At 47.7% G+C, this 233,908-nt stretch overlaps 4 protein-coding genes across 4 annotated transcripts; 3 read left to right on the top strand and 1 right to left on the bottom strand.

Moving 5' to 3' along the window:
- The first annotated feature begins 5,674 nt into the window (after positions 1 to 5,674).
- On the top strand, positions 5,675 to 43,892 carry LOC144153458 (uncharacterized). The gene is made up of 12 exons (XM_077685102.1): positions 5,675 to 5,710; positions 9,301 to 9,390; positions 15,358 to 15,572; positions 19,320 to 19,402; positions 20,777 to 20,996; positions 22,253 to 22,462; positions 24,959 to 25,136; positions 31,282 to 31,477; positions 31,895 to 32,170; positions 33,728 to 33,858; positions 37,346 to 37,480; positions 43,643 to 43,892. The coding sequence occupies exons 1-12, from the start codon at positions 5,675 to 5,677 to the stop codon at positions 43,889 to 43,891; spliced, it is 2,019 nt and encodes a 672-aa protein (XP_077541228.1). The 3' UTR covers position 43,892.
- A 28,571-nt stretch (positions 43,893 to 72,463) lies between these two features.
- LOC144153457 (uncharacterized) lies at positions 72,464 to 108,807 on the bottom strand. Its single transcript, XM_077685101.1, has 7 exons — positions 108,629 to 108,807; positions 103,199 to 103,250; positions 99,850 to 100,002; positions 94,880 to 95,110; positions 90,071 to 90,276; positions 80,301 to 80,577; positions 72,464 to 72,655 (listed from the first exon to the last, which is right to left on the bottom strand). Exons 1-7 carry the CDS (start codon positions 108,805 to 108,807, stop codon positions 72,464 to 72,466), a joined length of 1,290 nt encoding a protein of 429 aa, XP_077541227.1.
- A 15,957-nt stretch (positions 108,808 to 124,764) lies between these two features.
- On the top strand, positions 124,765 to 218,716 carry LOC144153456 (alkaline phosphatase, tissue-nonspecific isozyme-like). The gene is made up of 8 exons (XM_077685100.1): positions 124,765 to 124,780; positions 139,257 to 139,558; positions 155,472 to 155,646; positions 178,181 to 178,353; positions 188,410 to 188,584; positions 192,152 to 192,283; positions 217,149 to 217,439; positions 218,508 to 218,716. The coding sequence occupies exons 1-8, from the start codon at positions 124,765 to 124,767 to the stop codon at positions 218,714 to 218,716; spliced, it is 1,473 nt and encodes a 490-aa protein (XP_077541226.1).
- LOC144152415 (uncharacterized) lies at positions 161,129 to 161,764 on the top strand. Its single transcript, XM_077683683.1, has one exon. The coding sequence runs from the start codon at positions 161,129 to 161,131 to the stop codon at positions 161,762 to 161,764; it is 636 nt and encodes a 211-aa protein (XP_077539809.1).
- Positions 218,717 to 233,908: the final 15,192 nt, after the last annotated feature.

Genomic DNA, 233,908 nt, shown 5'->3' with positions numbered 1-233,908 from the left:
TATGGTGGTGCTGGCGACAGCAGGCGACGGCGGCGTGAATTTTTTTCGGCAGTTGATGAAGTATTTAATTTTACAAAAATCAAGCGTTTATGATTTTTAAATGCAGAGCATTTCAGTAACTCACTATGTCACCCGCGTTGACGTCCGTAGTCGTAGTCCGCACCCCTCCCCCTACACTATATAAAAAATAACTATCCGATGCCTGGTTTCGATCCCGCGACCCTGCAGGCGGAACGCAATGTACATGGTGCTCTACCCACCGCGCCACAAAGCCGACACGGAATGGGAGGCTACGCACGCGCCTTATATCCTTGACTCATTCACACTATATAAAAAAAATACTATCCGGCGCCTGGTTTCGATGCCTCGTTCCCGCGGGCAGAACGCAATGTACAGTGGGGTCCACTGTTAAAGGGAAACGGCGAGCGCGTGGCCACTGCGCTCCGCGAAGCGCCGGCGCCGAGAAGTGGCGAGAATCGGAGACAGCCGGCACATGCGCACTGACCGCACGAGGCGGCAGAAGCCGCTCTGTCGTCTGCTACGGCGTTCCGCTGCGCCGATCAGCTTGAAACAGCTGAGCGATTTCGCAATCGAAGGATGTCAGCGGCCGGGCGAAGCGCCATAGCAGACGACACAGCGGCTTCTCTCGCCTCGTGCGGTCAGTGCGCATGTGCCGGCGGTCTCCGATTCTCGCCACTTCTCGGCGCCGGCGCTTCGCGGAGCGCAGTGGCCACGCGCTCGCCGTTTCCCTTTAACTGTGGACCCCACTGTACATGGTGCTGTACCCACTGCGCCACAAAGCCGACACAGAATGGGAGGCTACGAACGCGCCTTACATCCTTGACTCATTCAAACTACGTCAAGAAGCTGCTGATACAGCGCATTCACTACCACCAACTCCCCAAACACTAAACGTTAACGCCATACACCCACCCCCTATGCGACGCATTTACTCGAGTCTCCCTCGCGGGGAAATGGGCCCAATTTTTTACAAAGGAACACTTCAAGTATCACTTCTGTAATAATTAGTTGTCTTATATTTGCGTAATGTCTTGTTCTTCTTCAACAATGTTGACAAGTATGAACATTACACCGGACTTAGACAGGTTGATTTAGCTGTGACTATATAAGACTATTGCGCAGGCATTGTTTTACTTTGGCCGGGTGGCTGAATCGAGTCACAGACAGACAGCCAGAAAGACAGACCAAAATTGCTGGGTTTAAGTAGCCCAAGAAAGACTGTCGTCTTTAAAAGAAATAATCAACGTGAAATTTTCTCAAAGTATCTCATTCCCAGAAGCGCGGAAACGATATGCAATGCTTCCGTGAGGAAGTTATGTTGACGAAGCTCGATGGGGGCGGAGCGGCGTCTTACGTAGTACTGCGAAGCGGACTATGTCCCGCATCAGCACCCGTATGGCTGCCTGCACCAGCCGCCTCTGTCGGCGTACAGACTGGAGAGCACGCAGATGCTGTGGCGATATGCAGCACTGTTGGTAGTGGCGCGGCTCTGTCTGCTGAGGCAAACTTATCCCCCAGTACTACTTCTCAGGGTGCACATGGACACGGAGAGCCCTGCATCTACTGCCACAATTGCCGCTCTTCGTCCTACGCCTGCTAGGCACGCGGTTGGGGCACAAAGCGCCCCTCATGGTGGGTGTCCAAGGGACCCCCATTCTCGGACATCCAGTGGTGAGACGAGAACACAGATTTCACTATAACACCAAGCGAGCGACGCGGTCATGCTGGCCATGCAAAAAAGCCTCTTCCCCCAATTACTGGTCCCGAACCTTATCGAGTTAAACTAATGCTGACAACTCACGCACCAGGGTAGAAACCTATAGCCGTAATGACAGTAGAAAACATGGTTCAATGGAATTGTAGGGACCTTATGAAGAATCTAGATGATGTGTATGAAATTCTTCACCAAATCCAATCAAGCATTGCCTGCCTCCACGAAATACCACGAAACACACCTAAATTCCAAAAAAATGCCAATTTCTTTAACCAATATACTGTTTTCAGGAAAGACAGAAATAGTTCAGTCCAGTCATCAGGTGGAGTAGCCATTGTTACACAAAAAGCTATTCCATGCCAGAGCCTTGAGTTACTCACGAGACTGGAAGCGGTTGCGGTACAAGTAATCATTTTTAATAAGCTGACGACAGTATGCTCTTTTTACATGCCACCAGACCAGTGCCTATTTAGTTCTGATTTCTAATCCCTAATACATGAGCTTCCAGAACCATTCATTTTTCGTAAGCAACTTAAATACTCGTAACAAGCTTTGCGGCTGTGAAGGAACCAATATTCGTGGTCGTTTAATTGAAAATTTCCTTGTGTCATCCGGGGCTTGTTTATGTAACCAAAAACTGCCGATGCATTATACTGTTACTCAATATAAATATTCCTACATAGACATGGCAATTCGTTCAGGCATTCTTTTACACCATTGACCAAGTGGGTGGTTGACCCCAGTCCTTACAGAATTGTCCATTTCCCAGCTTTCCTAAAACGCACACATAAAGGTCCCAACGCTTAGATTGCAGTGAAAAGAATCAAAGAAACCAGAACTGGCTGGACAAAAGTTCAGGAGAGGTCAAAACTGACGTACGCTTCGATATGCCACTCAGGCCCTGACGAAGCTTGTGACCTCATCACAGCACACATCATCGATGCCGTTGAATACTCCATTCTCCAGTGTTCTTGTAACACATGTAGCATGAGAAAGCCCTGGTGGACTGAGGAGTGCAGACCACCACGACAGATGCAAAACAAAGCTTGGGTGTCCTTCGTAGATACGCAACTCCACAAAACCTCATTACTTTTTAAGCGTGCTAAAGCAGAGGGAAGGCGCGTTCATCGGCAGGCTAAAAGGGAAAGCTGGCGGTGCTTTGTAAATTCAATAAATGCATATAGAGATACACGCAACGTCTGGAACAGAATTAGGAAATACAATGGACAAAACATTTTCATCCTACCATTAGACAGTACCACAGGTGACACCATTGAAGATAAAGCGAACGCACCAGCCCAAAACTTTCCATAAATCTCGAGCTCTGCCAACTACACGCACACCTTCCTACAACACAAAACAGCCCCAGAGCGAAAACAGATTCGGCACAATAAACAATCCGATGAGTCCTACAACTCTGAATTCTCCTTCACAAAACTGTTGTTTGCTTTGGACACAACAATTAAGTCTTCTGTGCTTGGGGCAGATTATGTAACTTATGTTATGATCCAACACCCCTACCCAGGCACCATCGAAACCAGTGGCGTAGTCAAGGGGGGGGGGGGGATGGGGTTGGGGGGCTCAACCCTCACCCCTTCCGAAATTTTCACTGAACCCCTCTTCCTCACTCCGCAGTTTTTAAGGAACCATAATCTGCCCATTGCACCGCGCATAGTGCCTCCTTTTCACCAAATTGGCGAAGTAGGCTCGTAGCAAGGGAAAATTATGAATGACGGTGATTTTATTGCGACTTTCGGGGCCCCCGAAAAAAAAAAAAACACTGGAAGCAAAGTGCTTTCTTCCTCTGCGCGTTTCACCCCTCTAGCCCGACTGGACCACTCGGTACAAGCCTTGTTAAGATCGGCCAACAAGGGCCTGGGAAAAATTCCTCGCAAGCTCTCTACCGGGGTGCACGTGGATGAGTCACCTGAAGGCACGCGGCGTAGCCAGGAGGGGGGCTTAGGGGGGGGGCTGACCGAGCTTCAGCGCCCCCCCCCCCCCCCTCCCTGAAAATTTTCCGGCCCGCGCCATGCTGCCTGTTATGCCTATAGCCCTATAAATACAGGGGATTTAGTTATGTCTAGTACGTCGCCCGTGAACAACAAAGGCGCACAACCTTTGGACGTGCCACTATTAAAAACATTCTGACTCAATACCTGTCCAAAAGCATTGGTGCTTACACAAAATGAAGCGCCGTCGTCAGGATAATTGCAGAAGAGTGCAGCCCACTCCGCTTGGGTCATAGGTTCGAATTGAGCCTGATAGACAAGTCGAGGCTGACGTATTGACCGCACCAATTGTCGGGCTATTTTGAAGCCGGAGCCCCCAGACTTTTGTGAAATGCGTAGGATAAGGTGTAGCATCTGACCTGCTTGTTGGCGGCAGATCGAAGCAACAAGGCGGCTGACCCTGACGATGAAATCTCCAATCCCAGCACGCGAAAAGAGGTGGCCGTGCGCACATGGTTTTTCCTAACCCCAACATTTCATGAATAATGGGCACGCGGTCGGCAGTTACCATTGTACGTGCGCAGAAATTTGCCACCCTAAAAGCCACAGTGGAAGGCAAAGATGCAAATTTGCAGAGGCTAAATCTACTGCATGCCAAATTTTTGGTTCTAGCAAAACTGCCACAAAGAGCTCAAAAAGGAATGTGCCACCTTGTGCTCTGCAATGCAGAGTATTTGCCACTGAGCTACCAGGACGGGTTGCAGGAAAGTTGGCGATGACTCTTGATACGGCAGTAACTGGACGGGCCCCTTGAAACATACGTTACACAACGCTAGCTGTTTGCCAATCCAAAAGCGGGTACTTGATGCGACAATGAGGTTTGGAGGCACCCTGCTTTTGGCACTGAACAGAGTTTAGGTCTCTTTCATTTCATGTACAAGCTCGTTAAATAGCTCATAAGCATTCAGAATAGAGAGGATACAATTTAAGCGATAACTACCAACAATGTAAGGCGGGCTGTCAGCTACCTGTATTTTAATACCGACGTTGAGGTCTCGAAAGCGCCCGAAAAGCTTTGTTACTTGTGTTGGTATACGCGACATTTTGTTAAAAGAAAAGCTAGGTCGGTAATTTATAAACTGTACCTATCATCTCCAACAGGAGCCCAGCAAACGCTTCACTCCTGGCCAATCTTCCTTAGTGTACCCGGGCCAAATTCGTCGAGGCCATTGTCACTATCATCGTCTTCAACTTGAATGGGGTCGGAGAAGAAGAATGTACAGCAGTAGATTAACAGCTCAGCTTGTTGTGTTCGTGCTCATTTCACCTTCGAGAGCGTCCACTTTCAAGTAAGCCTCAATCATACTGATCGTGTAGCTTTTATTGCCGTTGAATGCGGAAGTATTTTCTCTGACAGAGAATTCGTCCAGAAAAAGATCGTTCCACGTATAAGCGCTACTTCCCATGGCGCAGAACATAGTGCTCACGTAAATATCACACCAACGTTTCGTGAAATTGGGAAAATTATCTACACAGCAGATATAAAACAATACTCCCAAAACATGATTCTCATGAGCTTCGCTTATTTGTTCATTTGTAGAGTTCAGTTATGCCCGGCCCGACTGTGTTTTCTGGAATGATATGAAGCGTTACGTAAATTTTCTTCCTGTCAGTAACACTTAATATACGAAGTCGACAGCTTGGCAATCATTCGCTTGTGTAAAATACAGATAATACTGGGGGCCGACTTCCCACAGAGCACTGATATTCGAAGCTACTTTGTATAGCCGCGTATGGGTGTGATTACAAATTAAATGGGATACATATGTTAACACCTGCTCGGTAAACCGTGCCTATTTTGTGTATGCTTTTTCAAGCATGGTGTACTGATATTTACTTAATTTGAAGCTACGAAGTGTTCCTATTGAAACTCTAGCTCTACTGACACATTTGCCCTGCAGCACTTCACATCTTCAACTGTTGCTTCCCGATGGCTATTCAAGCGAGCAACCTCCTGTTGACAAAGGTAAGTAAGTAACCTGGGTTCTCTAATTCAGCAACACTATTTTGGTGCTTGTTGAACGAAACTTTCATAAAGTATTCTGCTCGGGTTATAATAGTCTCATATCCACACCAGGCACGGAAACAATTAGCTCCCGCACCCTCGCACGGGCAGCTTGACTTGGGAGTGTAGGCAACGCTACAAAGGCAACCATGTTTAGTGAAGGTGGTCAAGACATCCCATGGCCCTGAACACTCCCGCACTCTCTTAATGTCGCTGCGACATCGATGTCCCATCAGAGCTGCAGAAAGCAGATCTGCTTTCAAATGAAATGAAATCGAATAAATCAAGGCCTGTTTGCGTGCGGTGTGTGTGGGGACTTAAGTGTCGGTGCCCTAGCAATTCTAACTTCGTGAGGGACGCAAATAAGATGCACATCTAAAACAGGGGGAAGGATTGCCTGTTACTTGCCACAGCACGGTAGGCCTCCAGAACCATGTAAAGAATAAAACAAATGCTTTCATTGATGTAAAAAAATGTCAAAAAATAATGTACCTATTAAGCCGCCACATACACACCCAAATGATATAATTAGGAAAACACTGCGGTCGAAAACTAAACTGTAAGCGAAGTTCAGCGGAGCTTACCATTATTCTACAACATAAAACTAAAAAGCAGTTCAACTTTGACCAGAGAAATGGCTCTGAGGGTTTTATATTCGTGAGCGAACTCCAAGGCTGACCGCCCGTCACAGAAGTGATTTTTCATAAAACAGGCATCGATGGAGCAGTCCAACCATGTACTCTACAGGTCATAGCGGCACATTCAAGCGTAAGACGTTCCAATCCGAACATTCGGACTGTACACAGAATATCCTCGATAGTGCACTCACAGACGACTTTGCAATGGTAACATAATCGTAGTTAACGGAAAGCGAGAAAAGATGCGGTGGTGTTGGTGACCTGAGTGTTTACAAATATGATTCAGATCCCAGAACATGTTCTTCGTCATCGCACGTGTCTAATAAACGTGTTGTTTATGTTCTACATGGCAGACTAAGCAATGGGTAGGGTCACGAACGTTGCCAAGAAAGTCTATTTGGAGCCATCCTGGGGAGCGTGGACATGCATCTAAAGTATGGCGGGTACTTTACATTTGCATAGCTGAAAGAATGCACGTAATGCGATGGTGTTTTTAGAGCTCTAGAGGCTACTTACTTGAACGCGGAAGTTTGAAACTTCCTTCCCGGCAGCGAAGAAGCGCGCATTTAGTCTTAAACGGGCCATGAAGACAAAACGCAAGTTTGGTTCATTCGAAAGATTGCCTCGTTAGGATCATGCTGAGACCACTTTTAGCGCAAAATTCGCTCAAAGAAGCTACATAATTAGGAAAAATGGGAATGCCCATGATGCGACCTACTGGCCCATTTCCGCAACAGAACGTACGATGTCATACCAGCCAGTTCTGCGATTGGCGGAGGCCGGCAAAAGCGAACGCAAATTAGGTAGGGCTTGTATTCTTGTACCAAAAGCTATTTCCTCTTACTTAGAACCATTTTACCAGCGAAAAACGGACAGGGACTTAGAAAGAAGTAGATGGGACACTGGCCAGAGTTCAACTGAACCTCTTTTACTTGAGACATCTAGTATCTAAAACGCTAACAGACAGGGCTAAAAATATGATAACGCTTAAAAATGATACAAAATACTAAAAACAATCTACAGTCATAGATGCGTACCACCCACATGGCCAAGCTACGTCCCGCGCGTGCGACCTTGCAAAATGCTTAGCTGTTTTGCCGTAAAAGCGATGGAAGGCACGCTGACACAATTATCTGCCTCCCTGCGAATATGGAAGTCAACACCAAGTAGCCCAACTTTCAGCCTTAACTGTAGCACTTTCTCTTACATGTAATGCATATATTCATTTTAAAGAAGTATGAAGGCTGGGGTAAACAAAGTACCAGAACGAGCTGTTGTTGGTACTCCGCAAACTAGGCTTGTCATAGCTGCCCAGCAGTATGGCGCTTTCGGGTTGTCTGCCACAACACCGGCCGATTGGCGTAAGCGACACCATGTTACGCGACCCTGTTTGTTGAATATACCCCATGTTTCACAAAACGAGTACTTTCGACCGTAACAAAAGCAGGCCAGGTACAAGTACGGTCCAAAACCAAACAATGACGGGCAAAGGCTAGTTACGGTATGGTGGCGCCATCTGGGAGGATTGACGGTAAACAAGGCTTTGTAGTCCTCTGATAGCCTAGTGGCTCATTCTGATTCGCTAGAAAACGTGTTTTTGTGACATTATCGCAAACGACCTCAAGAAACACAGGATTCGACAGGAGAGTCAAAATTTTAGGACAATTGATGAATTATTAGTGACGGAAGCATCGTGTTTGCTGCCGCACAAGTGCTGAAGGCACTATAAAACACCGAATCCTACAATTAAAACAAGGTTGTACTTTGTCTGCATGGCCCCTTTAAGTAACTAGATGAGAATAACTTCACGAACGAGGCACATACTTGTCTACCTAGCTGGCTAGCTTGTAAACACCCTGTGCAGAATGGCACTGAGAAAATTATCACCATTTGATGCGAGCGTAATCGCGTGCTCAATGAACGGGCTGTTGGGCGAGTTGGTGCGTGATAAAAAAAAACTAAAAAACTCAGGCGGTTCCATTCAACCTGAAAGCTGTCGGAAGTGCAGAGCAGTCGTTCGCCGCCGAGGCTGTGGCGCCCATCTCTGCTCTTTGCTACCATCCCTCACACTCTAACGCTATCTGATGAATTGAACGCAGGTTTGTTTAATGCAATTTAATTTTCCCGCCTTCGTTGTGCTCGCCCATCTTTCTCCTGGGTCAGCTCGCAACCTTTTCGTTATGTTTTTTTTTCTCGTTCTGCCTCTAACCGCTCGAGGGGGAATACTGTTCTTTTCGTGCTTGATCTCATCTCGCACGTGCTGGAGCCTTTCTGCTCTGTTGCGAACGCGTCGGTTTTTCTTCAGCGGCCACTTTTTTTCGCTTACTATCGTAGAAACGAAACCAATAAGCATTCCTAACCAAATTACTGCGAGGAATGCTGGTCAGGTGCATATATTTTCCTCAAATATACCTACAGTTTTCTTTGGGCTTAATAATGGGGGCATGCATGACAACTGCCAGCAGTTGCGGGAGTTTCGAACGGTACTGCATGTATAAACCTTTTGTTGAAGTATCCTCTTAACTCTCAGCCGGAAGGCTGAATTCAGGGACATGTGGGTATCTTTTCGACGCCTCGGTTTGAGTACGTGACGTCATGTGACTCTTGGGGCGTGACGCTGCGTGACTGGTGTCTAGGTACACAGTGGACGATCTACGGCGACAAGGCGGGCCTCTAAAGGGCTCTGCACTTAATTAAGAGGACTACAAAACAAGTGACGACCGAGACGCATTAGATGGAAACGAGGAACGAGGGCGCCCGTCCTGCGTGTCTCCAGTGTCAGTTCTTTTCTTGAGGTCTTCCTATATGATTGTTTGCATGGGTTCCGAGTGGCGGTCCAATGACAAACTAGTGCTGCGCCCTCCTCATCGCCCTCGGCGCTCCACCTGCACGACGCGCTCTGCGCTGCTTCAGAAAATCGGCTCTTCCGCAGCAGGGGAACTGGTGAGAGTTCACGTGAACCTGGTGATCCTCGACATCGGTGACATCGACGAATACAACCTGGTGAGCATGGCGACGGCGCAACCGCTTGATTACCACCGCTTGCCTACCCTCGGCTTCATGCGCACAGTGCTTGGAACGTTTAGTGGCTATTGGGGCAACCAGCGGGGTTATAAAATTATTATCGATTAACATTTGTGTTGACACTTCTATATTAACATGTAGGTGTACAGTGGTCTTTAGATTTCAATTAAAAAAAAACTTATCTCTAGCGACTTTGGAAATAAAAAGATCAACGTAAAATGCTTTTAACATAAAATGTTTTCGCACGAAAGCGCTCGCACACAGGCGTGCTTGTGTGCGTGTGTTACTTTACTTCAGTGAGACCGGCAGTTGCTGCCGCAGTTTCTGTAGTCTCCCGTAAGATGTCCTTAAGATATTGATGTGGCGATGACCGGAAAATTGCGGCGTCCCGACAGTGGCTGAACAGTGCTTGAGAGTGTTTTTTCTCGAAACGAAAAATTGCGAAGAAGTCTGCATTAGGTTAGCTGCCGCTTCGGCCGAACAAGGTGTGGTTCACGCAAACAAGAAGCGCCGTGCGCCGAGAAAATTATGCGAGGAGCGATGAACGGAGGCTAAATAAGTTAGATACACTAAATACTGAATAAGTCTGTGCTGTGACTGAAACATGATTTGCTTCGTAGCCCTCCCGGCTTTTATTCGAGACCACTGATGTTCTGGTTAGCAACAGGTGCTTCTATTATGCTATAAACTGCTTGTCAGCGTTCTCCCGCATGCATTATTTATTGTTTCGAACAGTGAAATTGCGTCAGTACATTTTTAACGGGATCCCAAAAATAAAACGCACTATCCGAAGATCATATTTTACAAAAAAGGCTTATAAACGATGGAAATATCTATGTTCTATCAACGACCCACTTTTATTGAACAACGTTGAAGTACCTGAGTATTTTGCGCTTTTCTATTTATTCTTTTCAACGTCCAGGAGTACGTTCTCAAAGTTAAAAAAAAATCGCGCCAATCCACCCCGTGAATGTGGTTGGAAAGCAAAGCTGTAAAGGCCACCCATAACGATTACCCATGCGACATCACCTAAATTCTCTCACATCGCTCAACAAACAGTAAAACCAGAGAAAAGTGAAATGCACTTAAACACACCATTTATTCATTCAAAGATATATTCTTGGGAAGGTTAAATCAATGCTTGATGCATGAACGGTGTTTGGTTGAGTTGTATTGGTGTAGCACATGAGCGGAAATTTTTGTATAAAATTAAAGTAAGCTCCAACCCGGTGTTAGACGAGAAGAAATACTTCTGTTCAGATTTCTGAACGGCCCTGCAGCCCTGAGGAGTGATTCCTTCTTCGGTGGGGCCGATATGCAGTCCGCGAGGCCTGTGTTCTGTCCACCCGCTGAAGCTGGGTAGGTAGAGAGGGCCTGGACAGTAGCATCTCCCATTGCTCTTGTTGGGTAGTTGACGGAAAGAGAGCAGGGTGCTCAGGGCTAACGTCGCACACCCCGATCACGGGGCGGAGTGTTCCTACTTCGGAGCAAAGTGCTCAGGGCTAACGTCGCACACCCCGATCACGGGGCGGAGTGTTCCTACTTCGGAGCAAAATTTACATTCATCGTCGTTGCGATTCGGATGCATTAGGTGAAGACGCGTAGGCTGTGGGAAGGAGCCCGGATTGTATGAGCCGTAGGGTAGTTTGTTGTTCTCTGGAAAGGTCAGGGTAAGGCGAAGATACGGTTTGTTTCAGAAGGCGATAATGCTGGGTTATCTATCTGAACCTGACAAGCGGGTGACTGCCCTAGTGCAGCTCCATAGCACGGGAGGTAAAAGCGCAGGCTTCTTGGGTGGGCGTATTGGTTGCCCTCCATTGAAACGTGAGGGGGTGTCCAGATGAGCAGAATGGAACCGTTCGGGGAGCGGGTTTTTAGCACGCGCAGTGCAGGTCAGGACACCCAACCCGACTGGTAATTCCAGTAGGCTTGCTGGGAATCGGTGACTGTACCTCCGAACCCCTGGTTGAGTGAGAGCCAAGTGATGGCTGCCTCTTCTCTGCCGTCATTTCTTGGCTCCTAAGCGAGGTACACGCAAGGAGGTTGGTTCTGGAGGTAGCCACGATGATGGCGTATTGCTGCCCTTGATGTATGGAGGCGTCTGTGTAGATAACTGCATGATCACCACCGAGGGTGGTTTTTAGCGCTTGAGCCCGTACTTTTCAGTGCCTCTCGTCATGTGAGGGGTTTATAGTTCTAAGCAAAGGAAGCATCTCTGGTTTTAGTCGCGAAGAGTCTCGGAGTACGTAAAGCGGAGTGACATTCTGGGCTTCCCAGCCAATCTAGTAAAGCATGCGGTGAACCACCGCAGTTCTGAGTCGGACATTCTGGTTAGAATGATGGCCTTCTATCAGCTCTTCCACCGTGCTGTGGAGCCCCGTGCTAAGCAGCCTCTGTGTGGACGCACTCATGAGAAGATCAATGGCCTGCTCGACCGCCTTTCTAATCATTATATAATGCATCTCTATGTCTTCCTTGTCGAGAAGAAAAGTAAGTGACTCTCGAGAGGACGAAAGCTTCAAATAATCGAAAGGTACCGAATTCCTTCAGGCTCGCTTCTTGGTGGCAACTCGCCTGATCATGTGTATGATTTCATAATTGCTGTTTTTGGTGCGCTGCAAGGAGACATATCACTCTTGGTGTTAGCCTGGAGATGTAGGCACAGGATCTTGATCCTGGGGCTTGGAGTGATGGCCTGGCCATCAAGAAGTATTTGAATGTATTCCTTAACTTGGCGTGAGGGCGGACGACAAGGAGCTGTGATTTTTTACGTGAACACTGGAGGCCACAGGCTTTAGCACATTGGCGTACTAGAAGTGAGGTGCCATGCATTGGTGCGACCTTCCTTTAATTTTTGTAACTCTTACCACATGAGCAAGGTTCGCACATGGCCGCTAGACGGGCGTGAGTGTTCGCGTGACGCTTTCACGTAGCATTCAGCGAGAACGCAGGGGGTAAACCCGTAGAGGTGCTTGGTGAGTACACTACCTGTCTTACCCGTCTTCGCCTGGGCTCGTAGCTAAATCGGTAATACAATGGGCTCTCGCTTTGTTAGTCTATTAGTTCCAGGTTCGATTCCCGGCGGTGCCAGTAAATTATTTTATTTGTTCGCTGGAGTTTTCTGGTGACACCAATGGTCGCGAAAGAACCCTTGGGGGGTAGAGGTAAAAAGCTTTGCTTTAAAAGGAACTTGCGATTACTACACTGCCTAATGCGATATTTGGGTGCAGCAGCAGTGCGCTGAGGCAGCACTCACTCGTGGTTCGTCTCGACGGCAGCTATGGTGAGCCTCAGCGACGGCGGCGCGACGTGCGTCTCAGGAAGGGACCGCGAAGTGCGCATTAAGCGAACGCACGTCATAGTCACGCGCACGCCTCCCTCACGTTTTCGCACAATCGTCGTGCCGTGGAGCGCCTCCTGCGGGCACACCATACTAGGGCAGTGCACGGGCCGCAATTTCTAGGCCCGGCCCAACCCAGCCCGATAGAGTCCAGGCCTAGCCCGGGCCCGAGATATTTATAAAAATTGAGCCCAATCCCGGCGCGAGCCCCACGAATTTTTTTAAAATCTGAGCCCGAGCCCGACACACTTCTAAAATATGAGACCGAGCCCGCCAGAGTGCTGTTAAATAACATCCCTATTCCGACAGGATATTAACATGAACTTGAAGAAGTTTGCTGTTAACCTAAAAAGCGTAAGCGCAAAGCGAATACCACTACTTTAGATTTAAATTGCCTTTAAACTTGTACCGAACTTTGTACAACCTATCCCCACTTAGAAGCTATATTTTCGGTAGTCCTGTAACTTCATTTGCCACTTCATTTGCCAGTCTTCGAAATCAAGGCACACCAGAGGATACCTTAAATGATTCCGAGTAAGTGGGTTTTTTTTATTATTGCAACTCTTCAACAGATATTGCACCTTTTGTTCTTCCATTCCTTGCTGAAATTTGGTCAGACAATGGGTCCGGTTTCACCATTTCATTTTTGTCTTTCCCTCTAGTCACGGTGGCAGCATGATTTTATCTGCGCTTCCGTTCTTTCTTGCCTTTAGTAGTGCACCCCAAAAAATTCTTGCGCGAAAAAATCATGGGCTCTGCTTAGAAAATTGGTTCTTCAAACTCTGCATACACGGCGAAATCTAGGTCACGGTTGTTCTGTTTGTTTTAGTTTGAAAAGGAGAGAGAAAATACAATCATGTTGTAGTCTGTGGCTGGAGTGCCCTCGTTTTCTGGCCCGCTCTCTCCCAATAAGCTTCTGGGACCCGGAGGTTTACTTTATTGATATGAAGGCTTTCTAAGTGCAATCGTCTTTTTGTCATATCTTTGAACGGCGCGGTAGTGAATTAGCAGTTCCTTTTCTTGTTTCCACTTTACCTGAAATATCAACAAGAAAACTTTCTCTTGCCAACAATTTATAATTTGCGGCACAGGATAGCTGGGCCTCAGGAACTGCCGGGGCCGGATCGGACCGGCATGGCCCGACAAAATTTTGGTTCAAGCCTGAGCCCGGCCCGGGCCGGAGAAAGTGCGTGCTACCCGGCCGGAGCTTGGCCCGCGGGCCGAGCCGGGGTTGGGCTTTCGGGCCGGCCCCGGCCCGTGCACTGCACTACACATACTGCCCCCTCCCCTACCCCACCGCATACTTTCGGAGAGCGCTGGCTCGCGCCGCCACGGCGAAGTGCCCTCCCCTCCAAATTTCGCGACGCTCACCTTCTTTGCTTTCTTTTATCGTTCACAACGTCTCCGCTTGCCCGCGGGCGGCTCGCCCGCGCCGTTCGCTTACCTAGAATACATCTTACACCGTGATCCAGGCCATCGTACCGTCGGTTACGCCAGCAACCGGTTCTGCACAGATACGGCCGTCAAAGGGCTGCACCCTAAAAAAAGCTGCTGCTTGCTAACTCAGCTCTGCTTTCGCCACGAGGCTACGAAGTACGTTTGAATGTTCAAGTGCCTCGCTGGACACCGGTCGCCATGACTATCTCCATCTTGAAATGTGGCGTCACCGTCATCGTGCTCGCCCTCATCATCCGCAACTGCCGCCACAGTTGCAACTGCCGCAACTGTCGTGACGAAACGTGCACGTATAACTGGTCGCATTCCGTGGTTTGGTCTCAGCGGCTGTGCAACGTGCAGGTCACACCTTGTTTGAATGCAGTGTCAGCTAGTAACCGAATAATAAACGCAGGCGTTCTAGTAATGTTGGTCTAGAGCAACGTTCATGGTCTTATCCACTTTTATCGCAAATGGGATTGTCACAAACGGACGAAGATGCAGTATTTTAAGGGAAGTCTGCTAGGGACTGAAAAGAAAAAAACTTATTTAGCGGAAAACGCATTATGCAGAATAGTGTGAACGCGATGTTTCCGTACATCATTGCTGGCTTCTTATTTGTATGCCTATTTTTAAGTAGTACTAGCAAGAAGCTCATTAGTCGAAAGGGGGAACAAGCACCCTGGATGGGGTAAGAACGAAATGGAGGATGCACGAGGCAAATAAAACACCTAAAAAATCCACAAGTTTATCGCTTCTCGACGACACTACGACCATTAAACTCCGTCGACATAGTATTTGAAAGCACCGTTGAACTATGCACTAATACCAACTAGCTTTTGACAACATACCTACTTGGTGATAGGCACGTAAGAGGTTGAAGAAAAGGACTTCGCTCAGAGTACCAACTGCGAATACCTTCGGGATCGGCAATGCAGACTGGCGTCGCTCCGAAGTTGTTACTTCAATACCGAAGCAGCCCGCTGTATCGTAATTTTTCAAGCAGTATTGTTTCCACGTTATGGCGTTGCTTCACCGTCTTTAATGGTATCGCAATAATCCAGATTTTCTAACACTGCCAGGGTAACACCCTTATCGGAAGTTCTCCGAACAGACCCCCCCCACCCGCCCGTGTCCCGTTTCACCACTTCTTATAAGTGTCCCCTGCACAGGACTTTCACCTGCAAGTCTACGTTACCCTGCACTGGCGGGATGCGGGCATTGTCGTGGACGAGGGATTCGGGCCGGACGGGCTCACTCTGCCGTCGTACATCGAGCGCCGCCTCTGGCGCCCCACGATCGTGTTCGACAACGCGGAGTTTGCAGACGGCCGCCCACCCGGCGCCACCACCATATACGACGACAAGCAGCTGGCCACCACTGTCAGGTTCGATCCGCTTTGGTCGCGCGGGCAAGTCGGCAGCATCTCAGCCCCTGTAGTGGAATGAAACATTAGTGGCCTAGCTGTGAAAAGGGCAACTTCTCTCGAGCCGCAGCTCACCCTGCGCCATGTATAGATCCCATGGGAGATCCTGTCAATTTCGTGATTGTTCCAGGCTATAGCTATACAGGGCTCTGGAAAGTTGTTTTCAGGAGTTAATATTCCACGTGAAATGTCGTCTCATCTTGGGACAACCTCTGCACTATCTTGGACTGGTAAATCGAAGAATCCCGAACTGCTAACTTCACCTTATCATTCCAACAGCACATAAATCTAAACCGGAGGAACGAATGGAGCTCTAAAATCACGTTCATTGGAGGAACTTTTTGTCGGCCGCCATCAATCGCATAAACTATTTTCTTTGACGTCATCAGGACAACGTAAAAATTCAGTTTTCATTTTTCGATCTTTTTTACTTCCAGCCTTCTGACGAAATTAATGACTTACAAGTGGGAGCACCGAATAACCACTGAATACTTTTTGATGCACCAGGCAATCACTTGAGGTCACCACGTTCTTTTCTACAAGGAAAAAATAAGGGTCTACTCACACAACAGCTCCGCCAGTCCTTTCTGTCAACCATGGTTCGAAAATTTGCAGTGATATGTATTAAACCTATTTCAATTCCGTGCCTTCACATTGAGCAACAGCGCAGGGGGAGGATAGAGGGGGTGGGGGGGTTAATGTCTGGGTTAAATATGGTCCTTTACGCCGGCTTATAGAATTTACTCCAGAAGAGAACCGAGGACCATCTTGCACTCTGTAGGTCCTTGGCCGCAAACTAACTCTGTAGGGCACAAACTCATGAAGCGTTTGTTGCCTGTCTTAATGTGGCATTAGAGCGCGGGACTGGATTCGCTGGTCCTGAGCGGCAGGGCAGTTCCATAACAACTAGCTCACTTCAGCTACTTGTTGGATGTCAGGTGATTCACACACCATGCAGATACCATCGTCGAGAGGTAGGTGAAAGAGGGACACGATGTGAGCCGTTACAGCTGTGATCGTCCGAGTACGTGGGAATGTGACCGTAGCCCAAAGATTATAACCATATAGGATAGGGTGATCCTCTACGGGTAGTCGAAGTCGAAGTGTTATACGTCACTCAGCTATTCGAAGCGCTGTACGTTTGCACCTACATCGTTCAGATCGTGCTTTTATTATAGCTTCCTCGCAGTCATATTGAATGTCGTTACCTTCATCTTCGAACTTGTGGGACAGAAGCTCGTAAGATGGTCGTGTCCACGCTTGGAGAGCGAGGAAGAAGTTCGCTGGTTAGTGACGGAGACTTCTGGCAGTCATCAAGTTTGGAAAGAATATCCCGTGCTGCTTTGTGTTCCTGCTCGTTGCCCGGAATCCCTTTATGCCATGGACCTAACGAATTGTAATTGTGCGGATGGTCTGTAAAAGGTTTCTCGCAATGCACAAATACTTGCAACAGTCGGGTTGCGCGTGTTATTCTTGCTGCATTCGGAGAGCCTTGGCTTCATTATTATACCCTGCGAACCACTTTTTTATCCTGCAAGCACCGGCGTCGTCATCGGCACGATGGAGATCTTTAAGTTGGGTCATTGCTGCTCCTTGGCAGCGTTTTGGTTGTGCTGTACTTGTGTTTTTAGGCGTGGACGAGTGGTCAACCATGGATACTTGTTTCCATGGTTCAGGCGGCTGGTAAAGCCGAGGCTTCATGTCCGGCGAGTCACCGGGTTGACTAACAATGACCCTGCTGGCTTGAGTGCTTTAGAGGCATAGTAGCTGTGAGGCTTCTAAGCTTTGGGCTCTTTCTTCTATTGCGTTCATTTTTGAGTGAGTGTCGAGATTGCTAGTCCAGGCAGACGAGAGACAACTCGAGTGATCTTCGAAAATTTAGTGCGGACGTGCGTTACGATACCATTACCAGTCATGGCCTTGATACTTGGGGAACACTAGCTCCTAATTATCTACCTTAGTTATTTAAAGTTTGGGTTAAAATGGGCATGGACCACAATTTTTATCTGGCAGGCACTTGTAATCAATTGCATATGTGGTCGCTTAAACCTTTGGAGCTCCTGATGGGTCGGGAGGGACTAACGCGAGTATAGAGGGGTGCGAAAGAGACTGTCACCCTCAACCGCCACCTAAATGTTGAGGGTGTAATAATCGCTTTGGTGTGCTATCAAGTGGAACTGGGAGCGGAGTTATGATCGCACTGTATTTTACTCGGATAATGACATGTGAGTTGCAGCTCACATGAGCAAGGAGCGTTTTGAAGAAAATGTGCACCGTTTGCAAATGCATGAACGCCCTTACGAACTGTCATCCTATTCTATGCGCTGAGGAATCTCTTGGAAAGGGGAAACAAACCTCTGAAGCGCCGTGCATAATCGGAGCCACTGCCGGGAACAATGCGGTTGACGGGGGCTCTACCCGGTTAGTGGGTAGAGTCCTTAGTAACGCACCTCCGTATGTCTTCCCTGAAGTCATCGGCAACGTCTCCAAAGAAAAAGTACACGCGTGGCCATGATGCTGACTTGTGGTTCCTCTGGGATAATTCAGTAGCTAGAATTTATTTAAAAATAACTACGAAAACACATGTGCAGCTTTCGTGAAATCCACGGCTAAAACTGTCTCATAATTTTGTACATACGAAAACGTTTTGTTGCCAAATAATCACTCCAGAGGTAGAGTGACTTTTTGGGCGATTTGATAGCGAGTACGTATAAGTGATTGCGAGATATAAGCGAGCACGTATAAGTACGTATACGTATAAGTGAAATAAATCTACTAGACGATGAGGTTGTGATTGTGACGCCTACACTTTCAGATATTGCAAAATGAGTGCAAAAAATTACGCGGACTTGCACGGGCGCAATGGGGTAGCGATTGCAAAATTATCAGGGTCCAATTTCCTTACGTGTCTTCTAAATATTGTACCCCTTTCTCTTCTGCGTCATTGTCATCTCCTCTCAGTCGTTATTATTAGGCGCACATTGTAGTTTGCATCGCCAAGCAAACAGAGCCTATTTCGTGGACGTACAATCATACCGTTTTATTTTTCAGTGCAATAGGGTTACGAGGCTCTTTGGGCGATTACTTTCAATCAGAAAGGCGCTAGTGGCCAGCAAGGTACAATAAACAACAAAAAAACGGATGTTATGTTACATGCTGTTATTAGACGTGTGTTCGGAAATAACGGTCTAATTGGCAATATGCTGCTACTTAGAAACGAGTGATGTTTGCTTGTGATACCAGAACGTCGTAGGTGTGTCGGCATTGAGCACAGTCGGCAAACCCTACTCATTATGAGCTGATGCGCTAGACATGAATTTCTGGTGTTGCCACAACTGGCATTACACGCTAGTTTACACGGTTCTTGCAGTATGAATATCAATCTATACGTCATGATGTCTCTGCGTATTTGGCAAGGCGGCTGCGGTGTAATAATGCTGTCACTTATTACGTTCTCTAGGTTTTTCAAGGGCACACGTTTAATAAACTTGTTTAGTAGGCTGACCCGTAGGCTTTGTACACTTTCCTACAAAACTGAGATGAACCGCGCCAACGTGATTTGTTGTTGTTGTTTTCTTTTGCCTTGTTTATGATGATCGCATACTTTAACGTGGGTGTCACATTGCATGCTTGAATGCGGACAAGTTTGGAAGTTTGCACAAGGTCCGGCAGGGCAGAAATACAAAAATGGGTCTATTTTTTCTTCAGGTACAACCTGAGAGTGCGATGCGACGTGGATTTCACCTACTATCCTCTGGACAGTCAGCACTGTGCGCTTCTTGTAAGAAGCGGTAAGTGTTCGCTCAATGGCGGAAGCATACGTTTACCCGCCGGCTTTCTGAAGCACTTTCTCCTGTACCCGATAAAAAAGGCGTATGTTTTTTAGAGAAAGTAGTTTGAACATAAAATATTATGGTCATAACAAAGGAACCTCGTAAAAAAAATCCAGCATCACAAGCAGAACTGCCGCCGCACATAAATGGGGTGCTGGTCAGCTGTTGTGGTTCGCCCAAATGAGTATTTGAAACAATAGAAGTTGCGGTGTAGATACCTCGTTACGTAGGTATAATATTTCGAACAAAGTGAATAGAGGTTTTGTAAAACATCGCAAAGGATGCCTCCCATTGGAAATTTGGTTATATAGTACAATAGAATGTGATAGCTGCCTATTAGTGCATTAACGTACCAACTGAGTGTGCTATTATTTCCCACTTGCGTTTTTCTTCCCTGGGAGTTTTTCTACTACTTTTTCTTGCTTTTGTCTGTAACGCGCAAGGTTTCCGCTTCACTGCATCTCTGCATGCAGGAAACATGTGCCCTTCCTTCTCTGGCAACCAACAGGCGGCAGCCGGTAGGCATTCCAAGAGTAAAAGAAAAATGCTTGTGCTCTTAGGTCGGCTTATAAGTGGTTTGAAGGCAAAAGCTTAACAATTATCAAATACTTCTCCACTCCTAAACCAGGTTTGCGTCTCTCTTTCTTCGTTTCTGTACATTCGGCGTTTTATGCTATCTACTCCGACAGGTTAGGCTCGCTACAGCTCACACGGCGCCTTCCCCACAGTTAGGTCTCCATTCCCCATGTACCGGTTCTTCGCAGGTGCCGTCGCGTTCACCTCTTACGGGACAGAAACACACAATGCTAATCCTTGTATATGGTTCCGTGTTAGCGCTGTAGTTAGCGCACTTAACTACTTCGCCGGCGAGTCACGTTAAAAATCGCAAATGAACCAAAACGTCTTCTCATTCACTTTATCTCAATAGCGGCGGCCATTTTGGTACCACTCATGTTGACGCCACCGAGAGAGACAACTGCAGTCACTTCTCTCGTTTGATGGGAAGAAACTAAGGGAACGTCTTATGGGTGGCAATTGCGGTGTGAGCAAATAGGCAATGTGTGGATACTGCTGCTGAAGTCTTTTCCAGGCTTTGTAGTCACGTATGTGAACGCAGTGGATTCGGGCTCCATTCGAAATGCATACTTTTCCCCCTCGGTCTTGCATTTCTGTAAAATGAGCCGTGCTTAAGCACAAAAGACAGACGAATTTCTTTCCCTTCCTCCTTTGGCGTTCTTGACTGCTGACATTCCTTTCTGTGTGTATAAATACGTCGCTTCTGATGAAATTATGAGGCCCTTTCAATAAAACGTATTCGCACGCGGTTCCCAGGCGCTGAGGACGTAAGCTACGTGTGGCTGCAGTGGGCTGCTGGCGGAGCTACTATACAGCTTCGAGGACCCAACAACAACAATTTCATGGTAGAAGCGGGGGCGTCTGGGTCATTTAATTACAGCCTTCGCATAGGTAAGCACACAGTAGTGCTTAGCACACTCAGCAGAGCACGTAATTCTCTTTTCAGTTTTCTGCGTGCTAAAAAGCACACTTTTACGTGAGTTCGTTGTTGAAGAGTATGCAAGGTATCTGAAAATTTGATAACTGAGGAACTCAAGCAAGTTCTAGCAGCAGAGCTGTTTGAGCTCTTGGTTTAGCTGTCAATGAGCAGAAACAAATACCAAGGAAATGCCGAGCGCACGTGAGCGTTCATCTCTATTGAGAGCACCCGACTTTGTCCAGGCTTGAGCATTGCCTTGCGCCACATGAGGATTTCAAAAAAAGAAAAGAAACAAATACTGAGTGCACGTCCCAGCCAGCGTTTGGCGCCCAGCTTCATCGTCATCATCGTTGTCGTTTCTTGTATCGTCTACTAGACGCAGAGGAGGCCAGAAATCTTATTAAAATTCAGACAAATACCTACCCACATAAGTCTAGATTAGCGCGCATGTTTCCGGATAAGTATAACGAAGAATGCCAGAAATGCCATCAGAAGGCAGACCTCTTCCACACTATATGGAACTGCCCGACCATATGGCAACAGAACAACTACAAGACATCAATAGAGTCCTGGGATGCGGCACTGTCCAGCTCGGACCTCTCCAGTCAGCGAGAACTGCTGGAAAGAGCCAATCTAGGGGCTTTCGCCACTGGAGTCCTGGAAATAGGATTCCACCCTTGACTCCACCCCCTCCTCTTCTACCTTTGTGAATAAAGTTTACCACCACCACCACCACCTTGTAAGATGCAACGTACCCCCGTGGAGGGTTCGCCAGAAGTCGGGCGTAAGGTGGGCTAATGCGCACCCCACACAAAGTTGTAAATGAGTAAGTCATCCTCTGTGGAGCGCTCGACGAAGACTTCGTACAAAAAAAGGCTTATATACTTTACGTTTGATTGCATCTGCTGCTGACGAGCGCCGTATATTTACACAGGGCGAATGGTTCGCAGTGACTTATATGGCACTCGCCGAGTTTAACTTAAGGTGACGAACCCAGCTCTGCTGTGATATCAGGCTAGCATGTTGTGCAAGCTAGCTTTGATTTTTTATTCTCCATATTTTAAAAGCAAAGACTCATGTCGATGTTTATTCAGTCCAGCCGCAAAAATGCCTGAAATAGGAAAAAAATAGTTCGCATAATCTCCACCCAGAAAGAGCGCCATAACAAGAATTACAGTTTTTTCAATGCATCTAACTGAAGATGGCTGCAATAGCGTAAATTTACTCATTAGTGGGAATGTGTACAGGTTTTAGTAGCAAGCTCAGTACCCCTGTTGCTACCGCTTGTTGACATGACATGCGCCCTGCTACAGTTGTGAACACGTGACGCTGCGCGGTGAAGGGCGTACACGGCACGATATACGACTGTATGAACGCCCAGGCAGCTTCCCGGTCCTCTACATGCCGTTCGTGTTCCGGCGACGCATCACCTCGCGCGTCATCAAGACGTATCTCCCCAGCAGCCTGGTAGTCATGCTCTCCTGGGCCTCGTTCTGGATCGACCTGTCCTCCATCTCCGCCAGGCACGTCCCGCTTACAATCTTCCAGGAAAATGCGATACAGTGGGCCTCTAGAATCACTTCCGGGTCGTACGGGGACCTCTCGGGACGCGATCCGGTGCTCAATCTTCATTTGCACTATTGGACTGGCAGAAAGCTGACAGGGCTATGGGACAAGGAATACAGGACATGCGCTGACTAAACGTCCTGACGGCTGACTTATGGTCTCGCGTATACAACACAACACAGAGGCGGACCGCGCGCGGCACATGAAAGCAGTTACCAAAAAGGTCAGCAGTCCAGGTTTGTAAGGTAGATAGTAGAACACTGAAAAGAGCTCGTAGAGCAACGCATGGATTGGAATAACGTTGAAAATCGGGCGAGTTGGTATATGTTCATCTTGTCTGGGCAAAATGGACAGAGCAAAGGAAACAGGAGCATAAGACTTGCCCGGCACTTGTCAGCGCTTATCCTGTGTTCCTTTATTTTTTTTTTCTTTTTACCTTAGTTCTCTATTGTTGCGCTGGAAAAATGTTCACCGTCGCAGGGTAGCATGCTCTTTAGTACCCCCGATACGACGACAGTCCTCATACTATCAGTGGACTATGTCCGGGACGTTGAATAACAAACATATACCACTTCCAGTAGGGAATGAAAACAACAGATTTAATACGATGAAGCGCTTTGTTCAAAGGCACTAAATCTTGCTTTGGAGTCAGTTTTACAACTTCCCGCTGCGTGTATCCATTCTCTAGCTGTCAATCGAGAGTGCAGAGTCCAATTAACAAGTTCCGGCGGCCGGTGGGCTCCCGTTCTCTTCAGGTCAGGCGGCTCCGATCTGGAGGCCGCATGCGGTGTCGTCTTCTCCGCAGCATAGGGGCCGTAAACCCGATTTTGTGTTGCAATTCTCTCGCTATAGTCTTTTGAGGACTGGTAAATAGGGGTAGCACCTTGGTGTGCTTCTTTCTTAAAGGGTCTCACCTAATCACATTCTTATGGGACTTCCGATTCGTCACCCACGAGCTCAAAAAGCATTGGGTGCGATACGAAAGGTTTTGCGAATTCATAGAATTGTTCTTAACGGCCCGAACTGCTTATTTTAAAAATATGCCACTTCTTTACTGCGATAAAAATAAATAAACAAGCAGGGCATTTCGACTTATGCAGTTTTCACTAGACGGCACTAGCCCTCTAGCAAGCAGGAGTTTTATTTTTTTTTATTTCACTAAAGAAGTGACATATCTCTCAAATCGGCGAACGAGGCTGTTGTGAAGATTGATATGTATTTGTAAAGCATTTCGTATTGGTGCACGACGGTTTCAAGTACGTCGGTCATGAAATAGTAAGCCTCATAGGAATGTTACACGTAGAGCTACCGTGACCTCTAGTTTCTCGTTGTGGCGGTACCTAAGACAATCGCAGCAACAGGTTCACATGAAAATCGGCGCCAACGTTTTCTTTTTTACGGTGCGTGTTCCACGACTTTTTATTTTAACACAGGTATTAGTTTCTCACATCCAGCTCTGCATGTGGGAAAATTGCTAATATACAAATTGCCACCTGGATCTATTCTCCAATATGGCTGTAGAGACTGAAAGACTTATAGAGTGTCCGCCATTAATAGACTCCAATCAGTTCATGAAAATGGAGTCTTGTTATCACTGGAACTTGTCACCTTCCTTTAAATAGGCTAAACCTTCGGCATTCATGGCACGACTACAAACGCCTTACGCTGATGCACATGCTAAAAATGCCCCGCGCTATTGATTAACAAACAGATATTTGAATCCCGATAATGTTAAACCTGTTATAATCGCCACAAAGTTTACAATGCACCATTGAGCCGGTTTTGAAACGTTTATTTCAACCATAAGTTCAAACCTTAATAAGCAGTCATGAACCAAGGGGCCGAGGCTTCCACATTACCTAATTTAAACACAGCGCCTTCGCCAGGATGGTTGAAACATAAAATTCAATACCTCGGGAAACCACGTACTCGCCGTTAGTGGACTTACTTCATAGTTCGATTAATTGTTGCGGTATTTATGAATGACTCAGGCCTCAGTGCCACTTTCAAAACATCCGGAACCTCTTCTGTGGTAGCAGTATTCCCTAGGGCTGCGTGTTATGGTTAACTAAAAAAGTCACCATCTCAAAAAAGTCAAGAGGCCATTTGACTTTTTCTAGATGTACTCAAAAAGGTCAAAGTTATTGACGTCAGGTGGTGTACGTTCCGACAGAGGAACAATGCCATCCGCCCGAAATACAGCCAGTTCTGGGAAATCTGTAAAACTATTCTTTGCGGCGGTTGCTCTGCTTAGGGCTCAAAAGAGGCGAAAGGAACTTCATTTTCGTGGTCTTCAATAATCATTTGACTGCAGTAGTGGAGCCGTTGGCAAAGTTTGCACTCAGTGCATTTCCGACCGTTCTATAAGGAAAGACGGGGTGTACGAAGAACCAAGCAGGCGACGACCTACGACAGTTAGGGCTTAATTTGGCCTATTTGACCTCTCTACGCAGGATATCCCTGGTGATCAACTGCGTGCTGACAGTTACCATACAGATTGGGCGTGACCAGTCGACATTTTGGCTACTAAACGCACTAGACGTGTGGCTGTTCACCTGCGAGCTCTTCTTGGTGGCCGCGGTGATCGAGCTGGCTGTCGCCTTCACGGTGGGAAAGTGGACAGCTGTGAAGGTATGCGCGCTCACTCCATGCCTGGCTCAAAAGAGTTCAAACTTGGGCTGTTTGGTACACGGTCCAAGTGTCGAAAACAGCGCGACGGACAGGACACACAGGGCGCTGCAGTAACGGCCACCTGCGTGAGAGAGAGAGGGAGGTGAAACGTTTATTTGAAATGAAAGGTCTTGATTGAACTAGGGTAGGTTCTCTCCTTCCAGGGCCCCTGTTTTCCCTGCCCCAGTCTTGGGCCTAAAGATCAGATACTTGTGAACCCCAGGGTCAGAGCTGGCCAGAGCTGCCTCCCATAGCTCATATAACTCGGTGTTGGTGTTTACTGAGGGCCATATAGTACGAAAACCCCAGGATGCATGGAATAGGGTGGATGTTTCACCGCACTTATGACATGCGTTTGAGAATTTCTCTGGGAACAGCTTCGATAGCCTGAGGATGTTGGGATAGGTGTTCGTTTGTATTTGTCTGAGAGACTGATGCTCTGCAGCGGTTAAGCTTTTATCTGGCGGAGGAAAGAGAGCTCGGGCTTTTCTTTGAATGTTGAGTCGCTCAGCGAAGGTATTAGGGAGAGGGGTGAGTAAGCTAGGACTACTGGCTGAGCGGTTAGTAAGTTCTCGCGCAGCTTGGTATGCTCTCTCATTACCCTCAAGCTCCTCATGCCCCGGTGTCCAAATGATATTTTGGAACTTAGTGATATTTAGAGGCGAACACTCCAACGTGCTCAGAAGTTCCGTTGGCAGCCACCTTGCAGCCAAACATCGGTGAGTAGGTGCTCGCATATGTTCGAATAAAGTCAGAGAAAAGGGCACAATCGGGACCAAAGAGAGCGCGAATTCTCGAGGGTTTTGTATCACGCACTGTGGGTATGAGTGCGTAGTGTTCGCAGTGTCTCGCTGCAAAAAAATAGATTGCGTATCGCTTGAATTCAAACGTGTTTTCTATATTTCCCCGGTAGCTTGCTTCAAAACTTTCTAGCTGTAGCCCACTTATACCTTCTTCTCTCTCCCTTGTTACTGAGGGTTTGCCTCGCTCGTGGAATCATATGGTTGTTAGTCAGCGCAAGTGTTTGTCCATTCCTTCTTTTGTCCCGTCCGTGGCGCAGCCTTCTTCCCTTCGATCATGTTTGGCTCAATTGAGCACTGCACCAGATCGCCCTTAAACCTGGCCATCACGATGCTATGTTGTGCCGTGGCTCAGTGGACTAACGCCTCGTGCTCGCGCGAACCGACTAGCTTTCATTTCAAAAATATTTCATGTGAAGGAATCGTTGGGGGCTGTACAGTTGCAACCAATTTCTGATATCACGTTTGGGGCAGTTCTCATAATCAAGCAATGCTTAATAGCTTTTAGCCTCCGTTTGGGAAAGCGCGGGCGAGACAAACCTCTTTCCTCTTCAAGCATGGCGTTTATGTATACCAGATAGTGGGCGAGCCGTCAAGGCACGTTAGGAGAGACGGAAATGACTGGTTCTTAGCCTTCCCCTGTCGGGGGCCCCTCGGGTTTGGCTTCCCGAAGGGCCGGCTCCATTTTCGAGAAGCCGCATATCTGTCCCCCCTACTTCGCGACCACTATGGAAGACACACTAATCTCTCGAGAACTGGATTTAAGAAACTAAAAAACAGTCCGGTTTCTTTGCGAAATGCAAAAAAGTAAACCCAGTTCCACTGAATGTGGAATCTGCTGAAACATCGCAGCTGAACAAAGATTGCGTTTAGATTCGGCTTCTTTCTTGTGCGTATTGTCAAAGTCGTATCTGCTAATGATTGTGAGATAATTTTTTTGCAGATAATTTTTTTTAAACAAGAGTTTCAGCCGTTTTCTGAAACCATGCTTCCTCCGTAGATGACCATGTATTGGCAGCGGACTAATTCTGTAGCGTTTACAACTTTACTACGAACAAACTAATTGTGACTAGTAATGAAATTCGGCTTAATGTTACAGTCGTCTTTGCAGCTGAGTTTCATGCAGTTTGTTTCGGGATGATTTCGATGAAACAAGAGTTAGAACCGTTTTCTGTAGTGATACTCTCTCCACAGATGGCCATGCTTCATTGCGCAACAGGAAATGCGGGAAAGCGAGCTTTCAAAGCCCAAGCTAACACCGATATTTTTAAAGGAGCCATGAAGAGAAAATACAACTTTGTTTAATTTGAAAGAACTAGGATTCAGTATATCACTCAGCTTCATTACAGCCCCCAAAGATGTTTTTTAAGGAAAAAAAGCAAGAAGTATTTAAAAACTCTCAAATTTTGCGCCACAGTGACGTGTTATGAGCAAGAAGGACGTCATACGGGCCAACAATAAAACATAATTTTCAGCGCGTTAACTGCACGTTAGCATTCAAGTGATGCGGTCAGATGGAACTAGAGGCCCCATTAAAGACGTCCAGTCATGTGTCGTCGCGACAGGTCAGTTAGGCGGCCGCCAATATCACAAACAAGGTTCCGTGACGTCATAGAAAAGTTGCGGGAAATTGGCTAGGGGGTCGCGACTGCTTCCAACGTTTTCTTTAATATCTCCGTTATTTTTTCGAAGATCGCGGTGATATTGGTATCATTGTTATTGGGACTAAGCAGTCTTTCTAATAAACCCAACTTGTACTTTGTCTTCATGGCTCCTTTAAAGTCGGCTTCACCTCGGAAAATGCAGGCATTACTGGGAAGGCATGTTTTCAATAGATATATAAACCGCCTTATATTAAAATATAAAGGGTATCGAACCTCTTAGTATTTGTTTCTGTATTTTTCTATAGTGGGAACCGGTTTTTGTCATCTGGCTACCAGTTGCCAGCGGACGGCGGACGACCGGGACGGAGGATATGGCGGGCCCCTAAACAGCTACGCTGGTAAAAAACAAACATACTGAGTGGCGCAAATACACCACACAAGAAAGAAGACACGGACAGGCGCTACACTTCCAACAGTCCGTGCCTGTCCGTGTCTTCTTTCTTTTGGGTTATTTATTTCCGCCACTCAGAATGTTTGTAGACCTCAACCAACACGCCCAGCAACACGTTCTCTTGCTGGTAAAAACCTTTCCGCCCGGCGAGAGGTGACATTGTTCAGCAAGGAACACATTTGTGTCAGACCGCAGCGTGTATTCTATCCGACAGTGCCTTGCGAATACCGGAAGCACCACGTGTAACACTGTACATTATGAAGTGCAGACAAGATCCTGCCCCGCACGGCCGTCGCATCGTCTTGGGGAATTTCTGGGCCCATGGCAAGGGTCAGAAGATGGCCTGCCGATGGAGTAGGGCCGCTCGCGATCGTGTACGGCAACATTTCGTTTGCCAACGGCCGAGGTATTTGGCAACCTCGTCACGCTAGCAGCCACTGCCCGCGGGCTAGGGTCGCTCACAAAGCCATGTACCGCGATATGAACGTACTCGACGCTCACCCACAGGGTTCTGGCCGTTTATCGGTGCATATATGGGGCGGGAGGAGGACTTGCGGTGCGTGCAGATATCTTACACTTGAGCACCGTCGAGGCGGGGCGCCATCTGTCAGCCCTGCAGGGTACCTTCGCCTGGAGTGACGGGCATCACCGGTGGACAATGCGATCCCCTAACCAGCTCAGTTCTTAAAATAGCAAAAGCGGACCAGCCACGTAACGCCATGCCTTTGCACAAGAATGCACAATTGCTGGACTTTAGACACTTATTTCATATAATAGTGTTCATCTGCATCATTGTCCGAAGGAAACAAGGGGAAACAATACAGTAATAAAATAACACAATGCACATGACTACTGATGGCAAAATCTGGCTATAAATACCTCGAAGGGAAGCCAAGGGGGCGCAAGAGGGCGTAATAATTAGTACACAATTCAATGAATTTCTGTACATCTTTGGTTGGCTAGCTTTCCCAGGCTATGGCACCCGTTACTTCGGCAGGATGGAATATCTGGAGAGCCTATGACGTCAGCGTTCCTGTTCCGCTGGAAGCGCCACTAAAATGCGTAGAACAAATCGTTCTAGTTACGTCGTAAGGGCCGACAGCGTCGTGGATCCATGGACTCGGCCGAAAGGCCCGCTTGTGTCGCTCGTGTTTTGAAAGTGTGAACGGACGTTAAGGGGGATGTCAAGCTTAAATGCAAGCTGGGTTCATTAAAAACACTGCTCTTTCTCCATAAAAAGGTGACTCGTTTTCGGCGCGTACTTCAAAGAAATACGGGACATATCGAGGAAACCAGATGAAGCAGTGCCGACTCCCTTGTCACTTCCTGGCGATTTCTCTATCAGGCCACCGAAACTTGTTTGGCGGACTGGTGGCCTCCGACCTAAGCTACTGCAAAGAAATATGCCTGGGATATGCCTAAGAAGTAGGGCCTTCTGCTCCGTTTTACCGCACCTATCCAATGATAACGTGCATTTAACGCGCTGACGACAGCGTTTTCAGTGCTTGTCCATCATACCGGGACATCACTGAACATTACTGTCTCCTTTGCAGACAACTTCCCCCTACCCACCTCTCCCTCACAGGTGAAGCTGCGCACACGTGGCAGACGCACTCCTTTCCTCACCGCACTCTATTAGCGCACGCGTACCCCCCCCCCCCCCCCCGCCTTCTTTTTTTTCCTCGGCCAACTGTCCCTTTTGTGGTGCGCCGGACACGCTGTATCAGTCACTTTGTGAATGTCAGCGCGACCCCTTCCCCCCTCTACCCATAGAGTTTCATATAGGGGGTTTTAGAATAGGGGACCCCAACGCTCTGAGGCTTTCAAGCGTCTTGGGACGTGGTACTGCGCATGCGGAGAACCCGAGCCGTCCTTGGGGTTTTGGGTTTACGTCTTCTATGCCTGAACCTGAAGGCACTGTTTTGCCGCTTCTTTTGTGCTTTCAGTGCGCGCGGAGTTTGAGTCATGAGCTCAATACTTCCCTTTCAACCAGACCACTCGAACACAAACGTTTATTGCTTCGAAAACGCCCGACCAGCCTGCGCGAGCCCTTGCGAGGAGGCAGCCGTGCCTGTTTTGTTGTGCCACCAAACCGGAAATAGACCCCTCCACGTTTCGGAGAAAAGCAGAAAATTCCCCCCGCCTGCTGAAGACAACGCCGCGAGCCGCCCTCCTCTTCGGGAGAGAGCGCGCAGCTTTCGTCGCGTTGTACGATTATACACGATTGCTGATGACGCGTAATTTCGGTGATAGCGACGGGATTTTTATAATTCTTGCGGGAGGACATTGCTGGTACAATAAACTTTACCCCAAAATACATTCCTAGTAGTCGATGGCACGTGTTGAAGGGTTCCTTTAAAAACAATTTAAAAGTTTCGGAGCTTATATTTTTAATATTGAGAAACGTTTTGTGCTTTTAAAAAAAGAAACCGCGATTACCTTTGGAGCAGTTATTCTAGCCTGAATTACGGACATTCATCAACCTGCTTTTTTATCAGCCGCCGTTACTGATGGTGTACGCCGTAGGAGCCCGCGTTGGCACTAAAAGTGGGTCTGTTTAAAGCAGTTCGCAACTGTCGTGAGCTTGGAAAATGCGTTGTTCTCCCGAATAAGCAACGCCGCAACTCCTAGCAACTCCTAATTCGCAGGCAACGTTGCCACATGCAGTGCAGACATTTGAAGTTTCGTGCTCGCTGTGCTGGCAATGAATTGATAACCTACTCGATTCGCAACTCTTTTTATAAATCATTTCCGCTGAGAGTGGCGTCAGTGCGCGTGCGGCATTTAGTTCAAGGAGATGGGTATTTTTGAACGCTTCCTCCAACACAGGCAAATGGGTTCACGAGAGTCCAAAACAAAAACAAAACTGGCTGTGTTTCTTATTGCCAGGAACTGTGATCTGGTTTGAAATTGGCGCCAGCGTGCGGGGCCCAGCGCGTGGAAAAATAGCAGGAATCTCGGCGCGATGGCACGCGGAGGAGACAGACGAAGACGAGAAAGAAGAAGGAAGATTCTCGGTCGCCATGTTAAAGCTTGTTTTGCCCTGTACTTACTGTAAATACAGTTTGCTTTTCTTGCTTTCCGTTCGCCTTTGAGATTCTTCAACAACTGGTGCCGAAACCCGGGAGCTGTGGAACGCCCTACAGTGAAAGAGACAGCGGAAAAGCTTCGGGTGTCTACCAGGAGGGGAGCGGTGTTCGGAAGCAAGGATGAACCGACTGAAGGAGAAGCGTACTGCTCGGCGGCAACAGAATACTCGCCTCATCAATGAAGCAAAAGCTGTCTTGGATACGGCCGACATCGGCGAGCTGGCGTCGTTGCGTGAAAGACTGCAGGCCAACAACGACGAATTGGAAAGGCTGAATGTTTTGTTCGAAGAGCACCTCAAGGACGAAGAGGTCGCAGCGGAAATGGAGGCTGTACTGAAGTACGAAGACGCGGCTAAAGGTATGCTCACTCAATTAAGGTCAAGAGAAGCAATGCTTCAATCAAGCCACGTGTCACCTATCCCAAGGAACCCGTCACATACGAGGGTGGATCAATGCGAGGAACTAGCGCGAGGCAGTTCCGTCAAGCTTCCGACACTCAAACTGCAGTCCTTCAACGGGGAGATCTGGCAGTGGCCTAGTTTCTGGGAGCATTACGAGGCGTCTGTTCATACCAACGGCTGTCTAACTAAGGGAGAAAAGTTCCAGTACCTACGTACGCTTCTCAACGACAAGGCAGCTGCGTCTACCGCGGGCCTTCAAGCGACGAGTGAATGCTACGATGATGCCGTCGACATTCTTAAAAGGCGCTTTGGTGACACTCGACGCATCGTTCAAGAGCATCTGGCTCACTTGAGGTCTCTGCCCTCGGTGCAAGCATCGGACGACGTGAAGGGTTTGCGCAAGCTTATGAACTACGTGCACTGCCACATGAGGGGACTTAAAGCCCTGAGCATCAGTTCGTCTACCTATGCGACTATGCTGACGGACATCATACTGCAAGCTTTACCAAGCGACGTCGTCGTTGGCTACCATCGACTGGTGGCGACTTCTAAGACCTCATCCACGTCGCGCACCGAACAGCAAGACGAAGGCGGGCGGTCGCTATCCCCGACAACTTGCGAAGCGGGCACGGCAGAGCGGGAGCTGCAAGGTCTTCTTGAATATCTGCTGGTAGAGGTACAGAGTCAAGAGCGAAGTGGGTTGGCTGATCGCCAAGATAAAAGAAGTCCTCGAAGTGGATTTGACCACAAACAATTGGCGCACTTACCAACTGCAGCCGTACTGCATACTGTCGCTCCACAGGAAAACAAGACCTGCTTCTTTTGCTGCTCTCCGAAGCATTCTACCGAGAACTGTGATGTAACTATCACGAAAGAAGAAAAGTTTAAGAAGCTCGCCAAAGACAACCGATGCTTTCGGTGCACTATGCGTGGGCATCGTTCAAAGGATTGTCGCCGGAAAGTAAAGTGCAGCAAGTGTCAAGGGAGGCATGTTTCATCTATTTGCGATCCAACGTGGCAACCCAAGAAAGCTGAAGTCACAAAGAGTGTGAACGCTAACAGCCTTCACACAAGCACGTGTTCATACTTGACTAACGAGGTACTTCTGCAGACGTTCCGGACTTGGGTTGTCGGAAGTCAGCGTTGCGCGTACATTCTTGCAATAGCAGATGGTGGAAGCCAGACAACGTTTATTCGGGAGGACATTTCCAAGACCCTATGCCTGAAAGAGCTTGGAAGTACGAGTCTCCAGTTGAATACGTTCGGACAGGCGGCTACGACTTCACAGCGTCAGCGCCTCGTGGAAGTACGTCTTCGCAGTCAGTACGACGGTACGGAGCATCTTATACAAGCCGTTGAAGTCCCATTCATTTGCCAAGATGTTGTCCAAGTGCCGGCTGAACATGACTTCGTGAAGACAATGGAAGACAGTGGTCACAACATCGCCGACAAACTTTATATACCGGGCGTGGCAGCCGTACCTGGTATTGGGCTGCTTGTGGGCTGTGATCACCTCTGGCAGCTGATGACTGGAGAGATAAAGCGCTACTCTGGTAACGCAGGCATGGTGGCTCTTGACTCCGTCTTCGGATGGATGTTTCAAGGACCTCTCTCATTGAGTACATCAGTTAACTTGACGATGAACACCTGCGTTCTACGAGTGAGTGCGTCAGGGGAACCAGCAGACAGCATCATGCAGAAGTTCTGGGAGCTTAAGAGCATAGGTATTGTGGACCAAGACAATACTATAAATGAGGCCTCGGACGTTCGCTGTGAGTTCAAGCGTAACGTCAAGTTTAAGGAGGGCCGCTACGAGGTTGCACTCCCATGGAAAGATAATGGTGGTCGCTTGGACGACAATAAGACGCAAGCTATGAAGAGACTTCTGGCCCTCGGAACGAAATTGCGGAGCCATCCCGAATTCGGGCAGGACTACGACTCCACCATTCGGTCCTACATGACTTTGGGACACGCAGAGCGGGTAAAGGAAATCGGACCGTCATCCTTTCCGGTGTATTACATGCCGCATCATGCAGTGATTCGCAGCGAGTCCACGACTACCAAGGTCCGAGTGGTTTTCAACGCATCGTCACATGGGCCGGAGTACACGTCCCTCAATGAACACTTGGAAAAAGGCCCAAGGCTTCTGGCAGACTTGACCACACTGTTGATAAAATTTCGGTTGCATCCCATCACTCTGGCCGCAGATATTGAAAAGGCGTTCCTGCAAATCTGCATTCGAGAGCAAGACAGAGATGCACTGCGGTTTCTGTGGTTCAAGCAAGTTCCCTCGGACGAGAATCCTAAACCTGAAGTGGAAGAATGGATGATGACCAGAGTACCGTTTGGTACCACAGCAAGCCCATTATTGCTGAACGCCACTTTACAACATCACCTGAGACTTGTCAGCGGTTCCTTTCGGGACACGGCTGCCCTACTCGCAAAGTCGTTTTACGTGGACGACTTGCTCGTGGGAGCCGACACCGACCAAGAGGCGCAACGTGTTTTCACGGAAGCTAACGCTATACTAGAGTCAGCAGGTATGCGTCTTAGGAAGTGGACCTCTAACTCGACACACCTACAGCAGCTGTTCGAGCAGGAAGAAGGCATCGCTTCTACCGACGGAACACTCAAGATTCTTGGCAGGGTATGGGAGCTCTGAAGAGATCTCATGACAATAGCTTCAAAGTCTGTACTTAGTTTTTTTGACAAAGATCGAAACTGCAAAAGATCAGTGCTCCATACAGTGGCACGAATTTTCGATCCTCTCGGAATGATCGCACCATTCACAGTTGAAGCCAAGATAATATTCCAAGAGATATGGCAACGGGATGTCTCTTGGGATGAGGATCTTCCACTTGACATCGGAGCGCAATGGCGACGTTGGCGATCGGACCTCCAGGAACTTGGCAGCGTCAAAATACCTCGCTGGGTACATTTATCCCCAGAGACTACGGCAGCTCAACTGCACATATTTTGTGACGCGAGCCCAAAGGCATACGGAGCATGCGCCTATTTAAGGCTTCAAGACAATAGCAATTGCGTGAAAACAGAACTGGTGATGGCCAAGTCAAGAGTCGCTCCTATGAAGACGTTGACATTGCCGCGACTGGAGCTTCTCGGCGCCGCCCTCGGGGTCCGGATGTCAAATTTCTTGGAAGCATCTCTTGCCAAAGTACCGTGCAACGTCGAAACTATATTTTGGACAGACTCCCGCATCACTCTGCATTAGATTACGGGTAATCCATCACAATGGAAAGAATTTGTCAAAAATCGAGTCACCGAAATTCAAAGACTGATGGCTAGGACACAGTGGCGGCATTGTCCCGGAAATTGCAATGCTGCCGATCATCTCACTCGCGGGGTGTTATTGCACATTCTGAAAACCGATGAACGATGGTGGCATGGACCCACGTGGTTACTGAAAGACCCTACAGATTGGCCTACGGAAGAGTCAGAGATTGGGTTGAAAGGCGTCGACGAAGAAAGGGAGAGATGTGTGCAAATCTGCTTTGTAAGGACTGTGAATCCCATCTTGGACTTGGCGCGGTATTCCAACCTGTTGCAAATTCTCCGAATAACCGCTTGGATTCTGCTATTTATCAGAAACTGTAGAAATGTTGCCAACCGGATATCTACATCAATCTCAGCGGAAGAGATTAAGGACGACGAATTGTACTGGATCCGCGTTGTTCAACAAGACAGTTACTGTGAGGAGCTCGAGCGGCTCTTGAATCAAGCTCCTCTCGACTGCCGATCAAGCATTCGGATGCTCAGTCCGTTCCTTGACTCAACGGGATTGATGCGTGTACGAAGCAGGCTAGAGTTCTCTCAAGAAGAACAGGAAGTCAAGCACCCTCTCTTGCTGCCACCTTCTCACGCGTTCACCAAACTTGTCATTCGCGATTGCCACCAACGAACCCTTCATGGCGGGACTCAAGACACATTGACCGAGCTAAGACAGAGATTATGGGTCCAGCGCGGAAGACAAATAGTAGAAAAGGTAATCGGCAGATGCAATGCTTGCATAAGGACACGACTAAGGCCAGCCAGTGCACCTGTAGCCCCTTTACCTGGTGATAGAGTGCGCCGCTCGGATCCCTTCGAGGTAGTAGGGATAGACTTCGCTGGACCTCTTTATGCTCGAACTGAAGGCTCATCTGCAAAAGTTTACATTGCCTTGTTTTCATGTGCAGTTACGAGAGCCCTGCATTCGGAGTTGGTTTCGAGACTGTCGAGTGAAGTGTTTCTTCTAGCCCTACGAAGATTCACGTCTCGCCGTGGTCTCCCGGCTGTCATCTACACGGACAACGCACGAACTTTCAAAAAGGCATCCAAAGATATTGCATCGTTGGAAAAGACGTTCCTGGACGTAAAGTTTCAAGATTACTGTGCTCAAACACGCGTGCAATGGAAGTTTATTGTAGAAAGAGCGGCGGGGTGGGGCGGATTTTGGGAGCGTATGGTGCGAACCGTAAAATCCTATTTACGGCGAGTCCCGGGGAAAGCTGCACTGACGACTGAAGATCTGACGACTGTGCTTCAAGAGGCAGAGGCGGTAATTAATTCACGTCCGCTCACGTACCTTTCTTCAGCACCAAATGACCCAGAGGTACTGACGCCCGCACACTTCCTAATATGAAGGAGGCTTGTTGCGAAACCTGCGGGTCAACCACCAACAGCGGAATCAACAAGAAGCGAAGTCACGCGAAGGTGGCTCCATCGTAAATGGCTTGCGGAACAGTTCTGGAGGAGATGGCGTAAGGAATATTTGTTGCAGTTGCGCTCTTTCACCATGCGAAAATTGTGCCCACCCACGAGCTCAAAGTTGGAGATTTGGTGCTCGTGCACGAAGAAAAAGCTCCTCGACAAATGTGGAAGACTGGTCGGGTTATACAAGTTATCATGGGACGCGACCACTACGTCCGAGCCTGCATTGTGAGGATTCCTAGCGGAGCTACATTGCGACGACCGGTGCAGCTACTGTACCCAATAGAGCTTACTGCAGCGTAGACGGAGATTACAACCCTCAGTGCTGGGGCCGGGAGGATGTTTCTTATTGCCAGGAACTGTGATCTGGTTTGAAATCGGCGCCAACGTGCGGGGCCCAGCACGTGGAAAAATAGCGGGAATCTCGGCGTCATGGCACGCGGAGGAGACAGACGACGACGAGAAAGAACAAGGAAGATTCTCCGTCGCCATGTTGAAGCTTGTTTTGCCCTGTACTTACTGCAAATACAGTTTGCTTTTCTTGCTTTCCGTTCGCCTTTGAGATTCTTCAACAGGCTGCACGATGCAATCCATAATAACCTGCAGAAGCCATCGAGTGCCAATCCGAATCCGGAACTACCTATCACGTCCATTTCGGCGGACTATCGCAGCGCCAGAGTTGTTATTGTATGAAACTCTATGCCTCTACCTTCGTCCACCCTCTGGGAACAGGCTCTGGGGTGCTCGAAGCGCGACTGCCACGAACTGGGTGCCGGTCGGACTATCGACGTCCCGGCGGCCCTCTGGGCTACTACCACTAGCGCACCCTAAAACCACAGTTCCAAATAAAGTGGATTCTCTCTCTCTCTCTCTCTTTCTCTCTCTCTCTCTCTCTCTCTCTCTCTCTCTCTCCAAATTACGCCTTTCGTGCTCGTTTGACGTCACTGTAGCGCGAAATTTTTAAACAAAGTTCAATGTTTCTCGCGATTTTTCCTCTTTTTTTGGTTTAACTACGCCGCTTGTGGATGGACTCTTCATGGCCCCCTTTAACGCGGCGCTCTGCGAAAGGAAGCCATACTTGAATGGCTTTTAACCCGTCGCCTCATTGTACACAGTGGGAGATCGACGAGCTGAGGCGGTTGGCCGAGTACGCTGGTCTCGAAAGCGAGCTGTCGGAGATCCTGCGCGCTGGCGGAGAATCGGTGGACAAGACACCCGGGCCCCCGACAGCAGGCGAGCCCATGGAGGAGGTGGGCCTTTCAACCTTGCGGGAACTTTCTTTGGCCGCTTCATAGGGCTGACTCAGGGTGTGCTATGAATGGGGATCGCGCGGAGTGTCAACTCCAACTGTTTAGAACGGAAAAAACAGTTGGAGTTACGTTTCAACTGTTCAATAAAAGGGCGGGGCACAGAGGAAAGGCAACCACAGGAGAAACGCTGAACTACGAGAAAACTTTTATTGAAGGAACAGAAAAATATAAACCCGTGGGCGAACAGAAGTAGCAATAAAAAACAAGAGAAGTAAAACGCGATAAAAGCTCTTGCGCAGGTGCACGGTCTTACATACCACACTCCTATAGATGTGCCAATTCTGCGTGGAGCAGGGACAAAGTCGGAGCGCTAATGCCCGATTCAGCAGTTTTCCGTACTTTCAAGCCAGCCCGGTTTTGCACGTTGCTACTGATCATACGTAAGGAAGGAAGGAAGGCTTTGAACGAAATGAAAGGGGGCAGAGCACCTGGTGAAGATCAGATAACAGCAGATTTCTTGAAGGATGCGGGCATATGGTTTAGTAAAACTTGCAAACCTTTACACGCAATGCCTAATGACCGCAATGGTACCGGAATCTTGGAAGAGCGCGAACATCATCCTAATCCATAAGAAAGGTGGCATGAAAGACTTGAAAAATTACAGGCCGAAGAGCTTACTGTCAGTAGTCTACAAGGTACCTACCAAGGTAATCGCTAACAGAATTTCTGCCACCTTAGATTTTAGTCAACCTAAAAAGGAGCAGGGTTTTGTAAAGGATATTCCACAATGGACCAAATTCGCACGATCAATAGGGCGATAGGGAAGTGCGCGTAGTATACTGAACTGCTATATATATCCTTCATAAATTATTAGAAAGCATTTGACTCGTTCGAAACCCTAGCAGTCATTCAGGCATTACGGAACCAGGGGGCAGATGAACATTATGTAAGAATACTAGAGGATATCTACAATGGGTCCACAGCTACCATACTCCTCCGTAAAGGGAGCAGCAAAATACCCAGAAGTAAGGGCGTCAGAAAAGGAGACCCAATCTCTCCAATGTTATTCTCAGAATGTTTACAAGAAGTATTCGGAACATTGAATTGGGAACAGGTGGGAGTAAGGGTTAATGGAGAATACCCCAGATTTGCTGATGACGTTGCCTTGCTAAGTAAGTAGGGGGACGAATTGCAAAGCATGGTTACCGCACTCGACAAACAGAGTAGAAACGTGCGCCTGAAAAATAATATGCATAAAATTAAAGCAATGATCAATACCCTCGGGAGAGCACAGTGGTTTCAGATAGGTGGCGAGGCAATGGAAAAGGTAAGCGACTACTTATGCCAAGCTGTGACCCCGGATCCCAACCATGAGACAGAGATAATCAGAAGGGTAAGAATGGGGCGGAGTGCATTCCGCAGGCATTTTTATGTAATGAAAGTCAGCCTACCATTCTCCCTGAAAAAGAAAGTGTATGACATCTTCATCTTATCGGTACTCAACTACGGGGCGGAAATTTGGAGGCTCTCTAAGAGGGTGCAACTTAAATTGAGGAAGACTCAGCGAGCAGTGGAACGGATGATGATATGTGTAACATTCAAGGGACACTGAAGTGAATTGTTCAAGCACCAGTTTTTGCTTGCACTGTGTAGACTGGCTCAAATTAACACACTTTTCATCTTTTATTCGGTTTAAAAGCCGGTAATTATTTTATAAAGCCCGAAAGAAGAAAACCTACCATGCGCGGTCTGCGGCAGCTGCACCAACTAAAGGCTGTGACGTCGGGAGGAGATGCACCGTGATTGGACGATCTCCAAGTTTAGCACTCAAACAAGTTCCGGTTTCGGTTCTGTCAAACACCATGCTTGATATCCGGCCTTATCGTTGGATGGGCATTCTCGATATCTTAATATTCGTTATACCGCGCTTCTGCCATGTTGCCGGCTGTAAAACGCCTAAGATTAGCCTCCCAGGACGGCTCGGAATCATTGCGATCATCAGCCGTGGCTACACAGTGGATGAACGCCGTCCGCGCCACCGCAGACGCTCAAATGCCACGCGCTTTTCCCATATATTTGGAGCTTGCCTCACTCATGTCTGTATCGTAAAAAGGGTGTTCGAACCAGGCCAAGGGTTTGCTGATTCTGGCCTGTGGTCACTGCCCGCAAGCAGTCGGTGCTTATGGCAGCAGCACGCCAACGAGAACTCTCTAGCGTGTCAGTGTCATTGTGCGCGCGTTCTGGGAACTCGCTCGTGGAGCAGTGAACTTTACGGCCCAAAATGGTGAATTCAGTTAAGAAACATCGGCCGAAAAAGAGAAAATCAACTTACAAATATATTTAACCTGGGGGGTTCGAACTTGCGAATTACAAAATAAGACATGTAGCGCTGCAGTCCACTCGGCCACGGTCCAGCGCTGGAAATATAAGGTATATAATGTAGAACCAGTTTACACTTTTATTCAGTTTTAGAATTTAAAGCAGCTTAGGTGACTACTTGTTGCATAGCGCTCATGCCGTAAGCGCCCCCAAATTTCCACAATGTGTCATGTCTAGTAATAGCATTTCTTAGACGGAAAAGCGTTCGCAGATGTGTGGTCGTGCTGCTCACCGCTGTGCTTATTCACTCAGCGCAAAAAAGTACTTCCTGCACCCTATTTTTCGCTGTACGGCAAACGTTTCAGTTGATTTTATTTTCTTAGTGCCCATATTGACTTCGCTGACTCCTCTCCCGCCTTCAAGTGTCCTTAGATTTTCCTACTTGCGTACCAGTCAGCGAAGCGTCGCATATGCGCTTGTGCAGCGCTTGTGTGGAGCGACCTGGACTTGGAGCTTAAGACAGTGTACAAACTAGCAAACTAAATAAAGGCACATTTTTGCGTTCACAAACGTGTCGTGGCCTAGTTTCAAATGAGCGAACGAATTGCGACGACCCGTCGGCGGCCGGTGGACTAAACGCCGGGCCGACTGTCTCTGTCGGACAGCTGGCTAGCTGTGCAGTAGCGCAGTGAAGTCGAGTCACTGTCTCCTGACCAAACACGAAAACGCCACAGGAAATGGGCGAGGATGCAGAGAGAAGGAAAGCGTTGTCGAATTGATTTTTCTACTAAATAAATTCGCGTAAACCCACCCAGAGTGGTCGAAACTGGACTATGGACTAAGGACTACAATTTGCGCAAGTAATCCCGCAATGTTTACGAATCACTTCAGTGACCGTTTAAGGGACAAGAAGAGAGCGGAGTGGATCAGGGAACAAACGGGTGTTAAGGACATATTAGTAGAAATTAAGAAGAAGAAATAGACGTGGGCAGGCAATGTAATGCGAAGGCAAGACAGCGGTTGGTCATCAGAAGGCAAACGTGGCAGGGGGCCGTAAAACGTTAGATGGGGAGATGAAATCAAGAAGTTTGCGGGGATAAATTGATCGCAGTTAGCACACGGCCGGTATAATTGTAGAATAATGGGAGACGCCTTTGTTCTGCAGTGGCCGTAGATTGGCTGGTGATGACTGATCATACAGGGACAGCTCGCGCCACTGCAGGCGCTACCGCCGCTGAGAGGGCATCCAACCACCGTGCATTCCGCGAACCGCTACGTTTTTTATAGCAAAGCTTTACTACTTTCGTCCAGCGATTTCGCGGAGGATGTGCAAGGTGACCTTTTGACCGGAGACACAACCCAGATGACACAACCCTCGAAGCGCATCGCGTGGATCGCTGGGCCCGCTGTCGGCGCTCCGCACAAGCAACGCCGCCTGTATAATCCTTGCCTAACGCGTGAGCGAAAAATGGCCAAACAGCCACTCTCCTCTTGGTCTTTCCTACCCATTCCTGCTCTGTAGACTTCCTACGTGCTTTCATGCCCGCCAGTCAACGCCGCTTCTCGGAAGCAATGCAAAATAGTTGACAGTTTGCCTAGTGTTCCCCACGCGGCGCTCCGGCGCCTTCAAGGCAAGTTGGCAGACACACGCTGTAGAAGTGGGTACAGTGTTCGTGACTCGCGAGCCGTGACGTAAGGCGGGGCCCCCGTCCGCCAGCGCGTGCCACATAACGGATGAGTTCCTGACCTAAGCCTCCCTAACGCTCTCATTGGAAAGCGGGCGATGCCTTAGGCAAGGTTTATACAGGCGCCGTTGGCACAAGCCTCCGTTTTGAGTCGTTCTCCAGCGGTGGTCGCGACGGGAGCAGTCGCCCAGCTGATTGGCATCCTCCCGTGCATGCGGCGCAGGTGTTTCGGGTGGAAGAGTGCATTTGCTGTGAATGGACGCCGCGTTCGCCCGGCCTCCTTCTGTGAGCGCTGCACGCACCCGAACGGCTTTGAGACATGATCGGCAATGCAGCTAAATCAAAGGTTAACTTAGCGAAACCAAGGCTCAGCCAGACTAAGCCAAGCTTTTACTTTGCATATCCAATGCTAGCTGAGCTCAGCCGGAGCCAGTTTTGCCCCGGTGTTGGTTTGCAAATGCTTGCTACGTTTGGTCGCCCCGCTTTGGTTTATCTGAATTTTTAAAGCAAAACTTTACTACGTTCGTCCAGCGGTTTCGCTGCGGTTGCGCAAGTTCAGCTTTTGACCGCAGACACACCCCCTATGACATATCGTTTGAAGCGCATGGCGTGATTTGCCGGGCCAGCTTTCGGCGCTGCGCATAATGCCCCGTTTTCAGTCGTTCTGCTCAGCAAGCGGAAGCGGCCGCCGCGGATGCGTGCGCTCAGCTCCCACGCATGCGCCGCTGGGTAGCCTCGGGCTACGTGACTCGTCATGCACCCCGCGAAGAGGAACAGTGCGTTCGCCGCGAATGGAAGCGAGGTGGGCCTCCTTCTGTGAGCGTTGCACAGTGCCGAACGGCTTTAAGTTGTGGTCGGCGAAAACGCACCATCAAAGTTTAACCAAGCAAAATTAGGACTCAACCGTACAAAACCAAACCTTTGCTTTGCATATCCAAGGTTAGCTGAGATAAGCCGCAGCCATTGTTTACTTATTCTTCCTGCGTTCGTAAGCATACAACGCCAGCCTTTGATGGTTGGGCTTTTTTTTTTAATTTGACCCTACCTTCACCTGCCAGGGCCGATGACTGAACCCACGATCTCGAGCTCTAACTAATCATCATGGTTATGTATTCATTTCAATTCCCCTCTCTTTCTTTACGGAGAATTTACATACATTATACAGGTGGGGGCTGCATAATCAGGGGCTTCTATTCGGTAATGGAATGAAAAAAAAAGCAAAATACACGTCGTTCAGAGTATACACTTAACGGTTTAATGGCGCTAGAATGCGCCGAACACGACATAAAAGTGATAACGCTGGAAGTAAAAGCAGAATATTGTTGTTTTCGGGCGAGCTAATGCATATTTCCAAGGATTTAGGACCGCTGCACAAAGCCACCCGACCGAAACTCGAAAATCCGAACAGAACCATGTGTCTTTCCCCCTCAAAACCTTTAATCATCGCAAACCATGAAACCGAAACAAAACTTTAACACGATTTTCTTAGATGTTGCAAAACATATAAAATAAAATCCCAAGTATCCATAAGAAGGCAAAACAGCGTAATTAAGAGTATGCACAATATCTTTCTTGCGGTATAAGGTACAGCACTCGGTGGAAACAGAGGGAAAGTAAAAAAACAGACAACATTGCATACCTTTCTCTACATGCAAGACTGAACACAATGTAGTAGAAATTTTCAAGTATGTAATTAAACCACAGCTTCTAAGTTGCTGAACAGGCAAACTCAGGCAGTCTGATCAGGCAAAGTTCAGGGAGTGCTCGCAATAATAGGTCCAGGCGGAGCCCCAAATGGCACGTTTTCGTTGGTCACCGCTCCATCAGCTTGATTTTATCTCTTCACCGGCTGCGTATGTTGCTCTCTTCACTCTTTATCACACGCGATTACTTCTTTCCTCGAACAGAAAAAATGCAGGCAGCAAGGAAGAAAAAACTGAATCACTAAAGGTGTTGCTCCCACGACTGTGCGTAGAAATCGGCAGAACGTGAAACTGTACGGCTATCGAGGGAAACTTCTTTGACAATGTTCGTGTATACGAGTGTAGAAATCTTTAGAAGTGTTTACGTGTTGAATAGCCATCTAAAGAATGCGTAGAAGTATCGACGCGGCGATCAGCCGCCTGTTTTTGTGATCAGTTGGCCCTCCTCCTCGCAGAAACTGGACGAAGTAGAGCCTGAAGAAGAGCAGCAGGCCTTGGAGACGCACGCCCTCGTCAGCTTTCTCAAGGTGACGCGCAAGTTCCAAGACCCGCGCGACCCAGTGGACCTGCGTTGCCGCTGTGTCTTCCCCATTACGTTCGCCGTTTTCGTCGTCACCTACTGGGCAGTACTCTCGTACTACGCGCTCCGAGAAACCGACCGAGAAGTTGCCCAGGAGCTCGCTAGAAGCTTGCCCGTCTTCTGAGCGCTTCCAGTTGGAGATGCTTCTCATTGGACAGTAGATGGCAGCTTCGCTACAGCTATGCCTAACGGGTATTATTTTTGACCGATTCGTTTATTTACCTGGGATCATTTTTGTCCGATTCGTGTACTTCAACGTGGTTCTAGCAGAATTAGAGACAATTGATAGTCAAAATACGGTTATTATGCCAAGCGAACATCTATGATGCGTTTCGACCTCGCAATTGCATTTAGATGTGCGCTGGTCGTTTTACCAGAAAGTGTTACAAACATTTACGGCTTGTCCTCGGCGTGCTTTTCTTTGCCTTTATTCTTTTCAAGTTGTGACTTTTTCTTTTGTTTGTCATTTCTTTCCGGAATCCTTTGTGCTGTGGCTTTTACTTGTGGTGCTCTTTCGTTATTCTTCAGTGATATCCGCTCCCTCCTGAACAAGAAATGAAACAGCACACAAAGACGCTAGGAAATAGACAAAGAAGTAAACACTGGATCACCAAAATGAAGTTCTGTTCTAAGGCGCCCCTACAGTACACAATATGTGTTTTTTGTAATACTCAGTGTGACTTTCTCGGCACTGAGCGAGTGCGCCGGAATATCGCGGCTAAGGAGGAACCAGAAGAAGAAGCATTTATATAGTGACCGCAAGTTTTTTTTTACGTATGTGTCTCTCGCTCTCCTTAATACGAGAGCGTGCCTTTAGAGAAAAAAAAATCATTTCCTTTCAGTGCGTACAGCGTGCCTCCATCTCACAGGGGAAAGAGGGAAAAACATTTATTTCCAAAACGATTGGTTGAGATTTGGCTACGGTAGAGTCCTTCCGTTCAGGGCTCAGGTCTCTCCCGCTTCTCTCCAGGCTCGAAGAACCAAATCGCTCTGAACGCCATGCTCGGAACTGGTCAGGGTGGCCTTCCATAGTTCGAACGTTGTTGTGGTGTTAGGTGCTAGTGGCCATATATGATGGGGCAGCTCCACGATTCATGGAACAAGTTCGATGGTTTTCCGCATTTGTGGTAGCATTGTGCGGACTGGGATGTGCGGGCAGCAGGCATCCCAGAAAACCGCTTTAATTCCAGTTCACAAAGCAAGAGGGAGCATAGTGGAAAAATACTCGTGAGGAAAAGCTAGTACATTGTGAAGTGGCGGCGGCTTAAGGGCTGAAGCACAGCGCTTCGCGTGTATTGCCGTGCAATATGGAAAAATGTATCTCGGGTGCACCGTAGTCTGCGTGCTGTAAACAAGAGATGGCGTCGGCAGTTCCGGCGCTGGGTAATAGTTGCCCAAGTTCCCAACAATGCTTTGTCTCTTTTCATACAGGCAGTTTTATCTTAAAGCTTTCGCATGCAAGAAAGCATACTGTTTGGTACAAAACGTGATATGCATAGTCAAATGCATCTTAGCGGCCCACGCAGGGGAATCTATTTCACGCTAAAACTTGCTGCTCTGCACTGTGACATTCGTTCTCAAAACTACGTAAAGTAGACATAGTGGCCCTGGGTAGCGCCCGAAACCGCGAACAGGAACCCGCGTAAAGACATATGACGTGCAAAAACGAAAATGCAGGAAAATTTGCAGAGAATTCTTTCGAAAATTCTTGGAAGAAATGGTAAATGTAGGGAATTTCTGAAGCTATAGAAATGCGAATCTCTATCCCCAGTACGGAACATAACTGCGTCGTCCCACTTCCCGAAGCTTTCTTCCGCTGCTTGTAGTCGTTGTACCCCGCTTTCCTGGACGTCGTACACCTTTCGGTCACCGCTTTCTTGTACGGAGGCAGTGCTTTTTGATAACAAATATGAAAGCTGGACCAGTTGGTTCCATAGCATTCTTGACTGTTTATTCAAGAATGCTAAGAAAAAGCCAGTGCGAAAAAGACAGGACAAGAATGATTGCTTCCTTTTACTATGTGTGTGTTCACTGTTAAATTATGTAGTGCATATTTTAACGGGGAAATACGCACAAAACTCACCTGGAAGGACTCCAGCACGTACATAAACAAGCTATTAAAACCATAACCTGCATGTAGCGCATTCACTGCATCTGCACCGCCCATATACAAAACTCTGAGCATACATACGTTGAGATGTTCATTGCAACTAAAACTATGTTTACACATTTTTGACTTCATAAATATGACATAGCTATCAGCAGTTCTTCTGCATGTGATGTGACAGATAGTAATCTTACTAGCGTTTGTGATCAAAATAACCTCGCAAATGTCCAGAAGCTACAGATGCAAACGAGCCTCATTGCATACATTACATTATGGAAACCATTACCTGTACAAAAGTCATAGCATGCCATCCCAAGCATTCATTTTATCGCTGCTGAAATACTGCGTATTTACAAACACGCGGAAAAAACCTCTTTTTTCCGATTCCGCTTATAATCCTGTAGGTATCTTTTTATTTATTGCTTCCCTTACAAATGTTATGAGTATGCTTTTAAACTTACCTTGTCAGCCTTGTTTTTAGCCTGGTATTTTCGTATTTCGTTACAGATGCTCCACCCAATAATTTTACTCTGGTACTTCCTCCTGCACGAATGCTGATAAACTATGTATGTAATAGGACGTCGAAGAAAACCAAACCAAAGCACAAATAAACCAAACGAAAACGGGTTTCGACTGAAAAACTACCAACGCACCAACTTTCGCCTTGATATGGTTTAAAATCTTTTGCCAGCGATTATAAAGTTTACAAACACATCGGTCATGATGGGTGTTTTATAACACGCCTTTTTACATGCATGCCTTAAATGTTGAAGCACCATAAACTGTGCCAGCGTGCGTAGCGTGGCAGCAATCCTGTGGAAGTCCACTCGCGTTTCATCGTCTGATGACAGCTAGTGAGTGTGTCGCGTATCCATACATTGAAGAAAAATTTGCTTGTCTCCGCATCTGTAGTCAGAAAATGAATGGTGCATGTTCCGGCGTCTCTGACCGATTTGTCGTTCTCCCAGAATAAGCCGTAAAAAAACAAGGATAGGTCCATTAAGGCAGCTTTCTTGTGATACGCCACTCCTGGTCGCGTTCCCGCGTTTGATGACAGCAAGTGAGTGAGTCGCGTATCAATGATTCGAAGAAAAAGTGAGTTTTTGCCGCATCTGTAGCGCAGGAAATAAATGTTGAATGTTCCGGCTTCTCTTACGGGTTTGTCGTTCTCCCAGAAGAAGCCTTAAAGGAACCAAGAAGAGAGAACACAAATTGGTTTTATTCGAAAGATTTGGCGTTTTATAGTGCCCCCAGTGCTTGTCGGAATTCAAACGATGCTTTATTCACTGAGAAATTACTTAGGTTAAAATTTTGATTTTCCCGCTGAATCGTGCGTTTTCGTCGTCTGCAATGACATCACAGGGTCTTGTTTACCGTTAGTCAACCTAGATGGCGCCACCACACCGCGGAAAGCCGTCTTCTGCCTTTGGTTTGTTTGTGAACATATTCGTACCTGGCTTCTTTTGTTCATGGAGACAATCGTTTTGTGGCGCTCGCTCGACAAATACGGTCAGGTAAGACATTGTTGCTTCCGTCAATCGGCCAGTCTCGTCTGAAACAACTCCAAAGCCCCGCACTCCTGTGCAGCTAAACCAAGCATAGTGCGCGCAGTACCAACAGCAGTATACGCATCGTTACTTCTATGTTTACGTGTGCTTTCGTAACTTCCACTGTTTGTCCCACCATTCTTAGGGCTTTAAAAAATATGCCCTAAATTTAAGCGCAAACAGCCCGCACGGCAAGGTTATAAGATCTGCCTAATTTGCGTTTGCTTTTGCCGCCCTCCACCAATCGCAGAGCTGTCTGGTGTGACATCATAGGTTTTGTTGCGGGAAATGAGCCAGTGGGTCGCACGTTCATCACCTTTTTCCCTAATCATGTGGCTTATTTAAGCGAAGTTTACGTTAACAGTGGTGTCAGTATGATTCTAACGAGGCAATCTTTTGAATGAACCAAAATTGTGTTTTCTCTTCATGGCTGCTTTAAAGAAAGCAGAATAGGTCACTTAGGATCTGTTCACAGTCACCATCGTGGTTCTTCAGGAACAGCAGAACGTAGTGCCTTGGTATTGCATCCGCGGCACTTATCTAGAAGAGGTCGTCGTGTTGGATGTTCTCAAGTTGCAGTCGACCTTCACGTCAAGTAGACGCCCGCAGGTATTTATCAGTTGCCTATGAGCTGTTGCCACCGAAGTTTCGCATAGGTATTGCAGCAGGATTAATTTCGGGCGCGTGCTCCCTAAAAGAGCTAACGCTCGGGTTCAACAATAATAGGAGCGGCCTTGTCAAAACAAAAAAAGGTGTTATTTTATTCCACGACTACGAGTAATCCACGGTGCCTGGGAGCTCCTTTACCCTGATTCCGAGAGACTGGACCTCGTGGTTGAGGACCAGACCACTGGTGGACAGCCCTGGTGAAGTACATGACGTCCGGAACAGAGAAATCGACGTTATTCCAACCATGGCGGCCGATTTTCTGATGGAGGCGAAAAGCAAAAACGCACGTGTATACGAGATTTCGTCGCTCGTTAAAGATTTCCAGGCGGTCAAAATTAATGAGGAGCCCTCCACTACGGCGCGCTTCTTCGCTTGCGGTGCTTCGGGGAATCTTGGGAGGAGGTAAAAACGTCCTGCCTGCTTATTATTCAGTTTCATGAAGTTTAAGTCAGGGGTCATTTATTAATTCTCTAGATTACAGATCTGTGAGGCTCTGAAGGATTTTTAGGCAGTACTGCTGCCTCTGATCATTATCTAAGGGCCTATAGTGGCAAGGATTGTTGAGCTGCCTATAAGCGTCATCTTTGTATTTTCCCATAGGTAAAACAACTGCGCTACCACCTCTTTGGCTGGCTTTATGACAACGTCGGTTCTGGATGACAGGCTGTTCAGGGTAACTTCTTCCGGCGAAGTTAGGTTCTTGCGCTTGTTTGATTGCTTAGTTGTTCTCAATATTTCTCTTGATACTGATTTCGAATGACAATACCCCAACCGAAGCTTTATCCCTGTTTCTGAATCATTACCTTTTTCATTCATTCATTCATTCATTCATTCATTCATTCATTCATTCATTCATTCATTCGTTCCGTCTTTATGTCCTGTTTTACAGGAGGAGGCGACAGAAAAAGCTGTTTGAACAGCTTGACGGGGCCCCGACCCCCTTTTCGTTGACAGCTTAGTGGAGAGAGCTTAGGTTACACGCACAATTTCAAAAACATATTGCATGCTACCACTTCATGCAATAACACAGAAAGAGGTTCTTTCACTTAAAAGAAAACAACAACAACGACCGCATAAACAAAAACAACAAAACATAAAATGTACAAAATTCACAACTTCTGCTTACAAAACCATCTAATTTTAAGGTTTGATTACTTATGGGGTCAAAGTTTTCTTTAACTAACTTATTTAACAGAACAGGCAATGTGTACCGTGAAGATTGTAGAACATAGTAAGCGTGTGGCGTCGGAATTACCATCTCTCCATGTGACGTGTTTGTCGAACATGGGTGTTTTGTCGCAGTTTAGCTACCAAGGTTAGGACGTTTGCATTACGCTGTATAAATCATTTGTAGGTTACCAACAGCCTATAATTAAACAAAGAGTACTGAAAGAACGTCATACTTCGAAAAATAGATTTTAATGGGATGAAGGAAGTGAACGTTATCTATGCAGCGAACAGCTCTTTTTTGTAATAGATGTAGCTTTGCCAAACTAGATATGCCCGTCTTGCACCACACAAGGCTGCAGTAAGAAAACAACGAGAATACTAAGGATTTGTACAATAGAATCTTCACTTTTACAGGACAAATATGCCTCATTCGAGCAATAATACCAACAGCAGATGACGCTTCTGATTGTACATACTGAATGTGCTCGTTCCACGTTAAATGTTTTGAAAAATTACTCCGAGGAGTTTTACAGAATCGACCATCTCTATCAGCGTACTGCCTAAGTTTACACTTATTGGAGCTACTTATTTTCCTTTAGGGGAATACACGACAAGCCTAGTTTTTTTCGTATTTATCCGGAGATGGTTCGGGACTGCCCAACTCTCTTAATCAAGCAGTATTTTATTTCTTTGTACCTCCAATTCTTTTCCCGATGCCCCTGTAGCAAAAACTGTAGTATCGTCGGCGTAAGACACAAAAGTGAGAATATTAGTCCAATTGACAATATTAATAATATAAATAGAGAACAAAAGTGGCCCTAAATACTCCTTTGAGGTACACCAGCTTTAATAGCTTGTATAGAAGATTTATACCCGCTTACATCTACACATTGTGTTCTATGCGCAAGATAGGTTTTAAACAAATTGTAGATTATTTCCCTCATAATTTGGACAGAAGGGTTGAGTGATTTATGAGGTCGAATGCTTTTGAAAAGTGTATATAAATGCCTATTGCTAATTTTTTAGGATTAAAAGCATCAATAATGGTTTCTTTTTGCTTTAGACGTGCAGTTTCAGTGGAACGGTGCTTTCTGAGTCCATGTTAAAAATCACAGAGGAACTCATGCTTACTAAAATAAGACGTCACCCTAATACTTAATATTTTCTCTATACCTTTTGGAAAGATTGGCAATATTGAAATAGGGCGATACTTATTAATAACGTTTTTTTCTCCAGTCTTGAACACTGGTACTACACTTGCTGCTGGCATCACCTTAGGGAATTCACCAGTCAGTAATATCAAATCATATATGTGCGTAATAACTGGACATATTATATCTAAAACATACTTTATAGTTCTGATCTGAAATCCATTAGTGCCTATTGAGTGCGTGTTCTTTAAACTATTGATACAGGAAACTACTTCAACATCAGTAGTGGGGGAAAAAAACAGAGAATGAGGGGTATTGGTTGCACGGGAGTATTTCTCGAAACTTGAAACTGCTGGGAAATTACCTATGTCAGATTGCGCAATAAAGAAACTTAAATGTATTAGCTAAGGCCACGCCGCTAAGTTTCTCGCCGTTACGTTCAACGATGTCAGGGACGCTGGCTCGATTACTTGGATGTAATAGGCTCTTTACTTTCCTCGAAAATATATCAGATCGTCGTTGATCAACATTTCAGAAAACATTTATAAAGTACGAATTCCTAGCAGCTCGCAGGCTTGAGTTGAGCCTATTACGATACAAACTAAATTGTTTAAGCCCATTTAGATCTCTTGACTTTACAAACTTCGTGTACAATTGATTTTTATGTTTAATCATGACGAGTCGTTCGTATGTGAGCCAAGGTTTCCACGCCTTGGGTGGTTTACGAATTCTTTTCATAGGGAAACGCTCATTGTATACCTGCTCGAAAATTGCAATACAAGTGGAGTATGCTGTGTCACTGGTGATTGACTCGTAGGCCGGATTCCAATTTTATAGAGCAACTAAACGACGGAATCTTCCTAGATTTTCTGGGGTAATATTCTGTACATATTTTCTAGGCATGGCATTTTTTTTCAGGGTAACATTTTCTCAGTTAGCAGCATTATCCCAAGGTGATCACTTATATCAGTACATATACACAACGTCGGCCATAAGTAAGTCGTTCGGGATATTCGTAATAAACATATCAAGTAAGAAAGCGCTATCTACTGTAACTCGTGTACGGTTTTTTATTACATTACATACTTAGACCATGCTCTTTTATAGTAGACTGGATGTCTTTTTGTGCGTTTGTATTGGCAAGCATGTCAATATTTGGATTGCCACCTAAATAAAGGTCAAGACGCTGAACCCGAACCGGAACTGAACCGAAAAAAGAAATCACGGTTACCGCGTCATGCCTAAACGGTTAGACCCTCCGTCGTTGATACTGCACAGCCAATGCAATTCAGGCCTTCTTTTTCTTTCACGTACCATCAACCTCGTACCGGCTCGCGCACTTTCCCCTCAAAACGATTGAACACTATCACGCTCTATGTAACAACGGGGGAAATGAATGAGCACCGATGTAGCAATGGTCTGTTGTTACTGGAAGCGCGAGCGTAGTGCAAGGTGACCAAACGAAATGTCTTTCTCGGCAGCTTGCAGGGGATATAAAACGACTGTGCCCTTCCCTGGCTGCGACTTTATTGGAGCAATCAGGCTGCAGGAGTGCTCAACCGTGCAAACGCGAAAGCCCACACCCGATGTGTGCAACCGTTTTGCATTTATTAATTTGTTTAAAAAGTGCGACACCTGTAAATTGTTAATGCTTAACAAGTGTGACCGCAGGAGCTGCTCAATGGCTAAGCCGTTTGCTGCTGACCACAAGTGGCCTCGATCTCCCTTCCCCACGACCATTTTTCTAAAGTAGATGGAAATTGAGAACGTCCGTGTATCGATATTTTGGTCCACGTTTAATATCCCCAGCTGGTTATAATCAGTCTGCCGGCCTGCAACACAAACTGCGCCTCGGAGCAGAGATAGCACGGGGCATCAAATGAGCCAGTTGTTTTTTTTTTTAATGTGTTTACACGGAAAACAACAAAAAAGGCGAATCACGTTGTTTCAAAATATTACGCAAAAAGTAAGTAAAACCGAATAAGTAAAAAAAAGCACCAAACAGTGGATATTGCTCTATACTTTTCTTTGCCCTGTCTTTCACAACTAAACATGTCATCAATACGACCGAAGTGAGTTCCGTGGTCAGTTTTTGAGGACAGTACAGAGGACAAGTTCCGTTTTTTACAGATACAAACAACAGATATGAAAGGGAAATCTGTTAAGGTGCGCACTCAATCCCTTGGCAAGAAACGGCAGCCCTCGACGTTGTTTAGGAAGCAGAAACAGTAACAAAGCAGATGACACGTGCAGAAAGGCAGGCCGGTACACTCTTAGGCAAAAAGGACTAACAGTTCGTCCTTTGGGGGACTAACAGCCTCTGCCACAATCATTAGGCCCTCTCGGGACTAACTGCGAGAGGACGAACGGTTAGTCCCCAACCCGGATGGTCTGTTCCGATGCTCCCCAAGGATTAACTGCTGAGTAGCAGAAAAAAGAAAAAACGTTAGCACTACCAGGGATCGAACCACCGACGCCCGGATATAGACGCAACGAACTCGACGCGCTACCGCTGGACCACGCCGCTTTTTTTTTTTCTTTATTACCGTTTGTCTCAAACGAAAAACTAGGTTACAGTGATTTTATAACATTCGCCACCTTTGCGATAAACACAAGTTTAAAATCTCTTCAATTGAACAAGATCATCAAGCTTTGGTAACCATTCAGGTGGTTCGCTTAGCGCTTTGTATACCTCACGTATGTTGACCATACTCTCAATGAAATACTCTCTGGCGGGCCGCGCATTGGGATCAGCATGCCTGTCAGCCATCCGTGTGCGCCACAAGCTGTGCATGCTGATCAACATAAACATGTCGCATGGCACGCCCCCTGTATCACACACATACAGAAAACGGATCCCGAAAGGGTTTATGGGCAGGTCCTTCTTAACAGTGCGCTGTAGGATGTCCCAGTGAAATCTCGCGTCTGAGCAGTCTAGAAAAATGTGGTCAATAGTTTCCGGCTTTAAGCATATGTGACAGTTAATGTTCCAATGTATGTCTAATCCTTTCTCGTGGAGCCATGGCTTTACAGGAAGCGTGCCACTGTGGAGCTGAAAAAAGAAACTTTTAACGGAGGCGCGCACGGGCACTCTCTTTACCCTCTCGAGCACATCACCTTCCCTTCCCACTGCATACATAGACCTGTATAGTGGAATGGGTAACATAACATCAATGAGGTCCTTATATAACTTTTTGCGTGGTACGTTGCTCAAGTACTCAATCGAAAATCTCACTTTCAATAATTTGAAGGCCCATACAACTTCGCGCAGGAAACCACTGAGACTCATTCGTCTACCCCCAAAAGAGGACACAACAAATTCAGGTATGTGATCACGAAGGCGCACTTGAATGACAGTACGTAGAAAGGGATTTTTCTGATCCCTTAAGAACAAAACCTGGACACAATCTGCTTCAGAAACAAGTGGCAGAGCCCCAAGCCTCCTTTTCGAACCGCGCGGAACAGGTTCGAGCTCCCCGGAACAGTCGATCCCCAAATAAAAACCGCAAACACTCTGTGTAGCTTCTGAACAGAAACTCTCGTCATGGGCAGCACCTGAAGGACATGGAACACTTTGGCTACAAGAAATAAGTTGCACACAGTAGCTCGTGCAAACATCGACAAATCCTTCCCACCCCACCGGGTTGTCTGAACTCTTGCGCGTTCTGTTTCCAGCGTCCAAAATTTCCTAGGCTGCCTGTAGTTATTGAGTGGTACGCCCAAGTATTTGGCCGGAGTTAACGTCCACTGCATATTCTCAAAAACCGCAGGAGTGTCTTCCCACTCCCCGTGCCAGAAACCTAGTGACTTTTTCCAGCTTATAGCACTACCCGTATGTTTACAAAACTTTCCAGCTTCTTTTACTGCCTCTCGAACACTTTCTTTGTCGCTGCAGACTATGGCTTTATCATCCGCATATGCCAATACTTTTACTTCGCTCTCAAAGAACTTATACCCACTTATTTTTCCACTGTTCTTAATCTTTAAACAAAACGGTTCCAAGTAGATGGCAAACAACAGAGCACTCCAAGGGCAGCCTTGCTTAACCGACGATAGAAGCTGAATACCTGGCGTAACTTGCTTATTGACAATAAGACTAGCGAAGCAATCCCGATAACACATTTTCACCCCATCCAGTATCAGAGCACCCACATTCACGTACTCCAAAATACAAAACAAAATTTCATGTGCAACACGGTCAAACGCTTTTTCAAGATCGAGTTGAAGTATTGCCACATGTCCATTAACCGCATCGCAACACTCTAGGATGTTTCTCATTTGTATGTATATTACTGAATATTGTTCTTCCTTTAATCCCGCAGGTTTGGTGCGGGCCAACAATGATATTCATTACTGTTTCCAATCGTTTAGCCAAAACCTTCATGTGTATTTTATGATCAACATTTGTGAGACTAATTGGGCGGTAAGAAGTTACAGAGAGTAATTGAACAGAGTCCTCGGTTTTTGGTACCAAAACAATGTGTGTCCTGCAAAAGGAGGGGGGCATCTGGTTTACTTTGTATGCTTCGATTAACAATCGATGTAAAGCCTTGGCGATTTCGCTTTTGAACATTTTGTAAAAGGCAGCCCCCAAGCCATCAGGCCCGGGCGATTTTCCTGTGGTTAGCTCATCTATTGCCTCTTCAATTTCACTTATACTGATCGGAGCCTCGAGCTCCGCCTTGACGTTATCATCAAGTTTGGTCATAAGAGGCAAGAATTCAGTTTTAAAACCCTCTTCAACGTGCAGTTTTCTACCAAACAGATTATTATAGTAGTCGACAAACGCACCTGCTATTTGGGCTGGGTCTGTTGTGAGCTTATTTTGATGATAAATCTGCTTGATTTCTTTCTTGACAGCATAACTCTTTTCGTCACTAAGGGATCGCTTAGTAGGGCCTTCACCCATCCACAAACGTTCCGCTCGAGCTCGAACAACTGCAGCTGTGTATCTATTTTGATCTATAATCTCGAGCTTCCCGTTTACTTCCCTTATTTGTTTGTAGAAAATCCCGCGGTTGTAGCCATCACTACTTATTAGAAACTCTAATTCACGTTTAAGCTCGCTTTCTATTTTCTTTTCTTGTTGCCGCAAGATGCACCTTCTTTCAATAGCAAGCAGTTTAACTTCGCTTTTAAAGGTAAGCTACTTGAGGATGATTGCTTTCTAATCGATGTCAATGGCCTTTTAGAAAAACTCTTCATGACAAAGTCGAATACCTTCATAGAGCCATGGGAAGAGTTTAAACGCTGGACCACGCCGCCGGGTGGCTGTCGCAGTAGTTAATATTCAAGTGTACAGCGTTTAGTTCTGTGCATAATGCGGCAGACCCATAGCAACTCGAGTCCAAAAATCTATCCGTGCAAGCGAACGTGACCGCGATTTGCGCTTTGCGCCTAGCGCTTTGCTAACTTTAGGTACTATTGCTCAGTTTGATTGTAAGTACAGCCTCCAAACATAGTTTTTTCTCGTAAATAACCATGAACTCGTCGTCGCCTAGTTGAGGTAGGAGCTGGGCGATCGGACGAGTCATTTGTTTCCGCACAGATAGCGCAAACTAGGTGTATTCTTAGTGTTCGATGTAACGTGTGTGAAAGGTGTCGTCTGTTTGAGTGTTAGAATAGGGAAGCAGACCATATTTTCGTGCATCGGCGAAACCAAATTCGGTGTTTCTTTAGCCTGAATTCTTCAAGTTCGCGTGGCTAGACGATTGCGTCTGGTAAATGCAAGCGGGTTTTACAGCAGTTGCAGCATTGTCATAGCTTTGGTGCTCAAGGCAATTATGTACAGAGCGCAAAAGATAACTTCGAGACGGTTACCTGTAGCGAGCATTTTTATTTTGCAGTTGTCATCAGCAACTACTACGTTTTTTCTCACCTGGTAAACATTTACATATTCATTACGCTTAGGAATCCACGTTCGCTATTGTCACTAATTTTTCTGTTACTGTTAACGCGCTTGAAAGCTTTCATTGAACGTTATTACCGCGCACGAATCGTATGCAACACAGCGTATCAACATACAACCTCACCGAGCAGCGTCTGGTCATCGCGCTTCGCCAATCGTTGCCATTACCCGGCGGTCTATTAACACTAGGCGATTTTCTTATAATTAACATCGATATTTTCTCATGTGCCACCATGTAAAGGACCTGCTGACTGCAATGACGTGTGTTTTGGAAATCTAAAACTGTTTACAGACATATGCGCGAAAGGGCAACGATGACGCCATGAGGGGATTAACGACGCAGCAAAGAGACTAACTGCATGCGTTTCGTCTTCCCGTTACTCCTTGCGATCGGCGGAGACGAACAGTTAGTCCGCATTTGTACACACGGCACATACTCTGCCGCAGATACTCCCTTTGAAGATGAACGGTTGCCCCTGAAGACTAACGGCTGTATTTTAGTCCCTATTTTAGTCCTTTTTGCCTAAGAGTGTACCTCACAGTGCCCCATTCGGCCAGCGATCATCTTTTTGCTTGTTCGGCAGTTTTGTCTCTTTCAGATCTTCCTTTTTTTGAAGGTGCTCTTGTACTGACTTCCCAACTCGCTACATTACTTCTACTGCTACTTGTTCCTGAGGGGAGTACTGCTGTGGACGAATTAAAGAGCGTCTACCCAAAAAAGTCCCATCTCATGCTCCGCGGGTCAAATGTCCCTTTAATTTTGTAACATGAGATTTCGTAGTGTAGCACACACAACGATGGCCGGGTGTTAGGCGGTACGAAGACATACTGATTGTAATTCACACATCTGGTATAGCTATCGCAAAAGGAATTACAGTGGTCAGAGCAATAAGGCAGTGACTGAGCATTAACTCAAGCTTAGTTTTAACAAAAAGTGTGGCTAACACATTCGGTAAGCTGTCAGCTAACAAATTCTTCAGGGCGACCAAATATTCTAATTCATTGGTAGTATTTCTCTGCCTGTCGTAGGATTTTTCTGTTTTGTTACAAATATAAAAATGTGCACCATTGGCATTAAGCGCTGGTACTTGAACGCGCCGGTACGCAGGCCTAAATATAAGGCTTGAAGGGTAGCGTGATGGTGATTCCATAGCAGCGATTGCGATCTCAACAACTAAGGAAAGGGCAGAAAATATATCCCACCGTCATATCTCTTGGCGGTGGCTTTATCAATAGTCGCTAGGACAACATAAAGTCTGGGTGAGAAAGTAGGTGGTAAATGGTCGCCACTTCATCTGTTTTTCAAATATCTCGCGATTGTTTAAAATTTGCTTTGCAATTACGCCACTGCCCTTGGGGAACAGCAGCATTTTGAAGTCTTGTTTGTGTTTTGATTTGACTGTCGTTTTAAAATATAACTGTTTTTTTTCTGATTGCAGTGATAATTCAACTCATCGAACCAGTTCGCGAACCGGTTCGGGACGTGATTTTGTCCAACCGGCACTGAACCGGAACGAAATTATTTCACCCAAACCCAAACCGTAACCGAAACGGTATTTTTTTCTGTTCGACACCCTGATATATATAAACATATATACGGGAAAAGAAAAATTCGAACAAGGTAGAAACCACGATTATTGCCAACGTTTCAGCAAAGCGACTTGCCTTCATCAGGGCAGTCTCGCCTGGCTGGCACGCTCTATATAGGGGTAGGTCCTCATGTGAGAGGAGAGAAGGAAAGAAGGAAGTGGAATTGAGAAAGCGGTTTGGTTTGGGAGTATGTCGGGGGAGATATTCAGGGGGAAAGAAGGTTGTATAGTTTGAGCTGCGAAGTTGGTCAGAGGGAAGTCAGCCGGGTGTTGATATACCGGAAAATTCTTGGACAGAAAGGGTGAGAGGGTGTTTGTTGCTCCACCACGCGGCATTCCGAGGTTCTCAGAAACGCCGGAAGCAGAGCAGGCGGTGAGAGGGATCCTTATCAGAAACAATCTGCAAGCCTCAGGTCAAAAGAAAAGGTAGAAAAGGGGGAATAACTTGGTCCAGGTAAAAAGAAAAACAGGGAGGAAACCACACTAACACACAAAAGAGAATGCAATAACCCCACAACTGAAATGGCACGTGTCACCACCAGCAATATTCCTGGAACAGGCTGGTACTGAAACTCAAAAACGAAAAGATATAGTTCCAATGACGTAGGGGGCACAAACAAGGCGGAGCAAAAAAATAGAAATAAAATGGAATTCCGCAGAACAGATTGGAGGGCTCCGGGCCCGAACTAAACTGGAAGCTAAGGAATGAAAACAGAACGAATTAGGTGACCAAATAAGGAGCAGAGGGAGGGGTCATAGTCTTTGGATAAGGTATCTGCAAGACAATGCCTAATGCTGTATTCCCTGGGAATATAGCAAGGATTCCAAGTTGCCCGTAGACGCATTAATTGCATCAGGTTTCATGCAGTTGAATTTGAGAATTAAATGTGATTCTCGGTATTTTCTGTCCCTGGGAGACTTAAAGTTTGACTAACGTAGATACATCTTAAGGTCACCAAAATTCCAAGCCTCTAACGCAACCAGTCATAGCTAGCTGCTCCCGTCCCAGATGCCAGACTTGCAGGCACCTCAGACAGAATGCATTGTAAAAAGCAGAGCCGGTAATTATGTCCACAAGATTAATTCAAGTTTTACGTGCACTTCATCCAACACATCCAACATTCTGTGTATGTTGAAATACTCAATGTGCCACAAACAGTATATAGGCGAAACGAGTCAACCTATGAGCCTACGTCTTAACGGTCACCAGGCATATTCTCTTAGCAAATCCTCCATAGCTGTAGCGCAGCATTTCAATCAACATGGTGGGAAAAGCGCTACAGTAACAAGGACAAGTGAGTACACGGGACAAAGCGCTACTAGCAACTGAAGATTTTATTACTGCAAAACATACATATATACAAGGAATAAACGCCACAGTCATCACTTCAAATTTCACAATCTACCATCTGAAAAGATCAAGGCGCACCGACAACCAAACATTTTATAGATATTCACACCGCACGTGTGCTGACAAGAAAGGCGCCACACACTTTATCAACCCTGATTTAAAAAGGCATACTCAGTGTCAGACAGCAAGACCGATGGTTGGCTGACACATTCATTCCCTTCTTTCTTTATACGGAAAGCTTCTATTATTTCTCTTGTTAGTCGTTTTTTGTGTTTATCACCAATTAACGTATCTCGCAGTTTTGAGCGGCATTTGCAGTCTTTGCAATGAACGGCTAAATGTGAATACGGTGACCCTTTTAACGAGCTCTGATGTTCGCGAAGGCGTACGTTCAGGCATCGGCCGGTCTGCCTTACGTATTTCTTTCCACACGTTAATGGAATACTGTATACTACGTCTTTTTTGCACTCTAAAAACTTTGTGCCGTGTTTCCTACCACATCCCTTCTTCCTTGTTGCTTTCTTTTCTGCCACCCTTTGCACCGCTGGGCAGATTTTCGACAGTTTTTTTTTTTCGCTGAAAACACCACGCGCACCCCATATCTCGACGCTATCTTCTTTAGGCGATGAGCCGTGCCATGAAGGTACAGAATCACCGCTATCTTCTCTTTGCTGGAATCTGCTTCTTTTGCCCTGCTCTGATCGGTGCTCCCTGGCCTTGTAACCTCTCGGCGATTCCTCTCGCACGCCAACAGAACACACTCATCTGGAAACCCGGCCGCTCTTAACCGGTCTACCTGAGCGGCGACACTTTGTTCCACCAAATGTTCGCAGGATTTTGTTAACGCAGATCGGATGCAGGAAATGGCGACGCCATTTTTTACTAGCTTTGAATGGGCCGATTCGTAGCTTATCAAATTTTTGGTGGACCTAGGGTGGTGGACCCATGAACATGTACCAACACGCCCAGCTCGCAGTTCTTCTGAATTTCAATCAACCAGGCCACAATTTTGATGACCTTAAGTTGTATATACTTCAGTCAAACTTTAAACCTCCTAGGGACAGAAAATAGCGAGAATTCTATTTAATTCCCAAATTCAATTTCATGGAGCCTACTGGAATTAATGCGTCTAGGGGCAACTTGCAATCGTTGCGATATTCACAGGGAATGCACGATTAGGCATTGCCTTGCATATACTTTATTCACAGACTATGACCCCTCCCTCTGCTCCTTACTTGGTCACCTAATTCCTTTTGTTCTCATTCCTGAGCTTCCAGTTTAGTACGCGCCCGCATCCCTCCAACCTTTTCTGTGGAATTCCATTTTATTTGTAATTGTTTTGTTCTGCCTTTTCTTGTGCCCTGTACGTCACTCTAACTTTATCTTTTCGTTTTTGAGTTTCAGGACAGGCCCGTTCCGGCATTTTGCTTGGACGACACGTACCATTTCAGTTGTGGGGTTATTGCTTTCTCTTTTGTGTGTGTTTTTATTTTTCCTGGCCCAAGTTATTCCCCCCCCCCTTCTTTACCTTTTTTTTTTGACCTGAGGTTTGCAGATAGTTTCGGATGAGGACCCCTCTCACCTCCTGTTCTGCTTCCGGCGTTTCTGAGAACCTGTCGGGATGGCGCGTGGCGGAGCACCAAACACACTCATCCTTTCTCTCCAAGAATTTCCCGGAATATCAACCCCCGGCTGACTTCCCTCTGACCTACTTCGCGGCTCAAACTATACAACCTTCTTTCCACCTCAATGTCTCCCCCGGCATACCCCCAAACCAACCCGCTTTCTCAATCCCACTTCCTTCTTTCCTTCTCTCCTCTCACATGGGAACCTACCCTTATATAATGCGTGCCAGCCAGGCGAGAGGTTGCCCTGACGAAAGCAAGTCTTTTTGCTGAAACGTTGGCAACAATCATGGTTTCTACCTTGCTCGAACTTTCTTTTCTTGTGGTCTCTACCATCTTCAAAGTTTTACTGCTCCCTGGATTTCGTGTACGAAGATGACAGAACAAGGAAAGCCCCCTCTCCTCTCTCTGGCACACGTAGCTCTGATCGGCGATAGCCACTTTAAGTACACTCACGACCACTTCGCTTCTGGACAACATTCACTGTACATCAGCTTTCAAAGTGGCGCCAGAATCCATGACACCAGAAAACTCATTGACGCCGCCCCACGCAACATCACTCACTTCTTTCTTCACTTTGGCACTAATGACTTAAAGAACAACACCGCTGAAAGCACCATCGAGGCCATGAAAACCTCTTGAACACTACGTTCAGACCAACAGGCCCAACGCAAAGATAACACTCACAACAGTATTTCCGAGGATCGAAAATAAACACAAGCCAGATATACCCCAGACACACAGACTTATAGCTCACTCACAAATGTCAGCTAACCTTAACGACTTCCTCGTGTACCTTGGACACAACAAAGGAAACCTTGACGTCATCCACCACGCAAAAATTCACCACGACCTTCTAGGACCCCTAGCCAAGGATGGACTGCACCCTAACTTTCGAGGCGTCCGACTGATTTCCGAAAACATTACGTACAGGCTGAGAAACTCGTTTAAGGTGACGCTCCCAACTTCACGCATCAGCCTCCCGTCTCCGGCCAGCACAGAACAACAGAACCAACCCAACACCCCCAACAGCAGCGAAATGTCATGTCCACCTAAAAGCACCGCTTGTGACGCCAGCACACAAACCATGGACGTGGCCGTTACACCAGCTGTCCAGCACGCAAGCGAACAACAACCCGACCCACCAAAGACATCACGCTCATGGTTCACGCAGACCCCCACACGCAGTTTAACGCAAACAAGCACCCAAACAGGCATCGATGCGGACCTTACCCCTAGCAGCAACTCTCAACAACTGACTCCAAGCAAAAAAGTGTCACCCCGGAGGTCTGCTCGAAACGAACACAAATGACTACCACCGAGTAGACCGGATGCTCCAACACCTAAATCCCGCTCTTTCATTAAAGCTGGAAAACTAGCCGGCAAACAAACCAACTGCACAGTTCATCTCAAAACATACTCTTTTCTCCAAAGCAAAAAGAGCCCCAAAGGTCTCCACCAAAAAGGTAGTTGTTCCATTGTTGTGACCCTTCTGAATTACCTGTCAGGTGGCACGGTATCTTGAATAATCCTTCGCTTTTCCTCCTAGAAATTCTCAGAGACCACTGTACTAGCCAACTCAGCCTCTTCAACGACCACATTGAAGCTCTTCCGCTAAGTGAGCAGGAGAAACTAGATCTCAATACTTTTTATAAATCGCAAGGAAAATGATCTTAGCACTAAGCAAGCGGTTACTTTTCAGCGTGACCAGCTTCCCTCGCGAAATACAGCTTGCACTGTGGAAAATAAGCCTCTCAATAACCCAGACTATGGAGTATTAGGTCTTGTAACCAGGGTGTCGAACCGGAATTTTTTCGAGTTCGGTTCGGGTTCGGGTTCAAGCCTTTCGGGTTCGGTTCGGGTTCAGTTCCAAAGCACCATTCCGTTCCGGTTCGAACCGGTTCAAACGGGTTCTAAACGGGTTCGAAGAAAAAAAGCAGGCGTGTTTTTTTTTTCTGTGAATTTTTTTGTGCTCGTTTTTCGTTTTCTTATCAAGGCGGCATAAAAACAGTCATAATGAATGTTTCTTTGCGCAAATATTTTGTCTTGGCCAAACTAAAGCGACCCTGGAACTCTTTTTTCAACTTTTTTCTAAAACTTGAGTGCTTGCAGAACGTAGTCAACCAACACATCCTGTACTTAGCCGAGGGAGTCGCAAAGTGCCTCAGCCAAAAATTACTGCTCTCTCCTCACCAGATAACTTAGAAACTTGCTTTAAATATTTTTCTCCCCGGTCCTGGCGTTCTTCGACCGCTGAATGACGTCATTACAGCGGTGTAGCGGCTATTTGCCGGCTTTCCCTAAGTTGCAGAATAGAACGCATTTGATAGCCACTTAAAAAAGAAATCCACAAAAGCGAAGCAGAAACGGAAGGTGTATCCGCATGCAGCGACGAGCAAATCACGCACTGTTGCTCCGTGCTGGAAATAGTTTTCGCAGTGCTTCCAGATGCCCAGAAGAGTGAAAGCGTTTATTGAAAGTGTTTGTTTATTTATTTATTTATTTATTTATTTATTTATTTATTTATTTATTTATTTATTTATTTATTTATTTATTTATTGTTGGGTTTAACGCGCCGACGCAACGCAGGCAAAGAGGCGCCCCATAGTGGAGGGCTCCAGATTAATTTTGACCTGCTGGGGATCTTTAACGTGCACCGAAATCTCGTACACACGGAATTTTTCGCTTTTCGCGTCCATCAGGAAAGCGGCCGCCGCGGCCGGGAATAGAACATGCGTCCTTAGGCTCAGCAGCGCAACGCCTTCGCCACTGAGCCACCGCGGCGAGTTTATCTAAAGTGTTCAATAGCTCCTTTAACTGTACAAGCTACTGCAAAACGTTTTCTATGGTAGTGTGACGAGTATGTGGCGCCCCCCCTCCTACCCCCCTTCCCAATTTTCGTTGGCGGCTAAGTTCGGTGGCCCTGCCAGGCTCGGTGGGAACATTGTGCACGGCTGGCGAATAAACACCGGCGAGCACAGCCGCTCGCGGTCAGTCATCGTCACCACCAGCACGCTGCGGGGCGTCACTCGGGTGGAGGGTACTACGACCCTCCCACGTTCACGAATGCGGGCCAAATCGTGACAGGTAGGTCAACGATTACAACAATAACTGAAGCGAAACAAAAGGTTCGTTGGGACACTTAAGGCTGCCTATGTGTATGAATGTGAAAGCATTACTCTTTATGGCCGCAAGTTTAGCTTTATTAATTTAAGTTCGTTCATTTTCATGATTTAATTTTATTTTATTCTTGACTCCTACCACTGCAATTTTATACACCGCAGTTGTTTTCTTGAGGAAACAAAAAATATGGCAGTCGATTACGGTAGTCGCTAATGCGAAATTTGAGCACAGCGCGAACTGTAGTTTTTCGGCAACGGCGCATAGCTGCTGTGTGATCGTGTGATCGTGTGATCAGAAGTGATCGTGTCCTCAACAAATGCATGACGGCATGCGGTATACTCTGTCGTTATCTCGTAAGGCGTTGCTGCCGTGGAGCATGCATGTCTCGCGTGGTCTGGAAATTTCGCCCTCCCCTCCCACTTTCGCCATACTTTCGTCCTCCGCTTTCCTGTTCGCTCGATCTTCAGTGGCGTCTTCGTTCTCTCGGTTACAACGATGCCGACCCTGAGAAACTACGCGAAACCACAGGAGCGGGCGCTTGAGGGCTGCGCTCTAATGCATGGCTCTTCAGAGCGACCGCTGTGCCGCCCTGTGATCCACTCCCTTCGCCGACCAGTGACGGGCCGCACATCGTCTTCAAACAATGAGTCCTCGCCACAGTCCTCTCGAAGGCGAACATGTACCCTCCTGGCCAGCTGGCAGCGCCCAGGTGCCTCCAGCGCCTGCCCCATCGGTGCATCCTAACCAGAATCTTCTGGCAATGGGCAGCCTCCCTGCAGGCTGCCTTTTGCCTCGACCTACTAAGCAGACGACCCTTCCGTCCACAATCGTTTTTTGGTACCTTTGAGTGTCGCCGTGGTGGAGCATTTTCCGTCTCCCCCCCCCCCTCCCCGGCGGCTTGTAACGGGCCGCCCCTCGTCCCCAAATCATGCATCCTCACCAGAATGTTCTGCCTGGCAGGCAGGCAGGCGGGCCGGTAGTTTACTGGAAAGCGGGTGGTCTCTTTGTCGGGCCGTAGAGCCTACATGCCCGCCATCTTTTTTTGGATCCATCAAATGTTACGCACGCACGCACGCACGCTCGCACGCACCCCTATTTTCTCACAATGAAGCAAAAAATTTTGCATTGTAAATAAATCGGTTGGTCTGCTACGCTTTTAATCTACCCCAAGTTTCAACAGCGCTTTAGCTTTAACACGAAATCATTAGCAGTGCTAGAAGTAGAAAACAGTCCGGCGTCGGCGTTAATTTCCGATTGCTAAGCGTGGCAGGTGGCATTTAGAGCAATTGCCTTCTGCTCAATTTTTATCTGCTAAAAGAGCTGTTAGAAAGAAAGAACGGCTATAAAGGCTCATTGGACGGCGTGTATATGACGGCATTGGATAGGGAACCATCGGAGATAGGAACTTGCTAATGGCCCTTCAGCGAACGGTGACAGCGATTGGGCTCTAGGAAAGATGATAGCCAAGTGAAGTCACAAGCAGCAGTAATGATCACTTGTAGAGAGAGAGAGAAAATGAAGTTTAATTAAACCGAGGCAAAGGTGCAGAGATGCGTCCTCATTAGAGGGGGCCGAATCGACAGCCGTTTCAATCAAGAGCAACTGATCTTCCAGGCCGGAGCTGGCCATGGCTGTCTCCCAAATCTCTATGGGAACATGGAGGTTGGGTGAATCTACGGTACACTTGTCGCAGCCGCCAACTATGTGTATGAGGTTCCCAGGCTCTCCACAGAAGCGACGAAATAGAGAGAGTTGTGTCCCGTCAAAGAGGTAGAGTCTGCATGGTTGTGTGTGGGAAGGTGTATGCCCGCAGGGCGCGGAGTAATCTTTCCTGGTTAATCGGTAGCGATTTGTGCGGGGAGGAATACTTTCTACGGAAGAGGTTATAGTGCTGAGTAACTTCCTGGTTTGTGACTGCAGGATGCATGCACTCGGGCCCGGCCTCATCAGCGCTGCCTACGCGGGTCAAATCTCGAGCCACGAGGTTGGTGATCTTGTTTGCCGGGGATGCCAGTATGAGCTGGTGCCCGTACAATCGTGGCTGTCTCGTTGGTGGTCTCCGATTGATCATTGGAAGTGTTGTAACATGCAATCGATCGTTGGCAAAGTTGGGCCGCGCCTGCTAAGAGTCTGTTATGAGAGTTCTGGCGCCGCTTCCTCAGCTTGAGGGGGGCTGTGTTGGGGGGTTGAGATGCTACACCTGTGGGAGGCTGCAGAACGGTAGCACAAAGAAAGAGAAGGTATTGAAGAATGCTGTCGGGCGTCTCTTGCATCAAACCAGTTGATCGTTCCTCCCTTTTTTTGTTTCAGTTTAGTTTCTTTCCAACCGTCTCCCCTCATATATATACACGTTTTGAAAACCCTTTGATGAATATAAAATATGCATTAGGCAAGTAGTTATTAACTTTAGTGCGAGATGTCAATTTTAATGTAGAAACAACATAACAGCGCAATGCGGGCATAAAGAAAGACCTTTTATAGCATTCAGGTGGTCGTCACATAACTTTGCGGCTACTTCGTGCTTGACAAAATTTCCTGATTGGTCCAGAAGGAGAACGCTGCCAAATTTCCAAATGCCAAGGACCCCAAAGATATCATGTGTGGTCCGACCGTCTAATCCGCCTTAACTGACCCGCAAATTCCTGTAATCCAAATAATCAACACACCAGTCCAACTAATTCACTTAGCTCATTCACTCACCCAACTAATCCACCCCAGTCTACCCGCTAACCCACATTAATCGACTTTAATCCATCCGCCTCTTATGTTTAAGGTTGAGCAGATTCAAGATGACATGAAAATGCTATCAAATATACTTTAAAAGTGGAAATTAGGATCCCCCATTTTTTATATCTCATGTTCTCTTAGAGCAGTAACCAAAGGACACAACGGCACTGTATACAAGAAAAAGTGACGTTAGCTTTGAGAGCTACGAGTGTTTGTGTCTCAGTGCTGTTTGTATATAACTGCCCATTCAAACTAAAACAAGTGGAAGATAAGGATTTATTGTTGATGGTGTCCCTGAAGGCGTTCACAAGCGGACAGGGATGCATGCGAATTAACAGCACATTAAAAACTTTACACGATTTTAAACACCATGCAGATAGAAACCATGAAGAATATCCCATGATATGTTGCCTCGGAATATGCGTTCTAACTTAAGTTGTGCTAAATGTAAAAGATAATTGGGAGAGATGGGCAGTACCTAACGCAAACTGATAGTATATACGGACAACTTTACATTAAATTGAGGGCAATAGTTAGAAGAGAACATGATGGGCATTGGGAACTGCAGACTATGCAAAATATTTCATGGTGCTGTCTGGCGAGTGGCAAAATATCTTTAGACGCAAGGTAGGGTACCGAAATGGAAAACTAGAAATGATATTTTCGAGGCCCCGGAGCCGGTTCTGAACGGTTCCTTCTATTCGTTCCGGTTCGGGTTCAGTTCCAAAATGGCGTAAAAAATACGGTTCCGGTTCAGTTCCGGTTCCGGGCAAAAATTCGGGTTCGGTTACGGTTCTCGGTTCGGTTCCGGTTCCGGTTCGACACCCTGCTTGTAACGTTACCCCTCGATACAGAGATTGCTTTAGTAGAACCTCCTCCCACTGCCAATAGTCCTATAGAAGGAACGAGCTCCCTCGGTACCTGCCCCAGCAACGTTATTGACATTTCCAAGACACTAACGGCCGCGAAAAAGGTATTCTATAACGAGGTCTAACTTTCTGTCCCACAAATAACCGTGTGAATGAATACGAGTTACATAAAGATCTCATTGAATTTTCTCGGAGAATGAGACTAAGTGAGTATTTTTGGAAAAACAGGACCAATCTGACATTAACGAACGCACCCTCCACCCTCCGAGAACTTCGATTCCAGATATAGATCAATCTCCAGAATTAGATCTGTACTTAAAACTAGTATCAAGAGAAATATTGCCACCTAAACGATCAAACAAGCCCAAGAACCTAACTCCGTCGGAAGAAGTTACCCTGAATAGCCCATGAGCCAGAACCGACTTAGTCATAATGCCAGCCGACAAGGGTGGTAGCGAAGTTGTTTTACCTATGCGAAAATGCAAAGATGAAGCTTATAGGCATCTCAATAACCCTTGCCACTACAAGCCCTTAGATAACGATCCGAGCTAGGAGTACAGCCTAAAAATCCTTCAGACCCTCACAGATCTGCGATCTAGAGAATTAATTACGGCCACTGACTTAACTTGCAGGAAACCGAATAATAGGCATGCAGGACGTTTTTACCTCCTCCCAAAACTCCGCAAAGTCCCCGTAGAAATATTGTTCACTGCCGAGATTCCTGTTAGACCCATAGTTTCGAATACCAATACCCCAACCGAAGCATTATCTCTGTTTCTGAATCATTACCTATCCGACATTCCGTCTTTTCTTCATTCGTTCAGGACACCCCCCAATTCCTCCGCATAATAGAAGAGATAAATAAGGGAGGACGCCTACCCAGTGGAACACTCTTTGTTACTCTTGACGTTGCCGCATTTTATAGAAACATCCCTTTTGTCGAAGGAATCGAAGCTATTTCGAAAGCTTTATCAGAAAACCCGCACCTACCTGCGCCAGAAGTCTACGTAACTTTGTTAAAACTAGTTTTAACTCTCAATTATTTTGAATTGGACTCGTCTTACTTTTTGCAAGTTTTTGGAATCAGCATGGGTAATCCATTCGCGCCGACCTATGCCAATATTTTCATGGGGCCAGTTGAAGCCACCCTATGAAGCTCTTTTCCGCATAAACCTCAGGTTTACCTCCGCTACATAGACGACATCTTAATCATTTAGAAACACCGTCGCGCGACTCTAGAAATGTTTATATCTCATCTTAATTCCTCGCATCCGACTATTTAATTCTCCTGCCAGTGTTCTGAAAAAGAAGTGAACTTCCTGGGTACTACAGTCATTCTAGACAACGGTAAACTTAAAACCACGCTTTTTAGAAACCCAACAGACAGCAGTAGTACCTAGATTATAAAAGCCATCACTGGAGACACTGCAAGCAAGGGATCTTTGTTGGACAAGCCACCAGGCATACAAGAGTATGCAGTGATGACAGGGACTACGTAAATCATCTAGACGAACTCAAGTCCAACCTTATGAACAGGAACCAACCCAAAAGCTCGGTCGATCAGGCGTACCAACGTGCATATAATCTCAAAAGGGATGACGTGCTCAACAAACAGCGACAAAACGAAGGCGCCAGGCCGCCTGCCCTAATAACTAAATTTTCAAGCGCCTTCCCAAACGTAAACAATATACTGCGGAAAAACTACCCCATTTTAGCCAGTAACGACCGACTTAAAAATACGTTCCCGGAAGCACGAAAGGTTACCTACCGGAGAAACAGGAATATAAAAGATATTTTAGTGCATGCTAAAACAGGGCCTTCAAAGCAACCAGTCATAGCCAGCTGCTCCCGTTCCAGATGCAAGACTTGCAGGATCCTTCAGACAGACTGCATTGTAGAAAATTGGCCGCGTATCTGCTCCTTTCGTTGCAAATGTCGTCAAAAGACGATAGTCTTTACCGAATTTTGCCAAGTAAATTTTTCTCTTCGCTTTCCCGCTCACCTCTCATGTTGTGCCTCTTGCGTCGCGCTCCTCCCAAGGCAAAGACGCCAAAGGTTTGCTTAAAACACTTTAAATTTCCCGCATTCCACTGCTCCAAACTGGGTGTCTCGATGCCAACGCTGCCGTACGGCGAAGACGCGCGTAAATCGAGGCGCCCTACTTCAACGTTTATAAAACGGCGTTTCCCTAGTCCACGTGCGTTCCAAGCAGAACGTGGAACCAATCTAGTGGAACCTTTCGTAACTGTTGCCGGTTGATTTCTTCAAATGCCGCCAGAAGCTATATGGCGCGGGCGACAGCAGGCGACGGCGGAGTGATATTTTTTTCTTCAGTTGATGAAGTATTTAATCTCGCCAAAATCAAACATGTACGATTTTTTATAAAGGAACGCTGCAAATACCACTTCTGTATTAATTTGTTGTCTTATATATGCGCAATGTCTTGTTGTTCTTCAACAATATTTACAAGTATGAACATTACACCGGACTTAGACGAGCGCATTTAGCTGTGACTATATAAGACTATGTCGCAGGCATTGGTTTACTTTGGCCAGGTGGCTGAATCGAGTCACCGACAGACAGACGAACAGACAGACATACAGACATACAGACAGACCAAAATTGCTGGGTTTAAGTAGCCCAAGAAAGACTATCATCTTTAAAAGCGCAGCCAGTAATTATGTCCACACTAATAATTCAAGTTTTACGTGCATTTCATCCAACATTGTGCATATGTTGGAAGGCTCAATGTGCCACAAACAATGTATAGGCGAAACGAGTCAACCTATGAGCCTAAGTCTTAACGGTTACCGGGCAAATACTCATAGCAAATCCTCCATAGCTGCAGCGCAGCATTTCAATCAACCAGGCCACAATTTTGATGACCTTAAGTTGTATATACTTCAGTCAAACTTTAAACCTCCTAGGGACAGAAAATAGCGAGAATCCTATTTAATTACCAAATTCAATTTCATGGAGCCTACTGGAATTAATGCGTCTAGGGGCAACTTGCAATCGTTGCGATATTCACAGGGAATGCGCGATTAGGCATTGCCTTGCATATACTTTATTCACAGACTATGACCCCTCCCTCTGCTCCTTACTTGGTCACCTAATTCCTTTTGTTCTCATTCCTGAGCTTCCAGTTTAGTACGCGCCCGCATCCCTCCAACCTTTTCTGTGGAATTCCATTTTATTTGTAATGTTTTTGTTCTGCCTTTTCTTGTGCCCTGTACGTCACTCTAACTTTATCTTTTCGTTTTTGAGTTTCAGGACAGGCCCGTTCCCGGCATTTTGCTTGGGCGACACGTGCCATTTCAGTTGTGGGGTTATTGCTTTCTCTTTTGTGTGTGTTTGTGTGGTTTCTTCCCTGTTTTTCTTTCTTCCTGTACGTAGTCAGCCATGATAAGCCCGGTTGCAATTCGAACGTGGCAGACAACAAAGACTGCTTCGCCGAGGCAAGATTGAAGTGAGCAACGATGCGGGCTACGCACCTTTATAAACGAAAAAGGGAGGGACCCCCGTGCTACCTTCTTGCGTAATAGTGTGACAAACTAACATTTCCTTTCAACAAAATACTTCATTTAATTTACAATTAAAGATGTTTTGTTTAATTTTTGAAACCCGTAATGTTTTAATAGTTCGGTTACTATTCTTTATGAAACCTGCTGCTTGCGTTTTTCAGCACATCTGCAGCTACGTGCCTCTGCGTTGGTGACCGGTGTGCCAATGCGATTCCTGTTACTTTAGGTAGGCGAAAAGCAAAATCACCTTGTGTACGAGATTTCGGCGCACGTTAAAGATCCCCAGGTGGCCAAACCTAATGCGGCGCCATCCACTAAAGGGTGCCTCATCGCTTGCGTTGCGTCGGCGCGTTAAACCCTACAATCAATCAAACAATTACTTCAGGTGTCCACTTAGACGGCTTCTTAAGCTATATACCAAGCTGTTGCGAAATAGAACGCACCCTAAATCAAACACAAGTTCACATTTCATAACAAATATTTTTGGAACACAAACGAATTCGATAAGTTTTTAATAAATAGTTTGTCCTCTTTCATATTACGTATGACTTGTATTAACGCAACTTTTATATTTCAGTCCCATCCACCAAGCGCTGCCATAGACTTAAAATATTACACACATTTTTGGCACTATAGGTAGCACACGTGGTGCTGTCCGTTTAGATTGTTTAAGCGCGCATCTCTCCTGGCGACAATGCTCGTATTTGAAAAAGTGATGAAGCTGTTTGAACAACAAAAATAAAATATGAATAACGTCATATTCCGCTGTCAGGTATGCAAAAGGCCAATTTAAAATTCTGAATTGTTCTGCCACTGGCTATTAGCATAGATACAGCTTATACTCAACTCATAAAAGGGATATTCTTCACAGAAAATGCAAATAGCGAATTGATTGATTGCAGGATTTAACATGCCGACGCGACGCAGGCGATGAGGCGTGCCGTAGTGGAGGGCTCCGGATTAATTTTGGCCATCTGGAGATGTTTAACGTGCGCCAAAATCTCGTACACAGGGGCGTTTTTGCTTTTCGCCTCCATCAGAATAACGGCCGCCGCGGCCGGAAATCGAACCCGCGACCTCGTGCTCAGCAGCGCAACGCCTTTGCCACTGAACCACCGCAACAGGTGCAAATAGCGAATTAGGCATCGGCTCGGTAATACCGTATTCCCTTTTCACAAAACACAAGCTCCATTGTAGCGCTAAGTAATGCTTGTAACCACACGATATTTATTGTGGTATAGAAAAACCAACTGCACTATACAATGATTCAATCTAAATTGCTGGTGATATCAGTAGTTATCGTGGTGGAGACGCGCTGTACAGGTGGTAGAGCCGCCTATCTGATAGAGTTCAGCGAATAGCGGGAGCGATTAGCATCCTCGTCCTCCGGCAGCTTGTCACGTAGCAGGATGCAGATCAACGAGGTGAAGGCGGCGAACACGATCATTGTCGACATGACAATGACGAGCACGTGCGTAACTTCTATCCTCAGGTCCACTGTACACGTCCCGTTCTCAGGCTTGTGGTCCTGCGGATGAAGGTGAGAAGGAAAGATGGTGGCCGTGCCGGAAGTGCCGTCTTGCGGACCGATCTGTGCCCGCACCCAACGCCCGCAACTGACTTCGCCGCTGAAATCACTGCCTCTGCGCCACGAAATATCGGGTGGTTTCTGCGTACGCGCGTTTTCTGTAGTTTCCGAAAGCCGCTTAGTGATATTCGGTTCATAGCGACGTACTTTTTGGTAAAACACTACGCAGTTGGGGGGAATAGCTTCAGTAAGTGTTGTAATGTTAAGCAGAGTAGCCCACTGGTACCACCTAAGTTTTACCTTTTCGGGGGAAACAAGTAAAGGAAGGGTGTGGCTGTTAGCCGGCTGCCGACTTTTTATCGATCGCTGATATTGTGCCGGCCACCGGCATTTTCTTTTTATGGGATGGGTCCGGGCAACGCTTTTGTGTTTTGAACACATTACTCATTAAATGTAATACAGTCGGTCCTATATACGGGACGGCAAATTGCAGGCTGCGCAAATAGTCCCGAACTGCGGCGCCATTGGCTGGTCGCGACCATGTGGCCATCCTGCCGGCATCTTTTTGCGGACAGTCGGTATTTCACTATTCTAGTGCCTCCCGCGGAAATGCATTCGTGACAGCTTTATGCGAATGTGTATTGTAAGCAAATATCTAACCTAACCAATCTTAGGCGAGCACGAACCATAAAGGCAGCTCCTAAGCTAACCCAACCCAGCCAAACCATGCGTTAGCGATCCTAACCCAGCCCAGAAAGATATGTCCACCCCAACCTAACCGAGACTTTGGATCAAAAACAAGAGGCGCAAGCACTGTTCCACGCTTCCCACGCCACAATGCATTAACTCTGAACAACAAATCAGAAGACAGTGCCAGCGAAGTATCGCTACCACCTAAGGTTTCGGCTGGAGACAATATATCCACTTCCAAGAATAATAACTAGGAAAAATACAACAAAAAATAAGGAAGTGGGAATGATAACTTCCCAAGCATTGAAACAAAACGAAAGCCGAGTTAAACTACACAAAAAACTGGGGTTGATTCCTCTGCCATAGGAATCAGTAAAAAGAAGTGAAATGTGCAGCGAAATCTGCAGCTGAGCATGATTTGCGAGACGGCGGCTGTCTTCTAGGTGTGCTTGGCAAGCGATGTCCTGTTGGCCGGTCGCTTTGGAAAAGGTGTCCTGGCGTGCTTTTTTGTGACGGATATGACCCCAGTGAAATCATGGTTTATCCCGCGATACAACAGTTTCCGGTTAAAATACAAACCCCGAAAACGAACAATCCGAAGTGTAACGTTTGCTAATACCGAAGGTTGCTTTCCTAGAAGAAGACCCTGTGAGCAGGGGTGCACCCTTTACAGGCCGTTTGCTTCGTTGTGCTGGCGTCACTTTGGTGACGGATATGACATCATCGAAATGTTGGTGTCTCCGGGAATACAACACTTTCGTGTTAAAAAACGAGAAATGCAAAAAAGCCCAGGAAAAAAGAGAGAAATAGTGGACCAGTTTAGTAAGGAACGAAAGGTTGCTGCGGGTATATTTGGGGAGTAAGCATCTACACCCCACTAGAATAAGTGGCACTGAAAACATCCCTGAGAAGTATCTACACAATATCATATCCAACTCCTTGTTATTAACATGACAAGCTTTCAACGGCCAAAGTGGAGGGAAAGTTCAGAAAGAGAGCAGGGATTCTTGTAACAGAGCTAAGACAACGGGGACAAAGAAAGGAGGACGAACAGAGACGCCTGTGATTGTCCTTTTTTGTCCCTGTCGTCTCAGCGCTGTTAGAAGTATACAAGCATACCAACTAGTTCGCCTTTCATTACTGCTTGAGCAGGGAAGACAAACGGCAGAAAGAAAAAAAAACGACTGCAATTCGGCCGCGCCAGTCACAAAATTTCGCTCAATCACAGAAATCATTCAAGCTTAAAGAATGTTGTCGATTACGTACTCAGGTTAAGCGATGTCTTTAGGTGTGTAAAACTACGCTTACGCCTGGGAGTATCTACAAAGACTTTAAAGGACGGACACACATCTTTGGTGGTCGACTATACTTGTACGTGGGCTCTAAGTAAATGACTGATTATGGTGATGTTGATGAGTGCCCTTTTGGTTTAAATGAGCAAGGTCAAGTGAGGGCACAGAGCGCCAAAAAGCATAAAAGTTGGGGAATATGTGGGATTCTTGGGTGGCCATAGTTAGTTCTCCGGCGTTGTCCCCTACGCTAGCTCCTGGTGTGTCAGCCACGTGGGCCCCCACACCTACTGTAGCCCAGCGAGGTTTTCCGATACGAAAACACAGTACGCAGAAGGGCCGAAGCACAGCCGTATTTTGGGAACTTCCAAAGCACGTAGGCACAAAGCTCGACGGCGTTCACAAATCACGCCGTCTGAGCGTGACATTTTGTTGTGCACGAAAGTATTTGTGTAGATTACTGAACTGGACACGTGTTGGAAGTGTCGTGCAAGAGCCTGCATGGTATTCCAACTTGCCCCCTTATGAGCTGACCAGAGGCAGGCTATATTTCTAACGGCCTTTTGGTCTTAGTATTCATGTGCATGATTTGTGTGCATGTGTTGGCAGGGTATGGGTCTGATGTCCTTTTAACCTTCGTACCCGTATCTATACTTTATCTGTGCCTACATGAGTGTAGGAACGCCAGAAACGCACGCCAATTCTCCCCTTTTGCCTCACGGCAAATACGCTTACCAACATACTTGGCCCTTTTGCACGAAATTAGGTTTTGCGACGTGGAACATCGACGAAAAATACCCACGCTTTGTTCTGGTCCTCTAGCGCACGCTTACAGTCTTCGCTCCACCAGGGCCTCGACGTGTTCTGCTGAGCACCAGAGGCCTGTGGAACGTACGTTTCGGCGGCGACGACAATGTTTCGGTGGCGACGACCCGTGAAGAGCTGGGTTGCTCTTAAACGTATTAGGGTTTTATGGATGTAGGGGACAGCTTAGATGAGATCTGTAAATGTTTAGCAGTTTGATCTTGCCTGGCTCTACGTTTTATGGGAAGGTGGCGTGTTTATGCTTTCGCCTATGTATGTGAATGTCGCAGGGAAGTGATTCATGCTACATGGGTTCGGGTCGACATCCCACTGAAGAGATAGAAAAAGAGATGCAAAGTGAATAGCCAAGTCTAAATGTGTATAAGTGTATCTTATGATATGGTATGTAGGCAGTTTTTTGTTGAATAGGCACGCTCCCGATTGTGTTAAGAATTTGCAAATCTGGTGACCTCTGAATCCGTTCTGAAGAGCCCAGGGTGCATTGAGGTCGCCTATACGAATGAAAAGGTCGGGCAGCTGATTTGCCAGAGCCAGAACCCAGAGGTTCAGAGCTGTATATCAAGAAGGTAGTAAACAAAGCATACCTTTATTAGCCTAATAAAATTGTGGTTCGGATAGCCGCAGCCACACGAAGGTTCTGTATTCGGATGACGCGACACGACAGGAATTTTAGGGCAAAGATGGCAACCCATTGAGAATATGCCACTCCCGACCCGGTCTTTCCTAATTACCATGTAACAACACAAAAAGTTTGATAGTTTGGAATTTAAATGAAGAATGGATTTCGCTATCACATTAACTTCTAGATCCTTAAGAGGGCCCCTAATGGTTCACTGGAATGTTTCCTCTTGCCATAGTTCAAACTTAAATGACCCTGGAACACTATTTAAGCAGTGCAAATATACCTGCGCGACATTTAGATTACACAGCGAGGAATACCCGAGTCAAACATCACACGCTCACGTGAAGCGACGTGCACGCCGATCACTGTGAAAGGCGCGGACGAACGAACCGCGCTCCCTTCAATTTTCCCTCATTATGCACCAATAGGACCACCTAAATTACGTCAATTGGGCGGTGGCTCACCCATCGGCTGTCGTTGGTCACTTTCACTGCTTCTCGCATTTCCTGTGATAATCAGGCGTCGTCGGCGTTGTGTACCAACCTCTTCTATGCCTGAACCTGTACGAATATCTTTGGAATTTCTTTTGGGTTTTCAGTGCCCGCCGAGACTGTGTGACGAACTCAAGACTTCCATTTGAACCGGACGACTCAACACCAAACGCTCATTCCTTCAAAAATGCCCTACCAGCCTGAGCGCGGGCTTGCGAGCTGGCAGAAAGCCTGCTTTTGTTCTTGCGCCAGACCGGAAATAGGCCCCTCCACGTTGCGGAGAAAGGGAGAGAATTTCCCGGCCTGTGATATATCGAAGGCCACCGAGGAGTACGCGAGCAGCCTCCCCCCTCTCCGGACAGAGCGCGCAGCTTTCGTCGCGTTCTCCGCGGTCGAGTTGAAAGGGGACGATTATGCGCGATTTCTAATCGTGCGCAGTTTCGTTGATTGTGAACAGATTTTCATAATTTTTGTGGGGGGAGATTGCTGTTACTGTTACACTTTACTCCGAAATAAATTCCGAGAAGTCGATGGCAAGTGCCGCAGGATCCCTTAAAGAACGACTGCTGTGCGTGTGTGTTTGTGCGTGTGTGGGTGTGTTTGTCTGTGTATTTAATTTTGGAGAAGTTTTTATTTCCTCGGTTTACTTAGACGTCTCATCCCGTCGCCTTCCCTGAGATGTAGATCAGAATTGTCCGATGCCCATGTCGCCGTCAGATATCCTGCGACTTGCCGACGTATCTGGCTCCCTGGGCTTCGCACACTTTCGACTGCTTTTTGCCTCTGTCGCCACCACCAAGAGCACGAAGAGCGCCACGTGGGGCAGAGGCGATGTACTTGAAACAGCGATGTCAGTTAGGGTTGTAAGGGTGCCTTATCGTATGAACAGTGCGTATATCTATTCTGTTTTGTTTATTCTGCTTCATCTGTTTGTTAACAAGGTCTCGCTCAGATATCGCACCCTGAGACCTGTAGAGGCTCGGCCAGGGAGGGACACTGATTTCCATATCAACCATGCATGATTGAGAAGGGAGCATCGTGGCCTTCTATTGATTGTTTACTTAGACAAGACTTTTTACAGTTCCTTCTTTTTGCATTATATGTCTTGCCAAAGATGCTAATAAGAAAGTTTGTAATAAAATATATTGACGGTGCGGCGACAAGGTGGGCTGTATCAAGAGATTCGAGAATATTTGTCTGTCTTTAGCAAACTTATTGCTGGTCAAGGGGGAACCAATACTTCGGTGCGGCCCCTTTTAACGCCTGATCGGGTTTTTAAGAGGTTTTTTTTTTCTCCCATATGACATATAAAAAAGGGCGAAACTGAAGTACTTTCTCCGTGTACTTTGCTCTGACTGTCAATGAGGTCCTGCAGTTTTCTACCTGGTACACAGACATGGAGCCCGTCCGCCGAAGCTTGAACAAGACTCCGACGACCACCGTTCGTGGTTTGTAACCATTCACCTACAGACTCATCGCGACGGTTGATTACTGCTTAGTTTTGGGGCTCGTGGGGGTTGGTGTCATTATTACAGTCCCTTCTAATACACAAGGTGCCTTGTGCAGGGTAAGTTTGCTACTGATTGGTGCATTTTTTACCTGGTGCCTCCCGCACCGTGGTAAGTAGCAGCAGCAGACTATCAGGTGTACGATAAAATTTAGTACTGATTTTTCGTTTTGGACTTTTATTACGCCAACTGGGACGTGCACCTTAAGTACAAAAACTACTCTGGGTTCATTTCGCATTGGGTACAGGCAGACGGCGTTACACGTGAAGCCCAGTTAGTACAATGGATACATCATTGTGGGACTTCAAACCTAACGTCGATGTCGCGGCTGAGTTCCACTGGTTATTATCTGCGTCTGCATCGTCACAAAAACTGTGCACCATTGCATTCAACTGTGTTTACTTTGAAAGAAATCTTTTTGTTATTATAATCACCTGGTGTGCAATGGGATAACCTTAATCATCAACGCCACAATTACTACGTACAGCAGAAATACAGCATGATTTTAGGCTTCGTCGACTTCACATTCATGGTTCAACTAAATATTATCAAAAACAGCTCTAAAATGTCCTAGATCTTTACTTTTGAGAAATTCAAAACGCGCGAGTATCGTAGTCAGACATCTCTTTTGTCAAACCCGGCAAGCTTCACCCAACTTTTTTACTTTCTGCTACCGTTTAGATCCAGCGTTGTAGTGCTGAACTGAAGAATAATGAATTTTCTCCCTACTGTTATGCCCGTGGTGATTACATTGGGTTGTATAACTTTTTTCTTCATTTTATTGGTAAGAAATTGAAGAACTACCTGATTGTAACACGCAGGTCATGCGGTTCACTGCAGTAGTTAAAAGTGGCAAGAATAAGTTTATCCCCAAGTGCAAACCCTGCCAATCAAAACACCCCTTTTGGTTCCCTAATGAACTTCGTACCGCCCTTAAATTAAAAGACCGCTGTGACAGAAAATTTAATAAAACCCGTCTTGATGAATGGAAAGAGGACTTCCACACTTAAAGCAAAATATGTTAGTCTTTATGAGCGGTACCAGCGCTCCTATCTCGATTTAGTGGAAAACAACATAAGTTCCCAGCCTGCAAAATTCTAGAGATGTATTCGATCCCGAAACAATAATTCACATGAGCAAATCCGTCTGGTTGATTCCACTGGGGAGACGTTCATGATGTTGCCAGTCATTTTGCGAAGCAATTTAGTATTACGTATGGCCACCGCAATGAGGTGAAACTAAAACCTACTGTTCAACCATGTACAGGGTTCTAGCTTAGTATAATTGAACGAACAGTTGGTTCACCAGAGTCTAAGGCGCCTGAAACCGTCGCTGTCGTGTTGCCCTGACTCAACACCTCCAGCTATTTTAAAAACATTCGGAAGCATTTCTGTTCCTGCTTTAACTGGGACATTCAATCCCTGTCTAAAAACATATAAGTTTGCTCGCAAGTGGAAAATTTCTCGAGGACGCCCATTTTTCAAGTCAGTCACTAAATTTAATGCAAAAGTCTATAGAGCAGTTTCTCTCCTTTGTGCTGCCTCCAAGCTTTTTGAGACGGTGCTGCACAAGGTATTCGCAAGTTCTGTACAGCAGTTTCTTATAAGTAAACAGCGCGGTTTTTAGTCAGGAAGATAGACGACAAATATTCTCGCCTGCTTCAAGGAGCAGACCTCCGCTGCAGTTAATGATCGAGGCCATTTGGAGGTTGTCTACTGTGACCTGAGCAAAGCATTTGATAATGTCTGCAACGCGTTGTTACTTGATAAGCTGGCTGTGAAGGAGTGATAAATGATAAGTGGTCCGCTAGCTGTGAAAAGTTCCATAAGACTTAGCCTAGCGATTAGGAAACGCCAAGCAGCTTGGGTGTTAACATCTATGTTCACGATGTTAATACAGCGAAGCTGGGCTAATTTTTTCCAATAAAGCAGGCTGTTCGACTAGTTGACTTCGAAGTATGTTTAAACGGGGGACGCTGAACATGGCCGGCTGTAAAACCAAAAGCTAAGAAAACGTGGCATGGATTTTTCCCTTTCCCTTTTTTCCCTTTTTGCAGTGTGCCTTGTAGTTTTTGCCGTCCTGTGGTTAAACATATCCGCCCAGAAGTGTAACTTAAGCATGCAAGAAAAGAAAACGTTATTCAAAAGCGAAGGGGTGGATGCCTACACACGTGATAAAGAGGTACGCTCATGCTTTAAAAAGGGGAAGGTGTCTGCTAACCTTGCCGCAGCGGCAGGCATGCTCGCTGCACTCGGCGTGCGGAGTCCCGCAGATGGTACGCGGGCCGCAGAGGTAACCCAGTTCGACGACCGGCCAGCAGCCTTCCGCGTGCTCTCTGTGGCGCGTCTTGCACTCGCACTTGCGTTGCAAGCACAGGGAGAGCCGGTCGGACTGCTGGCACTGGTGCTGGAACACGCACGACTGGCCGATCTGGCGCGGGTCGAAGCACAGGTGGTAGAAGCTGTCGAATCCCATGCCCGGCTGGCAGCTGGAGCAGCTGCACGTGGAGAGGACGGGAAGTTGCGCTAGTTGAAAACAGGGCGTCATTGCAGGGAGACGACTATTCGCAAGTTTCGGAGAATTGCAGAGTTCTGGTTGCTTCATGGGAAAGAGAAAGAAAGAGAGAGAGAGAGAGAGAGAGAGAGAGAGAATACACATGCTTTTGAAAATGGATGAGGGTGTTTAAGAAAACGGGCAAAAGCGACCATACTGTTCCGGAAAGCCATGTACAGTCTTTGTCAAAATTTTGTGGGCCACGGCGACCGTGGCCGGAGCAGGCGCGCAGCCGAGCAGGGGCGCTGCGCTTACCGCTGTCGACTGGTTACGCGGCTAAAGAGAATGAGGGAAGCTTTCTCGCTTCCTTTTGTTGCACGATAAGTGCAGCGAGGCCGGTTTCTCAGAGCAGGCGCACTTCGCTTCAGCGCAGGCACTTTGCGCAGCTCTTGTCGCGCGGGACGCACTACAAAAGCAAGAGCAAAAGTTCCCCTCGCTCTCTTTAGCCGCGCAACCAGCTGACAGCGGCAAGCGCAGCGCCCCTGCTCGGCCGCGCGCCTGCTCCGGCCACGGTCGCCGTGGCCCACAAAATTTTGACAAAGACTGTACAACGGCTGCTGACATTGCCCGTTGGACTACTGCAGCGTTGCCACTGAGATGGCCGCCCCGGCGCCCGCATTCTTGCTGCTCGTATGTGGAGGGGATGTGTAGCCGGTGAGTTTAGCACACTCATTGCAAGTTGAGTGTTGTTGAGGAAGAGTTTGTTTTCGCAGTATAGGGAGTGGGTAGTCAGTTACAAGTGGTGTAGATGTTAGTGGTTGTTCCGCACGCAGCGCCAGATCTGTTCGTGCGGGACGGGAAAGGAGGGGTAAGGCGCTGGGTAGAGGTAGAGATCCAAGTTTTCATAAAAGGTTGAATGGCATGAAAGAACTAGGTTCTTTTATTGATTTTTTTCGACAAATATGAAAAAGGGAAAGAAGAGGATTCCGCACACATATTAAAAATCGGCATACTTCTTGACGCGACGGCCTTAAGCCTTGTCGAACGCGAGAAGTGACCGTAGTCTCTGGCGACTACACGAATGAAACCAAATTCAGGCCGCTGTAAAAGGAAAAGTAAATAAAATATACAACGAAACTTGTTTGTGTTCGAAGGGGATTTGAACAGGGGTAGCCAACAGCCGCAGCCAAGTGTGGTAACCACCAACCCTGTAGCGCGCCAAGATGGAACAAGAATTATCCAGATGCATGCCGCATGACAGGTGAACATGACCGCACCGCAGACACGATGCAGCCGTGAAGAACTCCGATAATCGTTGGCTTTCGCCCACCCATCACTTAATGAAGCTAAGTGCCCGATAAATTCATCTGTTTACACTGAAAAGAATATATTTGTTACATGCGGCATTGCAAAATTCCCGGATAAGCTTCTGCTCTTCAAATCTGCGCACAAATTGATGTCAAGGCATTGCTTTCCGAAGGCGTACGTAGATTGGCTCATCACAACAAATTTCCCGGAGAAGCTCTGGTTATTTTTTTTTTCAAAGTTATCCTGGTTGAAAAAACAGGAAACAACTTTTTTTTCTATGCTTTTTTTTTCAATCCCTCACATTTCTCGATAGAGGCAGCGGGACTGACGGTAGTCCGGTAGTATACCGCCTTAGGGGGGGGGGGCACAAAGGTTGGATGGTAGGGGTGTTGGATGGTTCATCTCCTCCGTGAATGCCCTGTACCTTAAGGGCACTACTGTAGTTGACCAACGAAATGATCATCCTGTCTGGAAAATAAGCGATCTGTGGATGCGCCCTTGGAAGTTGTTGGTCGCACACGGACAAGATCGAAAGTGCTGGGGTTGAACCACCGCCAGCAAGGACCAGCCAGGCGCCGCCACGTGGTGCCAGCCACGAGTGACAAGTAAACAGGCACCGCAGTTTGGATTCAGGGCCCAGTAGCGCTCGGACGTGTTCCGTCTAAACTCGCCTTTGCTATCACCAGAGTTCTGTATTAGGTGATATCAAGGCAGGTGCGTAGATGCGCCGTTAGGGTCGCTACTGGGCCGAGAATTCAGTTTGTCGTCTGCTTATCGCAGAGTGTAATCAGTACAGACCGGAAGTTCAGACACACAAAATGATGATTTGAGAGCCCGTAATAGGTGCCGAAAAGTGCAGTTTAGGCTTATATGGGTTCCAAATACTATGATTTATGTACATATGGGGCCATTTTTTTTACTTCAGTAGCCTCGTTCAGGGGAACGTTTTCAGTTACAATTGAAATATAGGACAAATCCTGCGCTGTGAGGGTGATTTTTTTTTTCATGAAATAGGCCACACACGTATCGCCATTTTACGCGAAATGTAGAGTGATTCGAGTTCGGGATAAATGCTATAAATGGCAGGACACACCAGCACCACCTCATTTTTTACGGCTTGACGTTGCACATCCTTGCAGTTATTTTTGTGCGACATGGAAGGTTCAATGCTCAGCTTGCCCGTTGTTTGGGACGCTCAATGGTCCCATTCCATCTGGCACGTCGGAATGTCTGCCGCCGGAAGCCTTTGTCAGTTCTTTTATTTATTTATTTATTTCTTCATTTATTTTTTCAAAAATACCCCTAAAGGCCCTAACTAGGGGGGTATTACATAGGGGGCAGGGTACATTGAGCATGAATAAAATAGACTACTTACAGCACGTTAATAGGCAAACAAATAATTACAAGCGGGTGCGAGGCAAAAAAGAAAAAGGAAGCAAGAAACAAAGAAAACAAACAACTAAATCTTGAAAGGACTCTAAAACCTATAAAATCACTTTTTAGTAAAAATAACATACGAAGTAAGTGTGTAACAGTTCTGAGAATTTGGTCGGATCTGTTAAATTTACAGTGTGAGATGGTAGGGCATTCCAATCCACAATTGTGCGAGGTATGAAGGATTGTGAATATTTGGAAGTGTGGCATTTCACACGTGTCACTTTTAAGGCATGGTCCCGTCGGGGAAAGATCGTCGGTGTCGAAGAAAAGAAATCAGGATGAAGTGAAGAGTGATGGTACAGTTTATGGAACAATGATAAACGTGATAGTTTACGCCGATCTGATAGCATAGGTAAAGATGCGCGAAGTTTTAGAGCCTAGACGCTGGTATGACGTGAATAATCTGAAAAGATGGAACGAAGGGCACGATTTCGAAGGGATTCAATTTTGTCAACTAAGTATGCTTTGTCAGGGTCCCAAATGGCAGATGCGTACTCAATTTTACGTCTGATGACAGTTGCGTATGCAAGTTTGCGAAGGTTAGATGGAGCATGCTTTAGTTTGTGCCTCAAAAAACCCAATGAGTGGTTGGCGGATGCAAGAATGATGTTGATATGATGATTCCATGTCAGGTCACAATGCAGGTTAAGTCCCAGGTATTTGTAAGTGTCTGCTAGCTCAACAGTTGTGTTATTTAAGGAATAGGCAGTTTGAATGCGCGATACGTGGTTTGTAAGGGACATAAGTTTAGTTTTAGAATTATTCAACGACATTAACCAAGTGGAACACCAAGTAGATATAGAGTCAAGGTCAGTTTCGAGGGCCAGTTGGTCTGTAAAGCAGGTTATTGTACGGTAAATAACACAGTCATCAGAAAAGTGCCTGATCCTTGAAGAAACGCAATTTGGTATGTCATTGATAAAAATTAGAAAAAGTAAAGGGCCCAGGACACTGCCTTGTGGAACACCAGAGTGTACTTGGCCAAATAAAGAATTAACGTTATTAGCATATGTGAATTGAACCCTTCATGACGAAAAATCTTCAACCCATGCAATTACAAGAGGGTGGATAGTAAGTTGTTTTTGAGTAGCAATCTGTGGTGAGGTACCCGGTCGAAAGCTTTGGAAAAATCTAGAAGTATTGAGTCGATTTGAAGCCCAGCGTCAACGGATGAGTGAATGTGGTTAATGAAACCAGCGAGCTGAGTCTCACACGAGTACCCTTTCCTAAACCCGTGTTGGTATTTAAAGATTGTATTATGTTCTCTTAAGTAGCTAATCACCTGTGAGTAGATAATTTGTTCGAGAAGTTTACAAATAGTGCTCGTTATTGATATTGGTCTGTAGTTGAGTGGTGATAAGGAATTGCCTGATTTAAAAATGGGTGTTACTTTTGCTATTCCCCAATCTTAAGTAATTGCACCAGATAAAATGGACTGTGAAAAAAGAGCAGACAAGATGCGATAGATACCATCGGAAGTATTCTTTAGTATTTTATTATTTAAACCGAGGTGGTCCGGATCAGAAGAGTTTATTAGTTTGTTTAGTAAAGATAGAATATCGACTTCGCTAATCGCAATCACTGGCATGTTAGTGTCAGCAACGTGGCTTACGTTAGGACAACTGATAGTGTTTTCACGGGTAAATACGGAAGAAAAGCTATCGTTAAACACCTGCGCGCAACCACCCTCTGGAATTACGTCACCATTGACTGATGAAAGCGTGATAACGGGACACGATCAGGGGTTAATTAAGCGCCAGAACCTTTGTGGACTGTTAGTTAACATCGAGGGTAAATCATGAGTGAAAAAAATGACGGCGTGTGGTTTTAATAAGCGCTTGATATTGTTGGTCACATATTTTGTACCGGTGCCATGAAGTCGATCCTTTATTCTTGCCTGCTTGCCTGTAAAGTCGTTTCTTTTTGTTATTAAGGAGACAAAGTTGATGGTTAAACCAAGGAGCAGTGTTAGTGCATGATATTGTTATCACGGGTATATATTTGGCGATGAGTTGAGAAAACGTATTTTTGAAAAGAATCCAGTTTGCTTCGATGGAGCGGGACAAATATTCACGCATAAATCCTTAAAAAAATGGATAACTCTTGGTTGATACGATTGAAGTTAGCTCTGTTGTAACACCTTAGCGGTTTTCTTGTTATTTTTTTCTTATCAGGTGAATACGTTAGATTTCCCGGGGTGTCCGATAATTTTCTTTCATTGGAAGTTTAAGCTCCAGAATGGCCCTGTCACCGACCGTTCCTTCGGGGACAGTGGCGTACCTCTCCTAGACCTTTGAAATTAGCGCGAACTTCCGAGCCAGAATGGCGCCCCAGTTTTCAGTTGCTGAATGCTTTCGCCTAAAAAGTGAGCGTTAATCACTCGAATATGCCAAGTCACATTCAACTGTAGAGTGTAAGAGGCCAGTCGGGGTAGAGACACTCAGTACACAATAAAACTGGTATTAAGAGCGAAGTGTTGTTGCCATCTTCTTCCTTCCTTAGCCGTGTTTCTCAGGGGCTAAGCGCCGACTATTTTGGAAAAGGCACAAACGGTAACTGCTCCTTGACAGCACGAAAGCACCGGGAAGAACTTCTTTGAAAGCATTCATTCATTCATTCATTCGCAGAAGAGGAAGTCCTGCTGAGCTCATTGCAACGCCGATGAATATAGTCGATCGCACACTACAACGCAATAACGCAGTATAAAAAAAGCTGGGTCATCCCTCTAAAGTACATGATAACAGAAGCTGCTGGTAATAATCACACACAGTAGGTATGCTCTGCATTGTCACTGGTAAAAGGGAAGAAATGGTATTTACTGGACCAGGAAGACTTACAGACTGCGCCTAAGCTGTCGATGATGACTACCGTAATTACTCGATTCTAACGCGCACTTTTTTTCCGGAGAAACAGGCCGAACAATCGCATGCGCGTTAGAATTGGATACGAAACCGAAACTGCCGAAATTTCGTCCCACCCATCGCTATCGCCATCTCAAGATGGCGCCAAAGCTTTTAGGAACAATTTTTCGGATCAAGGCGCCGAGGCTTTTCTATCGGCGTTCACACAAATCGTCAAATTATTCCACTTGCGCACTTGATAACAGCAATGGGAGCAGCGGCAAACGAAGGTGCGCGGCTTCCACGGCTTACGAGCGGCTCCCACGCGTTCACAACGAGCGGTTCGCTGAAGCGTGCGCCTCTCGAGAAGCTCGCTGGGTGGGCGTGCGAGGCGTGGGCCGGTCACGATCCCATCGACCATGGTTGAACGGTCGTTCAGAAGTGTGGCATCGCGAACGCGCTTGATGGCACCGAGGACGAGATGTCGCGATCAGCGTAAGGCGACAAGGAGCTCTCGGAGAGCGACGAGGAGTGAGATGCGTGAGATTACTTCGGGAAATAAATCGGCCGTTTCTCTCGCATTCGTTTTTCTTGCTCACAAAGTTCCGTGCGCCTTACAAGCGGAGGTGCAAGTTTTTTCGGTTTTTTGCCTCGAAAATCGGGTGCGCGTTAGAATCGAGGGCGCGTTAGAATCGGGGAAGTACGGTAACAACAGAAACTTCGGCGTTGGCCCCTCAGCCTTCTTTTGTAGCGCCCAACATTCCGAAAGACACACACAAAAGCAGGTAAAATTTCCTTGTGCCGGAGTTCACATGGGCTAACACTTTTGGCAATGCATACCGACTAACAAACTAGACAGCACGAAAAATTATATCCAGCTAAACTTGGGAGCTATAGGTTGAAACGCCCTTGAAAGCTACCCTATGCGGCAGATGCCGGTTGTTGCGACTACTGCTTAAAATTGGGCTGAGGTTCTCAAACAATGATGTCCGTCACCCGTTTCTTCTTCCCGCTTAGGAATTGCATTGTGACGGCCGTCGATATCTCCGTAATAGGCTCATGCTTGTGCGTGTGGCTGCGGCGTCACCTTGAAACTCGGTGCGACAGATGTACGCGTGGTCTTCCCACGGGTGGACACCATTGACCTTGAGCGGCACATGCGCAGTTGGGTCATGTTTGTTTCCTTCAGTACGTGTTTTATTGGGTTAGCTATGAACCGAGCGATCATAAAAAATTATGCATCCCTCCGTCTAACGACGACGATGGTTGAACGCGAAGCTTTCTTCCGATGGATTCTTTGGTTGGCCAATCCCACACTGGAAGTATGTGCTACTCTTGAGGTACACACCACTTTTCTAGAATACCCGCAGCAACTATCGAGTGTGCACTCCGTAGGCCTCATGCTGGGTTGGGGGTGTACGGCGCGAGTCTGTTCCTGCTGCTTGGTGTTCCTTGAGATTTTTGTCGATGTTGGTTTGAGGTCTTAAACCCCAAGATGGGACGTTTGGTCTATCTTCCTAAACCGCACAATAGGGAGTAAGGCCAAACGCCTTGTATCTAACAGCCTTACGGCAGAGCAACGGCATTCTCATTTTACTTGGTCGCTGGGTAATGGCTGTCGATGTTCACCACACAATATGACGTTAGGCCTATTTACGATGCGCTGTCGCACACCTGCATGACCTCCTCCCCTGCTGCATATCAGCCTTAAGCAAAGGGGCCGTAACGGAGCTGCCGCGAAGCTTCGAAGGGAAGCGTTTTATTTTTGTTACACTTCACCCACAATCAATATCATCAGAGAAAGGTGGCTTTTCTGCATAGCATATTCGCGTCACAGACGCCATCAATGAAAACATTAAAGCTCCGCTTTAAAAGTCTTTGCCGTTGGTCCGCGGAAATCGCGTGACAGAATAACATAGAACGAATGCGCTCGTGCGGACAGCCGGTGGCGACGTTGACTGCAGTGTTGCTGCTATGCCTCCGGCAACCTAGTTTAGTTGCTCGGGGGAACATGGTTCGAGGCTCGAGCACCGGTTTCTGCATCTCAGCGTGTCTGGCACAGCGTAGAGATTCTTCTCGCAATAGGCGTACGATGAAAGCTGACGTTGCTGACTCATACAGCCACAACGATTTTAGCAGAACGTTCCCCTAAAAACAAAAAAAAAACACATATAGGGGCTAAAAATTTCATATAGTCACGAACCTCAAATTAGGCCCTTATGGCACAATAAATGATTTCTTGAAATGTTTTATTTCTCTTACTGCATGCCGATATGTTAATTAGGCTTGATACGGACTCGATGAAAAACAGCAATCATGCCTGAAATTCCCGTCTCCCGAAATCAGTTGGGTGTAGTGCATCGGACGTGGTATTGTTTATGGGGTTGGAACATGCATTGCTTTTCGCCATTATATGTGAGGATGTGTTATTCGTGTTCTTGTGTAATTACGTGCTTCTTTCTAACAAACCTCAATACATAATCAGCGCGGTTTTGTCGTTCCTCTTCCTGTGTCCTTGTTTACTGTGCACTGTTTTAGGGGCACAGCTCCTCTTGCTCGGGCCCTGTCCCGTCCCTCGTTGCTGCTGTATCCGGCACATTAATGGTGATTGTGGCAGGATCCCCCTAGGGATTGGCCAACCAAAGATTGGCTGAAGAGGTCAAAACGTTACGCGTTCGTTGCTACCCAAAAAGAAGAAGAAGAAAAAGAGGTTGTCGTTCGTCGCCTGCGAGCTCAAGACAGGTACCGGGGGTACGCGACACAAGACGGTCTGCAGAAGGCGACGGCCAAGGTGGCTGAAATGTCACACACCGAATTCGCCAACTTACCTACGGAGATTCTCATCGTCCCAAACAAGCCCTACATAATCACCACAAACATCGACGTCGTCGACGGGCTTGTCAACGGAGCTTGACGTTTCGAGTCTTTGTATGATGTGCGGGCGAATGTTTCACGGTTTTACCGATAAGCATTTTAGCTTCACCTCTCTCATCATCATTCACTTCGTGGAGATGGCGGGATTTTTTTTCGCATTGACCACAAGGCAGTACGTCGTGCGGATACTCTGGTGTTTCAGCGCGGTGGGAAGGTCCGATGTAAGCAATCATTAAAAGGTATCGACATCGTTTGTTTTTAAAATTGTGCCGTTTGGATGAAATCGGCAGGCAGGTTCAATTTCCGATGCGAAATAAGGCTTGCTTTCTCGTTCACAACATACGCATTGAAGCTGGTGTAGGCTATGGCAAAGGGCCCGAAAGCAATCGAAAGTGCACGTAGCAACGAAATGCCGCACCAGCCCCACACGTAGGGAACGCTCAATTCAAAGAGCGGGATTTTAGAGTTGTTATACACCTTCATAGCTCTGCTGGACTGATTAGCAAAAGGCGATGAGAGACTCGGTAAAAAAAAAAACAAAAAAAAACAGCTGATGATTACTGTACTCCATAATGCGAAATTTGTGCGCAGCGCGAACTCCAGTCTTCTTGATCACGGCGCATAGCTGCGGCGTCTCAGAAAGCGATCGCGTGATCAACGAACGCATTGTACAATTTAAACTACTGTAGGTTCTCGTTGGTACAGACACAGTTGAAAGCTGAGTCATATTCCGCACAGCAATCCCCCAACACAATGCTATGTAGCTGTCTGGTAGGAAATCGAAACAGCCGAAATTTAGACGTTGGTTTAGAGGAATTCTCCAGCATTGGAATTATCAGTGGCCCTACATATATGCAAAGTTGGCGGAAACTAAACCAGCGCAAATGAACGGGAGAGGGAAACAAACCAGAGAATCCTCCCTCGTTCACTCTCTCGTACTTGTGTTTTGCGCTGTTCTGTTTTTCGCCATGCTTAACCAGCTAGGCCAAGCTTTGCTGCCACGGAAATCCGGGTTGATGTTGAGCGTGCGGGACGTACTTCACGTGGTTGGCTACCTCGCAGTGTGTTTCCTCCCAACGACAGCCCGTTTCTTCCTTGCAGAACCACGATATTCTGCTGTCCTCCTGGAGGATGTGCCGGCTGATGCTGAAGAATCCGTACAGGATGGCCAGCACTTCGCCCGTGGAGCTCTCGAAGGCACAGGACACCGTGCCTTCCATGGGAACGGTCGAGGAGAACTCCAGCTGGAAAGGTAGATGAGTGGAAGAGAAAGCAAACTGTGTGGTGGGCGTCAGAATCAGTGCGAAACATCTTAATGAAAATTCCGGCCTCTTTAAGGAACATCCCTTGACACCTCTGCGGTGGAATCTTCTCGCTGCCTTTCTTCGCACGAAATCAGGCAGAATATATTTTGCGAGGTTCATCACATGCAAACCATCTATGAGTAGACATAGAAAATAATTCTACGGGGATACCAAAAAGAGCTTTTTTGAAATATTACCGCGCACCCTCATGGTCTTCTCTGACACGTGTGGGGATTTTTGTGGGGCAAGAACCTCTACCTTCGCCGCAATGGCAGCGTTGCTCCACTCCTTTTTGCTTGTGCGGTAGCGCGATGTCTTGTTACTATAGCAACGGTGTTATTTTAAGGGTTATTACATTAGGTACGATGTTAGAATGGTAACGACCGTGCAAACGGTTCTATACTAAGGATCGAAGCGTTTGTACGTTCGTTGTCCGAGAGTAGCTTCCACGTGCCTGATAACCTTTTCATTTATTTCATTTCATTTATTTACTCTCAATGCGGTTCAGGCGTTACAGAGAGGAGTTGGGTAATCAGGAAAAAAAATCACATAGCAATAACACACAGCGGGGCGGAAAGAGAAACAAAAATCACAATGAATGAACAAAATCGTAAACTGCCGATTTGAAGGTGACAGGCTCGGTGATGCAGACGATGGAAGCGGGAAGGCCGTTCCAGTGCACGCTGGTTTTTGGAACAAAAGAGTCATGATAATGTTTAGTTCTGCACAATGGTAAACCAACTTTGAAAGTGTGGTCAATGCGGGGAGATACATAAGTGGGGCCAGCAAAAAGCAAATGTTTAAGAATTTGATTGATGTGATAAATTTTATGGAATGTACACAAGCTAGAAACGATGCGTCGTGTGGAAAGGTCATCCAGATTTAACCATTTTTTCATTTCGGTTACACTGGCCAGGCGCTCATAGTTTGATAATATGAACCTAGCAGCACGATTTTGCAGTGATTCTAGAGATGAGGTGAGCGATTTAGTACCGGGGTCCCAGACGGATGAGGCATATTCGACTTTTGGTCGAACGAGTGTCTTGTATAATATTAGTTTCAACGATGACGGAGCAAGAGAAAAGTTGCGACGAAGAAAGCCAAGCGTGCGATTGGCGTTGTTAGAAATTAACTTCACATGCGTTTCCCAAGAAAGGTTTTTGGTAATATGGACTCCGAGATACTTATTGGTAGTAACATCAGTTAAAGGCGAACCATTGAGGTAATAAGTGGAAGGAGCGGTGGGGTTAATTGCTCGCGAAACTCTCATAAACTTACACTTGTTAACATTTAATTTCATACGCCATGTTTCGCACAACGTTGAAATGTTGTTAAGGTCAATTTGAAGACTCGCGGTATCAGATGGGTTTTAAATGACTTTGTAAATAACGCAGTCATCAGCGAACAACCTTATAGACGAGTTAACAGTATCAGGAAGATCATTAATATATATTAAGAATAGGAGAGGGCCTAACACCGATCCTTGCGGAACACTGGATGTCACCGGGCAAGGGCCGGAGTCATGGTCATTAACAGAAACATACTGAGTACGATTTAGCAAGAAACACTCAATCCACTTGATTACATTGATGTCCAGATTAAGCTTACTGAGTTGGAAGAAAAGTAGTTTATGATGAACAGTATCGAATGCCTTGGCAAAATCAATGAAAATACAATCTATTACGGATGAGCGGTTCAAGGCAAAAATAAGTCGTTAGTGAAAACCAATAGTTGAGATTCACATGAGTGATGCTTGGGGAAACCGTGCTGGTGTTTAGTAAAGTATGAATTAGATTCCAGAAAATTAATCAGGCTGGTATATATTATGTGTTCTAGAAGTTTACATGGGATTGACGTTAAAAAAATTGGCCTGTAATTAGTTGGGGAATGTACGTCACCAGATTTGTGCACTGGAAACACCTTGCCCACCCTCCAGTCGTCTGGCACCGTGGCTGTCTGTAAAGATTGGGAAAAAAGTAAGATAGTAGTAATGATGAATAGGCACTAGTATTCTTCAAAAATTTGTAGTTTATGTTATCACATCCAGCAGAAGACGAAAGTTTGGCGTTATGAATCATGTGGGTTATACCATCCAAATAAATTACAATCGGTTCCATTTCTGGAAACGTAACAGAGGAGATAATGGGAGGATTTACAGGAGAACTATTTATAAATGACAAAGAAAAATCGTCGTTAAGAACATCGCAGCACTTTTCGCGTGGTAAAAAGTGACCATATTTAGATTTTAGACGGATATCGTTAGTTTTACGCGTGTTCACTACGTTCCAAAACCTGCGGGGATTAGTAGATAATAAATCAGGAAGTGTTTGAATTAAAAAAGTGCACTTAGCAGAGTAAAGGGCACGTTTATACTCAGATGCAGCTGAAATGTATGCTTGCCATCTAACCGCGGAGGTAGGTAGCTTGCAGCACCGAAATATGCGCTTCTTTTTGTTTAAGAGTCTCTGAAGGGATATACTAAACCACGGTGCTCTTGAGCATGGCAATCGGCGGGTTGGAATGTATGTGTCAGTGAGTGCTTTCACTTTCTCCTTAAACAGTTCCCAATTTTCATGAATGGTACGCTCCTAAAATTGCGGAATGAAGGAATCAACAAAGAGCCCCAATTCAACATTGATTGAATCAAAGTCTGCATTGCGGTAGTCGCGGATAATTTTAGGTTGCTTGCGCATGCGCAGGGAGAAAGATGGTATGATGAAATGTACAACAGAGTGGTCGCTCAAACCCGGTAACAGCGTTAGATTAGAAATCATCTCAGGATGTGAGGATAAGACTAAGTCAAGTAGATTAGCCGATGACGCAGTAATGCGAGTTGGTTCTTGAACAAGCTGGGTGAGGTTAAAGGGGGAGCCCACGTTGATAAAATTTGTGCTTTCAGAAGAGCCAGAAAGCACAGTTGGGCCAGTGTCTTCCCACATGATTGCAGGAAAATTGAAGTCGCCTAATAAAAATATTGCGGCATTCGGGTATCTTTTGACTACATGGCTAAGACAATCAAATAGGTCATCACAGAATGTTGGTGGGGCATTTGGCGTCCTATAACAGACACAAAACAGCGTATCTTTATAATTTAAGTGAATACAAGTGCATAAAAATTCAAGAGAAGATGAAGGAACAGGAACGTCAAAAGACGCCAAGGCGTCCGAAGCCGCAATCAAAATGCCACCACCTAGGCGATCAGTACGGTCAAGCCTATAAACGTAATTTTTCTGACAATCGAACAGTTCATCACTATTAATTTTGTCAGACAGCCAGGTTTCTACAAGCACAATAACGTCAGCAGAACATGTGTCGACTAAGCTTGATAGTGCATCTCGTTTGTTGACTATGCTTCGCATGATTGTAAAAAGGAATGAGTGGTCTATCTTAGGCTTTACTTGAACGGCTGAAAATTGCTAAGACTTGGGCGTCGGCGAAGGGTTAGAGGATTGTGACGTGGTAGCCTCAGAAGCTGGTGCGCTTGAGGGCCCCAGAAGCTGGTGGGCCTCAGAAGCTGGTGGGGTATACGATTCGACTTCGCATACGCTATCGGTCTCACGGCAGTACACGTAGCACTTTTTATTATCGTATTGCTTATTGTACCTCAATGTGTATGTGTGACCTCTTTCTTTCCCAAAGTCCAAGAGTTTCTTCCGGCTGAGACGTGTCAGCGGCTCCCATATATTGTTGAAGCGTCCGCACCTAAGACAACGTCGGCAAACTGTCAGCTTGCGACATGTCGGCTAGTTTCAGCAAGCACTTGGATAAACCACGTCCTCTCCAGGGACATGGTTTCCTTCGAACGTTTTCTAAAACAACTTGCCTAAGTTTAGATAAAATAGAGCCCTTCTTATTGTTCCACATTTTTCGTCAGCCCACAGGGTGCATAGTAAGCAAGTGATTTCAATAAAGCGCTCGCATCGCATGTATTTTTGAGCGCAGTTTCTGGCTACACACCGGTTTGAAGAAGTCAGCCGTATAGGCTGCTTTAATAGGCCGTATCAAAACAAAATGTGAAAGATTGGTTCAGTATAGCTTTTGGTTGCTCACTGCGCTCCATTCAAGCTGCGCAACACATTTTCTTAATCAAGAAAAACAGATAAAATATAGAAAAACGTCGAAGCATTAGTGGTGCCATGAGGTAGAACAGCCCAGCATAAAAACGTATCGCTGTAAAACTGCACGTTAGCGTTAAACTGACACGATAAAACGTAAATAGGCTCCGCAATACAATCATATAATGATGATTCTTGGGGGTGGCCTAATCCGACTGCTGCTGTTCGCACAATCAAGGTTGTGAGCCGTCATAGAGAAATTTCCAAAAAGTGCCCGAAGAGCCTCCACTGCTTCAGATGTTGGCTATGACGTCTGGAATATCTGCTTGTAGTTGCCGATGAAATTCATCTCATTCTGGTCGTAACAATAGAGTCGCTTTAATGCACCAAAGGAGGTTTGCTCTTCCCGGTTCCTTTAATCTGGGGACAAAGTGGTAACGCCTAAGCGAAGAAGCCCTCCAGTGCAGGGTTTGCGAGGCGAGCTTCACCTGCGAGTCATAGATGACGAGCGGCCCACTGACAACGTTCGTGCGCGAGCGCGTGATGGGTGGCATCCTGCACTTGAGGCCATCTGCGCAGAACTCGGTCAGGTTGCGGAAGTCGATGTGGAAGCGGATGGCCAGTTTCCCCACGTCCGACACGGCCGCAGAGCACGTGTACAGAATGGGATCGCGCACCGACGCAACCGGCTTCACCGCCATCATCCGGAAGTCCGGGACCTGCAAGGGGCCGCTTTCGGTTACGCTCTGGTATTTAAAGTGTGCGGAGGCACCTGATTCTAACTCGCAGTCGATTTGCAAGATGGGTGGAAAAAATAAAACCGTCTTTTACGCAGTCGGAAGTCTGCTAAAAGAGCGCAGCTGTGCTTCTCTTTTGCCAGCTCGAGCTTCATCGAACGCTCGCCCGAGAAGAGCAGCGCCGTCCCTGCGCTGACGTTCCGGGGCAGCGCAATTGAGTCTACTACAATCGGAATAAACGCAGGGTGATATTGAAAGTAGCCACGACAGGGCGCCACGACCTTGTGGCGAATCACAACATCGCACTTGACAGTGTTCACGTTGAGAGGGACTGCTTTGTTTCATGTACCAAACCTGTATTTTGTCTTTATGGCACATCTAAGGTAAAAGCGTTAGTGGCCCTTGTGGGGAACACATTTCAGTTAGTACGTGAATTTAACCCGGGCCTCCAGAGGGTTAGACGAGTGCGTTACGCCTGCCCCACCTCACCATAGTGAGTGTCGGGACAAGAGATAGCCTTGCGCTTGCGCCTGAGACGCCAGTGGACTACTCAGAGAGTGAGTAGAACAAGTGCACGCCAGTCACGGAGGCTCTCATTGTGCACATGTGCTGCGTGACGTTTCGCAAGTATGCCTCAAAAGACGTCAAAATGAAGTCGAAGAAGCTCTGGCGAACATGATGTAGCAATAAAGACGTATTTGGTAAGTATCACTAGGCTGTGACCTCCACAGCCCATAAGTCGATTTAAGTGCCTGAGAATTTCTAATCGATACCCGTTTGTATTAAGAACGTAAAATATTCCAACATGGCATAGTTTTCCTTTAATAAGAGCAAATTTACAGCAAGCTGCTAGCCCATCTGTGTTAAGAAGGGGTGGTGTCGTAAGCAAGAAACCCCAGCAGAATCCAGCAGCTCGCGCCCAACACGCCGATTGTGTACGTCAAGCTATTCAGGAATAGGTCGTAGAGCTCAGTACACGTTTAAAAAGCCACAAAACAAGCATCCGATCCGCATGATGGATGATAAGGCGCCAGTGAACAAAGAGACCTTCCCCCCATACACACACACACCCCCGATTACGTTTGGTAAAGAGTACGTTTGTAGCTGCTCTCTAAAAGGAGGATTGACGTCATTCGAGGTCGAGCGCTTGACAGGACACACCAATCCTTGCACTAGACACCAAGCGCATGCGCAGGACAGGCAGGCCCAGGATTCGCCGCCCGAGACGCCGAGCTCAAGCGACAAGCCCGCCGAGGCGGCGAGGAGGATTTCATAGCCCCCCCCCCATCAGCATGTGTAGTCGTTCACAACAAATTTGCTGGACATCCACTTTGTCAGGGCGGGATGTTGGCCATTTTTAAGCGGAAGGTGGGGTTAAGGGGTATCTACAGTATTGAGAGAGGAGTCACAAAATTCGCCTATTTAGCATATAACAATGCGGCATTTTCATTGCACAAATACCCCTTGGATTTCCGGTTCCTATCGGCCTTGACATTAGGAAAAAACGTTTCCTTGCTCCCTTTCTGAGAATAGTCGAGCACTGAATTGCTCTTCGTTTTATATGGACATGGATAATGAGCATGGAGGTGGCTGAAACGGTGTTATCGGTTATAAGAAGGGAGAAGTTTTGCCCAAACACTCAGCCCCGCTTACGCGCAGCGTGAAGAAAAATTCGGAGGTGTTCGAACCGCCGAACCCCCAAACCCCCGTCTCTCACTGCGTTCCTGATGTGCTCACATCTCTTGCAAGTGCTGTGGGCGGATGGAAGGAGCGCCGCTTCTGTTGCCCAAGCCGCCAGTCTCAGAGCTGTTGAGCTGAAGGTTCCGCTGTTGACAGCTTGGGCAGGAGCAGCGACATTCTTCTACGATGAGCGCTTTTTCTCACTATCTAAACACTCTTCATATCTAAAGATATGAAGGCTGTAATTAGTATACTTTTTTGCGGGGTTTTTCTCATCTAGTAGCGTCGATTTTTGTGGAGTAAAGACCTACCCAAGTTTTGGCAGACGTTTTCACTTTGCATTTCCGTGTACCAAAAAAATATGCCGTTCCTTTGTGTTGGTGGTGATTATTACGCCAAGGCTCCCACGGTCGGAAACCGGATATATAATGTAACAAGACACGCAAACACACGTTGAAAGTGGTGAAAAACTGGAGAATTATAGATGCGTACAACAACGTCTCTGTCTATTTCGGACGACAGAAGTTGTTGACGTGTTGCTAGAATGGGAGACCACAATCGCCATGGTTGGGAGTATTGAATACGTGTTGTTTGTCACGCTTTCAGTTTGCGCTTTCCTGCCTTTAATACCAACCACTTTTTGGCTGTCCTATTGAGTTCATGTACATGGCCTGTAGCTTGTGTTCTCTGTAGCTTGTGTTCTATAGGTAAAAGCACAGATAATTTCTAAAGAAACAGGCTAAAATAATTTTCATTGGCCACAAATTTCTGAAACCTAAAAGGCTGGGCCATGGAGTGTCTAAATTTGATACTACCATATGTTTTCAAACAGCTCTGCCGGTTGCAAGTGCGTTATTGAAAAACCGCAAAAGGAATTGGAAAGCCTGCACATTCCTGTTCATTTAGTTGTGTACAGGCTTGAAATACCTTTTCTTCATGTAGCGTACAGTTAAAACAGCTAAAAGCATGTTGCCGCTCGGGTCGCTGTCATGGTTGCCAGCATTCGTCTTGGCAGCAGACATATAAATCGTAAAGAGAGAAATTACGCTTCGAAATATTCCAGAGCGTTATCAGCAAAGGCGGTTCGGTTCTCGATGTTTTAAGAGATGCCGTTTCGTTAGGGATGGAAAACATATACTCCACAAAAACTACCACCTCCCCTCGCGGGAGCCCCTGTGTAGATGCGATGCATAGGGGGTTCACGTTGCAGCGTTGGACAGCGGAGGAACGGCGCTGGAACGATGGAGCGGAGCGGCGCAGGCACCGGGTTTTATAGCGCGCATAACGGTGAGGGGACGCGCCGGCGCCAGTGCGTCTGCCGCGGCTATGACGCAACACAATCCAACACAATCCACTTTAATCCAATCCAATCCAAATCCAATCCAATCCAAGCCAAGCCAATCCAATCCAATCCAATGCCCCTCGCGAGAGAGTGTTCGCTATCGGAGAGGAGAGGGGGTGAGCGGAGGAGAGCGAAGCTGGCGCGGCGAGGAGAATGGGGGAGGGCGGACGCCGACAACAACGACGCCGACGCCGGATGGAGGGACAAGGCGGGTGAATGAGATGCGTGGCATCTAAAAATCGGTTGGTGGTCCCTTTAAAGGGGCACTGACACAAAATTTTGAAGGCGAGATAACTTCGGAGATAGATTGGTGGGAACACATATACATCATCTGCAAAATATCAGCGGCGAATACAGCCTAGAACATATTTAAAATCAATTTTAAAGTGTGCGAAACGCAACCGAGCAGCCAGCAGAGGACCACGGGCAATTGTAAATAAACAACATCCACACACGTCACGAGTTTGTGTTTGCCGCTTCCGCACTGCCGGCGCTTTTTGCCGGCTCGCCCGGCTCGCCGCTCCAATCGGAGGGCCGGAGGGCGGAGCTTCTGTTCTCGAGAACGAACGACCCGATCGTTGGCGGCGGAGGCGCCGTGATTTCGTCAGCTCATCGGGCAGCTGGCCACGACCAAAGTTCTACAGCGATTCCACGCACTCTGTTTCTATTACTGTTTATTACCATTGGATGCGAAAACGCACCGGAGGCACGAAAAGCCCACTGAGCTAGCCGCACGGTCGCTGTGCAGGCAGCGGCCACGGCCGCGAAGTGGCCCAGGCCGGCGCAGGTAGCTCGAGTGATAGCTTGTTACCGCTGCACGAAATTGTCCCCAAGTCCCGACCATGGTGGCTTACATGAGAAATGAGTTAATGATGCGATGGCGGGTTGCATTAAAAATTGTCATCTGCACCGCTTACGAGAGCGGCACGCGAATATCCGCCGCAGTGCTAAGCCGAACACATCTGTAGGCGGACCTGTAGGCAGACCGGCCGGCTGCTCCCAGCGCGCGTCTTGCCACCCACCGTCTCGAGCGTCGCGCGTCGTTCTTTAGCCGCGGTAGCATTTGCACTCGCAGCGCCTGCGTCACATCCACGGTCGCTTTTTAATTAAGCGCCTCACGAGATCAGTACGTGGGGGCATTCGCAGAAACTGCCGTCGATGCGGATTCGACAGTGCTACGGCGGCTCTGCTCTGTGATATCCCTCCGACGGTCACGTAGTCAGCTTTGTTCCCACAAAATCCACAAAATCCATCGTTTCGCGGCACTCGCTGAAACCGAAACTGCGACTGGCCGCATTGAAAATGCCTCTAATTAAACAACCGTCGCACGGTGAGGCAAATGAGGTTTCTACAGGTTATAAGTAGGTCACTAGCTACTTATCGCAACAAAAAAAACAAGATGCAAAATTTTTGTGTCAGTGCCCCTTTAAGCTCTTGACGTGGCCGTTAGCCTGCGCACTTTAAACATCTGTAGTTACAAGGAACACAGTAATGCAAACTGCTAATAATATCCGCAATGAATAATATCCCGTTTCTGAAAATTATCCAAGGAAACATTTCGGTTCCAATTTCAATTCATTACGCTGTAGTAGTGGGTCCTCCTCCAAAACAAATGGACCAACCACTCATACATGGTTTCAGTTCACTAGCGCCCCACCTAGTCATGTGTAAGTTGCTACTAAGTAATGCATGTGCTTACCTTGTCAACGCCGAAGTACCAGTCCTGGAAGCCAGAGGCAATCCGAAATGAGCAGAAGAATATCAAGAAACTCAGCAGTACGTCGTCAACCACTGTTCGCCCTGTGCTTGGCATGCTGTGATTCGTTGATCGCAAGCTACGTGCCTGCGCAAACTATAAAAGATAAGAACACTGTAATAGACCGCATGGTGCTATAACCCCAATACTATTTCGTTTTGCTTTTATGCTAGCATTGTAAGGCCTCTAAGTAAATGGTGGAGTGGGGCATTTTGTCGGCAAAGCAACCGTCTCCGTGCACAGGTACAAGAACCAATGATGATATGATGATGATGATGACGATGACGATGGTTATGATGTACGAGAGAACAGGATGAGATAGATGTTGAGGATGACCATTATACGCAGTGTATGAAGTATGAGAGGATGCCGATAATGTAGAAAGGGTTCCTGGAAGTCTGGAAGTGACCGTGGATGCCCAGGGCAACGTATGTAACAATTGCTCGCTTTACGTTTCCTCTACCCTCATAAAAATGATTACAAGGATTTATTAAACTTGTTATAGATATTGCTCAAAAGATTTTTATAAACGTTTTGTCAACATTCTATAGAATATTTCTATTGAGTTTCCATTACAAATAAGCCACCGCGTTTTAAATAAAAGTCTATAGAGCCAAGTCAGTAGAACTTATCGGCTCTGAATGTAGTTCCTTATGAGTTTCTTAGGGGGCTTTTATAAAATAAATTCAATAAGTTTTCTATGCAATTCTTACTGAGTACAGTCGCAACAGCCTGTTGCATGGGAGTCAGGTTTGAACGCAGTTTCTGGCAGATTTTTATTAAATTTATGGCAACCAATTTTTTATAAAATTATTATTGAGTATATTTTAACATCCTGTTGCGTGGGAATAAAGTTTGAATAGACTTAGTTTTTTTTTAATTTGCCTGCATTAGATTTCTTAAAACTATGTTTGAGGATGGTCGTAACAACCTGTTCCGTGTGAGACAGCTTTGAATAGAGTTTCTGACGGGTCTCTATTAAATTTATCTCAATTTTTAAAATTCTTAAATTCATCACAACTTGTCGCATATGAGCTAAGTCTGAACAGAATGTCTGACGAGTTTATTAAATATATCTCTATTAGCTTTCTATAAAAGTCTTATTGAGTATAGTCGTAATAACCTGTTGCCTGTGAGTCAGGTTTTCTAGCAAGTTAAACAGAGGAGCTTTGTAGAGGCTCGAACTCTCCGGCGGTGATGTCCGCCATCCCAGGCGCCACCGCTACCAAGTGCTCCCAAGACGTAGTGATGGGACGTCCATCGCGCGATCTTGGTTGATGGGGCGGGGCAGGCGGCGCAATAGCAGCCCACATATATGCCCCGATAAGCTACCAGACCTCCGTGGGTTGGCTATAGAAACCCAATACAAACCCGTACGACGATTTTTCCCGCACTAAGTAAACATGTATACCAATGCTGAGTTTATGAGATAAAGGTGTACTATGGTACTCCTTTATGGTCGATGCGTGTATTGTCTTATCGCCGCTCTTTTCCTTTTCTAGTAACCTTTGGACAAAAGTGTAACGCGCTTTCACGCATGCACCCTGTGTCCAGAGATCTTACCAGAGCTTTCCGGTATACCAATCAGTTTACGGGGGAAAGCATGTTATTTCACAGGACGCCATCGGTGCCACTAAGAAAGCTATCGGTTGATGATATATCTGCCGATACTCCCCGTGAAGGTGGTTGACCAGCGAAGCTGTATTGGCGACACAACGGTATGACAATACGACTTCATTTGCATAACATTTTAGGGTATTTTTTTTATTGCAGTGCCGTCGCCGTCTGGACGTCGTCTCTGGCGAGTGGCTTCGCAACCCCGCTTTACCTTCCCCGCAACAGCGATGGCTACATTAGGTGGCACGGGGCGCTCTCGTTCTCTCACCGCCACGTAGGTGACGTGGAGGCGAAGGCCGCATATACTTGCCGGTGCTCATTGTGTCATTCCTCATACAAATTACCCGCCGCGTTGTCTAAGTGCCTAAGGCTTGAGCAGTTAGCCCGAGGACGCGGGTTCGATTCCCGGCTGCGGCTGTCGCTTTTCTGATAGAGGCGAAAAGTGAAAACGCCCGTGCGTTCGATATTTCGGTGCACATTAAAGTTCCCCAGGTTGCCAAAATTATTCCGCAGCCTTCCCAACGGCGCGCCTCATCGCCTGCGTTCCGTCGGCGCGTTAAAGGAGCCGTAGAGACAAACCACAAGTTTGGTTCATTCGAAAGGTACCCTCGTTAGAATCATACTGAAACCACTTTTAACGTACTCTTCGCTCGAATAAGCTATATAATTAGAGAAAAAGGGAATGGCCATGCGACCCACTCGCTCATTTCCCGCAACAGAACCTACGATGTCATATGAGCCCAGCTGTGCGATTTGCTGAAGCCGGCAAAAGCAAACGCAATTTATGCAGAGCTAATAAGCTTGCCGGACGAGCTTTTGCGCCTAAATGCAATAGATGTCCATTTTACAACAGTAAGAATGGTGCGGTACACAACAAAAGTTACGAAAGTACACATAAACATAGAAGTACGAATGCGCACTGCTGTTGGTACTGGGCACACTATGCTTGTATTTGCTGCAAATCAGTCCGACGCTTTGGAGTTGTCTTATACGACGCTGGCCGATCGGCGTAAGCGACGTTGCCCTACGTGACCCTGTTTGTCAAGAATACCCCATGTTTGACGAAGCGATTACTTTCTGCCGTAACAAAAACAAGCCAGGTGTAAATGCGGTCAAAAACAAACCAACAGCGGAGTGCTGAGTATGATAGCGCCACCTGGGAGGTTTGACGGCAAGCAAGGCTGCAGAGCCGAAGGGCGCAGTCTACGTGTGTGTACGCGCCGTAATGATTTTATTTTAGACGTCACCGAAACACACGATTTGGTGGGAGAATCAGAATTTTAACCTAAATTGATTAATTTCTCAGTGATACGGCATCTATTGCTGCCGCGGAAGCGCTGGGGACGCTATAAAACACGGAATCTCTCGAATAAAACCAAGTTGTGTTTTGTCTTCATGGCTCCTTCAAACCCTGCAATCAATCAATCAAGCAAGCGATCATACGAATGCGCGAAAAAGCCTTGTTTTTTTCCTTTGTGGCGCGCCAAGAACACCACAAGCGGGTTGCCATTGCGCGTTTCGCCAAGGGAGATTCCGCCATTCCGTTTGTCTTTGTGGCGCGGCACCCCTCGCTTCCGATTTCTTACGCACACCATGCTTACAGGGTTTCCGGCGCGCGTAAACGCAGACTGTTTGCCCTGGCCATAGGCAGCTTCGCTGCAGAAAGCGCACTTACTACAATGGAACGGTCGGCGCCCAGGTTTTCCACGAGGAAGATGGCCAGGAGCCTAAGGTAGACGGGGCCCAGAAGGAGCCAAGAATCGCCGCAAGCGTCGTTCGAATGGGAACCGACAATGTCGTGGTAGTGGTGGCTCTAGTGAACAGGCGCGTACCCAATCAGGGGGATTGGCCAGGAAATGGGCGCCTTACCGACAGAAATGATGTAATTTTTGTAGGGAAAGAAAAAATTTTAAATATCAGCATGGATTAGCAGTAGATGACTAGAGAAGTAAAATTAGGAGATTAGAGAAAAAAATAAAGAAGGTAAAAATGAACACCATTTATGAAAATAGGTTGTTGTTGTTAAATATTTTATTCAAAAAGGGGAGGCCGGAGGCCTTGGGGGGGAGTTGGGAGGGGAGGATTTATGGTTGAAGGGGGCTCGTATGAGTTCGTGGTCTTCGGGAGGCGGCATCAGTTTTCCACAGGACAATTGTTCAGCATTGAATGGTCCATTCACTGGTGTAGGCTATCGCTATATAACTCGCGCTAGACCGCTCTTAGTGGCGAACCGTATTATAAGGTTAAGGGTGTGTTCATCTAATGTGAGGGGATCGATACGGGTTGAGGGATCTGGGTTTGGGGAAGTGAAATTCCGGTATCCAGAGAATTTGGGGCATATCCAGACTAGGTGGTGCAAATCAGCCGTGACGGCTTGCTGACAGTATGGACATTTTGGGTTGATGTGGGGGTAGTACCATTTGCGAATTGTTTCCGGTGAAAATGATGCATCTGTATAGATTTTGTTAATAAATATTTCTTGGGTTCTTGTAAGGGAAGGCCTGTTGGAAACGTGATCCTTCGGCGTAAGTTGCTTGAGTCGGAGTTTATTTTCGTGTTTGTACCGGTGTATGCGAATGGCGGGGGATACGCTGATATTTTCGGTCGTGTCCAAGCATTCAGGAAGGTCTGAAGGCTGGGCGACGGCGAGGTCAGCGGAGGATAGGAAAGAGCAAGCCTCCTGCGCAGCTTCGTGGGCTGCCTGATTCCCCGGTGCCGCCAAATCATGGCCAGGAGTCCAGTCTATGCGGACTTGAATGCCATGCAGTTGTAGGGTCATTGTTTGCCGGATAATTTGGTTTACGGAAGGGTGCGTTGAAAATGGTCGTCGAAGTTCTTGAAATGCTTCGTAGCAATCGGTTAATATTCTGATCTTTGTTGGTATAGGTTGATGGTGGTCGTACATCAAGTAGTCAAGAGCATGGGTAATGGCAAGTAGTTCCGCTTCCGTGGGTGTTACAGGAATTTTGGAGTGTCGGGTTCCTATAATGTTTCGGTCATCTGGGGAAACCCAGGCAGTTCCAACATTTGGTGGTGTCAGGCTGGCATCAGTATAAATGTCTATTTCGTCGGGTTGTTTTGTGCTGAATAGCCTCTGACAACGTTTTTGTCTAGGAATTGCCGTTGTGCGGGTGATGGGGTGAGTTGTTGTTGGTTCGGTCAGGAGAGGTCGTTGCCACGGAGGAATAGGTATCGGGAAGTCAGGTAAGGGGATGTGATCTTGCTTATCCCAGGCCGTGAGTATAGTAACTTGATGGGTAAGTTTACTCTTGAAGTTGTATTGGTCGGTTTGCTCATGAATAATTTTTTCAATTGGTGGAAGGGCAGCCGCAGATTGGAGGTTAGAGATTTTTGTATGGCGTGGTAAGCCAGTGATTGTACGAAGAGTCGCATTGTGAAGGACATTAAGAGCGCGTCGTTGGGTACAATTCAATGTGTAAGATTGGGCTTCATATGTAAGAATACCGACTGCAACGGCGCGGGCAAGTGTCTGCACTGCTTTTTGCTTTGCTCCTCCATGCTTATTAGATAGTCTTCGTATGGCATGTTGAGTCGAATTCCATTTCTGTTTTAATTGGTTCAGCCATATAGTCGGGCTACTTTTGTAACCGACGGGGATGCCTAGTAGGCGAATGTGGTCGAGTTTGGCGGGGATAGGTGTGGTGCCAACGATGATGCAAGGCGGACTAAAGTCAGGAGCTGGGTTGCGGCCAAAAACTGACAGAAATTCGGTTTTATTAGGAGCTAAGGAAAGCCCGAGATCCGGTAGGGTAGATTCAATGCTTTCTACTGCATTTTGCAGGGCCGTAATCATAGTTCGTTCATTCGGGTAGTCCCTTGACTCGGTCCATATTGTGATATCGTCCGCATAAATAGTAAATCTCGCACTAGTGTCTCTTTGAAGGTTCCGGGCGATCCTAGTCATGGCTAGATTAAAGAGTGTGGGACTGAGGATCGAGCCTTGAGGAACTCCTCTGTCGAGGTAGAAGGTACGAGGTGTCCAACCTGGAAATGTGCCGTGAAGCTTGATGGGGCGGGCTTTTAGGAAGTTTCGGACCCATGTCTGTGCTCGTTGGCTAGGAAAAGCCTTAGCAAGTTCATCGAGGATGGCTCTCTGACTGACACAGTCAAAGGCCTTTCCGAGGTCCAGTGCGAGTACATAGTCCGGGAGTCTCGAACAGCTTGAGCGATTAATGACGCGTCGCAGCAGCCATAGGCTGTCGGTAGTGCCGAGATTCGGGCGGCAACCAGTTTGCGCTGGGTGAAGGTATGGTTCGACATACTCGAGGTAGTGCACTATTCGATTGTTAATGAGTCGTTCGATGAGTTTGCATAGGACAGGTGTGAGGAAAATTGGCCGAAGATGGGAAAAATCGTTAGGAGAGGTTTGTTTTTTGTTAGGTTTCGGTATGGGATAGATGAGGGATAGCTTGAGATGTAGAGGTACCTGCCCGGTTTCCCAGGAATCGTTGATTTGTTCCAAGAGTTTATATCGTGCTGGTTCTGGAAGGTTGCGGAGGTGGTTCCATTGTATGCCGTCGTGTCCTGGGGCAGACTTCGGTCTACCTTGGCGAATAGCTGTAGAAAGTTCAGCGATTGTGAAGGGGCTTTCAAGGTCGGAGCACGGTTCCGGGATCGGGAATTCGCGTAGAGGGGGTGGGAGAGTTACTGATACGTGTGGAAAGAAGCTTTTGAGCAGCAACTCTTCGGTATCCACGGGATTCGTGCTGTTCAGCATGATAGTGCTAATTATTGGTGTCTTACTGCGTTTTTTGTCCCCAAGGCTGCGGCAAAGTTTCCATAAAGAAACATAACCTGGTGTTTTCCCGAGGTTGTGAGACAGATTTACCCAGTTGTCGCTTGATAGTTCTTTTTGGTATTGGTTAATGACCTTGTACTGATGTCGGATACGTCGGAGTATGTTGTGCCTTTTTCCAGTAGAGCGGTAGATCTGGGTGAGGTACTGCATTCGTTTCCAAAGGTTGGCGAGGTGATTGTCAAAGGTAGGGGAATCTTCATCGCATGTAATAGTTTCCAATGCAGCAGCAGAGGATTTCCGTATAATTTCAGCCATTGCTGCAAGTGATGTAGGGGGATCGTATTGAAGCAGATGATCTCGGAAGGAAGACCAATTAAGGTGGGTGCCCTGTTTCTTGTTCCCCTCGTCCCGGATTCGTTTGCCGCGAAATGTGATGATAATAGGGAAGTGATCACTGCCCCACGTTGTAGAGCAGGGTACCCATGAATTTGTAAGACCTGGCGAGGCCCACGTAAGGTGTAGTATCCTTTTGAGATGGATGTAGACCGATGCGGGTTGGGTATATTGTATCATTGATTAGTTGAAGATTTAGGATTTCAGTAAATTCAACTAACTTTGTTCCACGAGCTGAATTTGTTGAGTATCCCCTAGCCGTATGATGTGCATTGAGGTCACCCCCGACGAGAATGGGGGTATGTGGATGTGCATTGATAAGGTGCTGAAACCATGTGAAGGGGCCGGTGCCGGTGGAGGCAGAATATGGCTGATAGTAGGCGGACACCAAGACTAACTTTTTAGCGTGGGGTGGCTGGGCGACAATGGCCACAACTTCGTGCATCTTCGAGTTCGAGGCGGGAACCTGTAGTTGTACAGCCGGAATCGACGCGTCGACCAATATTGCTGCATACCCGGGGGTGGCTCCTTTTCGTGATATGGAGGGATTTACGAAAGTGTTGTAGCCAGAAATTTTCGGGGTATCCAAAGTTTCTTGAAGGAGGAGGAAAGCTGGTCTGAGTTGCTTTACTTTACTGGTCAGAATTGTTTTCGCTGAAGAGAAGGCTCGGCAGTTCCACTGTAGGGCTGTGAGTGATGTGGGAGTCATGGTTTGGATCGAGGTTGAACTTTTCTTGGGGGTTCGGGTATGGGTTCCGGAGGATGCATTGATTTAAGGACTTGCTGGAGAAGGTCTCTGATTTGGTTGAGTTGACCTTCAAAATATTCTTGCATGCGACGGCCGTCGTCCAACCGTGCAAGCCGTTCTTGATGGATCTCCGTGCGAATTGTTTGCAACGTCTGGGTCATCTGGGGATCATTTTTGGCCTGAGAGATAGGGGTTCGCTTTGAGCTGGGGCTGCGGCCGCGAACTGTGAGTGGCGCCACAGATTGTTTTGATGGAGGGTTATTTGGGGGGTTCCGTTTGGGGACATGCGCTCGCTTGAGCTCAGCTATTTCAGCTTTAAGTTGCTGATTTTCAGTTCGAAGGGCATTCAACTGAGCAAGGATGGCGGCGAGTTGTGGATTTTGGTCGGTTGTCCTGGCTGCATTTCTTGTTTCGTTTAAAGGGGCTGTAAGTGAAGGAAAGTCTATTTCTTTGTTGCTGTTCTTGACACGGTCTACCCACGAAATTCCCTGAGCTTTATCTTTGGATGGAGAGCTCTGGGTGGTTTGGGGTACGCGTCCAGGGCAAGTTGGGTTCAGCGAAATGTGACCGAACTCATCACAGACCACGCAGTAAATCGTCGGGCCAGAGTCGTCTGATTCTGGGTGCTTTTTTCCGCATAAGCGGCACACCGTTTGGGAGGGGCAGTACTTTGACATATGACCAATGTTATGATAATTAAAGCACACCATTCCGCGTGGTTGGTATGGGGACACTTTCACAATGGCCATATAGTATTTGACCACTTTGGGGGGCACGGGGGAATCGAATGTAATGACAGCTTTGTTAGTGCGGCCAAGGCGGTGGCAGTCGAGGATTTTGGCTTGTTCACATCGTAGCCATTGCTTGATTTCATCATTGGTGTCACTGGGTTCGATTTCGATAACCCCACGAGAGGAGTTGGCCCGGTAGAGGGAAGGCTTTATTTCGACTGGGAGGGTGAAAGTGGTGCCAGACTGAGGAAACTGAAGGTGAGTTACTGTTAGGAGGCGGTCCTTGTGGGTTTCGTCATACGTCGTGATGTGCAGGCAGTTTCCGAGAGTATCGTATCGATGAGAGGCTAGTTCTCCAAGGTACGGTTGGGGCGCGGTGTTACCGATAAGGTGAGCGAGAGTTTGTTTTGGTATGTTGTTAATGTTGAATTTTGATAGCGGTCTTAGCACGAGCAGATAGCGAGGTCTACTCACCCGGTCGGTTTGGTTGACAGGAGGTTGTGCGGCGGAGGATCTCTTCCACGTGACCGACTTGCAACGAGGATCGGGGCCTTGATGTCCAGTCTGAATGAAGTTGTTGGAGGCGTCTTGATGATTCCAGCCGAGTTGATGACCAGGATTGGTGTCTTCAGCAGGAACAGTTGCTGTTTCATTCATCGCGACGTCTTGCGGTGTGGCTGGACGGTTAGCAGGGCTCGGGTCAGGCGGCGTTGGAGAGTGCTGGGGCTGCGCGGTAGGTGGGGGCTCTTGCAATTGTGAAGACGATTGCGGAGGCGTGGGGGGGGGGGGGGTTCTTCAGGTTGGTCGGCGGGCATGGATACGCCAGCAACGGCGGCCGAAAGAGCCCCGGTGGCGTCGAGGAAGACATGCCCCATTCACTAGGCCTAACGGCCGGACGTCACTGTTGATGACGATATTCCAATGTAACTGCGAAGCAGTGGGCGATAAGAACTGCCAGTAAGGAGCGGTGAAAGTAGAGGCACGTTTGAGGTGACCAAAAGCCAGTCTAACGGGCGAAAGAACATTGAAAAAGAGAGCCGTTGCAACGTTGCTGGGCTATGGTTCCGAGCTGCTTGGTTGGTTCGTCATGAAAATAGGAAGTAAGAAACACGAAGAAAGAAAGTCCCCAAGGTGCACCACCAGCCACGTGCCACTTCATGTTCTTCGGCTGTGCGCGTGATTACTCGCTCGGACACTTAGCAATCAAGTATGCTTTAGATACCTACTGGTATTTTTATGAGTCACTAGAAAACGTTTTTGGTAAATCACATGCCCAGTATTTATTAGGGTAACATTCTTAGGTATCTCATCAAACGCGAGAAATGACCATAGTCGTCGTCGTAAGCGTGAACTCCAATTGTGCAAAATGGCCGTCGCTGTAAACACAAAAACTACACAAAAATGGCTGCGGCTTAGTTCAGCTAACCCAGGATAGCCAAAGCGAAAGCTTGGTTTAGCCTGATTAGGTCTTGTTTTTACCTCGTTAACCTTTTCTTTAGCTTTATGAGTTGTGCTACCCGTCCGAGGCCTGCCCTTGTCTACGGTTGTGGTCCCGCTTCCTGCGTCTTCAGAGCCAAACGGTTTGCCGGGCAAAATCCGCGGGGTGGTCAGACGCCACATGAACACGGCGACCTCACTCCCGCTCTTGTTGCTGTTTTACTGATGACACAAACCGACGTTGGGGATTGTCCATGAATCGGGGGTGCTTTTTGGGGCTAACAGGCCGACCTCATAGCGCTGTAAAGTAAAGCTGTAGATATTAATTAGGGAGATGGTTAGAGCATTATACAATAGAACTGTAAAGAACAAGACATTGATGTTATTTTTAGGAGAATATGCGAAAAAACAGTTTTTGAATGGGTTAACAGGACAGACGTTTGGTCTCTGAAATACACGCGTGAAGTGTCGCAACCATCCCTCTGTGACAAAACTCCAGGGATGTGGCCCCGCAAAAAAGGAGCAGAGGCATCGACGCAGGACAGTCGAGGCGTTACATTTGTGGGTCTAATAACGTTTCCTAATCAAGGAAAAACCGCGGCAATACAACAAAACGTGATCAGTTGTTTATCTTTCACCTCAAGCAGCCCAGAGCCAGGAGAGGGAGAGCGATGCAAACAAAACTTAAGCTGCAGCATTCTACATCCGATGCTGGTTAAGGCAACCTCACACGGGCGGGGCTCGCAAAATCGCGCACCCAGAGCTAGATGGCCACAGCCGTCCAAGCGTGTGATAGAGCTTGATTGTATTATTCCTAACCGTTCGTATCTGCTGAACCTTGATAGCGCAAGGAGAAATGCAGTAGACGTCAGGTCCACCAGAGGGCCATCTAAAGATGATCCGGGTAGAGCCACTAGATGAGGTTTCAAAGTATCGGCACTCTTTTCTGATTTTCTTCTAAGCCGCCAACAACGGCCATTGGTCGAACCGCGCCACGTGACATTTGTTGGCCTCGGGAGACCCATGCGCGCTGACATTTTGGTGCCTCTGTGTTGCCGCACGCGCGCTCTTCGATAAGTCGTGACTTTCGGAGCGCAGTGCGGCTGTATGACACGTTCGGAGGGAGTTTTTAAGCCCCCAGACAGAGTAGCGATGTCGTGGTGCCCTGCACTTGGCTGTTTCAACCGGCGGGAAGGTGGAAAACGCCTGCGTCACTTCCCGCTGGGAAAAAATTACAGTGGCCCAGCATAGCTTGTTGCCACTTAAAAAGCGTAGCTTAATTAGTGGCTCTACCGTAACCTGGAGCCACTAAATGAGTTACGCTAGCGTAACTGAGCCTGACCCCATCGCACCGGCGCGCTGTCTCTAAATCTTCGAAAGGTAAACACAGCTGCCATGGTTGCCAAGCGGCGCCCGAACGAATTCCGCCCGTCAACGTCAGCCGCAATAGGGTGCATAAAGCTGGCCACCCTGGCGTCAGGCACCAAAATGGCTGCCGCCCTTTGTCAGTGTCGTTACTCTTAAGCGTCGCTTATTTAGTGGCTCTACATCCGGCCAAAGAGTCGGCCATTTCTCTCAGCCATAGTGACCTGGGACCGAAATAAGACGAATGTCTCGTAAATTTTGAGGCACGAGGCAATTGAAGGTACGAAGGAGTAAGGAATTTTTTGGAGATGTTAAAGCGATTAAACCGACAGGTAACCTGAAATAGCAGCAACATGTAAATATTATGGAGGTAAAGTTTTAAGGCCATAACTATTGCAAAAATCTCAGCTTCGAATATAAACGGCTAAGGCGTTGCGCTGCTGAGCACGAGGATGCTCACGTCGTGGAAGAGAGACACACGGAGTGCTCTGAAAGGCGACGTTTACAGAGGTCCGCGACAATGAGGCTTGCGCTCAACACTCCGAGGCGTGGCCGTACATTCACAACCATTCCGCAGCGCCTTAATAGATCTCTTGCACCCTTTGAACATCACAACGTGGATGCGCAAGGCACACGTCTGCAGGCGCACGCTTGAATTGTGAATGCGAAAGCAGTAGTTAACTATGTATGTTCGAAATACGGCATCCATGCCACACAAAAACGGCGGACAAATGGTACATAAACTGCCCAACACAGGGCACACAAAACAGCCGACGGCTGCAGGGAAAAACATAGGTCAGTGAACGCTAACCATGACACCAAATTTCTCACAGAAGCATCCATAAACACATTATGCAACTGAACTTTAAAAATGTCCTAATTTTTCTGTAGGTTTTTATTTATTCACAATACATCTAAGGGACCCTGTGAGAAGTTAATACATAGGTGTTTGTTTCATATGCAGAACACACGTGTTGTATTGGGGTAATGAAATACAAAGCACAGAACGAAACAAGGAGCTTCAAACTACAAATTCGTATAAATACACCCTGGAAACTTGAAAAAATTTAGCAATGCAAGATTCACTTGGTGATAACAGTGAAAAGATAGACAAGAATATGGAACAAAGTGTTTAAATTCTAACACGAACACGATTTTACGGTGCTTGACCGCCGGAAGGTTGCTTCGTACCGTGTACCGTTATTGGTTTTGCAGCGTCGTCTTCTCTGGCAGTTCAGCCTTCGAGAAACCACAGCCTTTGCAGACGGAATGTCTAGTGGAATACTGGATGGTTCAACGCGGAGCCGCTCACTTTGCGGCAGTGCGGAATGCCACGGCGTCTCTGTTATCGGCCGTGTTCCCACAACACAGGGGCGCCTGGATTCAGCGAGCCACCTGACGCGAAAGCATGAGAAGTTCCACACACACACAAAATGTTAACGCCACCACCGACAGGAGGGAGACAGCTCAGTGCGCTCATCTTTTCCGGGTATACAGTTACCGTAATACAAATTGTCGGCCAGGAATCAATAGGGAAAAATAATCCGTTCCGCAAACATTGTTTAGTAGTACAGCATGGTTCCCATCAAGGAAGAACTTGCAATCTTGACCGTAGCCTTCTAACAGAAGGTGCGGTCACTCCCTTTTCTTCACTCCTTGTAGCCGACGACGCTATTCATCATCATTTCATTTGCTCTGCACGAGCTGTCAATGATCTCGTGGCTGCTCCGGCTTGCCCATTTCTAGCCCACTTCATTTTTATAAACCCTGATACTATTGAAGAAGTGTCGCTGCGCTTTCTCATTACTGCGCCGCTGTTGGAGGACCGAGGTCCCATAGAAGAAGTGTCCGTTGGTAATCTGAGAGCAGTTCCTAGGAGTGAAAAGTTTGTCAAGAACAAGCGGTGGGGTAGTCAACTTGGTACTTCAGGCAACCACATCCTCGAATTCCCCTGTTATTCAGGTCAGAGTCTTCAGCGACTAAAAGCGAAAACATGGAAGAACACCACCGTGATGAAGGCGAAACGTTAGGGGCCCCATTCTGCCAAAAATATTTGTTGTTGTCCGGTCAAGAACATACCGCGACTGTGAACAGCGCGTAAAAAACAGGCCTGGTCCGCTTGAACTTGCTTTGATGGGATAATTTCCCCGTCTCACAAAAATCACAAAACTAGGAGTTTATAACGTAAAAGTTGTGGTATTGTGCGTGCCGCGTGACACCTGAACGTAATGACACGTGACTAGGACAGGCGCACACCAACAGCGCGTAATTCACCCTGAATCTAGGGAGGCTGTGGCGTGTGCCAGTCTGCTTATTGGCGTAATTCTCGCCGTAAGGCGAAGAAACGGAAGCGAAAAAAATACGGAACCTTGATTATGTAGCAGAAAAGAAGTTGATCAAATCAAGCAAAAATAAAGGAAAAAACGACCATAGCGAAAAAAAAGACGCGAGTACGATGTAGCGGTAAAGAAAGTTGCTAATGGGTAAGCATGAATGCGTACGCAAGTGCCCTGACGAGTTTTCTCTGTTGTTTCTTTGCACCAAAAACAGCACAGTTTTCCGGCGTTATTTTTCGCATTTTGATGCTCGATCTGTTATTGCTGCTTTACAATGAAAGCTGTTGCTTAGTTTTTTGCTGTGAAGCCTTCCAACAACATAAAAATAAATTTGCGGAATGCAAGTGGCACAAACATGTTTTGTGCAAGTCCATTTTCGAACAAATATACTTCGCTGTCTATAGAAAAGGTGTCGTCCAATACCCCTTCTCTAGAAGGTGGCAGCCAAGAGGGCGCTGAAAGAGAAGAAAAATTCACAGTTGCAGCCAACCTGCGCACCTACGTGCCTCGTCTCATCCACCACTCCCGGTAAGGATCGCCCGTATTCTCGGCGTTCCTGTCTGATCTGGTCAGTAAACATGCCACGCCGTTGCAAAGGGGTCCGGGCAGCCCTTTGAATCGGCAGCTTGCGAGGTTAAGCTTTCCGGGAAAGCTGAGGTGTGCTTACTTGTGTTACCGACGCGTACGCCGATGAATCTGCAAGTAGCTTAGGCGGGCGCTTCCCGGCCCGCAGCTGAAGGAACGAGCCCTGATAATTTTTACGGGAGTTTTCGCAATACGCCTTCAAGAAGTGATGTTCGTCTAATAGTATTACAAGGTAAATATACAAGCACATCAGTTTTCATCGCGGCGTGGGTTGCTGTGTTTCCCTATCCGAAGCTAAGCCAAGCCACCGACAAGACGAATTAAGCCACCTTTCTCCCGCTAGCGTGGCCTATCCTAAGGCTGGGTGTGCAACGTAACGAAATCATTGAAATTAACCCAACCCGTGTCCGCTAAAGAAAACAATGAGGAAAAGGGTAAATCCAAAAATGCACAAGAAAAGAGAAACATTTAATTCTTACTCACCACCTTACTCACCACCTTACTCACCACCTCTAAAATTGAGAATCGTAGCATGAGACCACGGAGCGGCCGTTTGCAAGGCTTTTGAGCTTCGTCCGTCCCCCCTTCGTCAGTCAATTAAACACTAAACAACGTTTGTAATTGCAAACAGTGTTCTGCGTGATTTAGCTCTCCCCTGTAAGGTGACAGTGCTAACAAAGCGCCAAAGGCGGCAAGAAAGGTTGCGGCGACGGTTGAAAAAGTGTTTCAGAACTTATACGTTCTCTGGTGCAAATACACTGAACTAAATTACCGCCCGGGGGGACGTGGAACTTAAAATTGCATTTAAGCGAGCCAGCGTGCACGGACTTGCCAATAAGCAAGCCAGCCATGCGTGTTCAACTCCTCTGACCCGCTTTCTCATGCTTGATGTTCGAAGGCGGCACCATTTTATTCGCCGGGAGGGATGATGAGTGCCTCCTGGATACATACCATTGAGGGTAGGGTCGACCCCTTCCAATGAGAGCAGTGGGTGCTTAGTTCTGGTGGAAACCCTGAGCTTCTTGAAGGCTTAGAGAGCGTTTTCTGGCGCCTCTGAGCAGCAACGCTGTTGAATGCCTCATAAAGGTTGCTATGACGCTGGATAAGGTTGGATTTTATTAGCACATCCAGCGATGAGCAGGAAATCTTTTTCAACTAAGCTGTGTTATGTTTAACTGACAAATTTTCATTTGGGTAGAACTGCTTTGCTCGGCCTTAATTCTCCGTTCCTCCTCGCCACCGCCGACGCCTCTTTTGCAAGTTTATACCCCTCGCCACCACTGACGCCTCTTTTAAAATTTGCGCAATCAGCTGATAAAGGCGCTCGCGCTATAATCAACAGTTGCAACGTTAACTCCCTACAGGATTGACGTGTGCAGTTTGCTCGGAGGAAGAAAAGCAGGAACTGAAGGAGCACGCAAAGCCCCGGCCGCAGAACGTGCATCCGCCACTGCTCATTCGGGAGGGATTCGGAGAAAATACCGAAGGAGGGATTCGGGGGGAGAGGGGGGGGGGGGATTTGCAGAGGGATTCGCATACGAGGTGCAACTTGAGGCGCCAGCGGTGGTTGCACCTCGTCAAGTAGCCGCCAATCCATCCCGAATGAACAGCAACTTTCTCACTTGGAGCGCCCACCTGTTCGAATATTCCTTCTTCATATTGAAGGGCTTTCGGGGAGACATTTTAAGCGGTGTCTTTTACATCTATAGGCATGCGCCCATCACCTGTTTCTGGTACGCGTAACTGAAAAATCTGGCCGCCTAGACGCAACCAATGTGAGCATCTTTTTCGTGTACGATTAGAAGAATTGTGGAACTAATAAACGTGCTCGTACGCTAAACTGATGCAAAGGGTATTACACTAATTTTCATTTTCCTAAAAAAGAAGCGTCCGTGGAGTTGAGCTAAAAGAACATACAGCAAAAAAAACAATAGTTGGTCTGTCTAAAAAAGCTAAGGAGCATGGAGTCTCGAACTCTGGCCGCTCGCAGCAAAACCTACGACTCCATCCTTAGGGAATTGAAGTAGAACAGGAAAGCTCGATTAACACTTGCCCATGAGAAGGAAAAGGGTGTTCCGAAACAAACCAGCGATTTCACTAGTCCGCGTGCGTGTAGGCGTCCAGGTTTGTCAAACGCGCTACCGCTATATGCGTGCACGGCCGGAGGGTAGATGTTAGGGGGGGAGGGAGGGCGTCCACGTGCAGTACGTCCTTATGCACTCACCGATGACATGGTCATTGTGCTGGGTGGAGATTTAAGGGTGTACGTCTCACTGCCCAATGCGACCTGTCTGCTTTTCTCCGTGGTCGAGCAGTTTTGGTTGGTGTGTTGCACAGTAAGTAAGAAGCCTATGACGCAGCAGGACGGGAACAGAGAGCCCCTTGTTTTGCCACTGAAATTAAGCTCGTGTCCTTTCAAGTTTCACTCAGCTAATTGGCTATGAAATATGCTGAATCGCAAATTACATGCAGACGTGTTTTGTATTCTGCAATACTTGCACTGCTCCCACTTTCGCCGGTCTTCCTTCCTCACAGGGGTTCAGGGGCAGTGATTTTAAGGTGAGAGCATTTTGTGCTCTTCTAGCCTTGTCGTCGTAGCTCGCTCGCTGGACCAAAGTGGAGCCACACGGCCTTCTGTCTCAGCGGGGCAACCCCGAGGCATTGGAAACGAGCGTTTTATACAGTCATAAGCGTTCGACACTCGTGCACCGCTGGTGATTGTCATCTCCCCGTTGTTTAGCGCAACGAAAACTGGAGGTACATTTGTAGTGAAAAATACGTAATTAACTGCCAGCGTCCACGTTCATTTGGTTAGGAACGCTCGCTGGGTTGGTTTTTACGATAGTAAGCGACAAAAAGTGGCAGTGCAACGCCGGCATGTGCGGAAGGAAAGCAAGCACAAAACGAACAGAACTCCCATTGGCGCAGTTTCAGGCATGGGGTGCGCGAGCACTGCGAAGGCGGAAAATGTGAAATGTGTTAGGTGGTAGCTGGCAGTGGATAACGGCGCTGCAGCCAATTAGGGTGAATCATTATTTTGCACTTCCGACAGCTTTCACATTGAATAGAAAGGCTTTAATTTTTTTTTTTATAACAGTAACTCGCGATGCCCTCATGGCGAAGAATCGGGCTTCGCCGCACGAGCACCGAACGGGGGAACACACGATACTGCGGTGAGGAAGGAAAAAATTAAAGCCGTTCCACTCAATGTGAAAGCTGTCGGAAGGGCAGAGCAGTGATTCGCCATAATGGGCTGTACCGCCGTTATCCGCCTACTGCTACCACCCCGTGCAATTCAAACTTCCTGCCTTTGCAGTGCTGGAACGCCCCCTGCCTGAAACTGCGCCAGCGGAAGTACTGTTCTCTGCCCGCTTTGCAATGCCACATTTTGCGTTTACTATCGTAAAAACCAACCCAATGGGCGTCCTCAACTAAAGGACCGCGGGTGCTGCCGGTTAATCACGTATATTTTTCCTCAAATGTGCCTATAGTTTTCTTCGCGCTAAGCAACGGGAAGATGTATGACAAGCGCCACCGTTTCACCACTTTCAAACGCTTATGACTATATAAACCTCTAGGATTTCAAAGCCTCAGGGGTACGCCACGAACAATAGCGTTACCCCAGGGTGCCGCCTTGCTCTATATACTTAGGTCGAGCGAGCGAGCTAGGACGACAAGGCGAGCGCCTAAAGGGCTCTGCACTTAAAAGGGGGCCCGTGATTTATGTGCGTGATCCCGCCAACGCCCGTGTCGGCGAGTTTACCTGTACGGTTACTGCTTCGCTCTCTCTAAATGTCGTTGCGTGCTATTGAAGCTACGGGTGGGTGGCTATACTCGGTTACAACTCAAGAACGGCACCACCTCATGTAGTGTATCACTCCGCCAAAGCGGCGGACCCGTGACGTCAGTGCGCGCGCGTTTTGAAAGGGGTTTGCTATGAATGCATGATAAGGTCTGCCTTGTCTCACGCAGTTTGTCGTCACTGGAATCGTTTAAAAGCATATTAAAGGAGTACTGACACGAAATTTCAAAGCTGAGATAACTATGTAAAACGCTTCCTTTTTATCAGGAAATCTCTCCCAGCAAGTTTCAACCGCAACCGTTCAGCTAAACATATTTAAAATCCATTTTAACCTTCGCCCGCACGAGAAAGCCCAGAGCGGGCCGACATGACATCATGTGCTACTTGCCCCAAACTGCTGACGTCGGGGCTCCCGTGACGAAGCCGACGCGCTGGCTGTGGTTGGCGCGCGCTGCTCGGGCGTGTGTATACGTCATGGTTTTTGGACTGACGTCATGCTGCCCGGGCCTGTGGGGACGGCGAAAACCTCGGCCGGTCTGGGCGCGCGCATGCGCTCGCTCGCGCGCGCTTCCAGAGAGGCAGCGATGCGGCAAGAATGGTGACGTGATGTGATACATCCTGTCATGGCGGCCGCTCGGCGTTTTTTAGTCGAAACCGAAACTGGCACAAATAAACGACGCCGTAAATGAATGTTTACGCTACGCTCGACCGTCTGATCTGTCATTCTATGATTAGTGGGCTGGTAGGCACGCATAGCAGCGAAAAAAAACGTAACACGAAAATTTCGTGTCAGTACTCCTTCAAGTCCACAAAATCACGGGAACGGCTCACGCCATGTTCAAAATATTCCCAGTAACGCCCTACTTGCGCCGCGCGGAGAAACATCCGGCTACGGTGATAAGGCACAGCGGCAACTTCCGGTGCTGTTCTTAAAGGGGTCCTGAAATACCTTCCGCCGATGCATGGATGTACCTGTACCCAAATAAAGCAATGTATTTGCAATCTCCTCCCGCAAGAATTATGTTAAAGCGATGAGTATTAGCTGAGAAATTGTAAATAAAAAAAATTCCCCCGCATTTCCCCGAGGGGGAGAATGTGAAAGTGCGAATGCACGGTTGTCGGCCCGCTTGCGGCGCTTGCGCTCGGCCCCCGCAGCCCACCGCCTCGCCGCCTTCTCTTCCATCTCTTCCATCGGGTTTGTAGTATCACGTGTACACCACGCAGTTATCAAGCCGCTATAACGCCGCTGAGTCGCCAACGCACGCCGCTGACGACGTAGTTTGAATGCGTTAAAGATATAAGGCGCGTCACTAACACTGACATCACCGTCGCGTCCGTGGCTTTGTCGGTAGAGCGTCGCGCTGCGGCCGCAAAGTCCTCGGATCGAAACCTGGCGCCGGATGCTGTTTCTTTTTTAAATATAGAGGAGCACTGCGGACGCCGCCGCCGCCGCCGCCGCCGCCGACGGTGGATGGTTTGGGGTCGCTTATAAAGTGCATTCGCACTTAAAACCGCGCATTATCGCCGCTCCGCGTTTCCTCCTCCTTTCGACTTACTCTCCGCTGTTGACGGCGCGCGAACCCTGCCTCCCATGATGCTGCGCTCCACAGCGGTGACGTACTTCCGCTATTGTGCTGCTCAGACTGTCGTCTGCTACGGGCAAGCTTTGTTGACACCATGAAACCCGCACTCCGCTCAAGGCTGTAAAAGCGAACGAAAAATCTGGCCGCATGTATGCGGCGGCCTGGCCTTGCCATTTCGCGGTGTACGTTGCTGGCGGCACATGACTTTTTATCGGCGGCGAACTCGAAGCCGCCCGGGGAGGGTCGTGCGCTCGTTCCCTTATGCACCGCGCACTGTTTATCCAAAAAGCGCCGTATCAGATGTGGCCCCGCTGGTGCCGGGTCTTATTTTGCGGCGGTGGTAATTCCTGCCGGCGGCACATGAAAAAGTCATATTAAACCGATACAGAACCCGTGCACAAAACTCTTCAATCATGTGACCAGTTCAGCTTGGGGCGACGCGTGGTGGAGAGCGGCAACGTTGGCAAAACATGCTCCGTCGCGGCTCTGAGCTTTCTAGCGCTGGAGCGAGGCCATTTCTTTGACAATCTCAAACATCGGTTGCCTTGGCAACAAGGCACAAACCGCTCCAGAATTCAGTTACGGTTGCGTGATCCCGGTTCAGCTTGGGGCCCCACTTCGCGACATGTGGGCACTGCAGGCGTACCACTCACTCCCATTGGGAAGTGCGAGATGCGTTTGGCATTACAGGAGGCGATGGTGTGTGTGTTGTGGACGCCTTTGTTTCGCGATGAAATGCGACGTTGCGCTTCTGCGGGTGGATAGTGCTTCCCATGGTCTGGATTATCTTTCTCGAGCGACGTACGACTCAACCTCGCATGGGGTATGTGCAGTGTGCGTGGCTAAAAGCGATCGGCTTGTGCGCCAGAGTTAAGTGACTTGCTGTTCGTCCCCCGCAAACCGCGCGCGAGGTGAGTACCGAATTTACGACGGGCAGGAGGCAACCCATCCTCTGTCAATCGTGGTTCAGTCTTTCAACGCATGTTGTGACATTGTGTTCGTTAGAAACGCATCTCTGGATTGTTTTGAAGTTGAATAAAATGTATGTGTCAAACCCGGGCATTCGGCTGAGGGCGTTCTCTGCGATTGCACGAAAGAAGTGCCACGGGGCTTCAACGCTTTCTTTATGGAACGTACTCAGGTAACAGAATATCCATGTCGTGTTATGGCCGTGTTTCATTCAATACAAACGGTTAAGCGTTTGTTTTACACTTGTTTCGTTTGTCGTAAAATGCCCAAGCACTCCGGCACTCCGCTGGCAGATCAGCCGGCGAGCCGACGCTGAGCAGACGACTCATCTCTGCCGGAAGTGCGTGAAAAAGCCGCCTAATAGCAGGATGTCTAGCTCATGACGAACATCTGGGAATCGATGATGTAGACATGTGAAGATGGCGGCGTCCAAAAACACGAAGGGAAGGGTGAGAAAAAAACGACAAACTTTGCGACAAAAGTGTGAGCTTTCCGCTGCGCGTAAAAGAGTAATACTTGGCACAGAGGACGTTGACGACCCAATCTAACGGTTGCGCTAGTTCATTTAGTGTGCTCAAAATGCCTTTCAGGGCCCCTTTAAGTTGTTACCGAGTATAGCGTTTCGTCGCAACCGTGATGGCTCCTGGTTCGCGGTGATTGGACATGGCAGCTACGGACGCCCCCGTACGCATATAAAATTGATGAGCAAGCTTAGTCGTAAACCGGTGACCTTAACACGCGCAATAAAATATAGTTGGAAATCCCGCTTTCTTTGTTGCCTTTATGAACCTGTATCCAATAGCACTTGCCAGTGCAGATTGAAAAGTTAACGTTGTCCAGCATGTTATGCGATAGTGACGGGAATGCCGTGTATTTTTAGTATGCTCTAAAAAATCGTTCTTCTGACTTCCAGACTACGCTAAATGATGGAAACCGGACTCACTCCCCCTCTCAGTGGACAACCTGCTATCCGTAAGTAAAATGGGACACCTTTCATGGTCACATCCAAGAATTTTCGACTCTGCACTCAACGCCGCAGGATACACATACACTGCGATGCCGTACGAACGTTATAAGAAAAAGCTAACATTTGTATGGGTCAACTGCAGTACAATTGCGCGAGAGCTTGAAAGGTACTATTGGGCAATAGCTTGAAAGGTGACCTGATTATCGTTTTTTCAATGTGAAAGCCTGAGACCTTGATGGCCGCACAGTTAAACCGAAAGTTATGCAGCAGATCAAAAGGAGGCTCCGGGCGATGGCGAGCAGGCTTATCGAGCTTAGAGAGGCACTGCCCAGGATGCTGATCACATGGCGACTTGCGTGGTTGTAGAGGTCGATGGCAGGTCAACAGAGGTTCAACCACGCTCTTGCCTTCACACTCTGAGAAAGTTCTAAGCATCCCCCGTATTTTTTTGTTACTGTGAAGCAACACCTCTAACCAGCCACGGAAATTTTCGTGTCCGCCTCAGCAGAAAACTTCGAGGCTACTACTGGCTGCACGAACATACATTCCAGGCTACTACTGGCTACTGGTTACACTCTGGCTACACAAATAAACTGCTTGCACCACCAGGGAACGAACCTGGGCCCGCACAGAGAAGAGGAGTGAGACCCCGTCGTCTTGCCAACTGCGCTACGCCCAGACGTGTAGGAGGAGGAGACCAACGGTTGTTTGAATTCAGCGTCTGGGAATGGGGAGGGCTACGCATGAAACTAGAGTGAGGGGAAACCTTGAGAGAGATGACGCCAAAGACTCGGTTTCGCCCGCCTCCTCGCCCTTCGAAAGACGCTAAAAGTGTCCGCCAGAAAAGGCGCGTTCCAAACTGCACAGTAAGGTACCGGGTCATGCGATGTGGAAGCAAGCAAAAAAAGAACAGAACTCCCGCTCGCGCTGTTCAGGCAGGGGGCGCGCGAGCACCGCGAAGGCGGTAGATTTGAATTTCACACTGTAAACCTTCGTTCAAACCTTTAAGAAAGGAGTGAGGCAGGGAGGCGAAGAGCGCGATTGGTGGTAGTAGTGAGCGGATGCCACGTGTGGGAATTAAAGAGACGCCGCATGGGTAATCCTTGTGGGTATCCTTTACAGCTTCGCAGTCCAACCACTTTCACAGCGCGGACTGGAGCCAATATTTTGGAATTACGCGCATTAACCACCCGTGCACAATTTATGGGTGGGATCTGCTTGGATATTTCTGATATCGGCATATTGATTGAATGGAACAGTTTGTCTGTGCTGCAGGCATCATGCATACGCGGTTACTGTGAAAATATATTTGGGTGAGCCGATGCTTTGGGTCGCAGATGTCGTAACTTTCTTAATGGGTTTCGGGGTGTCTTGATTTTTCAAACGTTCTCCCATATTGGCCTGAACGTTAAATTATATTAGAAACTTAAGCATCAACTGTTTATTAGGAGGGCAAATGGTTCAAAGAGCAGTTCTTCCTAACCTCTGCTGCCTTGATTCGAGGCTGACGGGAAGTTTCCATTTAGATTATGCTTACAAGAAATCTGGACGGGCAACAACAAACTCCAGATATATGCGGGCTCAGCAACAATTAGCGGTTTGAGAAAATACATCAACCGTTTTCCGTGCGCCTAATCAGATATTTATATATCCTACTCTTACTCGTGCTACCCACGACGAAAAACACACTTTGAAAATTCTCAGCCCTTTTGCACACAAATGTCTGCTTGGCAACTATTCTACTAAATGAACATTAAGCATTAAAACCGTTTCAAGGCGAAACAATTCGAGCACCTCCTGTTCATTTTTATGTTTTGCAATGGGCAAGCTTTGCAAAAAATAAATCCATTTTAGTAGCTGCCTAGGCCCGACAGACGGTAGGTGATTTGACGAAATATGTTTTGTGTAAGCGTCGTAAAGGGGCTGAGAGAAAGCTGAGAAATTCGGGAAAAGTGTTTTAAATATTTGCAAAGCCATGGCCACAGCCAGTGCAGTTTCATTAAATTTAAAGACTTACTAGGATACTCAGGAATTAGTCGCAACACTCGAAGCTCAGATGTCGTTCGTTCCATTCTATTCGTTACCGGTGAAACCTTAAAGATCTTCGACATCGGTGGTCGCCTCGACCACTGTTTTTGACTGCAGTTAACCGTCCCGCCATTAAGTCAAACCAACGTGTGTTTGTTTGTTTAGATTCATATTTTTCCCACCCAATCCAAGCATCAGTAGCTCTTCCCCCCAAAAATAAAGGAACAACAAGCCTGATCAATTTTAGTCTTACCAAAAAACTTTTTTCCATGAAATATTTTTCAGCCGCCAGCGCCGAAGACGACAGGACGTAAGTAACATTACACTATAAGCGTGTCTCTAGAATGTGACTATCTGTATCACGCATTGCACGCGCAGTGCAAAAAATATCGGGCCATCTCCGCTAATGAGAAACCCGGCGAAGGGAGACGCATAAAGGGTATCACCGTATTCTTGCCGCCTTTTGTGTTGTATTTCTGGGCGTTTTTGACCATGGCGGGTAGAGGTACACAGCGTTTCTGTAAAAGTGTCGTGTCTTTAAGCACGAATCCTACTAGCGCGAGGCGTAAACGAATGTCCCGGTGTTTTTTTAGCACGCGTTGCAAAGCGTTCTATCGCCAGGTGTAAAAACATACGCAGGTGTTTTTTTAGAACGCGTTACGTTCAGGGCGAGGCGGTAAACGAGTTTCCCAGTGTTTCAGTGCCGTGACTACATGAGACGATGGTTACGACGACAACATTAGACGCCAACAGCCCGAGCTCCTAAGGGGTTCACCTCTAAAACTATTTGACCGGCGAGACACCGCCATCACCGCATTTATATACACGATGGTCACACCATCCTTTCCTTTCAGGACCGGATGGCGTATTTTGTAACAGTTATTCCTCCCAAACATTACCCCCTTATCCTCCTACAACAAGAAAAAGAGACAAAATGTTGACTATTCCACGTAGAAAACGCGAAGCCTGTATGAAAGTCATGCCTGCTATGGATAATTTTTCTCCCTTTGAATATTGCCTTGCACTGGAATTCCTTTACGTTCCTCAAATGGGAATAAGATGTAGAAAACCGATTTCTGGCGAGTAGTTGTCGCGCTGAACGCGGATTTGGAGCACAGTGGAGAGCGGAAACGTGCTAAGTATTCACTTCACATTAAGGGAGATTGAGATTGGAAACCGCATTTGAATCGTTTTTTGTACTTCCTTTAGGTTGGCTTCCCACAGGGTTTACAATAGTCTTTAAGACACGGCCGTTTGGCTTCCACGATTTCTTTTTGGGGCTACAGCCCTGCTTATTTGAGAGAAAACGGAGTTCTACGCGACACGCATTTGCGACTAGGCTTGCGAGATTTCACGTTTGCACGTCAGTAACCCTAGACGTAGAGCAAAAATTGGCGCTAACCTTCCAACGTGCCTTACGAGCGTTCTTTTCCTTCTCGCTCTGCTCGCGTGTCAGCGAATACGATTCCTGCGGCGTGTACGCCGCTTTCGTGGCCCTGATCGCCGTCTCCATCGTCTTCACAGTCGCCATCACAATAATGACCGTCTACACCCGTAAGTGCTAAAGGAGCGTGGCTTGTCAAACCACCTTCAGAAGAAAAGCTTTCTTTGTGTGTATGATGGCGTCCTGTCAAAAACCGAACGCAATTCACCCGTAGACTGGTCGGACGACCGGAAAGTGCTGATATCTGTGGCGCCTGCGTGAAACCGTGCTTTCACTAAATGGTTACATGAAAATCGCGAAAGAAACGGTGCTATATATGTATATATATATAAATATATACATTTATATATATATATATATATATATATATATATAACACAGAAATAAGGGTTGGCAGTCGAGAAAACCTCGGAAAGCAAAGGGGAGGATGTGGTAGATCATTGAAACAGATTAAGAATTTGGAAAGAAAGAAAGAAAGTGAAGAAAAAATGCCCGCCAGGTGGGATCCGAACCCACGACCTCCAGAATACCGGTCTGGTGCGATAACCACTACGCTACCGGCGGGGCGATTTTCCCATTCACTTTCTGGGGTATTTATGTTAGGTATGTTTGTTTCCTGTGCTTGGGGGTGGTAGCCAGCGCCATTCGGACTAATCGGGGTGAAGGGGACCTTCTTTTTAACCCCCGGGTCGTGACTCGAGTGTCTACGACATGTCCAGAGTGGTCGACCAGCTTTGAACCCTCTTAAGCTCCCTTTGGCAACAAGACTGCCAGAACAGAGGCCCTCGCTATGCATGTAGCGAATCAGAATAGGAAATGAGGGGCTCGTTGAAAATAACACAGAAATAAGGGTTGGCAGTCGAGAAAACCTCGGAAAGCAAAGGGGAGGATGTGGTAGATCATTGAAACAGATTAAGAATTTGGAAAGAAAGAAAGAAAGTGAAGAAAAAATGCCCGCCAGGTGGGATCCGAACCCACGACCTCCAGAATACCGGTCTGGTGCGATAACCACTACGCTACCGGCGGGGCGATTTTCCCATTCACTTTCTGGGGTATTTATGTTAGGTATGTTTGTTTCCTGTGCTTGGGGGTGGTAGCCAGCGCCATTCGGACTAATCGGGGTGAAGGGGACCTTCTTTTTAACCCCCGGGTCGTGACTCGAGTGTCTACGACATGTCCAGAGTGGTCGACCAGCTTTGAACCCTCTTAAGCTCCCTTTGGCAACAAGACTGCCAGAACAGAGGCCCTCGCTATGCATGTAGCGAATCAGAATAGGAAATGAGGGGCTCGTTGAAAATAACACAGAAATAAGGGTTGGCAGTCGAGAAAACCTCGGAAAGCAAAGGGGAGGATGTGGTAGATCATTGAAACAGATTAAGAATTTGGAAAGAAAGAAAGAAAGTGAAGAAAAAATGCCCGCCAGGTGGGATCCGAACCCACGACCTCCAGAATACCGGTCTGGTGCGATAACCACTACGCTACCGGCGGGGCGATTTTCCCATTCACTTTCTGGGGTATTTATGTTAGGTATGTTTGTTTCCTGTGCTTGGGGGTGGTAGCCAGCGCCATTCGGACTAATCGGGGTGAAGGGGACCTTCTTTTTAACCCCCGGGTCGTGACTCGAGTGTCTACGACATGTCCAGAGTGGTCGACCAGCTTTGAACCCTCTTAAGCTCCCTTTGGCAACAAGACTGCCAGAACAGAGGCCCTCGCTATGCATGTAGCGAATCAGAATAGGAAATGAGGGGCTCGTTGAAAATAACACAGAAATAAGGGTTGGCAGTCGAGAAAACCTCGGAAAGCAAAGGGGAGGATGTGGTAGATCATTGAAACAGATTAAGAATTTGGAAAGAAAGAAAGAAAGTGAAGAAAAAATGCCCGCCAGGTGGGATCCGAACCCACGACCTCCAGAATACCGGTCTGGTGCGATAACCACTACGCTACCGGCGGGGCGATTTTCCCATTCACTTTCTGGGGTATTTATGTTAGGTATGTTTGTTTCCTGTGCTTGGGGGTGGTAGCCAGCGCCATTCGGACTAATCGGGGTGAAGGGGACCTTCTTTTTAACCCCCGGGTCGTGACTCGAGTGTCTACGACATGTCCAGAGTGGTCGACCAGCTTTGAACCCTCTTAAGCTCCCTTTGGCAACAAGACTGCCAGAACAGAGGCCCTCGCTATGCATGTAGCGAATCAGAATAGGAAATGAGGGGCTCGTTGAAAATAACACAGAAATAAGGGTTGGCAGTCGAGAAAACCTCGGAAAGCAAAGGGGAGGATGTGGTAGATCATTGAAACAGATTAAGAATTTGGAAAGAAAGAAAGAAAGTGAAGAAAAAATGCCCGCCAGGTGGGATCCGAACCCACGACCTCCAGAATACCGGTCTGGTGCGATAACCACTACGCTACCGGCGGGGCGATTTTCCCATTCACTTTCTGGGGTATTTATGTTAGGTATGTTTGTTTCCTGTGCTTGGGGGTGGTAGCCAGCGCCATTCGGACTAATCGGGGTGAAGGGGACCTTCTTTTTAACCCCCGGGTCGTGACTCGAGTGTCTACGACATGTCCAGAGTGGTCGACCAGCTTTGAACCCTCTTAAGCTCCCTTTGGCAACAAGACTGCCAGAACAGAGGCCCTCGCTATGCATGTAGCGAATCAGAATAGGAAATGAGGGGCTCGTTGAAAATAACACAGAAATAAGGGTTGGCAGTCGAGAAAACCTCGGAAAGCAAAGGGGAGGATGTGGTAGATCATTGAAACAGATTAAGAATTTGGAAAGAAAGAAAGAAAGTGAAGAAAAAATGCCCGCCAGGTGGGATCCGAACCCACGACCTCCAGAATACCGGTCTGGTGCGATAACCACTACGCTACCGGCGGGGCGATTTTCCCATTCACTTTCTGGGGTATTTATGTTAGGTATGTTTGTTTCCTGTGCTTGGGGGTGGTAGCCAGCGCCATTCGGACTAATCGGGGTGAAGGGGACCTTCTTTTTAACCCCCGGGTCGTGACTCGAGTGTCTACGACATGTCCAGAGTGGTCGACCAGCTTTGAACCCTCTTAAGCTCCCTTTGGCAACAAGACTGCCAGAACAGAGGCCCTCGCTATGCATGTAGCGAATCAGAATAGGAAATGAGGGGCTCGTTGAAAATAACACAGAAATAAGGGTTGGCAGTCGAGAAAACCTCGGAAAGCAAAGGGGAGGATGTGGTAGATCATTGAAACAGATTAAGAATTTGGAAAGAAAGAAAGAAAGTGAAGAAAAAATGCCCGCCAGGTGGGATCCGAACCCACGACCTCCAGAATACCGGTCTGGTGCGATAACCACTACGCTACCGGCGGGGCGATTTTCCCATTCACTTTCTGGGGTATTTATGTTAGGTATGTTTGTTTCCTGTGCTTGGGGGTGGTAGCCAGCGCCATTCGGACTAATCGGGGTGAAGGGGACCTTCTTTTTAACCCCCGGGTCGTGACTCGAGTGTCTACGACATGTCCAGAGTGGTCGACCAGCTTTGAACCCTCTTAAGCTCCCTTTGGCAACAAGACTGCCAGAACAGAGGCCCTCGCTATGCATGTAGCGAATCAGAATAGGAAATGAGGGGCTCGTTGAAAATAACACAGAAATAAGGGTTGGCAGTCGAGAAAACCTCGGAAAGCAAAGGGGAGGATGTGGTAGATCATTGAAACAGATTAAGAATTTGGAAAGAAAGAAAGAAAGTGAAGAAAAAATGCCCGCCAGGTGGGATCCGAACCCACGACCTCCAGAATACCGGTCTGGTGCGATAACCACTACGCTACCGGCGGGGCGATTTTCCCATTCACTTTCTGGGGTATTTATGTTAGGTATGTTTGTTTCCTGTGCTTGGGGGTGGTAGCCAGCGCCATTCGGACTAATCGGGGTGAAGGGGACCTTCTTTTTAACCCCCGGGTCGTGACTCGAGTGTCTACGACATGTCCAGAGTGGTCGACCAGCTTTGAACCCTCTTAAGCTCCCTTTGGCAACAAGACTGCCAGAACAGAGGCCCTCGCTATGCATGTAGCGAATCAGAATAGGAAATGAGGGGCTCGTTGAAAATAACACAGAAATAAGGGTTGGCAGTCGAGAAAACCTCGGAAAGCAAAGGGGAGGATGTGGTAGATCATTGAAACAGATTAAGAATTTGGAAAGAAAGAAAGAAAGTGAAGAAAAAATGCCCGCCAGGTGGGATCCGAACCCACGACCTCCAGAATACCGGTCTGGTGCGATAACCACTACGCTACCGGCGGGGCGATTTTCCCATTCACTTTCTGGGGTATTTATGTTAGGTATGTTTGTTTCCTGTGCTTGGGGGTGGTAGCCAGCGCCATTCGGACTAATCGGGGTGAAGGGGACCTTCTTTTTAACCCCCGGGTCGTGACTCGAGTGTCTACGACATGTCCAGAGTGGTCGACCAGCTTTGAACCCTCTTAAGCTCCCTTTGGCAACAAGACTGCCAGAACAGAGGCCCTCGCTATGCATGTAGCGAATCAGAATAGGAAATGAGGGGCTCGTTGAAAATAACACAGAAATAAGGGTTGGCAGTCGAGAAAACCTCGGAAAGCAAAGGGGAGGATGTGGTAGATCATTGAAACAGATTAAGAATTTGGAAAGAAAGAAAGAAAGTGAAGAAAAAATGCCCGCCAGGTGGGATCCGAACCCACGACCTCCAGAATACCGGTCTGGTGCGATAACCACTACGCTACCGGCGGGGCGATTTTCCCATTCACTTTCTGGGGTATTTATGTTAGGTATGTTTGTTTCCTGTGCTTGGGGGTGGTAGCCAGCGCCATTCGGACTAATCGGGGTGAAGGGGACCTTCTTTTTAACCCCCGGGTCGTGACTCGAGTGTCTACGACATGTCCAGAGTGGTCGACCAGCTTTGAACCCTCTTAAGCTCCCTTTGGCAACAAGACTGCCAGAACAGAGGCCCTCGCTATGCATGTAGCGAATCAGAATAGGAAATGAGGGGCTCGTTGAAAATAACACAGAAATAAGGGTTGGCAGTCGAGAAAACCTCGGAAAGCAAAGGGGAGGATGTGGTAGATCATTGAAACAGATTAAGAATTTGGAAAGAAAGAAAGAAAGTGAAAAAAAAAAACCTGGCGGGCATTTTTTCTTCACTTTCTTTCTTTCTTTCCAAATTCTTAATCTGTTTCAATGATCTACCACATCCTCCCCTTTGCTTTCCGAGGTTTTCTCGACTGCCAACCCTTATTTCTGTGTTATTTTCAACGAGCCCCTCATTTCCTATTCTGATTCGCTACATGCATAGCGAGGGCCTCTGTTCTGGCAGTCTTGTTGCCAAAGGGAGCTTAAGAGGGTTCAAAGCTGGTCGACCACTCTGGACATGTCGTAGACACTCGAGTCACGACCCGGGGGTTAAAAAGAAGGTCCCCTTCACCCCGATTAGTCCGAATGGCGCTGGCTACCACCCCCAAGCACAGGAAACAAACATACCTAACATAAATACCCCAGAAAGTGAATGGGAAAATCGCCCCGCCGGTAGCGTAGTGGTTATCGCACCAGACCGGTATTCTGGAGGTCGTGGGTTCGGATCCCACCTGGCGGGCATTTTTTCTTCACTTTCTTTCTTTCTTTCCAAATTCTTAATCTGTTTCAATGATCTACCACATCCTCCCCTTTGCTTTCCGAGGTTTTCTCGACTGCCAACCCTTATTTCTGTGTTATTTTCAACGAGCCCCTCATTTCCTATTCTGATTCGCTACATGCATAGCGAGGGCCTCTGTTCTGGCAGTCTTGTTGCCAAAGGGAGCTTAAGAGGGTTCAAAGCTGGTCGACCACTCTGGACATGTCGTAGACACTCGAGTCACGACCCGGGGGTTAAAAAGAAGGTCCCCTTCACCCCGATTAGTCCGAATGGCGCTGGCTACCACCCCCAAGCACAGGAAACAAACATACCTAACATAAATACCCCAGAAAGTGAATGGGAAAATCGCCCCGCCGGTAGCGTAGTGGTTATCGCACCAGACCGGTATTCTGGAGGTCGTGGGTTCGGATCCCACCTGGCGGGCATTTTTTCTTCACTTTCTTTCTTTCTTTCCAAATTCTTAATCTGTTTCAATGATCTACCACATCCTCCCCTTTGCTTTCCGAGGTTTTCTCGACTGCCAACCCTTATTTCTGTGTTATTTTCAACGAGCCCCTCATTTCCTATTCTGATTCGCTACATGCATAGCGAGGGCCTCTGTTCTGGCAGTCTTGTTGCCAAAGGGAGCTTAAGAGGGTTCAAAGCTGGTCGACCACTCTGGACATGTCGTAGACACTCGAGTCACGACCCGGGGGTTAAAAAGAAGGTCCCCTTCACCCCGATTAGTCCGAATGGCGCTGGCTACCACCCCCAAGCACAGGAAACAAACATACCTAACATAAATACCCCAGAAAGTGAATGGGAAAATCGCCCCGCCGGTAGCGTAGTGGTTATCGCACCAGACCGGTATTCTGGAGGTCGTGGGTTCGGATCCCACCTGGCGGGCATTTTTTCTTCACTTTCTTTCTTTCTTTCCAAATTCTTAATCTGTTTCAATGATCTACCACATCCTCCCCTTTGCTTTCCGAGGTTTTCTCGACTGCCAACCCTTATTTCTGTGTTATTTTCAACGAGCCCCTCATTTCCTATTCTGATTCGCTACATGCATAGCGAGGGCCTCTGTTCTGGCAGTCTTGTTGCCAAAGGGAGCTTAAGAGGGTTCAAAGCTGGTCGACCACTCTGGACATGTCGTAGACACTCGAGTCACGACCCGGGGGTTAAAAAGAAGGTCCCCTTCACCCCGATTAGTCCGAATGGCGCTGGCTACCACCCCCAAGCACAGGAAACAAACATACCTAACATAAATACCCCAGAAAGTGAATGGGAAAATCGCCCCGCCGGTAGCGTAGTGGTTATCGCACCAGACCGGTATTCTGGAGGTCGTGGGTTCGGATCCCACCTGGCGGGCATTTTTTCTTCACTTTCTTTCTTTCTTTCCAAATTCTTAATCTGTTTCAATGATCTACCACATCCTCCCCTTTGCTTTCCGAGGTTTTCTCGACTGCCAACCCTTATTTCTGTGTTATTTTCAACGAGCCCCTCATTTCCTATTCTGATTCGCTACATGCATAGCGAGGGCCTCTGTTCTGGCAGTCTTGTTGCCAAAGGGAGCTTAAGAGGGTTCAAAGCTGGTCGACCACTCTGGACATGTCGTAGACACTCGAGTCACGACCCGGGGGTTAAAAAGAAGGTCCCCTTCACCCCGATTAGTCCGAATGGCGCTGGCTACCACCCCCAAGCACAGGAAACAAACATACCTAACATAAATACCCCAGAAAGTGAATGGGAAAATCGCCCCGCCGGTAGCGTAGTGGTTATCGCACCAGACCGGTATTCTGGAGGTCGTGGGTTCGGATCCCACCTGGCGGGCATTTTTTCTTCACTTTCTTTCTTTCTTTCCAAATTCTTAATCTGTTTCAATGATCTACCACATCCTCCCCTTTGCTTTCCGAGGTTTTCTCGACTGCCAACCCTTATTTCTGTGTTATTTTCAACGAGCCCCTCATCTCCTATTCTGATTCGCTATATATATATATATATATATATATATATATATATATATATATATATATATATATATATATATATATATATATATATATATATAGCGAGAGAGAGAGAAATTATTAAAAGTGCAGTGTACAATATTGTACGTTTAGATCGTTCTAGATGTGTTGACGTAGCTAACGAAAAATCGTCCCATGGGTTCGTGCTTAGTTTGCGATTTGAGTGTTTAAAGGCTTAACGATTGAATGGGCGCACTTAGGTAGTTTTTTTTTTTTTTGTTTCATCTCGCCACCACACAGCCGTTGTTGGTTTTGATTAAACGAATAGACCCGCAATGATCTCGTACGCCATGATAGGAATGTACCCCAGAAATTTCAAGTTTCCAGGTCCACCATTTCGGGCTGGGCGTTATTACCAGACCTTAGCCGTTTTCCCTACGGGAGGGATTTAACTTAAAGTATTCCGCTCACCTTTTTACACGTTAGCTAGGCCAAAATCCTGAAATTGATTTTTGGACATTTCTATATGTAACAATTGAAAGCAAAAACCAAATGGACATATGAGCGCGCTGAACCGCTATTTAAAAATCAGTAGAAACAGGTAATGTACCCCAAATACATTTTTTTATTATGCGTTGGTAGGCTTTTGAAAATCGAATGGGGTACCTATGCAAGTCAAAACCAGTTCGATACCTTAACGGGCCTGCGATGTAATGTAGAATTCTTTAATAATACTTTAGCACTCCCCCCCCACCTAAAAGGTCTAATTTCTGCAAAAATTCAACCGTATTGACCTCCAACAGCATGATAACACTACTTCGTAGCTTTCAGGTTTCTGCGACCAGCGGTTTAACTGGGCGTATATATTAGCGGTCACACCGTTACGGACTTCTAAGGGGGAAATATGAAAAAAATGGCCGCGTATCTGCTTCTTCCGTTGCAAATGTCAACGAAAAATGATAGTCGACTGCTGCCCGTGACAAGAAAAGGCCTCCATTTTCTTTCCCGCTCACCTCTCATGCTGTTCCTCTCCTTTCCGTCTCGTTCGTCCCAAGATAACACGCTAGAGGTTTGCTCAAGGCAATTTAAATTTACCGCGCTCCACTTCTCCAAGTCGGGTGTCTCGATGCCAGCGCTGCCATACGGTGGAGCTGCGCGTGAAATGAGGCACCCTACTACAACGTTTCTAGAACCACGTTGCCCTACTCCACGAGCGCACCCAGCGGAACGTGAAACCAATCTAGTGGAACCTTTCGCTGCTATTATCGCTTGATTTTTTTTAAACCGCCAGGTAGCGCGGCAAACAGCAGGCGAAGGTTTCCTGCAGATGAGGTAGTATTTTATTTGCTATCGCAAAAACCAAGCATCCGTGATTTTTAACAAAGCGACAATGCAAATATCACTCATGTATTGATTTCCTTCCTTATGTATGCGTAATGTCTTGTTCTTGTTAACAATGTTGACAAGTGCTGTTGACAATGTTGACAATACTTCGACGTTCGCATTTGGCTGTAGACATATACGACTACTGCACAGTCTCTGTTTCACTTTGACTGGGTGGCTGAACCGAGTCAGAGACAGACAGACAGACAGACATACTACAGACAAACCGAAATTTCTGAGTTTAAATAGTCCAAGGAAGGTGATCGTCTTCAAAAGTCTTCCCACTCTCCTAGCGGCATGCTCTGCTGCGACCAGCGCGCAGCCAGCGCATCAGCGTGCGCGGCGTGCTTTGCTTGGGCAGGAACCACGCCAGCTCGAATATCACTTGAACACTTCTTTCACGCGCGAACGGGACGTTCGGCCAGAAACACTGATGCCAATGCAACGCAGACAAGGTTGTCTGTCATCAAGCACAACACACACACGACACAAGTCCTATCCTTCAGCTCAGCTTCACGGCATTCGAACGAGGTTCTCACCTGTCGCTATCACCACTCAGACTTTTGGCTGCGATTATTCCTTGTGTTCTTGGCGTCCTTTTTCCGCACCATAATGTCGGAGCGAGGAGACACGATAATTCTCACATGAGAGGCGCGTCAGCCTCACCGTGCAGCAGCGGCAGCAGCTTGGAACGTTTTCCCGCATGGGCGCCACCGCTCGCGCCGGGGAGTCGCACACAAAAAAAACATGAGGACATGTGTTTCCCAGGACCCGCTACCTTTAGGGGCGCAAAAATAGAACCGAAACTAGAAAAACTAACATCGGCTTGGTAGCAACGCTGGGTGAAATCTTTAAAAGCGTTTGTTTTTCTGAGTACAGTTTAATCGGTACGTAACGAAGTTGACAAAAGTTCGCAATTTTTCGTTATGTGCAGGGTCTTCGTTATATTCAGGTTTAGAGCTAAGGTTCGCTGAATAAAGCAGAAATGAAGCCAAAATGCAATCCAAGATGCTATAAATCAGTGAAGGTTAACTGAGCCTTCACGAATGCATTTCACAGCGAAAATTCCCCGCATTTCCCCGAGGGGAAGAATGTGAAAGTGCGAATGCACGAGTTGAATTTGCGCGGTTCGGTAATGTTCGCGAAAGAGAGATCACACACACACACACAACTACAAAGAAAGAAAGATGCATTTATTCACAGACACCTATTTGTGTTGTCGTTGTACTTGATTGCTAGAGCGGATCTCAGCTTTGAAATTTCGTGTCAGTACTCCTTTAAGCAGGTGCATTAGCCCTTCTCACGCCCGATTCTTGGCCAATCCCCCACGTGGGTATGTTCCATGTCAGCGGCCAGGCAGCGCGCGCCCATCTCCCCCCGTTGCCAAGGAAGACGAGGAGATTCCTGGCCAATCCCCCACGTGGGTATGTGCTATGTCAGCTGCCAGGCTGCGCGCGCCCATCTCCACGTGCGCGGACATCGCCGGTGGACGCAGGTTCAGGGTCGCTTAAAAAGTGCATTGCACTTAAAAACTGCGTGAGTTGCGTCTGCCACTTTCGCGCAAGCATAGGGACTACACGGCGCTTAAAAGAGGCAAGGTCACTTACCGCCATAATAGCAAACGTAACTGAAGCATAACTTTTGCCTTTTGACACTTTGGGGTGCGTTAATACGTTCCAAGAACCCAACGTGTGCGGAAAGAGCGCCTTTTTGCGAACTTGATGCACTTTACCGCACTCGGAACTGTTGAGAGGGTGGCCCACCATACCTGGGACACTATACCGCGCGGCGACATTCTTATTTCTCGCCGGTGGAGACGGCACTTGAAATTGTGGGCTTCTTTTGAAAAGACAGAACTTTTTTTTTTTCTGGCAGCAGAACTGATCACCGGCAAAACGATACCACAGGTAGCAGTAAAGACGCGCGACTACATGCCGACAGAATGGCCTAGCATCTCAAAACGCAAGTGTCGAAGAACGGACGCTGCACTCACACGTGGAAACGCAATGTAGTTTTCTGGCCGGTTGAAAATAAGTGAAGTGTACTTACTCCTTCTACGGGGCGGCACTGTCACTTTAGTAACTTAGTTTTTATACGATTCTAGGGGTATTCGTTTCAGCTGAATCCTTACACTAACGCTAGTATTCGCTAAATCCCTGCATTTTCCCGACCGATTTTTTAGTAACAGTGCAAAAAACAATGACTGTTGAATTTGCGACTTTGTTACATAAAGATAAACCACCCCAACGTTTCGTTACAAAGTGGTCGCGAACTCACGGGCTTCAATGGGTCTGGCAAAGAGGGATTGACAAAAATCGTTAAATCCAGTAATTCGTTACATAGAAGTTCGTTACATCCAGGTTTAACTGTACAATTCACCAGCAAGAAGGAATTCGATATATCAATCGGCCCTACCTATATTAGGTAATCCGTAATAACACCAAATTTGCACCGGAACTCAGATTCACGCGACAGGAATTGGGTAGTCCTGAAACCCGAAGTGTACTTTTTAGATATTTTTACCGGCCGCATATATCACCAGACATCACTTCGATATCTCGAAGGGTGAGTGAGATAATGAATTTGGCAATACAGATTTCTCCCTTTTTCCCCCTTGAGGCATGATGATAGAACACAATGATGGATATTGGCTCCAGAAATTTCCATTTTCCACGTCCGGCAGTTTCCGTGTGGTGTCAATCGATCGATCGATCGATCGATCGATCCAATCAATCAATCAATCAATCAATCAATCAATCAATCGATCAATCAATCAATCAATCAATCAATCAATCAATCAATCAATCAATCAATCAATCAATCAATCAATCAATCAATCAATCAATCAATCAATCAATCAGTCGGTCGGTCGGTCAGTCGGTAGGTAGGAATAGAATAACGACAGAGACGCTTCGCTTCTGATCCTTTTCTTTTTACCCTTGCTTGTTGACACGGCTTTCTTCGAGGTCCGGTCCCGGCTTATGCTTTTGAATGGTCTCTATCCAGTCTCCTATTGCTCATTTCCTTTCGCTACTGCCCGCTTAACCTACGTGATGCCACTGTGATCTCCTCGCATTGCAAAGACATGTGCGGGATTGAGTGTTGATGTAACGACATCGGGAAATGCATAGAAGTCTTGACTAATACAGCTCTGGTGTAATAGGTATCGAATAAAAACCTTTAAAAAGAATTTAATGTTACCGTACAGGGCGGAATATACACTAGACTCGCGATAATCCAAACCCGAAGGGACCCAAGGATTTTGCTTGAATTATCAGAAGTTCTTATTAATGTGACTCGCGCCCACTTGTGACCTGTGATGTGTGACTTGTGACTTCTGACCAGCTTGTGTTGTGATGAAACATTCCAATATATTTAATACCACAACATTCGCACCCAGCACGGAACTTCCATTCCCAGTTTGAAGAAAGATCAGGAATCGATGATTGTTTGTTTTTGCATGAGTGTTCAAAACAAAGTTTTTTATGATAGCATGAGCAGCCGGCTCATGCCCACGCGGTTGTTGGCGCGTGCGGTTTCGCTTTGGCACGTGTCGGCAGGTGACCGACTTTACTTCTAACGATTATTGACTTAAGGACGCACATCTGCAGATAGAGGCGAGAAATGCAGATGGCAATCAAAAAGTACGAATTTACCCAATGGAGCAGTTTCAATTAAGCGGCTACGAAATACATTGAAAACATAAAGGGCCAATCAAAATTTGAAATTCATTCCAACCGCTTGGAAGTTTGAATCTTCAGAGTTTGAACTATTGCGAGTCGACTGCGTAAGAGAACTAGACACTTGCGCGCGTCCTTTTGCGAGCATCGAAATTTAACACCGCTCATTGTACCGCGATCAGCATGTCAGTTCCAGTGTGAGTGCAAAGTACTAAATGCAATGCCTACTCGCTGGAAGCGCGCGCATTTGAACAGTGCGCGGCCCCTTCCAGTGGATCTATACAACGAGGAGGTTACAAGCCCCGAATCCAAATCAGAGGCAGATGCGACAACAGAAGAGCCACCGTCTCCCGTCTCACGTAAGTACTACGAGTAAAATTTCTCCCCGCGCACAGAAGCCGTAACCTGTCGTTTTGGCGCAGATCTTGAGCATGAACACTGTATTGCATATTATGGTAGCATTGTGCTCCTAAGGGCAAGGTGGGCCTCAAACGCAAACGGGATGGCCGCCCATGAAGTGTTTATGAAGCGCCAGAAAGTATAATGAGCATGCTTATATATTTTGTCTCCACCATTTAAAAGGGCCATAAAAACAAACAAGTCTCATTAGTTACAAAGACTGCTTTATCGTGATAACAATCAATCCCACTGTGCCGCAAACTTCAAATACCCTAAATACCAAGGAAAACAAATGAGCCAGAGTGGAGACTCTCCAAACACATTCCGGCTATTTCTCTATGACGTCATGGAATCATGTTCGAGCGATTGGACATCCCCAACGTAAGCAACTATAAAGAAACGGTCTGGACGATTGCAGTGTGGCCTCTAGTTCCGTTGGATTGTATCACTTGAGAGCGAATGTGCGGTTAACACACTGATACCCACTTTTAGTCCAAGCCCAGATTGCGTCACTGTTGCGCGAAATTCGAATCTTTTTGAATTTTCCTCGCTTTGTGCGTGCGTGCGTGCGTGTGCGCGTGTGCGTGTGCCAGTGAGCATCTTTATGCCCGCGTGTGTGTGTGCGTGTGCGCGTGCGTGGGTGTGCGCGTGAGCGTGAGCGTGTGCGAATGCGTGTGAGCGCGTGAGTGCGTGGCGTGTACTCGTTACTTCGTGTTTGCGTGTGCATGTGCTTGTGCGCACGCGCGTGTGTGCGCGTGTGTGTATGCGTGCGTCCGCACGCATGTGTGCGTGTGTGTGCGCGTGTGTGCGCGCGTGCGTGTGTGTGTGCGTACGTGTATGTGTGTTTGTGTGTGCGTGCGTGCCTGTGTGCGCGGGCGTGCGTGCATGCGTGCGTGTGTGTGCATGTCCGTGCGTGGGTGTGTGCGCGTGTGTACGTGTGTGTGCGTGTGTGTGTGGATGTGTGTGTGCGTGTTTGTGCGTGCGTGTGTTCGTGCGTGAATGCGTGTGTGCGCGGGGAGTGTGTGAGGGCATGCATGCGTGCATGCGTGTGGTCGTGCATGCGTACGTGTGTGTGTTTGTGTGTGCGTGCGTGCGTGTGTGCGCGTGTGTGCGTACATGCGTGCGTGTGTGCGTAGGTGCGTGCTTGTGTGCGCGGGGTGTGTGTGGGTGCGTGCGTGCATGCGTGCATGTGTGTGTGCGTGCGTGTGCGTGTGTGTGTGTGAGTGTGTGTGTGTGTTTGTGTGCGCGTGCGTGCGTGCGCATGTCGTGTGTGTGCGTGCGTGCGGGGGCGCGTGTGTTCCTGTGTGTGTGGATGTGTGTGTGTGTGTGTGCGTGTGTGTGTGCGTGTGAGTCCGCGCGCGCGTGTGCGTGTGCCCGTGTGTGCTCGCGTGCGAGCACGCCGGTGCGTGTGCGTGTGCGTGTGCGTGTGCGTGCGCGTGGGTTAAAAGCGGATACCGTGGCTGGAGTGGAGCTAAATGAGTTACCAAAGGCTAGTCCTTCCGAACCAAATAAAGTTGTGCTTTTTCTCCACGTCCCCTTCAACTTCGTCCTGGACAGCTTCGAATCCCTCGCCGCCGAGAGCGCGGCATTCTACCGTACCCGGCGTCGTGCCCCCCGGCGAGGAGCGCACCGAATATTGGCGCGCCTCCGGGCAGCGCACCCTGGCGGAGCTGCTGGATCCCACCGTGCCGGTCGTCGTGGACGCGCCGGCCAAGAACGTGATCCTGTTCGTCGGCGACGGCATGGGCGTGTCCACGGTGACGGCAGCCCGCATCTACGGCGCCCAGAGAAAGAACGGCGCGAAGGGAGAGGAGAGCAGGCTCGCTTTCGAGCGGTTCCCTTTCACTGGACTCATCAAGGTGAGCGTGCGTTAATTATGCACAAACTAGCCAAAACAATTCAGCGAAATGTAACAGGCTATTGGTGAGAGCGAAAGCCCTACTGCGCACCATGTCGCCATGTCATTCATCGTGTCGCAATGACCTTGAGCAACCAGAACACACCCTGCGCCTCTTTTGTATTCCTTCCCTCGCTCTGAGCCTCCCGCTGCGGTACCACATGACTGGGCAAAGGTACGTTGGCTGCTTAGGCGGCGCTTGGTCGCTCTGCACCGGCTGAGCCGTGTGAGCGTACGTGGGCAACCACTGGAATAGGTGAAGGTTTAGCGGCTGCTTTGCCTCTGCTCGGTACTCCAAACTGGCCACCGATGAAGCTTCGGTTAGGCTGTCTGTGCATACCCAAAGGGATGTATCCAGTCATACAGTAGATATAACCAGAAGGCGGGTTACGAAATCTCAAAAAAGCAAACTTTCACTAACGCTGCGTGCATAGCCATTGCTTTCGCTCGTCATAATTAAGTTTTAAAGTGTTGAATGTGAGCCATTTTTACAAGATTTCATTATTCGTGTACTTTATGCCCTCTACAAAGTTATAATTACCTCGAGTTTCGCGATCGCTGCGGCACCTGTCGCCGTTTCTTCGCTGCGTTTACGGGATTTGCTCTGCGTGGCTGATAGAAACTTGTGCGGTGCTTTGGTTCTGTTGTGCTTCTTTTCGCATTTCCGCGCCCTATAAAACTTGTTATGGTGACGTCTATGAGCAAAGAGTACGTTTAGTTCGCTTAAAACGTAGCCGCTTCTTCGTGGAGTACCCGAACGCCAACAAGAGTTACCCGAGGACGCGCTTCTGCGCGCTTCGTCGCCACTCTTCCAGGCCTCCGCGACGGCTTCGGCATATCACCACTGTCACCTCCGAATGCTTCACTTACAAATGAACCCCTTTGTTGCGTCGTTTAGACTTGATACTGGAAAATGAGCGGTTGGTTTCGTTTTTCAGCGCGGGCAGCGAATGCGGCATTGTTCCGAATATATCGTCGTAGAAATATGTGTTTCGGGGATGTCATTACCCAATCCCGGACAATATCTTGAGCCTTTTATAAGAATATAATCCATGCGAAAATGTTATGTACATAACAAGGCTGTGCTTCATTAAATGTGTGCCCACTCACGCTTTATAGCAAGAACCAAGGAAAGTTAATGAAACTACGGAAAAACAGACCCTGTGCAGGTCCGGAAGAAACAGAACAGCTCTAACGGGAATGAGAAAACCCAGTGCAGCTTCTGATATGCTAAAGTTGTTTGTCGATACTTAAGCCAGGTAGGACTCACCAGACCAACTAGACGTGACATGCACTGCTATTTGGCGAGATATGGGTGAGGGGAGGTGTGGGGGACGCTGTGTACAAATGCGGAGCGAAATCAAGCAATGCACGTCTTAGTAATCACACGCACACATCTCGCTTCGCTTTCCTTTTGTTTTTCGACTTCAACGAACAGCTGGTCGTTCGTCAGATGTATTTTTGGAAGTATACAGGGTAGGCAGTTCACCAGCGATAAAAAGTGTCGTTCGAAGAGTGTGGTATCTGATAGGGCACTGGGATTGAAGTTTGCGCTTTATTCTGCAGGCCATCTGTGCGATATGACGATGTTTCGAAGTGCGTTTAGTCGTGGACGCAGGTTATATCCTAAGTCTGTCTCCGCGCTGCTCGCGGAGAACATATGTAGCAGATGAAGGTTTACGAGCGCTTACTTTACGACATAACGACCCTTTGTCGTGTGCTGATCACCGAGTATAATTCTGCATTATCCATCGTACTTTCGTCCAATGTTCGCAAAATGAAGACACACTGGCATGTAAATGGTGGTCATCAATATATGAGGGGGACGCTGATTTCGTTCTACTGCCTCGGAAATGACGTGGCTTAGGTACTCGACACTGGGGGCCAAGAAAATGCCCTTTTCCAGCTTGAGCTTCAGCCCGGCATCCTGCAATCGTGCCAGGACGTTGTGAAAGTTCCGCAGGTGGTTCTGATCGTCTGTACCGGTCAATAGGATGTCGTCCAAGTACACCGCTACGTGCCTCATGCCTCTGAACAGGTTGTCCAGCTCCCTCTGTAAAATGGCAGGTGCCGAGGCCACGCCGAACGGTAAGCGCGTGTACTGGAAGAATCCCAGCGTTGTCGATATGGTGACGTACTTCCGGGACAACTCCTGGAGCACCAGCGGCTGGTACGCATCTCTGAGGTCTAGCTTCGTGAACTTCTGCCCCCCCCCCCCCCGACAACGCCGACCAGAGATCTTCAATGCGGGGCAGCGGGTACTTTTCCACAGTAGCGACGGGTTGGTGGTGACCTTGAAGTCCCCGCAGATCCTAACACTGCCGTCTTGCTTGAGGACTGGCACCATGGGAGCGGCCCACTCTGAAGACTTGACGGGCACCAGGATGTCGTCTCGCTGCAACCGTTGCAGCTCCTGGGTGACCCCGTCCTTCAAGGCGAACGGCAGTGGGCCCGGTGTGAAAAAACGGGGCCGTCTCCATCTGGAACATGAATGCTTGCCGCCGTCCACGTGAATTGCCCACCCCGGGCTGGAACAGGGCCTTGAACTTGGTCAGGAGGCTCGGGACGTCTTCCACCGCATGCACTGCTACCTGGTACTCCCGCAGCCGCACCCCGACGCCTGGATCCAGTTCCGGCCCAGCAGCGTCGATGACGACCCCTTGGTCAAGTACAGCGGCAGGGTGGCCTCCCTGTCGCCAAGGCGAACGCTGACCCGGGCTTGGCCCTCGACCTGGGCCAGCTGTCCGGAGTAGCTGCGCAGCATGACGCCCGACGCCTCGACGGACACTCCAGGGAAGGTGCGTTTGAAGGCTTTCCCGGCCATGGCCGACAAGCTGGCCCCTGTGTCCAGCTCTATGGAAAAGGGACGCCCGCAGACTTCGACAGTGAGCATATACGGGGGCACAGCCGACTGAAGTATGTCCGTGTGCCACATGTCAAAATTCTGCGGGTCTTCGGCCCCGACATGAAGGCTAGCCGTTTCACATGAAGCTGCTGCCCCACGCCCCCGCCGCCTAGCCTTGCGCCGACTCTCTTGGCCGTGGGCTGGCGCGGAACATGTGCTCGGAACATGTGCTGCTTTCGTCCGTTCGCCGTCCCCCCTCGGCACGCCCGAGCAATGTGCCCAGTTCTGCCGCACGCAAAGCACTCCGCTTGCACGAACTCGCACTGTGAGGGGGGGGTGGTCACCACCGCAACGACTGCACCTGCCATGCCGTGTCGCCATCTTGTTCACCGCCGCTTCCGTCGACGGTGAGCCGGCCGCACGCGTGCTTGGCCGCAGCGTCCATCGCCAGCGCTGCCTTCACGGCGTCGTCCAACGAGGGTTCAGGAAGCTCCAGGTGTCGTGTCTGCATGGCGGGGTCGTTGATGCCGCAAACGAAACGGTCCCGGAGCAGCGAGTCGAGCTGCTCCCCGAAGGCGCAGCCGCTCGCTAACCCTCGCAGCGCTGCGACGAACTGCCCGAGAGTCTCTCCTCGGCGGCTCCGGTTGTTTAAGCGGAGAGAGAGATAGAGAACAAAACTTTATTTAAAAAAACGGGATAGCGAGGGGGTGGGGGGGGGGGGGGGGGAGGACCAGAGGTCCACCGCGACCGCCAGAGCTCGGCAGGTGACCAGCACTTGGCTGGACTTTGCGGAGCTGCCCAGGGCCTGCTCCCAGTGGGATGAGGAGGGGAGTGGGGAATATGGGTCAGCAGGACATTCGCAAAGAGAGTGATACAGAGTATCCAGCTGACCGCACTTGGGGCAGTGGGGTGTGTGGAATGGATGTGTATGTGTATGTATTAGTTGAATACGATGAGGGAACGTGTGCGTTTGTAGTATCCGTCACATGTGGGCAGCCTCAGGGGATAGGTGTGGATGTGGGGGTGGGATAGTACGGCGGAGGAGGCGGTAATGAAGGGTAATTTCCCTGAAACTAAGGAGAGACTCGGAGGACTCGGTCACGGGAGGCCCGTGTATAGGTGTACGAGAAACAGCGGCCCGGGAAGCAAGAGCCCGAGCGTGTGCATTCGCTGCCTCGTTAGCACCTATGCCGGTGTGGGCAGGGATCCGCACCAGTTGCACGGGATCGGTCGGGGGGCTTTGAAGAATTGTGAGGGCTACGGGGCATATAACGCCTTTGGAGAAGTGCCGGATGGCCTGCTGGGAGTCTGATAGGACGGTGATTGGGGTGGGGCTCTGGGAGAGCGCAAGGGCAATTGCCGCTTCCCCCGCCGTAGTTGCACATGAGGTCGAGATGGTGGCACTGTGTGTCGGGACATTGATGTCAGGTCCGGTAACCGCGAGAGCATAGCCGGTTTATGTGTCTATTTGGCTGCATCTACGTGCATGGTGTGTTTGTCAGGGGGTTGGAGTTTTGCATGATGACTTGCACGAGCTGCTCGGCGGTTGGCATGGAATATGGGGTAGCGCTCCTTTAACGTGGACGGAGCCGTGCTGAAGTGCGAGCATAGCGTCGCGAGAAGCTCACCCAGCGACTCGTCATGCGGCGTGGCCGGGTTGAGGAGGTCGAGCAGGAGAGCGAAGACGCGGGTCCCGCAGCTGGCAAGGAAAATGTCGCGCTGTTTTGCCTCGGGTGTGTCTTTCGCCAGGAAAAACACTCCGGCTTGTTCCTCGTAGACCGGCCAGGCGGACCCTTCACCGTCGAACGGCTCGAGCCTCCCGTACAGCGGCATGGCGTAATGACGGCCGGCGTAGGGGGGGGGGGGGGGGAGGTGTCTCGGAGCTCTCGGTGGCTTCGGTCGCTCCGCGGGCTTCTTCCCTCGTCGCCAGTGTTACGATTTGGCCCGCATTCGTGAACCTGGGAGGGTCGGGGTACCCTCCAGCCGGGAGACGACTCGCAGCGTGTTGGTGATGACGGTGACTGACGGAGAGCGGCCGTGTTCGTTGGTGTTCATTGGTCAGCCGTGCACAATGTTTCCCACCGAGCATGGTGGGGCACGAAACTTAGAGGCCAACGAATATTGGGGTCGGGGGTGCCACACACTTGTCACAACACCGTAGTGTATAGCCGTAGCATGAACCTCTGAGGAAACGATGGTTACGTTACAGAGACACCGTTAGTAAATTTCAGGGCAGTGTAACTACTATCAGCTCCATGCATGCGCCGGTTCCGTGACGCTGGCCTGTGAAACACACCTACGTTTATGCAGGCCGAATGTAAGTTGAAAGTTCAAAGTTTACTGCGACAACATGTACAGGAATGGCTATACAGTTGTCGAGGTGTACGGTCAAAAAGGCTACAAAAAAAAGCTTGACAAGGTGACGTCCTCCTTCCTCCTCCCGTTTTGGCACGACTCTGTGGGAAATGACACGTCCTTTGTGACAATAAAAATAACAGAAGAATGCACACAATTAACACATAGAAAATCAGCTTTCAGCTTTCAGACCCTAAGATCGCGTCAGAAACTTTTAAACTCTCGTGAACACACCAGATTTGCTAACAGAGAGAGAGGAAAATAAACGTTTAATAAAAACGAGCAAATTTGGTGCTAGATGGCAGGGGCACCAGCCCTGTGGGGGGCAACCTTAGTCCGGGATGCCCTGGTCCTGGCTGGCTGCCCGGGCTCTAGCGACGACTTCTTGTTGCGCCGCAAGGTCCGAGCTGGTCAGCCGGTCCACCCACTGCTCGTAAGTAGGGTTAGGGATTGGAAATAAAGACGGGGATTGCTGGCATTCCCATACCAGGTGACTGCTCCACATAAACATGGATTTCCAAAGCCCGTAAATCGTAAATATCACTGGTGGACGTGCCGCAAAAGGAGCGGCGGCAGTGGGAAGCGCGACGGAGACTCCCGCGGCTGCTTTCAAAACGGGCCGCTCGGGGGACTGCAGTTCGGCCCCTGCAGGCAGCGCTCGAGCCGTTTTAAATATTTAACAATTGATTTTCTTTTACACCACCGCTGGATCAATGAAAGGCCGCTCGCCCTTTCATTGCGGCCTGCCGATTTCTCTAGCAAATAAAAGTACTGAAGTGAAAGGAGCAGTTTATTCACTGACCGTGGCCGGAGGTGAGGGAGCTGCGTATTGACGAAGTAGGCGCCTTGCACCTGCCAGCACGGTTGTGTGCGAAGGTGTCATACTTTCTATTGTGCGACACATTTACCATGCCGCCGTGTGGTCAGCATGCCAACGCGATTTTTTTTCGGGGCTGCTGTTAGGTATACCTGTCTGTGGATGAATTACACTGCACGCGATGTCTAAAAATTGTTGCGCTCCGTATTGTAAGTAGACTGCTCTACGAAAGCCGGAACTGTGCCACCCTGAGCTGCCGTCCAAAGAAAACCCCCGAAAGTTCTCGCTACGGTACATTTTCTTGATAAAGGAGCGACACGGGCAGCCCGCGGCACCCAATCTACAAGACCAACGTGTGTTCGCTTCACTCAACCGCAGATGATTACAACATAGGAATGAAGCGCAAGTTGCTGCTTCCAACAGCCGTGCCAAATCAGTTTCCGTCGCATGCACAACCTACATGATTCCAACCAACGTAAAAGTCTACTTCACGTTCCACGTGATCCATCCACACAAACGGGACTTTCACAGGAACCGGCGTTACTCGTTAGTAGCAGATAGAAAATAAGGAAAACGGCCCCGTCTAGAGGAAACCGGCGCTGGACGCGCATGCAGACAGTGGATACCAGAAGAACGCGTAGCTTCGTGTGGGTATGCCGATGGTGAGAAACACTTGGGAACGGGGTTGAAAACTGAACACTTCCAAACAAGATTTACCAGGTTTGACATATTGCAGAGACAAAATGAGACGGACGCTGTCTTGAAGCGAAATTGGGGAAACTAAAACGGGCACCTTCAGACACCTCAGCCAATACGTGATGAAATCAGAGAAAACTTTCGGGAATATGAGGGCAGCCGAGCTCTGCTGCCTCTAAAGACCCTTTTGAAAGCCGCGCAGGGAGAAGATACGAATGCGAAATTTGTCAAGTAACTGATTATCAACCCTGATACGGCATGGCTACCTTTGCAGCAGTTCACGTTGCGGGAATAAGTGTAAGGTAATGCGACATCGTGTGGAATTTAGGAGCATGTGCGGAGAAGAAAAACTCCTGAAGCTGCTGTTTCGAAGCACACTGTATAGTTCGGTCGGATCTACTCCAGCAGAGGCTGCGCTTACAAGGGAAGAGGCAAAGGTTGCGGTCAGGAAAAGCGCCATACTACAGCCTTGCTACTGACGAAATGTCAATGCAGCAAAAAGTAATTAATGGCCGGAAAGCTGACATACTCCCCCGGCTTGTTGATATAGGATGTGAACCTCTCACCGGTGTTGGCCCGGAAAGCTATTCACACCCCGCCTTTGCTTTCACCTGCAAGGTCTTTACACGGCTTGCACTATCCCCGTAGGACATTTTATACCAGGAACCTAAAACATTCCCTGCTCCATAACCTACCGATTACTGTGCTGAAAGCTGTTAAAGAGGCGGGTTCCCCATAATCCGTAGTGTCAAGAACAACCTGGAGACAAACACCGTCATGTTTCCAGGCATGTGCGATGATAAAACACTGCAGCATGTTGTGCCACTTCCATGTCGGGAAAATGACGCGTTATTCCTATCATTTGACCCAAACCAGCTGATGAAGAACCTTCGAATCAACTTTCTTTTGTTCCGCTGCGGCTGCTTTCGTTTCCGAACCGCAACCGCCGCCGCGTCATCGGTAGCAAGCGCCACAGCGGACGCGGTGGAGTGAACGGTAACTATCGCTCTCACAGGCGGAGCCGAGCATTCGTCAGGCCGCACCAAAGGAGGAAGATCAAATGCCCGGGCCCTTCCTTCGTGTACCGGCAACACTGATTGCCTTCTTTCATCTCAACAGGAGCTGAAATATCCATAAAAAATTGCTCCAGAACTAAGGCCCTACGTGCCTCGTAGGCGAAAGCATTACGAATTCCTCAGGCGGTAGGTATCAGACATCGTTATTGCTACGTTATGTTTGCGCCTCGCTAGCTCGTCTTCACTCCTGGGCAAATTGGACGGACAGTTCGTCCTGTGAGGGACCAACAACTTCTGCCACCATCATTACCCCTTTGGGGACTAAATGTGAGGGGACGAACGGTTAGTCCGCTACCCAGTCGGTCCGTTCGGATACTCCCCAAGGACTAACTGCTGTGCAGGAAAAACAAAAACCCGGTACCAGCAGGGATCTAACCATCGACTCCCGCAACCGTACCCAATGAATCTAATACGCTACCAATAGACCACGACTCAAGTGTTGTTTCCGAATACAATTTTATTTTACAAAGGTATACATATATACATAATGCACTGTAACGCTCGAGGCGTTGACCGAAAATGGTACGTGTATATACTGTCGCCCCAGAAACTCCAATTACCTTCAGGCGAGCCTTCACTTGAGTAACAAAGTACCAACGGAGTCGGACAGTGTTGGCAGCAAATGAGGAACAAGCAGAAAAATATGACATTTCAGACAGTTATATCAGCCAACAGCCTCCAATATTTTTAACCATTTAGCGGTAGCGACGACCGATCGGCATGTCAGCGGCTTATGACGGTGTTTACCGGCAAAATGGGCGAGGGTACGCGCACGGGCACAGAACTATCTGTTGTGGGAGGGTTGTCTGCTCCGCTGTTCTTCTCAGGGCAACACACCCCCTGTTTTTCTGAACTTGCGAGGTGGTTTCGCTACCACCAAAGTTAGCTAAGCAGAGTGGGGCACAAAGTCCTTCAGATGCAGTGGCAGGGGGTGTAACACGCTCAAGGAAACAGCGTAGCACATGACACTCGCACAGCGCATATCCCGCCTATTTCTCTGCTGAACAATGTGATAAGGCGCCGACATGCCGACCGGTCATCGCTCCCGCTATATTATTAAAAAATTTGGGAGGCTGTACATGAATTCAGAATTGTGGGAAACTAACATGTTCCCATGTGGGTGTAAAGGATATACAACGCCCGCTCAGCGGGGCAAAGCGTCGCTACAGCGTACTAGTGCAGCAACGTCACAGCCATTGCCAGCGATGCATCTCTCTTTCTGTAAGCGCTACAGTGCTTAGCATCCCTTTTGCGTTGAGTCGCGAAACTCCGCGTTAGAATCTCCTGCCCCTATAACACCCACTGTTCATCCAGCCTTCGGCATAAAGTGCCGCCAGGTGATCCCGGGGTTCCTAGCGCACTCCACTGCATCCACTCGAGCCCTCCACAGCGAGTGGAGCCCCATGAAAACCACGCAGACCAGAGCACCTTGTTCTATGCGGGCGCACTTAGGTGCCGGAGGCCTGACCACGACAAATCCCATCGCTCGGTGAACGCAGTCTGCAGTTCGTCCGTGAATATGGCCGCGGTGTTACATTCTGCGAGGACGTGTTGTGCCGTTTCTCGTTTTACACAGAGGAGGGAACCCTCGCCGCCATGGATGAAGAATTCGTTATCCTGCAATCGTGCCTTTGCGGGCACCACTCCCTTGTGAAGGCGGAAGAAAAAGTCATTTCATTTCAAGACATCGTCAAGACATCGTTTCAAGACATCATCAGGTGTTGGGGATTGTCGGTAGATAGGGGGCGGCAGGACCTTCCCCACGAGGTCCCAGTACACGTTCCTGGGCTTCGTTTTGAGTAGATAATCCTAAGAGAAATGCTGCTCGAGCTGGACTAAAGCTAGCGCAACTTCTTTGTAAAACCTCGTTCCGCGCGCGTCAAAGCAGAGACATGCTGTCGTGGCCGGAAATGCGGTAGTAAAATGTGTATTGAAGCGTAAAAGGTGCGTTACTGTGCAAAAACGGCATATTTATTGCAACTGCTGTCCGCATTTCGATCTCTGCAAGCGAACGTGGCCGCGATTTGCGATTTGCGCTCTGCCAACGGTAGACTCAGTTCCATTCTAAGTAAGGCCTCACAACCATTGTTTTTTTTTTCTCATAAAACGCACAGCTGGGTGGCGGATTGGACGAATCATTTGTTTCCACTTAAATTCGCGTAAACTAAGTGCATTCTTAGTGTTCGCTACATATGTTGTGCTCATCTTATGTGAAAGCGGTCGCATGTCCGAGCGTCAGACTAGGGAAACAGATTTTCCTGCATCGGCAAGTCTGTTTCGGTGTTGCTTGTCCTGAACCTTTCGAGTTAGCGTTGCTAGATGATCGGGACTGGGAAATGCAGCCAGTTTTTACAGCAGTTGCAGCATTGTCATAGCATTGGTGCACAAGGCAATTATATACCGAGTCTAAAAGATAACTTGAAGACGCTTAGCTCCCTAGAGTGTTTTTAATTTGCAGCAACTAGTGCGTTTTTCTCGTCTGTTAAACATGTAAGTATTCATTACGCTTGGGGATTATCATCTGCTATTGTCACTTATTTTTGTATTATTGTTGACGCGCTTGAAATCATTATTGGCCGTCATTACCTTGCCCGAATAGTACGCAACACAGCGTACTAACATAACTTCACCAATAAGTGTTTGTCCATTGCGCTTCGCCAATCCTTGACATTACCCGCCGTTCGATTAACCCAAGACGCTTTTCTTATAAAGCGGATACTTCCTCCCGTGGCACCGTGTAAACCACCCACACACTGCAGTGACTTGTCTTTTCGAAACCTAAATTGGTCCACAAGCATATGCGCGAAATGGGAACGACGACGTCATTACAAGGGATTAACGACGTCGCAAAGAGACTGAATGCATGCGTTTCGGCTTCCCGTCAGTCCTCATATATCGCAGGGGACAAACATATAGTCCACATTTGTGCACACGGCACACACTCTGCAAGAGATACTCCTGTCGAACACGAATGGTTGCCCCCGAAGACTAACGGCTGCATTCTAGTACCCACTTTAGTCCCTTTTATCTAAGAGTGTATAGTTTCTTTGTCTTTCGGCACCTTGTCTTTCAATAGTTAAACTAGGGACACTTCACGCCACATCTCCCGCAAAATCATGGCTATTTGTGGCTGGACCCACCGCAGTGGCTCAGTGGCTAAGGCGTTGCGCTGCTAAGCACGAGGTCGCGGGTTCGATTGCCGGCCGCGGCGGCCGCTTTTCTAATGGAGGCGAAAAACAAAAACGACCGTGTGTACGAGATTTCGGCGCACGTTAAGAATCCCCAGTTGATGAAAATTAATCCGGAGCCCTCCACTACGGCGCACCTCATCGCCTGCGTTGCATCGGCGTCTTAAACCCTACAATAAATTTTTGGCTGGGGTAGACCCGTTGTGCTCGTGTGCCGTGACGTGCTCGTTTCACAAGATATGAGGTCATCGCCGCTCGCTTTAGGCTATTCCACCTTAAAACTCTTCTGTTTGCTCATCGAGAGGTGACTTCCCTAATACTCGATAAGAAAGTAGAAACCTAGGCAGCAAGCAGTGCGAGTACATCGGCGGCCACATTACACTACGTTGTTTTGAAACTTTAAAAACACCTACCCATGGAGAGTGCTGGCGGCTTCCCTGATTTCGGGGCGTGGTACTAGGGACGCTGATTTTTGTGCTCTGCACAGCGAAGAACCACACGAAGAGAATGAAGAGGGAAAAAAACTTTATTCTAACGCAATATTTAGGGTTTAGGATGTACCGGAAAACGCCAACTTATTCGTGAGCTGGTGCCAGTCTAGCCAACTCCGCCAGGCTCGAGGAGGAGAGTGCGGAAAATGTGGGAACTGGTTTGCAAGAGGACAGGAGAAACTACAATGTTCTAAATTAGCCTATGGTTCGGGACAATGTAAGGAGGGTATTCAACTGTTTGCGTCGAAGAATTTGTAGTTGCGTGATGGTAAGAGATTTTTGTGGAACAGATGGAGAGTTTCTTTATGTTGTTATAGTGAAGCCTTATTTTTTTGTTTATAGTGGAGAGTAGTTTTGCACGTGGGTGGAGGAGGGCGGGGAATCCAATGCGCCCACGGGTGCAGAAGTTGGCGGGTGAGGCTATGCACTACCTTATGACAGCATCACTCTTCACTGTCTCTCGGTAAAATGAATAATACCCTCCGTAGGGTGGGTCCATAATTCCGGGGTGCCATCACAGAGAACCCGGCCAAACAAAGCCGCAACAAGGGCGTAATATACAAAAATAGTGGCAAAACGACTAGTATAACTCAAATGTCATTTAGGAAGGCAAGCAAACTTGCAAGCCAACAGAGCTGCACTCCGCGGGAGGCAGAGGCATGACAAAGCTTCTGTCGCTCTCCGAACGGCACAAGTGTGGGCTGAAGGACCTCAGTGCAGAACTATGGCCCACCTTCTCTTTAATCGGGGTAATCAGCGTACATGTGCGACGAAGAAACTTCCGCACAAACTGCCGACGGGCGTTGTTGGTGCGGAGGGTGCAACCATTTATTCCTTAGTAGAAGCAGGTAATGATATTGAAGCAGACATTCATGATCAATTCCTATTTGTGAAGGTGCATGACCAGCGAAGCTTGAGTCTGCACTATAGGCGGCGTCTCCAGAAGGGATGTGAAGCTGAATCTGGAGAACGGCAACCTGTTTGGCCGACGGTACCGCCGCCGCGAGGAGCCGGAGTAAAATATCCATCCAAGCGCTTGAAACGACAAAAAACAAATGGTGTATGAATACAGACATGGTCGACGTAACTCCAACACGAGCCCTATTAATCGAAGCCCACATGACTAGGATTCATGCATTTTTGGTGTCTACGAGCAAAAAGTCGTTTTCTTCAGGTGGTACGCGTGGTGTTGGAAAAAGAACATCCCGGTGTGTGTGCTACAAGGAGCGGTCGCAATAAAAGCCTCACGACCTTCAGAAGGTTGTTTTGGACTAAAATCAAGCGTTACATTTTACTTTTCAGTATGTGGTTTAAAAAAACGTCAATAATAGCAGCATTTCGAACTAAAAATTTTATAAAACATCCCCCTCGCGAGGGGCACGGTTAAATGAAGAGCATTTTCGGGGGGCGCGCGACGTTAAGTAGATTGGGTTACGTTAATGTTGTTGCAGTTGTTGCTGTTGGTTGTTATTGTTGTTGTTGTTGTTATAATTATTATTGTAATTAATGAGGAGTCCTAATTAAGTAGTCACGTGACATCATTTATTATCTGGTTCGAAAGAAATTGATAGCGAGAGCGAACGCCGAGAACCGCCCCATCACGGCACGACCGCGCCACGACTACGTCACGATCACGCCACAACTGTTGTTGCTCCCGCGCCAAACCACGACGCATGCGCGCCCCACCTGTTGCTGAATGCGATCCGAGCACGCAGAGAACACGCGAGGAGCAGCGGAGAGCAGGCGAGGAGGAGTGGGGGAGAGGGCGCACCTGGAACGGCTGTTGCGGACAGCGAGGCACGCCAACGCCGGGTGACATCGTGAGTTAAAGAAATGCTCTGTATTTAAAAAGAATGCAGACCTACAGCGTCCATATCACATGAATTGGATATGCATATTGAGTACATTGGTTATCTACACGCACCATAGGAAGTATCAGTGCATTCTCGGATAAATTTGAGGAAGTTTCCTTAAAGGTGTTCTGCTTAAAGGAGTAACGTAATCCATGTCTGCTTTCGCACCTTCCTTCCTCTGTCGGCATTAGAGGCGCTTGCGTATCTAATTGCCTCCGGCTCCTCGAGGAAGCGGTCCCGTCGTGAAGACAAGTCGCCGTGGTTCATTTTGAAATTCCGTTCTCTTCTGTCAACTGCTTTATCCACAACTAAGCTCTGCCTTCCACGCTCCTTCAAAGAGTGCAGTGGCTCATTATTTGCTGTAAAGCGACTTGGTTCTTCCGGCGGTTTTGCGAGGGTCTGCTGCTGACGGCTTTCTGGCCCGACGCGCCGCTGGGTTTTATCTTACATCAGATAATGCTGCCTCCCGTACAAGGCACCTGATGGACTTGGAAGGTGGCTGGCGGAATGAGGGGAAGTTACGCGACATAACCCTAGTCTGGCCGTACCACCTACAGGACTAGGTCAGGGAAGACCCTTGCGATAGAACGGGCGCCGGAGGATGCCCGGATTATGCGTGCATCACGTTTTCTGCGCCTACAGAAAGGGAGCCAGAATGACCAGGTCGCATTGAACACAGCATTGGAGGGAATTCACTGTTGGTGCGCGAATTGGAAAATGAAAATTAACCTCGATAAAACAGTTTTCGCAAGAACAACGAATAAAACAAATAATACCCTTTCGTTTGATTATGAGCTCGATCAAAGATGTTTAAACCGAGTTACCCACTTCAACTATCTAGGCGTCAAATTGAAAGTTGCACATAGGTAATGTATGCTCTTCCTCAGAAACAAAATTATGGTACTTCAGAAGGAAACTTAAACTAGCTTCCATGAAAGCTAAGTTAACGACATAGACACCCTTTTACGGCCTGTGTTAGAGTACGGCACCATAGGAGCGGACCAGTCCCAAATGTGCCGAGTTGATCAGCTAGAAAGGATCCAAAGAAGAGCAGGAAGGTTTATAATGTCCAACTATCGATCATAAGAGTCTCTAACAGAAATGAAGCATAAACTCGCATTCCCTCCTCTATCCCAGTGACGTAGAGTGGCACGACTAAAGTTTCTTTATTTAGTCAACCATAAGTGCATCATTTTAGCTCAGAGCTGTACTTAAAGCCGCGGTCCTCGCGAATAGTAAGTAGTTAAGTTCAATTTATGACGATACTGACACTTAGAAAAGCTCTCAAGTACTCTTTCCTTACTCATAAAATAGAAGAATGGAAGCTTTTGCCGCAAGAAATCGTAAATGCAGGAACTTCAAACAATTCGAAAATTCTTTGCTAAACCATTTTTCAACCGAAACTTACAGTTTTAAGGTTCTTCGCCTTCCAGCCTTCCAACGGAGGAAATGTCACTGTACTTTCCTTAGTGTAAATTGGAGCCTCGAGTTGTTTTAATACCGGTATGTGAACCTTGAAAATTATGTAACGTCTGTGCTCATGGGCCCTGTAAATGTACACTTCTAAAAATGTGGCTATTTATGGGTAACTTGCAGTTTTTTTCTTTGTCTCGCACGTTAGCAGCACTGCGTCTCCTCGTAACTGGCGGGACTATATTTGACATTATTATGAGTATTGTTGAACAGTGTTTCGCAAATGAGGAACTGTGTGTTTCCTATTGTCGATGTGCGCGTTTTCGTTTTAATGTGTGTGTTTTCGAAGAGTGTTTTTGACGCATTACTTATTTCGTCAGTTGCCTATCCCAGCGTTTTTTTTATTTTTTTTCCACCCTTTATCGGCCCTCACACGCTCAGAGTATGAATAAATAAGTAACATAAAAAATAAATCTTGGGAAGAGAGTTTTAGATGGTGAACGCTTTTCTGGCCGTGTCGTTTTTCTCGCAGCACCGACCACTGCTCACCGTTCTGAACACGTAGCTACAACGTAAAGCACAATACGAGTCTGATAAAAAATGCCGTATACCACCTATTATTTCGTGTGGGACCCTGACCACCTGAATCCTCTCCCTTCACCCTGCCAGGAGAAGGAAGAAGGCGAGCTGACCAGCGCTCGTCTCTGAGGATCAGCTCAGCCTGATCTCCTGGGCAGCTGCAGCGGCTATGATTTCCAACTTTCCGGACTAGAAACATGCCACCCACTTTTTTTTATTTTTTTTTTATTTTTGTCGTTTATAGCAAAAGTTGTTGCACAAAAACAACGCAAGATCATTTTAACCGAGGTATATGAGTTCCGTCTATGCCCACCTTCGCGAGGGATCCGCCATTTCTTTAATCGAATGCTGTATAAATGCGTTTAAACATGGCATAGTCCTTTTGCCCTGCAAGCATAAATAACTTACTGCTCGTGTGACTGCTTTCCTTAAGCCGCTCTGCAGTGGACCCCCAAAGTTCAGAACTAGGCGCGAAAAGTATATTAGGGATAACTGTGTTCGTAACCCTTCAAGGTATTGCCAATTATTAAGGATCTGCTTACGTTGTACTTCCCTGTCGCAGACGTACGCGGTGGATCGCCAAGTGGTGGACAGCGCCGCTTCGGCGACAGCGCTCTTCACAGGCGTCAAGACCAGGTTCCGGACGGTGGGAGTGTCGCCTAGCGCCATCCCGTGCGAGTGCGACTCGGTCGCCGGCAACGAGGTCAAGTCATTCCTTCACAGGGCGCAAGAGAAGGGTGCGTTCATCCGCTCGTAACTGAACGTGAGAGCAGCGTCATGTTAGCTCAGACGAAAAATGAGAAGGAATGAGGAAACTGAAAATAAATGCACTGACAGTTACTATACTCCCTAATGCAAAATTTGAGCACCGCGCGAAGTGCAGTCTTCCCGGTCACGCGCCCATCTGCTGCGTCTCATGAAGTGGTCATGTCATCAGTGAACGCATGGCGGCGCGACGGCAAGTATGTTGTTGCAAATCGTGTTTTGACGTAGGCATACATGTTACCTGGACGAACTTCTGGTGAAAGGTGCAGGGGGGGGGGGGCGGGGGCGATCAAGCCCCCGCCCCCCCCCCAAGCAGAAAAGCGAACAAGCAGAATCAAGCAGAAAAGCGAACAATGGATGGCAGAAATACGGAAAAAGGACAAAAGCACATCCAAGAAGTTTTGGAACCATGTAAAATAACTAAGCTCAAAAAACGATAACCATCAAAAATTCCTGATCGATGAAGAGGGGGAACATTTAGAAGGAGAGCACGCGTTGGCACATATTCATCGAGTGATTAGTGAGAAGTTTAGGACAATAGTGGTAGGGAAACCTGCACCGATAACATCAGCGCCACAAAAGACTGCGGAAAGGGAAGTAAGTTTGAGCAACCTTGATTGGAAAAAAGCAGAGCAAAAGGTTTCCCCCCAGACAGCAGTGGGCCCGGACGGAATACCAATGCAACTGATAAACCTACTTGGACCTAAAAGTAAGGATTCGTTTATGAGGGCAATAGATAAGGTGATAGAAACCAAACAAATACCAGAGGGCTGGTTAGAAAGTAGGATGAATTTAATATATAAAGGCAGAGGAGACAAAGCCAGTATTGATTCATACAGACCACTCACAGTAACGTCAGTGGTGTATAGATTCGTAATGCAGGCGATAAAATCAGAAATTCAAGCATGGATGGAAAAAAATGAAATACTTGGGGAACTGCAGAATGGATTTAGACAAGACAGGCGACTGGATGACAATCTGTTCGTGATAACGCAGTGCATTGAAATTGCGAAAGCACAGAATAGACCACTATGGATTACGTTCTTGGACATTAAAGGGGCATATGACAACGTAAACAGAGAACGGCTGTGGAGGATGCTGAAACTCCAGGGATTAGATGACGAGTTAGTACAGTTCCTTATAGCAATCTATAAAGACAATAGAGTGCACCTTACTTGGGAAGGACAGAAATGCGCCCAGCAGGTCAACATCCATCGGGGACTGAAACAGGGATGCCCTTTGAGCCCAATACTGTTCATGCTTTACATGGCAGGGTTAGAAAAGAAAATGGAAGAAAGCCAAGTAGGGTTTAGCCTAACCCATATGCTGCAAGGCGAAGTGGTACAACAGCATATTCCGGGAATGTTATACGCAGGCGACATTGTTCTTTTAGCTGACAACCAAACCGATATGCAGCGGCTAATAAATATTTGCGGCCAGGAAGCCACTGACCTCGGATTAAATTTCAGTGCAGAAAAATCAGGAATAATGGATTCAATGACGCTACCACCGACGTAGTGTCTATCCAGCAAGGCGAATTACCTAGAGTGAAGGAATATAAATATTTGGGAGTGTGGATAAACGAAGGGGATAACTACTTAAGTACTCACGAGGAGCAGCTTAAAGTTAAGGGAAAGCGAAACGCAGCTATAATGAAGCATAGAGCTCTGTGGGGGTATAACAAATATGAAGTAGTAAGAGGAATGTGGAAAGGAGTAATGGTTCCGGGTCTCACGTTTGCGAATGCTGTACTCTGCTTAAAATCAGACGTTCTATCAGGCCTTGAAGTAAACCAGAGAACGGTAGGACGTTTGGCCTTAGGCGCGCATGGAAAAACAACTAACGAAGCAGTTCAGGGAGATATGGGGTGGGCGTCGTTTGAAGTTAGAGAAGCTCAGAGTAAAATATGCTTTGAGATGAGGTTGAGGGCAATGGATCAACGAAGGTGGGCAACTAAGGTTTTTAGGTACCTATACTTGAAAAGCGTGGACACGCAGTGGTTAAGAAAGACTAGAAGGCTAACGATGAAATACGGAAAGAACAGTGGGGAATCCAAAACAGCCAAGATAACCAAAAAAGAGGCAAGGCAGATTGAAACGAATAAATGGAGGGCAAAAATGGAAGCTAAAACGTCGTTAGAGATGTACAGGGCTGAGAAGATGAACATCAGAAAGGAAAATTTCTACGATAATTCCCAGGGCAGTGCTTTGCTTTTTGAGGCTAGAGCAGGTTGCCTGCGAACTAAGTTTTGTGGGGAAGTATTCAGAAAATGATGGGGTATGCGTGGTCTGCGGAAAAGAAACAAAAACTATGCGGCACATCGTGTTAGAATGTGAGGGTATCCATCCAAATCTACATGAAGGGAATATTGGGCTTTCAGAAGCCCTAGGATTTAAGGGTATCACAGAGGAAGTTACCTTCAAGGCTGTCGAGGGGACGAAAAGAAGATTAGAATGCTGGTGGACGAAAAGCAGAGAGGGGAATATTGCCTAGGGCAGTTACCACATGTAACAGGAAAAAAAAGTATTTTGTGCCTAATAAGCTTTTTGTGCCTGCCCTAAGCAGCGCTAGTATTAAACCAAAAGTGTAAAACATATGTATATTAGTCCTTTTTGGTTAGATGAGATGTCATCACCCCGATACAAAGGGGAAACCAATAGAAATGATCAATCATCATCATCATCGTCTGAGAGCAATGCAGGCATAGCAGCGCGTGCCGTTCTCCCTCCGCCTCATTTCCGCCGCCGCTCCGACGAGCTTCTGGTGCGAGCTCAACATACTGCACCCCCCGGCAACAGTGCTGCCAACTCTTGGCAGATTTCCCTAGGTCTAGGGGATTTAAGTCGTCATTAGTGAAAACGGAACATTTGCCAACATCTACGAATTTTTTTGCTTTCAAGTGGTCTTATGCCTTCAGTCGTGCAATGGTACCAGTTATAGATTTTAGCAGTCAATATTTTTATATACCGATCCATTGCAGTTTCTCAATGACACAGCTATCTAACATAAATGTGCAACCAGCAAAACTATCTCTCCTACATTTGACATTGTTGGTTAAATAGCAAAGAACATAATTGAATAAGTACATAAACTAGGTCGCTCGAATATATCATGCACTGCGCATCGTCTGTGCTCGTACCTATTAGAGTACGAGCACAGACGAGATCTTTTCATATACTTGCGTGCTACTACCAGTGCACTGTTTCGTGGTGCAAGATTTTTATGTTTTGCACTGAACTGTGGTGTTCTAGATTGTTATTTTCATATTTTAACACGCCTTGGGCCCGTTGTCAACGTGCTTTAATATGTATTATTTCTTGAAATGTTGTATTCTGTGCGCGCAGTATGGCTACTTTTCCGTTCTTCGTAATTTGGTTGTTATTTAATATGACATGTCCCCATGTGATGACTTCTATGGCCTTTGTGGATGAAAACTTTTTAAGGCATTACAAATTGTACTGCAACAGTTTTTTCAGCTTCATCACAGTGATGAAGCATAATGATGTCTTTAGTAAACTCTGCAGTCGTTTCGCATAATTCAAACACAGACAACATATAATAACCACATTCAGTAAAAATCTAGGGAAATCTAGGGAAGTTCTTCGTCTGAACTAGGAGAAAAACGGCTTCAGAGGCTGGCAATTCTTCCGTTGTTTTCCTTGTGCTTGATCGTTAGGTCACAACGCCGTCGCCGTCACCGCCGCCGCCGCCGCCGCCGCCAAACACCAGTTGCGTCCGCAAATGTGTTTGAGTACTTAAATCAGCTAAGTTGCAGAAGAGCCTCAGCATCAAGTGCGGCCTACGTATGAAACCAGGAGCAATTCTTATCCGAGGATTACTAAATAAATAAAGCCATCCGGCTTTCCATCGACGTACTATTATGCGCAATAATATTGCCACAGGAGACGACGAAGACGGCGAGAAAGAGAGAGAAAACTTTATTTAGAACCAAAGGCGGTTCAGACAATCCAATTACAGGTCATCTTCAGTGAATGCTGAACTCAGCTCTAGTGCGTTTTTGATGTATTGCACTAGAGCTAGCTGATCCTCGAAAGTGGAGGCAAGAGTCAGCCAGGTTGGGTCAATGGGTTATGGCAGCTGCGTCGGTGTGTGTAAGTGAGAAATGCTGGGAATAGTGTTTGGACATTCCCATAGGACGTGTTGCTGATCAGGATATCCACCTCAGTGTTTGCACGCTGGTGGTTCTTGTGCTCTTCTTTTAGAAAAAGATATCGTCTAGCTGGGCTGCATGTCGTGTTAGTCTGTGCTTGTCTGAGTAATACTGATTGCTGCCGGTCTAGGTTAGGGTGATGTGCAGGTAATTCTTGTCTGTTCAGTTTAAGGTCTCTTAGTGTATTGTTCATGATGCCACGACAATTGGACCTCTCCAGGGAGGTGTTCGGTGCCAGGATTCTTACTCACGGGCGGGCGTGTCTGCCCGAACGTTGCCAAACATCTTCGCGTGGCCAGGTGTCCAAATAATATCGTAGTGATGATGACAGTGACTATTAAATGAATCTGCTGTATCTTTATTCATGTCGTTCAGTATAATTTGCCTGCATCCTTCTTGGGAATCTGTGAAAATGATCACCTGGAGTTCTGTACCATTAGGACTATGCGGTGTGAAGGTGTCGTGGTGTCAGAGGGCACGGCGGGACCACCGCAGACGCAACAATGACTCGTCTCGCCCTTTTTGTACAGGTCTCGCTGCCACTCATCGCCTTGTGCGCACCAGCGGGCAATCAGTCAAGCTGCTTTGGTGAATTCACGCTCGACGTACCCCACGTGGATGCGTATCCTGGGAGCGGCTTCACGACGCAATCAGCTCGTCACACATTGCCTCCAGCGCCACCACCGAGGCTACAAGTAGCCGGATCCAGTGAGCGCGGCTTCAGAGGGCACGGCGGGACCACCGCAGACGCAACAATGACTCGTCTCGCCCTTTTTGTACAGGTCTCGCTGCCACTCATCACCTTGTGCGCACCAGCGGGCAATCAGTCAAGCTGCTTTGGTGAATTCACGCTCGACGTAGCCCACGTGGATGCGTATCCTGGGAGCGGCTTCACGACGCAATCAGCTCGTCACACATTGCCTCCAGCGCCACCACCGAGGCTACAAGTAGCCGGATCCAGTGAGCGCGGCTTCAGAGGGCACGGCGGGACCACCGCAGACGCAACAATGACTCGTCTCGCCCTTTTTGTACAGGTTCGTTCAAAATACGATTTCCGCAGCTTCCGTAGTGATAATAGGTGTGTTATTGTCCTGCCGTGCCCCGAAAAGTGTGTATCAATGGTTCAAGATGTTTGTGGTGTTATTTTGCTTTTGTTAGCCGGGGACGTGGAAAGCAATCCGGGGCCTTCCGATGAAGTCAAGGCACTTATTAATGACATGCGAACAGCTCTTCAAGAATCCATTGAAAAAATTGCCTTCTCGCAGTTGTCGCTTGAAAAGACGATGAACACGCGCTTCGTTGAGCTGAATAACACGTTTAAAGTTCTCGCACAGCATACAGAAGAAATCAGCCACTTAAAAACGGAAGTTTGTTCTCTGCAAAAAGTGGTACAAGAACAACAAATAAAACTAGATGACTTTGAGGATCGCAGCCGACGCCGCAATCTGATCATCTTTGGCATTCCCGAAATTCCAGATGAAAACCACTCCGCTTTAAAAGAACACGTAGTAGATAAAATTTTTCGCGAAAAACTGGAGGTTGTAGCGAAAACTGTCGAAAGGGTGCACAGAGTGGGCAAGAAAAAAACAGATAATCGACGTCCTGTTATACTCAACTTTTTCGACTACAATGAAAAAATGGCAGTGCTTCGAAACTGCTCTAAACTAAAAGGATCAAAATTTTCCATCAACCATGACTTTTGCAAAAATACTTTAGCTAAACGCTCAAACTTGTGGAAGTATGGCAAACAATTTAAAGATCAGGGTCGCAAAGTAACGCTGGACTATGACCGCCTTCATGTGGACAACACTACCTATGTGTGGGACGAGGCTAAATCGTGTGCTATCCCATCTCGTCAGTCGAAACCCTCAACTAATGCAATCCAAACCCACCAGTCCAAATTTTCCACTCCCTCTTGATGCAGTACCAAACCACTGCGAATAATTCTGATGAATGCTAGAAGTCTAGTAAATAAATGTAAAGAGCTCGAGGAACTTATATTTCTTCATGATCCCCATATTCTAGCGGTAACCGAAACATGGCTGTCATCGAGTATCCTAGACGCGGAAATCATCCCACCGTCGCACAAGTTACTTAGACGAGATCGCCGAGGGCGGGGCGGAGGCGTGGCACTAATTCTAAAAAATGAAGTTGACTGCGTTCGACTCGAAGATATTCCCGACCACGAAAGCATTTGGTGTCGCATCAATTATCACGATTTATCTGCTATTTTTAGCGTCATTTACAGGCCACCCAAAAGCCCATCAAGTTACATGGCAGCCCTAAATGCTCACCTAGAGTGTATTCTTCGCCCTAAAGACAAACTAATATTGACTGGGGATTTTAACCTGCCGTGCATTGATTGGAACCAGATGTCAGTTTCTGGCACTCAAGACACGGAGAGCGCACGCCTGCTCCTTGATTCTGCACTTTTTTACAATTTAGAGCAATTAGTAAAAAGTCCCACTCGCATTACCGAAACAACCCAATCAACGCTAGACCTAATATTTACTAATTTTCCTGAAAACTCTTCCGTAACTACGTGCGATGGAATTTCCGATCACAAGCTCATCCAGCTGTCATTAGATGTGCGTAGAAAAAAGAAAATAACCCATCCTGTCCAAACATTCCCTGATTTTTCGGCCGCAGACGATGAAGCTATCTTAGACAGCTTGCACTTCAGTCTCGATCAATTTCAGCTTGGTGGCGACATTTCATACCTCTGGGACAGATTTAAAACTCTGGTCACGTCATGTATTTCTGCATACGTTCCACTGCGTAAAAAGAAAATTAGGCACCACAACCCTTGGATCACACGAGAGATAATTCAACTAAAGCGGCGAATTTCTCGAAAGCGCAAGGCGAAGGTAAAAACTTCTGAACTGCGCACCATGAAGGATGACCTGCTCATCAAATTGCGTACTGCACGTTCTAAGTTTTACTGCCAAACGCTTTCAACTTTCCTGAAGGAATCGCCTCAGAAATTTTGGCGCTTTTTATCAGACACTAAGCGGCAGACAAAACAGCTCAAGATTAATGGGAAAACTACCACTGTTCTCCAAGAGATTGCAAATGAATTTAATTCCACGTTTTTTCAGTCTTTCTCGCAACCAGCATTCCCCTGTACTCAAAATGAATCTTGCGGATCGTCAACACGCATTCCAATTCCTGATGTGGTATTACACCAAGAAGGCATATTCGCACTTCTTTTAAATCTTGATGTAAAAAAGTCATGCGGCGCGGATGGCATACCAAACATCTTTCTAAAACGATATTCTGAAATACTTTCGCACTACCTCTATGTACTTTTTGAGGCATCGCTCAGGCAGAGCACTTTGCCACATGACTGGTTGACAGCGAAGGTAATTCCCATACCCAAATCAGGTGACATATTAAACGCAAAAAACTACAGGCCAATTTCATTGATTAGTACCTGCTGCAAAATATTGGAACATATAATAGCAAGCCACATATCGAAGCACCTTGAGGATACCAACTTCTTTGTTGAGTACCAACATGGATTTAGGCGCAAGGTATCCACAGTAACACAATTAGTAACTGTCATTCATGACTTCGCAACCGCAATTGATAATCACCAACAAATAGATGCTGTATTTTTAGACCTGTCAAAGGCATTTGACCGAGTGCCGCACAATTTACTTCTGGCTAGACTAACAGAGATTGGTTTACCCGACATTATAGTTCGATGGATAAAGGCTTACCTTGAAAACCGTACCCAGTTTGTGGAATGCGACGGTGTTAGGTCGGATAGTCTACGTGTCTTGTCAGGAGTGCCGCAGGGTTCAGTGTTGGGACCCTTGCTCTTCTTAGTGTACATCAATGATATTGCAAAAGATATTGGTGACGGTGTAAAGGTCAAATTGTTTGCAGATGATTGTGTTGTTTACTCCGTTATCAAGAGTGGTTCTTGTCAGGCTGTACTGAATGAAAATGTTTGTAAACTCGTGGACTGGTGCGATAAGAGGGGAATGGAAATTAATTTTTCAAAATCAGTTTCGATGGTATTTACAACAAAAAAGAATCCGTTTATTCACACTTATGTTATTAAAAACCGTGATCTCGAAGTTGTAACGTCTGTGAAATACTTGGGCTTAACAATTACTAATAATCTGAAATGGAATGCGCATGTTGATAATATTTGCAACAAAGCCTTTCAGAAGCTATGCTTCTTGAGAAGAAAACTGAAAGGATGTCCTTCTAATATTGAATTAGAAGCTTATCGCACCTTGGTTCGCCCAGTCCTCGAGTACTCATCAATAGTTTGGGATCCGTTTCATGCCAAGAATATTACAAAGATTGAACGTATCCAGCGTCTTGCTGCACGGTTCATTTTGTCCGACTACAGAACATCGTCATCAGTAACAAATATGATAAAGAAACTCGCCTTGCCGTCACTTCAACTCCGCCGCCAGGTCGCGCGCCTCAAATTTCTTTATCTACTGTACGACAATAAAACCGGCCTGTTACGCGAAGATTATCTGCTTCCCGCACCACAAAGGTCATCGAGGATCAATCACAGCAAGACCATACGCCCGTACTTCGCCCGCACTAAAATATTTCAGAAGTCTTTTTTTCTTAACACCATAGAACAATGGAACTGTTTGCCCCTCTCGATTGTGGAATGTACAAGTGTTGGGGCATTTGAACATGCATTGTATAATCACATTTTGTAACCCTCTCCTGCTTGGGCAGCGATGCTGCCTGCAGTATTTCTAAATAAATAAATAAATAAATAAATCACTCTGGCGATGTCGTGGAGTTCAATGCCTGCTGTGTTGATGTTGGCGCCACTTTTGAGAATGCAGGCTACTGCCGGATGAAAGTCTCTGTTCAGCACTGCGATGCTGTACTTGCCTCTGCTGGAACTAGTATCTACATAGTATATTGCTTGGCTTTTTTGAGATCTTTCCACAAGTTTTTGAGAAGTGGCTGGGTCCTGGAGCGTGGTATCTTATGGCCGCAATGTAAATACACTAAATAGATCGTTGACCATAATTGGCCATGGTTCGTGTCATCTATCGTTCCGCCATGTTACAATATTGTCAATTTTAATGAGGCCCGAGAACATCTGTACGTACTTTAGTTTTAGTGCGCAAACACTCTGGTGGCCGCTACTGGGGTTTGGCGGCGGCGATGGCGACGGCCACGGCCACGGCGTCATACCGAGCGAGCGAAGATAAAGAAAACGGCGGAGGCAAATGTGGCAAAAGTGCGCAGAGAAGGGCAGAATGCTGAGCCCGCACGAGAAGCTTGTCGGAGCTCCTCGCGAAATTGTTAGGGGGAGGGTGGCACGCACTGCTATTGCGACATGTCTCTCACTGCCTGCCCCTCACACTTTCGGCAGACGCTACTACCCCATGCGAAGCTAAACCGAACCATGTGACATTTGCGCGGGAGGTTCAAACACGATTTGCAACAACACGGTAGCCGGTGTCGGCAACGTGCTGCGAGATTACAGCACAGTAACGGGCACCGCCATGCGTTCACGCGATCACTAGCTGAGACACAGCAGATGTGTGTCGTGTCAGAGAAGACTGCAGTTCGCGCTGAGCAAAAATTTCGTTTCAGGGTGTACAGGGTGATTTCAGATAAAATAGAACAAAGGGACGCAGATCGACAATTTCAATTTGCTTGAAATTTTTAGATGCCATGCCCTAATTATTCTAATGTAGCGATCCACAATATTTTTTTCTGGAAAACATGTTGTCGAAGTGCATGAAATTTTGGAACGCGACAAGGTGTACCCCTACCGCTACCTCCCTGTGCGGCTCGGCCAACTTCAGCGACGTCTATCTACGCATATACGTATGAGAGCGAAATCGTGCTTTTTATGCTGAAGTAACGCCTGCTGTATGTTTTTATAAAAACGTTTTGTTGCTGACCATGATATCACTTTTTCGCAATAAATGGTCAAATTCGGTGCAGAGCTCCATTTTTTCGGAAAACTGAGCTTCAATATATTAAACAGTACCACGTTTACAACATTTAAATGTTACGTGTGCTTCCTGCATGCATACACAAACGCACCGAATATTGTAATTGTGAAAATACGGTTAAGATGCAACGGGCTCACAAGTCTGCAGAAAAAAACTGAAAAACACGAAGTTCAGACGCTAATATGAACAAACAAATCTTCTTAAATTCTCTACAAATGTTGGAGTATGCATGTACTTGCATAATCATAAAAACCATGTTGCATAATTTTCTTTCAGGAACGCGTATGGCGAGAGAGAGGAGCCTATATACGCCAGGCTCTCTACAATGCCCTGTCACTCCATGGATACAGAAACTGAAAACAGAAAAAATGGCATTTTTAATGTCCATCTTGGCACCCCAACAAGCAATGCGCGCACAAAAAATGTGAATAGTTCGGGGAAAGAAGGACTAAACCTTAAGCGAAGCCCCACTTTACAAACAACCACTGTTTCAATTTTTGTGACACTTTTCAAAGATGTTGGCGGCTACACATACTGTGGTTATCAGTAAAACCAACTTGCATGATGTCGAAAATAGCGATAATACTGAGTCTCTTTCTTGCAAAGCTGGCACAGCTGTAACGTACTCTTCATATGCGCGCAGTTATCCACAAAAGAGAACAGTATTCTTCAGGTTAATTTTATGGTCTTCCTTTCAATTCCTTAAAGCACTAATGCTCTTATATGCTATTTTGCCCCCATAGAACTAATTCATGACGCCAGTATCCTAGATCAGTGCTTACTGCAATGCTGTGTTCACTCTACCAAAGCAAATATTTCACGATACAAGTAGTCGCTCAAATTTTTGTTTTGTTTTTTGCCGGGAATACCGTGTGCTTGCCTCCACGTAGCGCCACCTCTCGGTTGCTTACTGCACGCACGTACCTTCATGAGGCGCTCAGAGGAATTGTGGACCGCAAATCGGGCGGTGCGGGAATACTTAATAATGATGAGCTGCAGTTCTCAACACAAAAAGTTATCATCTCCGTTGTGCATGATGGCGAGGAAACTCTTCTGAAGAAAAACTTCATGGCAAAATGTATTTGGGAAAAATTCCGCGTGTACAAGCAATACTAGCTTTACTACAGCACTGGGCTAAGCTAGATTAGTGTTGGCGGGACGAGGCAAATGTAATCGACAGCAAGAAATGTGTTCCTTTCGCATACTGTGCCAACTAGCATGTTTATGATGCTCACACAAAAAATACCAAGCACTCAATTATAGATCCGAGTGAAGTGAACTGTGGATTACTTTTAGTACGCCAAAAATCACTGATAATGAAGGGAAACTGGCAAGTTCACAAAGGGCGAGTCTCTCAAGCTCGAAAGACTGAATATTTCCGACGAAGGTTGGGGTGGCAGGAGAGACCGACGGAAGATTTTGGTTGTCACGTGGAAGCTAGGCAACTTCATAAATAAGCCTTTCACCCTTTGGAATTTACTCTGGATTGATTTTTAAAAGAATTCATGCGACGTCGCTGAAGCCATCTTTAAACACCAGGCTACTGCAACCTGAGGAACATCCAAAAAAGGGCAATTCATACGATAAGAAACATAGCAGCTGTGTTGTATAAGTAAGTCAAGTGCGCATACTTCCAATACGGGCAGCGGAATGAAGGCTCCAACTACCGCGGAAAAACAAAACGAATAGTGCTGACCACTGCGTGTGATCCACCGCATTAAGTATTGACACATGTGACGCCAACAAGCACACAAAAATCAAACAGTTAAACGATCAGCAGCAGATACATGTCAATCACATGCGGAAAGGCCCGTGTGAACCACTTAAAGGAAATCTAAATACCTGTATGTCTAGAAAATTCCGCTGGGTGGCTAATTTTGGGCTACAATTTCGATAAGGTGCCAAATGTTTCTTGCAAAGACGTTAGTTTGAAACTCATTTCTTACTGCATTCTGAGTAATTTATCTTCATCTATGGCCTTTTTCCTTCTGTACAAAAAAGTATATGCAAATGTTATACACGTGGCTACACCACTGATTCCGGTCTGAGCAGCCTTCGAGGAACATGACTGACAGGGCTCTATTCTGACGCTGTACACGACTGACTGTGGGGTTTAACGTCCCAACGTTACACAGGCTATGAGACGCGCAGTAGTGGAGGGTTCCAGATTAATTTTGGCCACCTGTGAATTTTTAACGTGTGCCGAAATCTCCAATATACCGGCGCTTTAGTTTTTTGCCTATATCAGAAAAGCGGCCGCCGCGGCCGGGTACCGAACCTGTGTCCTTGGATTCAGCAGAACAACGCCATAGCCACTGAGCCGCCTCCGCAGATCTTAGTACGCACCTGAGTATCAATATGATGCGAAGTATTTTTGATTCCAACCCCAAGTATATTTACCCGCCAACATTTCGGGGCAGTTTCACAGAAATTAGTTTTTTTTTCAAATATGGGGCTGAAGCTAAGAGTTAGCGATTTTTTCCGCCAAACTATGCACATTAAATTGGGCGCACATTGCTTGTTGTGGAGCCAACGTGGACATACCAACGCCATTTTTTCTTTCCATCTTCACGTATTGCATCCATAGAGAGATCATTTGCTTTTTGCACAAAACCTACATAGTTAATACAAATTTTAGGGAAATGGTTGTCATTACAGTACGTTGTGGAGAGCCTGGCGAACGTGGACTCCTCTCTCGGGCTATACGCCTTCCAGGAACACAATTATGGCGCCAGTACATCTAAAGGCCTACACATGGAGTGAGTTAGAGAAAACTCGAAGGTGTTTTTTTTATTTTAGCGTTAGAACTACGTGTTTTTCGGGTTTTTTTCAACCTTGCGGGCCTGTTCCAGCTTGGCTGTATATTGGACAATTACAATATTCGGTAAATTTGTGTATATATTCAGTCAGCACACGTGAGTAACGGTTTGGGGTTGTAACTTGACTACTTTTTGAAATATTGAAGCCCGAAGTTCGCAAAAAATTGAGCTCTGAGACAATTTTGACATTTTCCTGCGAAAACGTTATACTGTCTCCAACAGAACTTTTTAAGAGAAATGTACAGCAGGCGTAAATTAAGCATCAAATGGACGAATTGTCCGTAATGCATTTTTTCGTAGACAGACATCTCTAAAGTATTACAGGAGCACGGTTATGTAGCGGCGGGAGGCCACCTTTTTACTAAAATTTTTTCCTGAAAAAATATTGGTGGATTGGGGCCTTAGAATAATTAGGAAGTGACGTATAAAAATTCAAGAAAATTGAAGAGGTCCACCAGCCAAACTTTGTTCCATCTTATCTGAAATTACCCTATAGCAATCTCCAGCGGAATTTTTGTTAAAGCCTCGGACACTGGAAGGATTTAAGATCCTAACCGACGATTTATTTCAGACATGTAGTTTTATTTTACATCACCTTCCAGTACCTTCCATCGCATTGTTTGCAATGTGGCCTCCTAAAGCCCGGAAAAACATTGTTCTGAGTTGCATTGTGTGACGTGAACGGTGGTGAGGTGTTCTTGACCAGCTCAGGGAGATGGACGCAGGAAAGCCGTTCACACCTTACACAAAACATACATTTATTCCAAACACTTGCAAAACCCTAACGCAAGGCAATCTAGAAATCAATTGCACACACCCGATAAACAATCAAACCTCGAACTGAATATTCTGCGTTACAATTCAAAGCAAAACCCAAACGTCTATACTATAAAGTTTCCATCTCTCGAATTCAAAGACCTATGTCCAGACGTTACTAATTATTCATCTTGTCTTAAATACGGTCCCTGTACAAACTAGTCCCATGTTGTTTCCTATACGACGTGTCCCTACTGGACCGGCCTACCCCGGTCGTAGGCGCTGACGTGGCGCACCCTTACGACATTGGCGAGAAGCATTTAGCGGACAGCGGAAAATCCCCGCCGAGGCCGCCCCTGATCTTAGCGGTGCCTCTCTATAAGGAGGCCCGCCGCCCACGCCTGTGCCGGCTGCCCCCCATGTTCGTGCACGGAGGCGTTACGTGCGGTATCGGGATACGCGGCGGAGGGGGGGGGAGCGGGTGGATTTTATCCCCCTTTGGAATCCCCCTAAATGAGGTACAGCCGTGAGAATACACTTTCCCCTTGTGTTCCGGTATTGTACGCATGTGTGACTAACGGTAAAATAGTATCTCAGTTCTTGGGGTCAGGATTTATACACAACGAAAGTATGTCGGAGGAACCGTGTGGTCAAATATGTCACAATTTGTGTTGGGTGATATTGTGACGTTGTTTATGGACACAAGCAGCATCGGAAAGAACTTCGGCAAGAAATGTTGGCAAGATTGGTCTTTCCACAGATGCTAAGAAGAATGCCAGGAGGGGCGTTTACGAAGAATAAGTCCTTTAGAAAAAAATGAATGAAACCTGAAGCCCAACCCGGCTTGAGCGACCTCTAAAACGCAGACGGCACGGATCGACATACCTCGGCAAAGTTGGCGCGGCTCACTCAAACTCACTCACAATTTTTTTTTCGAATCACCACTCACTCAAACTCAGACTCAATGCTGAGCAGCACATCTGCGCTCACTCAAACTCAAACTCACTTTGAGCGCAAAACTCACAACTCACTCGGACTCAAAACTCAAAAGGTACTCAAACTCAAAATGGACTCAAAACACAAAATGTACTCAAACTTAACATGGACTCAAAACTCAAAATGGACTCAAAACTCAAAATGGACTCAAACTCAAAGTGAACTCAAAACTCAAAATGTACTCAAACTCAAAATGTACTCAAAACTCAAAATGTACACAAAAACTCAAAATGTACTCAAACTCAAAATGGATTCAAAACTCAAAATGTACTCAAAACTCAAAATGAATTTAGAGCTCAAAATGGGCGGAGAACTCAAAATGAATTCAGAACACAAATGGCCTCACAGAGATTGAGACACTGAGAGAGTGAGAGTGAGAGAGTGAGATTGAGTGTGAGAGTGTGAGTGTGAGTGTGAGAGTGAGAGTGAAAGTGAGAGTGTGAGTGAGAGTGAGTGAGAGTGAGTGAGAGTGAGAGTGTGAGTGTGAGTGTGAGTGAGAGTGAGAGTGAGAGTGAGAGTGTGAGTGAGAGTGAGTGTGAGTGTGAGTGAGAGTGAGAGTGTGAGTGTGAGTGTGTGACTGAGAGTGAGAGTGTGTGTGAGTGTGAGTGTGACTGAGTGAGAGTGAGAGTGTGAGTGAGAGTGTGAGAGTGAGAGTGAGTGTGAGTGGGAGTGAGTGAGAGTGAGAGTGAGAGTGTGAGTGGAGTAAGATTGAGAGTGACAGTGAGAGTGTGAGTGTGAGTGAGAGTGAGAGTATGAGTGTGCCTGTCAGTGAGATTGAGAGTGTCAGTGTGAGTGAGAGTACGAGTAAGAGTAAGAGTGAGAGTGTGAGTGATTGTGAGAGTGGGAGTGAGAGTGAGAGTGAGAGTGAGTGAGAGTGTGAGTGTGAGTTGAGTGTGAGTTGAGTGTGAGTTGAGTGTGAGTGTGAATGTGAATGTGAGTGTGAGTGAGAGTGTGAGTGAGAGTGAGAGTGTGAGTGAGAGTGGAGTGAGGGTGAGAGAGAGAGTGTGAGTCTCGGTGTGAGTGTGAGAGTGAGTGTGAGTGTGAGTGAGAGTGAGAGTATGAGTGAGAGTGAGTCTGAGTGAGAGTGAGAGTATGAGTGTGCCTGTCAGTGAGAGTGAGAGTGTCAGTGTGAGTGAGAGTACGAGTAAGAGTAAGAGTGAGAGTGTGAGAGTGAGTGTGAGAGTGGGAGTGGGAGTGAGAGTGAGAGTGAGTGAGAGTGTGAGTGTGAGTGTGAGTTGAGTGTGAGTTGAGTGTGAGTGTGAATGTGAGTGTGAGTGAGAGTGTGAGTGAGAGTGACAGTGAGAGTGTGAGTGAGAGTGGAGTGAGGGTGAGAGTGAGAGTGTGAGTCTCGGTGTGAGTGTGAGAGTGAGTGTGAGTGAGAGTGAGAGTATGAGTGAGAGTGAGAGTGAGTCTGAGTGAGAGTAAGAGGAAGAGTAAGAGTGAGAGTGATAGTGAAATTGTGAGAGTGAGAGTGTGAGTGTGAGTGTGAGTGTGAGAGTGTGAGTGTGAGTGTGAGTGAGAGTGAGAGTGTGAGTGTGAGTGTGAACGAGAGCGAGAGTGAGAGTGAGAGTGAGAGTGTGAGTGGAGTGAGAGTGAGAGTGTGAGTGTGAGTGAGAGTGAGAGTGGGAGTGAGAGTGAGAGTGAGAGCGTGAGTGAGAGTGAGAGTGAGTGAGAGTGTGAGTGTGAGTGAGAGAGAGTGAGAGTGAGAGTGTGAGTGTGAGTGAGAGTGTGAGCGAGAGTGAGAGTGTGAGTGAGAGTGGAGTGAGGGTGAGAGTGAGAGTGTGAGTGTCACTGTGAGTGTGAGTGCGAGAGTGAGTGTGAGTGTGAGTGTGAGTGAGAGTGAAAGTGAAAGTGTGAGAGTGAGAGTGTGAGTGAGAGTGAGAGTGAGAGTGAGAGTGTGAGTGTGAGTGAAAGTGAAAGTGTGAGAGTGAGAGTGAGAGTGTGAGTGTGAGTATGAGTGAGAGTGAGAGTGAGAGTGGGAGTGGGAGTGGGAATGAGAGTGAGAGTGAGAGTGAGAGTGTGAGTGTGAATGAGAGTGTGAGTGTGAATGAGAGTGTGAATGAGAGTGAGAGGGAGAGTGTGTAGCTTTTGCTATATACCTTTTGCTATATCCTCATAATTATAACCAGAAAGCATTTTTATATTTGTCCCACGTGATCCCCCTCGACGAGACCTTTAATTTGATACCCCACACACCCTAGCAGGGTCTTGCGGAATTCATACCAGTCAAAATAACCATGACTCTCATGACTGTAACCAGGACGCATTATTTAGGTGTCCGACGTGATTCCCCTCATTGGAACCTTCAATTTGAAGCCCCACATGCTTCAACGGCCTCACCTTGAATTTAACCCTATCTATGACTCATAATGACTATCTCATGATTCGAACTACGAAGCCTTTTTTTGTACCTCGTGATTCCCCTTGTCAAGACCGTAAATTTGATATCCTACACGCCCTAGCGGGGTCACTTCGAATTTTACCCCAATATAAGACTCGCCATGACAATCTAACGGTTATAACCAGGAAGCATTGTTGTATTTCTCCCACGTGATTCCGCTCATCAAGACCATTAATTTGATACCCATCCCATCCTAGCAGAATCAATTTGAAATTAAGCCAATCAATGAGTAACCATTGCTATCTCATGATATAGCCCTACCACATTTTTGTCCCACGTGATTTCCCTTATCGGAACCTTCAATTTGATGGCCCGGACACCCATTGGCATCATTGTGAATTTTAACCTAATTTATGACCCATTTTGACTATGTCATGATAATAATCAGGAAGCACGTGATTACCCTCATAGACACCTTTAATTTGATACGCCACACGGCCTAGCCTAATGAACTTGAATTTTAACCGAATCTATGACTTACCATGACTACGTCATGATATATCCATAACTCATTTTCGTCCCGAATGATTCCCTACATCGAGACCTTGAATTTGATTCCCCACATGCCCTCGCAGCGTCATTTTGAATTTTAACCGAATCTATGACTCATTATGACTACAATCAGGAAGCATTTTTTTATTTACCCCGCCTGATTCCGTTAATCCGGAAATTTCATTTGATATCTTACACGCCTTAGCCTCGTCAGTTTCACTTTTCACCCAATATAATGTGGTGATTATTCTGTCTTAAGCTTAGGGCGCTGCCCAGTCAATTCAGCTAATTCATTTGAAACAGCAGAAGGGACAGCCCCCGCCCCCATTTCCCCCCGGCTCTCACCTCTTCCTTTGTGACCCCTAGTATATCAAGCCGTTAACAGTAGCAGGCGAACAACCAGCACGTCAGCGCCGCCGTGTGCTTTCCCACCACCCTTTCCCACACTCTTAGTGGATCTGTCAGGAGGAAAAGTTAAGACAACCCTTTTTTATGACCTCACCAGTCAATTATCCCTCACGCGCGCAGCCGCGAAAATTAGGTATACAGCAAGTGCTTATGGCCATGAAAATTTAACTAGAAACTTAAAAAAATCAGACACCCCCTCCCTCCCAATCGATCATGCAGATCGCGATTGGTGCCGCACCCGCAGGTAACCTGAATTCCGAGCCCACAGTGACGCATGAAACTTTAAAGCCAACCATAGCTGCCTGCTAGGCTACTCATGTGCACTCAAACTCAAAATGGACTCAAAACTCCTATGTACTCAGAACTCAAAATGTAACTCCTATGTACTCAGAACTCAAAATGTACTCAAAACTCAATATGTAATCAAACTCAAAATGTACTCAAACTCAAAATGTACTCAGAACTCAAAATGTACTCAGAACTCAAAATGGACTCAAACTCAAAGTGTACTCAGAACTCAAAATGGACTCAAACTCAAAATGCACTCAGAACTCAATCGACTCAAACTCAAAATATACTCAGAACTCAAAATGGACTCAAACTCAAAATGTACTCAGAACTCAAAATGGACTCAAACTCAAAATGTACTCAGAACTCAAAATGGACTCAAACTCAAAATGTACTCAGAATTCAAAATGGACTCAGAATTCACTAGGTCTCAGGCGTATTCAAACTCAATCAGACTCAAACTCAGTCGGGATCACTCGGCTCAAACTCACTCAAGCTCGAACTCACCATGCCACACTAGCCTCGCGCTCACTCAAACTCAAACTCACGCGTGAGTTTGGGTCCAAATGAGTCTGAGTGAGTGGACTCATGATTGAGTTCGCCGACCTCTGCGGATCGATGCAGCACAAGGGCCCGTGGGAGCAGTTTAGGCGTATCGGGTCACATGGCGTTTCTTTTTATTGCTAAAGCAATACTGCCCCAGCCAAGCGAGTTTCGCCATGTGGCAGAATTTGACCTTGAAGTGAAACCACGTAATTTGTCGCAGATGGCGGGCAACTAGCGGTAGCTGTCGGCGGTTTGGATAAGTAGGAGTGACTGACAAGTAAGCAGAAGAGAGACGTCATGTGACGACGAATGTTTGAGGCGTGAAGACAAGGTCGCCGAGGGCTGATCATGCAATCTGCTACTATCGTCCATAAATCAATTGTCCGCCACTGCACCGACAGCCACATATATACTGCGTCGGACCATCATGCAGATGTCGCTCGGCTTGCTTAGTTAACGCGAAACGGGTGTACGACTGCACAAAGCGGCCAGGTGAAGCGAGTGAAGAACGGGAACTTCGACAGAAAAGCACAGCGATGAGCTTTAGGAGCGGCACTGCAAGCCTCGCCTTCGACGATGGCTGCGGAAACTGACGAAACAACGGCAGTGAGTGCTGGAAGTACGAAACATTCGGCATGCCATATCGTTCGGTTGGCGATTCAGCTGCTTTCGCTTGAAAACCGGGCCTAGCCGAGCGAAGCCGGTGCCATTTGTTGAGTGCCGCGACTGGCAGAGGAAGTAGATCCAGTGCTTCGTCTACTTAAAGGCGCGACATTTTCCTGGGATTACTCCGAGAATGTTTTGTGAGAGTAGAAATGGCGTCTAGCACCCCACAAGCTTATCAGAATCTTTGAACCTACGCTTCCCGTCATTGCTGCAACGCATGCATTCGTACATACGTTCTCGGTGTCGTTCTGCATCCCATGTACAGACTCATGGGCGTCGGCAGGGGGTGCAAAAGGGGCAATTGCCCCGCTGACGCCACACTAGCACTACTGCCTCTTCTCCCCGCCATCACGCTCTCCTCCCGCAATACAACGGGTTTGACCCCCTGAAAGAAAAATCCTGCCGATGCCCATGCAGGGACTGTGGCATTTCCCTCGCGTAAAATAACAGACCCAGAAAAAATGCGGTGCTGGAAATTGTGAGGCCCTGTCTTGTATGGGGGACTGTGAGACGTCGTGTGTTCGGTTGGGGGTGGGCCACCTCCATAGACCACCAGACGCGGGTTGGTCACTTTGGTTTTGTGCCGGACACAGGACAACGGCGGCGTCGTATCGCAAGGTGGATCACACGGCGAATGCGCTACAACTTCAAAGTATAAAGTGTCGCGGAGGAGCCGGAAAACAAGTAGCGGAAGCCCTGTACAGACTACGAGCTCCAGGCTCACAGGGTCGCTAACAGTTTGACGATGAGGTTGTGTCCTTAGTTGCATCGTGTGTGCATTGAGATCATCTCCAGGCTGACACCGTGGGGATGTCATAATTGGGCATGCCGTGCAACATGCCAAGTCATCGTGGCCAACGCGGAAATGTCTTGCTGGAGAATTGCCATTGTATTATGAGGTGCGAGAAAGTTCACAGTAGTCGAGAGTTGGTTTGGCGCAGAAAACGTGCTGTTGTGCCTGCCGAACTAAGGAATACCTTCTTCCCGTTAACTCACGAGTCCAACCCGGGAATCGTGAAGACAAAACTGCACATTAAGAGAAGGCAGTGGCAGCCGTGCCTTGACAAGCAAGTCGACACAGCCATATGAAGCTGCAAAACTTCCAAACACCATACCACGACATCCTTCCGGACAGGGCGTGGAACAATATGTCAGTCGACAACATGGACCATTTTTAACGTGCACCGGATGAGTGTGCGTTTGTTATCATGGTGTGGTATTACTTCTCAAATGGCCTCTTCAGCGACATCACTTCCCGCACGGTGATCAACTTTCCGTTGCGATATGTGCGCAAGAAGGTTACTCAACTGAAGTAGTCTCAGATAACGGCCGGCAATTTCCATCGACTGAATTACAATGGTTCTGGTAAACAGAAACATTAAGCATTACTTTGGGCAGTGCACCACCCCAAACCAATGGCTAATGTAGATTCAACAGGTTCCTGAAATTATGTGTACCACTAGCTCGCTAGTATCAGCGACCCATTTAGACCACTGTTAGAGTAACCGGGTATTTCCCGGTGCGCACCCCACAGTGCTACTGGCCTGTGCTTGGCAGGGTTGCTTCATGGCCGCCGTCGGACGCCATCGTTGGATGTTATTGGCCAGCCAACTAAACACTTCGACACATATCCTTCCTGATAACTCCGTAGACTTAGTCATCGCGCGTATGGATACGAACAAACAACGTGCATATAGAAAAGCCAAGAACAGGCAGCCAGCCCCCATTCAAAGCCCGGGCATACGTGTGGGGCAAACAACCAGTGCCTGAACGACGAGACACTCTTTGTTCTGGTTCTGCTCTTAGAATGCTGGAACCTATAGGAAATTGGTTGTTACACCTCGAGTACGGACGTCCCTGTAACGCTTCCCAACTGTCTGTTGTGCCCCGTGAATCTGTACACGACCAGTCAGTGACCAGACAAGAATCACTACGGGGGGATATGCAAACTGACAGGTCTGTAGGAAATACCAGAGCTTGGACACAGCCCTAGAGAATGCCGAACGCTATGCCCGAAAACATACAAATGCCTTGACCTGGAGTCCCCAGAACCACTGGGGTCAGTACTGCATCCTCGTGCGCCAAACCCCCCACCCACCAGCGGCCTTGCAGTGCAGTAACTAGACAGCTACTTTGGGTCTCGGTGCTCATTGCGTTGGCGAACCAGGAATCAGCCATTAATCAGAACAATCTGTGCTCCGTCGTTCCACAGAAGAACCAAGACAACCAAAGATTTGTAAAGACTATGTGTAGAGACACTACTAATCACAGTGACTTGATCATGTAGCTGTGGTCACGGACGCTGACTATTTCTAGTATATGTACATACTCTTTGTTACATTTGTAACGTAGGGAATAGATGTGCGCTGTGCCTTTAAACCACACGGCTTCCCAGCGTCGAAACACTTGATAGACGGCGCATTTGTTCACGTGAATGTAGTCGACGCCCACGGATGCCAAGGTTATTTCCATGGAGCGGGTGATACAGAAGTGTGTTTAGTCCTAAGTATCGTCAGGCGGTGACACGAGATATTTTAACACAAATGCTCGTCGCCGCTTGCAGACAAACGATACAGGTGACACATAGCCTGTTAGGGAGTGAACAAGCTTAATGCAAACCCGATGGCGATTCCTATGAGGCTACTGCGATCAAAAAGGTTACCGTCTGTTTAACCAAAATAGACTCCAAAAGTGGATGTGCTCTAGTTGAAGGCGCCGGATTACTCTGTATGCGAACTTCCCCTGTCGCTTTAGTTCTCTGTGCGTGTTTAGCAAGGAAGGGTTTGGGGACATCTTGTAATTATGCACCAACACAGATCAGCGGATATCTCGATGGATTTAACTCTTTGCCAAAGGAATCCCACTAGGAAGGACGTTTAAGAGACAGGAACTCATGTGGCTCTTTGACAAAGCGTCTTACATAGCTGCAGAGGAACGAGGTGTCTATGCATTGACAACGCTCGCAAAGCTTACGATGATGATTTCAATTCCTCCCGGCAATTTCAGGCCTGGCTACCGGCCTGGTGACCACCACCCGTATCACCCACGCCACGCCAGCCGCTGCGTACGCACATTCAGCAAATCGAGCCTGGGAAAACGAGACCATCGTGACTGAGAAGTCTGTCTGCAAGAGCATCGCGCGGCAGCTCGTCGAGGACGAACCCGGGAGAAACTTGACCGTGAGTGGGCATGGAACGCTGTCGGAGTTGCCCTGTACTGAAGAGAATATGAATGCACTCTGATCTGAGAACTAACAGCATCGAAAGAACACCATTGTACACCGCTATTGTCATGAACGCCAAGCACGCTAAGCATTGTCTTGGGGGCTTCCATTCCCAAAACCGCCTGCCTATGGAACGATTAGCGCGTTACTTACTCTTCTATAATGAGGGCTGCTACACGTATAGTTTGGGTGATAGTGATAGAGATCTGTACACCGTAGCAGCGCCTGTCTTTTCATCTGCTCGAAGCACGCAGATGGGAGAGCATCATTTCAAGTTTTTAAGCTTGATCTTTCTTGCGACCACTTCTAACCGCGAAGTACACATTTCAAGCCTAAGCAGTTATGGATGTTGTAGAGAAGCTTGATCGACGCCCTAATTTGTTTTCACGTCACTCGTTAGTTTGGCACAGGCAATGAAAAGCGCTGCAATTGGAGGCCGCAACGAGAGAAAAAACAAAAAAACAGGAAACACTTAACGTCGCTACGCGTGGCATAGCGAAACCATTACATTTGTTGCAAGCTGTACGATCCTCCATTGCTTGTGGAGGACTGTCGTGATTATGTTCTTAATAGTTATGGGAACTATGGTATTATGTCACGACAGTGTCTTCGTCACGGGATATATATCTAGATGGTTAACGTTGGCGTCGTAACTTTTGTGGTTGTGTTTTCTGGCGGTGGTTTTAAAGGTTCTGAGCTCCTTCCTGTTTCCCTGCAGCGGCATTTAAGTGCTTCCGCCATTGCAATTTCTTCCCAGGCGTGCCTCTGTGGGCGGCCACGCTTAACAGCTGCGTCTGACATAGACAGTTCACGACAGCACAAACATACAGAAACATGTCCCGTGGGGCGATTTTTGTCTCAGTACCATTATCAATAGCAGCGAAGCTGGTAGCCTCTAGTCGGCTAATTTCGTGCCGCAAATAAAAAACCAAGGAAGGACACAGACGTTCTCGCCTCAGACACCGAACGCATGCGTCAGGCTAACAAGGCATACAGCAGAGAGCACAGTATGCGTTTGAAAAAGCACAAAACAAGCACCGAAACAACATTATGGATGATAACGAGCCAGGGAACAGTGCGACCACCCTCACGTTGTGTTCTGGTAAAGCTTAGGTTTCCAGATTGTTAGAGCTAGCGTCACTAAATACAGCAGTTCTTGCCCCAGAAGCCAAGCGTGTGCGTCAGGCTGCGGTGAATCCAGCATTTACCGCCATAGAAGCCGAGAACAAGCGAAAAGCCCGCTGAGACGACGAGAAACATTTCCTACCTACCCCATCAGCATTTCTTGTGGTTTACAACACATTCACCGGACGTCCTTTTTCGGAAGGTGGGATGACATCGATTTTTTCTACTGCGTTGAGTACAATTTCGTGTTCTCGTTGTTACTGTGCCTGCGAGGCTTGGCTAATCACCGCTTAGCAGCACATATGTGCTATTGTGGTGCAGGTACTTTGCTAGTTATCTACAAGCATGGTCATATTGCTCGTGCAGTCTTCCAGTGCTGGATTAATGCCCTTCTGTTATCATCCTTGTGATCCTCCTGCCTTATGTATTTTTTTCTCTGTTACTATGGCTTGCCCAATTGCTCTATTTAGCCCTACATATAAACTCGTACGTAAACACGGTTTCGGGCCTTTGTTACTGGCAACTTCGAATGCTCCTGACTTACAGCGCGCTGTCCGATGAGGAAATCAGAAAGTGTGAGCACCCTGGTTTCGGTATTGTCATCGCTGACTGGAGTGAGTGGACGGCCATTCACAGCCGCCTCATTCTCCAACATCACAGTAAGCAGCTCTTCACAATCAAGAGAGCTACGTCCCAGGCAACGTTCGAGCGAGTCCTTGGTGGTACAGATGACGCACTCCCAAAAAGCGCCCTACCATGGAGCAGGCTCAGCAATAAATTTCCACTCAATTCCCTTGGAGCTGGCATGATCTTGTATCTTTCGTGTAGACAGCACTCGAAGTTGTCTTGCGCAGCTCTTGAAGGTCCTGGCGTTGTCCGAATGCACAGTTGATGGTATTCCGCGTCTCCATGTAAAGCGCTGGAATGCAAGAAGGAAGGTTCGTGTGCTCAAATCCGAGGTCAGCTTTCATTCCACTGCACACGTGACTGCACAAGAAAACACAGCGATGAACAACTTCGCAGAATAATGGGAACTAGTGCGTGAGTAGAGCAGCCCACAGAAGTCCACGCCGACGACGTCGAAGGTTGAAGTCTCTGCTAGGCGATCCCTTGGCAATGGTGCCATAGATGCTGACTCTGGGCATAGGCGTCTACTGCGGCATGGTAGACAAGACATCAGTGCATTTCGGACGGTACGATGTCCCTTAAAATTCCAGAATCGCGAACGGAGGTCGAGTTTTGTAGTCTGAACACCAGCGTGTACAAGGCGGACATGCGTTGCATTGATCAACAGTCGGATGAATCGGTCATCATCAGGTAACAAGACTGCATGTTTCAGCTCCTCCGGGCTATCTAATTCGTGTAGCCGACTTCCCCCTCGAAGCAGACCGTTCTCTCTGATATCGGGTTGTAGAGTAAGCACCCTGGACCTCGAGGGAAGTGGCTGACCTCCACGACATGCTGCAGCCTCGGAGGGAAAGGCAGTGTGTTGAACGAGTCGCAACCAGTGCAGTTCTGCCTCGTTAATTTCCGTTGCTTGAAGCGGGCCAGAAACTTACGGCTTGCTTGGGGCGCCATTGCGGTGGAACGTCATAACCCACGGCGTAACTCTCAGTAGCCTGGAGAGGTGACTATAGTGATCGAGGTCAAGCAGCCCGGCAGACTAACGTTCGGGCCCTTGAACGACCGCAGCTGGGCAAACGTATGCAAGCTCCGGAGACAGGTAACTCACTGGCAAAAGTGCGAATGTTGTATTAGGCCAGTCCTATCCAGAACGTCCTAACCGCAGTGGTCCCGTCCACAAATCGTCTTTCGCGTCAGAGCCAGAGCCGGCTCTCCACGTGTAAGCAACTCAGCGGGATTGTGAGCACTCATGCATATCCGCCAGGGACACCGTTTTAATTGTTTAATGTCCATGACTTTATTTCTTACAAAGGTCTCCTAGCGACTTGTGTCCCCAAAAATCAAGTGCAGCGCTATCGCTGAATTGGTACAGATTGAAGCATGACAATCGGCGAACTCCGGAACTTGTCGCATGTAGCTCCAGAGCCTCGAAGCCACAAGACATGCTAGTAGCTCTAGTCGGGGAAGGGATACAGCCTGCAGCTGCGCGGCGCGGCTTTTACTCATAAGAAGCTTCGTGGTAAAGCTGTCATCCGAGAGTTGTTGCCGGACATAAACAGCTGCTCCATAGGCAAGAGGGCTTGCGTCAGCAAAAACTGCAACTCGAATTTTGCACAGTCCTTCGATTCTGGGTAGCTGACGCATCTGCGAAGTCGCAGAGCAGACAGGGTGGACAGCTCTATTACCTACGCTTTCCACAGTTCTCCAAGGTCTGGCGGGAACAGATCGTCTCATGCACAGTTGTGTCGCCGCAGACGCTGAAAGATCAAGCTAGCTCGTTCGTGAAAGGGCTTATCAAGCCTGGAGGATTGAAGAGCCGTACAAAGGCTTGTAGCACAGTTGGCTTGGTGTATGGCTGTTTCGAAACGCAGGAAGAAATGGTTTGAGTTGTCAGTATTATGTCGTCCCCCATGTGATCCCAGTGCAACGCAAGAATCTTCCAAATTGGCTTGCTTTATCCAACGCTTTCAAGAGAAACGGAGTCCGCGACGAAACGGTCATTCAGTACGCTGGAGTTCTAGCACCAGTTTCTAAGATCCATGCTGGCGTAGTTGATAATGGTGATAGCTGCCTCGTAAAGCTCTAGAGCTTCCTTTTCCGAAGATGCTCAGATAACGAGGTCGTCGACGTAGAAGGATCGCTGCAGGCGAGCTGATATTTCTGGATATCCATCCTTTCGCGTTTCGAGATGCTGCTGTAAGGTAGCTGCCAAAAGAAACGGGCTTGACGAGGCCCCAAATGCCATCCTTGTCGTTCGCCATTCAACTATGTTTGGACTGGGATGCTCGCTGCTCGGCAGCCGATCCATCCACAGAAATCGCAGAGCGTCACGATCCTCTCGACGAGCAGATATATGCAGAAAGGCCTTTCGGAAATAAGCAGTCATGACGGCAGGATAGCACCTGAACTGCAACAGTAACTGCAACAGCTCGGGTCCAAGCTTACCTCCTTTGTCCAGCATGTCGCTAAGGGATGGCTCGCCCTTCTCGTGCGATGAAGCATCAAATACCAGGCCAACTTTCGCCGTGTTTGCCTCCCGTCTGACAACTGCGTGATGAGGGACGAAGTAAACTCTTTCCCCGGGGTCATCCCGTTGCACCACTCACTCAGCCTGACCTTCCTTGACGTATTCGCCGATGACTGAGTCGCTGATGGCTGAGTCCACACCGAGAATTTGTCGGAATTTGCGGGTGCGCGATCACGTCGTTATGGAACCACTGCATTTCGCACATGTTGTAGATCGAGCCTAAATGACGATCGAGGAAGCGCTTTTGGAAAAAAACGCTTTGAGCGCCAAGGTGCCAACATGACTCACGATTTGCACCATCGGTTTTCTCTTGTCGTTAACGTGCCGTGTCGAGGGTCTTCTCTCAGATGCCGCATTAGTATCGGCATGCCGCTGACGATTACATCCACGTCGCTGTTATCGGGCCACGTTTGCCGGGCATTTTTCTGGCGAGAGCTACAATGGTCATATTCTAGACGTTTTGCTGTGGCCGGTGGCCACACCGCGAGCTTAGCGGTTTCCTGGCAACCATGCAGCTGGCAGGGCCGCTCGCCGCGCCATCTGGCATGACGTCCGAGGAGGAGGCAGTGAAACCGCATTGCAACAACAGAGGAGGAACCGGCATTGCATAGTACATATTGAAGGGGCGGCAAGGTGGGCTTCGTCGTCAGATATGGAAAGGGGTTCGGATAGACTCAAAGAAGCCCGGCTTTGTCGTCGGAACGAGACCAAGAGGAGGCAGTGAGCCCAGGAGACGGAGGAAGAACGAGCCGCACGCCTCGAGAATCGTCGTAAATATGAAGCGCACAGGCGAGTGGATTCATATGAGGATGGTTCGTCGTCTAGTTCGGCATCTCGTGCCAGAGCCGCGGATGAATGACGGAATGAAACCAGGAGGAGGCAACGAGCTGTGGGGACAGAAGAAGAACGTGCTTGGCGTACAAACAGTAACTTTACGACAAATAACAATAAACCCTAAGCACTCTGACGTGCGAAGCTAAACGATAAAAATTGAACCGTACAGAGAACGAAGCTAAAAAATGACATTAACTGTACCACTCGCTACGCACACACAGGCATAACTGAGTTAGCCACAGCCAATTTGTTTTCTTTATGTGTGGTTGTCTCTCTGCAGGAGACAAATTGGGAAAGCCATCTGCCAAAGACCAGGCTTACACCAATTTTCTTAAGCTGTACTTGCGGGTAAGGCATTTCTGAAGAGCTAAGTTCTCTATACTAAAATATGAAAGCCCTCAGACCTTCACGGTCTAAGCTTGGTCTCTGTAAGCTGACCAAGCTTACACTGATCGTTTTAAAGATTGCTTCCCTTGTTAACACAAATTTATAACCGGGAAGACATTCTTCCAAGCGAATGAAAGGCGTTTTACATGAAAATATGATGTACCTGGTACCTTATCGGTTGAAGGTTGGTCGTTGTGAGCTTGCCTTGCTTACAGTGATCGCCTTAAAGTCACTTTCGCTTGTAAACACAAATTTATGTTGGGAAGACATTCTTCCAGTAGCAATATAAGTAGTCTTATATCAAAATAAGGACCTCTGAACTTATCGGTTTAAGTGTTGTCTTTGCGAGCTGGCATTCCGCCACTGGGTTTTTCTGCGGGGAAGCCCTAAAATCGCGCATCTATGGCCACTACGCGCGATTTTAAGTGCGAATGCACTTCTTAAGCGAGCCTGAATCGTCCGCCGCCGTCGTCCGCATAGCAACAACTGCGGGTGCGCGCGCTCCTCGTCTTCCTCCTCGTCTTCCCTAGCAACGGGGGGAGATGGGCGCGCGCTACTCTCCTCCTCCTCTCCACTTCGGGCGGGAGAGCTCTCGCTCGCGTAGCGGGCGCTCGGCATTCCGACGCGTGAGGGCGCTCGTGTAGCCCTCGCCGTAACGGCTGGCGCTACTCTCCTCCTCCTCTCTCTGCTCAGTGACTGCGGGTGTTGGGCGGCTCCTCTCCACTCCAACATCACGATATCCACCGTAATCGCGCAATCAACAACCGTGCATTCGCACTTACACACTCTCCCCCTCGGGGAAGTGCGAGGGAATTTTTTTTACAGCTTCGCTGTATAAGTGTTAGCGTCCGATCCGGCGGATCAACTAGTTGTATTTTTACAGTATTTGCGTCCCCTCCGGGGGTCACCTAGTGTTATTTTAACAGGGAAGCTGTAAAAATGACACTAGGTGACCCCCCGGATCGGACGCCAATACCGGTCCTTGCATGTTTCGAGACGGGTCTAGCCAACAGGCCGAGGTCGCGAAGCCGCAACGCCTAGCTACACCGCGCAGGCCTGAGCGCACTTCGGCCTCTAATGGTCGTCTAGTCTAAAGATGTTACGCTAATTAAACACAAAATTTTACTGTGTCTGTCTGTCGCATGATCAAGCTGCCCGATTAAAATTTTAAGTAGGCTTGTACGAGGCGTTTGTATAGTAAAAACGTTCCCGAACACCTAAATTCGAAAGCAAAGTTAATACTTTTCGGCAATATTCAGCAATGTAAAAGATTAGGAATATTTGAGGCAGAACATGAATTTAACATACGTCCACGCATTGTTCGTTTCTTTAAAAATAGACGTGGCCGCAATTTTTGCGATAGCAAAGAGCAAACACGCGTTGAAAACATTACTTTAGCCACAAAATAAAAAAAGGGCCTCTGCACGAGCCTTGCGCTTGTGGATCGAGCTCCAGACGAGACATTAACAAACGGTCTTAATGGATTGACTTCCAGCCGTGGTACGCGCGCGAATCGAATACACTTGAGCACACGTCGACTGCGTTTATAGTGGGATTATTGAGACGGAAGGGAAGGGCGTGATGGGCGGGCGGAGAAGGGAAGAGAGAGGCCATTACGCGGCAAGGACGACAGAACACTATCGTATTTCTACGATATTTGCAACGAGGCTAGCAGCTACGAACCCACGTTTTCGACTAGGCAGCTGGTAAAGCAGGTAATGGCAATGCTTCTGCGTCCTATGTTGCGGCAGAGACAAGACTGTGTCGGCAGCCCATTTTAAATGTGATGAGCGGATGCTGGCGGAACCCTTTTGCTTTGTTTCTGCTTTACATCACTTGTAACACGAGATGCTGGCGGAAAGATAAAGATTACTCGTGCTCCAGTTGCTCAATGGCGATAAATTTAAATCGACGGGAAGCGGAAGTTTTTCTTCGATGCAGATTGAGTGATGTTCTTTCCTATAAACGGGCGACTGGCACACAATATTAAGGTCCGGGAACCTCCTGCTGCTCTGATTTTGAAATAATCCGAGTTTACTCCGGATCGTATCCCGAATCACCGTAGTTATGTCCAAATTATTCTATAAATACCGCCGCCATTATCGCACTTTTGGCAATATTAGACTGTCCACCACTTACCACTCGGAAATTTTGACGGATTATCCTCGCATCGCCGTCGTCTCCATATTTCCCATTTTGTCCGCAAGCCTGCGTACCGGCATTCCTCGCCGTCATACTGTTGGGCTTCCTTGATGAATTTATGCCTGCCTGTTATCTTTCCAAACACGTTCAAACGTTTGTATTCACGTGTAGAAACATTGCTGTTCAACTTTCATCACTCTACGGTATTGTAATCTCAGCTGATATATAAATATCAAAGCCATAGCGCCCTCAATTAAATACCTCTGTAAGACGCCATGTGTCGCTGTGGAGTGCAACCTGCTTTAAATTTCTCTCCAAGGCTTTAAGCGAATGTATGGCTGTGAAGACATGGTTTGGTTGAGTATAGAAAGGTCCAACAGCAAGTGCAAGATGATTATAGGGGCGCGCCTTGCCGTCGTAGCTCGCTCGCTGGACCGAAGTAGACCCACACGCCGTTCCGTCGTAGCGCCTGTCGTCGCGGCGTAACCCAGAGGCTTCGAAAGTCAATCGGTTTACATAGTCATGAGCGTTCGAAAGTCCTGAACCGCTGGTGCTTGTCCGACATCTCCCCGTTTTTTTTAGCGCAAATTAAACTGCAGGCACGTTTGAGGCAAAATATGCGTAAGTAACCGGCAGAGCGCTCGTTAATTTAGTTTGGAACGCTCGTTGGGTTGGTTTTTACGATAGCAGGTAAAAAAAAAAAAGTGGCAGTGCAATGCCGGCGCGTGCGAGAGGAAAAGCAAGCACAAAAAGAACAGAACTCCCGATGGGGCAGTTTCGCGCATGGGGCGCGCGAACACTGCGAAGGCGGGAAATTTGAATTGTATTGGGTGGTAGCAGTGAGCAGATAACGGCGCTACTGCCCATTATGGCGAATGACTGCTCTGCACTCCCGACAGCTTTCACATTGAGTGGAACGGCTTTAATTTTTCTATTGTCATTTCCATGTGCGGCGAAACTGTGAAGTCAAGCCCTACACACACCAGGGGTTAAAGCAATCGCAAGAAAATTACTGAATGACAGAATGAATACATGGCTTATTTAGGAAGAAAACCTCAGGCCTGTTTTAAGTTAGAGTGAAAAGACGAAACGAAACATATTACAAATAAGCGCTAGAGAACATAATACTTTAGAATTTATATTGCTGTTAGTTGGAAGCACAGTCCGGCTGTTTACACAGCAGTGGTCGTCTACTTATATATGAAGCAGTGTTCAGGAGGCTCGCATGACTATAGTCCCCACCTTAAACACTCAGAAAATGGTTGGGGTATAAGCGAATTCGCCACTCTACCAGTTTCTATTCGCTGTTTCAGACGGCGAAGTTGCCTACTCTTCAAAACGTCTAGAAACGTCTAGAAACCAAACATTTAGCTGGAGTTCCCTTTTGTGAAAGCAATACATCAATTCACGTAGACATTCTTCTGTGGCACGGCCAGACATGTAGCGCTAAATTGTCGCACCTGAAGCACTTGAAGTAAAATGAGTCTTTATCGATGCCATTTTTGTGTCTGCGTTGCACAATTACCAAACGTGTTTTATTATTTTCATGGCTCAATGCCAGTCCAGAGCCTTAGTTCCATCTATGATGTACAGAATAAAACTTTGTGCCTCGCTCGCCACTGCCGCAGTAAGTGCCACAACGACGTCACCTTTTCCAGCATTGGTTTTGGGCAATTTCAACCTTCAAAATTTCATTTTTTACGCATTTTTTGGATTTCTTCACCCAGATATTGACATGTTAAACATATCAGCCATCAGGTACATTCAACTTTGCGGGCTATGTTGGGCTTTGGCGGGGACGATAGTGGTTGTGAAGCGGCACTTTCGAACCTTGCTTTAACCGTAAAAATACGTCGATAACGCTTAACTACATATTCTGTATTCTCAATTTTGTCTGGTAAGACCATGCTCGCAGATCAGTACAATTTTCCTCTGAAGCGTGCCGCTCAAGTCAATTAGAGGCGGGCCAAGTCTTACTCTAATTTCTGTATTTAATACGTGCTAACTTATCTCTTTTTTTTCCTGTCAATAAACACTTGTCCATTTTAGCGGCCAACAGGGTCTATTTCCTTTAGCCGATACAAAACGTAGACTGCTTCTTTTGTTCCTGATTAGTGGCGTCCTTTTTCTCTAGTTGCTATACTCAAAATGTAACCGTAGTTGTTTGTACGCTGCCTTCCGTGCTTGTGACTTTTTTAGATGTACTTTTAGACTAAGTAAACAAGAATATACCTCAGCAGCTCTTGCTGAGCGTATAGAAACCAAAACCACCCCTGGCTAATATTTTGAATAAATTATTGCAATGGCAAGTGCGGACAATTTCTGCTGCCTTCGGCATGTTCAAAGTTTTGGTGCTTGTCCGCAATCCTTCAGGTCGTCCTCGGTGGTGGTCTTTCTTTCTTCCGGTCGAAAGACGTGCGGGCCGATGAACGGTTCGGCGAACCCGACCTCATCACGCAATGGGAGAGGGCCGGCCGCAGACGACAGTTTGTTGCATCCAAGGAGGAGCTGCTTGCTGTAGACGTCAACAAGGTCGACAATTTGCTGGGTGAGACGAGCTTGGATTTTTCTCGGTGCTAAAAATTTACAGTTACTTCATGATGTTGCTTTTCACCATCTTAATAAAAATTTCGCTTACTTTGTTTATGTAAACATACGACTGCACGTGCAACCTTTTCACTCTTTAAACAACGACATTTAGGAGGATCGCGTGTGTGCCCAACGTTGCATTCGCAACATCTTAAGTTGTATGATATCTTATAGAATGAGCCACAGTAAACACCGAACTTGCACACGCATGCTAATACAGGCACTTTTAGCGTCTAGAGGAACGTGTCATTCTATGTCGGGAATTCAATGTTTTCGCTACACATACGAATGTCGGCATGCCGACAAGTTTTTGCTTGGAAGCACTGGAATTTTTTTATCTCTGTTATGCGCTGACATATTTTCTAAACCAGCTTTTTATGGTGTCTCTAATGTTATTATAATATTTCTCCCCCATTGGCTCTCACATAATTTTCTGCTCAATTCTCGAATCCTCGTACTATTAGCGTAACACGTATTGTGCACACGCACATGCACACAGACAGATTGGTACACAGAACGGCGAGTTCATTCCACGTTTTTTATATCTTAGCAAACGGGAGAGTTGTAAAAAAGTTCCGCAGCACTTTTTTAGAACTGGCCAGCAAAATGACGCTTTAAATTTAAAGAATAACGTTGCTTAAAAATTGGAAACATAACTCCTCCTTACACAAGCACAAACGCCGTCGATCCGAAGTGGACTATTTATTGGTTCTGGTTTAGACGTTCTTGGTAAAAAAATATTTCAGATGCTCCGGAAGTGATTTGAAGGTAGGGAGCTCAAAACAATCGACGATGGTGGTGATAATGGTGACTACGATCATGATTTTGTAATTCTACGCACCAAAGTGTTTGTTTTTTGTTCGTGAAAGGAACAGTTTTTTCCACAAAGCGCGCCCAATATTTTTCCAACTGAACCTGGAATCAAACACGTAATGTTAGTAACAACTCTTGCTTTATCTTCGGTAACATCTTGAATGGTGCAATGATTAACCCCATTTTTTTGGTTATGGAAGAACAATGGTAGCCTCTACGTGGCACTCGAACAGCGCTTTGACTTCACGTTTGACACAATGTTATGCTGTAAGAAATTACGGGAAGGAAATCATTTTCTCTTTTTAAAGGAACAGTAAACCTCTAGCGAGGGTAATCCGGCAGTAGAAAATTACGACAAAAAAGGAAAAAGAGCAGGTGAATCGAGATTTAAGGAAGGCTTATCCTTGTCAGATGAGTCATACGTTTTCCCAAAGCGACTCAAACCTGAATTTAAGCTACTCCAGCGACTCATTTGTCGTTTTCTTGTAGACTGATGGTTCCAAAACTAGGGCGGTTGAACCCATCTTTTCAACCTCGCCTGGGGGAATTGAGGTACCCCTAAACCCCTCCCTGATTCCTGTGTTGGGGTATACTTCCTGTCAAGTCTACATTGAGGACCAATAGTCGCAGTTTTCGCAGATATAGCTTACTCTTGTAGTCCGGCTCACTAAGTAGTATTGTTAACCCTACTTTGCTGTTTGGAGTGAAGTTGTGTGTGCCTGTATATGGCGTTCTGTGCGCCATTTGCTTGCGACATCTTGCCTGGCGGCATGTACGGTCTATTATGATGCCCAATGTCTTCTTGACGAAGCAGCAGTAATACGAGGAAAGAGAAATTAATGACATTTGATTTACCCGATTTACCCTAAAACATTGAACATGCAATACCTGGGCGATAAACGTATTGTTGTTGTTTGGTCAATAAAAAACTGATAAGATAACAAAATCGCAGAAGTCCAATTATTTGTTGACCTTTCGGAAGTTTGTGACCAGTTTATGCTGCAAAAAGAAGAAATTAGGGATTTAGACCATACATTGGGAGCTTTGCACTTTTGCCGAAACTGTTGGCCAAACTGCAAATACTCGGATGCAAACCTGAAATATCCTACAACCAGACACACTGCACAGGCCCTTTTGAATCAAAACGAGGCACCTGGATGATCTGCCAAGGATGCAGCTATTTTACGGACGCAGTGTACATTAGTTTCCGGGGATGCTAGACCCTGCAATTAGCCGACCAGGCATGTGGGGCGATTTGTGCTGGCTCTCCACCGGTGAGATGGACATGTGAACACCGAAGGAGTTAACTAAACCTTCAAGTGCTTCGAGGAAGTAGGAGTCAAAAAAGACGGCGACGCTTCGGCCGGGCGAGGCTTGCATGAGCCCCTGCAAGTCTGCTCTGCAGTTGTTACCCCTTCAACCTTGTAAAACGGCTTTGCTAGTAGAAATATTTTCCTCGTAATATCTTTGGTGGAGGGTGCGGTGTCTATCCACATCTCGCCCCTCAGATCCACCCCGCATCCCCCTGAGGCAATAATGACGACAACGCGCTTGGATCGCGCCGGCTTGCCACGGCACTCGTGAGCCATGGACGTGCCCATTCCGAAGAATGGTGTCGCCAGCCTATGGTGCGCAGACCTGTCGAACCATCGGGCGCGAACCGCTGTGACTTGCCCAAAAGACGACGACGTAGGGTGCCTCGATTCACGCACGCCCACCGTAAAGAGTGGAGAGACGTATACGCTGGCGCCACCCATTGTGGATCACTCGCTCTTCGCGCAGCAAGTTATTGTATCAAAAGCGCGCTAAAATAGTCGCCGCAACGCGGTTTACTGGTGAAGTTTGAATCATTATCTGTTTCGCGTTGCTGGCTCTTGTGGAAAACGAGAACAACAACGCGTTCAGCACTTTGACCCAATACCATCGGCACTGGACCGTTCAAGGGGTGTCTCCACCTTGTACAGCGGCGCTGGCACCGAAGCACCCTATAATGACGTTCCTCACCCCAGTTCCTCAGCTAATCTCCTAGAGCCTTGGGAACCTTGGGGGTTGCTTCGTTGTATTTGTGGCAATACTCTTACGCAGCACTGCCCACCGAGCTAAACATCGTCATCTGTGGAGGCAAAGATTTCTCCATTATAACCATCTCGCATTTCACCCTCACTGCACCCACCAGGCGACTGTGAGTCGATCGAGTTGGTCATCCTTGACGCGGGGCGATGTCACGAGATGTCAAGACAAGAAAGGAAATGCCGCTACCCTACCGACGAGGATGAAGATGTGCACGACGCGAGGCTTAACTCGGGCTCGCTGATCCACTTCTAAAAAGTTCGAAAAAAATGTCTCCCTTTTCCGTGATTCGACTCATATGTTATGTCGCCAGGTAACACTATCTCTGCGCCCCTTGATGCCTCTCAGATGGATGTCTTCCGCGTTTTTTTTTCCTAATTTGTGACACCATTACGCAAAACGAGAGGGGATACTAGAAAAAATTATACTCCTAAGTAGGTCCACTTGCAGCGTAAATATCCTTTCGACGGCATGATATTTGACGTAAATCGCCTCTTACTGCGCTAGAAAAAGCTCTTCACCTCCTCAAAAAAGGCTACATTTCATTTATTCATTCCCAGCACTAACGTTGATACAGTAGACAATGTTGAAAAGCAGAATTTAGAATGTGGCATTGCATCGTCCCATTTTTCTTTCTGCCCAGGCCTGTTCTCGCCAAGCCATCTGCCGTACGATATTAACCGCACAGACGAAGTCCCTTCGCTCACTGACATGGTGGTGGCAGCTCTGAAGATGCTGAAGGGGAAAGGTCCCGGTTTTGCACTAATTGTGGAGGGTGAGCTGCCAACAGTGTTTTGCCATAAATGTTGCGCTTCGGGAACTGGTATGCCTATCCACTGCTGAAACAACTTACCAACAACTGTTTTCGGACTTTTGACGTCAAATTCCAGTACCGCCTAAACCATAGGTCGGCAAACGCACTCACGAGTGCACTCACACACCCCACTCACCACTCATTGAGCCTCGCCATTGTTGTGGGCTGGTGAGTGCGAGTGCCAGTGAGTGCGAGTGCCCCTCGCGGCGAGCCCCACTGAACACTCGCGGGTATACGACTTCCATATGCACAGACTACGCAAGCCATCCACGACATCCGCCGCGTAACACAAGCTACTGCGTTCGCAGATGCCATTCACCACTTAGGACGAAGCACTCTACTGCAGATCCGCATAGAATGGGTACCCCGTTCAGCGGTACCCGGTAGTAGGGAGGCAGACACGGCTATTCGCCTGCATACCTTGATGCGACCACTACCACTTTTCCCCGAAGATCCAAGTTGAAACCTCGCACAACAGATGGAAATTCTCCGGCGCACCACGCGAGCCCTCATACCCCCGTGTGGTTCAAACCTCCTTGGTGACTTAACTCGCCGAGAGGAGGTTGTGCTGCAGAGAATACGTGTTGGGATGGCCCTTACGCCGTTTGTGACGGCCTCTTGGCCATCGCAGTAACGCGGCCCATAGGACTCTACCTGCCCATTCTGCGACTCCACCGTACAGAATGTGAATGTGCAGCATCTGCGGTGGACCTGCCCCAGACTGCACCATATCCGATTACGGCACCTTCGTGCAACCAGCCTCCACCCTGGCTGCCCTCCAGACCTGCAGTGCTGGGTTCATGGACCATTTCATCGGCACCTTCTGGACTTTATACAAGAAGCGAACTTGTCCGTGTACCTGGGAATCGTGCACCGTTATGCGGCAGGGGAAACTTTCGAATAAAAAAAAACGCGGTCAGCGCCACTCATTACTCGCAAGTGCGAGTTCCGCTCGGTGCGAGCCCCGCTCGCCACTCGCGAGTGCGAGTTCCACTCGCGGCGAGCCCCGCTCACCACTCGCGACTGCGAGTTCCACTCGCGGTGAGCCCCACTCACCACTCCTGAGTGCGAGTGCTTTCACCACTCACGAGTGCGAGTGCTCTCACCACTCACAAGTGCGAGTGCACTCACCACTCGCAAGTAGTGAGCCCCGCTCGCCACTCGCGACCGGCGGTGGCACCCGCGCGATGTGCGGTGCTTACCGCTGTGAGGGCCGACCCTTGAGCTTCTACTCGTGCTGGCTATTCTTCGCAGGAGCCCCTTGCTGTGGTGGACCCACAGCGAGCGGCTTCCGCAAATAATAGCCCGAGGGTCGGCGCTCACAGCGGTAAGCACCGCACATTGCGCGAGTGCACCCGCCGCTCGCGAGTGGCGAGCGGGGCTCACTACTCTCGAGTGGTGAGAGCACTCGCACTCACGAGTGGTGAGTGGGGCTCAACGCGAGTGGAAATTGCAATCGCGAGTGGTGAGCGTGAGGGCGAGTGAGTGCGAGTGGTGACGACGAGTGGTGAGCGTGAGCGCGAGGGAGTGGGAGTGGTGAGGACGGAGTGGTCAGCAGGAGCGCGAGTGAGTGCGAGTGATGGGGACGAGTGCTAGCGTGAGCGCAAGTGAGTGCGAGTAGTGAGAGTGGAGTGGCGAGCGTGAGTGCGAGTGAGTGCGAGTGGTGACGACGAGTTGTGAGCGTGAGCACGAGTGAGTGCGAGTAGTTAGAGCGGAGTGCCGAGCGTGAGTGTGAGTGAGAGCGAGTGGTGAGGGCGGAGTGGCGAGCATGAGTGTTTAGTATAAATATATTTTTTGAGTGAGTGTGAGTGAGTGGCATCCAGTTTTGCCGAGCTATGCTCTAAACACCAAAAGACAAAACCCGTTGATCACGCCGGAGAAAATTCTTTCATGACAACCTGTAAATTAGCACAGATTTTACATATATTTGCGCTCTCCTTTTTCAATCTCCCCACGTAACATTATTTTTAAATTTAATCGAGAACTGCTTAAAGAAAATTTATCATATTCAATACTTGTTTTCGACACTTCCGAAAATAAATTTCAAAACATCTCGCGGTCCGTTCCTGACACTTGTCTCCGCCAGTACGGTGGTCACTAGGTCGCTTTTTAACTGATAGTGTTCGTTTGCCCTTTTAAAAGAGCAATCTTTGCCTTTTTACACTAGATGCGCCTGCGAGTGATACCAAACGATTGACTTACCTAGTTACCTCAGGAAGAAGCTTCGCCCTGTTTGTTTTTTCCCTTTTGCATCATGCATAAGAAGCAGATAATACTTCCAAATAATTTCCAAGTTGTATCAAATTAATCAAACTTGCTGGTTATTTTCATCTAAATTATTGGCCATAGCTATGAGCAACTCTTCTTTAGATCTCCTGCACCCCATAATTTCTAACTACGTAACTAGTTTTAGAGATAACCGTAACGCAATTTTGACCTTTTATGATAATTCCCGCAAAGGCTTTCGCAAAAAACCCAACAAGGGTTCTGCGAAATTTTTGAGCCCAGGCTCATCGCGTAAAACGCTGATGAGCCTGCGAAGGAAAAAAATTCTCTTCGAGTAATATATCGCGAGGTGTTACTTTTAAAGCACTGCTGTATGCAAAACGTAGCCTGCGATGCAGTTACCCAGACCAAAAAAGCCGCTGCATGGGACCACGCGTCACAAAATGCCTGTCCAGGTAAAGGAAGCGTTGGTTAACGCTCTACTGATGAACTGTCACAGCGTAATCTTAATAATCATGACACGTTCCTGCACTAGTGTTGACCCGGAATGTTAGCTAGATGAAAGCATAAATAATGCTTACGTTTTCGGCACTGGCTTAGACATTTCTTAGCTCGTCTGTGACGTACATGGTGTTTTTCTTCTCGTCGATATATCTGTTCCTACATCTGCAAAAAAACATTCTGAAATCATGTGATGCAAACTCATTTCACATACCGGCGAACATGCTCCACCACGTTTTTTGATCCAATCCTTACTTCTTAAACATTTCATCCTTTCGACTCCTTATCTGAGGCACTACAAGAGATAAATGCGAATCTTTTTCTGCGGCGATTTGAGTACCTGTGCTACACTGCCGTGTCGAAGGCTTCGATTGCATTCTCTGCTGAGTGGCGCCTTGTCTATCTACTAGGCCCGCTGCAAGTTATTCGTGAACTGGCGATTGAACGTTTCTGTGCGTGTAGTGCAGGTGTAACGTACTCTTGTTCAGTGGGTGAACAAAGCTTCGGTGACCTATTGACATTCTGCTCTTTCCAATGTGCTTACAAACATTGTGCAAACACATTACCGTTGCGGAATCGACGATTTCTTCACTAGAAGCACCGGTGATTCCAGCTCTGCCCTCCACTGTCTTTTAATGCTGAAACGTTACTGGAATTCATTCAGAAATCCCTGGCATCAGTGACCTCGAGGAAATCTGATGCAACCCAGCGAAACAAACTGCATCCCAACTGCGCCAAGTCATCATCTGGCCATCTTGGCCCACTGCAGGACAAAGGCCTCTCCCACGGATCTTGAATTATTCTGGTGCTGTGCTAACTGTGACCAATCTATCCCCGCAAACTTCTTGATCTCATCTGACCATCTACTTTTCTGGCACCCCTGTCACTGTTGCCGTATCTGGAGAACAAAAACATTCGCGTGTTTATGGAATTGCAGAATGACACTGGTGGTGCGGCCTAATCCCAGCGATCATTGCCTTTAACGCATTCCCTCAACAGAGCAGGATTGGCCGCCCTGGTATAGTAATTGCTACAACCTCCCATTAATACGCCAATTAACTGCGCCAAGTACTATACCTTTTTGGAAGGGTGAGAACGGTATGACTAATCGCAGCTTTCTGCTAGCAGCTATAACTCGGTCGATCATTGTCTTGTGGCGTTATAAATTTAAAGGAGCATTTCAGAACTATATTGGCACCTACTACTTATCGGTCAACACATTCTATCGAAATTTCTGCACAACAGTCAGCACGCAAAAAAACAAACGCTTAAGCTTTTACTCAACAGGAAGGTCTGTATACTTAAAATATAGGTGAATAACATGAAAACTTCTACTGGAGACTCAGAAACTTTAGTAGCGAGATTGCGATGAAAATAAATGGGCCGCAGATAAACTGTTCTTGTTTATGCGAGGAAAGCTCAAATGCTGCCCTCAAGAAATATCAAAGTTTCTAAAACAAAGCGGCAAAGAACAAAAACCTATCGTTACCACGTCTCCCTATAAAGGCTGCATCACTGATGAGGTCGACGAATATAAACGCTGAAGCAAACGTTTTCAATAAGTTTTTACTGCCCCCATTATCAATGACACCCCACAGGAAGTGCTAAACAACACGTGCCAGCCTTGCAAGGTACAGACATGGTGATAAGATGAAGGCGCCCTTCAAGGACAAAAGCACCTTTATTGAGCCTCTAGAGACCACTGTCAGTTGGAGTCCACGACCGAACGAGAAGAAGCAGCAGACGAATCACGACCCGAACGCATACCTGAAGCATGCAGGCCAGGCCCAACACCACCATTTGGTGTCACTTCTTATAAAGTTCCAACACATATAGGACATGCTTGAGTACCGAAAGTTCTAGGAAAACTGAAACCTTATTCTGTGTCCTGTCCTAACGCGATACATTTTGTAGTTTTAAAAAGCTGCGCATCAGAGGTGTGTAAATTTTTCTGGTTCTATAGGCAGGTTGCGCTGAGGCTCGCCCCACAAGCATCAGTGCCATGTTCCATATCGTGCTGGTTCAAGGCGTCATTTCTGTTGTGAAAGATACCATTCACATCACAACCTCATCTCGTAACTTTCAATTTACGTAAGCGTCGTCGCCTTGACCCGGATAGTCGCAGCCATGACTGTCACGAGTGAAGCCACGGGCGCCCACACACAGAGGGTCTTAATAATGTCACCACAAAGGCCAACATGGACAAACAGTTTAAGTGGCACAAGTGACAATACATCAGTGGCTAATACTGTAGCCGACCAATCAAGTTGCAGGTAATGAAAAACTCAAGGAGGAATCGATGCATTCACCACGGCGGTCTTTCTTTGTGTCTTGTCTCAGTGTCAACCCTGTAGACCGTTGACACGGCACGCTACAGGCATTGGGTGATAACTGGTAGAGAAATCATCACCCCTTTGTCAATGCCCTAGCCTGCGCAACACGCAGCTTTATTAATAAAAGTGCTCCTCCCCCAGCAGCCTTTGTCTGGGGCAGGGTGCCTATACGCAGATTATTTGTTTCCGCGTTGGTTGCCGTTATACTTGGAATGTTTGCGGCGTGGTTTGATTTATCAGATAGACACAGCCGCGAAGTATCCAACTACTGGCCTATCAGTGAACGTGTGGTAAATACAGGCTGCTACATTGGTAAATGAGCGTATTTTAAAACATTTCTTATTCAAAACGCTGCTTCTTTCGCGCCCACGCTTTACACGGAGTTAGTATTTTGTGGTCTATTAAAACCAACAACAAAGACGGCACTTCCAGGCTGATTCAGCAGAAAAAAAAATCCCGCCATCTCCACGAACTGAATGATGATGAGAGGGGCGAAGCTAAAATGCTTATCGCTAAAATTGTGAAACATTCGCCCACACATATAAAGACCCGACACGTCAAGCTTTCCACCGCTCCGTTGACAAGCCCGTCGACGACGTCGATGTTTGTGGTGATTATGTAGGGCTTGTTGGAGACGATGAGAATCTCCATGTGTAAGTTGGCGAATTCGGTGTGTGATATTTTAGCCACCTTGGCCGTCGCCTTCTGCAGAGCGTCTTGTGTCGCGTACCCCCGGTACGTTTCTTCAGCTCGCAGGCGACGAACGACAACCTCTTCTTCCTCTCCTCCTTGTTCGGCCAATCTTTGGTTGCCCAATCCCTAGGGGATCCTACCACAATCATCATCATTCCGCCGTGCTTGGCAGCAACGAGGGACGGGACAGGGCCCGAGCAAGAGGTGCTTCGCCCGTAATAATAAAAACGACTTCTGCTTATGGTAAAACGGCAACCAATTTGAACGTACATGCTGAACTTGAAACGGCAGCGCCACCTGACGTATGCAGAACGAAACGTGCTATGGCCGTTTTGTGGCGGCAGAAGATCAGAAAACTCTTTCGTCGATTGTTTATGATGCCCGAAATATTTTCATAAGAATTCATACGAATCAGAATTATTTCCACGGGTCATCGGGACAGAGTTTCTTGCTAGCTTATCTAGAGTGGAACCTGGCGCTAGTGTCAACGCGATTCTGCGAAAGCGCTCCATGTCTCCATGGGTGTCACCATAGTGTGTAGTTCGGCCGGACGTGAGGTGTGGCATGGTCAGCAACGGCTTTGTGGCTAGGCGAATTGAGCTTTTGTTTGAAAAATCGCTGCCAAAAGTGGCGACTTTAATAATTTTCACTTTGTATAAAACACTGTTTAGAGTGCTTAGGCTGAGAACTCAATTTATGGTGAGAAAGAAAGCAGACGTATCGCATTTGGCTCATGCCGCCTTATACAGCAGGGCATCCCCGATATATTTATAAATTACTACATACTCCACACTGGATGCTGTTTTTTATGTTTTCTGGCAATATTTAGATGAAAATAAATGATGATTAGGTTGCCTTAAAATGTGTTCTCGGTTCCTCTCAATACTGTAATATTATCGTGTGCTAGGCGTTTTGGAAGGCGAAGCAGATGCAACACCTAGAAATGCAAGGATGATGTCTTCGCGTTGTATTTTTTTGTTTTCAAGCATACGCGCGAAGCCTTATGAAATTGCAATGCCTTAAATGGCAAATAACGCCCGGTGTTTCGAGTTGCCATGTATTTTGCCTCGATTCATTGATTTTATTGTAGTGTTTAACGCAATGACGCAACGCAGGCGATGAGGCGCGCCGTAGTGGAGGGCTCCGGATTACTTTTGACCCCTGGGGATCTTTAACGTGCGCCGAAATCTCGTACACACGGGCGTTTTTGCTTTTCGCCTCCGTCAGAAAAGCAGCCGCCGCGACCGGGAATTGAACCCGCGTCCTGGTGCTTAGCAGCACAACGCCTTAGCCACTGAGCCACCGCGGCGGGTATGTATGTTGCCTCATTGCTCCTGTCTGAGCCAGTGCTTTCTTCAAGGGTTAACCACAAGCAAGCGATGCCGACGAGCCAGGCCAAAAATCGTAACTCAATGGGTACTCCAAACGGATGGTGTGGACGACAAGCAAAACATTTACACACAGGTCGCTAGGGCCGTCGCCATCGCTCGCCTTCCTCCTGCCCACAAGCGAGCGGTAGCGACGAGCGACCAAGACGGAGGGAATTGGCGGCAGTGCATTAACTTTTTCGCTCGTGGACATAACTAACACGGATCTCTGTAAGTGTGGTCTGCCCTGCTTCCGGGAAAAATTCTCACTCGTAACCCTTCAGCAGAGAACTCGAGGAAACCACACGGCGCCGACGCCGGGCCCAGTTCTTACTATGCAGGCTCTCCCCGTTCCTCTAGTTAACCATCTCAGGGTACTCGGACTCACAATCCCACGAGACGGCTCGGGCTCGCGCAACATACTGGGACTTGAACGCACAATTACTCAATTGGCACAACTAGTTAGCGAATCACCCAATAACGTTCTCGTCTTAAAGAAGCTGATACTTCCCGTCTGGTTGAAAGTCTCCTCATCAGTCGCCTCACTACGGAGCTCCTTACCTGTGCCTCAAACCAGGCGAACATAAGAAAGTGGACATTTTAAATATGCAAGCGCAGAAAACTGCACTCGGCCTCCCCACTCACGCCTCTGCTGACGTGTTCTTATGCTTGGACATACACAATGCCTGGACGGAGCTCTGTGACGCTAAACGAACTTCGCAATTTCAGCGCCTCAAGTTTACGCCCAACGGCTGTAGTACTTTAGCTAGCCTGGGCTATCCTACCCCGTCACAGCCTCACCGCCTGGCAAGCTTCCCTCCGCTACTGCACGCTCCCATTAATGTCACCCCGGGACCCCGAAACATGCACGCAGGCATCAATGATGGTCGTCGCACCGCCCGAACGAACTACATCCGCACCCACTACCAGCATCTTCTGGACACGCTTTACGTTGATGCATCCCCATACCCCAACCGATCGACTCACGCTTTCACGACTGTATACAGCCAAAAACGTACCATTGCCCCTGCCTCCACGCGGGCTTCAATGCAAACTGAAGCCTAATAGATAGCCGTTGCGATCTCTCTTACCTCTACTCGTCGGGCCTACGAGACAGTAATCACGGACTCGCAGGAAGCCAGCCGGCATCTTCGAAAAGGTCTACTTCCTCGTACTGACCCCTGGACATTGTGGGTTGGCCGGCACTGAAGCGGCGCACGACGCGGCCCGAGAAGTGGTACACCTGGCCATTCCCTCCTTTCTCCCACCCTGGATGCCCACTTACATACCTACAACGACATTCTCACAGACTACAAGCTGTCTCGCCACACTTTCCCCCAACCTCAACCCTCTGTAACAAAAGCCGATAAAATCCCTCTCCGTTAACTTCAAATCAGGACCTTCCTTCACAATACCCTTTGGCATTTTATCTTCCCCACCTATCACTCACCGCAGTGCAAGTTTTACCCTGAAAGGGGTACTGTTTATCACATCGTATAGAAATGCTCCCACACACCCGACGTCCCTCTGAATCCCCAACCCTCCCCTTAAAAGTGGGCGGCGCAGCTGTCCAGCTCGTAACCCGGTTACCAGCAATGGTTAGACGGGCCCGGCATGCCAGCCAGAGCCAAAGACTCATGGAATAAGGAGTCTCCCCACTGGTCTGCCTCCACACGGAGTCGCATTGTGCTTCAATACAAGTTACTCTCTCTCTCTCTCTCTTTCTCTCTCTCTTGTCACTGCAGTCACCCACACTCTGTGTTGGTTGTACTCGTTCAGTTACCATTTTCGCGTCGCTGCATGGGGTTACCCCTTCAGCTTAAGAATCTCCCCGCGAAGGCGAGATGATGCTTTAAGTGCTAATCAAGCTGTTCTGTGATAGCCATTAAATCATATCTGTGATACCCAATGAATTCTAGTAGTGGCACGCCGTTAACGGAAAAGCATGCCGAAAACAAAGCTCACAAACACTTCAGAGCGCGCAAGGCAACGTAGCATTTTGCACTAGCCACTAGCTGCCAATCCTATCCTCACACTACCCAGGATTCCCAAGGCGGCGTGTGATAGCAGCGACAATTTCTACTCCAGATAAAATTGAGAAACTGTATGGTTACCGTTAGCAATACAAATAAACATTTTTTTCTTCGTCCGCTTTTTGATCGTCCGTCGTCTGCTGTTCCAGGTTATCGAGATTTCCGAAATCAAACTCTCGACTCCTTCTTCATAGTTTGTTGTCGTTCCACTGTTTCTGTGTACGTCCGTGCTCTGTGACGGGCCGTTATGAGATCGTCCAGTGCAGACGAGGAAGCTGCTTTTAAAGACGATAGTCTTTCTTGGGCTACTTAAACCCAGAAATTTTGCTCTGTCTGTATGTCTGTCTGTCTGTCTGTCTGTCTGTCTGTCTGTCTGTCTGTCTCTCCGTCTCTTCGTCTGTCTGTGACTCGATTCAGGCACCAGGCCAAAATAAAACAATGCCTGCGCAATAGTGTTATATAGTCACAGCTAAATGTGCCCGTCTAAGTCCGATGTAGTGTTCATACTTGTCAATATTGTTGAAGAACAACAAGACATTACGCATATATAAGACAACAAATTAATACAGAAGTAATATTTGCAGCGTTCCCTTATAAAAAACCGTACATGTTTGATTTTGGCGAGATTAAATACTTCATCAACTGAAAAAAAAATATCACTCCGCCGTCGCATGCTGTCGCCCGCGCCGTATAGCTTCCGGCGGCATTTGAAGAAATCAAGTGGCAAGAGTTACGAAAGGTTCTACTAGCTAGGTTCCACGTTGTGCTTGGAACGCGCGTGGACTAGGGAAACGCAGTTCTATAAACGTTGAAGTAGGGCGCCTCGATTCACACGCGTCTTCGCGTTCGGCAGCGTTGGCATCGAGACACCCGGTTTGGAGCAGTGGAACGCGGGACATTTGAAATGCTTTAAGCAAACCTTTGGCGTCTTTACCTTGGGAGGAGCGCGACGCAACAAAAACAACATGAGAGGTAAGCGGGAAAGCGAAGGGAGGCATTTACTTCCCAAAAGTCGATAAAGACTATCGTCTTTTGACGACATTTGCAACGAAAGGAGTAGATACGCGGCCAATTTTTCATCTAGCGCTCCACATGCTTGTATTAATTATCCCATCTGTCCCAACAGTTTGTATAAATTACCGGTGTATGCCGATGATGATGTATTCTATTCTAATTTTAACGATTGAAGCTACGCTGCTAGATTGCAGTAGACTTCAATCACATTGCTTTCTGTGCGATCAATGGGATATGAAACTTAGCGTTCGAAGGTGCAACGGCATTCATTTCAACCACAATCGGTCAAATATTGAGGCTATATTGCTTGCATCAAATATTAAATACGCGGGCATTATATTCTCCTTTACTCTCGCCTGGAACAAATACGGTCAGACCGTAGCAATAAAAGCTGGCCATGAGAATAACTCCTTGGCGAATTGTCGGATTGGAGAAAAGTTTATTGTGCCTGAAGTAAACCTTGGCTCAAGAAATTTCAAGTAACAGCAGCAGGACGTTAACGAGACTTTGTAAAACACTAATGTGCGGCCCATAGTGGAATACGCAGCTGCATGGGATGGTGTAAGCAAGGTGCGTATCAGCGTCTTCTGCGTAGAAAAGGTAGTGTCGGGGGACTATTTGGTACAATTTAGAAACGAATCAAGCATATATAAAGCAAATTTAATCGCCACAATTATCTGAACCCCCTGTAAAACGGGGAGACAACAGCCATAAGATATAGGTAATGAAAAGCAAATGTTCGTTCTTTAAATCCACCTTTTCTCTGTGCACAATTAGTGGTTGAGACACGATGACCAACCACGTAGTTTCTGCATGTAGTGACACACTTGACACAGCTTCTAACGCCTTCTTGTTGATTACAACGAACGACGTTTTGCTTGACTGCCGTGATTGGATTGGACTTGAGTAAACTTTATTTGCGCCTGCAGTTCGGTTTTTTTTTTTCGCGCCGTAACGCGAGCCCGGCGTCGCCCTAGGGGTTAGCTGTCACTCAGTCCAAGCCATCCGTTCACCATTGCCTGCCCGCGAGTCTCGTGCCTTTCGTGCGCCCTGTAGACCTGCTGGACGGCCCAGAGTTGATGTTCGCGGTCGTAGCTCTTTGCGGCTTCTTCCAGCCGTGGCGGGATGGTTGTCGATGCCGCTTCCTCCGGTTGTTTGGAGCAGTCCCACACGATGTGGCACTGGTCGGCCATCTCCCTACGGCACACCTTGCACCTGTCGGTCGGGGACGCTTCTGGGTACATTCAATGCATCTCCTCCGCGATAGGTAGCCACCCGGTCATAGCTGTCATAGAAGTACGGCCTCCGCATGGCTCAGCGCCAGGTGCGGGGGTGGGAAAGCTCTGCGAACCAGGGGGTAGGCATTCGTGATCTCACCGTAGTCCGTAATGCGGTCTTTGATTCCGAACCACGTGGTGCGGTCGGCGGCGCGAGTGCGGTTGGTTAGAGCTCGCGCCGCCGCGTGTGCCGTCTCGTTTTGGTTCGCGTTTCTCGCCGACGCGCACTCACCCGCATGCACCCGGAACCACTTGGTCCTCACTCTATTTTCTTGCAGTTCGACTCTGCGCAGCTCGCGCGCGGCCTCTTCACAGATACGTCCCTTGGCGTAGTTGCGCACCGCCGTTCTCGAAACGCACAGCACCGTGCGGAAGTAGGCGTCGGCGATTGCCAGTGCGGCGGCGACCTCCTCCGTGTATTCCGACTTAGTGCATTTCACGCTCGCCGCCGTCAGCACGGCACCCGTGGGCGCTCCGATGACAGCAGCGGCGAAAGCCTCTCGATAATATTCGGCACCGCCCACGTTCCGCACGTGTCCGTCATTGCCGTGTTGGTCGATGAGGGCGTCAGCCCTTGCATCGCTTGTAGCCTTTTATTCCTGGTTCATGTTCTATGGCCAGGGGTCCACTCTAATCTTCCTCCGGATCGGTTCGCGGATGGAGAGTTTGGCGTTCTCCTCGTCCAGACGTCCGAGACGCAGGTCTTCGAGTATCTTCCTTCCGGCCTTGGTTATAGACAGGCGCTCGAACTGAGCCGCTTGTTGCGCCTCCGCGATCTCTTCGAGCGTATTGTGTGCTCCATCTTCAAGAGGCGGGGCGCGCTCGTGGACTAGAACAGGCCCAGCGCCCACTTGAATGCTTTTAGTATTATGGCGTTGGTCTTGTTCAGTTCGTGTTGGAGCCAGTTGTGGTGGGCCGCTACGGACGCTGTGTGGCTGACGACGAAGGACTGGAAGAGCCTGATCAGGCTGTCCTGCGTACCGGCTTTGCGGGACGTGACTCTTCTGACGAGACGCATCCCCGTCAGGCCGCCTTGGCGGTGAGACGGGCGACGGTCTCACCGTTTCTTCTGTGCTTCTCGATGACCATGTCCGGGACTATCATCTTGCCGAAGTCGGGGATTGCCTGCCTGGACCGCGCTATGATCTTGATCTTTTTGTTGTTGCCTCTTCGTGGTGGTGTTATCAGGAGCTCCGACATGCTTTCCGAGCAGACGAGGTCGGAGCCGTCGAGGTCGCCTTCGATGGCACTGACGGCCTCCTGCAGCATGGCCTCGAGTTGGGAGTCGCTGCCGCTGGTTGTCCATATCGTTATGTCGTCGGCCAGATGGTGTACCGGGCCCCCCCATTCGCACTACTATCGACCACTCCTATCATTAAAAAATTAAACAGTATGCCCCTGCTCCAGAGTTTCTTGTCTTGCAGGTGTGTGTCGCCAGCTCCAAGCTTGGCAGTCCTGTATGATGTACCTGTAACTACTTTGACCCATGTTAAGCTTGGAGACTTGGGACAGGATTGCCGAGTGCTTCGCGTTATCAAAGGCACTCCGCAGGTCGAGTCCCAGGATAGCCTTGTTGTCTGGCGAGATGCAAGAGTCATCCACGACCTCGTTTTGAAGCTGCAGCATCGCGTCTTGTGTGCTTAGGCACTGTCTGAAGCCGATCATCGTGGCGGGGTACAGTCCTTCCCTCTCCAGCGAGTCCTGCCTCCGCTTTCTAAATATGTGGTCCAGCACCTTTCACACATAACACGTGAACGATAAGGGCCGGAGGTTGTCCGCGCCGGTTGATGCCCGGCTGGGGGGTGAGGATGGTCTTACCTTTCTTCCACTGCTGCAGCAGTGTTCCCGTTTTCCAGCATCTGTTGTAACCCGTGAGGCTTTCGGAGGAGTTGTCGTCGAGGTACTTGAGCGCCTTCTTGTTGATGTGGTTCGGTCCGGCCACCGAACTGCTGTTGAGGTTGAGCTTCTCGTACTGCCCATGGTGCTCTGTTGATGTAGTCGGCAGGTATCTCTTGCTGATGCGGTTAGTAACCTTGTCGTCTCCTTGGTTTTTTTACTTCCAAATGGATGAGTTTCGCCAGTCGGTCCCTCTGGTGCGACTTTGTCTTACCTTCGTCGAGCAGATGCTTAAGCAAGTTTCATGTTTTCCTGTTGTGCATCTGGCCATCGGCGGCGTTGCATATCTCCTTCCCAGGCTGCGCGCATAGCGTGGGACAGTGTTCCTCCATTACTCTATTACTCTTTAGTTCTGCGACTTTTTTCGTAGCCTACGATGGAGGCGCCGTTTTTCCCCCTGTTGAAAATGGACAGCATGGCTTCGATGAGGTTGCCCAGCCAGCTGTCCATCCTGTTCCTTTCAAGGTCGGTTTCTATGCTCTTGGTTGAGTTTCGAACGGCTTGTAGGACCTTGTTGGTCCACATTTCGATGTGGTCCATTTTTGTGCTTTGTTCCTCCTCATCACACGTTCATCAAGCCATTGAATTGTCGCAGACTGCTGCAACTCATGCACTGGACTGGTTTGTTGGTAATTTAATGATGGTTAATACTGTAAAACGCAACTTGTGTGGTTCCACAATCCATAAAACGTGTAGTGCATGGTTACCTGTTATTTTTCAAACGTCTTCATGTTCTTCTTGTACGTGCAAAACAGCGAAGTATGCTTCGTCTGTAAAATATCTCCAAATAATCTAATGACTGACGTGGAATGATGTAGCATGCGCCTGTAAAAATCTGCTCGCGCTTTCGTGCATTAGGTACAACTTGCGTTATTTTATGCCTTCATAGTGCGGAGGATTATTTTTCATGCGTTGGGCTACAGGTTCTTTCGTTACGGCATTACAGTGTATGGCCACTCCGAAGCTCGATGGCAGCAGAGGCTTAATTTCATTGTAAGCTCTCTGCGGAAAAATGCAGCCTATAATATATGCCTTCCCTGAAGTGCAAATATTTTCACAACGTTACAATTCACCAATTTTACTATGCTGTTAATAAAAACAATCGTGTTAAAGCATTTTTCGATGAGTAACGACAAAGAAAATACTTCTCTATGCGTAGCCTTAGACCAAGAGATCTATATGAAATACCACGGTGTTTTACCAGGTATGGTCAATGAATGCGGCGCTACTATGTTCCGTCACCCTTCAATAAATTGCCACCCAGTGCATTTGAAGTGAACAGTCATTTTAAATTGGGGGGCATTTTGGTCTGACGTTGCCTGGCCCTGCTTACCCCTGATGCCACCCCCCCCTCTTGGCTTGTTTGCTATGTTTCCCGTCATTTTGTGACAGATTTTATCCTGCAATGGTTTCAAAATTCCCTCTGTTGCTTTTCTCACAGGCGGTTATATTGTACCATCTTGAATAGACGATTCTGTTAATGTTTCGTGTTCGGTCATGTGCACGGATTTCTGCTGCCTGGCACGCACTACCCTTTAAGCCTACTGTGGCTTTGGCAGGCCTGTGACTTTGTACAGTTTTCTGTTCGGTGTTACAAAATTTATTACTGTTATAATTTCTCGTCCTGATTTCTAGTGTCTCTGAAAGCGGTCCAATCGATCCACGTATGTTTCCTGATGTTATTACTGTACTGCTCCCGTATGACGATTTCCATGATCACGTGGCTGCCGAGGTCCACCACTGGATTCCTCAACGTGATCGTGATCGGTTCGTTATTCTTGACGAACAGGAGGTCGGAGGTGGTATTTCGGGACCCAGAGTTGCCAGCTCGAGCCGGATCGATTATGAGAGCATAGCCGAGTTCCGCAGCGTCTTGGGGTAGGTTTCAGCCTTTCGAATTGCTCTTGGAGTAGCCCCACGCCACATCCATCGCGTTAAAGTCACCGCACGCAATCAGCCTGCTCTGGCCGGCCGTCGCCTTGTGAAGAATAGATTTGAACTTCTGCAGTCGCTGCGATGGGTTGCTGTAGATGTTCAAAATGAAATTAGCTTTAATAAAGCTTGGTGTTGGTCTAGTTAGTATCTAGACATCATAGAACATATAGCGCTGAACTTTACATGACGATCACAGCAAAAAGTAAAAATCTCCCACCTCCCCTTGCGGGAACCCCTGTGTAGATACGACGCATAGGGGGATCACGTTGCAGCGTTAACAGCGGAGGAACGGCGCTGGAACGATGGAGCGGAGCGGCGCAGGCACCGCGTTTTATAGCGCGCATAACGGTGATGGGACGCGCCGGCGCCAGTGCGTCTGCCGCGGCTATGACGCAACACAATCCAACACAATCCACTTTAATCCAATCCAATCCAAATCCAATCCAATCTAATCCAAGCCAAGCCAATCCATTCGAATCCAATCCAATGCCCCTCGCGAGAGAGTGGTCGCTATCGGAGAGGAGAGGGGGTGAGCGGCGGAGAGCGCAGCTCACGCGTCGAGGAGAATGGGGGAGGGGCGGACGCCGACAACAACGCCGAAGCCGGATGCAGGGACAAGGCGAGTGAATGAGATGCAGTCGCATCTAAAAAAAGGACACAAGAAACGGATGGTGCGCATCATCCGCTTCGTGTCCTTTTCCTTTTGGCTGTGGTCGTCGTGCGCTATGTTTGATGTTCATAATGAAGATGCTGTTTCTTGTTTGCTTGTTCGGTATGAGCTTCCTGAGCATGTGTTGGATCCTGACGTTTCTTAGCCGGTGTTCAACGAAGGTGAGCCCCTCCTGACCAGGGTACACAGGCCTCTGCCAGAGGGCGGGCCCGCGTGCACCCTGTAGCCGGAAGGGACAGCTTGTCCTTTAGCGTTTATTGCAGTAGAAGCACGTCGAGCTTGCGCGCAGTGGACACAATGTGTTACTGCACCACCGCCCCCTTCTTGACGAAGCCACGGAAGTTCCACTGTCACACTGTTCTGCCTTTGGAGTTGGTGGCCATGATTGTCCCAGTCGAAATTCTCCAGGCTGCAGCATTTGGTTGACTGGCTGCTGTAGGAGTGCGAACGTTGGTTGGCTTAGTATTGCTTGCACGCTTCTTTCCAGATTGTTGATTCTGGTGACGTTCCCCATTAGAAAGCCGTCAATGACGTCCTTCATCTAATTTTTCACACCCTTCACGCTGTTGGGTTTGGCCTCGACGTTGTTGCTACAGCCAGTGCTGCAGCCGCTCACGTTGCTCTTGGTCTTGCGCAATTCAACAGCCCTCTTTTTGAGTGCCGGTTACTTGCCTTCGGCAGCCGTAGTTTCTTCGTCCTTCCTTGTTGTTGCCCCTCGGGCTCGATCTTGGCTGATCGTTGTTGCGGAGAGAGTTCCGGATCTCCTGGATTTCCTCGGTCAGGTTGTTGATAATGGCTCTCAGGGCCGCTTTCTTCTGTCTTAGGGCCTCTTGATCTCTCATTGCTTGGTTGAAGCTTTGTCTTCTTTCTTGGCGTTGTCCCTCGAACTGGTCTTCGGGATATGTCGTGCAGTGTCGGCCCAACTTACCCTCTCACGCGACGGTGATCTATGGGTTCCCGCTTTTCGCGCATCTCTATCTGGCTCAACTGCTCGCGTTCTCGATGGCGTTTTTGACTTATGCGCAGCTGGCTGGTCTAGTGGCCGGAACTCGCTCTCCGACGGCAGCTGTTTGCTGAGTTTTCGGCGCTCGCATTGCCGCTTGCGGGCGACGTAGGGTTCCTTGAATTTGGCTTAACAATCTCTCGTGGCGGTGGGGTGAGCACCGCCGCAAAGTTGCCATTTGGGGGTGAAGTTGTGGTCTTCTATGTGGTTTGCCCGGCCGCAGGTCCTTCAGATCGTGTTGGTTAGCCAGCGCAGGGCTTGCAGTTGGAGTGCAGTTGTAATTTTCTATGGGGTTTGCTGGGGCGCAGCCCCTATAGATTCTTTCGGTTGGCGTCGGACACCGTCCTTTGGATGCCCGACCCTATCGCATTGGTGGCAGACGTCAATTTGCTTTCTGTACAGGTGGTGCTGTATGAGCGTGACACGGTATCGGACAAAGTTCGGTACCTTGGGTCATCTGAAGGCTACGATGATCGTGGTGGTGTTGCCGATTCGTTTAGCGCCTACGGCGAGTGGTTTTCTGTCGTTAACGATGTTGCTGTCGAGTTTTTCGGCGCGCGTATCGACAGACATTCCTCGGATGGTGGCTTTCACAGTGTCGCATGGCACCATGGCACAAGTTGTTGTATTGACTGTAAATGGGTTCACGTCTTGCCTAGCGGACGGCATTTTCTTTCTTGGGCGTGTTGCCTACCATTATATTTTGTTGAGCGTTTGGGCAGAAGGTATCTGATGCGCTCTTTCGGCCGTAATCTTGGTGGTGTCTTGGTGATCTTGGTGGTGTCGAGTCCCCCTCGCGGTCTGATTGTCACGTCTTGTGGCACGTTTCGACCAGCTCAGAAGAATGGACATGGGAGAATCGTTGGCACGTTTACCACAGCACACATTTATTATGCACAACTCCAACCCGTAAGCAAAATAAACAACAAAGCAAACAAATAACTCAGCCAAAGGAATTCCTAAATACTAATCCCTAACAATAACCCAGAAAAGCCAACAAACCGAACAAAAAGTCACTACAATGAAGTTCCTAACAACGCAACCCGTCCTGGTTCATGTCTATACCACATTCATGTTACCAATCCTAACAACAATGGCCATGTAATACCAAGTCGCTAGCGGACGGGCCTACCGCTGCCTCCGGCGCTGACGTGTCGTACCCGTAGCGTGGCCGTGACACGCTGGTAGTCGCAGTTGTCCGCTGCCGCGGTGCCGGTGGTGGTGGTACCGACGTAGTTGGGCGTGGTAGTCACACGGTGGACCGCTTTTCAGCTACTCCTCGGGGTAGCCCTCGTAGCAGGAAGCAACCCCTGGCCTCGGGGCCGTCGCCGTGGTAGCCGGTAGCACCGGGGAGCTCCAGGAACGTCGCGGCGTGGGGACCGCCAAGGCGTTAGTTGACGGTGCGTGCTCGCTGTACGCAGGCGCCCGGCCGTCGCCGCTGGGGCCACCAAAGCACAGGTTGGTGGTACGACGCGGAAGTAGGAGCCGATGCCACGTCGGTCCACTCCGGCCAAGGCTGACGTGGCTCTGGTCGATGGCGTGGCCTCGTACCCCCGGCTTGTTCCTCGGACTCGTGCCACCTGACCTTCCTGCTGTGGCGTTCTTCTGATCTCTCTCCCCCTCTCTCTCGGCCTGTGCCCCGGGATTAAATAGCGTTTGCCCGGCCGTCGCGACACTCTTGCATTCGCTGTGCCCGTGTCCGCCGCACGGGTCACCACCCCACTGGTTATTTCTCCACGTCCCTCCATCGCGTCACCTCGTCATTAGTTCGCCATCTTCGCGGGAAATTTGAATTCTCTTCGTCTTCATCTTCGTCGTCCTCTGGCTCCACTATGCCTCCTCTTCTTTATTCCCAATGGGGGATTGCCCCGTAATCATGACACTCATCTTGATCTTGCTTTTCTCCCGTGACATGGTTAGTATTCTCGCTGCCTTGATGAACAAGGCTCGAACGTTTTTGTTGCATTTCGCTTTCTTGCTGACTTGGTTGTCGGTGCCGGTGAGCTTCGCGACGAGGTCTCGTTGGTTCTCCCACGAGTTCTCCCGCCAGCGTTCATACGGCGCCGCTGCGGAATTCCTCGGGGCAAATGTCAACGCCTTCAACTTGCGCGCACATTTGGGAGTCGGAGATCGCTACCCGAGCGGACGTCTCCACCATCTCGGCGCGGAGCGGCGGCCGCCGAGACGGCGAGCCGCGGCAGGTGCGACAGCGTCGAGGCCTAGCGCTCGTGGAACACACCTAGGCTTAGCGGCCCCTCGCACGGCGGTGGTAGAAAATGTCCGATAATTCGGTGAAGGAAACGTACCTTTGGGAACTTTTAGTATTCGTCGGGGCCTCTCGACTCATCGAAAATATCCAGATGAAGAAAAATAGCATTGCAAAATTACCAATCAATGACGGAAGCGATGTGAGCGCGTCCGCTCGCTTTGGCTATCACAGCGGCGTCGCTGGAGACTTATTCCTATTTAACTGCAAAGCAGTATACCTCTACTCAGCCAAGAAATTTTCGTGTCCACGTCAGAATAAAACTCCAAGGCTTCTACTGGCTACACAAACATACATACCAGGCTACTAATGGCTACTGGCTCCACCCTGGCTGCACAAATAACTGCTGGCAGCGCCAGTGATCGAGCCTGGGTCCACGTAGAGACAAAAAGCGAGCTCCCGTCATCTTGCCGAATAAGTTACGCCCAGACGTGTAGAAGGAGGAGACAGACGGTTGTTTAGATTCAGCGACTGGGGTGAGGAAGGGCGCTCTTTCGCGGCGGTGCCTGAAGCATGAGGGATGGGTAATCAGGAGAGAGATCACGCCAACAACGCAGTGTCGCCTTCCACCTCACCCTTCGAAAAACGCTAAAAGGGGCCGCCAAAAACGGCGCGTTCCAAACTCCGCAGTTATTTGCCGGCCCATGCGACTTAATAGCAAGCAAAAAAGAAGAGAACTCCCGCTCACGTTGTTCAGCCAAAGGGCGCACGGGCCTTGCGAAGGCGGCAAATTTGAATTGCATTGGACAAGAGAGAGAGAATAAACTTCTTTATTAGCAAAAAAAGAGAAAAGAAATGTGGAGTGGTGTCCTCATTTTAGGACCCCATTCGTGGTGCCAGCTGCGACAGCCCTTTCAACCAACCGAAGCTGGTCTTCCGTACTGGAACTGGACAACACGCTCTCCCACTGCTCATAAGACGGGCGAGGAATTCTGTCCAACTTGGGGTTTTTCTGACAACCCCACACCTTATGGTAGAGCGTGCCAGGTTCGCCACAAAACTGACACAGAGAGGAGTACTGGGTCGGGTACATTAGGCGCAATTTCGTCAAGTGGGGAAACGTATTCGTCGGAAGCAGCCTAAGTATTCTTTCCTGGGCTTTCGTTAGGGATTCGTGGGCCAGGGGGTAAATCCTGCGCTCGAGCCTGTAATGTTGGCTGATCTCGTGGTAGGTGAGCAATGGGCTCGCAGCCTCTATCCCTCGTGGTGCCCGGCGGGATAGCTCTCGGGCAGTATTATGGGCGGTGTTGTTGCCCTGGAGGATCGAATGGGCTGGAGTCCAGAGTATTTTGACTCGTCGGTGAAGCGGACGTTGAAGAAGAATATTTAAGGCACATTTGGATATTCTTCCATGCAGGTAATTTCGGCATGCCTGTTGGGAGTCTGTGACAACTGTATCTGAGGTGGTCTGAGAGATGGCCAAGGCAATGGCAGCCTCTTCTGCTTGGTCAGTGGTCGTGCAGCGTAGGGTAATGCTGGTAATATGCGACGTTGCGGTTGTCACAACAGCAGTCATCGATCCCCTTCTGGCGTAGTCAGCCACATCAGTATAGACCGTGCTGGCCCTGTTGTCATTGACCCTTCCGATTGCACGAGATCTTGCCTCTCTTCTGCCTGCATGATGTACTGGATGCATGTTGCGCGGTATTGGCGCTACTGCAATCTTCTCTCGCAGTTCGATTGGCATATCCCGATACTGTACCTCTTCAGGGGACGTCATTCCTAGTCTGCCTAGGAGGCTTCTCCCAGTAATACTTGACCCCAATCTTTGTCGCTGGTTTGATAGATGAGCCTCGATGATTTCAGCCACTGTGTTGTGAATACCCAGTTTTAAAAGTTTTTCATTCGAGGTGCTTACTGGGAGGCCCAGAGCCTGCTTATATGCCTTTCTGATTAATGCGTCCAATTTAGCTGTTTCAGTCTTATTGAGTATGGCATATGGAAGGGTGTAAGCCAGTCGGGAAATCACAAAGGCCTCAACGAGCCGAAGTGTGTCCGCCTCTTTCATGCCCGTAGACTTTGTCGTTATTCTTCGGAGCATATCTGTCACTTGTTCGGTAGTGCGCTTGAGCCGGCTGGTAAGAACTGTGTTCCTGCTGTCCGCCTGGAAGAACATTCCCAAGATCTTGATCTGACGGGAAGGACTGATGGTATGGCCATCCAAGATGATCTCGATGCTTGGGGCTTGCCGCCTTCCCCTGTGCACCATGAGGAGCTCTGATTTTTGCGGTGAGCAAGAGAGGCCACAGCTCTTCGCGTATTCATTGACTACGTCGACGGCAAGTTGTAAGCGGTCCTGCATTTCCCCCACCGAGCCCTTTCCAGTCCACACCGTTATATCGTCGGCGTACAAGCCATGTGCAGATCTGGTATGACCCCTAGTTTAGCGGGGAGGCCAATAAGGGCGATATTGAACAGTAGGGGTGACAGAACCGCTCCTTGTGGCGTACCCCTCCCACCGAGGTCGATGGGGTCCGACGCAATGTCTCCGATCTTGATAACTGCTTTCCGTCCTGACAGAAAGTCTCGGACATAGTTGTAAGTCCGGTTCCCACAGTCTAGACCATTGAGGTTTACTAAGATAGCCTGGTGGGTGACATTATCAAATGCCCCCTTTAGGTCGAGGGCCAGTATGGCTTTTGGCGTGTGGCTGTTGGCTTGCATCATGATATCTTCTTTCAGTTGTAAGAGGATATCATGAGTTGAAAGATGCGGCCTAAAGCCAAACATGGTTGATGGCAGTTTTCCGGTGCTTTCTAGGTATTTCTGCAACCTCGTGAGGACAATGTGTTCCGTGAGCTTCCCCACGCAAGAAGTCAAAGAGATGGGACGGAGGTTTTCAATGTGTGGTTCCTTGCCAGATTTGGGAATGAATCTAAACCTCCGTTAAATTCATCAAGAGAGGAGTGAGATAGGGAGGCGAAGAGCATGATGGGGGTCGTAGTGAGAGGATGCCATCTCTGTGAATTCAAGGGACGCCGCATGGGTAATCGTTGTGGGTGTCATTTACAGCTTTGCTGTCCAAGCACCTCAAATGTAGATTGGAGCCGTTTTTTTATTGTAATGCTGATTGCAGAACAGCCGCTGTCGCTGTTGTTATCACTTTTGTAGGTGATTTGATGCGCTCTTTCTTTTTTTTTTGCTGTATATGTACCAATATACAGCAAAAATTGAATACTGCTACTTGCGACCTTGCGTGCCTGGTTTTAATGCGAAGCAGTACATGTCTAACCCCCTGTTATTTCTGGTGAAGACGCGTTACTGGGAGCTGCTGCGGTGCTCCTCGCCGCTGCCGGCCCCTCTTTCTTATCTTATTCCCTCGCCACCACCGACGCCTCTTTCACAAGATGTACAATCGGGCGATAACGACGGTAGCGCCGATATTAGAAGATTGCGGTGAATCACAAAAGCCGTACTGGGCGTAAAATATCCCCAAAGCAGCCGCCGCCGATCATGTACTGCCGCCAATGCGGCCTCGAATTCCACCTCGCTGCTGGGAATCACTTCCGGTTGAAGAGCAGATTGCCGACATGAAAAGCTTTCCGAGCGTCATTTTCGCCAGTGTATTTCGCGCCTGAGTATGCGCCATCACCTGTTGCCGGTTTATGCGTGCACGGGTTCGGGGTGGAAGGAGGGAGCGTGGACGTACCTCTGGTATTAATGCCGCTACCGATGACTGGCCCGTTGTGCTGGCGGGAAATTTAAACGTGGAAGTCTCATGCCTCAATGCGCCCTGTCAGCTGCCCTCCATAATCGAGTGGTTTGGGTCTCTGTTGGTGTGCTACACATACAGTGAAATTCCTACGACGGGAAAAGGAAACAGGTGGTCACATGTTGGTCCGGTAGAATAAAACTCAAGGCCTTCCTAGTTTTAACTCACCATGGGACGGACGCATGTCGTTCGCTTAAAGGCAAAAAGGAGGAATTGGAGAGGCGTTGGCCGGACAGGAAGCGTGAATGGATGCGGAAAAAAAGGAAAGCCGCTCCCTCCGCCATTTCCGCATCACCTTCCATCTCGTCGAGTACCTTCGATGAACCGAAACTTGCCCGCTTGATACGCCGACGTGGGCCAATATAACTTGTTCAGCTTAAAGAGCTTTCATAGCGACATATTCCACGGTATATTTCACTTCCAAGCCCGCGCAAATTACCGGTTGGCGGTTTATGCGTGCACGGGTTGCAAGTGGAGGGAGGGTGGGCGTGCACGCGCAGCTATAGCTGTAATTCACCTGATGACTGATGACATGTCCAGTGCGCTTGCGGGAGATTTAAACGTGGGCGACAAACGGCCCAATAGGACCTGCGCGGTGTCCTCAGTGATCGAGCAGATTTGGTTTGTGTGTTACACTAACAGTGCGACGCCCACGACACGGGAGGCAAACAAACAGCTCCATGTTTGTCTACTAGAATAAAGCGCGTTAACTTCCAAGTTCCATTCAGCTAATTGGCAAGGAAGTACGTTCAGTGGCAAAGTACAAACGAGCGTGTTTTGTTTCCTGCAGTCCATGGACTGTATGCAGATTCGAAGGTTATCCTTCACAGAATGGAAGGCATTGATTTTTTTCATTTCAATTTTCTCACGTGACTCAGGCTTGTGTGGTTTGTACTTAATGCATGTAGATTCGTCATTTTTGTCATTTTTTTGCACTTGTATTTCCTCTGATGGGGAGAATGATGCTTGTATGTTTTGTAGTGAATATATTGATTATGTACATTTTATAAAAGTGCCATCTGGGTGAATGTAGCTGCATAAAAAGAGACAAGTTTAACCGCGCTGCAATGTTCGTGCTTTCTGGGGATGCTTGCACTCTGGTACAATGAGGATAGTAAATTAAGGTTCATTCGTTGTTTTCATGCCTCACCGATGTGGTGGTGAGAGAGGGAGAGAGAAATCCTGCTCTGATGGTCTGCGCTGGTGTCTTTTGGTGCGGTACTGATAACATGACGGCGACCTTTTTAGAGGATTTTCAAAGACCTAGGTTTAAAAGAAAGACCTACAGAATAGTCAAAGGATGAAGTGAAGGTTAGCAAAGTAAGAAATAAAGTGAGAGCCTTAACAGCTGCAACATTGTGCACGTGGCAACCCCGTCATAGACGGACCCTTGCCTAAGACAACCTACATGGAGAGACCCTCCTGAGTCGATCCTTTCTAGTTCTGCGATACGCCGAGCGTGCATAACGCACTAAACCCCGAGGACCCGACCTCGAGACCTCATGTCCCGTGGTTTTCATCCGTCACTTAGTCTCCACCATCAACGAACGTGCCTATCAGCATCTCGTGGCAATCTGATTGGCTGCTTTACCCTATCGCAATTGCTAGAGAGAAAATAGGTACACAATATTAAAAAATACGGAAAAATCATGAATTCACCCATTATTGCCCCAAATTAATGTAAACTTCATCAAGTGTCTGTATGGCCATCATCGGGGGCTGCGGCGTCCTCTCGTGACTACTAATGGTATCAACGCGAGGCTGATAGTGAAACTACTTAAGAGAAGGGCCACAGCCTATTTAGAGAATTGCTGCTCCGAACTTGACAGATTTCACGTTTAGTGGTACATCTTTAATTTTGCACCCCTCAACCCCGTGTGTGTCGGCATTCCTCATCCAGGAGGACTGATTGACCAGGCGCACCACGCGAACCATGCAGCCATGGCGCTGAGCGAGGCGGTTGCCATGAGCGACGCCGTTGAAGCGGCAGTGGGGCTCACCGACTACCGGGAAACCCTCTTCCTTGTGACGGCCGACCACTCGCACGGGTTCACCATGAATGGCTACCCGCCTCGGGGACACCCAATCCTGGGCCGGGCGGGAGTGTCAAACATAGACGGCTTACCCTACACCACTCTTATGTACAATACCGGCCCATCCAAATCGGAGCGAAAATTCGACGTCAACACTGGTATGTTTCCACCGTACGATAATACTTTTCCTGAGGTGTTGGCCAACCTCTTGTAATATCAGCGAAGCAGTCGCGTCATATTTGCAACCTCGGAGTGGTCACCTTCCGATCGCATTTGCCATCCCTGGTTCAGTTCTTTCCCGAGGGCTTATTTGCCCTCGCTGGACTCGCATTTGGGCAACTACATACCGCTACCCTTATCTCTAGACCGCTGAAAATAACAGCGCAGAATGTAACAAAGAAGGCTACACGGTCGCATCAGGATGTTCACCCGAGGGAAGTGCGTGTAGAAGTTAAGCACACGCCTCTTCCTTAGTGATCGCGATAGCGTAGAGTATTTTTCCTCCACCAAGATGGCCGATCACAGTGGGGTGACATTACTGTTGCAGCGGCGCACTCGTGAACAACAAACGCCACCTGCATAACACTGCCTGTCGTGTCAGCCGCCTTCCTTTAGGAGCAGTGGGGACACCGCCTAGCAGGGAGAGCTAGGGACCAGAATGAAAAAGAATTGGATGCCTGAGACATGTTTAGGGTGACTCGTTGACAGCGCCATCGTACGGGAAGACGGGCGTGCATCGAGGTAAACAAGGCTTGTCCGCTGGTATGCTCCACACTACGAATCGGAAAAGAAACTCGGCTTGCTAGGGCCACAAAGCATGGGTACGCAGGGCCGCCACATTGCGAAAACTGTACAAGCCCTGGAAATTCTTTCGTACACTTTCCGTGAAACAGCGCTGGCCGGCGAAAGTTTTATACAACCGTCTTGGACAGCACTCAGGCCGGCAGCACGCGGAATGGCTATGGGGAAGGGCAGGACAGAGCCAGATGAAAGTGGCTGTTTCGCCAGTATCAACTGACGTGTTAGTAAAGTTTATACCGGCCGCCTTGGAACATCAGGCGCCCCCGACCGTTATCCTGAGTTTCATCCCTCTATCACTCTTTATCAAATTGCCAAAAAAAGGTTATTGTCCATATGCGTGCGTTAGTTTGAAGAAAAATTGTTGATCCATGCATGCATGAGTTGCGTAAAACATCCACCTTTTAACCAGTGGGGGCGTCTCGCAGAGGCCGACGGCTACCACCAGGTGCGGAATGTTCCGAGCAAGTACGCCGTGCACGCGGGCGAGGACGTGGCCCTGTACGCCATGGGACCCATGGCCCACCTGGTGCGCGGCGTCCTCGAACAGCACGTGGTGGGGCACATCATCCACTACGCCGCCTGCCTCGGGGACGGCGTCACTCTGCGGTCGAGATGCCTTGATAGGAGGCCTTAGCGACTAGACTCTTCCTCGATTGTCGCAGATATTACACGTGTACATTAACAACGGTGAACGAATTAGTTTTACGGCAGCCTGTAGAAACTTGTGACGGGGAGAGAACGTGGTTTTCAGATGAAACGATAATAAACCTGAAGGTTCTTTGACGGAGAGAGACGTGTTGCCCCTAAAGGCATGCTAGACATGTTGTCCCTAAAGGCATGCTATCTGCCATCTGTGCTAGGTTCCTTAGTCATTTAGTAAACGAATTCAGACATGCCCTCATCGCGTCGATGTACTTTTGATCTTGAAAGATAACGGCGCTCCCTTGAGCAGGTTACGATGGCTGTTCAGTTAGAGCAACAACTGCACTTATTTGCTCATTACTTGCTAATTGTCATTTACCGAAGCAGTGCGATCACGGACAATTCAAATACGCCTCGAGCGCGGCCTGTAGGGGCGCCACTGAAATCCCCCTTGCGGCCCATTTCGAACGCAGCCGCGGGAGTCCGCGTCCCGCTCCCCACTTTCGCCGCTGCTTTTACGGCACGTTCACGACCGAGATTTACCGCTTGCGGGAGTTCGAAATCAATAATTATGTGAAGCAGTCACTCTGTTCGCAAATGGGGTGTGTTTACGAGAGTGTAAATGTTTCTGTCGCGATCTTAGTGTGGTATATTCGGTCTGTATAAGCGCCAGGTGTGTGTCACAGGCCAGCGTCGCGGAACGGGCGTATGATGGAGCCGATTGTAGTTACACTGCCCTGAATTTACTAGCAGTGTTTCCGTAACCAACGGTTCCTCAGATGTTCATGCTACGGCTATACACTACGATGTAAATCAGTTTTGTGCGCCTACATAATCAGTGGAGCACTCATACCTGACAGCACGCCTGTTAGGTTTGCCAATATTATACCACTGATATTGATCACCCCCATTTACAAGCCAGTCTCTGTTAATTCCGGGAATATTCAACCAAAGTACGATGGGCAATGCATGATTATACTCGGGGATCAGCACACGACAGAGAGAGAGAGAGAGAGAAATAAACGTTTAATAAAAACGAGAAAATTTTGTGCTAGATGGCAGGGGCACCAGCCCTGTGGGGGGCAACCTTAGTCCGGGATGCCCTGGTCCTGGTCCTGGCTGCCCGGGCTCTAGCGACTACTTCTTGTTGCGCCGCAAGGTCCGAGCTGGTCAGCCGGTCCACCCTCTGCTCGTAAGTAGGGTTGGGGATTGGAGATAAAGATGGGGATTGCTGGCATTCCCATACCAGGTGGTATAAGGTGCCAGGGGATGGGCAGTAGGCACAGCTCGTGTAGTATTGGGTAGGGTACATTTTGTGGAGCAGTGTACGGAGGGGGTAAGAGTTATTTTGTAGCCTTCGGAGGGTAGTGGCTTCGAGACGACTAAGGCGAGGGTGAGGGGGAGGATATCTGCGACGGCTGAGGTGGTAGTGGGTGAGGAGATAAGGTGGGCTGAGAGGGGTATCTGGGCAAGGAGGCTGCCGGTCGGAGACGGCCTGACGTGTAAACTCGCAGGCAGCGGCGTGGGCCGCATCGTTTCCGGGGAGGTCAGCGTGGCCGGGTGCCAAGATGAGTTGGATGTCGGGTAGTGCGTAATTAGCCTGAAGGATGCGGAGAGCTGTGGGAGTAATGCGGCCGCGAAGATATCGGCGGCACGCCTCTTGCGAGTCACTAAGTACGGTGACGTAGTCTTTGGCTGTAGTGGCTGCTAGCGCAATGGCTGTTTCTTCGGCCGTTGTGGCAGTGGTGGTGCGGATAGTGGCTGCCGAAAGCTGTTGAAAGCGGTGGTCGACAACGGCAACGGCGTAAGCTCGCTGGGTAGAGTAGCGGGCAGCGTCCGTGTACCGAGTGGTGGAGCTAGTGGAGTGTAGCCGGTGCAACGCGGCCGCACGAGTCGCTCGGCGGGCGACGTTGTATTCTGGATGCATATTTCTGGGGATAGGAGCCACCGTGATTCGATTACGGATATCAGGCGATATGCCCACCGGGCAGTCATCGGCTGGGGGAGTGAGGTGAGCGCCCGCAAACATTCATCTGCTACATATATCCTCTGCGAGCAGCGCGGAGACGGGCTTAAAATATAATCCGCATCTGCGACTAAATGCTTCTTGGAAATGTCGTCATATGGCACAAGGAGCCTGTAGAATAAAGCAGAAACGTAAATCAGAGGGTCTTATCACATGCCACACTCTTCCAACAACCCCTTTCATCGCTTGTTGAACTACCTACCCTGTATACTTCCAAAAATGCGTCCGCCGTACGATAAGCTGTTCGTTGAAGTCGAAAAACAAAATGAGTGAACGCGAGATTGGTGTGTGTGATTACTGAAACGTTCATTGCTTGATTCCGCTCCAAGTTTGTACACAGCGTCCCCCTCCCCTCCCCACCCCCCACATACGTTTCCAGAAATAGCAGTGCATTTCGCGTATAGTTGGTCTGGTGAACCGTATACCTGGCTTAAGTTTAGACGAACGTCTTTAGCATGTCAGAAGCTGCACTGTTTTTTTTTCTTCTATTTCCGTTAGAGCTATTATGTTTCTTCCGCACTTGCACGGCATTTATTTTTCCGTGGTTTCATTACTTGCCTTGGTTCTTGCTATAAGGCGTGTGTGGGTAAATATTTAACGACGCACAGGCTTGGAATATACTTAACATTTTCGCATGGTTTATATTCTTATAAAAGGCGTAAGGTATTGTTCGGGATTAGGTAATCATATCCCCGAAACATATTTTTCTGCCACGTATATATTCGAAACGAAGCCGCATTCGTTGTCCACGCTGCAAAATGAAGCCAACCTCCACTGCGCCAGTATCAGGTCTAAACGAGGCGGCAGTAGAATTCATTTGTGCTTGACGTATTTGGAAGTGACAGCGGTGATATGATGCTACCGTCGCCGACGCCCGGAAGAGCGGCGACGAAGTGCGCAGAACCGCGCCCCCGGGTAGCTCTTGCAGGCGATCTCGTGCTCTACGAAGACGCAGCTGCTTTTTAAGTGACCTAAACGTACTTTCTGCTCATAGACGTCACCACAACAAGTTTTTTTAGGGCGCGGAAAGACGAAAAGAAGCAAAACATAACCAAAACACTGCTCGAGCCCCTATCAGCCACGCAGCGCAAATCCCGTCAACTCCGCGGAGAAGCGGCGGCAGGCGGCGCAGCGATCGCGAAGCTCCAGGCGTATAGACAGCAAACACTTATTGGTTACAAAATGAGTCTCAGCCTGTTGAAGAAATAGGGTGGCCAGAGGCCGGTTATCCGTGATATCATACGTATCGGTATTTGATGGGAACCCTAAGGGAAGCCTCACAGAAATGTTACCGCGACTGCAAGACTTTCGGAACGTACCTTGCAAACTTTCTCCTTGCATCACGTCCCCACACAGATATTTTAGGCAAACTGCTCTGTGAAAAATTAACTATTTGAGAGCCTTGTTATTTGGATACAAACACCTTGCTACGCTAATTTTTAACCTTCATTCCGCGTTGCAGCATAGTATCATCAAAGAGGCACCTACGAGTTTAAACTGAACATTTCAGCCTTTAAAGAAGCACAGTTTTGCCAACAGGACAACTCCCAGCTGTGGAAAAAGCTCGGGCTCGGTTGATTGTTGTCGAATGATTCGCCCTTACAAGTTTTTGACGAATGTCCCATTACCATACACAATCTAGCATAATGTTTTGCCTTATTCTCCAAGGGTTGATGTTTTTAAGTAGTATTTCTTTCTTGTGAACACTATTGTGGACTGGAAATAATTTGCCCCGAGAGTGTTTGGGGAACCAGATCCAACTGAAAGCTCTGTACAAACTTGGAAAGCTTTCTAAACTAACATGAGTTGCTTTTTCTTCTTTGACTTTGCACCCTGACACTTGTGTACCCTTTGTGCGTGTGAGTGCAGTATATCATGTTCTTGCCCACTTCTGTAACACCGTGTAAGGGCAATCAGTAAGTGAAAATAAATGTTACAGAGGAGCTTCTTATTGCTAAGATTCCGTAGATTTTTCGGATGTCCGTCAACCTGTCTACGTGTGCAAACACTCACTACAAATATTCGATGCGCAAGCACAAGGCATTCTATAGCGCGACGTGCTAGCGTGTGTGCATGTGCTTGTCTTCGAAGCGCGAGGCGTTTGTATGCGTTCCTTTATTTCCTTGCTCGCTTGATTGCTTGATTGCTTTTCTGTTGCTCAGCACTTCCTAGAAATGTTGCCGTTATTTATTTATTTATTTATTTATTTATTTATTTATTTATTTATTTATTTATTTATTTATTTATTTATTTATTTATTTATTTATTTATTTATTTATTTATTTTTTTATTTATTTATTTACAAATAATTGCGAACTTCGTTGCCAGGCTGTGAGCAGGTGTCTGCGGCCCAAAGATGCGATTAAGGACAGCGCCAAAAATTGTATATTCGGGGAAACAACGCATTGGAGGAACTAAAACTGATCGACAACTACATTCGCTAAGGTGACCACTACGCGAGAAAGATACACCGCACCTAACTGAAACCAGCACTGCGAAACGATGAAATATCGAGGAATTGTAAAAAATCAGGAGATAAGATCGTGGCATGTACGGGAGAAAAGAATATTTCGAAATGTTTTCTTTACACGATAGCACAGAGATTTCCATTCGACGATTGTTGCGTGCTGGCCGGTGAACAATGGTTGAATGTAATATTTCTTGGTAATTTCAAGTTTATCCTTGTAAATAGTAAATACCGCTGTCAAGAATAAATGAAGAAATTCTGCATCTTCCACTCTGTCAATAAGGATGGCCAGAGAACCTCGGGTGCATAATCCTAGTGCTGTCTTATTGACTAATTGTCATATAATTTGCTTTTTTTTAATTGAATTGAATTTTATTCATAAAGCGTGAACATGAAACGTGAATGCGTACAGATGCACTGCGAGGTCCCAAGGTAAGAACCGCAGGCGGGACCTCCCATGATAATTGTAAAAAAAAAGAGCAATCATCCAGCAACACTAGAATACAATGTCACCAAATAAACACTCAGCATAAAACAGAGGAAGATGAATACAAATGCGAAAGAAAACCAAAGAAAAAATATTACACTAAGAAGCAGGAACACTAAAAAACAAAAAATACAACTCCAATCTATTCAAAAATGGGGATATGAACACCGCATCGACAACAACACACGATACTACACTTACAATTCAATCAAACAGAAGGGCCTAACAAGAAAGTCTTTAATTTGGATTCAAAAACGCAAAGTGAATTAGAAGATATAATATCAGAGGTTAGTGAATTCCAGAGCGAAATGGCGGAGAATTGAATCGTATGTCTGCCGTAGTTAGTGTGTATACACGGAAGTAACAGATTCTGGCGTGAAGCAAAGCGCGTTGAATTCAGATTATAAGTGATGCGTTGGGGAAGAATATCTAAAGCAAGGTGATCGTGCAAAAAGTTAAAAAAGAAAATGCCAATGCTGTATCTATACAGATGATGAAGGGGCAAAACACGGAGCCGATAGAACAGCGGGGAAGATTCTGCTTATCGATGGGAAAATGTTATGATGCGTAACGCTTGTTCCTGAAGTGTTATTAATGGTGCGATGTGGGTATGATAAGTACCACCCCAGGAAGAAATGCAGTACAGAATACTTTCTGTAAAACAACAGTTACAGTTCTTTTCTATAACCGTCCTCCCTGCGAAGATGGCCAAGTATTGAGAGCGACAGTAAAGCTATAACGTTCAGAACTTTACTTTAAGCTAATTAGTTATGACAAGGAAACAAAACTCGGCGTAATGGTAGAGCCGGCTTCGCGGCTAATTACCGTATATTTTTTTCTGGATACTTTGGATAACAGAGAAATTGGCGACGTTTTCTGTAATTACACACCCTATGCCGATGGCCATGCTTTTTTGTGCAATACTCAATTTGGAGAAGCCAGCTTACAAAGGCGAATCCTTTAAATTCAGCGTCACCTCTAAACACAAAAGCTGGGAAGACCTTTTTTCAGGGGTATTATAAGCCGTCATATAAAAGCGTGAAGGCCCTAGGACCTTTATTTTTTATGATTTTTATAGTGGGAACCGGTTATTACACGGCGGAGAAATGCTCCAGTGTGCGTGACAGCATACCAACAGAGTGCGTCGTCGGGGCCAGCCCTAGAACAGCTCCGCAGTTAAAAATGCGCCCGTACAATGACCGGCGATGGTTAAACTGCAAAGCTGTAACGCAAGGCCGGTGTTCGCCAATGTGGTACTCCTTAAGGGCACAGGGTAAGCCCGATACTTCCCATGCATTTTTGGCCATTTTGAGATACATTTTTCTGGGAAAGTAATAAAATTATCTGCATTATGTGTATATCAATTTCGTTCAAATTTTGTGCTTGATTAACTGTAGTAGAATTAGGAACATCCATCAAAAATTCATTTTTTTTTATTTTTTGTCCGTTAGTACCTAAATTTTTCCATTATTTCAGTGTCAAAAGTTGTGTAAAAAACGGTTGCGTGCATATTCCCAAGTCTAGTACAGTAGGTGTGACAAGTTATGTAGATGACAGGGGGAAAAAATAAGCTCGTTGTCCTGGAAGATATCGGAAATAATGGCACCTAAAAACAAAATTGTTTTGCGATAATTCAGTTTTAAGTAAAAAATGTGACAAACAATACTTTTTTGCCAAAAACATCACTGAACCCTTTAAAAAGCACCAGCTTCATAATGCTTCTCGGAGCCTTCTTTTTGCTTTTCAGCCTGTCGTCTGTTCTGCATTGCCCATTTTGGGAACATTCGTACAGCACCGTTCGCAAAGTATCTTTGCTCGTGGTCAGCCTCTTTAAGTCACTTGAAAATGGCGATGCGCCTAGGGTTCAATCTGAATGATTCGCAAATGCCGGCGCGTGCGTTGCTATCGTCATTAAATAAAAGAACAGCATCTAATGTTGCAACCTCCAGAGTGTGAAGCCCAACAAAGGCATTTTTGGTGCGCGGCCCCCAAGTCCAAATGCGGAAAAAAACATGCATCTTTCCATTTTCTTGGCTGAAACATCAGCTATGCAATGGTTGCCAAGCAATGTCTTAATACAGCTGGCTCCAGAAAAGCATTTTGATCATCCGCTGGAAGTGTTTTGATGAAAAAAACGACAAAAAACATGGAGCAGCTTTCAAAAGGACTGCTGAGTTCCTACTTGATTTCGAAAAAGCGGTTTTTGAGCACAAAATAAGCCTTCTTAACAAAAGTGTGGATATGAAAAATGTCCACAAGGAATTAAAAATCCCTAATTGCGAAGAAAAAGGGGATTTTTTTTTAAATTGCGCCTTACCCTCCGCCCTTAAGTTTCATCAAAGGCTGTTCTAATGCCCGGGATGCAGCATCGGCACGGCTTAGATCAGCTTGCTCCTGCACCTCCTCGCAACATCGCTTATCTTACCTGCCTGCTCCCCAAGAGTTTGAATTCCGCGTGGCCCACGAATTTCGAAGTGATGCGCAGCCTCTGTTTCCCATTGCCATGGCGACGCTGCTCTTCTTGCACCGCGGCCGCCCATGCCCGCGTCATCGCTTCGGCTGTGCTTCACGCATGCAGCAGCTCGATGCGCGTGCGCTCTCAGATAAACCCAGCCACACTGCCTTCCCTTACTTCTAACTCCTATTCAAAGTGATTTTTTCACGCATGCTTTTGAGGAACCCTATTTTCGACTGCACAAATTGCCGGCAATTCGTAATGTTTTTTTGCGTAAGCACGACGTAAGCAATCCATGACGTGCTGCACCTGTAGCTATGACGACATGCAGTGTAATTTCACGATTCACTCATAAAGATCGCAACCGGTATCAAATATTGTGCGAGAAAGATATAAAAACACTTGGAATGTACTATACAAATTAAGACGGTAGCTGAGGCTGACGAGAAAAACACATTTCTGGAGGTCAAAATTGGCGTCAACACCACAAGGCGATCGAGTAACGTTGATCCAAAGGCGAGCGAAAGGTGGATGTCGAGCTAAAGAACATCACACATTTTTTTTACCGTATCTATTTATTTCTTTCAATCGCTTTTAGTAACATAGCTGGGCTCTCTGCTTCAATACAAGCTTTATTGCTTCATTGCGTTATCACCTTCCCTGCCGCCACCGCCGCCACGCCATCGTCTGCTGCTGTGTTGCAAGTTTATGACGTGATCACAGAAAAAACTCCCAAGCATTTCCCCGAGGGTGAACATGGTTAAGTGCGAATGCACGGGGTGATGCTATGAGGGGGAGTAAAGTTAAAATCCGTTGGCATTCGCCCGTGAGCGCGCGCGAGCCGACCCACGGAGGTCTGGCAGTTTATCGCTGCATATATAGGGGGGTACGCCGCGCCGAGCGCGCCGAGCCAGGTGGCTGAGAGAGGAGGCGAGCGCAAGGGGAGAGGGACAGCGGCGCACGGCAGCTGCAGCCGAGCGAGGGGGAGAGGAGAGAGTGTGACGTCACGGTGGAGAGAGAGGCGCGCGGCAGCTGCTGGGGAGAGGAGGCGCGCTGTGACGTCATACCATGACGTCACGGCGCGAGGAGCGGTGCGGGGAGCGGCGCGCACCCACGCAGCCACGGCGAGGAGGCGAGCGAGCGCGGTCACGTGGTGAAGTGACGTCACCGCGCCGTTGCTACCGACGCCCTCTCCGCTCCACGCCGTTGCTAGGGAGAGGAGGACTGCGGACGCCGCCGCCGCCGCCGCCGCCGCCGGCGGTGGAAGGTTTGGGGTCGCTTATAAAGTGCATTCGCACTTAAAAAACGGCCGCGACATTCGCTTACATGACACTAAGAGCAGCGAAGCGCTACGCCTGATAACCACGGAGCGCACTGATGACGCCGATTCACTCATTCGTCAATCTCAACTTCAATCAGCGCTGTAATGAACCAGAGTCACTTTTCTTTGTTATTTTTCTCTTGAGTTCGGTCACGTGACCCAACAGCTTACTAGGACGAGTGTGGATAAATGTCATGCATTGGGTTCTCTTTGTCATGAAGAGGCTTGTACTGTCCTCTTATGTTGCGGTTACGCCAAACAAATAAATTTTATTTTATTGCCACACATGAATGCAAAATACTGCATGTTATTTGTACGCTCGATGACCGCTGACTTGAAAGCTGCTGAAACTATAATTTGTTTCGGTAGAAAACACCCTTTAAACCGGGTGCATGCTAAAGTGCGCCTGCTGCAAATTGGCGGACATTTCGTGGCACCAAATCCGGGGCAATTTTTCGCCCTACTTTGCTTGTATTTTGCGACAAAAACAGCCGCCATTTTGAAGCTGCTACCTAGCATTACGTCACTTTTACGCAGGCTCAAGTTGCCAGTGCATGACGTAATCGTTCCCGCCAGCTGTTTAAATTACATCATGCCTTCTCAGCAAATCACAGAGAGGGCGTGTATTACAGGCATTATTGTTGTTGAATAGCAGACAGGCCCACGTCGTCATGTCTAGTGCTTTTAGTCTGGTTTTTCATTGCCGGCCAAGAATTATGCGCTTTCAGTTAAGAGAAATAAGGCAAACTTTAGAACTGGTGCCCATTAACGTCATAAAACGTCGAAATGACGACAGCACACACAACCGCTTTGTCAACCGGAAGCACGTGACCAAAATTGAAAGCCAATCAAAAAAGACTTCCGGCAAATTTCCGGCAATTTGTGCAGTCGAGAATAGGGCCCCAGGTTGCGCCGGACAAGTTTGCTACGTACACAGGATCACCGGAGTTTTGTTTTGCCGATCTGTATAAAGCTTCGCTTAAAGAATGGTTTGAGACGAACACGATAACGCCGTATAGCAAGGTTTTCTAAACCCGTTATGCGGAGAAGTCGAGTCGGAGGCGTTTTCCAGCGGATTGAACTGTAACTAAATGTTGCAGAATTTTTGCATACTCTCAAGCTTTCTTATAGTGATCAACCTTGGCACGGTTTTATAATCCAGGAGTTCGGTCTCGTGGGAAGATTTCGGTAGCAGACATCCGAAGAGAACTGGCGGGGATTTTTCCTGCAGTTAACTACGCTTGTCGAAAATCTAGTGTTCATGCCCCACAAAATAGCCGTCTTCCCACGAGTTGAAAGGCAGGCCAATGAGAGCTCAGAATGACGCCGCATTTCTCAGGGAAGCTACTATAAGCAAAGTAACTATTTGAGCTGAAAAGAAAGTTGGATAAATTTTGCTCTGGGCTGTATTCGAAAAAGAATATTCAGTAATGCGAGACTAGCCCGGAATTCCTGCCCACCAAAGAACGGCGATTTTATCAAGCTGATTAAAGGTGACCATACTGAATTGGCATACAGGCTATTCTGACTGTTTTGGTGCCGCTAACATGGGCAATTGTACTTCAGTAGAACACGCTGTTGGAAAAGTTGGTACATATTTGGTAAAACGTAAGCGCGATTTAAGAAGGACGACAGAAAGACGTCGACAATGGGCCCTGTTTTGTGTTCAGCAGCGTCTCCCCCAAAAGTTTCTGTGATAGCAAAAAAATGTGGTTGATACCGCTTTCGTAGTAATCTGTAAAGCATGAAAGGGAAATATGTTTTCACATGATGTGTTGAATGTTTATTCTGCATCGATATTAACTTGCAGATTGCTATTTATATTTCGTCGGCATGACACCGTCAGACGCATCAACATGAGACGCTGGCTTGCATGCCCCGGTACACGTCGCAAACCCGAATATAACCACACGCCCTCGCAAACCATGCGAACGAAACCGAAAGGGTTGCCAGCGAATCGTTTGTTAAACTCACGGTCCGATGCAGCGAAAGAGCATGATTGGCAGGGCTGTCTTGTGGGTGTGCTTGGTGAGTGATGACCTGCTGGCGCGTCGCTTTGTTTAACGCCACCTGTATAAACATTCCCGAACGTGTCGACCGCTTTTCAATGGGAGTGGTAACAGCGCTTAGTTCAGGCACTCATCCTCTATGGGACGCGCGCCGGCTATGGGGCTTACGTCACTGCTCGCGAGTGGCGAACGCTGCACCCACTTCTACGACGTGTGTCTGCCAGCTTGCTTTTAGGTTGCAAGATCCGTTTCGCTCACATCTTAGCCGCGACGGGGCGCTAATTCGGGGGCGCATTGGGCATCTCGTTCAACGTGTCCCTCGCTTCATACCTGCTGCATTTTTTGAAAGATGACTGACGGAGGCGGAAATAAAATAGTGTAAGAACATATTAATTGTCAGGTAGACAAACCGCAAACAGAAAAACTCTATTTTCTGATAGTACAGCCATTATTTTACAGATATTTTTCTCTGGCGGATTTAGGGAAGAAAAAATTGCGTGCAAATAATTGTTTCAGGCGCTCATTTCTACCATTACTTTCCAAAAAAATATCACGTGCTTGTAAATTTCAGTAAATTGTAGAAAACAAAAGGATAAGCAGCTGAGGGTCCAGCAACACTGTCTGGTCGCTTCCATAGAACTATTTTCAATTTTAGAATAGCGTACCGGTGTGGAGTGCGAACAGAGTGGACAAAACAAGTCCGAAATGTGGAGGGGACAGAGGAGGATGCCCCACTCAAAGTTTCGAGGCACCTGATCCAAGTAGGTACGCGCGTAAAGCCGGCATCAGCCTGCGGCAGCACAAGTGGTTTTGCGTCTGCCATGGCAAAGGCGATTTTAGCAGCGACAGACCAGACAGACAGGCATGGTGCAAACAAGAAGGCGTAGGAACGCCGCCTGGCGAACGCTTGACAAACTGTCAATTATTTTGCATAGTTTCCGAGAAGCGGCGCTGGCTGGCGGACATGAAAGCCCGTAGGAAGGCTACGGAGCAGGAAATGGTAGGAGAGAGCAGCAGTAGAGTGGCTGTTTGGCCAGTTTTCGCTCACGTGTAAGGTAATGATTATACAGGCGGCGTTGCTTTGGCAAATGTGTGACCACCACGTTCTTGCTTCGTCGGGTGCACGGCAGATGGTTGCGTTGTGATGAACTCAGCTGGCGCCAACTATCGGCACTAATTAGCATCGTGATTCACTACTTCGCTTCACCTCTCTTAGACGGCAGCACCACCTAAATGGAGCAGGTTATAGGAAGGGTATATGGCGCGTCCATACAACTGCCTGCGCTTAAGCTCACTCCAAAAACAGACGACAAGCAAAAATTACGGGATGTTAAAACATACCGACCAATCTCGCTGACAAAGGTTGATTATCAACTTTTTATGAATATTCTAGGGAAAAGGTTACAAATGGTAATCCAGCAAATATTAGGTCCACATCAGACAAGTGGAATCAGCGGTCGTAACATATTTACGAATATCCACAAGGCGAGGTGCGTGGTGCAATTCTGTGGTGCAATTAGCACGGGCGTGGCGATTCTCCAGCTCGATCTGGAGAAAGCCTTTGACTGCGTCTCCCATAAGATCCCGTTTAATGTATTAGAGCACATCAACCTTGGCTTTGTCATTGGACGGGGAGGGGCGCTGGCGTACGGGAACTGCACTACACAGTTGATAGAAAATAAGAAATTGGGAACGGTCATCGAGGTGCAGCGTTCGGTGCGAGAGGGCTGCCCCCGAGCCCTTTATTGTTTTGTGCATACACTGAAGCCTGAACATCATTCGTAATAATAATTAGGCGGATTTAAACTGCAGGAGACAGAGGTCAAACTGCTCGCCTATGCTGACGACATCGCCGTTTTTTGTTCGAACACAGAAAGCGTACTGTTCGCTGCGGAAACAGAAGCATTTTCGGGAGGTCACGGGAGTCTGGGGAATTTCGGAAAATGTGTGGGGCTTTGTCACGGTGAATGGATGTCAAAGCCAGCGATCTTTGCTAATGTTACTTGGGTAATAAAACCAGTAAAGTACTTGGGAACCCCTGTGGAATACTATCGCAACAGTGAGCCTTACTGGCTGGGGCAGGTGCAAACACTGAAACAGAAAGCGGAAAAAGTGAAACCAACTCGGCTGCCAGTGTTCGCGAGGGCCACGACTTGTAACAATTTCTTAGTTGCAAAGCTTTGGTTTGTGTTGGAAGTGTTGCATTTTTCACGTTTGAATGTCCAGAAGCAGCATCGAGTGATTGCTCTTCTTGTGTGGGGGTCCACGTGGGAGAGGAGCAGTAGGATGAATTTATTTCCGCGAATCCGTGATGGTGGTTTAGGATGGACTCACCTGTTTGTACGGCAACTCGTAAACCGATTTTTTTTTGCGCGAAGTACAGGACCCTTTTTTGCGCCCTTTAATGCAAGTTCTGTTAATGCGTGCTTTGCCAGAATCTGTAGTTTCTTGATATTGCAAGCCAGGTGGTATTCATGGACATTTTAAAGAAACTGTTTTGTCATTCCGATTTTTGCCAACCAGTTTTTCAATGCAATATCTGGACAATGTAAACAGTACAAAATTATTTACGGGTGTATGTGACGTAGTATTCCCAGTGCCAGTGTATAGAGCTGTACACAGCAATGGTCCAGGGCGAGGTGTGTTAAAACGAGTGAAGCGAATGGAAGTGTCACATGGGGCAAAGACTTGCTTTTTTAAATTGCACACTGCAGTTACACTTTCAGTTGAAACTTGGATGCAAGAAACAGGCTCTCAGTGTAACTTCAAACAAAAACAGCGCTGAAGACGCGACAGAAAGATAAATGCTACACACACAGCGCTGTGTGTGTAGCTGTGTGTGTAGTCTTCGTCTTTCTGTCCCGTCTTGAGCGCTGTTTTTGTTTCAAGTATGAACCACCAAGCCCAAACACCTCCATTGTCTCAGTGTAATGGGGAACCTACTGTACTGTTTGTAAATCCTAAACTGTGGAGCATGCTTTCTTCATTGTTGGGCCGCAGTGTTGCTTGGGATTGACCTCCAACGGACACACTAGAAAGATTTTTCATTAGTGCTCACAGCATACGTTTTTTTTTTTGTGCATTGATAGAGAGGACGGTGTGTCATTTGACAGTGGGATTTGTTGGGCCTGCACAGCATTTGGCGTTCGCGCATGGCTTCGCTTTTTCTTTTCTGGAACGTGTGAAAGAGTATTTTCTCGAAAGTGCGTCACAGTTCGTTGAAATTCAGCGAGGGAGGAACTCTCCACCAGAGTAGTTGTCAAAAAGCGAACCCGTAACTACGCTTAGGGAATTTTAAATGACAACACCGGCCCTGGGGTGCATTGTGCAATACTGTGGTTTTTTTCTTTCTCATTGTACCTTGTAAAGAAAAAAAGCTCATAGTGCAGGGAGTAAACCGTCTATCACCCCCCGTTGCGGAAACGGAGACCCCGGCTGAAATCCTGGGCCACCGCATCAATGGAACGTTTTCTGGCGAAGCCATTTCCGTGACGATAATGTCGTCATTCAGATCTTGGTGGATCCTGAATAAAACGCCTTCGTGTTAAAAAAAGAGCGCTTGTGTATGTCGTCTTTCTGTCGTCCTTGTTGAATCGCGCTCTAAGTTTTACCCAATAGGCGAGTGGTTCATGGGTAGAGTCCTTTTGGTTCCGTTGATAGGGTTGACCGGGCTCTTAGTCGATGATATTTCACCCGATATTTTATGATATTTCACTCGAGGTGTTGTTGAGACTAATATGTGGTCGATTGTAGAATACACACTTGAGAAAACTACCAAAAAAGCACTTTTTCGGGTGCGGAGACGAACCCGGGCCAGTGGCTTCGGCAATGGCTGCCGAATGCGCAAAATACTCTAGCATCCGCCACGCGGGCATTCCATTAGATCTTCTTTCCTCGTTACGTTACGTTACGCCACATAAGTGCGGGTTATCATCGCTAACCTCCTTTGCGTGCTATAATGTCAAAAGTAACTCTCGCGACCATGCCACAAAATCATGTTTTTTTTTTAAGGACTCATTGCTTGAAGTGTCGAGGATACGTGGAAAACGCGTTCCAAATTAAGTGCAACGCTGCTCTTTAAAGATCGGGTACGCGTGAATAGACTACCGCGAAGTATATTCCACGCTTTCTTCCGCATGATATGTTTACACAAAACCTCGTTTTACGCCTTCAACAACCGAGGTGACCTCTTGTAAGCCTTGGGGGACGAAAATAGATCAAAAATGTTTGAACGTACTGTAGATGATCACATGTTATGACAAGTCCCGAAGACTACCTCCGGCTTCCGCCCCCTGCGTTGCAGGTAACGGAACAGCTTCGGACGCGCCTGCGCGTTGTGGCAAGGCAACATAGGCATCATCTTGCTTCCCTTTGAGCCTCTCAAGTCCACCACGATCTGCTTTCTCAGTATAAGCCATC

This window comes from Haemaphysalis longicornis, unplaced genomic scaffold, assembly GCF_048455015.1.
Source record: "Haemaphysalis longicornis isolate Haplotype H1 unplaced genomic scaffold, Haemaphysalis longicornis Haplotype H1 scaffold_9, whole genome shotgun sequence".
NCBI classification, from domain to species: domain Eukaryota; kingdom Metazoa; phylum Arthropoda; class Arachnida; order Ixodida; family Ixodidae; genus Haemaphysalis; species Haemaphysalis longicornis.
The sequence above is the reverse complement of the archived record's forward strand: the minus strand, read 5'-3'. Positions and strand labels throughout refer to the sequence as shown.

Excerpts from the sequence above, each read along its gene's own strand:
- LOC144152415 (XM_077683683.1), top strand. The coding sequence starts at position 161,129 with ATGAACACGCGCTTCGTTGAGCTGAATAACACGTTTAAAGTTCTCGCA.
- LOC144153456 (XM_077685100.1), top strand. Across the intron at positions 178,354-188,409 it reads AACCCGGGAGAAACTTGACC|GTCGTCCTCGGTGGTGGTCT; the intron begins GTGAGTGGGCAT and ends GCAATCCTTCAG. Across the intron at positions 217,440-218,507 it reads AAAATTCGACGTCAACACTG|AGGCCGACGGCTACCACCAG; the intron begins GTATGTTTCCAC and ends GGCGTCTCGCAG.
- LOC144153458 (XM_077685102.1), top strand. The coding sequence starts at position 5,675 with ATGGCTATTCAAGCGAGCAACCTCCTGTTGACAAAG. Across the intron at positions 5,711-9,300 it reads GCAACCTCCTGTTGACAAAG|AAAATCGGCTCTTCCGCAGC; the intron begins GTAAGTAAGTAA and ends GCGCTGCTTCAG. Across the intron at positions 37,481-43,642 it reads CAGGCGAGCCCATGGAGGAG|AAACTGGACGAAGTAGAGCC; the intron begins GTGGGCCTTTCA and ends TCCTCCTCGCAG.
- LOC144153457 (XM_077685101.1), bottom strand. The coding sequence starts at position 108,807 with ATGAAACAGCAACTGTTCCTGCTGAAGACACCAATCCTGGTCATCAAC. Across the intron at positions 100,003-103,198 it reads GCGCCGACCGTTCCATTGTA|TTTGCGCAGGCACGTAGCTT; the intron begins GTAAGTGCGCTT and ends TATCTTTTATAG. Across the intron at positions 72,656-80,300 it reads ATGCCTGCCGCTGCGGCAAG|GACCACAAGCCTGAGAACGG; the intron begins GTTAGCAGACAC and ends CTTCATCCGCAG.